Source organism: Sorex araneus, chromosome 1 (genome assembly GCF_027595985.1).
Source record: "Sorex araneus isolate mSorAra2 chromosome 1, mSorAra2.pri, whole genome shotgun sequence".
NCBI classification, from domain to species: Eukaryota; Metazoa; Chordata; class Mammalia; order Eulipotyphla; family Soricidae; genus Sorex; species Sorex araneus.
The window spans coordinates 163159574-163410950 of NC_073302.1; the positions used below are offsets into that span (position 1 = coordinate 163159574).

The 251377-nt window shown below is 38.2% G+C and overlaps 2 protein-coding genes across 6 annotated transcripts; one reads left to right on the plus strand and one right to left on the minus strand.

Moving 5' to 3' along the window:
- The first annotated feature begins 113072 nt into the window (after positions 1-113072).
- On the plus strand, positions 113073-210144 carry RASA1 (RAS p21 protein activator 1). 2 transcript variants are annotated; one of them, XR_008627948.1, is made up of 25 exons: positions 113073-114151; positions 156011-156163; positions 157120-157255; positions 158215-158285; positions 164353-164470; positions 169015-169046; positions 171203-171255; positions 174953-175103; positions 179430-179508; positions 183377-183497; positions 184845-185001; positions 188520-188607; positions 190556-190633; positions 192696-192853; positions 193231-193307; positions 194878-195050; positions 195393-195552; positions 197119-197261; positions 198477-198592; positions 199254-199340; positions 201856-201923; positions 203564-203652; positions 205059-205136; positions 207982-208097; positions 209012-210144. XR_008627948.1 is itself a non-coding variant. In XM_004613098.2 (25 exons), exons 1-25 carry the CDS (start codon positions 113670-113672, stop codon positions 209093-209095), a joined length of 3087 nt encoding a protein of 1028 aa, XP_004613155.2. In that variant the 5' UTR covers positions 113073-113669; the 3' UTR covers positions 209096-210144. The 2 variants fall into 2 exon arrangements, 1 of the variants encoding a protein (XP_004613155.2); XM_004613098.2 differs by having other exon boundaries at positions 207963-208097.
- Positions 210145-212832: 2688 nt separating this feature from the next.
- On the minus strand, positions 212833-230976 carry CCNH (cyclin H). 4 transcript variants are annotated; one of them, XM_055124147.1, is made up of 9 exons: positions 230556-230976; positions 227754-227876; positions 226207-226280; positions 224716-224926; positions 221178-221341; positions 220155-220225; positions 217821-217932; positions 214115-214172; positions 212833-213325 (listed from the first exon to the last, which is right to left on the minus strand). In XM_055124147.1, the coding sequence occupies exons 2-9, from the start codon at positions 227832-227834 to the stop codon at positions 213287-213289; spliced, it is 810 nt and encodes a 269-aa protein (XP_054980122.1). In that variant the 5' UTR covers positions 227835-227876; positions 230556-230976; the 3' UTR covers positions 212833-213286. The 4 variants fall into 4 exon arrangements, with proteins under 4 accessions (XP_054980122.1, XP_004613122.1, XP_054980123.1 ...); XM_004613065.2 differs by having other exon boundaries at positions 230665-230975; XM_055124148.1 differs by lacking the exon at positions 230556-230976 and adding an exon at positions 230265-230524.
- Positions 230977-251377: the final 20401 nt, after the last annotated feature.

Genomic DNA, 251377 nt, shown 5'->3' on the forward strand with positions numbered 1-251377 from the left:
CGAGCCCTGCTGGGTGTAACCCAAAAGTTCCTTCCCCTACCCTCACCACCCCCCGTTGCAAGTCTTTGCTCTTGATTTGCTTGTTAGTAGTGGAGACAAACTTCAAGAAATAAGAAAGATTAATTCTATAAGGTGTAGTGGTGTAGTAGGTACTCCAGGGCATGTGTTCAAAGTTGGGGAACTTTGGTCTCAACAGCTTGTAGAAAGTTTTCTTCTTGGAAAAGATTTGCGCGCTAGTTAAGTCTTCCTCGATGTGAAAGAGGGATTTAGTCAAGAGAAATTTTATTGTTCAGAGTGGTACTGTGGTATTTGAGAATGTGGCAGCAGGGTTTTATTGAAAGGGTTCTAAGCCACCTGGTATTGGGAGGTAAAACCTGGAAAGACTGACTCTGTAGGCACTGCACCAGCATGCGGTGCTGGGGAGTTGTTGATAATGTGTGATGGGTAAGAGAAGGTACTGAACAGTTTTGGGGAAAAAAGACTCAGAGGTCTCATTACTTTTAAGTATTGAATCTGTCTCATGGCAGAGCCTGGCAAGCTACCCGTGGTATACTTGATATGCCAAAAACAGTAACAACAAGTTTCACAATGGAGATGTTACTGGTGCCCACTCGAGCAAATTGATGAGCAATGTGATGACAGTGACAGTGATACAGTGATTTTACTCCCTCAGGATTAGCACAGCAGGTAGGGTTTTTGCCTTGCACACGGCCAACCCGGGTTCAAACTCTGTCCCTCTCGGAGATCCCGGCAAGCTACTGAGAGTATCCTGCCCACACAGCAGAACCTGGCAAGCTACCTGTGGCCTCTTCAATATGCCAAAAACAGTAACAATTCTCACAATGGAGATGTTACTAGTGCCCACTCGAGCAAATCGATGAACAACGGGATGACCGTGATACTGTGATACTCCCTCAGCTTCCCTCCCCCTCAAATCTGTTTTATTTGTCAAGTGGTTCTTCAGTTACTAAGTTCTCATTAGAAAACTACATTTTCAGAACAATTCTGCAGTATCATTTTAAATGATTTCACTTTCCTGAGTCAGAATGTGACAGCATGACATTCTGAGCCTACTTGACCTCCAATGTCACAAAATGACACCCTGTCCTAATCATCATCAAATGATATGAAACACTAAATCTGATCTTCAAAGTCTAATACTATACCCTGCATTTATATAAGGACACTTCATTTCCTTTGAGATCATTTCTATGGTTTTTAGCTTAGAGATAACATCACTTCTAATATAAATCAGTTGCATTAGTAACCATTACCATTGCACTAAAAGCTGGATTTATATTTTTAGAACCCGTTTATAGCAACCATCATTTGTCTATCTGCCATCCATCTACTTGGACTCAACTTGCAGTACAATTCTACAAAAATGGATACGAACAAAGCCTGAAAATGCAAATAAATAAATTCTAAGAAAATTTAAATGGTATCTCTAAAAGGTATAAATAGCAAAAATAATAAAAATGAAAAAATCAAAGTGAGCCATATGTTTTAATTTTGCTTTCAACAAAAAACATCATTATTAAATTTTAATAAAGTCATAACTGAATATAAAGTGCCTATTTTTACATTAAACAAATACAGTGGCAGTTATTTATGCAAAACTATTTTTACAGTAATTATCCAAGTTTCTCATCACAAAAGCATTACTGTATCCACAAAAATCTCAAAATTGGCAAATAAGCTATCATTTTTAACAAAATTAAAAAAGTTCAGAAGACCTATAAATATAACATACAACAAGTATAAAAGCTTTTCTAAAAATTAGGCATATCAAATAATGTATCTGAATAATTTCTACAAGAGGATATGAATAAAGGAAGATTTTTGCCACTGCCTAAAAAAGGGTGTATATGTTGATGGGCAATATATATAATAAATGTATAAAAAGCATAAATAGTGCTTTCTAAGATATAAAGAAGTGCATCTTTATTCTTTATCAACAATTTTAATTAAAGATTTTTCACTCAATAAAAGAGCACAGGATCAAAACCTAAGGAAAAGTATTTGAGTACCAGCAACTATAAAACTGGATTTTTTCCTTTCATTTCTTTCTTTTTTTTTTGTCATCTGGACTTTATTGATCTAATAAAATTACATTAAGAATTGAAATTAATTATACATTATTGTGCTCATGTTTCCCCCATACAAAGTTTGAGAACCCATCCCTTCACCAGTGCCCATTCTCTACCACCAGTAAACCCAGCACCTCTCCCACCCTCCCCAGTCCCGTCTCCCCCCCCACCCCACACTGCCACTATGGCAGGGTATCCCCTTTTGTTCAGCATTCGAGAGTATTACTAATATTGCAACCAATGTGCTCATATAGCATGCAGTTCAAATGTAAGAGAAAAAAATTTTTGTAGGAGTCTATAGTGTTTTCAGTTGTCTAACTTTCTACCCATTTTGTAGTATTCAATCTTTCTGTTAGCAAAAGGAGGCAATATGAAACCCTGGTGTACATAAAAGTAGGAATTTTCTCTGAATGATTTAAATTTTGTTGTTTGGAAATCTTGATGTAATAAGATTCTCAAGAACTGTTGAGCACAAGGAACTAATAAAATATAAAATATGTATTTATTGTTAAATATTTTATGTGCAGATAAAGTTTACAAAAACAAAATAAAGCAAAATTGCTTTAAAAAATCATTGCAGGGGCTGGAGCAATAGCACAGCAGGGCATTTGCTTTGCACTCGGCCAATCCGGGTTCAATTCCCAGCATCCCATATGGTCCCCCTATCACCACCAGGAGTAATTCCTGAGTGCTTTAGCCAGGATGACCCCCCAAAAAAGAAAAAAATCATTGCATATGATATTATGGCAATGACTATCCTTATTCAATGATATTTCATAGGATATGATAGCTCATCTTTTAACTGTTATAGTTTCCCCAGAAAATTTTTACTGCTTTCATTTCTTGATTCTCCCTAAAGCTATTCCAAAATAGCTTGTTTTATCTCTTAAGTGTTTGAGGTTAATCCACTTGTTATTTTGTGACTAATTTCTAGTTTCGTGCCAATGTGGTGAGGAAAGTGCTTCATATGATTTTGTTTTCTGTACAAGTCTTGAGGCTCATTTTGTGACTCAACATATGAGCTATTTTTGATCATGTTTAAGGACTCTTAGGAAAATGTATATTTCACTTGCAGGTAAATATCCCCAGTGCTTACAGAACATCCCAGTGTCAATCTGGTTAGACAGTTTGATGCTCAGGTCAGGGCAGGTGATGCCTGGAGGCCTCCAGGCCTAACATAGTAGTGCTGTGGTAGCATGTGGTGCTGCCAGCATTTCAGCTCTAGTCCCTGTGCATACAAGGCATGTTGCCCGAATTATCTCTGTGTTATCTCTCTGGCTCCATTCACTTCTTTGGGGGTGGAATGTTTGTATGTGACTGTTATGTTCATCTGACAATTACTTTATTTAAGTCTTTGGTTTCTTGTAAGCTTCTTGTTTAGATAACATATCGATTGGTATAATTGGTTAATTTAGATCTCAGTTTTTATTATTGTGTTGGCATTAATGCATTCCTTTAAGTTTATTAAGAAATATACTATAGAAGCCTATAGTACATATATGTTTATGATATTTATATTTTCTAAACCCTTTGAACATTATGCAATTTTCTTTATTTCCTATTATTTTTAACTGTGCGTCCAGTTTGTCAAGTATGAATTTCTAGTACTTACATTTTCACTTTGTTTTTGACTTGCAAATTACTTAGGCCTTCACTCTAAGTCTACATATATCTCACCTCAGACCATTTAACCTCATTTGTCTAGGGAATATCAGGATCTCTAACCTGCATTTTTCTGTTCTGTCAACACCATTGGCTTTTAGCCTACTGCCTTGAAAAATGGAGGTGCTTGCTGCATACTAAAAAAAGTATGAAAAGAATTTATAAATCCAAAAGTTAGTGGAAGAGAGAAAATAATTAAAGAAAAAAAAACAAACCTCAAAAAGACAATGCAGGATATCAGTGTAACCAAGAGTTGGTTTCTCCATAGAATAAACAAAATTGACAAAACTTTAGCCTGGCTCATTAAGGAAAACTTTGAGGAAGATCTAATAAATAGGATCATAAATGACAAGGAGATGGTATAAGAGATACCATAATCATAGCAGATTGGTATAAACAATTTTATATGACTAAATAGAAACACCTAGAAGAAACACATATACTCTTAGTATCTTACAGCCATGAGACTGAATCAGTAACAAATAGAAACCCCAAGAGACAAATTCAAGAAAGGAAATAGACACTAATCAAAAGTCTCCCCCAAATAAAGTGACAGGTCTAGGTGGTTTCACTAGTGATTTCTATCAAAATTTCAAAGATGACTGTTTATTATCTTTCTTATCTTTGTTATCTTTGAAAGACTGTTTATTATCTTTCAAAACATGCAAGAGAATGAAATTCTTCTGAACACATTTTATCTAGAAAACATTTATCAGATACGAGAACTAGACAAAGTCGTGAAAATGATTTCAATATATCCCAATCAAAATTCCAGTAATAGCGAAGCCAGGAGTGCCCCACTCTTTGCACTGAAGTATGAATTTTGCTTTAGCCTCTAAAGACAGTATAGCAAGTTCTGAAAAGCAAGTATTCCAAGTCAAAACTTAGCAGAAAAGTAGAAAGAACTAGCATTTAAGTATTTATCTTCATCATTTTGCTTCTATAAATTCAAAACAACATGGAATTATAAAGAACTGACTTAATTGCTCCTTAAGTTTTAGTCCCAAAATGTCTGGAAACAGGGAGCATCTGTCTGTGAGTCATTGACTTAAAATTATAGAAGATGCTTCCTTTAGAAAGGATCACTCACCATGATTCAGAAAAGAATGGGAATTTTTAGTAAGTCACTTAAAATGTTTCAGTGGGACTGTTGGAAGAGAAATATCATTTATCTTCGAAAGATATTGTTAAACATTCCAGATTGCAATAGCGACTGTACCATTTAAAACAAGATATAAAAACAGGAGCAATGACTTAAAATAAGACCACATGTTTGTGTCTTACAAATAAAGCTCATCCCGAGGAAAATTAGGAATGAACAGAAAAGTAAATATAAGAAATAGGAAAGAACAGGCAGCTGGCATATGCTGTCACAGACATACTCAGCAAAGATTCTCTATTATTGCTACCTAGGATGGAAATATGACCTTTAAATTTTTATTGGCAGATGCAGAAGGAAACCTTGTTTAGGAATTGTACACTAGTTAATCTCCAGTATTTATTTCTTCAAGTATAATTTGAGCAAGTTACTATTATTTTTTGAAGATACATTTTAGAGGTTCTCCTTAATAGCTTCGTGTTATTTAGAACAATGTCCAGCTTTACTTTCATGAAAGACAGTGCCCTCCACATAGGCAAGAGCTACCAACACAAGTAAATTCTATTACAACTTGGAATACACTGAGAAACTAAAAAGAAGGTGATATCTTATAAAGATTCATTTTTTTAGTGGCAGAAACACATCAATCAGCAACTACAAAAACTTAGGCCTCTAAATTCTGAGAAGTTGTTAAAACCAGTGGAGTAACTTTGAAAACTAATGCATTTTGAATTTTTAAAAGTCCATATCAATTTAAGGCAAACAAAATAAAACGATTCACAATTCAAAGTATCTTTGAACTTTCCAATAGGTAAAGTGATATTTAAGATTTATAAATAAGAGATTTGTCAGAAAATATTAAAGGCAGTAAGAAAAATATACACAAAGATATCCAGACATAATTTTTAAAAATTTTACTTAAGCACTATTATTTGTGATACTGCTAATAATAGCCTGGCAAGCTATTGAGAGTATCCCTCCCACAGTGCAGAACCTGGCAAGCTCCCCGTGGCGTATTCGATATGCCAAAAACAGTAACAAGTCTCACAATGGAGACGTTACTGGTGCCCGTTCTAGCAAATCTACGAACAACAGGGACGACAGTGCTACAGTGCTATTGCTAATAATAATGCTCAGTCACACAGTGTCCCAATGCTACCCCCATTCTCACGGGTCAGCATCCCTCCACTGATGTCTCAAGATCCCTCTCACTCTCTACACCCAGCCCTTACAATTCAGTTTGAAAGGTTGACTTTCAGAATTCGTTGTCATTGATGCTATCTCCTTACTGTTTCCTTAGATGAAATTTTTTTAAAAAAAGATTAATGTATCCATTTTGTTGATACTTTATTATGTTGATATTATTGATAATGTAGTATGCTGATATTTTAGTTAATGCTGATAATTTAGTATGAATTAGTAAAACAAGTGTCAAACTTGGAAGGTTTGGGGCAGAGACAAACCTAAACAAGGATGATACATTATAAAGCTATGGTCTTTTGTTGCATAAGATTTTAGATATTGATTCCTCTGCCCCTCTTAGAGAACCCGGCAAGCTACTGAGAGTATCTCGCCCACACAGGAGAGCCTGGCAAGCTACCCATGGCGTATTCAATATGCCAAAAACAGTAATAACAAGTTTCACAATGAAGACATTACTGGTGCCCGCTCAAGCAAATTGATGAGCAACGGGATGACAGTGACAGATTAAAAAAAACTACCAGAAAATTTGCCATGAAAAGTATTTGTATGGCATAATTATAATTCTGTGACTATGTAATGAACACTTTGGAGATAGAAATCTAGAGAAATGGATGTTTAGTGAGTTATTACATAAACCATAAACCCAAAAGATAAGACAAAATTGTGTGCCCCGTAGTACGTAAAAAGAAAAATAAGATATTTCTTTAATTTATTGGAAAGGAGGTAAAAGCAATATGGTAGGAATTTATTCAATAATAGAGAATGTTGCTTTTGAATTAATTTTGAAAAATTACCTTAACAACGGTTTATTCAGTATGACCTTAGTAATTCATTGCAATGAGAGGAAATTCTAATTTGATTTGTTGTGAGTCTAAATTGTAGAAGATGTGTCAGAAAAAAATTATTTTTATATTCTACTATACAGAAAGTTTGCCAGTCACACTTCAGTGATATTAAAGAAAAATAAAGGGAATTTTGACAAAAGAAATTCGCCTGGGAAATCCTTATTCTATCAGGCAATATTCTTAGCAAATTTAAGTCATTGTGTTAGTTCAAAAAGACTGCCATAACAAAATCTATCAAACTGAGTTTCTTAAACAACAGAAATTTCTTCTCTCACAAATCTAGAATCTAAAATTCCAAGACCTAAATGTCAGCAGTGTTGATTTTCTCTGAGGTCTCTGTCATTGGTAGTAAATGGGCACCTTCTCTCTCTTGCCTCTGTACGTCTGTCTCTAGTCTGTTTCTTTAAGGACACTGGTTATCCTTGACCAGGACCCACTCTAAATACCTCTTTATTTCAGCAATGTTCAGAGATCCCCTCTCGAAATGCAATCACATTCTGAAGTATTGAAGGCTGGAGTGTTTTGAAGAGACAGTAGAGTCTATAGTCAATAAGTTAATGGTGTTAAAGGTATTTTTGTTTCTATACAATTAAAGTAAAAATTAATAAGTGTCATGTGAAGAAAGTACAAACTAATAAATCTCGGGAGCCAGGAATATGCATGACTCTGTTAGATCCAAAATATTTGTAGCAAATTCAATAAATTGCTCCTAATTAAAGAATATCTTTTCAATTCTCATTAATGTCATCTGTGTGTTCACAAAAAGTTACCTAATATAACAGGAAAAAAAAGAAATTGTGAAGATAGTTTGTTACATTAGAATGCTTATCAAAACACTGGTCAAGATTTTTGTATACTTGTCAGAAAAATTGTATATTATCTGACCAGCAATGTGAAAACTTTTGGAGGGGATTTTGTTGTTGCTGTTGGTGCCACTGCTGCTATAATTGTTGTAGTTATTGACATGGGTCATCACAAATCAGACTATGTCAGTACTCTATGAAAGCTGCTATTTTCATCACCATGAAATAAACCCCACTTTAAATTTCAAGATCCACATCCTTACACCTTTACATTAAACATGGATTGCTGGGGAGGTTCTCCGGACACCCTGAAAATCACTTGGGAGGCTGGAAAAGATTTGAGATTGAGAAGAGCAAGAGATATTGATGTGTTTGAAAATTTGGGGATTTTTGGGGTTGTTTTTTTTTCCTGGACGAGAGCGATAGCACAGCGGGTAGGGTGTTTTCCTTGCACGAGGCCGATCCGGGTTCAACAAATCTGTCCCTCTCAGAAATCCTGGCAAGCTACTAAGAGTATCCCGCCTGCACGGCAGAGTCTGGCAAGTTACCTGTGGCATATTCGATATGCCAAACACAGCAACAACAAGTCTCACAATGGAGATGTTACTGGTGCCCACTCGAGCAAATCGATGAACAATGGGAAGACAGTGTTACAGTGCTTTTTTTTTTTTGTGGGGAGGGGCAAAATCCAATGATGCTCAGGTGTTGCTTCTGGATCTGCACTCTTGAACTACTCAAGGGACCTTATGGGATTCCAGGGATGGAACCCAGGTCAGCCAAATCCAAGCAAGTGCCTTACCTGCTGTATTATCACTCCAGATCAAACAACTGTTTTATCCTCTTCTCTCTCCTCCCTCCCTCCCTCCCTCTCTCTCTCCCTCCCTCCCTCCCTCTCTCTCTCCCTCCCTCACTCCCTCTCTCTCTCTTCTTCCCTCTCTCCGTCTCTCCCCTCCCTCCCTCCCTCTCTCCCTCTCTCCCTCTCTCCCTCCCTCCCTCCCTCCCTCTCTCTCTCTCTCCCTCACTCTGTCCCTCCCTCCCTCCCTCCCTCCCTCTCTCTCTCTCTCTCTCTCTCTCTCTCTCTCTCTCTCTCTCTCTCTCTCTCTCTCTCTCTCTCCCCTGACTGTTACTTCATAATCTTGACTGTGGTTGTTTTCTTAAGAAAGTGTCAAAGATCTTTCTGAATAGTTACATAAAATAGGTGATGACTTTCATAATAAAAACAAAAACTACTAGTCCTTAGCAAAGCATCAGCGAAAGCAAGAATTTCAGATCCTTCTCCCTACTCTTTACTTCCTCTCAGCAACCTCAAATCTAATTTTCAATTCTAGCTCTTTTTCTGTAGAAAACTGTGTACAAAAGTATAACTGTCGCGCTCTCCACATATAACTGTTTGTTTCACATTCCGCAAGCATTCACGTGGCAGTATAACTGGGGCAGTGCAGCTTCCAGTAAGAATTCTCAAGTTTTTAAAAAGTATATCACTTCACAACTAGCCACAAAAATTAGCAATTCCCTGGTTGCCAAATTGCAGCAACAATTGCAAATAAAGGCATAGGCAAGGAGGTAGGGACATAGAGTAATATTATTGTATTTCTACACTCTTTTGATTATTTAGATCTCTGATTAATTTAATCAAAAAAATTGGAAACCCAGAGGTTAAATACTCCGTTTTACTATGGACACTGAACAAAAAAAATAACAATAATTAGTATTTTAAAATAAATCCGACTTCAAAATCATGCTCATACCCTTACAGCATGTCTAAAAGGGGCAGCATTGTTGATTCTGTGGCACAAATGTCAGAGCAATCAAGAGGATCTAGGAAGCCATATTTGTCTGGTTTAAATGACTCAGTTGACAAACTCTGTAATAAAATGTGGGAAGTATATTTTATTTAATTTTTTGCTTGTTCTGTTTTGTTTGGCGGTTACACCTCACTGAACTCAGGCTTACTCCTGGCTCTGCACCCAGAGATCACTCCTGGCAGGTTTCAAGGATCTTACGAAGTACCAGGGATCAAATCTTGGTTGACATTGTGCAAGGCCAAGTGCCCTAACTTCTGTAGGATTTTTAAAGAAAAGGAGGAGCCGGAAATCAAGGATAAGAAATTGAATTTCAGCAAAAAAGTCAAGTAAACTATCTAAGATAAATCTTCCATGATTTTCCTCCATTGGTGAAAAACAAAAGTTCAGTCCTTTTTAACCTATTCTGAATGAAAGTACTATGACCACTAGTGATAAGTCAGGGTTTATTATTATTCCAAAAGCAAGACCTCAAAAGAGCACAGTTTTCCATTTTAATGTTTGCAGCTTTCTGTCACATGGAAAGAGGGTACCATAACAGCACATCATGGAGGTTGGATATTCCATCCTCCCAGTCAAGTAGGATGTCTATTCTCCTTTCTGGCTGAAACACCAGTATGTGTATATATATATATATATATATATATATATATATATATATATATATATATATCTTTTTGGGTTACACCCAGCGATGCTCAGGGGTAACTCCTGGCTTTGCACTCAGGAATTACTCCTGGCAGTGCTTGGGGGACCATATGGGATGCCGGGGATCGAACCTGGGTCGGCCGCGTGCAAGGCAAACGCCCCACCCGCTGTGCTATCGCTCCGGCCCCAACACCAGTATATTTTCAACTGTGGGCACACAATTTCAACAGTGGGCAGGCACACAAATGCAAGCAGAGTTATGAAGTCAGACAAATGTGCACACCATTCAGACCAATAAGGTTTCTGTTTTCAGATATGACATTAGTTTAAAGCAGGATCCCAGACTAGAAAGCTCAAGCTTTCAGAAATGCAACTGTTCTCCAAAACAGAATACATAATTTCATTTACAAAGTAGGACATCATTACCTAAAGATAACAGCATCTGCAGAAATACTTACTTAGCAACAAAATCACAAGGTCTTCCTTAGAGCTTCCTCTAGGCTAGAAATAGTCCCTGTTTAGCCAGCTGGCATGAAAAACTTGTGACAAATACATTTAAAAAAAAATGCAAAACTCATCTACTCCCTCATCTAAGAATCTTTAGTACTTTTTTTCAGATTGAGGGTTAAAACGCTAATCAAGGGGTCTACATTTTTTCCCTAATACGTAGCAACACCAACCTTTCTAGTTAAATGTACTTCTTAAATTTAAGGCTGAATTTGCTGTATGAAAAGACCACGAGAGCCTCAAGTTGCTCTGTGGACGCTTTTCAATAACCAAAAAACAATACAGGCTGCCCACTGGGATGTAGCAGTGTCACCCTCAACCCAGTGCGCAAGCACACAGGAGTGTGAAAATGTCAGTTTCCAGGGACCCTAAGTGGTCTTCCTAGAGGGCTCTTGCACTATCCTGGTTCCAAAAATGCATTTTTGTTATCCTAATTTTGTCCTATTGTTTTCCAAATTTTATTTTCATTGACAAGGAAGCAAATACTTTCATACTCATCAGTAGCAAGTACTAGAGATTCCAGAGGGAGAGGAACATCTGGTGTCATTTTTATTTATCCCTTTAATTTACAACAAAAGCTGTATTTTAAAATCATATATTGGCACACGAAAAAAAGACAACTGTTACAAAATTGTGTATTAAAATGTTAATTCTTTGACTTTAACATAGAGGCAGAAGGAGCAATTTAACAGAACTTGCCTGAATCACCAAATTACCCTATTTTACTGAACGTGGGTTTCATGAGAGGTACTGTTCAAGACGCTGAAGAAATAAGGATAGTGAGTAAATAGAGCCCTGACCAGCTATGTGCAAGATGAGTCAGATCCCTGAAAATGATATGCCCTACACCTTCCCAGAACGCCAGGAGTGACCCCTATTTAAAAAATTAATTAAAAAATAGAGTGTTGGGGCTGGAGAGATAGTATAGCAGGTAGGGTGCTTGCCTTGCATGCATCCAACTAGGGTTTAATTCCTACACTCCATATGATTCCACTAGCCTCACCAGGACTCATCCTTGAGTGCAGAGCCAGGAATAAGCCCTGACCACCACCAGGTGTGACCCAAAATCAAACCAAAAAATAAATAAAAGACTTCCATGAATTCTAGTCTGAGTACTTAGTAACACATATGTAAAATGCTTTGCAAACTAGGGTGTAGTGCATAGTTCAGTTTGCCATTAAGAATTACATGAAAAGGGACTCTACAAATAGCAGTCCGTAGACTAAATTCACATGACACATGTTCTTATTTTTGTTATGTGTTTTGTTTTTTGCTTGTTTGTTTGTTTGGAGGATTATGGCTACTGATGCCTATAGACTATTTAGTACCAAGGGTTTTCTCCTGATAGTGTTGGGGGATCATGTGGTGAATCAAACCCGGGGTCTCTCACATACAAACAAATGCTCTACCTCTAAGCCAAATCCCTGACCCATGGCAGTTGTTTTTATATGGACAACAAACTAAGACTGCATTTTCTTTTTAAATGTTTAACCAAAATACAAAAGAAGAATAAGCATACAATACAATGGAAAATTAGAAGTAAAATCTAAATGCATTAAAAAACATCATTGACACACAGCTGCATATGTTCCTTTGCAGTGTGCTTGTGTCTGCATTCATGCTGCAGCATTTGATTTGAATGCAAGTGCAGAAACTGTAGGGCCCAGTAGATATTCCCTGTCTACTGATTCCTTATTAAATGAAATGTGTCAATCCCTGACCTAGAGGATCAAGAAAACCTTGATGATCGCCAGTATTTTGAATAAAATCTTGAAGAATGAGGTACAATTGTTACTGGGAGAATGTTGAAGGGGATGATTTTAAAAAAATATTAAAAGCAAAGCAAAGCTCTAGGAGGAAGAATGGCCACTTCAAAGCGTGAAGATATTCATAATTCCTGGAAAGAGTCTTACCCACTATGAAGAGAGTCACCTACTGTAAAGAATTTCTCTGAAGCCTGACTTGCTTAAGAAAGATGAAGAGGCCGGGGCCGGAGCGATAGCACAGCGGGTAGGGCGTTTGCCTTGCACGCGGCCGACCCGGGTTCGATCCCCGGCATCCCATATGGTCCCCCAAGCACTGCCAGGAGTAGTTCCTGAGTGCAAAGCCAGGAGTAACCCCTGAGCATCGCTGGGTGTGACCCAAAAAGCAAAAAAAAAAAAAAAGAAAGATGAAGAGGCAGAATCTCCTGCCCCCGCACCAGGCTGTCTTCACCGGGACACGTTGAATGGGGTGGGTTGAGTTTCCCTCCCTGCCCCAAGCAGAACCCCAGCAGCTAAAAACCTCCAGAACCCAGCCGCAGCCATGCTCAAGGCTACTCTCCACACACTCAGACGAGCCTCACCCATAAAGGAACTGGCAGAAGAACCTAGGTATGCGGGACCCCTGGCTGAGATCTCCAAGCCTGCTCTGATCCGGATTGGGTCTCCTCCACCCAGGTCCCCAGTTTTTCAGTAGCTTGACAGTCACACCCACAAACTGCCCCCGACACCATGTAATCTCATCAATGGCCAAGTTCCAGAGACTATAAAACAAAGCTCCTGGAAGAGAGCGACACAGTTTTTCCTGGAGTGTGCAGCTGCATTCATGGCTGCACGACCTCTTACACTCTAGCCCACTGATTTACCTAAAGTAGCACATATTTGTTTGGTTTTAACATACTTGCTTGTATTCTCTTATATATGAGCTTACATGGCTCCAGAATGAAATACAACAACCTTCACACACTTACCTCTTATTGTGGTGGGAAGATGCTCACTGGTGGGGTGGGTGTTTGAATATTACCTGTGTTGAATGATTGTTAACTACACTATGAAAATAAAATATATAAAAACTGAAGAAAAAACAAAGGTAAAGAGTTCTCTGTGGTATAAAGAGAATTATAAAAGAAAATATTATCAAGTGCTGACAAACTCCTGGCCTTTAATTACAAGATTGAAGTGACCAAGTATAGTGGGGAAGAATGAGGGAGACTAGAAGTGACATGAGGAAAATGTGTGGGGTCTTGAGCACTTGGTCATAATGGAAGTGCAGTTACTTGTATAAATCAACACTATAAACACTAACAACATTGTAACTGTTCCTAAACTACAATAAAAATTAAAATTAAGGGGCTGGAGCGATAGCACAGCGGGTAGGGTGTTTGCCTTGCACACAGCCGACCCGGGTTCGATTCCCAGCATCCCATATGGTCCCCTGAGCACCACCAGGAGTAATTCCTGAGTGCAGAGCCAGGAGTAACCCCTGTGCATCGCCAGGTGTGACCCAAAAAGCAAAAAAAAAAAAAAAAATTAAAATTAAGAGGCTGGGGCAAGAGTATAGCCTGTAAGGTGCTTGTCTACATCCCCAGCATCCTACCTGCCCCCCTGAGCACTCCCAGAAGTTATTCCTGATTATAGGGCCAGGAGTACACTTTGGGTACTGGGTGGTGTGGCATAAAAACAAACAAAAAGCTAATATTAACATAATTAATCAACTAAGTAGTTCAGCCCAACACCCCACCCCCTCCACTCAAAAACTAGCAAAAGTGTGGAGAAGGCAGAACTACATCCATTTTCCTACAAATAGAAACCAATGAATTTGGTTATTGTGACTTTTAACTGAAGAGTGATACTTTCAAAAGAAAGTTTCTCAAACAACTAACTAGTTGACCTTGTATAACATGGATAAGTGGCTGGTGGAAGAAAGGGGAGGAAAAAAAGATAAGATGAACTGACAACAAATATTTACATAGGAGACTATAAGCAGTTCTATCATAGAAAAGGAAGATAAAGACTTTTATGGTACACATAGAGTACACTTGATAGATAGGTGGGAAGGTAGATTGATTAATTGATAGATAATAGGTAGATGGCACAGATGAAAGGAAAAGGGGAGAAAAACAGGGACTGATGAAGAGAGGGAAGAAAGAAAAGAAAGGAGGGAAAAGACAGATTGCCTGAGAGACATAAAAAATAAACTGTAGCATCCTAGCACTGTCATCCCGTTCGTTGCTCATCAATTTGCTCTAGCGGGCACCAGTAACGTCTCCATTGTGAGACTTGTTGTTACTGTTTTTGGCATATTGAATACACCACGGATAGCTTGCCAGGCTCTGCTGTGTGGGCGGGATACTCTCCGTAGCTTGCCAGGCTCTCTGAGAGGAACGAAGGAATCAAACCTGGGTCAGCCATGTGCAAGGCAAACGCCCTACCCGCTGGGCTATCGCTCTAGTCCTAAAGAATAACCATATGAACTAAATGTAGAGTTTAGCTTTCGGTAAGTAGTTTTAGCAATCAGGAGTCTACCACAGGAAAATGTCTAGCAATAGTTAGAAACGTGCTGTTCTGGAACAATACAGGATAGTATGAAAAGCATTCATCTACTCCTTTAGAGATCAGCTGAGTCTGACAATTCCAATAAGCTACTGACAAATAATGGGTAAGTGCTGTTACACTCACTTATTTTAGCATGGGTATGAAACTATCTCACCCTTCAGGAGAAAGTTGAAAATGGATCTGTCACTGTGACTAGCAATTTGCAAGGTGTACCAAAGGTTATGTTATTAGCATAACAATCATTGTTATGAAACTCTACACCCACTCACCATCAGTCAGAACTTCCTTGAACAGCAAGAGAAAAGGGTGACAGGGCACTATTCTCTTTGCATACAAATGCTCACTTCTGGGAAACTATGATGCAGACAAGTTGAATGTTAGAAAACACTTCTTTTATTGTTCCCCATACTTAGTTCTTAAGTAGCACCTAGAAATTGGGATTTTATTCTTGAAATGTACTTATGTTTTGTATTTATTTGCAAAGATGTCTTAAACTCATCCTTGATCATGCCCAGTTTCTGGCAATTATCATATAACAAATTTTAAACAAATAAATTATTTTAGAAGCATGGAAAGAGTTATACAGTAACATCATAGCGTAAAGCACTTTCTAAGAACTGAACTGGAGTGAGAGGATTGCAATAAACAAAGCAGCTTTTTATTTCTCCAGTTAAATTTACTCAAAATCATACACAGTTTTCTACAAAACTTGTGGCAGTTCCACATTTCCTGATAAATATTGGCCTTTCTTGGCATATATACTTAACCATGGAATCTAAGAAATTATCTCTGTGTTTTATAAGAATCTTTATCAGAACAATGGCATGCAGAGAATGAAAAATATCTCCACTAGGGATTTATCTTCACTAAGAACTCAAAAAACACAGACTCTGCACCTGCTACAAGATAATATTGGGCTAAGAAAACAAAACAAAGATTTCTACAGAAAGTTAAAGATATTTACATTAGAAGGGATATTTCTGAACTGAGTCATGAGAAAATTAAAACCTAAATTCCTCTTATAAAGGCACACAAAGTCCAGAATATTAAGTCACTATTAGATACAAAGAATTTAGAATTTGTACTGGAAAACAATAGAAGAGATACTATAGATCAGATTACAAAGGAAGGAAGGGTGGAACAGGCCCTGCCAGTTCGGACTATTCTTTCTGCCCACATGCACATCTTAAATGTTCTATTTTTAATTAGAACAGAAAATGCCTTAGAGTTTATACTCTGATCTTCTTATGAGCAACACTCAGCCCCTTGGAGATGGCAAAAAATACCTAAATTATTTTCTAGTCTTTATCTACAGCATATTCTATATCATACTGTCTGGCTGACCCCAAATTAGAGCACGACCCTTTCTCCCTCCGTTGGTAAGCTGATCGTTCTCCTGGGAACTTTAATAACTACGGCAAGGAAATAACCAGGAACCCTCAAACGTGCCAAATGAAGATCACAGAAGAACAAGGCCAAGGCAAAGCAATACGCATTTTCCTGCTTCAATACTCTTGTTTTAGTAATGATGCTTTGAATTTTGACAGTGGCTTTCTGGGCCTGGGTGACAACTCAAGTGCTAAAGCCTAGCATGTGGTAGTCTCTGAAGTGAATCCCTGCATCACATGATTTGACCCTCCAAACACCACCGACTGTAACTCTGGTGACCCAGGGCACCCATATCAGCAGTTCCCAGGAGGGGCCCCTGGCACTACTGGGTATGGGCCCTGCTAAAAATGAATAAATAGATTTCTTCCAATAAGCACAGAACATTTTCCTATACATTACTTTAGTTGGCCTTATTTATTCCCTTGAACAATCAAACACACACTGATGCCATTGGGGGAAAATGAGAGATATCAGATCACAACAATAAAACTAGGGTGCATGAGATCGTTTAACCTAGCATTTTTAATTCAAAAATTCATCTTTTGTATGCAAAATTTTAGCTATAAAAAATTTTCTTTAACCATTAGTGACTTTTCTAGATTACCTGAAAAAAATGCCTGCAGAATAATTACAGATTGCAAGTTTGGACTCAAATCATCTTTATTAATATAATTTGACTAAAAGTCAACTTTTCCTACATTGTTATCATAATGTCAAAGTTTCTAGTGTATAAAATAATACTTAGCCATGTAATGATTCATTAGGTAAATCTAGCTGCTACCCTATATCTAATAACAACAATTTTAGTTTTTCAATTTTTATGACCCAAAAGTCACTATGAAAGGATTGAAAGGGGCCAAAGAGAGTAAGAAATGGAAGGAATCTGTCTGACACACAGCTGGATCTCCAACACCATATAGTCCCCCAAGCACTGTCAATACTGACTCCTGAGCTGAGTCAGGATTAAGCTCTCATCATCACAGCTGTGTCCCTCCTGAGAAAAGACTGAAATATCTTATATTTTTATTAACCTTGAGTAACTCCCTAAGAACAATGCACAAGATACAGTCAGATGAATTATCTATGTGTCAGTCACATGCCAAAGACAACACTGCTTAAATATGATGACTGAGTACCCAGGGCTGTCTACAGAAAAAACATATAGATGTCAAAATAGAAACAAAGAGTGAACAGGAGGGGAGATTCCAAAAAAGGATAGGGACTGCTGATTCCTTACAGCAAGGGTTAGAATGAGGGGAAAGGCAAGAGTGTCTAAATATAAACACATGTTATGAACAGGATTTACTACATGTGGGAAAAGGCAAGAAAAAAAGTTTATTTAAAAAGAAAGTTTCACCTAATGTGTTTTAAATTTTAAAATATCCTTAACTGGAACTCTGACAAAACCTGAGTTTATGGTTACTATGTGACAGGCTGAGTTTCTTTCCACACATTGCCTCATTTACTCTTTACTACCCTCTATATTTCTGAGGTTATATATGTGAAAGCAGGTTAAGAAATATCACCCGACTGGCCACAGTTCAGTTCCCTCAGTTGTTCATTGATAAAGTCAGAATAGTTTAATCTCCCTCCAAAGTTTGCTTTTAACCACATTGCCATGCTGACTAATTTTAAGAAAATAAGATAAAACTTCTGAGAAAAACTGACAGACTTTCTAAAGAAAGGGTTTTTTTTCCACACCTTTTTCTCTATGCATCTTTTTATTTTCTTAAACTAAAATATTTCCCCACTTACTAAGGGAGGGTTGAGTGAGAGAAACAGTCACATATCATACCTGTTACTCATGTCTCACAAGAACTTGAAGGGCAACTCAGACTGTGGACTTGTGGGCAGAAGTACAATTCAGAATCTCTAGTACCTGAGTGAGTTCCAAGCTTTGTACACTACCCCACCCCCACCCACCTTTCTTTTTCTTTCTTTCTTTTTTTTTTTTTTGTCCTAAATTAGAGCAGGGAAATCTTTTTTTTTTTCCCTTTTTCACCGTGAAGTACAGTAACAAAGATTTCATGTTTGAGCTTCAATCATATAATCATCAAACACCCAACCTTTCACCAGTGCACATTTTCCACCACCAAAATCCTCAGTATCCCCGCTCCCCACTCTCCCCTCCTCCATTCCACAACTACCCCTGCCTATGTGGCAGACAATTTGTACAATACTCTCTTTCTCTACTTTGGTTACCTTCGGTTATTTCTAGATCAGTCCCACCACTACTCATACTTGCAGAAAAGGCAATGCTAGACAATGTGTTTTGTATGTGCTTGTTATGGATACAACATAATGTTGCGCTCTAGGAATTCTAAAATTTTAATAATTAGGGTCTGAAGAGATTGCTGCAGCAAGTAGCTCAGGTCTGAAATTAGTTTGTGTGTCTCTGGATCATGGCCGTGTGGGAGCTTAAGTAGATGGTGGCCTATGTTCCCACCTACCTTTCTTTACACCAATTATAGAATCAAAACCCATCTCTCTCTCTCTCTCTCTCTCTCTCTCTCTCTCTCTCACACACACACACACACACACACACACACACACACACACACATACACACACCAGTAAGTGAAGTAGAGTCATGGGTATTCATCATGTGCAAATTCTGTAGTATAATCAAACCAGCTTGTAGCTAATTTTATTTTGTCCCTTCTGGCCTCAGCTGTAACACCATTTACCATTTAGCAGAAAACAACAGCAGAATCATACCCGTTCATAACTGGACAACAGAATAACCATCTCTGCCATCAAAAATTATCAGTCACTGGCTGTTGCTGTCATCCCATTGCTCGTCAATTTGCTGGAGCGGGCACCAGTAACGTCTCCATTGTGAGACTTGTTACTATTTTTGGCATATCAAATATGCCATGGGTAGCTTGCCAGGCTCTTCCATTTGGGCAGGATACTCTGTAGCTTGCCAGGCTCTCCGAGAGGGGTGGACGAATTGAACCTGGGTAGGCCTCATGTAAGGCAAACGCTCTACCCGCTGTGCTATCACTTCAAAAACTGGTAAAACTGATAACAATCTAAATTGTTAAATATACAAAGAGCATACAAAGTCAAGTAGTCTTCCATTCTTCCCCTACTTCATGTCCCACTCTTTTCACACCCCACCCTAAAATCACCCATGTCGAATGACTTCCCAACCTTTAAAACACCTCGTGCTGCATAATTTGAGGTATTTGAAAATGTTCTCTTTCTCTGTGTACCTTTTTTTAAACCTCTCAGAACCCATTGGCAAAGTCTTTGTCCTTGAAAATCAATTCAGAAGACTTCTATTCTAGAGCTCGCCATCATTTTGTATACTGTCTTCTCTTTCTGTGTTCTCATGAAATTGTACAATGCCTCTATTCTAGAGTTCATAGTCACATTTGTCTCCCAGGTTAATCTGTGGATTTTTTTCACCTGGAGCAGTGCCCGATGCCTGGTAGAAAAGAGATGGTGACAAAATAGCCTGTGGTGGTTTTGTTTGGTTTTCGGGTCACACCCCACTGTGCGCAAGACTTACTCCTGGCTCTGTACTCAGTAGACTATATTTGATGCCATGGATCAAACATGAGTTGACCATGTGCTAGGCAAACACCCTACCTGCTGTACTATCTCCCTGGCTCAAAATAGTGTATGAGTGAGAGAAAGAATTAATGTAACAACCTGTGCTTTTCTGCCTATCTAGCCTAACAGTTTTAGCACAAACTTATATGTTTATGCATTTCTTGCCCAGTGACTGATACAGATGTCCTGTGTGGATTGAATATGTGGTTATGACACTTCCTTTGTACATGGCCCACCTAGGTTCCAGGCCCACACTACACATGGTTTCCCGAGTACCACCAAGAGTCATCCCTGACTGCCAGAGCTAGGAAAAAGGCCTGAGCACAGCTGCTGTGATTCCCAAACCAATCAATCAATAAGAGCTATAAGCATATTTATACAATATAAAAAAAATTCTACTTGACATTAGTGGGACTATAGAATTGGAGACAGCTCAGGATCCAAACCCAGGAATGACAAGGAGGTGGAACAGGAAGGACGTGACTAAGAAGGGCAGCATACTAACAGATTAGCTGTTATCATCACAGATACCAACAATAGCTCTGATTTACATTTAGTTGCCTCAGCCCTGGGAGTTGTCTTGATTTGTAGGCTGGTTTTCCTCTCAGGTGACAATGCTTGGCTTTTTGACTTGTGACATCGGTAAAACCTTCTCCTGCTGAGTCATTTGTTGCTGTTCTTTCTGGCATCATTCCTCTGCTGAGAATGTATTTCCTCTCCCTATTCATCAACATTGTTTTCTTGATAACTTCTGCAGCTATTGTCGTTACAAAGTGTGAGTATCTTTGCATTTAGAAATTATATAGTGTGAGTAATGAACATGTTTTCTGAAGCACTTTCACTTAATCCAGATGTGTCCTCAAAATCTTTGATGTATAAGAAATATAAAAAAAGAAAAGGAGGGGCTGGAGAGATGGCACAGTGGCTAGGGTGTTTTCCTTGCATGCAGCCGACCCGGGTTCGAATCCCAGCATCCCATATGGTCCCCTGAGCACCACCAGGAGTAATTCCTGAGTGCAGAGCCAGGAGTAACCCCTGTGTATTGCCGGGTATGACCCAAAAAGCAAAAAAAAAAAAAAAAAAAGGAAAAAATGCATCTATAAGGAAAATTTGTAAAATTAATATGCCATTTACATTAGCACTTCAATATTTTAAGTAACAGAATTTACTGGAGGAAAAAATAAAGAAATAGAAAAACCTTACTATAGGTAAAAATCTAATTAATTTATTCTAATTATTTATTTATTTTTTTTGCTTTTTGGGTTACACCTGGCATTGCATAGGGGTACTCCTGGCTCTGCACTCAGGAATTACTCCTGGCGGTGCTAAGGGACCATATGGGATGCTGGGAATCAAACCCAGGTTGGCTGCGTGTAACAAAAGCCCTACCCGCTGTGCTATCACTCCAGCCCTATTAAATTTTTATTATTTCAGTAAACCCTTCAATAACCATTTGCCTGATATTCTACTAAGTACAGATGACAAAGTTTAAGGACACAAATTTTCAAATTTTGAGTTGCTTAGAATAGACAGGAAAAAACCTTGTCTATTTCTAAAATGAAATGTGTTACTAGAAATACCCTATGTAATGTAATCGAATATAAATTTCATTTTGCAAACACATGCTCAAGAAATCTATTGATTATTCTCAGTATTTATGCTTAATTATTTTTAACAATAGCTCCCCATCTTCCAGGCTAATTTGACTTGGTAATTCTTAACAGTTTTCCCCATCTCTTACTGAGTCCAGGGGAGGTAGGGAGGGTGAAGGACTAATCCTTTGGCTATTGCTCATTGTTTGCAAAGTGGGAAAGATGCTGCAGGCCTGGGGACCTTTGCCCACTTCTGTGTCTTGGAGCAGAAACAAGAAGCATTTATGTGTTCAGGCAACCAGTCTTGACCTAGCTGTAGAGGCAAAATCATGAATAAGAGGGCTCACTTTGTTCTCACTTAAAGAAGCACAAAATGAGCAGTTGTTTCTTTGATGACACATGCATAAAATTTTAAATTTCTAAACTTTAAATTTTTAACTGCAGAGATGTGTATATTTACTATCCTAGCCATTGTGAGAACAAAATTAGGTCATTTAAAATAAAGTGCTTACTACAATACCTGGCACAGAGCAAGTTTCAGGAACAGTTGACTATTATCAATGTTGTCATTGTTGTTTTTGTTATCATTATCAGGACATTACCAGGAGGCATACAAAGCTCCTCTCTCCTACTGGAACCTACTGATCTCTCTCTTCCCTCCCTTCCTCAAGTCCAGAAAATGTCTTTTATTTCATCTAGAAGAGAGATCCTGTGTTCTCTACCACTGTCTTTTAGGCTCTCTACTTCTAATTCTACACCATTTAAGCTTAATATTTCTCCTATGGTTATATATAAAAATGTCCTCACTTAATATACGTGGAGATTTTGTAGAGAGAAGAGGATTTCTTTGTCAAAAATTTATGAAGGCAAATAATAGTATAAAGGGGGGAAAAGAGAAAATAATGAAAGAAACAAAAAGCATTTGTCTGTTAAAATATTATTTATCACACTGATGCAAAGAATTATAGAACATTTAAAAGAAAAATATTAACCTTCTATAGAGAAAGCAGAAAGAGGCAGAGGTGATCAAAAGTATACCCATGAAGATGTTTGCTTCAGCAGAGAAGGGTGGGAAATGTGCTCCTCACTATTCTGTAAACCTTATTAGGGAAGAGAAAATTCTATTTTGTTCTTCAATGTCTCTCTAACCTTTCTGGATGCCTACCACATGATGGGAATTTAATTAATTTTTATCAAACAAATAAAACAAACTTATATGTGAAGAAGACATAGTGTGCACAAAACCACCCACCTTAAAAAGGCTTAGAGTTCCAAAGGTGAGGGGAGAGAAAGGAAATATATAAAAAGTGAAAAAAAAAAACTGATGTTCTGAAATTAGCCACGATGAGCTCATTGGTCTTGCTAAAAATTTTCAATGTTTTCCTGTGATGGAATTATTGATTTAAGCCAAAAAGTGAGCATATCAGTTATAAATAGAGAGAATATGGAGCAAGGTTAGGCACAAGGGAGAAGGAATAGTTTGAGATGTAGTGAACCAGGAAAGGAGATTGAATTCTAGGACACAATAGTCTCTTCCTTTCTCATAGAATTATATACCCACACCCTTGCCTCTGTTCTATGAAAGAGAAAGCTAAAAATTGTACTTCTGCTTGAAGTTGGACTTTACTGACTTAACAAACGGGATGGTGGGGAACATGGTTCTCTAGTAGTTTGAAATCTCTTTGGGTACCATGGATCGCCCTGGGCCTCAGCCTCTGTCCTGAAAATGGACAGAGGAGTCACTGCACTCTTGCTCAGTTTCTCCGGTGGAGCCTGTGTGAAAGGCCTGAGGCCTACATACTGCCAGCAGTGAAGAGCTCACACTCTGGACCCCAGACCCACCCGAGAGAAACTCATGAGAATAAAACAAAAAAATATTGTTGGACTTAGGAGATGGCTAAAGTGGTTGAGCATATACCTACCACTTCAAAATATTTTCACTGTATCACTATATCACTGTCATCTCGTTGCTAATCGATTTGCTTGAGCGGGCACCAGTAATGTCTCCATTGTGAGACTTGTTGTTACTGTTTTTGGCATATCGAATATGCCACGGGGAGCTTGCCAGGCTTTGCCGTGCAGGCAGGATACTCTCGGAAGCTTGCCGGGCTCTCCGAGAGGGATGGAGGAATTGAACCGGGGTCAGTTGTGTGCAAGGCAAACTCCCTGCTCACTGTGCTATTGCTTCAGCCCGATATGGACATACAAAACAAAAAAACATAGTTAGCCATCATGGAGGAAAATGTATACAAAGCACTTGGCAACGTCAGCATTTAACTTTGTCTAGCACTGACACTTAGGCTCAGCACTTTTTCTGACATAAAAGAATAGGTACATCTCTATAGTTTCTTAGTTACACAAAGGAAGAAATTTGGGATAGAGAGATTAAGATTGTGACAGCTAAAACACACGGTGCATTTTGGTTTTTTTTTTTCCCTTCGGCTTTTTCTGTAGGAGCTACATTCAGTGTTGCTCAGGGCTTACTCCTGGCTCTGTGCTCAGGAATGACTCCTAGTAGTGCTCTAGGGACCTTATGGGATGCTGGGAATGGAACCCGGGTTGGCTGCATGCAAAGAAGCAGATGCCGTTCCCGCTGTATTATACCTCCGTACATCCCAACAGTGCATTTTCCTTATATGCTCAGGAATGGCTCCGCCACCCCTGAGCGTCCATTATCCTAGAGACACAGAAACCAACCTCAGAACGCAGCGGCTGCTGGCAGACTCCTAGACTCTGAACTGAGCTATGGCCCTGTGCAGCCCCAGGAGGGGAAGGGTTTCTGTCCCTTGGCCTTTTCCCCCCTGGACAGCATGGTGACTGCCACCATTCAGAACCAATTGGACAGAGAGGTAGGAGTTTGCAGTGATGGGACGGGATGCATGGGGAATCTTGTGATGGGGGAGGCAGAACCGGCCCTGCCTCCTGCCCAAATGAGACCCCGAGTGGTCGCCCATAAACAGCTCTTCCGCTCCTGAACAGCCATGATCCCAGCGCCACAGAAACCAATCTTGGAATGCAGCGGTTGCTGGCAGAAATACCTCTGGACTTAATACCAGAATTCCAAATCTGGGCAGCCGCTTTCACGACTGTGCAACATCATATGCTCTTTGTTATCAACAATAGAAAACATACAATCTAATGATGCCATTCTGACAGGTCTGACTGTGGGGGAAAAAACTCCAAATAATGATAGTGAGTTTCCTGTCGATAATTGAATGTAATCAAAGTAAGGAAAGAGTAAAGTGAAAATCATCTGCCACACAAGCAGAGGGGGAGACGGGGGGGAGCTATGCTCGGGTTATTGGTGGTGGAACATGTGCATTGGTGAAGGGATGGGTGTTTGAGCATAGTATGACTGAGACTCGACCCTAAAAGCCCTGTAACTCTTCTCATGGTAACTCAATTAAAAAATAAAAAATACTAAAAATTAAAAAAAAAAATTTAAGTGCATTTTCCTAAAGAAGCTTATGACTAGGTCATGACATATTATCTGTATTCATTTCTTTTATACCATTATATCTACCACTGAATAGTCCAGAACCCAAAATAAAGGGAATTTGGGCTGAAGTTAGAGTACAATGGGTAGAGCACTTACCTTGCATGTGACCAACCCAGGTTTCATCCGACTCCTCATATGATCCCCTGAGCACTTCCAGGAGTGATTTCTGAGCACAGAGTCAAAATACCACTGGTATGGCCCAAAAACAAACAAAAATAAAAATAAAATATTTAACTATAAAACTTCTGTTGAGGAGATCCGGAGCAGCCACACATGAAACGGCTACTCTGCTCCTTAAAGACTATGATCCTGGAGGGCTACTAACCACTTTTGGCACCAGCAGCCTCTTATAGAAATGCATCTAGACTGTGAACTGAGCTACAACCCCAGGCTGCCCAGGGAGGGGAAAGGTTTTTCTCTCTCAACCTTTTCTCTTGGCGGAGGTAGTGGCAGCGGCGGCAGCCTTGCCCACGTGGCGACTCCCATCTTCTAGAACCCACTATCCAGAGGTACGAGCTTGCAGTGACGTGGCACGAAAGAGATCTTGGGATGGGGGTGTTACCGGCATGCTCTCCACCCAGACGAGATCCTGAGCAGCCACACAAAAAACTGAACTGAGCTAAAATATCAGAAATCCAAAACTGCACAGCTGCTGTGGGAGCCATGCAATCTCATATATTCTTCATTCTCAGAAATGGAAAACAGATTATCAAATGATGCCTTTTCAGCAGGTTTGATTGTTGGGGGAAAATTCTGAATAATAATAATAGTTTTCTGTTGAAATATTGAATATATTCAAAGTATAGAGAGAATAAAGTGAAGATCATTAGCCACACAGGTGGGGGTAGGAGGGGGGGTGTATACTGGGGTTCTTGGTGTGGAACATGTGCATTGGTGAAGGGATGGGGGTCTGATCATTGAGTGACTGAGACTTGAACCTGAAAGCTTTGTAACTTTTTTCAGGTGATTCAATTAAAAAAAAAAATTAAAATTAAAAAAAAACTTCTTTTGAATAATGTTCTTGCTATCTTACAAATTGTTCACCAACATTTATAATCCTAGTTTATATTATAACTACCAATAGAATATAAACTATGTTTTACCTAAGGGGGCAGGCTTGGGGGTGGGTGAGGAAACTGATGACGTTGATGTTATCACTGGTGAATTTTTTGTGTTGGGACACTGAATACCTAAAACAACTCTATTATGAACAACTTCATAAGTTATGGTGTTTAAATAAAGTTTAATAAAAAATATATAAAATCTAACTAGACTGTATGTGATCCTACTATGTTATTAAGTACAGATGAGTTTCAGGGGGCTGGAGCAATAGTACAGCAGGTAGATGTTTCCTTGCATGTTTCCTTGCAACCAAGCCAACCCAGGTTTAATCCCCAATATCTCATACAGTCTGCCGAGGACAACCAGGAGTATTTCCTGAGTGCAGAGCCAGGATTAAGCCCTGAACACCACCAGGTATGGCTTAAAAACAAAAAAACAAAAACAAAACAAAAAAACAAAAGGTGAGTTTCAGAAGAACATGAGCCCAGTCATGGATAGCTGCTTCTATGAAGATTTGAAAATATGAGGTGTTCATTCAGCACTCATACCATTGTACTTTTCCATAGCTCCTTCATGTACATACTGTTTATCCAGATAAGCTTAATTTAATAGGAAAATGGTTTTGGTGGCATTTGAAATAAATTTTAGGTTTTCAGCAATTTTCTTATTTGGATCCCTATTTTTCCCCCTCTGTTCTTTATACAAACAGTAACAGACTTCAAAAAAAAAAAAACATTACTATTTTAAATGTGCCTTAAAATTATTATCTAAGTAATTCACACTCTCAAAATGTCAAAGATAGTACTACCTATGTGAAGGGACAAGTAGAGATACATTCAGTTAGAATAAAAATGGAGAAATATCTGTTAGCTAAAATTTTACATGTTTAGTAACCTAATAAGTTTTCTGTCAAGAATCAATATTTTAATTTTCATTCACAATTCCAATCCAGGGCTGCTTATATTTAAATATTTGTTTACTTATTTATTTATGAGACAAATGAACTCAGGCACTGCACAATTGAAGGCACTGTATACTTTTTAAAAATTCTATTTGTTAGGGGCTGGAGCAATAGCACAGCAGGTAGGGCATTTGCCTTGCACACAGCTGACCCAGGTTCGATTCCCAGCAACCCATATGGTGCACTCAGCACCGCCAGGAGTAATTCCTGAGTGCAAAGCCAGGAGGTAACCCCTGTGCATTACCAGGTGTGACCCAAAAAGAAAAAAATACTATTTGTTATATTTATATGTAATATTAATATTGATTTCTGCAGTTATTTATAGAATGTGTGAATCCTTAGGACACATAACACAGTGGGTAGGGTGTTTGTCTTGTACACAGGCAACCCAGGTTCAATTCCTCCATCCCTCTTCAACAAGCTACCGAGAGTATTCCGCCCGCATGGCAGACCCTGGCAAGCTATCCAATGTGCCAAAAACAGTAACAACAAGTCTTATAATGGAGACGTTACTGGTGCCCGCTTGAACAAATCAATAAACAACAAGACAACAGTGCTACAGTGAATCCTTGGCAGTGGACAGTTGAAGTCCTGAGTTATATTATATTCCACAGGGGAATTTAATGCCCTGAAATGCCCTGAAAATGCCTGTAGTTTTCTGTAAAGAGAGGAAAATAAGCTCTCATGTGTACTTAAAAAATATTATCTGGAACTTATGATTTGGTCTTTAAAAACTAAATATTTCTTGTAATCTGAACTTTATAAAAGTACTCCTTTGTCACTTCCTAAAAATATAACTTTTTTTAGGAAACCATTATCATTTATTTAATGTTCTTCATTCCTCTCATTTTGTATGTCTTTTGCTTTAATTGAGACACCATGATTTACAAAGTTATTCATAGTGCAATTTCAGAAGTGAAATGTTCCAATACCAATCCCATTACCCATCATCTTCCTTTCATCAGTGTCCAGGTCCCTCCCACCACCCAGGCTGCCTTCTTGAAAGGCACATTTTTAAGTGAGGTTACTGTAGTTTGGTTATATGTATTTGGTTATAGTATGCTTACAGTGTTGTTAGCTCTGTGCTTCAGATAGGTTCCTTTCAATACCCTTTAAACCACTGATATAGCCTTACCCCTGTAACCATCCCTGCCTCATCTGCCTCTTCTTACTTCCCCCATGTATTTCTTTGCTTCCCTGTCCTTTTCATTTCTAAAATCTAAGGGTGAAGGATAATCCAGGTACCCTCCTTTGATCCCTTAAATTGCTTTGTCCTGTTACTCTTTATACCACAGATAAGTGAGATCATCTGATATTTGTCTTTTTCTGACTTTGCTCAACATAATATCCTCCAGTTCCATCCAAGTTGCAGTGAATTGCATGGTTTTATCATTCCTTGCAGATGTATTGTATCCTAATGTGCATATTTTTTAAAGCACAATAGACCCATCATAAATAGAAACAGCTGGGGAGTAATAGCAGCAAATGCCAGTTGAAAGTTCAGTACATCAAAATAAAGTATTTAAAACTAGAAACCAGTCTATTATTAATGAAATGGAGCACCATGAGGAAATGCAAGGAGACAAGAGAAATAGCAAAGTCACAAATTAAGTAGCAACTTGAAAGCAAGTGTTCATATTGTTCTGACTAAATAAAGTTTACTTACTGAGAATAAAACAAGACTGCTACTTCCAAGAAATATATTCATTAGAGAGAAAAATTCTTTAATATCAGGATGCTAAGGTGAATGACTGCAAGTACTTATTACTGTTATCTTTAAGAGCTTATACCCCAGAAAGTCTCATCCTTCTTCTAATGCATATAACTAAGGGCTCCTATGGTGATCCATCATTCAGGGCCCATCTTAGTTACACAAAACGAAAACCCCAACCTACATTTTATCTTGTCTAAACTTGCTGCACAAGAAATGAGTTCTGTACATATGATAGCATTATAACAGTACAGAAGAAAATATATCAACATGTAGAGAATTTTTGTCCATTCACATCTCACCTAAAATATTAACCAGCACACACAACTTTGGATCCAGTCTGTGACATCCTTGCAGCTATGCCAGAAGCCACTTGGCAAAACTCACAATGAAGAAAAAGCAATTGTGCCTTTAACTTGGTAGCAGAAATGGAAAGGGGCTTGATATTTAATTCAGTTCCTATTCATAATCCATCAATCTCATTCAATTTAAGTACCTTGAGAAAAATGAAATATATCATTAATTTCTAATTCCTTAATGCCTGATATGGCATATGTTATATAATTGGTTCTCATAAAGGCATACTGAAGAGAATGATAAATGAAATAAGTACAGATGTATAGAATGTTTATATCTTTATATTTTATCTCTAAAGTAAGAGTACAATGCAAACACTGGATGAATGATCCATCAAATTAGTAAAGTTAACAAAGGCATCAAGGCAAAATTAATTTCATTACCTTGCAAATAAAATGAGCACTATCTATGCACAGTATGAAACAAGTAAAATAAAGGATTTTTGAATTTTATCATTTTGAAGCCCTGTAATGTTTATTTCTAAATGCTTTGCACTATTAACCTAAGAAGTTTGAGAGAGCCATTGGGACTTAAATAATGTCTGCGGGATAGAATTTTTCACTTGGGATGGAAAATATCAAATTCAGATGATAGTGGCCTAACAGTTTTTTTTTTGGCATCTTGCCAGACAAATAAACAAAACCCATGTATATTTCAGAATTTTATGGCCGGGGCACTAGTTTTCACCTCACCTCTCAATTTCCCAGGGCAAAGTTTCATGTCTTTGCAGTCCCTACTCTGCTCTGCACCATTGCTGCCCTGGGGTGGGGCTGGTCACTGTCCTTAACTTTCAACGCTGTCCCTATTCCTGTTTCACATCAGGAATCTTCTCCCAGAGTTGGTGACTAGATTCTTTCAGTGGGGTTCTGTAGGATAATATAGCCTCAGGTAGTTTAGGTTTATTGGGTTACTCCCATCACAGTGCTCCCATTCCTCTGTGTTTATTTGTAACTTCTTTCTTAGTGTTCTGTTGATTTGTAAATATTGTTTTTCTCTTCTCCTTGAGTCCTTTGCATAGTTTATTCAGAGCCATGTCCTTTTTGTATGGACACAGGAAGACTTAGCAAATGCCATGCTTTTGTAACCTGGGAGTCATTTTATTCTACATGATATTTTCCTCCTGGGCATCTGTTCTCTCGACCTAAGCCTCAGCTGCCCTTACTTCCTAGCACCCCCAAAAGCAGGGACCCAGGGCAAGCGGTGAGTTGTGTGCTACCCTGGCATCGAGATGGGCCTGGCCAAAGTGCCTAATGCAAGTTAAGAGCTTGGTCATGGACAAATGTTGTCATGATCCCAACAGTGATAACTAAATTTGGACCCTGCTAGGGTGGGAACGATTAATCTGGCCTGAGTGCTGTAGTCTGAGTCTGTGGCAAGATGTGGCCAGGAGACCTGCCTTGCAAGCCTCAATGTATCTCTTGCTATGTCCATACAAAAATAACTAACATTAAGATGTTAATGAGTCTTCGGACTAACGAAAGGAAAAAAACACCTTAAGAGTCAGGAAGGGCTTTGGAATGCCCTGCCCTCAGGAAGGGCTTTCTTATGTTGATTTTTCTACCTGGCAGTGTGTAACCTAGGGGCAAGGGTGAGAGAGGAAAAGGGGAGGAGAGAGATGGGAGAGATGCTGCAGTTGATCCAGAGAGAGGCCGGAGCTGGGAGTGTGGGAGATGAGAAAGATGAAAGATTGAATAAACGGTAACTAATCAGCAACCAGCTTGGTCCTCGTTCTTCCTTCGCCTGTCCTTGGCCAACGGGGCATCTCCATCCAACCCATACAGAGTGGTTCCAGAGCACCGAACACGGGCAGTGAGACACAGCCGACCGGAGTGCCCATGAGTGCACATGCCTCTCGGCGTGCTTTAGTTTTTTACAGGGTCCAACATGGGAATATTTATTTAACTCTGGTTTTGGTATGGTTTGTAGAGTGGTTCCCAGGATGGTACTCAGATTTCTCCCTTTTCTATTATCTTGGCCTCCTCCTATAAATCCATTTTTAAAAGCTGCGTTCAGTACAGTCACTTTATTCTAAGAAAACAGAAGCTATGAGAGATAAACTCATTTTTTTCTAGGAGACAAATCCCCTCAAATATTTCACCACTCTTACATTTCTTTGTTTCATTCAGCCTGCTTTCAATTTGTCAATTTGGGAATATAAAATATATCATTCATTGACGTAGACTTACCTTTTGTTTTTAAATAGTGATTTTTTAAATCCACTTTTTCTCCCTCTTCTTCCTTGGCATATTTCAGTATAAGTTATCATTTTAACTAACCCTAGTTTAACATTATAAACTAAATCCAACATTTGGCTCCATCACACTTTCATCTGAAACCACTGAGAGCTCATTAATAAACTAAGCTATAAGTGACACAGAACAAGCAAAACTATGCTTTTAACAAAGAGAAGTGAGTTTTCAATATTTTTAAGAGAATAAAACAAGATTGAGGGGATAAAGAAAGGTCCTTGCCTTCTTTTTTCCTCCCATCAAGTTTATGGAATACATTCATTTTATTATGGTAATAGTCTAACCAATATCATTATTATCATCACAAAACTATACAGCCATACCAATTTTATTGAGCTCAACTTGATTACATGTCATAAATATTGCAGTAAATGAAAGTTTGTGCAACAAGCAAGTCTATTGGTACAATTTATCCAACAGCTTGTGCTCATTTTGTGTCTCTGTCACATTTAATCAAGTCATGTACATTTTTTAGAGCTGATGATGTTGCACACTTGATAGACTAGAGTATAATATAAATAAAGATGTATGCACTAGGGAACCAAAAATTTTATGTCACTCACTTTATTGAAATATTTGCTTTATTGAGATCTGGGACTGAACCTGGAGTATCTCTAAGGTATGCATATTTAATCTATGATACAGATGCTCCACAGGTTTATATTGGTATGTATCTATTACAATGAAAGAAACTGAGACTCAGAGAAAGATTAAAGTGTGGTTCAAAGAAACATGGCCTGGATTCAAACACTATTTCTATCTAATGCCAAAGACTATACTCCTGTGATTCCACTGCACTGAATTTATGGATTGTATTATATATTAATATACTCACTTGTATCACTTGTAATCCCGTTGATCTTCGATTTGCTCGAGTGGGTGCCAGTAACATCTCCATTTGTCCCTGTCACGAGCTAGTGTAGCCCAGTGATACCTGCTCACTCCAGGAACAGAAAGAGCCTCAAATTGTTCATTCAAAAATTTGACGAAGAAATCTGACCATCTAGTTGGAGGACGGCCATGAGGTCTTCTGATGTCCCGTGGAATCCAGTCTGTAACAGCTCTAGTCCAATGGTCATCTCTGAATCGCATTACATTACCGGCCCATCTGATTTTTGATGCCTTGGCAAACGAGAGAGCATCCCTGATTTTTGACCGTCCACAGAGGTCAGAACTCCGGATTCCTTCTCTCACTAGAGTGAGACATGATATTCCCAGCATAGCTCTTTCGATTCCTCTTTGGGATACCCTAATAGCATTCTCATCCTGCTTGCGTAGGGCCCAGGTCTCTGAGGCATATGTTAGTGCAGGAAGAACAGTAAAATCGAAAAGATGTGCCCAGAGTCAGAGGTTCTTTGTTCTCTTAACCACCTCTTCGACATTCTTGAATGCATTCTACGCTGCTCTCTTCCTCCTGTGCAGTTCTGGCACCAAGTTGTTCCTCATGTTGATTTCTTGACCGAGGTACACATGGCTGCTGCATTCAAAGGTTCATTCCATTGAGAGCAAATGGAGCTTCAGGGACCAGTTCATTTTTCATGAACATCATCTTGTTGAGATTCAGCTGCAATCCGACCTTTCCACACTCGTGGTCGAAGTCAGCCAGCATTTGTGCCGCTTGGCTAATGTTTGGCGTTATGAGAACAATGTCATCAGCGAAGCGGAGGTGGTGTAATTGACGACCGTCTATCTTCACTCCCATTCCTTCCCATTCCAGTCATCGCATGATGTTCTTGAGGGTGGCACTGAAGAGTTTCGGTGAAATGGTGTCACCCTGCTGCACCCCTCTCTTTACATCAATGATCACTTCCTTGTAGAATGGTGAGATCCTGGTAGTGAATCCACAATACAGCTCGAGGAGGATTTTGATATACTGAGTTTGAATGCTCTGTTTGGCCAGGGCTTCAGACCGCTTCGATTCAACAGAATCGAAGGCCCTCTTTAAGTCGATGAACGTTAGACAGAGTGGCATCTTGAACTTCGCGAAACTTCAATGAGTTTTGTCACTGTGTGGATATGGTCAATCATGCTGAATCCTTTTCGGAACCCCTCTTGCTCGCATGGTTGTCCTTTGTCTAGTGTTCTGCCTATTCTATTCAGGATGACATGAGTGAACAACTTGTAGACGACAGACAACAGGCAGATTGGGCGATAGTTGCTGGTGTCGTGGATGTCTCCCTTCTTGTACAACAGAATGGTCCTACTGGTTTTCCACTGAGATGGAACCTTGCATCCAGACAGGTAGTGTGTGAAGAGCCGAGCCAGTGTATTGATGAGTACTGGCGGCAGATTCTTCAGGTGTTTGGGTCTGACCTTGTCCGGACCAGGTGCTGTTCTCGTCTTTACCAGCGAAATGGTGTGTCAGATTTCAGAAGGGAGAATGTTGGGAACGACATATCCATCCTGTGGAATTTGGTATGTGGGCAGGTGGACATTGCTGTCAAAGAGATCTGAGTAGAAGTCGTGAATAATCCTTTCCATTACCTTTCTGGAGGATGTGATCGATCCATCGGGACATCGCAGGGCAGTCATCTTGGTCTTGTAGTTGGCGAAGGACAGGCGAGCGTTGCGAATACTTTTCCCAGCTTCTGCTGCACTGGCCAACACTGCTGCTCTTCTCTCTTTGAAGTCTTCCTTTATCGCATCTCTGCACAGCTTTGTGAGCTCGGACGTTAGCTTGTGGTTGCCTGAGGCTCACGCCAAACCACGTTGACGAATGAGTTCGAGAGTTTCCGAAGACAGGCATCTGTTTGTGGCTTTCTCACTCTCAGCATTCTTCGCACAGACATGGAGGTGCTGAACCAGTTGATCGTATTCCTCATCAATGTTGTCAAGGACGGCATCTTCCCACTTTGCTGCAATAGTGCCAAAGAGCTCCCAGTTGGTGGTCATTCTGGGAGTTGTCTTCTTAGACTTAAATTTTGCAGACTTTTCTCCCTGCTCTGTGAAGTAGAATTTCGCACGAAGGAGTGATGGAGCCAAATGTAATGAATATATTACATATTAATATTATATATTAATATATTACATGGATTGGTGGTAAATGAGAGAAGAAAATAATGGACAGAGCAAAAAGTTTGATATATAGCAGCATTAAAGGGAAAATACATACTCATTTCAGTTGCCATGTTTACCCTTATTCTTTTTTTTTTTTAATTTTTAAAATTTTATTGAATCACCAGGAGATAGTTACAAGCTTTCATGTTTGGGTTACAATCCCACAATGATCAAACACCCATCCCTCCATCAGTGCATATTCCCCACCACCAATATCCTGGGTATACCCTCCCTTTCCCACCCTCCCTCTGCCTCTATGGCAGACAATATTCCCCGTACTCTCTCTCTACTTTTGGGAATTATAGCTTGCATCACAGACACTGAGAGGTCATCATGTTTGGTTCATTATCTACTTCCGGCATGCATCTCCCATCCCCACTGGTTCCTCCAGCCATCATTTTCTTAGTGATCCCTTCTCTATTCCATCTGCCTTCTCCCCTCTGCCCATAAAGCAGTCTTCCAGCTATGGGGCAATCCCCCTGGCTCTTGTATCTACTGTCCTTGGGTGTCAGCCTCATATGATGTTATTTTATACTCCACAAATGAGTGCAATCCCTCTATGTCTGTCCCTCTCTTTCTGGCTCATTTCACTTAGCATGATACTCTCCATGTTTTCCATTTAAAAGCAAATTTCATGACTTCATCTCTCCTAACAGCTGCATAGTACAGTTTTTATGAAGCAAATATCGCCCTGATACCAAAAACAAAGATACCACAAAGAAAGAGAATTATGGACTGATATCCCTGATGAACACAGACGCAAAGATCCTCAACAAAATATTAGCAAATAGAACCCAACGACTCATCAGAAAGATCATACACCATGACCAAGTGGGATTCATCCCAGGGATGCAAAGATAGTTTAACATTCACAAGTCAATCAACATAATTCATCATATTAATAAAAGAAATAATAAAAACCATATGATCATATCAATAGATGCAGAGAAAGCATTTGACAGGATTCAACACCCGTTTATGATGAAAACTCTCAGCAGAGTGGGCATCGAAGAAATGTTTACACTTATGTTATGTATCCTTAATGTTTACACTTATTCTATGTTTTCAGTAGTAAAAATGCACTAAAGGAATTTATAACAGTAACTTAAATTTACAAAGGCATTCTCTCTGCCACTTGCTGCATATGAAATCATGTATTCAGATGATTTGTGGGTTCAAAAGATATTAAAAAATAAAAGAAACCATAGAGATCATCTGATAATATATTTCCTTTTTACAAAAATACTTATGTATAAGAATATTGTGAATTTCCCAGCCATCATTTGTCATAATATTACTATTCTACTTACATAATTCCCCCAAAAATTACTGTGAATTTTATTTTTTTAACCCTTCCATTAACATACACCTCTGCACTCAAAGTGCAGCAACAATCACACAGATTCGATTCAACAAATTATAGCAGAAAAATATACAAGACTTTAAAGTGAAACTAGTAGCCTGGGACACTGCTTTTACTTGTGTTCTAAGAAGTTGTGTAATTTGATCACTGTTAGATTAGTAGAGAATAAAATAGAAGCAGTTGGACTATGTTTCCTTATCTGTAAAGGATAAACCTAGAGTTCTAAAATTGATGATAATCTTGTTTGCTAACAGAAGAGAAGAGATTATGTTAGGAAGAAGTCATCTGGACAAACATTTTCTCAAATTATAAGCAAATCTGCAGGTATGTAGTCTCTCTGAACAATATTCTTGATTGTCAAATGGTTAGGAAGCATAGAAAAAATACAGCAATACTAGGCAGAGTGTGAGACTATCCAGTCTTTTCATAAAATTAAACATTTTTCCTTCAATTAAAACAGTGTAAACTTGACAGAGTGGAAAATCAAACTGACTGTGCAGTAAACAGCTACTCTGTCACATGGGGCAATTGACATTCAAGAGAGCTACAGAAGAGCAAGAATGTTGATATCAGAATTTTTTGAAAAAAATACAATGATACAATTTGTCCAATGTCTCTATTCAAGGTTTTAAAAATTAATTTCATTTATTGGTTTGCTACATTGGTTCTATTGATTTATATTTGTGTTGTAACTTTTATTATTAAAGTTCTGCATCTAGTTTTTTATCTGATTTATTTTAAATAAAGTCAAAATTACTAAGTAAATAACTAATCAAACTTCTGAATCATATTACATCTGAGGTGCTGTAACTTTAGCTATACTTCCAAGGTTTTTGAGAAAAAATAAATGACCTGTCCTACGATAAATGAGTACAATGAACTAAAAATTTGGACGTAGTTATTTGTTTCATAGAAAAAAGTCTTCCAATAAAACTTTTAATGTGCATAGTTGGCAGTTCAAAGAACCATACCGCTATATCAAATATATTATTTTACTATGTTGCCATATATACTGACTGAGAACCAGGCAACTGGAAATGTCATTGAACGCATATTTAACAAAAGTATTGACAGTGAGGTTTGAATAGAAAAGAAATAAAATAGAGAAAAAAGAAACAGGCATAATGAGACCACTCGCAAAAAAAGAATTAAAGGTAGCAAAAATTATAAAAAGTATTTTTTTAAAACAAATTATAGTGAAAAGTAAAATGTTTATTATCATTAAATGTTCAGTGAAATGACTTATTATCCTAATTAAAAGATTATTGATGGAAAGGAGAAAAATCATACTTTTTTCTCATTTATCCTTTAACTAGCAACCTTTAGTTGCCCACGTTTTAGTCTCCCATGCTTGATGTCTGCATTCATTTTACGGAACAGTTGAAAAACTACATATTCCCTTTCACCCTAGAAGATCATTTATGACAGCATCATTAGATGATTTTTTATTAAAATCTTGGGTGAATAAATAGAAAAGATTTGCTGCTTATCAAAACATATGTGACTCATCAACATACCTGGATAATAATGCATGATCCTGAAATGGAAAGAACATGTTCTGGAAAAGATATCCTGTTTAATTTATGCCTTGTAGAAAATAAAGAAATCGCTTGAACATATGGAAATTTTATGGAGTAAAATTTGGAAAATATCATCTGCTCCCAAATCTCAGACAATCATTTAAGATGATGAAGAAAAATAGAATACCTATTTTTCCAAAGGTGTAGAAAACTGGGGCTGGAGCAATAGCACAGCGGTAGGGCGTTTGCCTTGCACTCGGCCGACCCAGGTTCGATTCCCAGCATCCCATATGGTCCCCTGAGCACCTCCAGGAGTAATTCCTGAGTGCAGAGCCAGGAGTAACCCCTGTGCATTGCCGGGTGTGACCCAAAAAGAAAAAAAAAAAGGAGTAGAAAAAATAATCTTTGTGTGCTTCTTTTCTCTCCAAAACAATTCTTTGCCAGCCCACTGCTCCCCCAAAGATGAAACTATGTGCTCATATTCATCAGCTCTCCATCATTAGGAAATTAGTTATACAAAACAAACAAATGAACCATAAGAAATTGGAATTTTTAGCAAGAAAACGAAGGTCCTCCCATTCCTAGGTAACCTTTATCTCTCCAGGAAGCTTGTCTTTTCTGCCTGGGTGTGCAGATGGAAAAGGAATGCTAGGGATTCTGAGGTGGCCAAATCAATTACCAGCTTGTAGTCAAATCACTTTATATTTTCATTCAGTTGGGGCTTTTTTTAAAGATTAAAAACAAGGAATTCACAACCATAAGACTGGAATAATAGAAATAGCACAAAGTAGAAACAATCTGGGGCAGAGAATCTTTATGAATTTTTCCTCTATGGCCAGAGAGATAGCTCAAAGTATTGGAATACAGCGATCATAAGCTCTACCGGCCCCTAGGTCCTGCGCTATAGCAGCTACAGCTCCGGTCTTGCAGAAAGATCACCTGGCACAATCTCTGACAGCAAATATAGCTTCAATCTCTGGCATCAGATATGTTCTGTCCCCCACACGCCTCGGACCTCTCCAGGGTCGTAACCCTGAGCACAGAGCCAGGAGTAATCCAGGTGAGCCCAAAGAAGCATACAAACAAAAACTCTACTTGAGCCTCAAGTACTTCCAGCAGTGAGGCCTGAGCATCGAGCTGAAGGGAGCTCCTGAGCACTGCCCACCTGAAAGAGAATTTCTCCCACATTACCACATGAATAGAATAGTGACTTCTAGTTTTCCACCCTTACACGGTTGGAAACACGTATCCAGTTTAGCAAAAGAAAGAGACAAGGGCTGCCTCTCTTGCAATCAAGGAAGAATAAACACTTCACGAGACATATCTTCTTGTCATTAGTCACTATTTTACAAAAGCTGAATATTGAGCCTTTGCTTGTGAAATGTTACCTGCTATGTCAGGCTGCCTAGCTTCCTGTAGCTTGGGATGAGTTTTTGGTCTAATATGTTTTCTTATCTTTTACCAGAATAATTTTTATTTTCTTCAATAGATGGTGATTGACAGACTTGCGTAATATATCATTCCTGATCTTGAATACTTAATAGTTTCATGGAAAATGCGGGGGGTTGGGTTCCCCAAAGCACTGCTAGGAGTGATCCCTGAGTGCAAAGCCAAGAATAAGCCCTGATCAGCAGCAGGTGTGGCCCCAAACTAAAAAACGTGTGTGTGTGTGTGTGTGTGTGTGTGTGTGTGTGTGTGTGTGTGTTGGGGGACAGGGGAAGCAAGATCACAAACATATAGTGATAAAACACAGGTAACTTTCCTTTTTGGTTGTTTTTATTCTGGGCCACACTAGGCAATGATCGGGGTAATTCCTGTCTCTGCATTCATTCCGGTGCTCCTGGGACCCTATGGAGTGCTGGTAATTGAGTCAGCCTCGTACAAGGTGGGCACCCTAACCCCTATACTATAGCTCCAGCCCCTAAACACAGATAACTTGCTAATATGCTTGGAATAAAGCTGACCTTTCAACTGACTCAATTTCCAAAAAGCCATTAAAATTTATAGAACCATACTCTATAAAATCATTGCCTGCTTGGCAAAACAGGAGCAAAAGTCAAAGGGAGAAACTATAAAATTTGGGGGAAAATTCATATAATGCAGACCATAGAAAAAGATAACCTAACTTAAAAAAAATAATAAATGACTAGAATGTATAAAAACTGCAAGAAAAAAAGGGGTAAATAAAACAGAAACAGACAATTCACAACAAAAAGAAATAAAATCTTCCTTTAACATGTGAAAAAGTCAGTATATCAAAAAATATAATATCTTTTTTAAAACCCCAAAAATATCTATAAAGTTATAATGTCTAATTAACCTTAACTATAAAAAAGTAATTTTTTTTGTTTTTTGCTTTTTGGGTCACACCCAGCGATGCTCAGGGGTTACTCCTGGCTTTGCACTAAGGAATTACTCCTGGCGGTGCTTGGAGGACCATATGGGATGCCGGGGATTGAACCTGGGTCGGCCGTGTGCAAGGCAAACACCCTACCCACTGTACTATTGCTCTGGCCCCAAAAAAGTAATTTTTAAAATGAATGAGAAAAGGATGAACAATTAGGTAGGATAGAGGTAAAATACTTAAATTTCAAATTTATGATAGTATTTATAAATTAATTATGTTTATAAACTTAATATCAATCTCCTGAATACAGGAGTAAATTTATAAATAAGTACATTTCAAGGATAATCAAAAGAATTCAAATTTTTTTTTAAAAATGACACCATTATTTATCCATTTGTTTGTTGAAATTTTAGTCATAGCTAAAAGTTGGAGGCAACCTGCCTATCAACAAGAGACAGATCAAGAAATTATGCTATATTCAAAGAAAGCAATTACCACTAGCTATGAAAATTGAGTGAAAATATAATTTAGCAGTAGTATATGAAATTATTTTAATGTTGAATAACACTAAATACTACTTTAATAATAATGTGTCAGGTGAACATACAAATATATAAAGAATTCCGAAACAAATTCATAACTTGGGGAAAATATTCTTGGTAAGCACAATTAGAAATCCATCTATATTTATTCTATTGGTTTTCGTTTTCTCAGTATAATCTTCTGAAATATTTAAAGAGAAAACATGATAAAAGGGAAAGAGCACACTTTTTAAAAATTTTTGGACAAGACTAGGTTCCAGTCTCATCTCTGCAAATTACTAGCAGTAGAACTTGACTACATTATTTAACCTCCCTGAGCTTCACCTTCCTAGAATATAAAAAGAAAATAGTAATAATCTGACTATTTCCTGAGACTGTTTCAGTATTTAGGAAAGTAACAAGCATATAATGATGGATTTTTCTAAATTATTTTAATAAAGCAAACATTAAGGAGATGTATAGATATAGATAAGCAAACCAAATGTATGTTGAGATCATTTATTTCAATTTCTAGGAGCATAGACAGAGTCATGATCTCACTATCTTGTTTTTAATATAAACTTTTCATTTTGCACTTCCTATTTAAATTTTAAACATAGAAGGGACAATTTTTTAACAATCAATAGAACAGCTGCTAGTGGAAAAAATAGAAATGAAATGACTAAGTGATTGAAGGTTAACACTTGAAAGAATAATTTTTGCAGTTAACAGCTCTGTGTCCCAGAAATAAAATATCTGATACCAAAGAACAAAAAAAAAAAATCTGTCTAACATTGAGAATTCACAGCAGAAGGTTGAGAACTACTAGGGTAAAATGACAAAACGTAAGTGCTGACCTTAATTTTGCAACTGGGTTATAGTTAAATGACAAGAGACAGGAAAAAATAATAATAGATCACCTTACACTAACTTGGATGGCATTTAAGGAATAAGCTAACAGTGTGAAATGTAATTTAGCTATCATTTTGAGTTCTCAAATGTATTTTTAATATTGAACAATAAATGTAGGTCATTGTAAATGGCAACACTCCCCTTTAATTCCAACAACCTATATCTGTTCTTGATCTCTGACCTTGGTCTACCAGTAAATAACAGATAACCATATTCTGTCCTCCTCTCTTGTTCTCTCCCTCTCTATATATATCCCTTCATCCTTCCTCTTCCCTCTCTCCTTCTCCCTTCTCTCCCTCCTTCTCTTTCCTTCTCTCCCTCCCATTCACTCTTGTTCCCTCCCTTGGCCTCTCAGACCCTAATCCCCTCCTACCCCATCCTCTACCACTCCCCTCTCCCTCCCTCTCTCCTTCTTTCTATTGTGTTCTCCGGATGATGGGAAATTAAGCAGATTAAATAAGCTTGATTATCCTTCAAAAAGATCATGGTTTTTTGGCATGTGATGCATTGGCATGTTTTTGCCTTTCTTCCTTTTTAAATATTTTTAATTGAATCACTGTGAGATAGATCCTTAAAAATCTGTTTATGATTAGATTTCAGTCTTACCATATTCCAACACCCATCCTGCCACCACTGTACATTTCCCAGCACCAGTGTCCCCAGGTTCCCTTACATCATTCACCACTCCCTCACCCCCCAGCCGGCTTTATGCCTGGGGCTTTTCTTCTCTCTGTGTCTGTTTCTGTGTCAGTGTCTGTTTGTCAGTCTCTCTCTCTCTCTCTCTCTCTCTCTCTCTCTCTCTCTCTCTCTCTCTCTCTCTCTCTCTCTCTCTCTCTCTCTCTCTCTCTCTCTCTTTGTATCTCTCTCTCTCTCTCCTTTTGGGCATGTGGTTTGCAATATTGATACTGGAAGGTTATCAAGAATATCTCTTTAGGGGGCCGGAGCGATAGCACAGCGGGTAGGGCGTTTGCCTTGCACGCGGCCGACCCGGGTTCGATCCCCGGCATCCCATATGGTCCCCCAAGCACCGCCAGGAGTAATTCCTGAGTGCAGAGCCAGGAGTAACCCCTGAGCATCGCTGGGTGTGACCCAAAAAGAAAAAAAAAATTCAAAAAAAAAAAGAATATCTCTTTATTACTTTTAACACTCTTGTGAGTGTACAACAAATCTCACAATGGAGACGTTACTGGTGCCCGCCCTAGCAAATCGTTGAACAACGGGATGATAGTGACAGTGACTTTTAACACTCAGATGTTGTTCATTGTGATCATTCCCAGCTATTATTGTCATACCTGTCTCTTCTCTATCTTACCTACCCTCAGCCCCAGAACACTTGTGGTTAATTCAAATCTTTGACCAGTCCTTCTAGCCCCTGTTTTCCCTGGCCATGAATATTAGTCTTCTACTACATATTTTTTATATACCACAAATGAGTGCAGTCCTTCTATATCTGCCCCTCTCCTTCAGACTTATTTCACTCAGCATGATACTCTCTATGTCCAAATTATAGGCAAATTTCATGACTTCATTTTTCCTAACAGCAGTTTTTTTCTTTCAGGCCTTAGTTAAAATAAGTCTTACTATGAAATAAGAATTAAGGTGAGCTAGCTTATAACTCAGAACCTCAAAAAAATCTGAAGCATTATTAAAACATACAATATTATTAATCTCAGAAAATACGATGAACAATGCCCATAAACTGTTTGACTTTCTGGTTCTGAAACTCCCAGATCCAGCAAAGGCAGATGTCTGTGAAAATCATGCTTTTGTTTACCATGCACTCCCCAGTTCATGTGAGTGCCACCCACCTTCATTCCCTTATTTAATAATTACTAGTTGAGTATCTCCTGTGCCTTTTACATTCAGGCCCAGTAATAGGTATTTTGAAGTTATCCTTTCCCACCACCACTTCGCCCCCAAAACTCCCTGCCCTCTCAGAATTCAGCAATTTTTTAAATAGTTACCACTTTATTATTATGTTTTAAGGGGTTATCACATAGGGGACCAAGGGGCCACTCCAAGTGATACTTGGTCAACTAGCCAAATAACTCAGTGCTAGGAACTTTTTTAAAAAAACTTTTTATTAGTGAATCACCATGGGGTACAGTTACAGACTTACAAACTCTCGTGTTTGCATTTTAGTCATGCAATGATTGTTTACCCATCCCTCCACCAGTGCCCATTCTCCTCCACCAATGTTCCCAATATCCCTCTCACCACCCTCACCCCATCCCCACCACCCCACCCATTTCTGCACCAGGGCATTTCCTTTTGGGTGCTGTAGTTTGCAATTGAGGTATTGAATGGCCATCGTGTTCAGTCCATAGTCTACTTTCGGAATGCATCTTTCAACCCAAATAGGTCCTCCCAACATCCTTTACTTGTTGTTCCCTTCTCGATCTGAGCCTCACATGCTGGGGGAAAAGAATTTAGCATTTTATCTGGTATTGGAATGAAGAAGTGAACTGGATAGAATGATGAATAGCTTCCATGAGAAAGTGACTTTTAAACAGACTTTGAGGATGAGGGAATTACTCAGAAGAATCTCTCACTGTAAAAATTACAAATAAATGTAAAACCAATCAAGTCCATGTCTATATACATTAAAGCCAAAGAATGGAGAAATGGAGGCCAGAGATGTTTGCTGCTTTTCTTTCTTCATAGACAATCTTGAAATTCTGTGAATATTGTGATGCTGCTTCTTGTTTTGATATGGATATTTTTGTTTTGATTTTTAAATACTTTTTCTATTTTCTTCTTGATACTGCTTTTTATTTTATTTTTGTAATTCTTTTTGAGTATTGTGATGCCTAGTTCCTTGGTCACTACCAGGACTGGTCACAGAGAGTAACACCTGGGTACCACTGAATGCAAACCGTCAAAATTCAGAACATCTGAATTTTAGGATAAGATTTTGAACAGTTGTAACTATTTTCTCATACCTGTTTTAATATATCACCATGCTATATAAGATATCACATTTGGGTAATACTTTTATTTTATTCGAATTCTGACATTATAAAAATCTGGCAGTATTATTTTTGTTAGGATTCTGCTTTCAAGTAACATTAGAAAAGTAACCTGCAAGTTACTTTATTCCAAATAATTTTAGAAAAAAAAATGTAAGAAGAATGAACAACAATAAAATAGCTTTCATCCAGTTTGGCTGGTTTCAGTAGATCAAACCTGTCTAATTTGAGAATCACCTCATTAGAGAATTTTAGAAAGCTTGCATTATTTGCTGAGTAGGGTCTATTAATGTATACAAGCTTTTTTTTTTTATGAAAAAATATGTTCATTTAAAGTGAAACATTTTTAGGCAAATAAAATTTTCATGCCCTCAGAAAATAAAGAAATAACCTAAGTAATTCAACAACAAAAAACTGGAAGCAGCAATTAAAGTCTTTCCACCAAAAAATTAAAGCAAAACAAAACACTCCCTGTGGTGTTTTTGTTTTTGTTTTTGTTTTTGCTTTTTGGGTCACTCCTGGTGATGCACAGGGGTTACTCCTGGGTCTGCACTCAGGAATTACCCCCTGATGGTGTCAGGGGACTATATGGGATGTTGGGAATCGAACCTGTAATGGCCACGTACAAAGCAAATGCCCTACCCACTGTGCTATTTTTCCAGCCCCCCCCGTGGTTATATTGGAGAGTTCTATTAATATTTTATAAGAAACACAAATTCCATCTAATGCAAATTATGAGTATTATGGAAGAAATATTAACATTCAGTTTATAAGGCTACAAATATTTGTTTTTTTCTTTTCTTTTTTTTTTTTTTGGGTCACACCCAGCGCTGCTCAGGGGTTACTCCTGGCTTTGCACTCAGGAATCACTCCTGGCGGTGCTTGGGGGACCATATGGGATGCCGGGGATCGAACCCGGGTCGGCTGCATGCAAGGCAAACGCCCTACCCGCTGTGCTATCGCTCCGGCCCCAAGGCTACAAATATTTGTTAACATAACTCAAAAGCATAGTCACAATTTTTTTTTTGTCTTTTCTTTTGGTTTTGGGGTCATACCCAGCAGCATTCAGGATTTATCTGTGCAGGTGACCATATTCAGTGCTTGGGATTGGAATACATAAAAAGATTAACATACATTTTGTGTAAAGTAAAATTAATTGTGAGCATATTATTAGTAATAACATCAGAAAATACAAATAAGCTAACAATAATGTCTGGCATTCCAGACATTTGCAAAGAGAAGACTAGAACTTGATTAAAACAGAAATAGGCTAAGTTTATTTAAAGTTTGCTAAATTTGGGTAGAAAGATATTTTAAAGATGTCATTTATTTTCTGATTGATTTGCAGTTTCTGATTTGTAAAAATTCTGATAAAGTTTTTCAACTTTTTCTTTCATAAAACTTACCAAACGTTATGTGGTTTGTTTTTTGCAGAGCTGGGTATCAAACCAACTCTTTTTTTTTTTTTTTAAATTTTTTATTGAGTCACCATGTGGAAAGTTACAAAGTTTTCAGGTTTAAATCTCAGTTATACAATGCTCGAATACCCATCCCTTCACCAGTGCTCATATTTCACCACCAAGAATCCCAGTATAGCTCCACCCCGCCCCCTCACACCCCAAACCCCCCCACGCCCCTAGCCCCCCCACCCTAAGCCCCCCCACCTGTGTAACTAATAAATTTAAAAAAAAAAAAAAGAATCCTGACACTTTATAGCAGCCTCTTTTTACCTAGTTTGCACAAAACTAGTTTGCTACATTCTGGTCTATCTAGTCCCCTCCCTCAGTATAGGCACAATTCGTTCACTGGAAATGCTTTATTTCATAACAGCATTGTGTAAAATCATCACTACTTTTCAGACCTCTACTCAGTTAGACAGATATTATTTCTGAAGTCCTTCCCTCAGAGGAGATCAAGCTGATTGATTCTACTTTGACTTGAAAACCCATGGCTTATTTCCCACAGGCTCCCAAGGGATAAATAAAATGAATTGGCCAAATGCAAACACTCGACAAAGATTTTTCCTGCCAGTTTTCAAGATCAATATATTTCTTCTTTGACAAAATGAACACATTAACCAGTCAATGACAAGAGACAGGGATAAATAAAACAGTGGGGCTACAAGAGACAGCAAGGAGGGGAGACATCATGAAAAATATGAACAGATCTGATTATATAACAAGTTTGATTGTAAAAAAGAAAAAGAGTTTTATTATAAAGAAATAAAACACTCTTCCTGGGACTGGGGCTATGGTTAAAGGAGTAGAGTGCATACTTGGCTTGTGGGTGTTAGGTCTTTCCCAAGCACTGTCCTGATAACTTTTGAACATTTTCTAGCTGACCCACATCAACACTGGAATCCTAGGACTTTGGCAGCACTCTGTCTGTATTGCCTGAGCCCCTGTGGAATTGTGACAGTAAGTAGCCCCATTTTCCCAAACCAGAACTATGGTTATACCCACTACTTTTAAAAATTTCTCTTCTTGGGCTGAAGAGATAGTACAGAGGTTAAGGGACTTATCTTGCTCATGGGAGACCCTGGTTCCATCCCTGGTCCACATACAGTCCCTCAAGCACCACCAAGAGTGATCCCTAAGCAAAGAGCTAGGCATACGCTGTGAGCACAATTGGGTATGACCCAAATGCCTCTCTCAATAAATTAATTAACTAAAAAGTGATCTTTCTATGTATCAAAACTGTCATAAATTGTATTAAAATATAATAGACATACTTTATCTCAACAGAAAAATAAGAAATTTGTTTCAGTGGTTGTTGCTACTGAAGGAAACTATGAGATTAATTTTAAAGAAGACAATTTACAACTCTAGTATAGTATATTGCAAATGGACACTCTTCTAAATTGTCAGTGAAGTTTCAATTGTAAACGCTGTCAAAAAAGCAATTTGCAATCTAGATCAAGGATCTTAAAATTTTTTCTTGCTTTTTATTCAGTAAATCCCCTTTAAATAATTTATTCTAAGAAAGTAAGCTTCAATGAAGAAGAAGGATTTTGTGCAAAACATTTTACTGAAGTATTTATTATAATTATGAAAATACAGAAGAACTCAAAAGTCCCAAAAGGGTTAGCTCATCTTTTTCTTATTTCCCAATTATTTTCTATTGGCACATATTTTGTAACACCCTAATACTGTATTCTTTTAATTTACCTCAAAATCTCCTTTAGAAACTGAGAACTCAAAGGAGAACTAAGGTTTCCATCTCCCTAGTCCCAGACCATATTATAACAACTGGGCACACCAGTTTCTCAGTTAATATGTGTGAAATTAATGAAACTTTACTTTCTCTGTATCTACCACACAGTCTATAATGATTTGTGGGATCATTATTTTCACCTACCTCCCACTGTCCACACAACCATAAACATAATGAGAATAATTCCATCTATTTTGCATTTTTGCTTAATTTGACTAAATCAAACTACATGTAGGTTAATCAAATTATACATAGAGAGAGCATTGGCAAGTCAAAACAAACTGAGTTATATCTCAGTTTATTGCCATGTTTAGTTTTATGTAAGGATAATTAGTCAGACAAAAGGGAGTATATCAAGCAGATTTAATTTTGGTTAGCTGTGATGGGAAGAGCAGGACCATACCAATATATTCTATAGCTCTATGCCAGAGGTCTCCCCAGTGTACTCAGGTCACCATTTAGAATAAAGCATGTATCCCAGCCTGTTTGGCTATCTCCCTGACCCCAGATTTAAGATTTTGCATGAAATTATTGATGCTGAGAAAATGAGCAGGTACTGTCAGATGGGTCCCAAAAGCTATTTCAGACTGACAGAATGTGGAATCAAAATTACAGACTTTAGAAAATATATTCTATACATGTCTATGTAAACATCAAGTGTTGGGCCATTTTTCAGTATCTTAAAAATAATTTAAACTAAGCTGTTTAAAAAGGAAATCTATTAAATTTAAGCCTTTTAGCTCAGTTCATTTACATCCTAGGGCAATGAGAAAAAATTGCAGCCAAGATCACAGATTACTATTGGAAAACTATTTTAGAATGCTATTTGGAGATTGCACATAGAAATAAAATAACTGCACTTTACTTACTTCAGTACAATTCTGGTCTTTTCACTTTATTCAAGATGTGCCAATTCACAATAAGAGAATGTAACAATAAAATTATTATTCACTTGAATTTTCATGTATTCTTATATTGCCCCTAGAATGGAATTATGTAAATGCCCCTAAAGTGGAATTACATAATTATAAGGATTAATAAGTAAAGAATTGAAATGTCCACATATGTGACTTTTATTCAAGATTTGTGGGAGAAAGGAGATTGAAATGATTTTAATATTAAAGAACTGGAATTCTGGTGGAGGTTTTTTTAGCATGAAGAATTAAATCAACTTAATTCCTGAGGCTAACATATTTTTAAAAATTATAAACACTTCAAGTGGAATGTCCTAAATTCTATATTTTAATTATACCATCAAAATGATCTGATCAAAATAATTTCTTTTCAGTCCTTATTTCTACATATGATATGAATTCTGTCCACACCATAGTGTCTTATAAGGTAAAATGGTATATTTTTCTGCTCAAATCTTTTCTTAAGTTTCATTTGATAGGTAGTCCCTTTATTTCGCATAATTTCCGGGGGAATCATGCATATTAATAAATACTATTTCCAGTTCTTAATATTAATTTCTGAATTCTTTAAAGCCTGTTGTTGACACATTTCAGATTAATGTAATAGCCAAAGGTCCAACAACTGAAGCTGAATCTTAATTAAGACTTATTTGAGTCCCAAATTCAAGAAAGAAAAAGTAAAACTAAGCTTTATACACTAAAAAGTCTGGTAGGACATATTTCCTTGTATTTAGCTTTTAGATGATTAAACGTTTAAATTTTTTAAGGTAAACAATTTAATATGACTTGGAAAAATATAACTCTTATGACCCATATTTTCCCAAGTCATAAAGGCCTGAGGGAACAATTAAAATATTTTATCAGAGGCTGCAGAAATAGTACAGCAGGCAAGGCAGTTGCCTTGCAAGAGGCTGACCTGGATTTGACTACCTACACCCAATATGGTCCCCGGAGCCAAATGTGAGTCGCTCTCCTGGACAGAGCCAGGAGTAAGACCTGAACACTGCAATTGGGTGTGGCCCCAAGACAAACAAACAAAAAAACATTGTATCAGATTCAGAATAAACACAATACCGAACAGAAAATGGGATAGAGAGCCAGAGAAAGACTATACAAGTTAGTGTTTGCCTTTCATACAACCAAGCTAGTTCATTCCCCAGCAAGCAATATGGTTTCTGGAAAACTGCCAAACTGATCCTTGGTTCCCTGAGTGGAGAACCAAGAGTAACCCTGAAACCTGCCAGGTGTGGCACCAATAAAAGAACAAAAGAAGGGGAGAAGAAAAGTAAAGGGGAAGGAACTCAGGCCCACTGGCCACTTCTTTATTTGTGCAATCATTCACAAATATATATTCATACCATACATGAATTCAGCACTCTTACGGGGCACTGGATGTATGGCAGTAGTAAAACCAAAAGCATACATAATTTGTCATGCAACTTTCATTTTGGGACAGGAAACTGAGCAAATGAAAAATATCTTTTACTTAAATTTGGGAAGGGGGTTGCAGTCAATACAGGTCTTCTTTTGAAAGTGGTACTAGGGTAGGGCAGTGCTAAGATGAATCAGCTGGAGTTTACCAAGGGAGAATGGGTGGAAGCCTCAAGGACAGAAATAAGATTAGTGGTCATGTTTCTCTTGCCAAGTGGAACCTAGCAAATTTTTGGAAGAGAAAATCTGTGCTTTCTTTCTAGAAGTAAAAGTTATATGAAGAATCTTTGTCAGGAAAGAGGAGGTTGGTCAAGGTCAAGGGATTATTTTCATTCTGCATGCAATGAGAAATCACTGAAAGATTTTAAGCTGGAAAAATGAGGTAAAGTGAAGAGAATCATATGTTTAGATTTGCCTTTCTTGACGACAACTCTGTGCTATAGGTATTTCTGTTTTCTCTCTTCATACACAAGGAAATGAAATTAAAGATTGCCACATGCATCTTCACAAGATAGCAGTCATGGATCTATCAAAGAATTTATTCCAGAGCTCATGCACACATTTAACTACGCAAGTAGTTGCCCCACTTTTCAGAAATGTCCATCAAAGCCTACTCCCAAAATTTTGCTCTTTGTTTGGTCAAACCAATAACAAAACATCTTTTTTTCTTCACATCTCATGGCTTTCATTCATTTCCTGAGGTTGCTTCTTAGTACAAATAGTACTATTAGCATTTTTACAAGTAACAGTAGCTACCTTTATATAATATTATGTATGTATTATATAAAAATATTAACCTGGGGAACTGATCTCAATGTTCATGTTGATATCACTTTACTGAAACATAAGCTATCACTGTGATTTTCTTAGAGAGAGGTAGGAAATAAAATATTCCAACTTTAATTGCTAATAGTCCAGTACACACTTATGGAACAAAGTATCCTACATACTCAAATTATTATAACAAAATATTATAGACAGTGTAGCAAAACCTATAGAAGTTTATTTTCTCACAAACTGGAAATAGAAAATTCAAGATCGGGAGCCAGAATGATCAGATTCTGGTAGTGTTCTCTTCCTAACTAGCAAATAGCTGCCTTCCCTACATCATCTTGTAGTCTTTCTTCTGAGTGTGCATATGGAATGATAGAAGAATGAGGAAAAAATGGTAGAGAAAGATAGAGGAAGAAAAAAGAGAGAAAATATTTCCTTTTATTGTAGGACCATCAATTTATAGAAGTAAATGATAGTAATAACTTATGTTTCAGAAAAGTGATATCAACATGAAGATTGAGATCAGTTCCCCAGGTTAATCTTTTTCTAATAAGATTCCACTATTTTTTCTTTTGGTTTTTGGGTCACACATGGTGGAGCTCAAGCCTTACTCCTGTCTTTCCTGGATAACTCTGGTAGAGCTCCGGGGACTATAATGGGTTCTAGGGATAGAACCCAAATCATCCTTATTCAGGGCAATGGCCAACCCCTTAAACCATTGCTCCAGCCCTAAGGTTTCATTCTTATGCACTTGTTTAATATTAATTGCCTCCATAGATTGGACCTTCAACATATGAATTGTACAGTGGGTTTGATAGTGCAATGTAGTCCATAGCATAGACTTGGGGGCCAAGGTTTCTTGTGAAAAGAAATACAAAATGAGAACAAGGGCCAGACAGAGTGCAGAAGGTAAGGCAAGTGTGCTTTCCTGCCTGCAGCCAACCCTGATTCAGTCCCCAGTACCTTATATGGTACCCAGAAGTGATCCCTAAGCATAGAACCAGGAGTAAGCCCTGAGCTTTACCAAGTATGTCTCAAAAACAAAAACAAAACAGAAAACAAATGTATACAAATGAAATACAGATGCTCTCAAGGTTGCTGAGCTCTAGTTTCTCTAGCTTCTCTGTAATTCAGTGTTGGAGGTTCATTAGACTTTCACTAAGATCTGAGTGAGGAAATGAGAAGAAAGATGCAGAAAATTTATTGAAAAAAGAGAGATTAGAGAATCAAATCTTTATAAACATGCCCAACTAAAGCAGGAGACCATCTCTGCATAAGTGTCGACAATGGTCCTCCAGAAGTCCCAAACCCGAGATCTCAGCGGAGGTCCTCAATGTCCACACAGTACAGGCCTTGCTTCACATTACGGTGCAGTAATCTTGGAGACTCAGGAAACAAGTAGAACAGGTTTTTTTGGGTGAGTTAGGATGCCCAATTTAGCTGGTGTAGATATCCATAGGAAAAATCAGGAAAACTATTCACTATATTTTTCCCTTGTCCACTATAGCCTGGGGACTCAGAAATCACATCAATTTAACATAACCTAAGCCAGACTAGCATGACTAATTGTAATCAGCAAATTTAGATTAAAATCTTCTCTATCTCTGTTAAACTCTGAGTCAACCCCAAGCAGAAAAATATCCATGCATTCCTTTTTGTTGATAGTACAATTCTAAGTACATTCCCTGTATTATAATATCCAAACACTGATTTGCTGGATAGAACTGAAGTGTATTCAAGGATAAAGTCTTCCTGTGATAATGCCTAGGCAATCTGGACAGTAAAGCAAACTCCTATGGAGATAGAAGATTCCTATTGGGGAGGATCAGAGAAAGTATTGTCCCCTTGCTCCTCAAACATGATCACTGGACAGAGCAGCCAATCTTCAGTTCTGTGTTCACTCCAAGTCTGGACATTTTTCTGAGAGATAGAGACAGAGTGATAAAGACAGACCACTGTTTGAAGCAGTTTTGAGCTCAGAGCCCTTATATTATGTACAATGACAAGTTTCTGACTCATGGATGTAATTTGCAAATTTTACTATGTCAAGAAATTTCATTGACATATTACTTATCTTTATTTCTGAATTTTAGATGCCCCTTAAATTTTACTCTCAAAGCAAAAGCCTCATTTCCTCAAGGCTAGTCAGACCTGCCAGTAAACAATAGTCTTGGAACTTATGTTCCAAGATATTCAACCAGTCATCATACTCCCATAAGGTATGTTAAACTCTTGGTCAGATTAACCTAAGGCCCCACCAGGCTACCTGGTGTGTCTGTGATTTGTGAGTGCAGAGTAGGTCAACAATGTGGGGCTTCTATTCTAGGACCTTTACCCACTCCTGAATTAAAATCAAATGATGGTGATTTGGTTCTTGGGAAATAAATGTGCAGTGCATTCAGTTCCAGCAGAGGTGTATAATCAGATGCCGAGAACAGCATGGTGTTGGAAAGAGAACAGCTCTTGAAATCAAATGAGATCTCTGACATTAACAACTATAGTACTGGGGAAGTTAATTAACTTTAATGAACCTCAGTTCACTCAACTGTAAAATAAAGATAATACCTACATCATAGAGTTGTTTGTGGTGATTGTATGCATTAACGTATACAAAGTGTAAATTAAGGTATCTGGCACAGAGCAAGCTTGCTGTGAATGTTAATTCTCTCTCTCTTCACCTTTCTTTCACAGTTTCCTCTCTAATTCTCACCAAAGCCATTTTTATAATGTTGATGTCTGTGAATATGAAATTTTACCTTAATTACATTGAGCATATTTTCAAATGTTTTGGAAAGAAGGCAGCATTTTTCCATGCTCCAATTAGATTCAAATAGTTTGTTTTGTTATTATCCTGAATGGTTTAATGTCTGAAAATAATCAGACTGAAGGTTTCTAAAACCCAATATGAATTTTTAAAAATATGTATTTTGCACCACATTTTTTTCTTTCTGGATTTCCTAGTAGTAACAATATCTCCTGGATTTCTACATTAAAAATGTTAGGATTATGCCTTGAAGATATTATTCCTTGTACATGTTCCAGGTTCCTAACACTGCAGAGCCAAACTACCAAATTGTGGGGGTCACACAGCCAGGCTAAGTGTTATCAACAGGAATGGCACTCTCACCTCTTAGCATCACAGAGAAGGCCCGCAGCCCCAAATATATTACGGTTCAAGTAGTACAGTAGTCAATGTTTTCAAAAAGAATTACCCTATACAAATGGACCTCTCTCATGTTCTCACTTCCTTGAGTCCATTAATTCCATTCATATTTATTTCTCTGAAAGCTAAGACTTTTATATTATAGAATAATCTCAAGTTTTTAAAATTTAAAAAGCAGATAATAATCAGAAGCTTGACTTAAGAGGTGCATGACCAAACAAAATGGCAAATTTTGACTGTTTCTCTGGCTACTACTATATTCAGAGTATGTACATGTCAGATCACAAATGATCTTTGCAAGTCCTGTTTTGTGCTACAATAATTAGCTTACAAATTCTAGGACTCCAAACATAATCACTTACTAATATTATCTACATCTCAGTGGACTCTCCACATGCTCGGATGAACCTCACCCATGAAGGAACCAACAGAGGAACCCAGGTATGCAGGACCCATAGCTGAGATCTCCAAGCTTGCTTGGATCAGGACTGGGCCTCCTCCACCCAGATCTCTAGTTTTCCAGTAGCTTGGCAATCACAGTCGCACACTCCCTGTGGTGCCATGTAATCTCATCAACGGCCAAGATCCAGAAACTATAAGACAAAGCTCTCAGAAGAGAGTGATGCAATTTTTCCTGGAGCGTACAGCCTCATTCACGGCTGTGCAACCTCTTTATTTTATTTTTTATTTATTTATTTATTTTTCCACATGGAAGAACCTGGCAAGCTACCCGTGATGCATTTGATATGCCTAAAACAGTAACAACAATGGACTCTTCATGTTCTTGTAGCGAGCAAACATTATTGGGCTACCCTAGCACGCAACAGGGACAAATGAAAATGTTACTGGCACCCACTCAAGCAAGTTGATGAACAATGGGATAACAGTGATACAGTGATACATATCAGTGAATGCATTTTGAATCTAGTTACTTGCATATAATTCATTTCTTAATCAAATTCTGTTATCTTTCCAGCAACTAGTGTAATATACAAAGCTTAGTGCTATCAGATGCATTTTAGAAAATAACCTTTGTGTTTCTTTTTAATTTTTTTATTAAGACATTGTAGTTTACAAAGTTATTCATAGTTGAGTTTATAAGTTACAATAAGAATATTGTAATAAGGCATACAATATTCCAACACCAATCCGTTCACCTGTGTCAATCCCCCAACCTGCTTCCTTGACAGACACATTTTTAAATTTAGGTGTTGTCATTTTGATCTCATGCTTTCTGTTGTGTTGGTTCTATGTTTCAGATATAAAGTTATACCACAGCTCTCTTCAGCTAACGTCTCTGAGGCCCCTACTTCCTGCTTCCTGTAACTTCTCTTCCATCTCTTCTATTCACTTCCCCCTACAGTTTCTTTTCTTCCCTATCCATCTCAGTTCTACAATCTAGGGACCAGGATAATTTAGGCATCCTTCTTACATACCTTCCATCCCTTGCCTTCTTATTCTATATACCACAGATAAGTGCAATCTCATCCAAGATATGTCTGTCTTTCCTGGTTTAATTCACTGAACTTGATATCTCTCAGTTCCATCCAAGCTGTAGTGAATGGCGTTACTTCATCCTTCCTGCAGCTGCATAGTTTTTAACTGTGTATTTATGCTACAATTTATTATCCATTTCTCTGTCATTTGATACCTGCGTAGATTCCATATCCTAGCTACTATGCTAAGTGCCACCATGAATAATGTTGTGTATATGTCCTTTAGGATGAATCTTTTTGTGTCCTGGGGGTAGATACCAAGAAACGGAATTGCTGGATCATAGGACAACTCTATTTTTACTTTTCTGAGAACTCTCCCTACTATTTCCTATAGGGGCTAAACCTGACATTTCCAGCAGTGGATTAGACTTCACATTCTCAACAACATAGACTATTCCCAGTTTTGTTAGTTTGTTTGTTGGGTTTTATATATATATATACATGTGTATATATGTATATATATGTGTGTGTGTGTATATATATGCATTTATATATATGCCTTTCTCACTAGTGTGAGATGATACCTCATTGTCATCTTGATTTGGATATCCTGTTCATAAGTCACAATGACTTCTTTTTCACGTGCCTGTTTGCTATTCTTCAGAGAAGTGCGTTCATTTACTCTCCCCATTTTAAAAAAACAATTTGGTGGTTTTCATATATTTTTTTCTTGGACGTTGTAATTTTTTATTTGTATTTTTTATTGGACTTCTAGTCCAATACCTTGGTTTACAGATTCTGAATGGTCTAGTGCTTTGCCTAAGACCACATGCTAGAGTAATCTGGGGTTTGAAGAATAATTTAAAGGTCTCTCTGGGTTTGGACAAGAAAGTAGCTCAGTGACACAACCCATGCCTCACATATGTGAGTCCCTGGTCTCACTCAAGCTTAGGCAGCACAACATACACAAAAAGAGCTATACTGAATGATGGTTACATTGGTATTCCTGTATCATCCTGATCACAAGCTTTTTGTATGAAACAAGGACTAAGTTATATACATTATAACTTCCTTCATGAACAGGTTTGTGGAACAGCTTTAAAGTAGAAACCTTTAAGAAATAATTCTAGTTTAAGAAGACAGTAGCACTGCAGCACTGTTGTCCCATTGTTCATCAATTTGCTCGAGTGGGCACCAGTAACTTCTCCATTGTGAGACTTGCTGTTACTGTTTGGCATATCAAATACGCCATGGGTAGCTTGCCAGGCTCTGCCCTGAGGGCAAGATACTCTCAGTAGCTTGCCGGGCTTTCCGAGAGGGATGAAGGAATAGAACCTGGGTCAGCCGCAAGCAAGGCAAATGGCCTACCCACTGTGCTATGGTTCCAGTTCAAGAAGACAGTTTGACACTTTATTATAGAGTTTCTCACGTTTCCTGCATTCTACTTTAAGAGACTTTCTTTCTTGGGAGGAGGGGATAGGAGAGGGTGTTGGGCAGCAGCCAGCAGTGCTCAGGCCTTGCTCCTGGCCTTGGGTTGAAGGATATAGTTCCTGGGGATGCTCAGGGGACTGTTTGCTATACCAAGAACTTGGATTAGTGTGTGTAACATAAGCGCCTAACCCATGTACTAACTGTCCAACCACTATGAATCTTTTTTTCTTGCTGGAAAATCCTGTATTCTCCTTCAAATTAGTGCCCTTCCACAATAAAACTATTTTACTTAGAAAATAGATTAAAAGGTCAAAGATATAAACATTTGTTAAAATGTCATTGAAGAAGACAAACACCCATCTACTTTTTCTATCCCCTATAAGAAACAAAAGAAAATGAAAATAAAAATGTCTAAATGTCTCGAGTTTCAGGAAAAATGCTATTAGTGAGTCAGACTTTCAAATAATGTTAGCAAAGGAAGTGACTGTCGATGTGTGGGTGAGTTTTTTTTTTTTTAGAAGTCACATGGAAAAAAAATCTGTGTGTACATTTCTGAAATATTCTTCCCCCACCCTTTGGTGTTTCCTTGAATATTCAGACTGCCATTGACTTAGATTTATTTTGCTTTCTTACCTTCTCTGGCTTCATGTACCCCAAGATTTAGTTTAAGAACACTATTGGTTTCTTTCTATAGAAGTGTACATTACTCTCTGTGCTTTTGGTATTACTCCTTTATTTATCTGATCCTTTCTTTCCTTCCTCCCCACATGCCAGAACTGCAATTTATCTTCCATAACTAATTTAATATACCTCCTTTTCATTGAAACCTTAGTCAATTTCTCCATTTATAATTAGTGACTATTTTCCATAGCACTTTGTTGAAGCTCTTAGAGAAATTAATCTACATTCTGTAGAATATATAGGTGTCTTGCTTTCTAGATTAATACCCATTTGATATTTATGAAATCTCTCTTTTTTTTAAGTATAAAAGCATCCCATGATTTATTTTTTTAACTGAATCACTGAGATAGTTACAAAGCTTTCATGTTTGAGTTTCAATCATACAATGATCAAACACCCATCCCCCCACCAGTGCATATTCTCTACCACAAATGTAGCCAGTTTACCACACCCCCTTTCCCACCCTTCCCCTGCCTCCATGGTAGACAATTTCCCCCATACCCTCTCTCTACTTTTGGGCATTATGGTTTGCAGTACAGAAATATCTCTTTTTTTATATGTGCTGAATAAAAGTTAAGTATCAGGAATTCCATTTAAAAGGCCTTAGCTAAAGGAAACTGTGCATTATCTGCATGGAAACATAGGGTGCATTCCCAAAATGAAAAGTAGATTCTGACACAAGAATTTGGATGCAAGTAGATTCTGAAGTAATAAATGAAATGTGAAGAAAAAAAAGTCGGGGCTAGAGAGATAGCATAGTGAGTGAGTAGGGCATTTGCCTTGCATACAACCGACCCGGGTTTGATTCCCAGAGTATCATATGGTCCCCTGAGCACCGCCAGGAGTAATTCCTGAGTGCAGAGCCAGGAGTAACCCCTGTGCATCGCCAATTGTGACCCAAAAAGAAAAAAAGGTCAAAAAAGATTAACTTAATAATGAGTTGATTTCCTAGAATGAAAGGATAAAGTGGTGTTTGTCAAGGCTGTCAGGGCAGACAAAATGTTAGTTAAAAGGTACAAACTTTTGAAGCTGGAGTCATAGTTCAGCAGGAAGGGTAGTAGCCTTGCATGCAGGTACCACATATGGTTCCCAAAGTTCCACCAGAAGTGATCCCTCAGCACAGATTTAGGAGCAAGCCCTGATCACCACAGGGTGTAACCCAACCCCCCTCCTCCTAAGTACAGACTTATTTTAAGATGAACAATTTCTAACAAATCTAGGATAAAGCATGGTAACTGTAGTTAACACTATTGTGCATTTTAATTTTGCTGCAAGCGTAAATATTAAAACACACTATTAAAAATTTAAAAGTAGGTGGTGATGAGTGTTAGTTACATTGATGTGGTAATCATTTCATGATGTATCTGCATATCCAATAGTTATGCGAACATTTAAAGATATAGTGGTCTTTCCTGTGCCTGTAGCCATCTGTATGTCCTCTACAGAGAACCTCTGCCCAGTGGCTCTCCCCATATTTTGATAGCATTGTTTAGCTGTTGTTGAGTTTTGTGAGTGTTGGATATAAGTAGTATGTCAGGTGTTTGAAACATATTAGATATAAGTACTTTGTGACATATATGGCCTGAAAATATATTCTCTCATTCAGTAGAATGCCTTTCTGGTTTTTGTATTGTGTGTTAAGATTTATCTATATTTCCTTCTGTGATTTCTGTGAATTCAGACCTAACATTTGCTCTTTAATTCATTTTTTACTTTCCATTTACTGTTTGCTGTTGTTAAGATAATTGGAACTCACATACACGTTTAATACCTGGTTGTAGTCCTGCACATTTGGTTGTAATGTGTGCCTGGGGTTGCACACTATAGTTGTGCTAACACACATGCTCACCAGTAAATACATACCTGACCATGGGACATGCACATCTTTAGCTGAATTGCTTATGCACAGCTGGCTGCAGTGCTCTGGAAATCACATGCTCTGTTACAGTGTATGTGATTTCCAGATAGTAGAGTCACTGGACTATACTTAATATACGTGGCTAGCACCAGACTGAACTCACAGCCTTAAAAGCAAAAGGGTAGTGTCTCTTGCTTCTTAACCATATCCCATGGCCTTCTTTAATCCACTTTGAGTTAACTTCTGTTCACAATGTGAGAGTCCAATTGCCTTTTATTTGGAACGCCATCACTTTATGGATTAAGAGGCTTTCCTTTCTTCACTTTATGCTCTTGGATCCTTTGCCATAGATAAACTGTCCGTATATCTGAGAGTTCACTCCTGGGCCCTCAATTATATTCCATTGCTCTGAGTGACTGATTTTATTATAGTATTACACCACTTTGATTACTATAGATATATAATATAGTTTAAAGTCAATTTCTACGAAGTCTTCCCTCATTTTTTCCCAGGATTGCTTTGGCTATTTAGGGAATTTAGTGGTTCCTAAATATATTTTAAAATATATTTTGAACATTTTTTGGGCTCTTGAACATTGCATGAGGGAAAAACAAGCACGAAAATGTGTGAATCTGTAACTGTACCCTCACTGTGACTCACTAATTAAAAAATAAATAAATAATTTTTAAAAATATTATAAATTAATGTTTTAATATTAATTTAATATTAAAATATTAATAATGCTTTGTCATGAAGAATACCATTGGAATTTTGATGGGGATTACACTGAATCCATGTTCTGGGTAGGGTGGTCATTTTGACTATGGTAATTTTTGCAATCTATAAACAAAGAATATTTTTTAAATTTTCATGTTCCTCTATTTTTCTTAATAGTGACTTAATTTTTGACACATAAATTATTCAACTCCATATGTTAAATTGATTCCTAGGCACTGGGTTTTTCTGTGTGCAGTTGGAAATGTGATTATTTTGAGTTCTTTCCTTCTAGGTTATTGCTTGCATATAGAAATGAAATTGACTATTGTAGATTGATTTTATATTATTTCTAATATCTTTTGGCATATTTTCAGTACTTCAGTACTTTATATGTATATAATGAACACATGTTCTATGAATAGTAATAGTTTAACTTCTTTTTCAATTTGCATCCCTTTGATTCTGTTTTCTTGCCTAATTTCTCTGGCTTTCAATACTATGTTAGATAGTAGTGTTGAGAGTGGACATCCTTGTCTTGTGCCTGACCTTAGAGGAAACTTTCAGGTTTTCACCACTGATAATAATAATAGTGGCGTGCTTGTTATATATGACCTATACCATGTTAAGGTGCATACCTTATATCCCCATTTTGTTTAGTTTTTTAAAAAATATACTTTGAGTCATATTAAAGTCTTTTTTTGCATCTCTTGAGATAATCAGATTTATCATTTTTCATACATGATATGTTAATTTGCATACACTGAGCTAGTCATTCTCTTTTTTGGGGGGCCACACTTAGTGGTATTCAGGGCTTACTTCTGACTTTGTGCTCAGGGGTCACTCCTAATGTTGCTTGGGGAACAAGAAGGTGACCGGGGACTGAACCCAGTCAGCTGTGTACACGGCAAATTCCCTACTTACTGTATTATCACTCCAGTCCTGCTATTCTTGCATCTCTGGAATAAATTCCATTTGGTTATTTGGTCATATATTGTTCAAATAAATTCACTAAATTTTGTTGAGGATCTTTGCATATATGTTCACATGGATATTGATCTGAAACTTTTAAAGATCTTCTTTTGAGGGAGGTATTCACCCAGCCATGCTCAGGGGCTATTCCTGATTCAATGCTCAAGCATCACTCTTGGTTATGTTCAGTGTGCCAGATGCAGTACTGAAGATCAAAGTAGGGTCAGCTGCAAGCACATTACCTCCTATATTCTCTCTCTGGTCTTCAATTTTCTTTTTTAGTGATACTTTTGTTGTTGGTAACAGGGTAAATGATGTTGGCGTCAGACTTTTTTTTTTGGAAAATTTGCAATTTCTTCCACTTTTTTTGAAGACATGAAAATTATAGATAACAAGTTACCTTTAAAGTTTCAGTGGAGGGGCTGGAGCGATAGCACAGAGGGTAGGGCGTTTGCCTTGCATGCGGCCGACCCGGGTTCGATTCCCAGCATCCCATATGGTCCCCTGAGCACTGCCAGGGGTGATTCCTGAGTGCAGAGCCAGGAGTAACCCCTGTGCATCGCCGGGTATGACCCAAAAACCAAAAAAAAATAAATAAATAAGGTTTCAGTGGATCTTACTAGTAAAACCAGGTTGGTCTTTTGTTTGAGGCGAGACTTTAACTTATTAAATATTATAGAACTAAGTGATAGTACTTAAGCTGTGAAAAGGTGCTTGCCTTGCATACAGCTAATCCTGGTTCCTTTCACTGGCATTGCCAGGTTAGATTACTAAGCATGGAGCCACGACAAAGCCCTGGGCACAAACCCCATTTCCCAAAAAATATGTTGTTGTTTTTTTGTTTGTTTGTTTGTTGGGTCACACCCCGCAATGCACAGGGATTACTTCTGGCTCTGCACTCAGGAATTACTCCTGGCAGTGCTCAGGGGACCATATGAAATGCTGGGAATTGAACCCGGGTTGGCCACGTGCAAGGCAAACACCCTACCCACTGTGTTCTCTCCAGCCAAAAAAAAAATATGTATTAAGTACTATAAGCAGTATGGAAAAATATTGCTGTTTATATTGCAGACATGTATAACTTCTAAAATTATTCATTTATTTATTTCAAATTATGCTATACCATGGTAAGAGAATGCTATTAGCTTGAATATAATATCTGTAAACACTTGAAGCCTCATTTCATTCTAGAACATGACAATTTTATAACTTTTAGTCTCTCAAATTTTATAGCTTTGGCTTTTTTAATAAGATTAATCACACTGAATGATTTCATCACACTAAAATCTTGAGTATTTCTTCAATGACCATATTGCATTCTGCCTGTACATTTGTTAATCAAACATTTCAGTTGTGCCTCTTTTATACCATTTTGGTCAATTATGATGTTTTTAGAAAGATCATAGGAAGTACTTGCTATCCTGCTCATCACTGTACCACTGTATCACTGTCATTCCGTTGTTCATCGATTTGTTTGAGCGGGTGCCAGTAACATCTCTATTTGTCCCTGTCACATGCTAGTATAGCCTGATGGCATACTGGGGACTCTTTCAGGATCAGGGAAATGAGGACCATCGTTGTTACTGTTTTTGGCATATCGAATACACCCTGGGTATCCCTGCTCATCACAAACATAATAAACTTTTTTAGGGACAGAAAGGGCTAGAGTGATAGCACAGTTGTAGGGCATTCGCCTTGCATGCAGCCGATGGGTGTTCAATCCCTCCACCCCTCTTGGAGAGCCCAGCAAGCTACGGAGAGTATCGTACCTGCTCGGCAGAGCCTGGCAAGCTGCCCATGGTGTATTCGATATGCCAAAAACAGTAACAATAAGTCTCACAATCAGATGTTACTGGTGTCTGCTAGAGCAAATCGATGAGCAACGGGATGACAGTGACAGTGACAGGGACAGAAAGATAGTGCAAGAGGTTAAAAACTTGCCTTTCATACAGTTATTCCCTGTTCTATTCCTGGCACTGAATATGGTCTCCCAAATACCACCAGCAGCGAATAAATAATAAATAAACTCTAGCATCATCAGGTGTAATCCAAATCCCTACCTTCAATAAAATAAACTATCCTAAATGTCACACAAAATATACTGAGATGGATTTTGCCATGAAGACTGCAGAAAGTGGACAAATAACTTAGGCTTCCTTTATATATTCCCCTTCAATCATACAATCTCTTTCCCTCTAGGGTACATAACTGAGGACACAGAGGAAAGTCAGAATGACTGTGACATTTACTGTTCAAAGTTCAGCTACATTCACAAAGAATTCATTCCACAATGTCTTTCTTGGGGCCTGTTGTATTCTTCCCAAAGTCCCATGCTCTCCTAAAGTTCACAGAAAAGCCAGTATTGACAAACAAAATTGTGAATGTGAAAGAGAACACCTTATTCTACCATCTTTTACTTTTTATCAAAATGGAATAGACATCAAAACTGGGAAATCATCTGTTACCAAATCACAAAATTTATATAAAGTTTCTTTATTGGTCATTTTCAATAGATTTCTCATTATGCTCTCTGAGAAAACAAAATCTTATAAATCCAGAAATATAAAGCATTATAAGAAAAAAATATGTTTAAATGCAGTGAACTTGAATCTTAGTACATAAGATTGTGATGCTACAAAAATTAATGTCATATAGGAAAAACACATAGAGATCGTGAATAGATTATAAAGAAAAAAATACTAGCAATGGAATCCAGATCTGCAGACATCAACTATTTCCCATTCTTTCTGGGAGGGAAGTGTTTGTAAAATTTGACCGTGCTGCAGGCATGACTATGAATTTTACACTGCAGTTTTTCCTCAGGATTTGCACCCACACAAGTGTCTAAAAGGCAGAAAATCATATGTTTAATGTTGTTATCATTGAATACTTCAGCTGACACTAAAATTGGCAATTTTACACTACATCTATTATTAGTCTTAAAATAAGAAAATTGCTGCCATGAAAAAAATACATTTGTTCATTTAAGGTAGAAAATTTGCAAACTTTAACAGTAGTATGTGGTTCAGTTGAGAACTGATTACATTAGATTTACCAGACAGAGAAATGTTTTCTCTCAAGATAATGATGTGTTAGCAAATGAGATTACTTCACAGTTTAAGAAACTGTTTCCTGTTGTGAAAGAATTAATTACTGCAGTCTACAAAAAAAAAAATTCCAAGAATTTTTTTTTGCAGATTAAATAACCCCACCATTTTCTAACATAAAGTTAGTTTAGTTTCAGTGGACATTACTATCAATGGAGTTGGGTATTGTAGGGAATCATATTCCCAATTTCTTTTAGTTTCCAAGGACAGTGGATATTAATATCAATGGAATTGGGTTTTGTGGGGAATCATATTCCCAATTTCTTAAAAATAAATGTGCATGTGCATGTGCATAATATTAATATTTTAATATTATGAGAAGCAAAGAAAAGAGTGAAGATGGTCAAATCATCTCTGCCACTTTTCCATAATGATTTACCTTTTAAAAAGCTACAGTTTCAAGTGCTAAAAATTCAAGCAGTGCCACATTTAGAAACAATTTCATGGACCTAGTTACCAAGAACATCAGGATCAATCATTTAATTCAAGTCCGAAGTGCATAAGACATGTGAAATGTATTACTATTATAAGAAAATGTTGCTTCAATAAAGAAATAAAGCAAATAATAAACTGCATGTGCTTGAGTGATGCGGTAGCAAAAGCAAAAACAAAAATAATAATTAATCTGTCATTTGCTTCAGTCCACTGTGATAAATTTTTAAAATCCTAAATTTCTTCTCTTATACTATGTTTTCAAAGTTTTGTGTTGATGCAGCAATAAATATTCAGAAATAAACATTTCAAGTTGATGCAGCAATAAATATTCAGAAGAAAGGAATCTAAATCTGTTCACTAATGTTAGGATGATGAAGGAATGGTCAAACAAGAGAGCTTCCACTCATGAAAGGAAACATATGACAAAGATAAGATTTATCAACAATTAAGGACCCCTCCAATTTATATTTAGTAGTTTCAAATAAATAAATCTTTTTTGTTTTGTTTTTGTTTGGGGACCACACTCAGCAGTGCTCAGGACTTATTCCTGACTTTGTGCTTAAGAATAACTCCTGGTGAGGCATAGGGGACCAAATAGTTTCCCTGAGATGGAACCCCAGTCAGTCACATGCATAACAAGAATCCTATTCGCTGTACTATCACTCCAGACCCCTGAATGAATAAATCTTTCTGGATTTTTAAATTAATACTATTGAGCCAGAGAAGTTGGCTCTTATTCACCTGACCCTAAAAGAGCCTCCAATGCGGCACCATGGGAAAGGACAACTAAAGAGAGGCTTCTAAAACTTCAGGGTTAGGACGAATGGACACATTACTGAGACCGCTCCAGAAATTCAACGATCAACGGGATGATGATGATGATGATGATGATGATGATGATGATGATGATGATGATGATGATGATGATGATGAGCCAGAGAAGTAACTCAAGTGCATGCTCATCTTACAAAAGATCCAGATTTGATCCCTGGCATCACATGGTCTCAAACACCACTTAAGTTACCTCATCAAGTGTTGAACTGTGAGTTGCCCCCAATTTCTGTAACAGAATTTTTTCACATATATATGTGTGTATATATATTTAATGTCATCGTGTCATTGTCACGTACATTTAATTGGAGCATCTACCATGTACCAGAACAGTGCTAAATCTCTTAAAATAAATATTTCTATATAGTTTCTTCTCATTACCAGGTGATTGCCTATTATAATCATTTAGTATGTTGTGCCACAGCAGTCCATGTGTGCTGAATAGGTATTCTATATACACAAATACATCCATATATAGGTATATGCCAGTATATAAATTGAGACAACAGATAGCAAAATATACTTAAATACTTCAAAATTATTTATTTTTTAAATTATCTTTCTCGAAAGGCTGGAGCAATAGCACAGTGGGTAGGGCATCTGCCCTTTTGCCTTGCTGGAGGCCAATCGGGATTCAATTCCCAGAATCCCATATGGTCCCCTGAGCACTGCCAGGAGTAATTCCTGAGTGCAGAGCCAGGAATAACCCCTGTTTACCGCCGGATGTGACCAAAAAAGAAAAAAAAATTATCTTCCAGAGAAAAGCTATGCATTATCACTTAGACAAAGGCTTAAGGAAATGCTTATTTTCTAATATCAAAGATCATTTTATATAATAATTTTAAGTGATCACTGTATAACTGTATCACTGTCATCCTGTTGTTCATCTATTTACTCGAGCAGGTGCCAGTAACATCTGCATTCGTCCCAACTCTGAGATTTTAGCAGCCTCTCCTTACTTGTTTTTCCCAAAGATTGGAGGCTCTTTCAGGGTCAGTGGAATGAGATCTGTTATTGTTACCTCTTTTGGCATGTTGAATACACCAAGGGGAGCTTGCCAGACTCTGCTGTGCAGGCAGGATACTCTCAGTAGCTTGCCAGGATCTCCAAGAGTCATATATATATTTTTCCCTCTATTTTATGTAAAATGGGTAGGGAGCGGCCATGCAGTCCAGCAGTATGTTCACTCTTGTATGAGGCTTGGCCCGAGTGTGTGGAAAGCGGCCTGAAGCATGGCGGCGGTTGGGTAGTGAAGGTCAGCTGCCAGGGCTGGTTCCTATGGGGCAGGGAGGGCTCTCATCCTCCCTTCTCTTAAATTAACATGTTAGTGTGACTAAACATAAAACAATAGCAAAATGTGAATGAATATATTAATATCATAATGACATAAGTATCACAATGACATATCAACAAATTTTTTTAATAAAAATTTTATTTTATTGAATCACCATGTGGAGAATTACAATGCTTTCAGGTTTGAGTCTCAGTTATACAATGCTGAAACAACCATCCCTTCACCAGTGCTCATATTCCACCACCAAAAAAAAAAAAAAAAAAAAGAAAACCCAGTATACCTCCCCTCCCGTCCCCCTCAAACCCCATAACTGATAAATTTCACTTTACTTTCTCTTTACTTTGGTTACATTCAATATTTCAACAAAAACCTCACTATTATTGTTAGGAGTACCCCGCTAGAGTCAGACCTGTTGTGAAGAGATATGAGATCTCTTCACATATCTCTTCACCGCGGCTGCGCGGTTTTGGATTTCTGTACTTTAGCAACTAAGTCCAGGGAGATTTCTTCCAGATATTGGATCATTGCAAGCTTATAATTCTCATCTGTGGTCATCATAATATGGCAGTCGCCACACCCTTCACCCCCGGCAAGGAAGAGGCAAGAGAGAGAAATACCTTTCCCCTCCTGGGCAGGCCTGGGGCCGAGGCTTAGTTCTCATTCTGGATACATTCTGCAAGGAGCTGCCCATACCAAAAGTAGTTTAGCTGGCCTCTGGAATCATGCTCGTGCAGCTGTGGCCCCAGGATCACATCTCAGTGGCCTCAACAAACATTTATTTAGCATTTATCTTGTTTCAGGAATGATTTTATACCCTGAGAATATAGCAGGTAACAAAACAGAATTCCTTGTTTTCATGGATTTAAGTGGCAATATTATCCAATGCAAAGAATCAGTCTTGTAGTTTTAATTATATCTTTATCATAGACTCTTACAACTTTGGTTGTACCATACACTAGGACTACATTTCATATTCTGTGGACTGTTAGTAAATACTTATCAGAGAAACTAAGACAAAAAAGCCTTTTTTTTTTACTAACTAAACATGGCAATGCAGTTCAACAATTGTGAATTAAATGACTTAGTAGAAGTTGTTAGTTGATTATTCTATTTTTCCTATAGAACTTATAGAACTTAATTACATCATGAACCTGAAAGTAATCTAATCATCAGGGCCAGAGCAATAGTATAGCAGGTAAGGCGCTTGCCTTGCATGTGACTGACCTGGCTTCAATCCCCAGCATCTTATATGGTCCCCCAAATCTTCCAAGAGTGATTGCTGAACGCAGAACCTGGAGTAACCCCTGAGCACCACCAGGTGTAGCCCCAAAACAAAGCAACAACAAAAACTCCACCCAATCACATCAGAAAAAGTAAAAAAAAAAATTAGTATGAAGGATATTTCTATGTGGTTAACTCTTTTTTTATAAATAGGTTTATAGTCCTCATAAAGTCATTACTCATTGTTCCACTTGCATAACATAATTAGAAGTAATGTTTACGGCTCTAACACTATTACAATAGCAGAAAAAAATGTCCAGCCATAGGGCTAGGAAATGAAAATTGGCTTTGATTTTAACAAAGATAATTATACTACCAGCATCTAGAAATAACGTGGTCCAAACTTGCAACTTACTATTACTTAAAATGAATCATACTAGTAACATTTTTCAACACTACCATGCACTGTACATTTCATGTACATCATCTTTAATCTTCACAGTAAGTCTATGTGTGGACATGCTTCTACCATCGACTACAAGAGGTGAAGTGCTCTGTCTAAAAACAAACACAAAGTAGACAAAGATATTTAGGATGTTCATCTAGTACTATTGTATCATTTGTCCCCCCAAAACAAAACTCACTGACTCCTGTTTTGCCTATCATGCTCATTAAGTCAGGCCTAGAGAACAAGGTATAACATCGTAATAAGTTGTAGGACAGAATAAGACTAGGTAAATTGGAGCACACAGGAGTTTCAGTGAATTTGTATGTGTATTAGGGTCTGAGACATTTGATAGTCTAGCTATTTTCACTTTAAATTGTTTTCTCTTTCATCCAAACAATGAGAGTGAAAGCACAATTGACATAATAAAATGTTTTTAGTATATTATTTTATTATGAAGAAACTTGGAAAAAACTTTCTCTTGAATTATCTGAGTTTAGACAGCCGCCCACGAAAATTCTATACTGTGACAAATAGACTGAAAGTTTAAATATTAATAATAAGAATGATATTACAGCCAGTCTTGTACTATATTTAACAACTTAGCAATTGAGTCTAAGAGTCATCACCTAAACTATGCTCTTCCCATTCTCTATACTATTAGACATGCTTACCTCATTTATAATCTAGTTTGAAGGAAAAAATAACCTACACAATATCAAGTTAAAGTTTCAAATGTCAGGATGTATAACATGAAAAAAATCCACTTTTTTTCTATGCCAATGTCTTGAGAGGTTATCCTAGGACACAATATGTATTGGGAAGCTTTACACTTGCAGTTGTTTTTTAACTATGAATTAAAATGTTGACAGGACAAATAGTTCTCAATGAATTAACTCATTCTAGATTTAACTAGTGAAACAGTGAGAAATTTCTGAAATTCAGACTTAACAGATACATAAAATAAAAAAAATTAGCAGTAGAGTTTTCTATGGTATGCACTCAAGACAGCAATTTTGAAATCTATATGCCTTGTTTTGTCTAAGGCCTTTGATGGTGCTATTTCAAAATGTGTGAAATTCATTTCAATCATTTCCTCCACCCAAAGAACCTGATCTTGACAAACATGGACTAAACATATCTAACCTGTTTTTCAATTTCAGAATCTACTTGAAATGAAGCCAACCCAAAAAGCAATAACAATTGTCTGCCGTAGGAGAAACAAAATAATATAGAGCAGAGGTAAGCATGAACATAGTTAAAGAAAGGAGGCTGAATTTTATGACTATTTCAAAAAAAATTAATACATATTTTCTTTAAATTGGGCTGGAGCAATAGCACAGCGGTTGGGCGTTCGCCTTTCCCACGGCTGACCCGTGTTCGATTCCTGCGCCCCTCTCGGAGAGCCTGGCAAGCTACCGAGAGTATGGAGCCCGCACGGCAGAGCCTGGCAAGCTACCTGTGCGTATTGGATATGCCAAAAACAGTAACAATAAGTCTCTCAATGAGAGACGTTACTGGTGCCCGCTCGAACAAATCCATGAGCAACGGGATGACAGTGACAATTCTTTAAATTGGTGAGTGACAGAGATATGGCCTGACTATATGCCTAGAACAACAAAGACAATTTCTTGCAAATATTGTATCATTCCACAACTGGTGCTTGTTATACCAGTGCGATGGAACTACATTGAGATTATCCTTAGGGCAAAGATTCCTCATAAAAACAAAAGTAAAAATAGGTTCAGTGCAGAAGTGCCAGTACTAAATTCTAGACTAAAAATTAAAGCAAGTAAAGAAATTATACTTTAATTTCTACCTAATACATACCAATATATGGTATATCAATAATACATTCAATAAGCTTCCAAGGAAACCTGGGCGTGTGGAAAACATGAAAATATCTTCATACAAAAATAAATAAATTCTAAAATCAGCAATTGTTATGCAGCAATTGTAAAACGAAGATCTGAGCCTCTGCCTTTGTTTAGAAAAGGAAGGCACTATCTGAAGAAGAGAGGGGTTTTTTTTTGTTTTTGTTTTTTGCTTTTGGGGTCACACCTGGCAATGCACAGGGGTTACTCCTAGCTCTGCACTCAGGAATTGCTCTTGGCGGTGCTCAGGGGTCCATATGGGATCCTGAGAATCGAACCTGGGTGGGCCTCGTGCAAGGCAAACACCCTACCTGATGTGCTATCACTCCAGCCCCATTAGAGAGGGTTTTATGCACTATTCAAACCTCCAAATTTTTCTTCTACTTAGAACTTAAGATACTTTGTAGATCTAATTTTCTCCTTGTCTTACAATTGGATGAATTCGGATATGTTGCATATAAGTGACATGAATAGAATAATTGGCTAAATAATTTTTGTTTATTTGTTTATTTTGGTGGGGGGTGGACCATATGATGCTCAGGGCTTATTCCTGGCTTTGTGTTCTAGCAGTGCTTGAGGGACCACATCGAGTCCCAGAAATTGAAGTCAGGTAAGCCATGTGCAAAACAAGTGACTTATCTGGTGTACTATCTCTCTCAAGTCCCTAAGAAATTACTCTGAGAACATTATCCCTGATCCTCAAAAATTCTTTCATGAATGTGATATTCTATTAGTACATCTCTTATTTTGCTGGATTGCCATTCCCAGGAGTATATGCTTAAAACACTAATATTCCATAGGGAGATAGCTTATTAGGCAGTTATGTAGCACAACATTTCATTAAAGATTTGTACACCTGATTGCTTGCCATAGTAGTATCAATCTGAGAGAAATCAAGGGTGGGGGAAAGGTGCAGAAAATTTTTTATTAGAAAGAAAAGGAAGACAGAAAATGAACTCCTTTGAGTTAATCACTGTATCCCTAGAAAAACTTGTTGTAAAATCAAGGATAAAAATATTTAAACAAAACTCAATAGATCCAAAAATGATTTTTCAGCCAACAGTGTATCATAGAGAGTTTTGTGCAAGTGTGCATGCGTGCGTCAATGTGTGTGTGTGTGTGTTTATTGCGCGTGCGCGCATGGTGCCAATGCAAGGCCTCATATGCTAGGTATGTTCTCAGTCACTGAGCTAACAAATTTTATCTTAATCTCACCCTTAGTTTACTAAGATTATAATCATATTAACATTTTACTACTAAACTAGATCCTAGAGATTATATAGCTCAAACTGTTCAAATGGACTATATGAAAACAAAGATCTAGAAATATTAAGTAACAGCATAAGGTTAATTACAAGTTAGTGTCAGCATTCCCAGAAAACAGCTAGACTCAGATTTCTTCCTGCTAGTCTATGACAGTATTTGTCAATCTTCCACCAGTTCTGTTTCCTTTTTCATTTTTTACCTCATTTTAGTCTTAGCAGTACTATCATATCTTTTATATTTAGTCACTGTAATTTATTTACTGTGTTTACATAAGTATGAAACTTGATAACCTTCTACAAATAAAAAACTGGAGTCATTTTCCTTAACTAGAAAGTAAAAGTAAATATTATCACAAAAGTAAAACTTTTAAAATATTGCATCTACCTCACACCTTCATGGAACTATCAGTGTCCATCTCTGCCTTGGTAAAATAGAAGAGTCACAAAATTTAGACTCAAAATTATGTAATTACGTTAAAAATGTTTATCAAGAAAATAGCATTGTCTTCATGTGATTACTGCTAATTAATGCCCCCAGCACACACACTCATAGATCTCATGACATCGTGTCTATACCTCTTAATATCAAATAGTGGTAGATGCTTCTTGCTTCTAGAAAGCACTGCCATGACATTTTGCATTGATAAAACAAGTTATATAATACTTAGAATAGTTCTGATTGAATTTTAAGTCCAAAAAAAATAAAAGAAATAAAATGATTTTGTGCTTACTTAGAAGTTTCTTAATTAGGAATTAAATTCCTTTATTTAGGAATCAAAGAATCTAAATTATTTGGCAATGTCATGTATCTTAGAAATATGATAATAATTTATTTCAATTGATTGAGTTCATCCTTGTGGGATCATGACTGCTAAGCAGGCCACAGTCTGGCACAGAAGTATGTTCATATTTAATGTCTTCAGGATCTAAGCTTTTTATTCTTTCTTTATTCTTTTTAAACTGCCAGCAGGTGTGTGTGCGTGTGACTTTCAAAGAACTTCCACACTAATTTTAACATATCATTTAAATGTTATTTAAATGTTTGTTTATGATGGATGTTCTATGACTTCTATCTAATACTATTAATGATGGATTTCCTGTCTATAAAATTCTAACATCACACTCATCACCAATGTACCTCCCTCCCTCCCTCAGGGATCTTAATCACCATCCCTTTCAATGCCACCCCCCGCATGCACACACACGAACTTAATTATGTGGATCATTTATCTTATTGATCTTATTGTGTTGTCTTTTTTTTTTTTTTTTGCTTTATAGGTCACACCTGACAATGCACAGGGTTACTCCTGGCTCTGCACTCAGGAATCACCCCTGGCAGTGCTCAGAAAACCATATGGGATGCTGGGATTAGAACCCGGGTTGGCCTCATGCATGGCAAACGCTGTACTGTTGCTCCAGCTCCAGAAAAGGGCTTTTTTTTTTCTTTTTGGGTCACACCCGGCATTGCACAGGGGTACTCCTGGCTCTGCACTCAGGAATTGCTCCTGTCTGTGCTCGGGGGGGACCATATGGGATGCTGGGAATCGAACCTGGGTCCGCCGTGTGCAAGGCAAACGCCCTACCCGCTGTGCTATCACTCTAGCCCCTTCTTGTGTTGTCTTTGGCCCTTTCTTGTTATCTTACTGTGTACCTTTAAGTTCCACATATGAGAGAATATTTTGCATTTATCCCTTTCCTTCTGACTGACTTCACTCAATATCATATCCTCTAGTTCTATCCATATTGCAGCAAATTGTATGATTTTGTTCTTTTTTTTAGAGCTGCATGGTATTCTGTGGTGCTTACCTACATAATTTCTTGATCCATTAACCTATAATCGGACATTTGTGTTTTTCTATATCTTGTACTAAGAACTATGCTGAACACAGGTGTGGGTACAATCTTTTGAATTAATGTTTTTGTGTTTGGGGGGATAGAGCACAAGAAATTGTATCACTGAGTCTTAAGGGAACATATTTTTTTAAAGATCTTTATATTGCTTTCCACAGAAGCTAAACCAGATTATATTACCACTATAAGTGGATGAAATTTCTTTCTCACTATTATCCCTCCAATACTGGCTGTTTCCAGACTCTGATAAGTGCCATTCTCACTGGAGTGAGATGGAATCTGTCATTTCAATTTGCATTTCCCTTATCAAGGTGATGATGAGGACTTTCTTTTACATATGCATATCTGTCATTCATATGTTTTCTTTGGAAAAGTGTTCTTATCTTTGCCCCATTTTAATTTTTTCTTTTTATTTATTTATTGTTTTTAATTTTTTTGTTTTATTATTTTTTATTTTATTTTTTAAATTAAATTCTTTTATTGAATCACCATGTAGAAAGTTACAACGTTTTAAGTCTCAGTCATACAATGTCATACATACAGGTTTAAGTCTCAGTCATACAATGCTCGAACACCCATCCCTTCACCAGTGTACATATTCCACCACCAAGACTCACAGTATACCTCCTCCCCTCCCTCCCACCTCCCCAGCCCCCCACCCCGCCTGTGTAACTGATAAATTTCACCTTACTTTGATTACATTCAATATTTCAACAAAAAACTCACTATTATTGTTTGGATTTTCTCCTAAAGTCGGACCTGCTGAAAAGGAAGCATTTGATAATTTGTTTCCCATTGCTGAGAATGAAGAGCTATGAGGTCGAGTGGCCGCACTAGCGGCCGCACAGTTTTGGATTTCTGTATTTTAGTATTTAAGTAACTAAGTCCAAAGAAATATCTTCCATAAATTGCACCCTTGCAAGCTTGTACCTCTCAGCTACTTTATATTCCACAGATGAGTGCAATCTTTCTATGTCTGTCTCTTTCTTTCTGAATCATTTCACTCAGCATGATACTTTCCATGTTGATCCACTTATATGCAAATTTCATGACTTCATGTTTTCTGACAGCTACATAGTATTCCATTGTGTAGATGCACCAAAGTTTCTTTAACCAGTCATCATTTTTTGGGGTACTCTGATTTTTTCCAGATTGTACTTTGCCCCATTTTTGAATGGGGTTATTGAACTTTTTTGTTGTTGAGTTTTATATATATATGTATATATATGTATATATAGATATATATCTGTGAGAACACAAGAATGTAATGGTGAAATAAGGTATAACTATGTTATATGATTTAAAAACTTGAATTCAAACCAAAAAATTCATATGTAAAAATTATAACATAAAGAGGAAATTTTCTCAATGAACTTAAAGATTCTTGAAATTAAGAAATAAACAGTTTAATAATAACTATAAATCCTAAAATTCATTTCTTTAGTTCAGCAGGTAATTGAGTTAACCCTAGAAGCTTTGTCATTACCTTTTACTCAAGGACTAAACCCTTGTCAGAGTTCCCCATTAAATATTAGTGTTCTGGAGCTAGAGCTATATTATAGTGGGGAGGGCATTTGCCTTGCAAGCGGCCAACTTGAGATCAATTCCCAGCATCCCATATGGTCTCCTGAGCACTGCCAGGAGTAATTTCCAAGTGTAAAGCCAGGAGTTACCCCTGTGCATCTCCATGTATGACCCAAAAAGAAAAAAAAAATTAGTGTTCTTCCCTTGTGGATAGCAAGTAATCACTCCGTTATAAAGTGAAACTTCCTACAAAAAGTAGTAATGACTGTTATTATTAGCACAGTGAAGAAAGCATGCATAAACTTGATTATACTATTAAGTACACTTACGTTGGATGTTCTTGGAATAACAAACTCAAGTTTGAATAGCTACTTAATTCTACTATTTAATAGCTATGAGAACTATGAGAAATCATTCAACATAGCATGTCTCCTCATTAAGAAATGAAGGATAATTATTGTTTAATCCTGAATTGTTACGAGAATAAAATTCAGTTAATAGTTCAAGTTAGTTGTATTGACTACTGCTTTAATTAAATTTTTTAAATATTAAAACTTCATGGTACCCTCATTCACAGAGAGTCTCATCTGGTTCAGTCTCTATAGAGACTTTTCAAGCAGTTAAAAATAGAACTACCATATGACCCAGTGATTCTACTCCTTGGCATCAATTCCTAGAATACAAAAACATTAATTTGAAAAGATATATGCAAACCTATGTTCATTACATTATTGTTTAGGATAGCCAAGACCTGGAACCAACCCAAATGTCCTGTAACAGATAAGTAGAATATTAATCATCTGTTAAGGAAAAACACTGAGACTCTACATTTTGCTATAAATTGGATGGTATAGAATGTGTCTGTTAAAAGTGAAATAAAGATTTTGGAGGGAGAAAGACCAATTCCAGATTAGCTCACATACATGTAGTACATGAAAAAGCATAGAAAACAAATGCACAGTGGTGAATGAAAAGAAACCCTGCATTCTGACAACAGAACTTTGAGCAATTTTCGTGCCCAAGATGTCCACCGTTTAATCTCAAAAACTAACAGCAATGTTAGGTTGCATAACTAGGGATAATTAAAATTATAGATAGAATAACGGATCTTAGTCAATTAACCTTACAGTTAGGAGTCTATCCCAGTCTATCTGAATGAATCCATGTCATCGAAATCATTCTTTAAATTGGTCAGAGAAAACCAGTCCCTGAATGACAGACACAGGGGCTTGCAACATCGCTGCTCTGGAGTATGGAAAGCTTGGATCAGAACATAGTAGTAACAAGGGTTAAGGTACTTGACTTGCATATAGCTAACCCAGGTTCAAATCCACAGCACTACATATGATCCCCTGAGCAGCACCACACGTAATACTTGAGAATAGGCCCAGGAGTACAGTGTGAGAACCACTGTGTGGAGGACCAAAAGGAAAACAAACAAAATAGAAAGAACATGGAGAAATTAGAGAACCTGGGAAGCTTCTAGAGCAAGTTAGACAAAGCAAGCAGATTCTTTTGTAGAGCCTCAAGAAAGAAATATGGTTCTGCTGGCTTGATGATTTTCACCTAGTGAGACGAATATTGGACATATAATCTAAAGAATTATGCAGTAAAACAATTTTGTCATTTAAGCTCGAAGGGTCTTTTTTGATGGTTTATTACAATAGTAATAAAAAACTGATATGTCTATCAAATTAAATTTCTGGATTGAGGTTCTGAAATTTTCCTTTTATATAAGTCTCAGAGATGATTTCTTTGTAGTCTTATACTTAAAACATAATAATACAAGTTTAGAGTTTTAATGCTAGTTGTCAATTTTTAATAAAAGATATTTTTAAAAGTTTATTTTTAAAAGTTCATTTCCTACCTTAATCTTTTAATAACAATAGAGGCCAAAGTATAATCAGACTTCAGTTTGAAAGACCTACAAACATGAAGAAGTTAAAATTTTAGTTTTTTCATTGACATACATTGAAAATTTCTTACCAGCATGAGATATTAATTTTCTTTGAAGAAATAAGACATTCTGGATTTTCTACTTAAGCTATTTCAAATTTGTGAGTGCTTGATATGGTTCAAACCCAGAGCCTCATACAGAGAAGCATGAGCTACATTTACTACCGAACTACATACCTATTCCCTGAAACACTGAGATTTAAAGGAGGGAAATAATTTTCCTGGCTGGAATAAATGGGAAGATATAAATGAATTTTTATTAAGTCAATATGAAAATGAAGGAATATTAATAAGAATATTTTTTAAAGCGGGCTCATAATGTTAAGAACTGAAGTAGTACACTCTTATTTTGTTTTATTTGTTTTTGGGTCACATCTGGTTGTGCTAAAGGCTTACTTTTGGCTCTGGATCTTTCCTGAGGGGGTTTAGGACATATGGGGTGCAGGGATTGAGCCTAGGTCAGCTGCATGCCTGACAAGTGCTTTACTAACTGTACTGTCTCTCTGGCCCTGAAGTGGTACACTACGACACAAAAATCTTGTTTACCAGCTGGCAAGGCGCCAACTCCAGGCAGAGTCTATAGTAGAGAATTCTGGGAAATATATAGGTGGTTTTATTTTGCAAATTTGCAAATATTCATATGCAAGACCCAGTAACAAGCTGGATCTCATTCCCCTGACCCTGGAGAGCCCCCAGTGCAACATCCTTAGAAGGGCCAAGTCGAGATGGACTTCTAAGATCTCAGGGAAAGGACGAAATGAGATGTTACTGAGCCCGCCCGAGAAATCGGTGATTAATGGGATATTGTGATTGATTGATTGATATAGGTGGTAGTGTGAATGATGATTGCAGATAGGTTTATTATACAGATTTTTACCTAAATTACATAGACTGCTAAATGGAATACTGTTGAGTATTTCAATGCATGGCTTAAAACCATGAAACATGATAAAAGTAGAAAATTGATCTGTTGACGTTCTCTATACAAATAAGGGAAAGAGCAAAGGTCGTGAGCTAGGAGGCTTTAGTGTAATTTGTGCTTACAGAGCCTAAGGCTGGGTTCCAAAAGTTGGCAGATACTAGATTAAAACTGAAGACACCAATATTAACTTATATGGAGCTTGACATAAAAATTTATGGATGCATATAGAAATATTTATATATAATTATACATAGATGAACTAGTACGCATCCATATTTTTTCTGCTGTGTCAGCTGAGAGGGTCAAAAGATCATGCACATGGTACTGGAACAAAGGCAGAGCCGTAGACCAATGGAACAGGGTGGAATACCCTTACACACAACCCCAAATGTATGATCATCTAATCTTTGATAAGGGAGCAAGAGATGTGAAGTGGAGCAAGGAAAGCCTCTTTAACAAATGGTGCTGGCACAACTGGACAACCACATGCAAAAAAATGGGCATAGACCTTGACCTGACACCATGCACAAAAGTCAGATCAAAATGGATTAAAGACCTCAACATTAGACCACAAACCATAAGGTACATTGAAGACAAGGTCGGCAAAACCATCCACGATATTGAAGATAAAGGTATCTTCAAAGGTGACACAGAACTAAGCAATCTAGTAAAAACAGAGATCAACAAATGGGACTACATTAAACTAAAAAGCTTTTGCACCGCAAAAGATACAGTGACCAGAACCCAAAGACTATCTACAGAATGGGAAAGGATATTTACACAATACCCATCAGATAAGGGGTTGATATCAATGGTATATAAAGCACTGGTTGAACTCTACAAGAAGAAAACATCCAACCCCATCAAAAAATGGGGCGAAGAAATGAACAGAAACTTTACCAAAGAAGAAATACGAATGGCCAAAAGGCACATGAAAAAGTGCTCTACATCACTAATCATCAGAGAGATGCAGATCAAAACAACCACGAGATACCACCTCACACCACAGAGACTAGCACACATCCAAAAGAACAAAAGCAACCGCTGTTGGAGAGGATGTGGCGAGAAAGGGACCCTTCTACACTGCTGGTGGGAATGCCCACTGGTTCAGCCCTTCTGGAAAACAATATGGACGATTCTCAAAAAATTAGAAATTGAGCTCCCATTTGACCCAGCAATACCACTGCTGGGAATATATCCCAGAGAGGCAAAAAAGTATAATCGAAATGGCATCTGCACATGTATGTTCATCGCAGCACTGTTTACAATAGCCAGAATCTGGAAAAAACCCGAATGCCCTAGAACGGATGACTGGTTGAGGAAACTTTGGTACATCTATACAATGGAATACTATGCAGCTGTTAGAAAAAAGGAGGTCACAAATTTTTTATTTAAGTGGATCGGCATGAAAAGTTTCATGCTAAGTGAAATGAGTCAGAAAGAGAGAGACAGACATAGAAAGATTGCACTCATCTATGACATATAGAATAACAGAGTGGGAGACTAACACCCAAGAATTGTAGAAACAACTACCAGGAGGTTGACTCCATGGCTAGGAGGCTGGCCTCACATTCTGGGGAAAGGGCAACTCAGAAAAGGGATCACCAACTATAATGTAGTCGAAGGCCATGTGGGAGAAGGGAGTTGTGGGCTGAATGAGGGCTAGAGACTGAGCACAGTGGCCACTCAACACCTTTATTGCAAACCACAATAGCTAATTAGAGGGAGAGAACAGAAGGGAATGCCCTGCCACAGTGACAGGGTGGGGTGGGGGGGAGATGGGATTGGGGAGGATGGGAGGGATGCTGAGTTTACTGGTGGTGGAATATGGGCACTGGTGAAGGGATGGGTTCCCGAACTTTGTATGGGGGAAGCATAAGCACAGATGTGTATAAATCCGTAACTGTACCCTCATGGTGATTCATTAATTAAAAATAAATAAATTTAATTTAAAAAAAAGATCATGCACATCACCTGGGCAGCAGTGGACATATAAAGAAGCAAAACCTTGGTCTTTAATACATTCTCCAATAAAAAGACCTGAGAGTCCTTGGGAAATGCTTGAATCTATAACTGTGGTACCATGATAGAGCATTGTATCTCTAGTTCATAATTCCTGAAACTTCTGGATTATTTTAAAAACAAAGAAGAATTGAAATAGTGAAGAGGTTGGGCAAGAGAGATAGTAGAGCAGGTAAAGCACTTGCCTTGCATGCAGCAAACGTGGTTCATTCCCTGACCATATATGGTCTCCTGAGCGCCAAAGGGAGTGATCCCTGAACACAGAGTCAGGGATAAACCCTGAGCATAGCTAGGTATGGCCTAGTACCTTATTTCCCCCTACCAAAAGATAGCAAATAAGTTAACTATCTTTCCTAATGATTAGCTGATTGATCCTAATGTAGAAAAATTATCATGCATCTTTCAGGCTAGCCAATTTAAGAAAAAAGGTCCCGGTACGGAGAGAAAGTACAGTGGGTAGAACATTTGCCTTCTATGCAGGTGACCTGGATTCGATCGCTGACACCCCTTATGGTCATCTGATTCCTTCAGGGTGTTCCCTAAGCACAGAGCCAGAAGTAAGTCCTGAGCACTCTTTGGTGTCCTCCAAACAAACAAACAAACGGTCCTAAAATGTGAAAATGTAAAGAGGGGAGCAGAAGAAAACCATGACAGTATGGAAAGGAATCAAGCTGGCATTGCTGGCTAACTTGCAGGATGGAAGAATGGATCTGTGAATCGAGCACACCAGAAAGCTGGAAAAGGCAAAGGGAAAACAGTTTTCCAACTGTCTTCTATATAGCATAGGTTCCCAGATTTATTTGGCCTTTTCTTTAAAAAAAAAAAAAGTCACTCAAAACTCCCCTGCCCTGAGAAATCTAACTTCTTTACAATAGAAAGTTCCCCCAATTGTACATGAAGTTGTGACTACCCTCTGAATTGGTCAAGGACACCCCACCTCCAGGCCGCATCTTCCACTTTACCAAACACTGCTCTACAGTCCCTAAGGAGTGCCAGCCTGCCTCTTCCTCTGCTGTAACCTTATGAGACACATCTTGGAATTCAGACCTCTAGAATTATAGACAATAAATTTGTGTTATTTCAAGTCACTCTGGTTTCGGTAAAATTTTAAAGTAGGACAAAAATTTATAGTAGAAGTGAACAAATAATATAAACAGAAACAAAATAAAAAGTAACTTCAAAGCACCTTAATGTGACAAAAATAAGGATGTATATGTATTTAAAATGTACACATAAGGGGGCCCAAGCAATAGTATAGCGGGTAGGGTGTTTGCCCTGCATGCGGCCAACCCAGGTTTGATCCCTGCCATCCCATATGGTCCCCCTAGCAGCACCAGGAGTGATTCCTGAGTGCAGAGCCAGGAGTAACCGTAAGCATCACTGGGTGTGACTCAAAAAGCAATATATATATATATATATATATATATATATATATATGGAAAGGAATCAAGCTGGCATTGATTCCCAGATTTATTTGGCATATATATACATATGTGTGCACAAACAATAGTGTGGCCAAGGAACACATAGGATCTTAATTTCTTGATGGTTCTCAGATAGTGGCTTCTAATTTCTCAAGGGTGCCCACTATTTTCCTTCATGCAGCTTTTTTCATAACCCAGGATAGAACTAGAATGATTTTAATTTTATATATTTAAAAACAAATAGCATAATGCTGAATGATAACCCAAAGCAAAAAAGACATAAACAAATAGCACAATGCTGAATGGTAAACCAAAATAAAAAAGACATAATCATGAGTCCATGCTGACATAAATAAATGATTAAATGCAAAATGGAGAGAAAGGGCCTAAACATAGCTCAAGTGACAGAGCATAAGCCTAGTCTGTACTAAACCCTCAATTCAATCCCCTGAACTGCATAGCTCCCACAAGCACCCCGCAGGTATAGTCCTGGTAGACCCCACGTTCTGCTAGGGTGAACTACAGTGGCTCTGATCACGGATTTGAGCACCAGACTGCAGATTTCAATGCCAAACAAACAGGTTCATATCACTTGAAGTTATCCTGTGTGGACCCCTAGAAAATAAAAAACAAACAAATAAATAAATAGAAAAAATAAATGGAGGAGTGGGTTAAGCCACTCATAGATATGCTAATAGGCTCCTCATGGCTCTCAGCGAAGGGTAACTCCTGGCAGTGCTTGGAAACTGGATCAGGGTCAGTCACATGCAAGGCAAGCACTTTAACCCCTGCCCTAGCTTTCCAACCCCCCAAAATAATTTTTTTTAATTTTTTATTGAATCACCATGAGCACACTTACAAAGCTTTCCAGTTTAAGTCTTAGTCATACAATGATCAAACACCCATCTCTTCACGAGTGCACATTTTCCACCACCAAGAACCCTAGTATACTCCCCATCCCAACCCTCCCCTTGCCTGTTTGGCAGACGATTCCCACTTTACTCTCTCTCCACTTTGATCACACTCAATAGTTCAACAAAAGACCACCACTATTATTTAGAATTTTCCCCAACAATCAGACCTGCTGAAAAGGCATCATTAGATCATTTATTTTGTATTGCTGATTCTGAAGAGCATATTAAAGTTGTGGCAACGCGATTTTGGATTCCTAATATTTTAGTAACAAGTCTGGAGGGATTTCTGCACAAAGCTGCTAGGTTCTGAGATTGGTTTGTGTGCCTCTGAGATCATGGCCGTTCAGGAGGCAGAGGAGCCATTTGTGGGTGGCAATTTGGGGCCTCATCAGGGTGTGGCAGGTTCCACCCCCGCATCCCATGAGGCCTTGAGTATCTTGTCACTGCAGTCTCATACCTGGCTCTTCAATAGGCTCTGAAAGATGGTGGCAACCATGCCACTACCGGGGTGGGGGGCCAAGGCAGAAGGGACAAACACCATTCCCCACTTGGGGTGGCACAGTGCCATAGTTTAATGCACAGTCCAGATTCATTTATGCCAAAAGTCGCTGGGTTCTGAGATTGGTTTGTGTGCCTCTGGGATCATGGCTGTTCAGGAGCCAGAGGAGCAGTTTCCAAAAATAAATTTTTAATGGGAGGAAAAAACAGTTTTCTATGAAGAATTCCAAGTAATCATGTAGATCCTCTATCCTCATGGAGAGGAATCATGACTACTCACTCCTAAAGCATGAAGTACACAAAGTGGTTTTATTTCAGAGAAAACAGGTAGGAAAAGTAGGGGAAAAATAATTACAGTAAAGAAATATGACATACAGGACTTTAGTTACATGATCATGAGTTATAACTTTAGTAACAAGTCAATGTTGACTTGCCAATACCGCTTACACTTTATAATTGGACGAAAATTGTATTTTGTTTTTGTAGTACTCTCAGAAATACTCATAATCAGCGGGGAGGGTGGGTGAGAGCCCCCTCTGCCTCAAGGGACCCAGCCCTGGCAGCCAACCTCCAAAACCCAACGTGGCCATACTCAAGGCCACTCTCCACATATTTGGGCTGAGCCTCACGCATGAGTGAAGGCCCACGGAACCCAGGTAATGTGGAACTTTGTGACCATGAACTCTGGGCTCAACAGGATCCGGAAGTGGAGATATTCTGCCCGTTTTCCTCAGTCTTCAATGACCGAGGGGTCTCTACCATAAGCCACCTCTTGCTGACGACACATAATTTCATCATCAGCCACCCTCCAGATACCATGGCTGCTTCTACTGGAAGGGAGCATAACATGAGGTCCCCATAACCATGCCACCACACTCCACACCAGGCTGTTTCACACGGGGCAGCCCAAAGGGTTGGGGGGGGGCGGGTGAGAGCCCTCCCCACCCCAAGAGACACAGCCCTAACAACTGACCTCCACAACCCAACTGCCACCACGCTCAAGGCCGCTCCCGAAAAGGTTCAGCCGAACCTCACATATGAGTGAACATATTCCTGGACACATCGTAAAACACTCCCTACCCATTCTCCATAATTACTACACCGTATTTGATGGGGTTCAGACAATAGGCAACAAATCATCACTGTCCTGTCACTGTCATCCCATTGCTCATTGATTTGCTCTAGCAGGCACCAGTAATGTCTCCATTGTGAGATTTGCTACTGGTTTTGGCATATCGAATACATCACAAGTAGCTTGCCAGGCTCTGCCGTGAAGGCGGGATACTCTCAGTAGCTTGCCAGGCTCTCGGAGAGGGGCAGAGGAATCGAACCCAGGTCGGCTGTGTGCAAGGCAAATGCCCTACCCACTGTGCTATCGCTCCAGCCTGGGAAACAACTCATAGAGGGAAATATATATATATGTATATATATGCATATATACATATTTTCAGATATATATACCAAAGCTCACATCACCCAAACTTTAACAACATGTTAATGCTATCCTGTAGATTGTCTTAATGGCTCCTACCAAAATAGAACAATCTTCACACTGTTTCCTATATGAACAATTTTTTGTAAGCATGTTCAGCAGTTCTTCATAACAGACAATACAAAACATATTCTTTTGGTTGTGTTTTGGGACAAGGATTGGGGCTTGGGATGGAAACATCCCGAATTTGGTGGTGGGAAGGTGTAATGGTGGTGGGATTGGTGTTTAAATATTAAATGTAATCAAATATTGTGAACTAATTTATAAAATTTTAAAAATTTTAAAAAGAAAAAAAAGAAATACTCATAATCTCAGTCTAATTATGCAAAAAACTTTAGATAAATCCCCAGATGAGTGAAATTCTTACAAAATGCAGGATAAATATTACAAAAACTGTTAGAAGGATCAGCACCACCAAGATAAGTTTGAGAAATTGTGATAACCAAAAGAAATCTAAGGGGATACAGTGAAATGTAATGCAGAATTCCAAAACAGAAAAAGAAACACTAGGTAAAAATTAAGCAAGAATTAGTAAAGTATGGCTTTAGTTAATTATAATCTAATTTAGCAAAGAATAAACAACATTGATATATTAATTGGACCAAATGTATCATACTTATGTAAAATCCTACCCAAAGATTAAATAAATAATAAAACAATAATAAATAACTGATGGGGGCAGTTCAGGCCACACCAGCCGTGTTAAGGGGTTCTTCCTGGATCAGTTTTTGAGGAAAACAGAATAAGACATCTCAAAAAAATGGTAGAAATATAATTTCCCTATGATCCATATAGATAGCATGTCCATTTCTTGCTATCTATAGCAGAATAGATAATTTGAAATAATATTTGCAACATTATTTATATAAGATCTGTAAACAATCCACATGCCCCAAACATATTAGCAGGTAAAAAACCTTATGCTGTGTATGTGTGTGTGTGTGTGTGTGTGTGTGTGTGCACATAATGGAATACTACTCAGATGTAATACAATACAAAATCTTGTCATTCACTACAATTTAAATGGAGCTGGAACTGGAAGGTGTTCTTCTAAATGTGTCAGAAGGAGAACAAAAACATTGGGTGATTTCACTAAGGTGGAGTTTGAAGCTACAAAGCTAATAGTCAATGATCTAAGAGAGTAAACCCTGAAATTCTTCTTTCAGAATTTATTTGGTCAAGTTGGCGGGAAGAGACAAGAAGGAATCTGGGGACAATAATTAAGGAATATTGAAATTCTGGTGGTGGGTATGGTGGAGTTGTGTTGTATGCCTAAAACAGTATCAGTGCCATTGTAAATCATAGTACCCAATTAAAAAAAAGTCTAAAGACCCAATTTTCAATTAAATTTTAAAGATCCAAATTTTCAATTAAGTAAATAGCTTTGTAGAATATTTTAAAAATTACTTCTGAAAATAAAATGAATTCATTAGTTATTCATTTAGAAATAAATACAAACATTGTAATGTTTATGAGTTTTCTATAACTAGCTTAATCTTTTAAGTATGTCTATAAAATATGAACCTCAATAAAAATATCTGGCATTTCTTTATCAGGAGCTTATTTAAATTACTGTTCCTTTAATGGATATGAGTCACCTCCTGACTTAATCATTTACATTTTAGCAATTAAGAAATAATTTTTGTGTTCTGAAACAGTGTTTTTTTGATACACAAAATTTAATTTTCACAATAACAAGTACACATGTATCTTCTATATAAGAGAATACTAATAATGTCACCCTTATGAGTCTGATCATAGTGATTGCTACTACTATTTACTTATTATTCTTTCTTATAATACTAACAAATCAAACTTATTTTGAACTTTGTATAGTCACTACTATCTAGTGCATACTTTAATTTTGAAACTATTGTTGATTACAAACTAGACTATAAAATTCTTTCTCCTCACAAATAACATTGGGGTAAAGTGCCCTAGATTACAGTCTGTGAAGTAATTTAACAGTTTGCATGAATGGTTTTCTTGTTCCATGTCTTTTTTGTTTGTTTGTTTGTTGACAATACTATTAGTAAGGGTTTCTGATACATATAATTACAATATCTCACTCATCGCATATCAAACTTTTTAATATTAAACTTCAGGGAAAGTTTGTAATTTGGCCACTAGGCTACAATTGTTGGGAAGCCTAGTCTGGCAGCATATTACATGCGATTACTTATAGATTCTTCAGGAAAGGAAAAGTAAAAGAAACAGACTGGGAAGCAAAATATAATGGGAATATTGACTTGCTAGGCTACTACTGTTTTGGCTTTGATTACAGCTAACCACAGTACTTATAGTTGGACTGTCTTCCAATAAGCTAGATAAAATACAGTTTCTCCAGAAAATCCATGAGAAGAAGAGCAACAAATTCATATTTCCCATTGGAAAAATTCTTTCTTTCAAAGACTACTCTTGTGCATTTCCAAGCTCGACATGACTGAATTAAGAGCAGATCCTATAAAGGGGCTGGAGTGATAGCATAGCGGGTAGGGCGTTTGCCTTGCACGCGGCCGACCCGGGTTCAAATCCCAGCATCCCATATGGTCCCCTGAGCACCGCCAGGAGTAATTCCTGAGTGCAGAGCCAGGAATAACCCCTGTGCATCGCCAGGTGTGACCCAAAAACCAAAAAAAAAAAAAAAAAGAGCAGATCCTATAGAATCTATAGCCTATTGTGACTCAGGGACGGCTGGGAAGTACGGATGTGAATAGCAGGAGACAAGTGACACGGGTTTGAAGAATAGTGCAGCTGCATGGTTGTCCTATGTGGGGTCCCATCCTGTCCCGCAGGGAGGACCCCTCGTGGGGCTAAGGAGGGGACGTAACCGAATGAACAGATGCAGAGTCAGAAGGAGGAGGAGAGAGAGAGAGAGAGTTTATTCACAGCAGTTACAATACTTATATCTCTTGGTGGGAGGGGGCAGTACGCATGCTTGGACCCCCATAGGAACAATAGTAAAATGCAGATCAGGCATGGGCGTTGGGCAGATCAGGTATGGGCGTTGGCTAGTGAGAGGAATGGCGAACTGATAAGATCAGTAAGGTCAGCAGTGGTGACCTTGTTACAGGAATCCCAAGTAAGCCTCCACTTGACTAGAGGATAAGAGCCAGGCTTGTAAAATGGCTCCCTACATCTCCCCCTGTTTTGTTTTAAATTAAATGTGGTCAGGGGAGGCATTGTCCGGTATCCCTTGTGACACAAAAACTCCATTTTTGCAGGGAGAGGAGGGAAGGGATGATTGGGTCTATGCAGGGGGCTCCTCACAGGCCCTATCAGTCCCCTGGTCTTGGAGCAACCTCTATGCTATACCGGAATACCTCACAGGGAGCCGGGCCCGGGTATCAGCCCTCCCTTGCAGTGCTTTGCCTGGCAACCTGAACCACAAGACTAAATTCCTGGGAGCCCGGCATCCTCAAGGTAGAGAACTAGGGGGGGGATGAGGTTTGAATCTGAACGGAGATGTAAGCGTCCTGCAAATCAAGCCAATGGTAGTGAACCTATATAGGCTCGACTTTAATACCAAATAAAGCTGAAGTCTTCATAGCAAGGGAGAAAAGGACTCACCAAAATCAGGCCCAAATTATTAGAGCTATATCCCAGCATCTCCCCCTTTTCTGTTTACAAAATTACAAAAATTTGAAATAGAAAGAGGAACAATTCCAAACACAATACAGTCTTATAAATTGTAGTAAAATTTCAGTCCGACCCTTGGCCAGAGCAGTGCTTGTAGTAGTAAAGCGTCCAATTGTCCTGCACTGTCCAAGGGTGAGGCAAGTCACCAATGATGAGAGTCAGTTAGTCCCATTCTGAAGAAATGAAGTGTCTGGATCAAAATTGAAGAGTTGTTTCTGCAGCAGCAGCAGTAGTGGTCACAGCAATGAGTCCTAGAGGAGCAGCTATAGGAGTCTGATGAATTTCATGAAGTACTGGATCAGGCAGGGAGCACTGGAACAGGAGCATCACAACTTCTGTCAGGAGTCCTTCAGCAGAGGGATGCAGCCATTCTCTGGTCAGGTTCACTAGCAGTCATATCTGTGCAACCTAGCTTATGTTTGGAAAAAATACTTTTTAAAGTTATTAGAGGCTTCGACCATTGGGGTTTGGTACATCTCCACGCCTGTGGATAAAGAGACAGAGGAAAAGCTCCAATACAAATGGATATCCTAGAGAGAAATGAGAAGGTGTTCCTGTTAAAAGTCATTCCTTCCTCCTTTGGAAACTGAGGCACCTGTGAATTCCAAGGAAAGGGTAAAAGTAAAGAATTATTAATCCAAAATATGGGGTCCTGGCGTTTTCCATTCTACAACCTGTAAAAGAAGGATACAAGGAATGCTCTTAATGTGGCCTTGTGATATGATAGAGGAGCTAGAGGCCTTTGTTGCAGGCCCTCTGATGCAAACTCCTCCTCTGGTTTCCTTGTGGCTTCCAGCTGAAATCAGCTTGGTGATGGCTTGTGGCTGGAATTTGGAGGGTTGTAAAACTGCAGAGTTCTGAAAATTAAAGCAGGCAGATGAATTCGGCTCCTGATGGAATGCAGAACGGGACCCAAAGTTTCTTGGTGGGGTTGTCTGTTGAAGAAAAAAAAAAAACATAGCCTTTTCCTCGAGTGAGGAGTCTCCCTGCTATCCAATTTGTCAATTTTAATCCACATAGGAGAATTAGTAGTTTCCTGAGTCTGTGCATTTTCCTGAAAATGCCTTTCAGCTGCTGTATATTGCTCTCTTTGAGGTAAATTAAAAAAAAATTTAAAGATAACAATGACAAGGACAAGGAGTCAAACCAGGCATACCTCCTTTTTTTTTTTTTTTTTTTAAACTGTGCTCAAGTCATAGATCTAGTCAGACCAGAATGAGATCAGATAAGAGTAATAAAGGAAAAGGAAAAAAAAAATTCAAAGCACTTTTGTAAAACAGCTTGTAGCTGCTGAAGCAATTTTTGAACTATAGTGTCTGATGCATTTAAAGACAGTCATAATACCAGGGAAGAAACCAACAACATAAACTGAGTTTGAGATTATATTAGCCAGCCCTGGCACATGGGCAATGAAGAAACCAATGTGGCAAGTTACAGCCTTCATTGGAAGCTCTTTCCTGATATCCAAAATAACCTGCTTCATAACCATGCACACACACAAGCAGAAGTATCCTAGTGACAATGCCTTCTGTCCCTCACCAGACTCAGCATCTGTAGTGGCTGAGTGGGTGAGCACCCAGGAATGAGGTGTCTCTGTGCCTCCTGGGTCAATAAGCAATTGCTGAGTGGGAGAATAACCACGTACCCACTGGCCCTGAAGCCGTTTTCCCAGAGGTGGCATCTCATGAACTAGAAGTAGAAGTTCACTTCCCCAAAAATAAAACTGTACCAGCCTGAATTTTTGAATAATCTTCTTTGGAAATAGCATATCACCACAGGTTCTGATAAAAAACTTAAGATTCAGTTGTCCAGACTGAGTTCCTGACTGATGGTCTTTGGAATTAAGACTAGAAACTAGACAAGGCTTTCTCCACCTCTGACCTGACTGAGGCCTCTCAGGGTAGCTGAGCCCTTTTATACAAAGTTCTGCTTGGTTTGCCAGCGCAAATTCACCAATAGACACAACTCTTTGATTCCAAATTTCCTTACTTTTATCCTGGCTCAAAACCTGATGCCCATTAGGTACAGAACTCAGCTCTGCATATCCCATACGCGGGATAGCTTCCTGTTCCCTGAACTCAGCCGCTTGTTGCTGAGATTCTAGATGCACTCCATGAGTGGAGTCAGAAATTGGTGACGCCTTTACCTTCACTGTCAGGAAATCCTCCAGACAACCATGAAAACCTGATGTGCTGCTTGCAAGGTTCACTTGAGCAAGCTCCCTTTCTACCTGGGGGCTCAAATCTTGTCCCTTTACACCACAATTTAATATGTCGGGACTCTGAGTGGGGCAAATGGTAACTGTATCAGGACAGGGAATATCCAACACGTTGCTCCCTGCAGTGGCTGGTTGTAGTGAATCTATTGACTGGAGCTCTGAAGCTCCACACTGGGGAGAAGGGCTGCAGCTGGGAACATCCCCTGGTTTTTCCGGGGCCTGGGGCTGGCCCCGAATCAAGTTTCCCGGCTTGGCCTTCTGGCGGCACTCTGATGCCCAGTGGAAGCCCTGTTTGCACTCAGGGCAAAGAGTTTTAGGCCTGGGCTGTGATTTTCTATTGGGACAGTTTTTTAAAAAATGTCCAGGCTGCTGACAGCCAAAGCACAGCCTGTCCTGGCTGTTCACTGGTTGAATGGCAAACTGTTTGAAGGCCGCCCCTATAGCAAGCCCTATTTTTTGGGCGGTGGGATCGACATCGGAGCATAGCCGGATGTATTCTGAAAGGGTCTTCCCACGCTTATGGGGGCGAAGTGCGGCCTGGCAGGTGGAGTTAGCATTCTCATAGGCCAGGTGGCGGATCAGCTCATTATCTGTCTCTTCGCTTCCCATAAGTTTTTCAGCTGCCTCTGTGAGGCGGCCAATGAAATCACTATAGGGCTCACTAGCTCCCTGATGAACCTTGGCTAGGGATGTTACGACTGACCCTTTAGAGGGAAGTCTCCTCCAGGCCCAGAGGGCAGCGGTTTGTATCTGAGCAAGTAGCCCTGGGGGAAATTGAGCCTGCACCTCGTTAGAATCAAATGGTTCTTGACCCTGAAATTTAGCAAAGACCCAGGATGAGGAAGAGCCTCCTGCCGAGACATTGCCGCGCGCCATATCTTGGCATTGATCAGAATAATCTGCTTTCCACAAGAGATAGTCTCCTCTACTGAGGACAGCCTTAGCGACTGAGAACCAGTCGTTTGGCGTGAGCCATCCCTCACTAAGGGAGTCCAAAAGGCCAAGCGTAAAGGGAGCAGTAGGGCCGCAAGAAGAAACAGCAGCCTTTAAATCTTTCAGGTCCCCAAATTTTAATCTACTATAGCTTTGGCGGGTTGGTGCCTGAGGAATTACGTCCTTAGGGGGATTTTCCTCTCCAGTGTGTGCCCCTTCTTCAGGCAGATCGGCCTCCTCCGCTTCTCTATCTGAGGAATCATCATCGGGTGGAGCCGTGGCAGAGGTGGGGTAATTGGGGGCCCGAGAATGGGACCTGGTAACTGGAAAAGCAGCCACAGGTTTTAACGCTAAAGTGTGACGGGGCGAAGGAGAGAGCGAGCTTTTCTTACTAGGTCCTTGAGAGGGGGCAGAAGGCTGCTGGGCACTTACTAGTTCTTTATCCAGCTGCCTTATTTGAGTCAAAAGGTGAACATATTCCTGCTTCTGTTGTAGGACTGCGCGTAAGGCAGCAGTGTCCCGGGTGAGCTGGCGGACTGCCTCACTGGTATTATATGGGGAATTAAAAAAGGCAGTGGCATGGGACAGATAAGGGGGTGGCTTGTTTTCCAACGAGGGCCAAGGGGCTGAGGGCTGATTCCTCGCTACCTCATCTTCCTGGATAGCCCCGTCCTCTGGGGGTAAGAATTCGGGTTCGGGAGGAGAAGGATCAGGGATATCAAAAATCACAGGATAAAGTTTTGGAGGTGCCTCCGCTCGGGAGGGCTCAGGTAGGGGGGCAGAATGGTCAGAGTATACATTAGTAGAATTTGAGGAGTCAGCCTTCTGCATGGAGGGGACCTCATCCCCACAAACTAAGGGAGCCTTGAAATTCTTATACTTTTTCCTTAGAAAGGTCTTGGATTCAGAAACCAGGTGCTGATTCTCCGGCTGTCTTTTTTGCGGCTTAAGAGTCTCATTTATTAAGTTCCAATAAAAAAAAGCGGAAGTAGGAACTTTCTCAGGACCAAACCGTTTATAATAATCTTCCATACAATCACCTACTCTGGCCCATTTATTTTTACTAATAGTCCCCTCCTGAGGGAACCCGGGGCAAATATCTTTTATAAAGAGAAAAAATTGCACTAGGTCTTTTTTCCTTACTTTTACTCCACGGTCTTTAAGGGAGTCTTTCAGGCTATTGATAAAGAGCTCCTGTTTAGAAGGTTTTTGTCCCATAATTCTAGGGAGTAAAAGGGCGGAATCGGAAAAGGCACCGTTCAAAAATGGAAATAGCAGCTAGGATAAAGATAGCTAGAATAAAGATGCAACAAGCGGGGAATTCCCAAGGGTGAACACAGGTGAAGGAAACAAGAGGATAAGCAGACAATAAAGCAAGAAGAGAAAAGAAAGGGTCACTGGTAGGCTGTTTCTGCCAACTCGACAGAAATGAAAACACAGGACAAAGGGATTCGACCTCCCACCAGTGACTGTCTACACTGGGAGGTAGTTTCTGCCAACTCGACCGAAATGAAAACACAAAAGACACAAGAACAAACCACTCAGATGCATGTCTGGCCGGTGAGGAACTTAGCCATAGTGGATCAGCCTGAGCGGTGACTTGCGGCCGGTGTCTAAACCAGCACCACCCTAGACCATATGTTCCTCGTGGAATCGCAGACAGCCCAATCGGACTCCGTAACCTTAAAGGGATCTTAAGGATGCCAAGTCGTGGAGCCACAGACTCAGTACAAGGACGAGGACGTCCAAGACTGCACAATCACTCACACATACACACAAGACAAGGGAATTCAAGCCTTTCCGCCAGTGACCGTCTCGTCCTCAACACGAGACTGTATTCAAGCCCGGTCCCATACCAGGGTGTGCGCCAAGAGAGAGGCGACCCTCAGAGACACTCACTTTTCCGTGAATTCGTCGGCCGACGTGAACTTGACCGGGCGTTCGGTGGTCCCCTCGTGCCCCACGCTGGGCGCCAGATGTGGGGTCCCATCCTGTCCCGCAGGGAGGACCCCTCGTGGGGCTAAGGAGGGGACGTAACCGAATGAACAGATGCAGAGTCAGAAGGAGGAGGAGAGAGAGAGAGAGAGTTTATTCACAGCAGTTACAATACTTATATCTCTTGGTGGGAGGGGGCAGTACGCATGCTTGGACCCCCATAGGAACAATAGTAAAATGCAGATCAGGCATGGGCGTTGGGCAGATCAGGTATGGGCGTTGGCTAGTGAGAGGAATGGCGAACTGATAAGATCAGTAAGGTCAGCAGTGGTGACCTTGTTACAGGAATCCCAAGTAAGCCTCCACTTGACTAGAGGATAAGAGCCAGGCTTGTAAAATGGCTCCCTACAGTCCTAGAAAATCAGTTACCTAGATGTAATAGAACAGAACCTAGAATACAAGAAGATGTTGAAAGAAATGCCTACAATTTACTTCATGTAGTAATTAACTTTCATGAGTTTTTTCATTCACACACACAAAAACACAAAATTAACACATAACAAAACATTTGAGCAGTTTTTGAGAAAAATTCAAACTAAAATCAGTGTTCTATTTAATTTTTTCCTAAAATTATTATTTCATTGTATTCTTCAAGGTATGTCTTCAAAGGCCTATAAATCCTGAACACAGTACCAGGAAGATCAAAGTACTACCAGGTGTGGATCAAACAAACAAAATAAAACAAAATCCCCCAAATTATTTCATGCTTCATATTCCTGACTCCTAGTCAATACAATATTTCATAGTTACTAGCTATTAATATATTTAATTGCTATTCCTTTTTTAGTTGTTTGATCATATCCTTTAGCATATTTTTGAATTAGCTCTTTTCTATCTTGTTTGTGGGTTCTATTTATATAATATACTTCACTGTATCACTGTCATCCCGTTGCTCATCAATTTGCTCGAACGGGTACCAGTAACATCTCCATTGTGAGACTTGTTGTTACTGTTTTTGGCATATTGAATACACCATGGTAGCTTGCCAGGCTCTGCCGTTCGGGTTAGATACTCTTGGTAGCGTGCCAGGCCCTCCGAGAGGGATGGAGAAATTGAACCCAAGTCAGCCACATGCAAGGCAAAAGCCCTACCCTCTGTGCTATCGCTCCAACCCATATAATATACTTAGTAAGATTTTTATACTAAGGGCAAATATTTCTTTGCAGCGATCCATATTTGCGGGTTTTATATATTCCTTAAACTGAAGACATTTCAGTTTTTGTATACTCAGGCATCAAAGAGATATAATACGGGGTTAAGGTGCTTGCTTTGCATTCCCGACTTGATTCCCACACTGCGTATAATCCCATGAGCACAAGTAGGAATAATTCATTAGCATAGAGTCAGGAACAAGCTCTTTGTTCCTCTGGGTGAGGCCCGTCACTCCCCCCACTTTATGTGCTCAAATTTTCATTATTTCTATTATCCTTTTCTAGGCTCTGGATTTCACTAAGAATTTCTCTACTTGAATATGATAAAAATAGTTGTATTTCCTCTTCTATTTTTCACTAGTCCACTTAATTATCTGTTTTCTTAAAAAAAAATTTTTGTGTGGAGTGTCAACATGTTTTATTTATATAATTGACCTACTAGTACTTTTACATGACACATAGACACTTCTGTTCCTCCACCACCTGATATTTTAAATGATACATTTATATTTATTAAAACCATATATTCCTGGGGCCAGGAGGCAGTGCTGTGGTTAGGACAAAGCCCTGGAGGTCTCCCAGAAATGCCTACCACTGGGTGTCTCAGGTGTCCCAGCATTTAAGGCCTGAATAGCAAGGCATCCTTGGCTTTCACTCTGAAACTACTGCCTTGCTGCCTGAGAATGCATGGTAAGGCCTCTGAACCTCCCCCCAACAAATGAAAAACTAGCTAGTTAGCTAGCTAGCTAGCTAGCTAGATATCTTCAATATTAAACTTTTTCTTTTGCTTATTATTATTATTTGGCTTTTGATCATTCAGTGGTGCTCAGGGCTTACTCTTGGCTCTGTGCTCATGAAGCATTTTGGACTGGGCTTGGGGACCATATCATGTGCTAGGGATCAACCTGGTTGGCCACATACAAGGCAATAATTGCTAAACTATGTCTTTGACCCTAAGTCTTTAAAGTAAGCAAATTAAAATGCTAAATATGCCAATTTCCACTGTCAGCGATTTTTGTTGTTTTTGTTGTTTATGGGGGCCTCAGCCATCAGTACTCAAGGCTTACTCCTGGCAGTGCCAGGTGACCATATGCATTGCAGGGGCATGAACCAGTATTTGTTGTGTGCAAGGCAAACATTTAACCCCTGCACCATTTCTCACTGCATTGTTTAATAAACTAAACATAGTATGCTACAGTAAGAATACCCCAAACTGTGGACTGCCTCTAGAGTAAAATACTAAGAGAAAATAAATCTATTGATTCATCAGCTAGTCTTGCTCTCTCCTGACGGCTCCATTTTCCAGTTCCAAAGTGAATTCTAGTTCCTGCGCTGCCACTTGCTAACCATGAATTTATCAAACTTGTTAGTTCATGTGTAAAATGGGTCCACATAAAAAGCTTTACTTCATTGAGATGTTAGGAGGTAGAAGTGAAAAGTAGCATGTTATTATTTATAAATTACTATAGGAGTTCATTTTTATCTTAGCCCTAATAGAGGATCAGAATGACAAGGATCTGATCCAGAGTGTTTTCTTATTTCTGACATTACCTCATGCTCTTGGCCAGGACTGTTGACCTTCAGGGCACTGTGCCAGAGATACCTTTTTGTGTTTTGATTCCGTTCCTAGTTTCCTGCTAGGATGTTTTTTTACTTCTGCTTTTTATTCAAAATATCATTATTTAGCAAATATATTTTATTTGACTATTATTTCTATTTTTTTACACAATAAGGCTATTTCTAAATCTTATACTGCATTTAAAAATCTATTCATTTCACAAGTAACCATAAAAGTGGAAAATGTTTTACAAAAAATGGAAATACACTGCTACATCTTGATTATAAAAAAGATTTTTTTTAATGACAAAATGTTGTTAACATGAAGCGAAAATACGCGGAAGAGAATGACTAAATTTTATCATATGATCAATGAAAATGAATAAAATATGGATGTAAATTTAGTGATTTATTATAATGTAATGAAAAAATATGTGAAAAACAAAGTTTTCCATGCCCACAAATGTTCCTTTATTTTCAGATCACTGCTGCAGTTACTGGTTTACTCAGACTTTCCCTAGGAAACAGTCACCATCTGCCTGATTATCTGTTTCCTTGGTATCCTGCCCATTCTAGCTATTTAAGTTTCTGCTCTATTTCAAGAAATGCACTCATTAAGGATCACCACATCTGCTATCATTTGAAAAGTACACATAGTCAAAAACATATAATAAAAATCTTGTTATTTTTATTAACTATAAAGAGAACATTTCTCCTTTCAACTACCTTACCCTTTAATGCTTAAAAAATGATGACAGCTTCTTTAAGGTCCATTCTCCACATTACACGAATCTAAAATAAAATGGAGTATTCAAACTACAAATTTACAAAGCTGACTTTTTATTATGTAGAAATTTATAAGCACACACATTTTCAAACGCCATCTGTTAAAAACAGTTAATTGACTACTAACAGAATAATGAATATAAAACAGGTATATGGTTATTAGTCTATTATGTCTCTAATGACTGTTTGTATATCTGGCTGTCTAGCATCTAGCCAGTATATCTGGCTGTCTCCTAAAAATCCTAAAATGACAAGGTTCTAATTAAGATCAGATTATGTGTTTATAATCTATGATCTGATTATTTTAAGTAAAATTCTAAATTATTCCTCCATAATTCAATCAAATGTTAATCTCAGCTTTGTGATGGGATTTCTCACAGGTAATTATTGTCCCAAATTAATTCACCTTAAGTTAAAAGGACCACCCTCGTAGTCCTGACTCCATTATCTGAGACTTTAAAAACAGTCTCCTTATTTGCTCACAGAAGTCAGAGATTTGCCCAGGAAAAGAATAACAGCTAGGTTATGGGAAAAGCTGCATGAAGGAAAATAGTGGGCACCCTTGAGAAACTAGAAGCCACTGGCTGAGAACCATCAAGAAATTAAGATCCTCAGTCTTACGACCATGAGGAATTGAGTTCTGTGAACAACCTGGGTGAGCATGCATAAGAACCTGAGCTACAGATAGAAAGTGCTTTTCTATCCAACTCTTTGATTCTAGCCCCAGGAAAGTCTGAGTAGAGGACTGTCAGACCATACCAAACCGCTGAACTACAGAACTGAGTCAATGAAGGTATGTAGCTTTAATCTCAAAATATGTGATACTTTGTTACCTGGCAACAAAACAACAACAACTAACTAACGCACAAATTTCTACAGTACTTTGTCACTACCTCCTTAAGCTTCTTTCTGAAGGGCAATTCACTAGATGCTTTTGTACATCCTATATAAGAGAGAGATCATTCATTCTGAATCTGTCCCTCTCCTCCTGGCTGACTTCACTCACCATGATACCTTCAGGCTTTATCCATGTAGTGGCAAATTGCCAAAAGATTTCATCCTTTCTAAAGTGTCTTCTATAGAAGCAGGGGGTAGGCTTGGGGTGGCGGAAGGAATACTGGGAACCTTGGTGGTAGAAAATGTGAACTGGTGGAGGGATGGCTATTCGATAATTGTATGACTAAAACTCAATCATGAAAGCTTTGTAACTGTATCTCACAATGATTCAATTAAAAAAAAAAGATTTCATTCTTTCTTATGGCCAAGTAGTATTCCATTGTGCATAAGCATATACACTTTTTTAAAAATGATCGCTGAATTTGTAAGAAAATAAAAACCCAGGGATCAGATGTGAAGTGAAACTAATCTTTGAAGCTAAAAATGTAAATGGATCAAAAGTTAGTCTAGGGGGCTGGAGTGATAGCACAGCGGGTAGGGCATTTGCTTTGCACGCGGCCCACCCGGGTTCGATTCTCAGCATCCCATACAGTCCCCTGAGCACCGCCAGGGGTGGTTCTTGAGTGCAGAGCCAGGAGTGACCCCTCGCCGCGCACCCCCCCACCCCATGCATTGCTGGGTGTGACCCAAAAAGCAAAAATAAAAAAAAAGTTAGTCTAGCAGGAATGAGGGAGTTTTCTCGTTCACTATAAACACAAGTTTATAGAGATGCAATACATGGGCCTGGTAAAATAGAGAATGAATCTCAGGCATTCTGCACTGAGACTGGTTCTCTGGGATCTAGTGAAAGGAAGAAGGAGGAAGTAGGAAAATATGACCAGTAACAAGAGGATGTAGAATGTAGGATAACATTGGTTTGTCCTTTCTCCCTTGCCGCAGGGACCTTAGGTTTATTGGGTTACACCCATCACAGTGCTCCCAAGGCACTCTCATTCCTCTGTGTTTATCTTTAACTTCTCCTCTGTGCTCTCTTCCCCTATCTGTAAATCACCTATATCCCCAAACCAGACCCTGTGACTTGTAAGGTCAGATTCTTCTAAGGACTCTGGATTTTGTATTTGTAAGTGAAATATTGCTTTTCTCCTTCCCTTATGTCCTTTGCATAGTTTACTTCAGAATAGTGTCTTTTTTGTATAGGAACAGGAAGACAGTTAATGCTATGCTTTTGTAACTTGGGAGTTATTTGAATCCGAATGATATTTATCTCTGGGCATCTCTCGTATTTGCTCTACTTAAGCCTCAGTTGCCCTTAGTTCCTTGCACCCCGGAAGCAAGGTCCCAATGAAGGGTGTGGATGAACCCAGGGAAATCTGTGAGCTACCCTGGCATCAAAACAGAACAGGCCAAGTGCTAAAATACTTAACTATAAGTTAAGAGCACAGTCATGGACAAATTCTGTCATGACCCAAAGAGAAGTGACTGAAAAGGGACCCTGCTACGGTTAGGAAGGATTAATCTGGCCTGAGAAATGTAGTCTGGTATCTATAGCAATATGTCCCCAGGAAAGCCACCCTATAAACTTAACATATCTCTTACTGTATCCATACAAAATGACTGATATTATTAAGAAGTAAGTAAATGTAAGATGATTGTTTATGGACTAAGGACAGGAGAAATATATCCTTAGATTAAAAACATGCCTTTGAGCGGATCTCCTAGCAGGAAAAGATCTTTGTTTTAGAGGAGCTTCCCCAGAAGGAAGGGCTTTCATATGTGCACAGTGGGTAGGGTGTTTGTCTTACACTCAGCCAACCTAGGTTTGATTCCTTCACCCCTCTAGGAGAGCCCAGCAAGCTACCAAGAGTATCTCGCCCACATGGCAGAGCCTGGCAAGCTGTCCGTGGTATACTTAATATGCCAAGAAACAGTAACAAGTCTCACAATGGAGATGTTACTGGTGCCCACTCAAGTAAATCGATGAGCAACGGGATGACAGTATAGTGACCTCACCTAGGTGTAGTTACTACCCTCACTCAATGCTTGGAGGTTGGGCTCTAGACTAAGGTTGCTAGACAGAGCATGGTGAGACAATCATGGGTGACCAGAGGAATGCAGGAGTGGGTGAGACTGGAAGGAGGCAGAGGGAGACAAGATTGGAATACACTGCAACTGATCACCAACCAGCCTAGTAGCCTTGTTCCCTCCTTCATGTGTCTGTCGACTGCAGCAGGCCAGGGTGGGGAAATGGCTCACGGCCACCAAACGCATGTGGCCGAAGAGAGCATCATGCCTCTCGCTCATTTATTTTTGATTACACAGTAGAAAGCTTGTCATCTCATTATTCTCTTATCAGAAAATAGTCTGATCTTAGAAATTCCTTTAGAACAAAATTCAGATTCGAAATTATCTCTATAAAGCTTGAAAGTCTTTAAAAGAAGAAATTCCCTACCATACTGCCAACTTCTACTCCAAATTAATCTAAGGTCTACTGTATTCTTCCTGTATGTCTATTAATATTGAAAATAATTGAACTCATGGAAAGATTTTTCTGATGAAAACACCAAATCAGCCTATTAAGTATGTCTTTATCCCTGGTAATATTATGTGATCTGTAATATTATTCATCTGCATTATTTTCCTTTAATTGTCTTAAATTTAGTAAAAGAAAGGAATAAACAGTAAGAGCTTTCCTCATGTAATGTCATTTTCTGTCTTTTGAGTCAACAAAATCTGAATCATTATAATGAACTTGATACTTAAGACACAACAATAATATACTAAACTGAAGCTCATTTAATTCAGCCAAATTAGAGCAAAACTAATTCTACTTTAGTTCATCTTCAAATTCATGTCAACAAGGGTACATATCTAAAATAAGTGCATATACGACCACAAAACTAAATTATCTATATTTCAATCACCCTTCAATACTTCATAAAAACATTCTTTACATGTCATGATTTCCCCAAAACTCCTTTCTTTTCATCTGCAAAAATAAACAATAGTAAAATACTACTTTCCTTTCCATCTTTATATTGTTATTTTTTTTCTGTTCCTTCCTTCTTTGGACAGTTCATTATATACACAAACCATCCTTGTTCTAATCTTATTCTTATTTTCATGACATACTGATGATATGCTTGAAAGAAAATTTGATTTTTTCTCTTTTTTTAATCAATTCTGGTTTTTTAATTATTCTTGGGCCCTCAGTCCACTATGTCTGTTTCCATTTTTGGAGATGACAATACGAATAAGTGTGTTTAACTTTTAGCCAAGTTGTTCATAAGTGAAAAATAAAAGCGAACTAACCATATCATATACTCCAAACCTTTCCTCTTATTCATTCAATAAACATTTTGCAGTATGAGTGCTGATCTAACTGAATCTATAGATCCAGAGAAATTTGAGTGACAATTAGATGCAAGTAATCCAGTTTTCATTCATTTTAAGTCAAAGATTATATAGAATATAGAACTAAAATGTGAGTTAGAAGTTTTTAATATGTGTATATTTATTCAGCTCTGGTGAACAATATAATAAAAAATCTTTTTAGCTGTAAAATATGAAAAAGAATAAGTATAACCATATAATCCTCAAGTATTTAATTAAGCAAGTTTATTTCCATTATATAATAATGTTTTGTAGAATATTTAACATTTTTTTCTTATGTTTAGGTTTTGGGGGCATATCCAATGGCAGTCAGGGCTCACTCCTGACTCTGTGCTCAGGGGCCACAGTCTTGGCCAGGTCATATGCATTTTCAGATCATGTTGGGGATCAAACCTGGCTTAATCCCAAGAACCTTACTGCCTGTACTATCTCTCTAGCTCTTAATAGAACAATTTAAAAAGTTGACGAGGAGCCAGGGATATGGCTCAAGTACTAGAGCATAAGACCAGCCTATACAAGGCCCTGAATTTGATACCCAGAAAAGTTCCAAAGCAGAACATACGTAGATCTGGTGGTCCCTGAGTATGAATGGCCAAATCATCACCAGACCCAAACCTTATAAAAGTATACTATTCGTGATATAAAAGATTACATAGCATATACATGAGACATTTTTCTGTGACTTCAGTCAGAAAGCACAGGAAATAAGAATATCAAAATATAATGTATTAAGAAAGGTTAGGTCAGAATCACTTCATGTTTCAGTTGTGCCAAGTCTCAAATGCTAATTATTTCACCTGAGTAAAGTCCAACTTTAAGATTTAATAAACAAAGAAAATTATAAAATTAAAAACACATAATCAAATACCTCAGTCAAAAGAACAAAGAATTCCCACTTAAAACAAATCCCTGATTACCTATGCTACATGATTACCTAAATTCTATATATAAAGAAGTACATCTGACTTACCTAGTTAAATAGTCATCTGGAAAATTCATAATTTTATGTCTTTTTCTTCTCAATGATTCAGAATCTTATGGATAATATTTTTGATACTTTCCAAATCATTGCAAAATCATATTGATAATCAGAAGTTAGACTAATACTACAGCATTCTCCAACCCAATAAAATTCCTAAATTACTTTTCAATATAATTTCACTATATTTGTTACATTATTAATTAGCAAACTTTGCGTTAGAAACAAATAAGCTTTGAAATTTGCTGTTTAGAATAGCAATGGCTTATTCCCATTTAACATGTTAAATGCCAAATTTGTTTGTTATTTTGTTCCTTGTATCTTCATATCACAGAACATTGACTGAAAAAAAACAATCTCTGTATAGAAATTCTCTTTTTTTTGTTTGTTTTGGGCCACACCTTGAAGTGCTCAGGGATAACTCCTGGCTCTTCACTAAGGATTATTCCTGATGGTGCTTGGGTGACCATATGGGGTTCTGGGAATTGAATCTGGATCAGTAACTGTCAAGGTAAATGCCCTACCCACTGTACTGTTTCTCTGACCCTAGAAATTCCATTCTTACAACAATATAAAAGAAAGAAATTTCATTTGGGAAGAAATATGCAATGGCATAATTCATTATGGCATAAGTTAATTTTGTTTACATATCATTTGCCAAAACAAATCATAATCACACCTGATAATGAAAAGTAGTTTATTGAACTGGAAATACCACAAGTTATATGGAAATTGGTGGAAGACATATTATCCTCTGACAGGAGAACAGGAACAACCACTTAGGGATAAACTCTATTAGACCTAGTCTCTTGGACTTAGCCTTATCTAAGGGCAAGAAACAAAAGGGAAAAAATGAATAAATTGGACTAAATCAAACAAAAACATGTCTGTAAATCAAAACAATTATAAGAATAAAAAAGTATATCTGTCTGAATAGGAGGAAATAATTTAACATCACACACTTTTTAACAAACTAGTACCCAAGATACATGGAGATCTCAAAACTCAAGAACAAAGGCAATTTCAGCAAAAAATCACCTAAAGAGCAAAAAAGACAATTTTACAATGAAATATTTTCTCCAGGAATTAGATAAATGAAAAACAAGCTGCTGTCAGGGCAATAAAAATAGAAAATAATAACAATAAGAAACTACTTCATAACTTTATGAATAGTATCTTCTGGCTTATATCTCAACGTTTTGAACTTAACAGTGCTAGGAGGTTGTAGGGTAAAGGGAACTCCCATGTTAGTAGCAATATAAGTTAGTCCAGAATCTATAGATAATGTTATGGAGGTTTCTCAAAATCTTATAATATTTCGGCTAGAGACATAGTACAGTAGGTAGGGCCTTTCCCTTACATGCAGCTCACCTGGGTTCAGTCCCCAAAACTCCATATGGTCCACTGACTCATCCAGGAGTGATCCCTGAGCGCAAAGCTAGGAAAAGTCCTATGCGCAGCTGGGCGTGTCACTCTACTCCACCCTCACACCCTCAAATATGAAAATATAGACCTACCATCCAATTCAGCTATTTCACTCTAGTTATATGTTCAAATAATATGAGATATTAAAACACTAATCAGAAACAATATATGACTATTCTGTTCATTGCAATACTATTAACAAATCTAACGTATGAAAGTAAGAGTTGAGGTGTCCAAAGATGATGGTTAAAGATGACATGACACACCACTGTATCACTGCGTATATACACAACAAATGCTACTCAATTATAAGAAAAGATGAGATTTTTGTCATATGTCATAACATGGACAGACCTGAAGAGCGTAATCATTTGTGTCACTTGTCATCCCATTGATCTTCGATTTGTTCGAGCGGGCACCAGTAAGTCCCCATTCATCCCTGTTGTGTGCTAGTGTAGCCCAATGATATCTGCTCGCTCCAGGAACACAAAGAGCCTCAAACCGTTTGTTCAGGGTTTCAACGAAGAAGTCTGACCATCTCATAGGTGGGTGGTCATGCAATCTTTTGACATCCTGTGGAATCCAGTCCGTAACAGCTCTAGTCTGGCGGTCGTCTCTGAATCGCATTACGTGTCCAGCCCATCTGATTTTCAACACCTTGGCAAATGAGACAGAGTCCCTGATTCTTGATCATCGATGGAGGTCAGAACTCCGGATTCCTTCTCTCACTTGAGTAAAATGTGATACTTCAAGCATAGCTCTTTCAATTCCTCTTTGGGATACCCAAATAGCGTTCTCATCCTGTTTGCGTAGGGCCCAGGTCTCTGAGGCGTATGTTAGTGCAGGAAGAACAGTGAAGCCGAAAAGATGTGCCCAGAGCCAGAGTTTCTTCATCCTCTTAACTACTTCTTTGATGCTCTTGAAGGTGTTCCACGCTGCTCTCTTCCTCCTGTGCAATTCTGGTGCCAAGTCGTTTCTCGTGTTGAGTTCTCGACCCAGGTACACATAGCTGCTGCATTCAAAGATGTTCATTCTGTTGAAAGCAAATGGAATGTCAGGGACTAGTTCGTTTTTCATGAACATTATTTTGGTGAGATTCAGCTGCAGACCGATATTTCCACACTCGCAGTCAAAGTCAGCCAGCATTTGTGCCGCTTGGCTAATGTTTGGTGTTATGAGAATGATGTCATCAGCAAAGTGGAGGTGGTGTAATTGTCTACCGTCTATCTTCACTCCCATTCCTTCCCATTCTGATTGTCACATGATGTTCTCAAGGGTGGCACTGAAGAGTTTTGGTGAAATGCTATCTCCCTGCCGTACCCCTCTCTTTACATCAATGATCACTTCCTTGTAGAATGGTGAGATCCTGGTGGTGAATCTGTAATACAGCTCTCGGAGGATCCTGATGTACTGAGTTTGAACACCCTGTTTGGCTAGGGCTTTGATGACCGCTTCAGTCTCAACATAATCGAAGGTCTTCGTTAAATCGATGAATGTTAGACAGAGCGGCATCTTGCACTCTTGCAAAACTTCAATGAGTTTCATCACTGTGTGGATATGGTCAATCGTACTGAATCCCCTTCGGAACCTTGCTTGCTTGCATGGTTGTCCTTCATCTAATGTTCTGCCTATTCTATTCAGCATGACTCAAGTGAACAACTTGTAGATGACAGACAACAGGCAGATTGGGCGATAGTTGCCGGTTTCATGGATGTCTCCCTTCTTGTTCAACAGAACTTTCCTGCTGGTTTTCCATTGGGACGGAAACTTGCATATGGACAGAGTGTGAAGAGCCGAGCCAGTGTATTGATGAGTACTGGCGGCACATTCTTCAGGTGTTTGGGTCTGACCTTGTCTGGACCGGGTGCTGTACGCATCTTTACTGACAAAATGGCGTGTCAGATTTTGGAAGGGAGAACGTTGGGAATGACATATCCATCCTGAGGAATTTGGTATATGGGCAGGTGGACGTGGCTGTTGAAGAGATCCGAGTAGAAGTCATGAATAATCCTCTCCATTGCCCATCTGGAAGATGTGATAGATCCATCAGGACGTCGGAGGGCAGTCTTCTTGATCTTGTAGTTGGTGAAGGACAGGCAGGCATTGTGAATACTTTTCCCGGCTTCTGTCACATCGGCCAACACTGATGCTCTTCTCTCTTTGAGGTCTTCCTTTATTGCTTCTCTTCACAGCTTTTCGAGCTCAAATGTTAGCTTGTGATTGCCTGAGGCTTGTGCCAAACCAGCCAAAGAGAGTAATGCTAACCAAAATTTGTCTGAAAGAGAAAGACAAACGTAGAATGACTTCACTCCTGTGTGGGATATAAAGGAAGAAAACAAGGACACAGACAAAATCAAGCCAAAAGAAGCCCTTACGTTCTGAACACAGAATTGACGTTTCCAAATGGGAGGGAGGAGAAGGGATTCAAAGGTGGGCAGGGTTTCAGTGGTCTGTGCTGGAAGGACATTGACATTTTGGTACTGAGTATGATGTGACAATAGACATATGAAGAGATCTGGCACTACTCCTAAAACAAACATACAGTGTTGTAGACCAAAATTATATTCAAATATGACTTTTAAAAATGCTGTCTCCTTTGTTTCTCTTTTAGTCAGTTATAAGCTCCCCTCAATTCCCACCTAACTCCATCTACTTTCAGAAATCTTTGCTTAGAGATCAATCTCAGAAGGATCTGTGATACAGGTAAGTAAGAAATACAGAAATTCAACATGCTTGCTTTGAGTAGGTTCCAACAACCAGCTTCATAAAAATTACATTTTAGGTTACTTTTAGCTCTTATAACAACTGCATAATAGGTTAGCTCTGTTTTGTAATGATTAGAAGAACAAACAGAAAGCATATATTGGATAGACATCCTGATTATAAAGATACTATGGTGTAACATGACTTTGGAAAGTAATCTTAGGAGCTTTGCTTTTGTGTTTTCTGAATGGGAATAGTAATATTTCATAAAACTGTTGACAGTATTGAATGAGATAAGATGTTATATAAGACACCAGAATGTACAATAATACCCTTTTCTTCTAATAAAAATATTGAAAAATTTTTTCAAAAATTCTTAATACTTATACCAAACCTAAATAAAAACTTGAGAAAAAATTAACAAAGAATTGTTTTGAGTATAGTATGAGGATAATGATTATTTTCACCAGGCAGAAATTAATAATAAGACATATCAAGTTATATTCTATTTTTCTCTTTTAGAGACTATTAAACTAAAAAATGTAACTATTTTACACATTATCTTTGGAATTTGACAAGCATTTTAAGCACTTTACAATATACATTTAAATAAGATAAAGGAGAGCTAAGATGATCTCTAATTGTTGAACAAATATACTGCAATAGTATTTCACAATGGGTTCATGTTTTCATGGAGAGTTTGCTAGCTTTGTGCTTGTTCTATTCGTTATGTTATTTATTTTGATTTGGACAATAGTATACATTATCTGCTTTTTACAAAATTGGGCACTGTATAAGTCAGAGTTCTCTAATGAAGCAAAATCAATAGGAAATAGATAATATATTTCAGTAGTAACTATAAACTAGGTTTTTAATAGTATAGTGTAAGACTATGAAGAATTCTAATCCCTTCCTTCTCTTTTCTTCCTTCCTTTTATTCACTCCTTTATTCCTCTTCCGTTTTTTTCTCTTCCACAGAGATTTATTGCTACAACATGGCAATCACTGTTAATAGCAGGTATAAAAGTGTGCATAAATGCCTCCAGTCATATAGCTTTAATGTATTTGTGTAGGCAGATAGTAAATAAGAAGAGAAATATAAGTATGCCCAAATTTCAGGTACTGAAAATCACTAAGGAAAAATAACAAATGTAAGTGTAAGAGGAGGTCTTTTGTAGTTTGAGTGATTGGTGAAGAACTTTATGAAGAAACATTATTTGAGGAGATTCAATAAAGGGGGAAAATAAGTTAGGCAAACTCTGAAGAGTAGTCTATGCAAAATGTATAGAAACTCTTAAGGCCTCTGAGAGTGGCATTCTTGGTATATTCACAAAACAGGAAGACTTTCAGTGTAACAGGACTATAGTAGAGAGTAGAGTGTGTGGTAGTACCTAATGGCAAAGGTCTTGTTATAAGGGCTTATAAGAAATAAGACTTAAGAAATAAGAAAGAAATAAGACTTTCTGGTTTTTGTGTGAAGAATAGACAAGGAGAATAAAAGTTGAAGCAGAACAATAGACAACTCTAGTATGGAAGGTTAGGTAAGATGATGATAGCTTAGACAAATGCGATAACAAATACAACTGAAGTACCATCAAATACAAGACATATTTTGAATACAGAGCTGGCTGAATATGGTAATGAACTTAAATGTGATTTTGAGACAGAAAGATGAATTGATGTTATTTAAATTTTTGACTCAGAGAAGTGGTTGTGCTGTCTTCCACATGAGGATTCTGGGCTAGGAATGTTTAATATATTCTCTCCTAGAAATAAGAGATTTAAAGCAACAATGATGAGGCAGAATGGTATTGTTGGTATTGGGGGATAAGTTCAGAATCAGGAGTGGCTGTGTTCAGTGAAAACACAGAAGGAAACAAGGTAATACTGAGCACTTGAATCATGAGAATGGGGCTGCCATTGAAGGAGATAATAGCAATTCCAACGTTTTTCTGATATCACCACAAACATGGTGATATCATGTTTTAGTTTTAGTTTCCTAGGGCTGCTTCAGAAACCTGAATAAAAAGACATTATTTTCCACTAAGAGACTAAACATTTTATAGCGGAACAGGTTTCCTCTTCTACCGTATTTCCTTGGGAAACCTTATATGAACCTTCATAACTTGAGTTTAATTTATCACATCTTTGAACTCAAAAGCTTACAGATCTGTCAATTGAGACTAATAGCATTGTCCTGTTTCCTTCAGAGTTCTGAAAGATCATGCATATGAAAGCACTCTGATAACTTAAACATTTTCTACAAATACAGCTTGACTTTGGACCATTTTAATATTATTTATTTTAAAATGCCATTGTTGTAATCATGAACTTTTCTTGAATCTTTCCTCTTTGGTTGTCAATACGCTATTTTATGTAAAATACATAACCACCTTTGCTATGTTTTTTACATGCATTTTTTAAAAAAAGAAACAGAATAATTGTTTGGAATAAAGTAACAAATAATTTTAGAAAACCACTCCCTTTGGTCAGCATTAGTCCAGCGATAATATGCATTACTGGAAAAAGATGAGGTCTCATCTTAGTCACATTGTGAGTAATACTGATTAAGCTTCCAAGCCATTTGTGCTAAATAGATACAGTGGGTCATAGAATATGATAAATTTAATATAAAATGACTCAAGTACAAGTAACATCTCAAAGTACTCATATTTAACAGAAGTTTTCATAGGAGTTCTGAAACCTTGGTGTGTTAGATGCTGTGAGTAAGAAGCCCTTACCCCATTGGCATTCACCGGTTCTGTGAAGACAATAACTGAGCTCTCACTGCACAGTCTAGAAACTCTAAACCTGAAAAATATAACTGTGGGAGCTGCTTAACCTGCACACATGACAGATGAAAGGAGTTGTGAATTAGATGCTCTCAAGAATAACCTCTAATCAATGACTAATGGAGATTGATGAAGAAGATCTGCAGTTTCTTGGGACTGGAGTGATAGTAGATCAGCACAGTGATAGGGCACTTGCCTTGCACACAGCTGACCTGAGTTCTATCCCGGCACCCTATAGGTCCTCTGAACACAGCCAAAAGCGATCCCTGAGCACAGAGTCAAGAGTAGTTCCTGAGCGCTGTCAGTCAGACCCAAGAGTCAGACATAGAACAGAAAAAAAAAACAAAAAAACCAAAAGCAGTCCTGAAGTTACTCTATCCTTTAGGTGCAACAATTCTCAGGCAAATACTGTGCTGTCTCCAGAAATCATCAATTGCATTGAAACCCACCTGATTTAGTGTAATATATTCATCAACACTTTTGCTATTCATTACTGGCTTCCTTTTCTTCTGTACTCTGTAGGATACCGGTTGGTTTGCCCTTCCTCCCTCCCTGGCCACTAGTAACTTGTGTTTGTTAGTTGTCCCCCAACCTGTCAAGTACCTTTGTCTCCTGATCAGACTCTGACTTGTAAATACTGCCTTTCTCTTCTCCTTAATGTGGTTTGCATGGTTATTTCAGAGCAATTGCTTTTTGTACGGATATAGGAAGACAGTTAAAAAGATAAGCCTGTGGCCTGGGAGTTGATTAACTCCACATAATTTACCTCCAGGACATCTGTTCTCTTGACTTAAGCCTCAGTTGCCCTTACTTCCTAGATCCCCCAAAGCAGGGTCCTGACGAGGGACTGGATGGACCCATGGTAAGCCGTGAGCTATGAGCTACCCTGGTATCGAAATGGGCCTGGCCAAAGTGCCCTAATGCTTAACTATAAGTTAAGAGCTTAGTCATGGACAAATTCTGTTATGATCCAAAAGTAATAACTAGATTAGGACCCTGCTGGGGTTAGGGATGATTGATCCGGCCTGAGCATTGTAGTCCGAGTCTGTGGTAAGATGTCCCCAGGAGAGTCACCCTACAAGCCTAAAAGTGTCTATTACTGTGTCCACACAGAATGGTAAATAATAGGAGAATTAAAGATTCTAATTAAGTTACAGGTTTAAGGAGAGAAGAAACACACGGAAAGGCTGTTTTGCCCTCATGGGCTGCAGGTCTGGAAAAACATTTTTGATCATGCTTCCTGTGGGGAGGCATGGTTGGGGAGGCATGGTGAGAGGATAAAAAAGATCAGCTGTGGGGAGAGATCGTTGAGAGAAGGGGATTGATGATTGGAATGATTGTTAAGATAAATGGATTAATGGGATGGTTGGATTGTTGGTTGGATTGATTGAAGGAGAGGGGGAGGGAGGGGGAGGAGGAGAGGGGGAGGGGGAAAGGAGTGGGGAGGGGGAGAGAGAAGCGGATACAGCGGGAAGAAACAATTGTGTGGTTAGAAAGAGAGGAGAGAGAGAGAGAGAGAGAGAGTTAGAGAGAGAGTTGGAGAGAGCTGGGAGAGACATTGAATAAACAGCAACTAATCAGCAATCAGCTCGGCCCTCTTTCTTCCTTCATCCGTTCAAGGCAACAGCTTTCCCTGGTGGAGAAGTGGCTGAGAGCCCTCGAACATCCTTTCTCAAGTCATGAGTCATCCCTGTGCTCATGAGGGGCTTACATAGCCCCAAGGTGGGTTTTTCACAGCCCTCTCTCGAGCTCAGAATTGTTTTACACTCGTATATTGAGATTTCCTGGGATTACTCCCAAACGAAGAATGAAAAGTCCAAGTCCTAGTTTTATAGTATATTTTTAGGGAAACCCAAATCAAGACACCTGACCTTTAAATTAATTTTTAATAAGGAAAAAATTTAAAGGACATGACATGGAGAACATTTCATGAAGCTGAATTTATATAATTGAAAGGGGCTTTTCTTCTTCTCTGTATCATTTCTTTTTTCTTCTTCTCTCCCTCTGCAGCCTCCTCCCCAGTTATTCAACCCTCTCACTTTTTTCTGCCCTGATCACCATTTTTTTCTAAGAAAGGGTGGCTGGAATTTGAAGTTCATAACTACAAAACACTCCTCATATCACACAATTTTAAATTGGAAAAATCAGAGCAACGATCTTTTAATTTTTCCACTTTATGGAAACACAGTGATTTTCAATGTTGTTCATGATACATTTGTTATAAGCATTCAATATTCCAACACCAATCCCTTCACCGGTGTAACCTTCCCTCCATCATAGTCTTCTTTCCCAGTCATTCCTCATGCCCCCAGGTACAAGGTAATTTGTTTTATATTGTCTGTTACAATTAAGTGACTAATAGAATTATTAAAAAAGTACTTTGATAAAAGAAAGTTTGTGAAAGTTTTTCGTATCTCACCATGGGGTCATTAAGTTCTTGTCTGAGGGTTTATTAAACTGCTGTTGCTAGTTGAACCTTCTGTGCTAATGTTTTCTTTATTGAACTTAGACTGGAGCAGTAGTACAGAGGGTAGGGCATTTGCCTTGCATGCAGCCGACCCAGGTTCAATTTCTCCTTCCCTCTTGGAGAGACCGGCAAGCTACCGAGTATCCTGCCCACACGGCAGAGCCTGGCAAGGTACCTGTGGCGTATTCCATATGCCATAAACAGTAACAAGTCTCACAATGTAGACATTATTGGTGCCCGCTTGAGCAAATCAGTGAACAAGACAACAGTGACAGATACTCTTTTTGCTTTTTGGGCCATAGCTAATGATGCTCAGGGGTTACTCCTGGTTCTGAACTCAGGAATTACTTCTGGTGGTGCTCGGGGGACCATATGGGATGCTGGGAATCAAACCTGGGTCAGCTACATGCAAGGCAAATGCCCTACCAGGCCCGAAAATATACAGTTAAAAAAAACACAACTTTCCCTGTAGCGCACTATAAGATGTAGGACTTTATTATTCCCTTAAGGATTATGAAATTATGCATTTCATAATCACTTCCTAAACTATTTTCTGGAACCGCAGATAGACATCAGTACCTGTATCTCTACACACTTGTCTAATGAATGCTAATGTTAGCTTTCTCATCTATTCCTTCAAAGATATTTTAAGGTAGGGTAGCTTTCTTTTTTGAACACTATATAATATAAAGATTATTAAATGAAAATGTATACATTTAAAGGACTCGATGATATAAATTGCTGTGCAGTATCTGGTTCAGACCACCTGGAGTGGGGTTCAATAATATGGATTTCTAACAAGTTGCTAGAGCACTGCTGGTCTGAGAACATTTCTGTGACTAGTTCATTTCACTTTCCCAGGTAGAATACTGCCTAAGGAGAAGCACAATGAAGGATTCCTCATGATTACTGCTTAGACAAGTTTGTCACTGATTTGTCTCACACATGCAAGACAAGTACTCAACCATTGAGGTATGGCGGTTTTTTTGGTTGTTGCTTTTTATCTAAATGTTGCTCAGGTGGTGAACATTCAGTGATTCTCACCAACCTAGCTGGACTGTTGAATGATTGGTTCCTGCTGTGGTAGGGACTACCAGGGCTGAAGTGACCTGAAGCCTCTGTGGTGCCAGGTTGAACAGGGGCTCCCAGGCATGGAAGCTATGCCCCAACTCCTGTACTTACCTTCCTGCCTCTTGCAAACTTTAAAAACAATGTCCTGCATGCACCTTGCTACCTCTTTTATTCCCATCCCGCACCCCATATTACAAGCTTTTGTTATCCCCATTGTAATACTATGCCTAGAGATGTTGATTTTAAAATTATAGTATTTAATTAAGTTCCTGATGGGATAATCTAAAAGACAGTCTAGGGCAAATTGCTGCTACTGTAACTTCGACCTGTGAACTTCCACTCTAAGCTTCCACCGTTCACATTCTAGTATAAAACATCACTAACCAGACTGATGAGGTTTCAGTTTGCTAATCATTTCTGAAACTACCAGTCATTTATGATAACGCACAATTTGGGACCTTCTTGATGTTTGCCTGAAGGTGCTGTTCTATCACATGTGTATCTATTTTGCACACGAGGGCAAACGTTGATTAGGGTGGTTTGTGGAACGCCTCCTCTTCACGTTTCATTAGTATCCAACAGACACACGTGTTTCTCCGTGGGAGGGGGGAGGGACAGGTGGAAAGAATGAATGAGATAATGAATACTATGGGGGGTGGAGGGGAAGATGAAGAAACTTCTAGCTTTAGAAAACGGACTTTAGACCCCTGATTTCCACCAGAATCCTTCGCTTCCCATAAGATCAATTTCCTTCTCTTCTGTCGAATTTCACGAAGTAGGTTTTTTCTTTCTCCCCATTCACGGTTTGCATTTGTAACACAGATATTACCATTATGCAACAGAAAATAAAAACAATAGTACTTCTTCGACCTCTCTCCCCACCCCACCCCACCCCCAACACACTAGCGGTCCCGCCCCCTGCTCCGAAGCCTGCGCTGGCAGGTCGGTGCGCCGCGGGCTCCGGGTGTGGATTCTCCCGGTCAGGAAGTACGGAACGGGCAGCGCCGCATCTTCCTTTCCCGTTCCTGCGTCTCCCGCCTCCACGGCCTTCCAGGTTTCACCGGTCCGGGATGGCCCCCGTTCCCTGTCCCCGCCGGGCCATCACACAAAGCCCAGGGCGGCCACCCGCAGGAAAGCCGCCGCGGGGCCGCCACGCGCTCAAACGCGCGGGGGCCGGCGAGCGCCGGTGCGCACGGCCCGTCCCCGCCGCTTCCTTCCCTCCGCCGCTTCCCTTTCCTCCGGCCCGGGCCCGCCCGCCTCCCGGGGGCCCGCGCCGCGCAGGCGCCTGCGCAGTGCCGCCGCCCGCCTCCTCCCCCGCCCTTCCTGCGCGCGCTCCTCCTCCCGGCCCCGCCTTCCTTTCTCCCTTCCCCTGCGCGGCGAGCCCCGGGTCGGGAGCGCGGCTGTCGATTTCCCCGCCACCCCGCCCCCCTTCCTCTCCTCCCCACCCCTCCCCGCTGCTGCCCCGTGGAGGATGAAGCGGCTGCCGTGGCCCCAGCCCCAGCAGCGGCACCGGCGGTGGCTGCGGTGGGGGTGGCCGGAACTGGGGTGGTGAAGGCGCGGCGGCGGCGGCGGCAGGGGCTGGAGGGGCCGCGGGGGCCGGCGGTCGTCCAGCCGCCTCCCCGACGCTTCCCTTTCCCCTCGAGCGCCGCCAGGAAGTTTCTCGCTCCCGTGCATGTGTGTGTGAGTGAGTGTGGGTGTGTTCGGCGCGGGGCTGGGTGGCGTTGGCGTGCGGGCGCTGGGGAATTTTTGCCCACTCGGCTTCCCGTAACCCGGGCGGCTCGCGAGCCGGGGCTGTGGCCCGAGGAGGGGGCGCGGCGGCGGGCGCCTTTTGTTGTTGTTTCCTCTGCCTGGGGGAGCTGCCGGGGGCACGCGCCTGGGTGGGGCGGCTCGGAGCCCGGGCCTGCTGGCCCCCGGGGCCGCCGGGCGGGCCGCGCCGGGCACCGGCGAGCGGGCTTCAACATGATGGCGGCCGAGGCCGGCAGTGAGGAGGGCGGCCCGGGGACCGGCGGGGCCGTCGGGGGCGGCGCGGCCGCGGGCTCGGCCGCCTACCCGGCGGCGTGTCGGGGGAAGATCCCCGCGGCGCTGCCCGTGCCGGCCGCCCCCTACGCGGGGCTGGCGGAGGCCGGGCTGGCGGCGACTCTGGCTGGCGGCACCGCCTTGGGCTCGGGGTTCCCGGGCGTCGGGGCAGCCGGGCTGTCAGGGGGAGGGGCCGCCGCTGCGCCCCCCGGGGCGGGCGGGGAGCTGGCCCTGGGCCGGGGGGTCGCCGCGCTGCCGGCCGACACCTTCGGGGCGGGCGGCGGCTTCCCTCCGCTGCCACCGCCCCCTCAGCTGCCGTCCTTGGGCGCGGGCTTGGGGACCGTGGACGAAGGGGACTCCCTGGATGGACCAGAATACGAGGAGGAAGAGGTGGCCATCCCGCTGACCGCGCCTCCCACCAACCAGTAAGTGCACCCCGCTGCTCCGGGCCTCGGGGGGACGGGGGCGGTGCGGACTGCGGGAGGAAAGAGTGTCTCTGGTTCTGGGCGGCGTTTCGGAAAAGTTTGGGAGCTTCTGGCTCGCCCCCGGGTCGGGGGGTTGATTTGGTCGTTCGCCTTCCCCAGGCGTTTTCGTGGACTCTTTTGCTCCTCGGGGAAGCTATAACGCTCCAGAGATGGGTAGCTGGGGAACATGTGTCTCTCGCCGGAGCCGGATGTGATTCTGCCCCGTCCAAATCGAAGTGGTGGACCTGGGTTTAGCTGAGCCCGCACTTCCCCGGGCGATCATTACCCCCGTGGGCGCCCTTGTGGGCGCGAGCTGGTTAGCGGGAGGATTCGAATGCAGGTTGTCTGCGGGAGTGTTGTCCTTCCATTTGCGACGTGTGTGTGCGCGCGCGCGCTCTCTCCCGGGATGTTTCCTCTGGGTTTGCACTGCTAGTGCCAACTTTTTGCCTAGTGGAAGAAGAGCGAGGCAGAATAAGCCTTGGGATCCCTTCGGAAAACGTGGCCAGAAAGTTCTGTGAAGGACAGGTGTGGTTAAGGGGCCACACACCTGCGGTAGCTAAGTTGTGCTTTGCATATCCCATTTGTTACTCTGACTGTAATTCCTTGTTGAGACATTGTAAACTTTACTACAGTGTGGAAATGAAAATTAAGGAGGGGGGCCTCCCTTGGAACAGTTTTGTCGGTGGCCCGGAGTTCCATTTGAAAATTAATTTTGACAGTCTACTGCAGGCTATATGGGACAGGTACCTTCTGTATACAGTGAGTGTCTACCTTGTTCTCTTCATAAATGAACTATGCATGTGTTTATAAAGGTGGAGTTTGATGAGAGTGGAATCTAGATGAGCTCAGTGGAACTGGTTATCCTGGGTACGCAAAACTTCTGTAGGTCCCTCACCAGTTTTAATTGACCTTTAGAATTTTTTCAGCCATGGATCAGAGGCAAAAAAAAAAAATGTGGCTTATATGTTGACAGTCATCCATGGATTGTTGAAAGTGATTATTTTCTTTCCTAGATAAACTTATGTGGAGAAATTTGAAAAGACTTGAAAAACAAGTTAGGAAAAGATTCTGTAGTTTTGACTTAGGGCTACATTCTTGATACTCAAGGTAGAAAAAGAAAGTTTGTTTTATTTTTTTTGCCAGCCATGGCATAGGCGAAGTGTATTCCCTTTGTACTGTTCACTAGGAGTTCGATTTTTTTGGTTCAGTTTTACTCCATCTTAGGTCTATTTATTACATGCAGACTTTTCTGAAGGTGTTGGGAGTTACAGGTACAAATTTTACTGCACTGGCCATGTATGTATACATTTAAGCCTTTTTGGAAAAATTAGTTAAATATTAAGTGCTCATTGCATTCTCAGTACTGTGGTTATAGTAACTGAATAGTCTTATGCCAATTCATAATTGGAGTCGTCACATTTTATCTTAGTTCTAAATTTTTAAAAAATAGAACTTGTAGAGTAGCTTTAGGTTCAGAACAGTTAAAGCAGAGAACAATGTTCCTGTTAATTGTAAGCATGAATGAATACTTAGGAGAAATTGTGAAAAGTTGTCTGAAATTTCCATCATTTTATGTGAATTTGGACATAAAAACAGTTGTTTGACTATATGAAAATTTTTGCTATTCTGCAGTGTATCTTCCATTTCTGGTTGGCTTCTCAAATTTGTCATTGAGAAGTACAAATTTCCCTTTTTAAAAAACAACTCAGTCACCGGAGGCAATATCGTATACTGGTGCAGATTCTGAAGTTATGCAAGATTTGGGTTGGAATCTTGACTCTGTCATTTACTGAGTAGTCATGGAACGGTTAACTTTCCCATCTGTAAAATGGGGCTAATAATTTGTACCTTTCTCCTCTGGTGGGTTCTTAAAGTTTAATGAGAACAAGTACAGTGCCAGGCACATATGTGTTCAATAGTCTACCAAAATACCTGTAATATTTTTATTGTGATTAGTTTGCTTGCTAGTTCTGTTGCTATAAGGACTTTATTACTCTTAATATTGTAAGGACTCCTTACTCCTTATTCATTAGAGAATGTTTTGAACTCTAGAAGCATGTCTCTTATGATTATATTAAATTTAATTTGATAGTTTTCCAGCAGATTAAGTAGCCACAGTGATGAATTGAAGTGTTTCGTATAAATTTGTTATTTAAAGGAAAAGGCCCTTGGTTAATGTCAGATCTTTCTTAAAGGTACTGAGAAACTGTTTTTTGACTAAATTAATATTTGATTATAAGAGGCTTGTCATCTTGGTTATTGATAACACAGTATTAAGGAGGTTTAGACAGAGTTGAGTTCACGTGGTTTCCAGAGCAGAAATCTCTGGTCACAGAGTTTAACTTTCATGCCCTTAGTTTTGTGCCACTGGTGGGCACAAAGTCATGTGACGATATATAGATAGACCTGTGCAAGTATGTTAGTGTTGTTTGTATTTTGTACTTGGTTTTTCTGTTTGTGCAGTGACTCCTTAGTCTTATGTTTATTATTTAGCATTTTCATTAGTTTGGTTAAACCTGGAAAAGTTTGTATAAATTTTGTTGTTGGGCCACAACTAGCTTGCTCAGGGATTCCTTTTGGCTCTCCTCAGTGATGATTCCTGGAGGGCTTGCGTGACCATGTAGTGCTGGGGATATGTGTAGGCCCATGCTTGTGTAGGCTACAACGCATGCACTTTACCTGCTGTACCATCTCTCTGGCCCCAGTTGATATAATCTTAACTATTAACTTTTATTTAAATACACTCCTTTTTGCAAGCTTTGAGGACAAACCTTTACCATTTTTTAAATTTGGATTACAAATTTTTATTCCCTTCAGCAGAAAAAAAATTAAAGAAAATAAAATCTTATATTTATGCCTCAAAAGGTTAGTCAAAACTGCTAACATGGCGTTCAGCAAAGAAAAGGCTTAGGTAAAAGAGGTGTCATTGGTACTATGATTTTTAAAAGTTGCTTTTCATGGTTCCCATTTATTTTTATTTATTTTTTTTAGAGGTGTAGGGAGATAGTAAAGGAGTATTGTTTTACAGACCACCTTCAGTCATGTATAGAGAAATTTGAACCTGCATTAGCGGAATCCAATCTAGATATTTGTGTGCACGCACACACACACTCACACTCACACTCACCTTACTTCATTAAAAACATCTAGTAAATAGTTGCCACCATCTTAAAAATAGGATGCTTTTACATTAAGATCTAGGTCTCTAGTACTTGTTGAGAGACCCTAGGCCTTGTTGCCTTGTTTCTACTTCTCATTTGTGCAGTGCAAGTAGGTTGCTAGAACTGAGTTGTCTGTGAGGTTAAATTCTGGGCTTCCATGTTTCCTGTAGTTTCCACCAGGCCCCTTTGCCTTTGACATTATTTACCTGGCAGCTAGCACCTGACAGGCAGATTTTTTTTCCTTTTGCTTTTTGGGTCACACCCAGCGATGCACAGGGGTTACTCCTGGCTCATGCATTCAGGAATTAACTCTGGTGGTGCTCGACCATATGGGATGCTGGGAATTGAACCCGGGTCAGCCTCCTGCAAGGCAAACACCCTACCCTCTATGCTATCGCTCTAGCCCCACAGGTAGACACTTAAGACAGAAACTTTGTTTTGTTTTGGGGCCACACCTGGCAATGCTCAGGGCTTATTCATGGCGGGGCTCAGGGGATGATATGGAGTACTGGAGATTGAACCTAGGTAGGCCGTATGTTAGGCTGGTGTCCTACTTGCTGTATTTTTGCTCCAGCCCCCTCAAGACCAGAAACTTGAAAGTAAAGGAAATAAGAAATGTAAATATGTTTTCCTCAAAGATCATCTATCTCTCTGCTGTCTGTGTTTTTAAGTCAGTGTTAGGGCATGTCTTCATTAATTTTTTCATTGACTGCACTATAACTATGGAATGTGCCATTATTTTTCAATAAAAATGGGAATCAGAATTGTTAAATTACAGACAGGATTAGTGACCAGAACCCACATATTTTTATTGTATTAATAGTTGAATAATAGGGGGCTGGAGCGATAGCACAGCGGGTAGGGCGTTTGCCTTGCACGCGGCCAAGCCGGGTTCTAATCCCAGCATCCCATATGGTCCCCTGAGCACCGCCAGGAGTGATTCCTGAGTGAAGAGCCAGGAGTAACCCCTCTGCATCGCCGGGTGTGACCCAAAAACAAAACAAAAAAAATAGTTGAATAATAGTAAATATTGCTGAATTTCAGGGCTGTAAGAGTGAGTAACTTGCTACTTTTCTCAGTGGGTCTTCTGGGGTCATTTTAGAGCTAATAGGAAGTTAAGTAAACCAGTTATTACCCAGGCTAAATTAAGATAAATACCATGAATGAAGAATCATAGAGGTTAAAAGAATACAAAATACAAAATCACTGTATCACTGTCATCCCGTTGTCCATTGACATTGCTTGAGCGGGCGCCAGTAACGTCTCTGTTCGTCCCTGTCGGTGCTAGTGTAGCCCGATGGTGAATTGTGGGCTCTTTCAGAATCAGGGAATAAGGACTGTCGTTGTTACTGTTTTTGGCATATCCAGTACCCCATGGGTAGCTTGCCAGGTTCTGCCACGTGGGTGGGATACTCTCGATAGCTTACCAGGCTCTCTTAGAGGGAAGGAAGCTTTTGGGGCAGTCTCTAATTGCTTTTACAGGTGTTCCCAGTCTACCAAATGTAAGCTTTTGGTCAACTGGCATGTTGTAATGATCTGCACACTGACAAACCTGCCTGCCTGCGTCTCTGGGCAGCACCTGGGACATCTTTGGCCTCAGGTTGATCTCCTTGAGGTTGGTGGAGTGCGCCCGGGGGTTTTTGAGCACCTGGTAGAGCAGGACCCTATCTCGGAGGGTCTGTGTTAGGTCGAACACCTGCGCTGAGACCCAGGTCAACGGCGGTTGGCTGACAGCACCCCACAGTGGATGAGCCACTTCGAGCACTGCCGCCAAGGTTCTATGTCTGACAGGCACTGCAACTCAGCCCTGCGGGGCTGGTGCCACCACGGTTTCTGTGAATAATATCCAAATACATATAATTAGGATCAGTAAAAGTCTTAGAGAAGAAGTAGCAGATACCTTTTCTATGCTTAATATATTTTCTGAATAGGTTATTATTGGGTTTTATGTCCTGTAAATCAGTCAGTTAAAAGAAAAAAATTATAAGCCAAAAACTTTTGACTCTTCTAGCCTACTGAACTCTCATGTGGTCTGGGGGAAGGTTAAAAGGGGTACCTGTAATACTAAGAATACAGAATACAGTTAATGAGTAGAATTAGTCTGTATCATTGATTATCTGTTCTGCAACTAGCCAAACATTGACAAGAGACAAAAAGAAAAAGGGACAGTCATAAGTTAGGGAGAAGGACGAATGAAGAGTAGACTTTTACCTTCCTCATTATTCCTCTGCCTTTACTGATTTTTAGGGAAATGAGAAAATACCTTCAAAAGTAGTTCAAATATCCAAAATAGTTCCTTTGTAGGAAAAATTTATTGTTCTCGTGTAATAACACATATAATAATTATGTTTTATTATAACACTAATTATTGTTAACATTCCTTGATTGTTTACTAACAGGAACTGTTCTAATTGGGTTACATGTGTTGTTTTAATTATTTGTACTATTTTATTCCTAAACATGGTTGATAAAACATTTGCTTTTGATTCTAAAATTTGAGCAGGATTTGATGGGGACTGCTCATCCTACATTCTTTGGCTATACCATCCAAGGTGGTTTCTTAGCCATAAATCTGGTGCCTCTTCTGGAATGACTGACTAAAACAAGTGGGGTTTAGTTGGGCATCTTTTCTGTAACACCTTGTTAAGCATCACTCTCCCAACACACACATACTTTATTCCTACCTCTTCCATTCCCCTTCAGTTTTCCCTTAGTAACTTTCCCACTTCATTCGTTTGAATTTGTTAATCACATAGTGGCTAATTTTCACAAAAGAGCTAGGTTTTTAAGAGAACAAGCGTCTTGTTTTTGTCAATGCTTATAAGCATCTTTGTCCTTTCGGTCAGTTTAAAGTCCAGTGGCCCATGTCAATCATACAGCCTTTGTAGATTTAGGATGGGAGGGGATTGATTGAGTATACAAGGACACTGATACCTGGAGGTGCGATTTCTTTTTTTTTTTTTTTTTCTGCTTTTTGGGTCACACCTGGCAATGCACAGGGGTTACTCCTGGCTCTGCACTCAGGAATTACCCCTCGCGGTGCTCAGGGGACCATATGGGATGCTGGGATTCGAACCCGGGTCAGCCGCGTGCAAGGCAAACGCCTTACCCACTGTGCTATAGCTCCAGCGCCCCAAGGTGCAATTTCTTGAAACATCAAGTGATGTTAAAAGTGATGCATGCATCTTTGGATTTTAGGAATAGTGGAAACTCATTGTTCAGGTGCAGAAATAGATTTATATATATAGAGAGAGGCCTGTTAGTGGTAGAATCGGGGCAAATCCAGTTCCCTTAATTTTTCAGATATATTTAGATATGAGTAATATTCGTAACTAATTTTGAGGGAGAGGAGATGAAAAGGTGCACTCAGTGTTAACTAGTAAGTTATATGTGAGGCACTTTGTATTACCTCATTTAATTTTCACAACTGTGTAGTGAGAATAGGTATTGATTTTCATTGTTGTGAAACTGCTAGAACTGTAATTTTAATTCTAATACAAATTCTGTGAAATTTTCTTTCCCTTGAACATAAAATACGTGTATTTATACATTCCTACAAAAGCCAATAAATTTATGGTTTGAATTATGTATACCCCTCCCATTTCACAGATTGAAACCATAAACCCTCTGTGACCCTAAAAGGACATAGGGCTTTTAAGGAGGTAATTGATGTCCTAGGGGTAAATCTAAAATCCAGTAGGATCATTGGAATCTTAAAAGGCCTGGCATTCTTATTCGAAGAGGAAGAGAGACTCTAGGAGTTCTTGTGCACAGACAAAACCTATATGAAAGCTCTGAATTCATGAAGACAGAGCAACTCCTGCCAGATTGAATTTCATTAGATTCCTGCTCTGCTGGCACTTTATCTTTCATCTTCAGAATTGCGAGAAAACAAATTTCTGTTGTTTTTAAGACTGTTCTTCCACCTGTGGTTCAGATCTGTGCCGGAAATTTTCTAGCAGTTCACAGAAAATTTCTCCCTAATCATGTAACTGCTACATTGCTGCTCTGTAGACCAATGCTGGTCTTCAGGTGCTGAAAAGTTGTAAACCACAGTAGTCTAGTGTGGTTATTAACTGCAGGTTCTTGAACAGATGGTTGTCAGCAGGCGTGAAAAGGGAGCAAACCACTGGTTTAAATGATCTAGTCTTTACTGTCTGTTACGGTAGCCCAGGCTGATTGATAAACTGGGTCGTTGCATCTTTAAGAATGGTTTTAGACGATTTGGGGCCAGATTTATTGTGCTAGGGAAATGGGGATCTCTTTTGCCTAAAAGAAATTAGTGTAGGACTTGAGAGCTAGACCAGGGCAAAGAGATTTGCCTTGAATGTGGCTGACTACAGTTCTATCCTTGGCACCACTTCTGGTCCTGGTCCCCCAGCAGCATCAGAAGTGGTCCCTGAAGATTGATCCAGGAGTAAGCCCTCAGCACCACCTTGTGTGGTGCAATCCACCCTGCCCTCAAAACACTGCACTGCACTGTAGCACTGTCATCCCATTGTTCATCTATTTGCTTACGCGGGCACCAGTAATGTCTCCGTTGTGAGACTTGTTACTGTTTTTGGCATATCAAATATGCCAAGGGTAGCTTGCCAGGCTCTGCCCTGCAGGCAGGATATTCTTGGTAGACTGTCAGAGAAACCAAATGCAGGTCTGCCTCCTGCAAAGCAAATGCTCTGCCCGCTGTGAATTTCATTTGTTCTACCTGGAGCAGGACTTTGAATAAGTGTGTTTCAGTAACATTGAATGCCATTATTTCATTATAGCTTCAAGGAAAAAAAAAAGTACTTCCATCTAGACTAATGGCTCTGTGGAGTTTGCACATTTCCCCAATGTCTCTGGGTTTTCTCTAGGTGCTTTGACTGCTTCTCATTATCCACAGATATGCAGATATTCACATTAGGTTAGCTGGCATAAGTTTCCCCAGTCTTGTGTGGTTGTGAGTTCCCTGTAATAGACAGGTGATCTGTCCCTAAGCTGTCAGGATAGTCCCTGGCTACCGACCCGGAGCTGGAGTAAGCAGGTGGAAAATGAATACACATGAATATATACATATGATGACATATGTAGTTATATGATTTGTTTACTGTTAAAATACACTGAGTCTTAGAAGTATGGTGAAGTTTTTATGATTAGAAATGCACTATAGGATCTTAACACTTGTTTAAATCATTTAGCCCATGGTAAAATTGATTTTGTCACCAGTCTGTTTTTTTCCCCACTAAATTGTAGCTTATAAGAACTTATAGTGACATTAAGTGTTTGAGGGAGAGAGCATTAGAGCATGTGTGTGTTTTGTTCTCTGTAGTCTTTTATTTGTAGTTTTGTAATCCTTAGTAGTTAAGTTGCAGATTTGTTTTGTGTCTATCTACTAGAATACCTTGTGCCGCCTGGTTTTTAACCAAACTTATCTTCCTTTATCTTTAATTTAGGCAACCATTTATCTATTTTGTTATCTCGAGAAGGCTGTATAAATGGAATATTATAACATGTAACTTCAGGTTGCATTTGTCATTTAATGTAGTATACTAAAGATTTAAGTTGTTGCATGTATAAATGTATTGTTCCTTTTCTGTGCTGGGTCGTAGTTCTGTGGTATGGATGTGCTGCAGTTCACATGTTGAAGAGCATTTGTGTTATTTTCAGTTCTGGCTAACAGGACAAAAGCTATGAACATTTGCCTTCATGTTTTTCTGTGAGCATACATTTTCATTTCTGCCTGATAAATGCCTGTAAGTGCAGTTGTATGGTAAATGACTGTGTAGTTTTTTTTTTTTTTTTTTTTTTTTTTTTTTTTTTTTTTAATTTTATTGAATCACCATGTGGAGGGTTACATAGTTCTCAGGGTTATGTCGGTTATACAGTTCTCAAACACCCTTCACTTCACCAGTGCCCATCTTCCATCACCAACCCCCCCAGTATACCTGCCGCCCCCTCCCACCTCCCCAGTCCCAACCCTTGCACATGATATGTTTCACTTCGTTTACGCCTTATTTCGATTACATTCCATGTTTCAACACACAACTCACTACCGTTGTTGGGGTTTCCCCCAAAAAAGAAAAGCAGTCCTATTGCCAAGGAGGCATTTGATAGTTCTCCATTGCTAAGAATATAGAGATATTAAGTCCCGCTGTTTGTTACAGTTTTTCTTTTTCCCCCTTGCCCCGCGCCACCGAGTTCACGCCTGTTTTAGTAATCGCCACGCTGCCTGACAAGGGAAAAAAAAAACCGAAAAGGATGGTTATTTCCCGTCATCAGCAGGCGTGGGGCTCTGGCTTAGTTGATAGACTTGTAGAGTATCTGCAAGCAGTCTCTGGAACCGACGGTCTTGCGCTGGTGTCGGCTCCGGCTCGGGATTCCACCAGCGTCCCGCTGTTCCTTGTACATAATTTTTCCCCTTATATCCCATTCCCACGCCACCAGGTCTGTTTGCTTAATGGACATCACACTGTAGTTGATGACACACCGCGTTTCTTCCCGAGAAAGAAGAAAATTTCTTCTCAGCCGGCGTGGGGATATAGCTTAGTTCAGTCTAGTGAGATGGCTACCACTTTGATTGCCTTCAATATTTCAGCAACAGACTTACTATTAGGATCTCCCACAAAAGTCCGCCCCATTAGAAAGGAACCATTACATATTGCTCATACTAAGATGACATTAAGTTGCGCGGCCGCGGCAGCGGCCGCGCGGTTTTGGGTTTCTGTATAAAGTCCAGGGAAAATACAACCAGAAATAACATCACTATAAACTTTTACCCTTTTATGGTGCTCATAAAATGGAGAAACCTAGAGAGAGGCTCAGCGTCTCCGTTTTGCGCTCAGGAAGACCGCGGCCCCTGCGCTGTGCTCAAGAGGGAGGAGTTGAGAGAGAGACAGGTTAAAAGAATTGGGGGATGCCCGGGTCCCACAGCTTCAGCACGCCGTGGGGTCTCTGGTCCCATGCCGGAATTAGTTCAGTGGGCTGCTTGGGGTCCGAGGGCGCTCCCTCGGGCCCCTCCATCATGCTCCTTCCACAGCCGGGTCCAAAAGGAAGCACACGTGGGGGAGGTGGGTTTAAGTATCTAACTGCGGTGGGCGGGGGTCGCCGCCCCCGCCCCCTGGGGACTCCCGCAAGCGCGCTCACGTCCTGTTTTGGCTGAATCGGCGACTCCGTTTTGCGCTCAGGAAGACCGCGGCCCCTGCGCTGTGCTCAAGAGGGAGGAGTTGAGAGAGAGACAGGTTAAAAGAATTGGGGGATGCCCGGGTCCCACAGCTTCAGCACGCCGTGGGGTCTCTGGTCCCATGCCGGAATTAGTTCAGTGGGCTGCTTGGGGTCCGAGGGCGCTCCCTCGGGCCCCTCCATCATGCTCCTTCCACAGCCGGGTCCAAAAGCATGACTGTGTAGTTTTGTAAGAAACTATCAGTCTGTGTTCTAGTGATTGTAACCTTTTACTTTTCCTCTTCTGACACTTTTTTTTTTTCCAGGGGTAGGGAAAAAGGACCAAAGTATGAAGCTAAAGCAATCTCAATTTCAGAGCACAGGGCTCACCCAGGATAGGGCTTCTGCAGCACCAAATCACGTACCAAGTTTTGTGGCTAGTATCTAAGACTTTTTTTTTCTTTTGCTTTTTGGGTCACTCCTGGTGATGCATAGAGGTTACCCCGGCTCTGCATTCAGAAATTACTCCTCCTGGAACCATATGAGATGCTGGGATTCGAACCCGGGTTGGCTGCATACAAGGCAAACGCCCTACCCGCTGTGCTGTTGATCCAGCCCAAATCTCTAAGACTTTTTAAGCTTGCTTGACTGCTTATATTGATGACTGCACCACCAACTTGGTCATTCCTTTGGGACTAGCACAGTGGGTAGGGTATTTGCCTAGCACGCGGCTGACCCAGGTTTGATTCCTCCGTCCCTCTCGGAGAGCCCAGCAAGCTACCGAGAGTATCTCGCCTGCATGGCAGAGCCTAGCAGGCTACCCATGGTGTATTCAATATGCCAAAAACAGTAACAAGTCTCACAATGGAGACGTTACTGGTGCCCGCTCAAGCAAATCCATGAGCAACAGGATGACAGTGACTGGGGCTCACATTTTGCAATGTAGAGCGATACTGAAAATTGAATTTTGGACCTCATACATGTAAGATAATGTGCCTTAGACTGACAAATATTCCTGAACCTCTTTGATTTTTTTCAGTATTTTAAAACTTCTTTGTATATTTCTGTATACCTAGTACTGTACATTTATTATTTCCTCCTTTCTCTTTCCCCTCACCGCCCCCCCCCCCCCCTTTGAACATTATGGTTTGCAATACAGGTACTGAAAGGTTTTCATGTATATCCCTTTACCTCATTTTAGCACTCCCATTTCCAGCTATTGTTGTCATAGTGGTCCCTTCTGTATCCTAACTGCCCTGCCCCTAAACCCTACTTGTGGCAAGCTTCCAGCTGTGGAACAGTCCTCCTGGCCCTTGTTTCTACAGTTCTTGGGTGTTAGTCTCAGACACTTTATGTCCCACAAATGAGTACAGTCATTCTATATATGTTCCTCTCCTGACTCATTTCACTTGGCATGATACTCTCCACATCCATCATTTATTAGCAAACTTCATGACTTCATTTTTCCTAACAGCTGCTTAATATTCCATTTTGTAGATGCATCATAATTTCTTTATTCAGTTGTCTGTTCTTGGGTACTCAAGTTGTTTATATGTTCTGGCTATTGTGAATAGTGCTGCAATGAATATAGGAGTGCAGATGACTTTCTGCAGTGTTTTGTGCTCTTAGAGCATATTCCCAGAAGTGCTATTGCTGGACTATATGGAAACTCAATTTCTAGTGTTTTTTTTTTTTTTTTTTTTGCTTTTTGGGTCACACCCATCGATGCTCAGGGGTTACTCCTGGCTTTGCACTCAGGAATTACTCCTGGCGGTGCTTGGGGAACCATATGGGATGCTGGGGATCGAACCCGGGTCGGCCGCATGCAATTTCTAGTTTTTTGGGGGAATGCTTATGTTTTCCAAAAGGATGGACCAGCTGGCAATCCCATCAACAGTGAATGAGAGTCCCTTTCTCCCCCCAGCCACATCAGCACTGGTTGTTCTTGTTTTTGCTGCGTACCAGTCTCTGTGGCATGAGATGATGTGTCCTTGTTGTTTTGATTTGATTTGAGGAAGTTTCTGTTGATTTTTTTTTCTCCCCATTTTTTTTTTTTTTGGCTGGGCTTGGATTTTTTTTTTTTATAAAGTTCTATCAGGTCTTGTATATTCTGGATACCCTTATCTGATGGGTATTGGAAAAGCAAATTTTCTTATTCTGTGGGTTCTCTCTGTATTTTGGTCATTGTACTTTTTGAGGTGCAGAAGCTTCTTAGTTTAATGTAGTCCCATTTGCTTATCTTTATCTACATTTGCTTGGTCAGTGGTGTTCCATCTTTGAAGATGTCTTTAGTTTCAATGTCATGGAGGACTGTCTATTTTTCTCTAAGTATCTTTTGGCTTCAGGTTTTGATATTGAGGTCTTTATTTTAATCTCTGGCTGTGTGTTAGAGGGCTGAGGTTTTTGTTTTGTTTTGGTTTTGCAGGTAGCTGCCCATTTTTCTTTTCAGCACCATTTGTTGAAAAGTATATTCATGATTTCCTAGTCAACTTTTATAGAAACTTGCAGAGATCGTTTACTTTTTCCATTGAAATATTTTTTCAAGTTTCTCCTAAGAGTAAGTATAATCTATATACTCAAATAGAATTTTACATTAGCAAAATATTTGGATAGCCTCAGTGTTCCGTTAGGGTTCATTGTATGTATTTTATTAAATTGCATTTAGCTAGTTCTGTTTCTATTTAGTTTATTTTTTTATTTTTATTTTTTCATTAAAATAACTATTTTTTTTTAAGTCTCAGTCATATAATGATCAAACCCCCATTCCTTCATCAGTGCACATGTTCCATCACCAAGAACCCCAATATACTCCCCTCCCATACCTCCCTCCCACCTGAGTGGCTAATGATCTTCACTTTATTCTCTCTATACTTTGAATACATTCAATATTTCAACAGAGAACTCACTATTATTATTTGGAATTTTCCCCCAACAATCAAACCTGCTGAAAAGGTGTCTATTGATTTAGTTTAGAACTACATGCTCAACTTGAAAAATATTTACTGATGATTTACACCTTAAAAATTATTACTCTTTTGCAGTGGTATTATAAATTGGCATTATCATTATTTTTTCATATCTTTGTAATTGTTGACATGCTTGAATATATATAATCTTACAATTACATTTTTGTCTCCCATTTAATAGGCATGTAGGTAAAGCTAAACTGGAAAGAAGTACTATATATATATATATATATATATATATATGCACTTTTTTGTTACTAATGGAAATGTTTGGACTGGAGCGATAGCACAGCAGGTAGGGCGTTTGCTGAGCACTTGGTCAACCTTTGTTGGATTCCTCCGTCCCTCTTGGAGAGCCCGGCGAGTTACCGAGAGTATCCTGCCTGCATGGCAGAGCCTGGCAAGCTCCCCGTGGTGTATTTGATATGCCAAAACCAGTAACAACAAATCTCTCAATGGAGATGTTACTGGTACCCGCTCGAGCAAATCGATGATAGACATGTTTAAGGTCAGCCACTTTAAATGCAATTACTTAAAATTTTTGATTAATTTAAACTTGAATTGAAGATCTTGGAGAAGGCACTTTGACTTCTGCTACTTTATGGAGTCTCATAATATCAGTTGACCTGTTCTGAGTGAAATCCTTTTAGTATCATCTACCTTTTTTTTTTTTTATTTCTTTTTTCTTTTTGCTTTTTGGGTCACACTTGGTGATGCACAGGGGTTACTCCTGGCTCATGCACTCAGGAATTACTCCTGCTGGTGCTCTGGGACCATATGGGATGCTGGAAATTGAACCCAGGTTGGCCACATGCAAGGCAAATGCCCTACCTGGTATGCTATTTCTCCAGCCCCTCATTTGTTTTTTATAGCAATCATTTAAGAAAAAAAAAGAGCTAGGTGGACATAGATCAGAGAAAGCATTAAATGTAATGGTTATAGATTTAGGATAATTAGTAGAAAGGCTGTTGAGTAAAATAGTGAATCCTTGCTGATAGGCATAAAGGGTTGTTTGTTTTCAACGTAAAATACTAACCTTAAAAATAAATTTTCTCTTTTTGAGCAATTCTGAATTCAAGCCAAAATTGAACAGAAAATAGCGTATTCTCGTATACATACATATATAGACGCACATGCAGGTGTATATTCTGTCCTTGCATTTACTCAGCTCCTCCACTGTCAGTAAGCAGTGCTTTATCTTAACCTTTTAATGAATTTACATCCACATGTCATTATTGCCCAGTGGTTGATGGCTTACATTAGGGTTCATTGTTGTTGTTGTATGTCTGAAGAGTCTTAAATGTAAAGTTACATGTATCCACCACTATAGTAGTATATGAAAGTTTCATAGTCTTAAAATAATTACTTTATATTATTTTATTTTTTAAAAATTTAATTCTTTTATATACTTCCTTTCCCTTTCAACTACTAGCAGTGTTTTTATTTTCTCCAGTTTTGCCTTTTCCAGAATGTCATCGTAATTGGAATGATGGAGTATATAGTTTTTAAAGATTGATTTCTTGTACTTAATAATAAGTATGTCAGGTTTCTGCTTGTCTTATATTGGTCAATAGCTACTTGTAATGTTGAGTATTCTGTTTTTTGATGTATTTAGTTTATTCACATTCTGAAGGACAATAGACAATAAATGTTTTCAAGTATATTGCCTTCAGGTTCTTCCAGTTATGAGTTAAACTATTGTACACGTTTCTACAGATGTAATTATGCTTGGAAAATTGGTATTGGTGCTGAGAGCAACTATGTGCTGATTTTCTGCCTTTGGGGTATGCCGTTTCTCAGAGTCTTAAAATCACTTGTATCACTTATCATCCCGTTGATCTTCAATTTGGGCTACCACAAGATCTTCTGATGTCCCTTGGAATCCAGTCGGTAACAGCTCTAGTCCAGCGGTTGTCTCTGAATCGCATTACATGACCCGGCCCATCTGAGTTCTGATGCCTTGGCAAACAAGACAGCGTCCCTGATTCTTGACCGTCAACGGAGGTCAGAACTCCGGATTCCTTCTCTCACTTGAGTGACACTTGATACTACTAGCATAGCTCTTTCGATTGCTCTTTGGGATACCCTAATAGTGTTCTCATCTGTTTGTGTAGGGCCCAGGTCTCTGAGGCATATGTTAGTGCAGGAAGAACGGTGGAATCGAAAAGATGTGCCTGGAATCGGAGGTTCTTCGTTCTCTTAACCACTTCTTCAACGCTCTTGAAGGCATTCCACGCTGCTCTCTTCCTCCTGCGCAGTTCTGGCACCAAGTTGCTGAATATTTTTTAAGACTTTGATAGTCTTAAAATATTCAACTATTAGTGGACTCATATTTTAGCCTGTAGTTCTTTGTATTTTTGTTTGTTTTGGCCACGCATGTGATGTTCAGGGATTGCTTCTATTTCTGCACTCAGGCATCATTCCTGGTGGTGCTTGGGGGACTGTATAGGATGTTGGGGATTGAAGCCTGGTCTGCTTCATGGAAGGCAAGTGCCCTATGTGCTGTACTCTTTTCAACCTCAATTTTATCAGTGTTTTGCTTTAAGCATTATGTTGCTCTGTTATTGGGTGTTTTGTCATTATGTAATGTTCAACTTTCTTTGTTTTTAAGTCTACTCAGTGTGAAATTAATAGTACTAATTCCAGCTTAAAAATTGTTAGCTTGCTATCTATTCATCTCTTTCATTTTGTTAAATGTTAATTTCATTTGCATTTTTTGTTGTAATGCAAATTTTTAAGGTTTTATATTTATACTTTCGTTTCCAGTTGTGGGAATGACATCCTGTGGAAACCAGGGGTTGCCAGAAACATTTATGCTGGTGCTTCGGAGCCATGCTTGGGGATAGAACCTAGGGCTTTGCACATGAAAGATGTATATGTTTTACTACTTGAGCTAAATCGTTGGTTCCTGTATTTACTCTTATTCTCTGTGTTTATGCATTAAGTTGGTGTCTCGTAGATAGCGTAAGTTGATTTTTCATCTCTTCTGACAGTCATTTTTAATTGCTATACCGCAACATTGACTTTTAGAGTTACTATTGATATTTGGAAGGAGAATGAGTTTAGACAATCTTTCTCACTTGGGATATAGAGAAGTCAAACTCCAAGACATGTAAAACCACGGGTAACAAACTGGACTCACATCTTAAGAGTTGTGGTTGCTAGAGTGGGAGGGAGAGTGGCAAGATTGAAGTGTCAAAAAGTTTTGTTGCATTGGAGTGCCATTGATATTTTAGTGCTGGTTATAATATGGTAAACAGATACCTGGAAAAGGGGTGAAATTGCACCCTAAAACATACAAATCTGTAATTTAATGTTATCTTAAAAAATACTGAACACAGCGGCCACTCAACACCTTTATTGCAAACCACAACAGCTAATTAGAGAGAGAAAACAGAAGGGAATGCCTTGCCACAGTGGCAGGGTGGGGTGGGGGGGAGATGGGATTGGGGAGGGTGGGAGGGACACTGGGTTTACGGGTGGTGGAGAATGGGCACTGGTGAAGGGATGGGTTCCCGAATTTTGTATGAGGGAAGTATAAGCACAAAAGTGTATAAATCTGTAACTGTACCCTCACGGTGATTCTCTAATTAAAAATAAATAAATTAAATAAAAAAAAATAAAGGGACTATCGATATAAATGATTGGATTAATATTTATTTTGTTGCCCTTGTTCTTAATTCCTATTTTTTGCTTTACACTTTTTTTTTTTTTTGCGGTATTTTTGGGAGGAAGGGGGATCATACCTGGTGATACTCAGGAGTTACTCCTGAGTCTGCACTCAGGAATTACTTCTGCTGGTGCTCAGGGGACCATATTGGATGCTCAGAATTGAAATTGGGTCGGCCCCGTGCAAGGCAAACACCTGCCCCGCTGTGCTATCACTCCAGCCCCTGCTTTACACTTTCACTCTTATGATTTCAGTTGAGTATTTTTAATTCTATTCTTATTAGCATGTCAACTTATACTTCTCTTTTACTTTTTAAGTTTTTTTTTTTTCTTTTTGGGGTCACACCTGGCGATGCACAGGGGTTACTCCTGGCTCTGCACTCAGGAATTACTCCTGGCCGTGCTCAGGGGACCATATGGGATGCTGGGATTTGAACCCGGGTCGGCCGCATGCAAGGCAAACGCCCTACCCGCTGTGCTATCGCTCCAGCCCCTACTTTTTAAGTTTTTATCCTAGAGTTTGCAATATAAATTGGAAATTAATCCAAATTAGCTCTTAAATACTGTACTGTTTCACAGGTACCTCAGATTTTTTATAATAAAAATTATTTCTAATTCACTCAGCATGCATTTTATCCTTAGCATACATATACTTAGGATGCATAGTTAGCTGCATTGCTTTATCATTTTGTATAGATTTATATATGTTACATCAGTGAAGAAAATACTTTCACTATTCTGTAATACTTTTTTTTTTTTTGGCCACAAAAATAAGATTTATGTAAAGAGTATTAAAGGACTGGAGTACAGTAGGTAGGGTCCTTATCTTGCAGACCTGGTCAACTGGATTCTATCCCTAGAATCCCATTTGGCTCCCTGAGCTCCATGGAGAGTAATACCTGAGCACAGAGCTAGGAGTAAGCCCTGAACACTGTTGGATGTGGCTCAAAAACCAATTAAAAAAGAAGTTTGTTTTGTGGTAATTTGGAGTCTAAATTTTTCAAGAGGATTGTAGCTAGGGAAACCAAGTAAGAGAGGAGTAGCTTTTATAAAATAGCAAAGAAGTAACTTGACTATTTTTATTTTTAATAGCTAATACTTAGATATTATTAAGCAGTTAAAAGCTTCTTGTTTTTGCTTAAGTGTATTCAAAAGTAAGCTATTTACTTTTTAATACTTTTTATATAACCAAACATTAGAAAATTCAGATATTTTACCAAAAGAAATCTATTTTGGATTAAAACTAGCTCGTCAACAAGTGTCCATTGTTAAGTATCTCACAACATTTTCTAAATAGTACACTGCATTCTTCAGTGTAGGAGTTGGTATTCTGTGACTTTTCTGATAATTTGGTCTGTGTTCTAGACATTTAGAAAGCACATAGTGAAGAGATGCTAAGTCTTCAATGTGCTGAACAACTTTTTAAGCTCTGCTTTTCCTAAACTTAATTACATGCTTAGTGGACATATTTTACTGAGAATGTTTTGAATAACCTAGTAATAGTACGATCTAGGTTTCTATTCAACTGGTGCTTACAGGTGAAGGAGATGAAGTATATATAGTTTAAGCCTTGGCAAATGTTAGCTTTATTTTATTTCTTTAACTCTTTTAATAAGTCACTTGGGAAAATGTAATTTCCTCATGATTCAGTTTTCTCTGTTCCTTTTGTGAAATATGATAGCTCAACTTCTAATTCATGTGATGTTTTACAGGTATTAAAAGTTTTAGCAAAACTCTTCTATGTTATGTTTATTATAGACAGTGATTATTTGATGTGTAACTTTGGGGACAGATGATTTTGATGTGAATTGTCACAAATCTCAGAAACTTATAATTAGGGAACCAGTAAGTGAATCAAGCATTTAAATGAAAGACTGCTAGATTCAGAGCATATTTTTTCATGGATTTTTTTTGGGGGGGTACACTACAGTTATTATCTGGGACAAGATGGCAAATAAGAATAAACCTAATTTAGGTATGTTATTAAAAATCTACAGGAATATGAGTAAGGTCTTTTTTGGTGGAGAAATTTACTAATGACAGAAATATGAAAATTTGGCAAAAACTTCTGACAAAACTATATGCAGCTTTTGAGATAACATTTGGTTATTGTTTCAAAGATGGTCAAAGTATGAGTTTTAGAATATGATAACTGGGTATGGAATAACATTTTATGTAAAGAGAGACTAACGAATTCAGCTTTTTGTTTTTGAAAAATATTTAAAATGATGAATGTCACTGAAAGGTACGTATTCAAGAGTAGATAAGGTGACAAACAATGATAGAATCCTAAGAGATAAACACTTGCCAGAAGGCAGAAGCGTGATTTGACATCAAATCTCTGACTTCAGTGGTCATGAGTTTTTAGTTATAGGAAGACAGAACAGTCGAGACAGCCTGGAGGTCTGGTTCTGTGTTTGTTATCACCTTAGTTTAAGTAAGTATTGACTGTTATGTTTTAGGTAGTGAGACAGAACATGCTGCAACTTTGCAAACAAGCAGTCTTAACATTTGTTAATTTTTAAAATGATTATTCTTAACTATTTGAGTTGTGTGCCTATTTTACTTATCAGTATACCCATGGACTTTTAGAAATTTCTCAGGAAAAAGGATTGCAAATGGAGAAGTTTAAGTAGTCCTGATGAAAAGATGAGAGATGAATGCAACAATTAATAATATAATAGTTAGCTTACCTCTTATGGATGTAACTAATAGCTTGTGTACAGAAATATATCCTTTCTATATTTCAAATTATTTTTCTTAAATGTGCATTTATTGCAATGAGAAGATAGTACAGTAGGTAGGGCATTTGTCTTGCACATGGCTGACCTGGGTTCAATCCCTGGCACTCCATATGGTCTCCCTAGTCTGTCAGGAGTGATCCCTGAGAAGAACATAGCCAGGAGTAACTATTAAGCACTGTCAACTGTGACCCCCAAATGAACAAAAATGTGTGCTTTCATTGAAGTATTAAGAGTATATATTATGATTTACTTTCAATTTTAACAATATGATAAACAGTGTTGTAGTCACTGTCACTATCATCCTGTTGCTCATCGATTTGTTCAAGCGGGCACCAGTAACGTCTCTCAGTGTGAGACTTACTGTTACTGGTTTTTGGCATATCAAATATGCCACGGGTAGCTTCCGAGTAGCTTCCGAGGCTCTGCTGTGCCGGCGCTACACTCTCGGTAGCTTGCCAGGCTCTCCGAGAGGGGCGGATGAATCAGACAGAGGTTCGCTGCGTGAAAGGCGAACGCCCTACTGCTATGCTATTGCTCCAGCCCAGTGTTGTAGAGTTTGAGATATTACAAGACCAAGTTTGTGGCCACGTGTTCCAGGTAACAAAAATTTTGAATGAGTAATAAATTGGAGTTAAATTTTTAACTGGATGGTGACTTTGGGTGTCCTGGCTGAGAGCCTGGCACTGACTCTGAAAGCATCTCTGCAACTTGTTGATGTCTTTCAAGGTTTATTTGTAGCTCTATGGATCATGACTGCTTAATGAGCTAATTTGACAACAGTAGTTGGGTGTGACTGCCAGGCTTCCAAAGAACAGGGAGATGGGAGAAGGTAGCCCACGCCCAACTCTGTGAGAATGCTGGGGAATTCTTATTTATGATTTTCTTTAACTGCTGTTTCTTTATCACATTTGATTTCCTGTTTGCCAAGGACGCTGATTCTAATATTGTTCCTCTTGAAGTTACTCCATAGTTCTCTGGTTTGCTTTACATTTCTTAGACTATTTTTCTATATATTTTTTTACCAGTTTCCTCCTCATCTTGGAGCTTCTCAATAGTTTGCTCAGCTTCTGTTAATTTTTATTCAGAGCCTCTGTTGACTTTTATTTATTTTTTATTTTTTAATTTATTTATTAGTGAGTCACAGTGAGGGTACAGTTACAGATTTATACATTTTCGTGTCCATGTTTCCCTCATACAAAGTTCGAGAACCCATCCCTTCACCACTGCCCATTCTCCACCACAGATAAACCCAGCATCCCTCCCACCCCCCCATCCCATCTCCGCCCCCCCACACACTGTGGCCGGGTATTCCCTTTTGTTCTCTCTCTCTAATTAGGTGTTGTGGTTTGCAATAAAGGTGTTGAGTGGCCATTGTGTTCAGTCTCTAGTCTACATTCAGCACGCTTCACCCTTCCCCTGCGTGGCCTCCAACCACATTTTGCTTGGTGTTCCCTTCTCTATCTGAGCTGCCTTTTTCCCAGAATGTGAGGTCAGCTTCCAAGCCATGGAGTCAACCTCCTGGTACTTATTTCTACTATTCTTGGGTGTTAGTCTCCTACTCTGTTATTCTATATTCCACAGATGAGTGCAATGCCTCTGTTGACTTTTAAAAATATCACCTACCATGTTCTTTATTGCTATCATTCCTTATTGTAGTCGTTGAAGTTGCTGCCTCCTGTTCCAGGGTTGGCCCAGAGATGTCAGCCAAAGACAGGCCTCGACTGGGATGGTGGAACAGAGGGCAAGAGGTGAGGCAGGAATTGTGCTGTGGGCCCATTCTTCCTGATTTAATTTTTTTTTTCTGTTTGTTTTTTTCTTTTTTCTTTTTGAATCACACCCAGTGATGCACAGGGGTCACTCCTGGCTCTGCACTCAGGAACTACCCCTGGCGGTGCCCAGGGGATGATATGGGATGCTGGGAAAAGAACTGAGGTCGGCTGCACGCAAGGCAAATGCCCTACCCGCAGTGCTATCGCTCCAGCCCCCCTGATTTGATTTATTCGACTTTTATACTTTGTTGTGCTTTGCTCACTGCCTGTGCTATCATTTCTTTGAATTCATTGAACATCCTCATAATCTTGTCACCACAGACCTTGTCCGAGGATTTACGTGTGTTGTTTATGCCTTCAGCAATAATGTTTCATTCATCAAGCTTCACAAGTTTGTGTTTTCCCCATTGTTTTTCTAGTGATCTTGCTGTGTTGGGGGTGATCTTTGTAGTTAGATCCCATGAAAGATGCTGAGGGATTAAGCTGTTTGCTCTCTTGCTTTTTGAACTCTTCATCAAATGACAGGAAGAACAAATTGTGAGCATTGTAATTTCTTGAGTAAACCTGTTGTTTCTGGAGCTGTGGAGTGGGCCTACTTATATGGTGCAGGTTGGGCGTGGAGGCTGCTGGGACTGTGCTGGAAGGAAGGGGGTCTTGCAGATTTATCCCAGTGATGTCAGCTAGAGGAGACCTCAGCGGGGATGGTGGAGCAGTGTGCAGAAGGTCAGGAAGAAGCTGTGGTGTGGACCTGTTTATCGTGCCATATTTTATAGGTCGTGTTTAGTTTGTCTATTATAAATAGTACTATGTGGAAATTTCTATAATTATTTTTGATCAGCCTATGTATGCATTTGTGTCACTTGTATATCTAGAATTCCAGTTACTCCAATTCTTGCCAACCTTGGTTTTGTTTATCCTTTTCATTGTACTTATTTTAGTGGGTGATAAAGCAGTCTTTGTGTGTTTTTTTTTTTCCCCCTTTTGTGTCACACTCCAAAATGCTCAGTGCTCTCTGCACTCAGGAATTACTATTGGTGGTGCTTGGGGTACATATGGGATGCCATAAATCAAATCCATGTCATCTGCATGTAAGGCAAGTGCCCTTCCTGCTGTACTGTTGTTCCAGCCCTTCAGTTGTGGTGGTTTTAATTTGTGTTTTCATGATATGATAAATAATGATTGTATCTTTTCATGTTGACTAATTTGGATAACATTTTCTGTAAATTTTATGTTTGAGTCTTGGGCCCGTTCTGTTCTGTCTTCCTTTTTTTCCATTGTGATTTCTAGATTTTTTTTTCCCATTGTGATTTCTAGATTTTTTTTTTTATCTTGGCTACATCTGTTTTTGGATATTTATCTAATTTTACATCAGGTATTTTTCCCCCCATCTTGTCTTTTCACTTTGTCAAGCCTCATCCTCGAAGATTTATTGCTTTAGCTTTCACTTTTAGATTTACATTGTGAAATTGATTTTTGTGTGTGGAGCAAGGAAAGGGTGAAGATTCTTATTTCTTTTTTAAAGAAAGGATATCCAAGGCTGAAAAGCTGAAGGTATAGTATAGGGGTAAGGGTAACTTGCCTTGCAGTGCAGCCACTATTGGCTTTTGATCCCTGGCACCACATGGTCCCCTGAAAATTCCCAGCAGTCACTCTTGAACACTGATCCAGGAGTAGCCCCTCAACACCACCTGGTGTGGCCATAAAACCATATATACATATGTTTATGTATGTGCATAAGTAACAACATAAACTAAGAGATCTTTTCAGGTTTATCATACCATAAATTAATGGTTTGTGAGTCTGTATCTCAGATCTTTTCCTTAGGTTTACTTATCTTTGCAACTGTGTAATACATGAGAAAATACTTTTTTGTAAATATTCACACCTATAAGATACCATTCTTTGCTACTGAAATAGACTGACCTTTCTTGTTTTGATCAGCCTGATGCAAACATCATCAGTTATAGTTCCCAAACCAATTTTGGTTCTTCAAGTTTTATGTTACATCTTTTCTTTGATCTTGTAATTTTTTACTTTTTGCACTTTCCAGATTAGTTTTTTTAGTTTCTCACTAATAATGTTGAATTAGATACTTATTGTTATCATTCTTTTAAAAATACAATAAGCTCTTAAGGCTATAGACTGTATATAACATTAGCTGCATGTCACAGCTTTTTTGTGTGTAATTTTTATGACATTACCGTTGCAAGTAATGTTACAGTAATAGTACATGAATATTTCTTGTTTAAAAAAGTAAAACCAGGCTGGAGAAATTTTTTTTAAAAATTAAACCACTCTTGTCTTGCTTGCACAGGGCTGACCCAGGTTCAGTCCTCAGCACCATATATCATCCACTTAGCACTATGGATCTGGCTCCCAAACCTATAAATAAGTAAGAAGATATAGTATTACAGAAAGTTTCCTCTTTCACTCTTAATCATTTTTTCAGTAGTAACTATTACTGCTAGTTATGTTGTCGTATATAAATATATAAATGTATAATGTAGATGATAGTTGTGTTAAGAATATTGTTTTTCAAAGGCAGGGTCTGTCTGCACATAGTAATAAGTGTGGTGTGCACACAAAGCTATATGAAGAATTTCACTGGCTTAAAATTAAACCCTTACTGAAACTAATCTTGGCTTTCCAGTTGCACTTTCTAAATCATTTCCTACTTTTGTCTTTATTTTATACTTTCTATTGATATTCTATATACTATAGAATAGGTATTTCTCCCTATAGAAATATATTTCTATAGATACTCTATTCTATAGTTACTTTATAGATACTATAAAATATCCACAGATATTTTATACATATAATAGTATCTAGTAAAAGAACCTTTTACCAGATACTGTTCTATATGCTTAGGATAAATGAATAATGAAGATACCTACTTCTCCGGAGTTGTATTTTGCTGGAAGGAGAAGGAACATAAATAATAAATTGCACAGAATACTAGAAGTAATGATGTGATTGAAAAATAGATTGGACAGAATAGGGACACTGGTAGTGATAGAAAGGGAGAGTGCCATATTAAATACTTTGGTCAGAATAAGACTTCTTGAAATTTTTGTACAAAGATTTGATGGTACATTCCTTTCAAGTATTTTGCAGTTTTTGCATTTGTGTACTTTTATATGTTAACTATTTCTTTTTTTTTCCTGTATAAATTTTTCTATTAGATTTGTATAATTTTTTTACTTAGCTCTCTGGTCATTTGACCAGAATTGAATTTGACTTTTGTTTTTTCTTTTTTGGTAAATGACTACAGTGCTGAGCATCTGTGTGCATTTAATTCATATTTCACTTTTTTTTCTTGTTCTTTGGTTTTGGGGATGGACCTGGTTGTACTTATTCCAAGCTCTGTGCTAATGGCCCTCTCCTGGTAGTGCTCAGAGGACCTTATGGGATGCTGTGAACTGAACCTTAGTCAGCCATGTGCAAGGTAAACCCACTGTACTGTCTCTCTGGCTCTTCAATTTTATTTTGACATACTCAATATTTGTGCTGTCAAATATTTTTTGTATGTTTTTAATTTTCAGCTTCTAAGCATTATATTTTAAAGATTGATATATAAACAGATTTCACAACACTTTCAGCAATTTTATTTTTGTGGATCTGGATTTGATTGTTTTTTAGATTAATTGTTGGCTAAACTTTGTTCACTGTTTTTTGTGATGCTTCTCATTCTATATTACATTTTTATGTGGGATAGGGACCTATTCTGGAATTGATGAAGTACATGGTTTTGAAATAAAATTACTGCTGGCTAAATGACTTAATAAAAGGTTTTAGAGCTAAGTAGTTGGAGGCATACATGATTGAAAAACCCAACCAGCTATGTTTGGTGTTGAAATCTGTGAGGTAGTGCTGATTGGACCTCGGCGTGCGAGTGTCCGTGAGGGCCGCCCCTGCAGTGCAGCAGTGCTTATTTGTTCCCAGGTCTTTTGGGTGGCTGTGGGGTGAGGCATGCTATAATTGGAGAGTGAATTTAGCTTACTCCTGCAAGGCATATGATCTGTCACATGAACTGTCTCTCTAGCTTTGTTTGTGATATTTTGACTAAAAAAAAAAGACTGGCTTTTTCTTAGAAAAAGACTTGATTGTGGCAAGTAATGTCAAGGAACTTACTGATTGTGAAGATCAGTTAGATGAAGAGTGATTGGCTTGAAGTTTATTTATTGAGGTATTAGTGATCTGTAGAACATTACTAAATAATAGATGAGATAATGTTAAGGAAAATAGAAAACCATCAAGTATCAAACAGTCTTAAGACATATTAAGACAACATGTTATCAACTAAAAGGAATTGCGGTTAATGTGTGAGGAGACTAATATTTTTCTGCCAAGAAAATCAGTGCACTCACAAGGCATTATGTACGAGGTGACTTTTGATATATATTATCTCCTTGGGCATAAGTAGTCTTTAGAAGATTTCTCTGCAGAGGTAGTATTTGGGCTCTGCCTTGAACTAGAGTAGACTTGGGATGAGTGATGAAGATGTTTAGAGTAAGGGGTAGGAGGATAAAGCAGAATGAGAAAATAGTTTTAAGGGTACAGTGCAGAATATTTTTCATTTAGTCTAATGTGGGCGGAACGATAGCACAGCGGATAGGGTGTTTGCCTTGCATGCGGCCAACCCAGGTTCGATTCCTCTGTCCCTCTCAGAGAGCCAGGCAAGCTACTGAGAGTATCCCGCCCGCACGGCAGAGCCTGGCGTATTCAATATACCAAAAACAGTAACAAGTCTCACAATGGAGACGTTATTGGTGCCTGCTCGAGCAAATCGATGAACAACAGGACGACAGTGCTATAGTGCTATAGGTTAATGTGGATTATACCTTTAGAATTCAATACAGGCAGGATACTTGACAAATTTGTTTTTCTTATTTTCATTTGACAATACCAACTGTCTTCCAAGTATTGTGACATCTGCTAGGGAATTGTGAAGATGACTTAAATGTGCTCAGCATTCTAATGTACTTTTCAATTTAATGGAGAAAAGATGTGGAAATGATGATAATGCAGGTAAGATAAAAAATTAGAAGAAATAACTTGGGAGGATGGTAGATTGATCTTGACAATATCAAGAAGGATGACACTTAGGCCAGTTAAAGCATAAAAAATAAACTACATTCCCTTAGGCAGTGGACTAGCAATAAAGGTATTTCAGATCAAATAACATGATCAAAGAGATAGTCTTAAGTGCTTGCAAAATGCCTTATCAATAGCTTGAAATTTATTATGTGATTAGTGAAACTAATTTATTGAGATGTGATTCAGGTGCAGTTTTTTTTTTTTTTTTTGTAGTTTCAGGGAACAGAAAAGCAGTTTGAAGAGATTTTTATGTCATCAGAAAGGATATTGACTCCGGAAAAGGAAGAGTTTAGAATAAAAGTCTAGAGGATTTGGAATTTTTAAGCTTTTGATTGATTGGATTGAGGGAAAGCAGTATGGAGTAGGGGATCCAGTAGTTTGAACTATATGTAATTGGTTTTTGGTCTTAAGAAAGTTAAGGTCACTGTCACTGTTATCCCATTGCTCATCTCTTGCCTGAGCGGGCACCAGTAACGTCTCCAGTGTGAGATTCGTTGTTTTTGTTTTCGGCATATCGAATACTCCACGGGTAGGTTGCCAGGCTCTGTCATGCGGGCGAGATACTCTTAGTAGCTTGCCGGCTCTCTGAGAGGGGCAGAGGAATCTTACCTGGGTTGGCCTAGTGAAAGACAAACGCCCTACCCGCTGTGCTATCGCTCTAGTCCTAAGAAAGTTAATACATTGTTTTTATCATGTTGCTTGGGTGACTGTTTGATAGACATCACATAAAGTCAAGGCTGGAGAGAAAAGAAGGGAAGTGGGAAGAATTTTTTTCTTTCTGTTTTTCCTTTTTTGTTCATTTTTTGTTGTTTTGAGTTATCTGTCAAGATGTCCACATTGAAAAAAACAGCAAGCACTTGTTGGCCTTGTAGGCTTGTTATTATGGGTAGTTGGAGAGTTGGAACTGATTCATATTGGTAAACACTTAAGTATAAAAGAAATTCGACTTACATAATATAAATGGTATTTCTGTTCTGTTTTGGGCATTCTAAACTAGATGCTGAACTTTGTCTTTTCAAGAATATCATATTTGTGATCTAGCCATTAATAAGGATTCAAATAGCTTTTTTTCAAAAATCATGTAGGAGTACTGCTATTTATTCAGCCATTGATTAAGCTGATTGAATTAGGCATAAACCCCATATTACTTTTTTAAATTCAGAATGTTTATATTATTACTAAATACCTTTTTTAAATGAAGTTTAGAAGTAGTATGCTGTCTTTTCTGAGATCAACCTGAGTATTGTTTGTTATCTCATATTAGAATGGTTGATAGATAGGGTTGAAAATGACTCTGTATTTTATATACTATGGGTTTTTAAACAGGAAGTAGTAGTTTGAGAATATGTTCTATTTTGTATCATCGTATTAAACATTAAATACTTTCATTTTAAATCTGAATTTTGGGCCACTCCTGACGATGCTTTGGCTCATCTGATTGAACAAGGGCCAACTGCATGTAAGGCAAGTGCCATATGCCCTGCACACTCTCTCTGGCCTCCAATTACGGTTGTTTTAAAAAACAATGTTGATATAAAACAACATATGCTATAGATTCAAACATTAAGAAAAAGTATCTAATCTGATTTTTATTAGCACTGCACTATAGCACTGTTGTCCCATTGTTCATCGATTTGCTCGAGTGGGCACCAGTAACCTCTCCATTATGAGACTTGTTACTGTTTTTGGCATATGGAATATGCCACGGGTAGCTTGCCAGGCTCTGCTGTGCGGGTAGGATACTCTCTGTAGCTTGCCTGGCTCTCTGAGAGGGACGGAAGAATGGAACCGGGGTTGGCCATATGCAAGGCAAATGCCCTATCTGCTGTGCTGTTGCTCCAGTCCCTGATTTTTATTAAAGTTGAGTATTCTCATTAAAGGTTCCTATGGCTTTTTATTTATACTTTACATATTTATTAAAACAGGCAAAAGGGCCACAGCAATAGTAGTACAGCAGCTTGGATGCCTGCCTTACATGTGCCTGACCCGTTTGATCTTGGGTATGTCATAAGGTCCCCCAAGAAATACCAGGAGTGAATTTAGGCGAAGATCAAGGCGGCTAGTATTCACAGCTATAAGGGCAATATATATTTGAAATACACATTTTTGTATGCAACTTTCTGAAAGCTTTTGCTGCTTAATTTCTTTGTTATAATTCCTTGCTACTAGATCTACATTTATTTGAAAAGATAGGTTAAAAGAGTATAAGTTTATTTATTTTGGATTTTGTGCCACACCTGGTGGTGCTCAAGACTTTCTCCTGACTCTGTGCACTGAGATCACTCCTAATCTCAGGGAACTTTATGGGGGGGTGGTAGCCGGGGGGAGGAGGAGAGGGGCAAGGATTGAACCTGGGTCAGTTCTGTGCAAGGCAGAGGCCCTCCCTACAGCACTCTCTGCTGCCCAAACAGTAAAAATTTAAAGCAAATATAAATTTGCTATATTTAGAATTATTAGTTTCTGCCTTGTCTCTCCTGCCTTTTAAAATTCCCTCTAAGGTGTTTTTGTACTAATCACAATACCTGGAGAACAGCTCTTCGCCTTCTTGATGTGGTTATCGGGTTTTGTTGTTGTGTTTTGAGAGGGGACAGTGTTGGTCACACCCAGTGATGCTCAGGGATTACTCCTGGCTCTGCACTCAGGAATTATTTCTGGTGGTGCTCAGGTGACCAGATGGAAACCTGGGATTAAACCAGGTCAGCTGCATACAAGACAAGTACCACACCTGCTGTACTATTGTGGTTATCTTAATTGAGTTCTTCTTGGTTTCAAATGCTCTTAAAGAAACATAGGAACAACTGTGGTAAGGGCCAAATACAATAAAATAACTAGTTTTCCCACAGAACTGAGTATCAGTTATTTATTATCAGTATTATAAGTTGCAGTACCTCAGTAAAAATAATCTTCAAAAAGATAATTCATATTCAGAAGTCAGTGAATAGCATTTTGATTTCCAGATTAGATTTGATGGTCACAAATAAATGTCAGTATTTGTCTCCTTCCCCCCCCCCTTTAAAATTCTGTACCTTCAGATTTCACAGCATTGCATTTCACATGTCAGAAATCTCACTGTCAGAATTACTGAGTTTTCAAAACCTCTACCTAGAATAAGAATTTAGAACATAGTAAGTTGCAGTAAGGAAGTCAGTCACATGATCCTAATTGTATCTTCTGTTTTTGTTCTGCACCACAGCCTTTCTGTTTAGGAAAGTTCTTGTACATTACCTGTCAAAATCCCTCACTGTTGAGAATATTAAACTCTTTTCCGATTAAGTTGTGGATGCGCTGATTTCTTTTTTCATATGGGAAAGGAACTTTGGGGAAAAAAGCTCTCCTGCAGTGACCCAGTGATATTTGAGTTTATGGGAAAACTGTTGATTGTACTGCCTAGACACTGCGAATGTATGCTAAATTTATCTGTGCTTGTATGATTGTTCTACAGCCCTTCTCCATATCTCCATACATTTCGAGTACACGTCAGCTTTTCTTTCTTGGCATTTTAACACATTCCTTAAGATCCACCACTTTCTGCGTTAGATATCCTTAACACTTTACTGAGATAATTGAGTTCATTTAATTTTAAGTTTCCCCATTACTTTATTTATAAACTGTAAGGAATTAGGCTAAATTTCTGACAGTTTTTTCCACTCCTAAGTTCTCATTTGAGAATAATTTTACCTACTTAAGAGACTGTATGTCTATACAATAACCATCTCAGATTGAAGACATTCTTTCTTACAGCCATTTTGTTTGTCTCTTGTGTTTTTAAAGGAAGATAGTCTTCATTAAGGGCAGTTACTTTCTTATGCTCTTCATTTTATTTTATTGCCTTTAGAAATTTTCTTTATAAACTCCTATAAAGAGATAAATATAATGAAGTAGTTTTCATAAGGATTTTAAGTCTAGACTAATGGCACTGTTTGCAGATTAAGGATAAGAATATATAAAGTATCTAAGAATCTTGACCTACCTAATCTGATATTTTGGGTAAATGCTTTCAAATATGGTTTGTAAAATGCAGAGAACTAGTTTTCCCTTGATTTTAGTTTACCTCCACAATTAAGGGCTCAGCTATATGCAAGGCAGTGTGTGAAGATTGGGATTATAAAAACTTTGCTGTTTGGGTACTTAGAGCTAAGGGAAGATAAAAATATAGTTAAAAAAAATTGAGGGATATTAACAACCAAGTGCTTAATTTAAAGGAGGGAGGTGATATATTCAAGTAGGTGTTAAACAAGACTTTATGCAGGTATACTTTTGTTGCAACTTGCAGTAGGGTAATTTTTGACCAGAGATAGAATGAACACATGAGATATGGTAGTCAAATGCAGAATCTAGTACTTGTATAATTTGTCTACAAAGGCAAGTTTGAACTTTCTGCAATGACTTTTGGATGCTAAAATGAATAGCTTATACTCTATTTGGCAGTAGATAACCATATGAAGGTTTTTGAGTATTAAGGTAAAATGATGACTAAAATAATGGCTTAGGAAGAGAAATCTTTTCCTTTTGCAGGAAAGGTTGAAATAGGAGGTAACTTGGCAGCAGGGTGGCAGTGGGAATGGGCCTGAACTAAACAGTGAAGGCATGGAAAGAGAAGCTGCAGTTGATGTAAAATGTAATTACAAGTTGATGGTAGTTTCATAGCTATAGAGATGCAGAGCAATCAAAGTTGTTTTTGAAGATTTGATTCTTTTTATTTTAGGGTTATTTGTAATAGCCAAGGCTTGGCAACAGCCTATGTATTGTCCCCATTTATAGACGAATGAATAAAAAGAATATAAATATTCATTCTCTCCCCAAGTCCCCCAAACTCAGCTAAACCATATGTAGAGGGTACATATGAGAGTATTTTGAGTTTTTAGCATGTTCTTTGGAATATATTTCTGTTTGTGGTCAGTAAATAAAGCTGTAACACTATTTTTACTCTTATTAGAATTTCTTACAAAATATACATTAAACTTCTAATTGTTCTCATACTCATACATATATATATATATATATATATATATATATATACACACAGTGTTTTTGGCAATACTTTTTCCTTTGCCTGTGACATCTCTGTCAATGAGAAGTCTCCTGTTTTCTCTAAATCAGTTGATATTTCATTGTCTACTAGGTTTCAGCATGTATTTTTATAAAGTGTAGACCAAGAACCAAAGACTGTTTATTCATGCCCCTGTACTGTAGTACTTAAGTTTGTTGGCCCCTGTACTGTAGTACTTAGTAGTGTTGGCCAGTTTGTTTCTCCTGTCTTCTCTATCATAAACTTCTGCCTTGGGGTTCTGTGATATTAACTCATGTTTCAGTCTGTAATAGAATGCTTGACATATAATTTGTTGGAGATGGACTTAACAAATGTCAGCATTAGACTATATAAAGTTTGCTTTTAACCTTGAGATTTAGTGTTCTTAAAAAATATTTTAAATTGAATGCTTTAGGTTTGGGACTAGAACTAGCAGAGCTCACAGCTTACTCCTGGATTTGTGCTCAGGGATCACACTCCTTCCGGTAACCACATGAATTAAACGTGGGTTGACTGCTTTCGAGTCAAGTGACCTACCACTGACCTACCCACTGTACTATCTCTCAAGTCTCCGGGTTTAGTATTTTAAGAGAATTAAACTGCAGGTTAAGAAACATTTTGAATACCTTCTAAAATTTTAGTTTGAGAATTATGAATTTAAAAATAATGTTTCAAGTAAAGGATTGTATGTAGATTGCAGCTGTGTAATGCAATTTCAGAAAAGGCAGGCATTATGTAAGAAACACGATTCTTTGAGAATTACAGGAAAACTTTAGAATTTTGTTGCATGATTAGGCTTAGAGAGCAAGTGATTAAAATGACAGAAGAGACTTTTTTGCAGTTGAATTTCTGCATGTATATTTTTAAGTAAGAATGCCAGTATCCATTAAAATGGCGACTCTGAAAAAAAAAAAAAAGAATGCCAGTACCTATTTTAACTCCAGTGCCAACTCCAGTGACATAAGAGGAAGAATATAGTGGAAAGTAAAAGTAATTGGTGTGTTGAGAACTTCAATTTAGTTTTCTCTTTAGATGAAGGAAGAGTGTTGATAGTAGCACTATTTTAATTGTTTATAAATGTCTGCTTTTTTTTTTTTTGAATTCCAATGGCCATTTTTCATCTCACACTGTTAGGTTTAAATAGTTTTGTAGTTTGAATGAAGAGTCAGCTTATTGTCATACAACATTATTATTTATTGTGTGGATTATTATATTATTCTTCCTGGTCAGTAAGTATAGATTAAAAAAAAAAAAAGCCCTAGCCCCTCCTTTACGCCCTTTTAAGAGGTATTTAACTAGTGCGTATCATTTTATTAAAAAAAGGAAATTTCAGATTAATCTGGATTTAAAAGTGAAATAATTCTTACAACTTGTCTTTTTTATAGCTGACTTATTGTAGCCTTAGGCCTTGTATCTTAGGATCTTTTGAATAAATTGAATGTATTGTTTCTTTGAACATAAAATCAAGGAACTTAGTTATCTGTAAGATTTTTCAACAAAAATTAACAAAACTAGTTGAGAGAAATGTATTGTACTTCTTAAATGCATTGCTTTTTTTCCCCATCTTCTTAAAAGATACTTCTAAGTAGAGTATTAAATATTTTATTATTTCTTATTTGTGTTCAGGATTAACAGTAGTTACAGTAGATAAATTTAAATCAGTCTTTCAAATCCATACTGTTTTTGTTGCTCAAAAAAATATATTTGCACAGGGGTAAAGACTGAACTGTTGATGGTTTTCATCTAGTGTTTACAGAAGAAAGTTCTAGTTTATGAATACTATAGTGCCACTAGTTCAAAATAATACTTAATAATTATGTGTTGGGTGATTAACACATTACACATATGTATATATTATGGTCATAAAATTGTTACTTTAATTTTATTTTTATTTTGGGGGTGATTGTGCTTATTAACACTTGGCCTCTATGCTCAGAGATCACTCTTGGCAATGCTGGGGGTAACCATATGCGGTGGAGGAAATAGGGTTGATCTTGTACAAGGCAAACTCTTAACTCTATGAATTTAAGATGTTCAGTAATGAAGTTTTATTAAGTAGGTCTTGCAGTGTTTTAGCATATCCTGTCCTCTTTGATGCTTGTTCAATATCAGTTAAGCTTCTTATTACTGGATGCTTATCTATCCAGTACTCTTCTAATTTTATCTGAATTAGTTTATTTAATAATACTATCGAACCAATATTCTACCAAGTAGGTACAGTAATTTTATGCTTCTTAAGCATCTATAGATGAGGAAACAGGTTCAAAAATTAATTTTTGTATTTGCATAACAAAAGAAAAAGGAGTAGATTTGTTTATTTATTTTGGACTTTTTGGGTCACACATGGTGTTGCCCAGGGGTTACTCCTGGCTCTGCACTCAGGAATTACTCCTGGAGGTGCTCAGGGGATCCTACGGGAGGAGGGGATTGAACCCGGTCAGCTGCATGCAAGGCAAATGCCTGTCCGTGTCTTTCCCCCACCCCCCTTTATTATACCTGAACAGTAGTACCTGAACCCCCAAGGATTAGCTTTAGGTACACTGACTGAGGGTACCTATGTGGTCCTGATTCAGACTGTGTCCCGCAGGAGCTCTGCTGCTTGCTGGAATTTCTGGCACTGAAGGTGCAGTATTTATCTGTTTACTCATTAGGGTTTGGATGGCGGGGGTGGGGAGTGGAGGGGCACATAAGTGATGCCCAAGGGCCGTTCCTGGCTCTGCTCAGAGGTCATTCCTGGCAGTGCTTGGGGGACTGTATGCAGTGCTGGGGATCAAAGTGGTCTGCAGGTGATTTCCAACTGCACCATAGCCAGGTGTGTGTGAGTAATGCAATGAAAAGTCTGGTTGCCATGGTCAGGATGTGTGAATTCTGCAGCACAGCATGACCCTGTGAACATGCATACAAGCGCTCCACTATAAGGGCACACGGTGGCACTCTAGGAAAGGGGTCAAAAAGGGTTGTCTTCCTGGGACCCACTCAGCACTGCCTGCCAAGGTGTGGTTCCTGCACCCAACACCCTGGTAAAAGACACATTTTACTGGATGCTGCAACTTGCATGTGAGCATAGGATTGTGTGAGTGTGTGCGCGTGCGTGTGTGCACTTTTGCTTGTGTGCGACTCCCCGGCTTCATAGCAGTAACTACAAAGAGGAGTGGGAGGGAATTGGGAAACCCCTCGGGTAGGATATTTAGGTCAGCTTGAGGTATTGTCTTTGTAGCAGGTCCTCTGTTTTGTGAAGACAGGCTGTTTTCATTTTACTTGGCTTTAGTAGTGTTTGAAGATGCAGATTTCTTTCGTTCCCTTCCCTTTTCACTATCACAGTGATCATCACAGTGATGCAGTGATACTAACATAAGACAAATATTGTCAGCATTAGTAAACGGTATATTAAGAAAAGTAAATAGTTTATGGACTGGAGTGATAACACAGCTGGTAGGGTCTTTACCTTGATGCAGCCGACCTGGTGGGTTTGATTTCTCCGTCCGTCTTGGAGAGTCCAGCAAGCTACCTAGAGTATCCCTTCCACATGGCAGAGCCTGGCAAGCTACCCCCGGCGTATTCAATATGCCAAAAACAGTAACAACAAGTCTCACAATGGAGACATTACTGGTGCCTGCTTGAGCAAATCGATGAGAAACGGATGACTGTGACTGTGACTGACTGACATTGGAAAGATGATTGAACTAGATTCTAGATTTCTATTGAACTAGATTGCTGCTTGTTTAATATCAGTTTTTTTTTTGTTTTTGTTTTTTTGCTTTTTGGGTCACACCTGGCCATGCACAGGGTGCACAGGGGTCACTTCTGGTTCCGCACTCAAGAATTACCCCTGGCGGTGCTCAGGGGACCATATAGGATGCTGGGAATCGAACCCGGGTCGGCCGTGTGCAAGGCAAACACCCTAGCCGCTGCGCTATCACTCCAGCCCCTATTTCTAACATAGTTTTATAAGTTAACAATGTGATAATGTCTCTATTTAAGAAATATTTTTAAAAAAACCTTTGTGCCAGGTTCAGTCTGAGTTAGTTACCTCAAATATAAACAATAAAAATAAATTTAGGGGGCTGGAGCGATAGCACAGCGGGTAGGGTGTTTGCCTTGCACGCGGCCGACTTGGGTTCGATTCCCAGCATCCCATATGGTCCCCCAGCACTGCCAGGAGTAATTCCTGAGTGCAGAGCCAGGAGTAACCCCTGTGCGCTGCTGGGTGTGACCCAAAAAGCAAAAAAAAAAAAAAATAAATAAAAAAAAATAAATTTAGGTCATTAGTGCCACAGATATTTGGTAATATAATATTACAGCCAGGTTATCTTTACACCACTACATGGAACCTGTTATTTGAAATGATCTAGATGCCATTTGCATTTCTTTTTCTATTTTAAATGGAAACAATCACCAAAAAAGTAACCTAGTAGGAAGCTTTTAGTAAGGCTTTGAAGGTAAAGAGAATGTGGGTATGTTCTTTTGCCTTGTAATGATGCTGCTTTTAGTTGTGTTTGTACAGTCAGAAAGTAATGAGATATGCGTGTGTGTACATATATATATATGTGTGTGTGTGTGTGTAAGTATTTTGACAGTTCACAAAGGAAGTGTTTCCCCTTGGTGTATAGCAAGGCATGTATTGGGAAAACTATACTTTTATGTAAATAAAAATAATTATCTAACAGAAAGTTAGGTAAATAGGGTTTTCTTAGTTGCTGGAGTTAGGTAGAATTATAATCTGTTAAGAAATGACCTCTTGGGGCTGGAGCGATAGCACAGTGGGTAGGGCGTTTGCCTTGCACGTGGCCGACCCGGGTTCGGGTTCGATTCCCAGCATCCCATATGGTCCCCTGAGCACGGCCAGTGGTGGTTCCTTTCTGCAGAGCCAGGAGTAACCCCTGTGCATCGCCAGGTGTGACTCAAAAAGCCAAAAAAAAAAAAAATGACCTCTTTAGGAACTCTCTTGGTAGGAGAAAATTTTGTATTTACCAAAAAGAGGACAGGACAGAATACATGACTTGTCCAGGAGTTAGGGCATTTGTTTTGTATCCCTCTGAGCCTGGTTTTAATCCTTAGTACTGCATATGGTCCTTAATCCTTGCCTGGAATGATCCATGAGCCCGGTGTAAGCCCACTGTACTGCTAAATGCCGATCCCAAACAAAAATAAAACTAAGTAAAAAGCTAATGATAGAGGGGCGGAAGAGGTAGCTCAGTGGGCTGAGTGCATGCTTTTCAGTAGGGTGACTTCGCTTACACCCAGAGCCACATGCTCTCCCAAGCATCATAAGGAATAGCCTCTGAGCACAGCTGGCCTAAAAAGAAAAAAACAAAGATGTCTTGGAGTTTACAAAGATTAAAATACTGTTTTAAAGTGGATTCAAGACAGTGCTCAGTGTATATACGTAGCTTTTACAAATCTGTAAAGTGTTTTAATCAAATCATCACACTGGATTTGTGGCTATATATCATAATATTTGCTTTAATTTTGTCTTGTTATATGTAATTTAAATTAACAAATTTTAGTACAGTAGAATGTTAAAACTTTAATTCCCAAGTTTTAATGGGATAATGATTACATATGGTAGTTTAATTGAAGTCTTCTTATGAATTATTTCAGTATATGTATTCAGTATATTCCGTATTTAAGTTAATAATTGTATATATAATTATATATATAAAATAATATATTAAGTTAATATATTCAGTATTTAAGTTATTCTTGTTTCTGAGATTAATCTTAGATAATTTTGAAGTCAACATGGGATAATTCAGTAATTTGTGAGTTTTGATAATGTCATATCTTTTTCTCCCTAGAATAGACACGGAAATAATAGAGCACTTTATTATTTTTTTTTAATTTATAGGTAGTAAGAAAGAAACTTTAATACAGAGGCATGAGAATTTAAGCCATTGAAATTATGTTAATTCTAATACTATATGTAACTTCTATTAAAAATTATTTTTATTAAGATAATTTAGTTTACAAAGTTTACAAAATTGCTCATGATAAACTTAAGACATATTGGTAATGTACCAATACCAATCCACCAGTGTGCCCTTCTATCCTCTGACGTCCCCAGATTCCCTCTCAGTCTCCAGATTACCTCTGATTGCTCTAAAAAAACTTAAAGGCATGGCAAATAGAATTATCAGAAAATTATTCAATAAGAGTAAATCAATAAAAATGAATTTGTAATGATTGAATACTATATGATTTATCCTACATAAGTAAATAGAATTCATTTAAACCAATATAATGCCTATTCTCATTTACATAAATAAGTTTTCAATTCTGGCATCTAAAACTTATTGCATTAAATTTTATTTTCTCTTTGGAACTTACTGTGATCATTGTCATGTCTTCCCTGTCATAAATAAAGCTTTTAAATAAAGCTTAATAAAAAGTTATTTAAAATTTTTAATTGAATTACAATGTTTGAACACTTTTTTATTTTGTATTATTTTTAAAATTTATTTCTTAATTAGTGAATCACCGTGAGGGTACAGTTACAGATTTACACATTTTCGTGCTTGTGTTTTCCTCATACAATGCTCGAGAATCCATCCCTCCACCAGTGTCCATTCTCCACCACCAATGAACCCAGTATCCCTGCCACCCCCCAATCCCATCCCCCCCACCCCCACCCCACCTCTGTGGCAGGGTATTCCCTTTTGTTCTCTCTCTCCTTTTAGGTGTTGTGGTTTGTGATAAGGGGTATTGAGTGGCCATCCTGTTCAGTCTCTAATCTGCTTTCAGCACTCATCTTTCTTCCCGGGCACGGGATCTCGAACCACATTTTACTTGGCGTTCCCTTCTCTATATGAGCTGCCTTTTCCCCCAGCCTGTGAGGCCAGCTTCCAAGCCATGGAGCCAACCTCCTGGTACTTATTTCTACTATTCTTGGGTGTTAGTCTCCTACTCTTTTTTTTTTTTTATATTCCACAGATGTGCAATCTTTGTCTGTCTCTCTGACTCATTTCACTAAGCATGATGCTTTCCATGTTGATCACTTATTTGCAAAGTTCATGACTTCATCCTTTCTAACAGCTACATAGTATTCCATTGTATAGATGTAGCAAAGTTTCTTTAACCAGTCATCTGTTCTCTGGCATTCAGTTTTTTTCCAGATTCTGGCTATTGTAAACAGTGCTGCAATGAACATATAATTGCAAATGTCATTTCGACTATACTTTTTTGCTTCTCCGGGATATATTCCCAGCAGTGGTATTGCTGGGTCAAATGGGAGTTCAATTTCTAAGTTTTTGAGAAGCGTCCATATTTTCCAAAAGGGCTGGACCAGTCATTATTCCCACCAGCAGTGTAGAAGGGTCCCCCTCTCCCCACATCCAAGCCAACAGCGGTTGCTTTTATTCTTTTGAATGTATGCCAGTCTCTGTGGTGTGAGGTGGTATCTCATTGTTGTTTTGATCTGCATCTCTCTGATTAGTGAAGAGCATTTTTCTCATGTGCCTTTTGGCCATTCGTATGTCTTCCTTGGAAAAATTTCTGTTCATTTCTTTGCCCCATTTTCTGATGGGGTTGGATGTTTTCTTCTTGTAGAGTTCAACCAGTGCCTTATATACCCTTATATCAACCCCTTTTCGGATGGGTATTGGGTGAATATCCTTTACCATTCTGAAGATTGTCTTTGTATTGTGGTCACTATCTTTTGCGGTGCAGAAGCTTCTTAGTTTAATATAGTCCCGTTTGTTTATCTCTGTTTCCATTTGGTTGATCAGTTGCGTGTCATCTTTGAAGATACCTTTATCTTCAATATTGTGGAGGGTTTTGCCAATCTTGTCTTCGATGTACTTTATGGATTGTGGTCTGATGTTGAGGTCTTTAATCCATTTTGATCTGACTTTTGTGCATGGTGTCTGGTCGAGGTCTAAGCCCATTCTTTTGCATGTGGTTGTCCAGTTATGCCATGATTCTCCCTATCCATGAGCAGGGGATATGTTTCCATTTCCTCACATCCTCTTTTATTTCATGGAGTAGTGTCTTACAGTTTTCTTTGTAGAGGTCCTTTACTTCTTTAGTTAAGCTGATTCCAAGGTACTTGATTTTCTGGGGCACAATTGTGAATGGGATTGCTTTTTTCATGTTCCTTTCCTCTGTCTCATTGTTTGCAAATAGGAAGGCCAGGATTTTTGAGTATTGATTTTATAGCCTGCAACTTTACTGTACAAGTCTATTGTTTCTAAGAGTTTCTTAGTAGAGGCTTTAGGCTTCTGTAGATATAGTATCATATCATCTGGGAATAGTGAGATTTGATTTCTTCCTTTCCTGTCTGGATGTCCTTAATATATTTTTCTTGACTAACAGCTTTTTCAAGTACTTCCAGCACTATATTGAACAGCAGTGATGAGAGTGGGCATCCTTGTCTTGTCCCTGATCTTAGAAGAAAGGCCCTTAGTTTTTCCCCATTGATGATAATGCTTGCCATAGGTTTGTGGTAGATGGCTTTGACTATCTTGAGGAAGGTTCCTCCAAAACCCATTTTGGTGAGAGTTTTCATCATGAATGGATGTTGGATCTTGTCAAATCCTTTCTCTGCAATTTGTTGATATGATCATATGGTTTTTATTTTTTCTTTTGTTGATCTGATGGATTATGTTGATTGATTTCCGAATGTTAAACCATCCTTGCATCCCTGGGATGAACCCCACTTGGTCGTGGTGTATGATCTTTTTTGATGAGTTGTTGGATCCTGTTTGCTAGTATTTTGTTGAGGATCTTCGCATCAGTGTTCATCAGGGATATTGGTCTATAATTTCTTTGTTAGTAGTATCTTTGTTTGCTTTTGGATATTAGGGAGATATGTTCCTCATAGAAACTGTTTGGGAGAGTTCCTGTTTTTTCAATTTCCTGGAAAAGCTTGAGGAGAACTGGCAACAGGTTCTCTTTAAATGTTTGGAAGAATTCACCAGCACTTTTTGATTTTAGACTTTACATACATAGGCTCATTATCCTATTTTGCTAGATAATTTATTTTATAATCAATAATTGACATTTTTTCATCGATTTGAAGCTATGAATTTTTTTTTTTAGTGAAAGAAGGTAGTTGTTTCTTTACTAAAGAAAGGTATGAGAGGAGAGAACGTAGCATTGTTTTCGAGAGAACACAAGCAACAAAACCTAGACATAAGTGAGACATGTTCAAGGGAGAATGAGGGCTTGAGCTGAGGATATGAGCTTTTGACATGAAGAGAATTAGTATTGTTCAGAAAACAGAGGTGTTTGCTAGTGTCTTTTTCTTGGTAACTTTTTTAATAACCAAATTCTGCATTTTGCATCTGAATAGATATTAAAATCGTTGATTTTTTTCCAAAAAATTAAGTGTTTATTTTATAATTCCTTGTGCACCTTTGTATCCATGATGTAAATTACCTTATTATAATCTTGAAATATTTCTTTCTTTTCTTTTTTTTCTTTTTGGCTTCTTGGGTCACATTCGGCGATGCTCAGCGCTGACTCCTGGCTCTGCACTCAGGAATCACTCCTGGCGGTGCTCAGGGGACCATATGGGATGCTGGGAATTGAACCTGGGTTGGCCGAGTGCAAGGCAAATGCCCTACCCGCTGTGCTATTGCTCCAGCCCCTAATCTTGAAATTTTACATACAGCACAACAAAATTAACAATAGCAAGTACATATAAATCAGCTTCACTTAACATTGTCTTTAATTTTGCTTTGGATGTATACATTTGCTCTGTGGATAATTTTGCTGCTTTAGAGAATTAAGACTATATTAACCTCACATTCTAATGATACCCTATATATTTTCACCTTTAATAAATTTGTAGGTTGGAATTTAAAAAATTTATCTTTTACATAATATTAAATTTTAGTCTTCAAGCAGCTATTAGTGGTTACAAAGCTCTAGTCTCAAAGTGCGTTGTGACCAATAGAGGGTTGGTCACAATTGCTAACTGTGGAGCGCACACAAGAAAAATTTTTAAATTTTGTTTTAAAATTTTGTCGTGACTGACAGTAGTTTATGCATTTATGTACATGTTTTGTATGTTCTACCTGTATATATGGCAGAAGTGATCTCTGAGCAGAGAGCCATGAGTAAGCCCAGAACACAGCTGGCTTTGACTTTATAACTAAAAATAGAAAAAAAAAGGCAGTGAAGTTAAAGTAGGTTCAACTAATTCAGAGTAAAATGTAACTATTTCTAGCGATATGACTACTAGTTATCAATAGTGCTTTTTGATGAACAGCTTTATTCCAATATTTCAATGTTTTTCCTCCTTAGGTGGTATCATGGAAAACTTGATAGAACGATAGCTGAAGAACGCCTCAGACAGGCAGGGAAGTCTGGCAGTTACCTTATAAGAGAAAGTGATCGGAGGCCAGGGTCCTTTGTACTTTCATTTCTTAGCCAAACAAATGTTGTCAACCATTTTAGGTAAGTCTTTATTCCTATTATGAACTTATATATTAAAAGTATTTGCATGTTTGTATTAATATTCATTAGCATATTTGCTGTAGTTAAGGTGAATCACTTACATTTAAATATTTGGGAATTCATTGTCTAATAAATGACTCATTGGATTTGAATAGCTATTGTGTTTATTATACATTGTCTAAGAGCAACTTACTTTATCCATGGTATACTATTTTCAAAATAATATTATTCACTTTTAAAGTTTTAAAGAATTTCAAAGAAACTTTGAGTGGTAAAGTAAAAATAAAACAAATGTTATTTTAAAATTATATAGCAAATAACTAAAATACAGGAAATGTTTTTAATAGTAAAGACTATTTTTAATTTTTAAATAGTAATAAAAATTAGTTCATTTTTATCTTCACTATCCCTAACTGTGAAAACACTGATTTCAGTTAAAAAGGATGTATATTTTTCAAGAATCGTTAATAAAATTTGAATGTATAAATAAACATGTTATTGTATTTAGTTTTATTTTTAGGGTGAATAAAAATAATTATCTGATGCCTTTAACTGATGTTTTTAATAGCATTGATTTAAGCTTCAAAAGGGTCAATGTGAGTTCTCCATGCTACTTGTAACCTGAGAAAAGTTACTAAAATTACTCTTCGTTACACTATTTTATATGAAAGTGAAAAGAGGCATTCAAGGATGAATTTATGAATATTTTTATCAATTTCATAGTTGAGATTTTAGGCCTGATAGTTTATTTTGTATATGTAGATTATGAAAAAGAGCCCAGGTAATTTGCATGAAGTAGCCATATAAATATTTTAGTAATATCTTATTATTACTAAATAATATGATTACTAAATAATATGAAAATTATGAATTTATAATTTCTTTTTGAAACATAGTTTTCAAAATTGGCCATAATTTTTTTATCATGCTGTATTTTTTTCCCCCCATGCAAATAGGATCATTGCTATGTGCGGTGATTACTACATTGGTGGGAGACGTTTTTCTTCACTGTCAGATCTAATAGGTTATTACAGTCACGTTTCCTGTTTGCTTAAAGGAGAAAAATTGCTTTATCCAGTTGCACCGCCAGAGGCAAGTAATACTCAAAATGTTTTAGAACTTTATATTTTACTTTAATAATAAAAGAACAATGAAAGCTCTTTTTTTTTTTTTATGTGGGTTTCGTTTGTTTGTTTTTGGATCACATCTGGCAATTTTCAGGCCTAATCCTGCCTCTGCACCCAGGGATCACGAATGGTGGTGTTTGGGGACCTGTCTGGGATGCCACATTGACTACATGCCTGGCAGGCGCCCTATCTGCAGTGCTATGGCTCTGGCACAGAGGGCAGGGCGTTTGCTTAGCACAAGGATGACCCTGGTTCGATTCCTCTGCCCCTCTCGTAGATCTTGGCAAGCTACCGAGAGTATCTTGCCTGCACCGCAGAGCCTGGCAAGCTACCCATGGTGTATTCAATATGCCAAAAACAGTAACAAGAAGTCTCACAATGGAGACATTACTGGTGCCCGCTCGAGCAAAATTGAATAAAATTTGAATTTTACTAAATTTTAATTCTGGTTAACGTGTCACAAACCAACAACATTAAGAAAAGAAAAAGTGATTTTTATATAATTTTCTATTTGTTACTAGGTAATTTTATATATTTGTATTTTATACCTTTATAAGGGGGTAGTTTAAGTATTTCTGAGTAAATGAAAAAAAGTATCTCATAATGCTATTCTCAGAGTTGCTTCCAGATTCTTTAATCCTTATGCACCATTAGAGTAATTTTACAATGTTCTGTGTTGTTTAAAGTTAGAGGATCACTCATGTTAGTAAATATTTATGCTATTGTTAAAGTGCCGATCTCCATTGGAATGAAACTAAGACAAGCATTTCAAAACTCAGTTTAAAAAAAAATAGTATAAATAATCCTGTGGAATTTATAATCTGGGTTTTTATTGATTTTTAACTTTGTATATACTTGATTTTACTTTTCAAAGTTAAAATTATCTCTTGTATATCTGTTGTAATTCCTTTGTGCTGTTTCTAGCCTGTAGAAGATAGAAGGCGTGTTCGAGCCATTCTACCTTACACAAAAGTACCAGACACTGATGAAATAAGGTGTGTTAAAAAATGTTTTCATTCATAGGTATTTGAGTGACTGAAAATATACTGCTCTTGGAGAGGAATGTTTAGAGAAAATAGTGTTGTGACAAGGTGAAAAAGTCTGTAATATTGTGTCTAATACATGTTAGGTTTTTAAAAGAATGTATTATTTTTATAGTAGTGGCTGGTTCTGTATCTGTGCTCTGGGAGGTTGCTCCTGGTGGTGCTTGGCTATTGACCTGGGGCCTGCTGCATGGGGTCTTCTCAGCCTTGTCAACTATCTTTCTTCAGTCTATTGTCCCTGTACTCCTGTGTTAGATTACCATTGCATTTGCACCATAGGAACTTCATCAATTTGCTTGAGTGGGCTACCAGTAACGCCTCCATTGTGAGACTCGTTACTGTTTTTTGGCATAAGAGGATGCCATGGGTAGCTTGCCAGGCTCTGCTGTGCAGGCGGGATACTCTCGGTAGCTTGCTGGGGTCTCCAAGAGGCACAGAGGAATCGAACCCAGGTCGGTCATGTGCAAGGAAAACGCCTTACCAGCTGTGCTATCGCGCTAGTACATAGGAACTTAAGTGAAAATAATAGTAATTTAGCTTTGATTATCCTTGATACAGAGTAAGGAGAATATTATATTTTATGCTTGTAATTTGTGGGGGGCGGGGGTGGAGGGCTGGGCCATACCCAGTGATGCTTCAAAGTTAGTCAGTCTCTTTGCTCCTGTTGGTGCTTGGAGGACCATATGTGATGTTGGGGATTGAACCCACGTGCAGTCACGTGCAAGGCAAACACCCTACCCACTGCACTATCTCTCTGACCCTGATATGCTTATAATTTTTATTGTATTTCGTCTCTCACTGTAAATGATAGTTAAGTGATTACTTTTTTACATGGTATGTGAATAATTCAAAGAATTGTAAAAGAACTATAAAAGAATAGTTTTTAGTTTTTATCACTTATGTAATTTGATAGAAATAACAAAACTACCAGATTTTCAGTTTCCATAAACTAATTTTTCAGTAGGAAATTTCTCATTAGTAACATATTGAGACTAACATATTAAGACTACTGATTATGTGGCTCTCCCTCCATCCATCCGTCTGTCTTCCCTCCCTCTCCCTTCTCCAATAGAAAAGGGGTCTCCCAAGCACTGCTCAGGGAGCTTGAGGGCCACTCTTTATCAACCTGGCCAGACAGGTTAATACTTTGTCCCAGGTGCTACCTGGGCCATATCTGACAGTACTCTAGCACTACACCTAGCATTGCAGTGGTCCTGTGGTGCCAGGTGTTAAAGCTAAAGTTTTGAATGCACACGCAAAGCATGCACCCCAAGGAATCCTTGAACTAGACCTACCCTGGTTCCATTACAGATTTTTGTTTCTGTTTCTTCTTGATTTTTTTTTAAAGCACTAGCAGTACACTTTAAAATGAGTGATAATTTTCAGAGTCATTAGAAATTTCTGGAAGTGATGGTATTTTTTTTAAAATTAGGATTCATGTTCAAGAGATAGTAAAGGGAATAAGGTGCATGCTGTGCATTCAGCTGACTCCAGTTTAATCCTTGGTGTCAATTATAAATAAGGTCTCCATGCGTGTATAGGTCAACACATGTGCACAGCCTGGAGTGATTTCTGAGCAAAGAGATAGGAGTTGACTCTTGGGCACAACCTGTTTGTCTCCAAAATGCAAAAACATAAAAAAAAACCAAAACAGATTCAAGTAGATGTCTGGCATCTCAAAATAGAAATTACACTTTTATATGAATATCCTTAAATAAGGACCTCTCACATATTCTTATTGGTACATCTCAGTTTGCATAGTAATATATACAAATAAAGGCTAATGGAAGTAGAAATGAGAAAATACACATAATAAGGAGCATGGGGAACTACAAAATCACAAATTTTGGGTAATTTGTATATTATTGGTGTAATATTGGTATTACACCAGGGCTCCTTATACTAATCTCCCTTTCACCTAGGATGGGTTTTTTTTTTTTTAATGAACCTAGCTGTATAAAATGTATATAAAAATAAAAATTTACTGGTGATAAATCATAAATTTATTTTAAGGCAAGTTTTTTAGTGATATTTCATTACATACAAATGAGATGAAGTATGAGATTGGGACTCACATTTCAGAACCTAAGATCTGTACAGCAGCTCTCTTAACCATGATCTTGTAATCCTAGATACCCTTAACAACATCAAAGGGTGCCTGAAATGAGAATTCATCATAATATTGATATATCCTTTGTCTCTGATGATACAAAACAGTGGTACAAATCCTGGCAGTGTAGGTAAATTGGTGTTCTTGACTGCCAAACTGAAGTTAAATGGAAAAAGGAAAAACAGTCTTAAGAATGTTCTGGGGGGGGGTGTGGGGGCTGGAACAATAATAGCACAGCGGGTAGGGCGTTTGCCTTGCACGTGACCGACCCGGGTTCGATTTCCAGCATCCCATATGGTCCCCTGAGCACTGCTAGGGGTGATTCCTGAGTGCAGAGCCAGGAGTAATCCCTGTGCATCATCGGGTGTGACCCAAAAAGAAAAAAAAAAAAGTTCTTGGTGGGATGGGAAAAAAGAAAAACACCACTGAATCTCAGCCCTCAACTACACATCCTTTTGCTATTCTCTGTTGAGAAAGAAGAAATACTCAGAAAGTATGTCTGCTGCATACCAAAGTTCAGCGTCTTCCCCAAAAAATCGGGAATTGAGAGCTATACTGAGCACTTTGCTTCTGCATAGCATTTTGGTTATATGACTCACAGAAAGTTATTCAGATTTAAGTATTTGATAATTTTTATGAAAAAATAATTGAGTTTGTTCATTTAAGGAAAATAACTGGCGATATTTACTTGCCAATGACAAGAATTTGGGAAGCCTTTTATATATTATCAGAAGTTTGACAGTTTTCCAAATATCAAATGGTGGTTCTTCCAGAATACTTAATAATTTAGTGAGGTTGTTATATTAAAAAATACATTATGATGATGTATAATCTCAATATCTGGAAGATAACATAACCAAGTCATGCCAGTACATTCTAAATACACAATATATGATGATCCAGTAAAATTACTTGTAGGAGAATCAATGTACAAGATAATAGACTTTTTTGAAATAGGTGTGGATATTGCTTTGATACCTAGTTGAGTGCACATAGCAGCTAACCATTAAAGTATCACTGAGTGTTTGATATACTCTTATGCAATAAACACTTATCTAAAGGTTTCTAAACTCCTCATTCTTTTCATAGCTAATCTATTATGTAAAGCCAGATTATCTTCATTTACTTTTAATGAATAATCATGTAGCAACAGATTGAATGCTGGTAGATAAGAAAGCGTAGTAGGTTTTTTTTTTTGGTTTGTTTGGTTTTTGGGTCACACCCGGCGATGCACAGGGGTTACTCCTGGCTCATGCACTCAGGAATTACTCCTGGCGGTGCTCGGGGGACCACATGGGATGCTGGGATTCGAACCCGGGTCAAACGCCCTACCCGCTGTGCTATTGCTCCAGCCCCGAAAGCTTAGTGGTTTTCAGTTTGCCAGACATCGTTATCATACAAAGTTTATATTTAAAGGAATTTTTAAATATTTTAAAACATTTATATTTTTAATTTTAATATATTAAATATCAGCAGATAATTGCACTGTGTAAAAAATTTTAGGGTAATTTTGTTCATTTTGGGACCACATCAAGTAGTGCTCAGGGCTTACTCCTTAGGTTACCTTGATAATGCCAGTGATCACCCTTGGCCTCCTATTGCAAAGCATGCATTTCGCATTTTGATCTCTATCTCCAGCCCTAGAATATCTATTCCTGAATTCCTGAGAGTATAAAGGGGTCCTGACATTAATGTCTTATTGGTCTAAGTGACCCTCTACCTCCTTCTATTAAGAACTACTGACCTAGAAGGTGAAAATTTAAGAGATAGACTGTATAATTTTATTTTTTGAAATCTGTAAAGATATTTATCTTTTAAGTTCTAGTTGAGATAGTGTGCAGTGGTGTTAATATCTATAGAATGTACAATTATACATGTGTTCTTATATATGAAATTATTAAAATTCTATGTGAAGTTGAGATTTAAAGTAAAAACATATGAACATTAAAATACTTAATTTTAATAACCTCCTTTAAGAAAAATTAAAAATTCTAGAGTAATTCTTAGAGCTATGGTGTCTGTGTTGCTAAACATTTTATGTTTTCTTTGTTTTGTTTTGGAGCTATACCTGGCAATGCTAAGAGATTACTCCTGCTTCTGCATTCAATTCCGGCAGTGCACAGGGGACCATAAGGGATGCCAGGGATTGAACCCAGGTTATCACTCTGGCCCTTAAACCTTTTACTTTTTAAGTTTTACACTATATAAAATGCATAGTAGATGGTCTGAAGAGATAGGACAAGGGTCTAAGGTGCTTGCTCTTGCATGTAACTGCCATGATTCAATTCTCAGCACTGTATATGGTTCCCCGAGCACTGCCAGCAGTGATCCCTGAGCAGACATTGAATAGTAAGCTCTGAGCACTGACAGGTATAGTCCAAAAAATTTCACAATATATTTATAATTATGAAAGTTGAAATTAAAAAAGCTACTCTAATGACTGTTTTTACTCAATAAATAAAACATGTCATTCTTTCAGTTCCTGTCCAGGTTCCCTTTTATTTTCTCATATTTTTCACGGTATCACTGTATCACTGTCATCCCGTTGCTCATCCATTTGCTGGAGTGGGCACCAGTAATGTCTCCATCGTGAGACTTGTTACTGTTTTTGGCGTATCAAATATGCTGGGGGTAGCTTGCCAGGCTCTGCCGTGTGGGTAGGATACTCTCGGTAGCTTGCTCGGCTCTCCGAGAGGGGCGGAAGAATCGAACCTAGGTCGGCAGCGTGCAAGGCCCTACCCGCTGTGCTATTGCTCCAGCCCTCATATTTTTAAAAAATACATTTAGATGTTAGGCTTTAAAAAGAATAAATTAAGTCATAAAGCCACCTGCTATTTAGCTGGTAAAATCAAGGGTTGTAGAATGAAGCAGAATGTAATATTTTGGGTTCTTATTTAACTATGAGTTGTCATATAGTATTATTTACAAATTTTGTTTTTAAGGAGCTTGTCTAAGAAAACATTGAAATTTGAGATTTTTTTAGAAAAATTTTAAAGATATGAGATTACCTTAATAGGGCTTCAGTTTATTAATGCTTATACTGAATGAAAAGTTTGTTTAAAAAAATATTACGTATTAAATGGGGCTGGAGAGATAGTACAGCTAATAGGGTGCTGTCCTTGCACATAGCCGACTGGGTTTGGTCCCTGTCACCCCATATGGTTTCCCAAGCACCACCCGAAGAGATTACTGAGTGCAGAGCCAGGAGTGACCCCTGAGCATTTCCAGATGTGGTTACTCCCTGCTTCTTGCCTCTTCCCCTCAATTAACTGATGTTTTTATGAGAAAAAAAAGTTAAATTCTCATAAGTATCTGCATCATAAAGCTAATTGTGTTTATTTAAAATTAACTTTTCTAAAGTAATTAGTTATGCCTTGTCTGTGTAACATGTTAATTCTTCTTCTTTTTTTTTTTTCTTTTTGGGTCACACCTGGCAATGCACAGGGGTTATTCTTGACTTTGCACTCAGGAATTACTCCTGATGGTGCTCAGGGGACCATATCGGATGCTCGGAATTGAACCCGGGTCGGCTGCGTGCAAGGCAAATGCCCAACCCACTGTACTATCTCTCCAGCCCCACATGTTAATTCCTGTTTGTGAATTTTATTTCTGATTTACATATGAAAGGGCAAATCGTTGAAAGGTGGTTTACAGTTCTGTTAATCTCAGACTTAAACTCTAAAACCTAGTGAAGTATATTGTTACTGTTTAAAGATTGTAATTAGACTCTAACAATAAGATTCAACTTTTTTATTTCTGTAGTTTTATGTTGATGATTCCAGAGACATGACAAAAATCTGAATATTTTATTTTAATATCTCATTTATCAATGTTAGCTCTGATGCTGCACATGATTACTCAGATTTCCATGACTAAAATTTTTACTTACTTTCTAATTGCTGTTTTTAGTTTCTTAAAAGGAGATATGTTCATTGTTCATAATGAATTAGAAGATGGATGGATGTGGGTTACAAATCTAAGAACAGATGAGCAAGGTCTTATTGTTGAAGACTTAGTAGAAGAAGTGGTAAGTTGTATACTTTCATTTTTCACTCCGAAATGTAGTATAAAACTTTTGACTTTATTCATAATCAAGAAAATTATATATAAATTTATGAATTCCAGCATATTTAATTAACATTTATTTGCTGTTATTATATGCTATATTTTGTATAGATTAACCAGTGTGGGATGTTTTGATCTGTTGCCCTGTAGCTACCAATTTTCAGAAAGTTTTTATGAGACCCTAAAAATTAGAAATGTATGAACACAGTACTCAGTGTGGGGATATAGCTCAGTGGTAGAATGCTTGGATGTGGAAGGCCCTGGGTTTGATACCTGGCACAGAGGAACTAACTCAATAAAATAATCATGTATTGCTAATTTTTGTCCCTTTTGTTGTCTTGGTTTTCCTCTTTTGTGTTGTAATAAGCTTATCATGGAATTTTAGTGATTGTATGTTTTTGCTTTCAATAAAAAAAATTCTCTGTTGCCATCTGTCCCTCCTCTACCCCCTTTTTTTACTGATTCTACCACAGGTTGCATGCATGCCAAGCTGTGGTGTTCACTGAGAGTCCCACATCAGGTTACAGTGTTTTTATATGTGACTGTGTTGCTTACTAAGTGCAGCATCACTTTGGTTACAGTATTTGCACACACGCTCACTGGAATTTATCATATTTGCTTGTGGTGCTCACATACATTTTGTATGAAGTGCTCACCAGGGATTTCTCAGGCGATTGTTCAGATTCTGGCCAGGGTTTTACTTTCTGGCTGTGGTCTTAGAGTTGCTGGAAATGACCTGCTTCAGCAGAGCTTGTGGATGACAGAGCTGCTAGCATTTCCCATGGTGCGTGTGACAACACTGGGGTATGGCAAGCACTGTAAGCCATTGTGCTGTTCCTTTGACCCCTACTTTCAAATTCTTTATTTCTAAAATGTAGGCATAATTTTCTAGTAACTAATGAAAAAGTTATATTAAATACTTATCCCGTTGTTCATTATCACATGGTTTTATGTTTTGAGAATTTTTTTTTCAGCACTTATTATCAGAGGTTGTATCATGGTATAAATATGTATTTCTTTTTTAAGACTTTTTTTTAATTGAACCGCGGTGATAAACACATTCACTGAGTTGTTCATGATTGGATTTCAGACATACAATGTTCCAATACCCATCCCTTCACCAGTGTGCGTTACAAACCAATGGTCCCTGTTTACCTCCCAACCTCCAACCATCCCTCGAACCTCCCATCCCCCGACCCTATATTTGGCGCTCTTTCTTCCTTCTCCTCCTCCTCTCACTTTGTCTCCCCCCTATCTTTTTCCCCTCTCTCCCTCTCCATCTCCCTCCCTTGACCAGTCCCTCCCTTGATCAGACACGCTTCCAACCATTGACCAGTCTTCCTGACCCCTGTTTACCCTCATATTGGATATGTCTTATACTGTGTGTATGTATTTTATCACTGTATCACTGTCATCCCATTGTTTGTCGATTTACTTGAACGGGCACCAGTAATGTCTCTATTCCTCTCAGCCCTGAGATTTTAGCAGCCTTTCCTTACTTGTCTTTCCCAATGATTGGAGGCTCTCTCAGGTTCAGGGGAATGAGACCTATCGTTACTGTTTTTGGCATATCAAATATACGCCATGAGGAGCTTGCCAGGCTCTGCTCGTGCGTGTGGGATACTCTCAGTAGCTTGCCGGGCTCTCAGAGAGGGACGGAAGAATCAAACCTGGGTCGGCCGCATGCAAGACTAACGCCTAACCCTGGTGAATCGCCGGGTGTGACCCAAAAAGCAAAAAAAAAAAAAAAAAAACCCAGCAAGGAATTACAGTATAATCAAAATTTTCTATTGCTTGGAAATTTGGGTCATGAGGCATACTTTTCAAGGAAAAATATGGATTTATTCATTTTGTTACACCTGGAGGTGGTTAGGGCTTATTGCTGGCTCTTGCTCAGAAATCATTCCCAGTGGGACACAAGGGACTATATATGGGGTGTTGGAGATCCAACCCAGTGTGGTGAGGCGGTCTTTTTTAAGATAAGGAGACCTGAACTAACATCTTTACAGGGTAAGAAAGCCCTGTAGCACTGTAGTCCCGTTGCTCATCAATTTGCTTGAGTGGGCACCAGTAACATCTCCATTGTGAGATTTGTTGTTAGTGTTTTTGGCATATTGAATGAATAGGCCACGGATAGCTTGCCAGGCTGTACGGGCAAACGGCCTACCCGCTGTGCTAACGCTCCAGCCCACAGGGTAAGAAAACAACAAAAAAAATTAATTACTTAAAATAAGTATAGTCATTGAGTTAGTAGTGGAATAGATCCAAGTTAGAGTAACAATGATAGTTTTTGTTCTGGTATTTAGTGTAATTTTTCTAATGAGCCTCTTTGAATTTAATGATAATTTGTAGACTGAGAAATCGTTTGGAGACTGTCTAGATTTTAGTTAATTCATTTGTAGTTGGATTAAAGAATTTCTTACTAGGGGAAAGATGGTGAGGATTTTTGTAATGCATCAAGCTCTCTAATATTATAAGCCATGATACCTAAAATAAAATTATATTATAAAAGTGAATTACTCATATGAAATTATAGTTACTATTCTTCAAATACTTTCAAAGTTTCTGTCTTGATTCTAGATGTAATCTCCATGCAGAGTTTGTTCCTTATGATGTGTCCTCTTTGTAATAATGTCTGAGTAGACATTGGGCTAATATTGTGTAAATAACTGTCTTTATATGTATACAGCTTTTCCTTGACATTCAGATTTTTGTAAAAGTTGATTCAATTTTATCAGTTTTCATTTATATGCCAGCCCTTGTTTTAGAGGCCTGTTTAGATCCTCTTAACCAAAGTTGTTACGGGTTTTTTTTTTTAATTCTTTTATTGAATTACCATGTGCAAAGTTATAAAGCTTTCAGGTTTAAGTCTCAGTTATACAATGCTCGAACATAATATTTTAATTCTATATTTTTTTCTGTCATGTAAAGTTAATAGATTGAGTTAATTCCTTCGGTAAACTACTTTTAATAGCAATGAGAATGCATAGTAGATATTCTGTAAATGTTTCATTTTAGTCTAGGTATTTGATGAATGTTTCATTTTAGTCTAGGTATTTGATGAATAAAGTTCAGACTAATAGAAATAGATCCATATATCATTCTATTTATTTCTTTACTATTTGTTGAAAATTGGGTGTTAGGATTATTTGTATTCATTAAGTGACAATTATATACTCATCATTGTATTAGTGCAGTAGCAGTGGATGTTAACAAAAAATGTCAACTCATAAAATTTTACAGACATTATAATGACATCAATAGCATAGTGTATCATAATAGGAGTATTGCAGCAAGTAAGATCAGGTTCAGATGATTATGAAAGAATATTGTTTCTGGGAATTGAACATGTCTCATTAAGGATGTACTATTTGAGGGGCTAGCTAGAGAGATAGTACAGCAGGTGGGCACTTGCCTTGCATGTGGCCAACCTGGGTTCAATCCCTAATACCTAGATTTGTTCCTTGAGTCCTGCTAGGAGTGATCCTTGAGCACAGGTTGAGGAGTAAGCCCTGAGCACCACTAGATGTGGCACCAAAACAAAATGAATACTATTTGAGGTTGATCCTGTAAAGATTTAGGTTTTTGGTTTTCTTTTTTTATTTTGATAATTTTTTAAATTTTTTACTGAAGCACTGTAATTTACTGAGATATAATTTATAGTTGAGTTTCAGGCATATAGTTTTCAAGCACCAATCCCATCACCAGTGTCACCTTTCCTCCAGTGTTCCTAATTTCCATCTTGCTCCCCAGCTTGCCTCCTTGATGGGCACATTTTTAAGTTTAGGGGGGTTGTTGTAGTTTGGATCTTATGCTTTTAGTTTTGTTGGTTTTCTGGCTTAGATAGCGGAGATTTAGTTTTTATTTTAGAAGCAGTTTGTGAAAGTAGCATTTTAAGTCAGCAAGAAAAAGTGATTATCAAATACAGAGTATGTGTAACCATGATGCAGATGCCATATGCAGACTTTGGTCATATTAGTAGAATTGAAGGTTTGTTTTTTTTGTTTTTTTTTTTTTTTTTTTTTTGCTTTTTGGGTCACACCCGGCGATGCTCAGGGGTTACTCCTGGCTCTGCACTCAGGAATCACCCCTGGCGGTGCTCAGGGGACCATATGGGATGCTGGGATTTGAACCCGGGTCGGCCGCGTGCAAGGCAAACGCCCTACCCGCTGTGCTATCGCTCCAGCCCCTGAAGGTTTGGTTTTTAAATTTTTGTTTGCTCTTGTGTTTAACATAGGCAAAATGGTAGTTAAAGTGGTAAATCCAAATTGGAATGGGATGTAGCAAAGAGGCATTTATATTATTTCTACTCTATAATAGTTTAAGAAAGGGAAGAAAGGGGGCTTAGAATACAATTAATTGCAGCAAGGAGAGAAGAATAATGTGAGGAATTCTGGAAAATTATTTCTTGAGCAGAATCATAATAGGAAACTGGAAATAAAGGATATATTATTGAAGCAGATTAACAGTTGTTTGAAATGCTGTTTTTAATGTCTTCCCCTTTAGGGCCGTGAAGAAGATCCACATGAAGGCAAAATGTGAGTTTGTGTTAATTATTTTAAGGGGAAAACTGTAAAACTATTAATTGAAAACTTTTGACCAAAAAATGCGTTTTAAGAAGATTGGTGCTTTGGGGGCTGATGTAAACTTTATTTGGCTCTTTTGTCTAAATGCTTTCTTAAGAATTGTGTTAAAATTTTATTTCAGTAGAACGTGGCTTAGAACTATATACAACTCTTAAACCACCAAACTAAACTTTGCAATACATTTTGCTAACAAATGAATGTCACAGTTTATAAATTTAAAAAGTTTTGCTGTTTTTGGTGGTGGTGTGTGAGGGGGGGCCCATGCCTGGCTTTGTGCTTGGGGAGCATTCCTGGTGGTGCTTAGAGGACTAAAGGTAGTTTCAGATCAGACTGAGCTTGCATGGCAAACTCCTTAGCTCCTGCGCTCTCTCCAGTCCCGAGAGTTTGAGGTTAACGTCTCATCATGTACAAGGATGGTCTGTCATAGTTTATTACTCTGATAAATAGCATAAATAATTTAAAATAGTGTAAACAGTCCTTGAAATTAACACTGGATTTTATTTATTTTGGCTTGGGGGGCACACTCAGCAGTACTCAGAGGTTACTCCTCATTTTGCACCCAGGAATCACTCCATGTGGACTTGGGGACCATATGGGATGCATGGGATTGAACACATGTGGGCTGCATGCAAGACAAGTACCCTACCTGTTGTTCTGTCTCTCCTGTACTAAACACTGGATTTTTATTTTGTTCTTTGTGAGCTTCATCTAGTGATACTCAGGGCTTACCTTCGGCTCTGTACTCAAGAATTCCTCTGGTGGTGCTCTGGGGACCACCGTATGGGATGCCAGGCATTAAACCAGGTCCAGCCACAAGCATGGCTAGTGCCCAGGTTGCTGTACTATTTCTTTTGCCCCTAACACTGGATTTTAAAGCATTAATATGTTTTAATTTTAATCTTGTAATTTTGTTTTTCAACTTGATAGTGGTTCAATTTTAAACCACTATTAAATATAATTGTATTGCAAAGTTTGTTAAACATGCATACTAAAAAACATGTATTACAGAGCTTTAGAGTAGTTAGCTGTAGTTGTTAGATTGAAATGTCATTTGGTATTGACATGTGTTAAATGTCAATTAGATTCTTTGGGCAAATGAGATGTGTTAATTACTAGATTTTATTATATATTAGATAGAATATATAATATATTTTAGATAATTACTAGTTTTTTTTAATCCAGTGTATCATTTTCAGGTAAATTTTTTTAGAGTACTACAAAATTGTTTAATTGTGTTTCAGTCATACAATTTTCCAATACGCAACCCTCCATCAGTGTAATTTCCCAGCACTAATGTCTCCAGTTTCCCTCCCACCCTTCAAAGCCACTCTGCACACCAGCTTGCTATTGATCTTAACTGTAATGCTATTCATAATAATGTCTACAGGCTTATCTTAAGTATACAGAATATAAAATACTCTAGCAACCTAATTTGTAAGCACTTAAATACAGTTAGTAATACTATTTTTTTATACATGAAATTGGAATCAGTTCTCTTTCATCACTTAATCTTACTATTTTCTGACAATAAAGTATAATTCCGCCATATTGATCTTATTTGAAGATAGAACTTAGCACATATTATAAGGAAATTCACTTTCAGAGAAATGTGAAAAATTGACTTTTATTTACCGTGGACAATTCTGTAGTGAGTTCTTCCTATACTGCCCTTCCTCTAAATGTAAAGAGAGCTAAAATAAGCATTAGCAGTTTGTTATAACCAGGATTGATGGTTATTGTTTCCTGTTTTGCATTGATAATTAAGAGTTTGATTATAACTAAAAATAATTACATTTTATATTAAATCTGATTTTTAAAGTAAAATAGTTCTATTGATAGAAATTTGCTTAGAGAAATGTGAGGGGAGAGAAAGAAATAATGTGTTAAAGAGAGAACATGGGTACTTCGGAGTAGAAAAAGCCTAAGCTTAATTTTTCTATATTTTTAAAAAAAATCCATATTTACAAAATATAGTAACAAAAGAAATGAACCAAAATATTTGGTCAGTTGCACTGAATTTGTCTCGATTTAGATGTTATTGTATCATTGTTTAATTTTGACATGTGATAGCAAAAAAAGACTTTTGATATATTTGTTTTCTTTTTAAGATGGTTCCATGGGAAGATTTCCAAACAAGAAGCTTATAGTTTACTTATGACAGGTACTTGTATATTTACCTTTTTAAGTGACTTTATAAGAATAACAAAGCCATTTGTTATGTATTTCACCTTTGCATTCATTTGATAGCTATGGATAAAATAATTTTCCTTGTATATAGTAATTAGTTTAGTGTTTTTTGTTATTTTTTATTTTTGGTGGGGTTTTTTTTTGTTGTTGTTGTTCTTGAAAGTACAGTTGCAGTATAAAATTCAGTGTAGTGGTTTCATTCTGCCCTAGTCCCTTGTCCTCTTTCCAAAGGCAGTTCCAAATGAGTTTTCTTTCTGTTTATCTAGTAGATTTCCTTGTTAGTAGCTCTCTTCAGCAAACTCTGTATACCCCTACTCACACGCAGGGATATGCATGCTTTTATAAATGCATATAAATATAAGGTATATTTTAGGTAATTTCATATCTTAATGTAGCTTACATTAAAAAATAACCTAATTTATTACTGATCTTATAGAATATATGCTTTTTTTTTAAATGTAGGCATACTGCTATTTCTTAATCCACTGATTAAGTTGACTGAAGTGGGCTTGAATTCTACATTACTTTAAAATTTTTTTTTTTTTGCTTTTGCTTTTTGGGTCACACCCAGCAATGCACAGGGGTTACTCCTGACTTTGCACTCAGGAATTACTCCTGGCCATGCTCAGGGGACCATATGAGATGCTGAGAATCGAACCCGGGTCTGCCACGTGTGGGCGGGATACTCTTGGTAGCTTGCCAGGCTTCCTGAGAGGGGCGGAGGAACTGAACCTGGGTCAGCTGCGTATAAGGCAAATGCTCTACCTGCTATACTATCACTCGAGCCTCTAAATTTTTTTTAATTGAATTCTCGTGAGATAGGTCATTACAAAGCTGCTCATCATTGAGTTTCAGTCATACAGTGATCTAGCACCCATCTCTCCACCAGTACATTTTCCACCACAATGACCCCTGTTTCCCTCCCACTATTTCAACACCCCACCTCTATGGGAGGCAATTTCCATCTTACTCTCTCTCCTTTTCCTTTTGTTTATTATGGTTTGCAATACAGGTATTAAGGTGTCATTTTGTTTGTTCAGGGAATTCAGTATTTTTATTGGGATCATAAGGCTGGACTAACTTTTTAACTGGGTGGCAGCTTTGGGGTGTGCATGTGACTACTACTGAAGCTTCTGGAAGTATAGGGGGGTGGGGGAAGGTAGACCATCCCAACCCCTTGGAAATAGAAAGCCTGGGTTCATTGGTGGAGAATGGACACTGGTGGAGGGATGGGCTCTCAAACATTGCATGAGGGAAAAACAAGCACGAAAATGTGTGACTCTATTACTGTACCCTCACTGTGACTCACTAATTAAAAAATAAGTAAATTTAAATAATAATAAGAAAAAAGTATCAAAATTTAAAAATAAAGTAAAATACCAAATACCAAAAAAAAAAAAAAAAGAAAAGAAAGCCTGGAGATTTCAGTCACAAAACCCGGATATCAGAATGTCTCCATGAGGTCCTTTGATGGTGGAGGCAGGCTAGGGATATGTCTGCCATTTTGGATTGTGGAAGCAAGCAGCTGCTGGGGGCTCTGCTTGGGAGGCCACCTGGTTGACCCACCTTTCTCTAATTTACTCCCGTCTGCGAAGCTTTTCGAGGATCCAAGATTAATTGTGCCTTTTGGTATCTTCCGAGATTTATTTATGGTTCTCTGAAGCAAGGCTGATAGTAGAGCTTGTTGGGTGGCGCTGGAGTTGGTTCATGGGGTGACTGCCAGTGCTTGTAGGAATATAGGAAAGTGGGGCGGAGATAGCCTTACCTGCTGTGCTATCGCTCCAGCTCCTCAACTTATTTTTTTTATACTAGTGTTTCTTTTCTTTTTGTGTGTGTAGAAAATATATTGTAAAGTGGATCAGTTTCCCAATTTATGTTTTTTGAGAGAAATTTCCCTTAAGCCAGTACTTAGATATTTTCAGTGAAGTTTTATCATTTTCTTTGTCAATGACTTAGACATTTCTGGTTTTATGTATTATTTATGCAACTAATTCATTTGCTATTGTAAATTAAGTTTTAAAATCATTTTTAAATTAAATTTTGCTGTTTTTTAGGATAATTTATTTTCGATGTTGAGACTTTAGAATGCTTTTATTTTTTAAAAATTTTTTAAAAAAGTCTTACTTACTGAATGCTTTTATTTTTTTTTTAATTTTTTTTATTGAATGTGGAAGGTTACAAAGCTTTCAGGCTTAAGTCTCAGTTGTACAATGTTCAAACACCCATCCCTTCACCAGTGCACATATTACATCACCAGGAACCCCAGTATACCTCCCCCCGCCCCCCCCCCAACCCCCCACCTGTGTAGCTGATAAATTTCACTTTACTTTTCTCTTTACTTTGATTACATTCAATATTTCAACAAAAACCTCACTATTATTGTTTGGAGTTCCTCCCCCCCAGCCCCCCCACCCCAAGAAGTCAGACCTGTTGAAAAGGAAGCATTTGATAATTTGTTTTCCATTGCTGACAGTGAAGAGAGATGAGGTTTTGGATTTCTGTATTTTAGTATTTTGGTAACTAAGTTCAGGGAAATTTCTGCCAGAAATTGCATCACTGCAAGCTCGTGCCTCCCTTTTGTGGCCGTCCTAAGATGGCGGCCGTGGCTCAGTTCACAGTCTAGAGACATTTCTGCAAGAAGCTGCTCCCGTCTGAGACACTCTGGTGAAATGGGCCTGGCACAAAGTCTGGAGGCATCTCTCTAGTGAGCTGCTTCATCCCGAGATTCTTTTGTTTGTCCGCTTGTGTTATTTTCAAACTTTGATGATTTAGTCCTCTTTAAAGTACATATAAGTACTTGTGTACATAATTTTGGACTAGTTCATTTTTTTTTTGTCTTGAGCATCACAGTTTCACAGTCATTTGATACTGTATTCATGACTATTTTGCATATATTTGGACTTAAACATTAGAATGAGTATCTTAGTTTGACTCAGTCACAACTAAGGATATAAAATTAATTCTTCCAGAATAAAATGAAAATATTAACATGATAATCTGTACATACGACTTTTAGTATTATACCTGTTGAATGAAGTATACCATATATGTTGATTTAATAATGAATACACACATTTTAGTTTTTTTGAACATACCTTTGGAAGCCTGGGTACTTACTATTTTTGGTGGTAGGTATCTAGGATCTCACTCATGTGAAGCATGCTCTTGACCTTTATTACGTTTAATGTTTATTATTTAATCAGAAGCAGTGATTATTACTCACCAAAATTTGCATTTACTCCTTCAGATTCTTAAGTGGAATTACCTCACGAATGTAGGTTTTGCCAATATCCGTAACAGTGGTTAGATTGTTCTGAAGCTGTGACCAGTATAGATGCCGTGATATTGGGGTCCACCAGGGTCAACCCAACAGTTTGTGCTGAACAGTGTAGTGGCATGTTTCAAACCTAGGGTCCTGACCATCTATCGATTCATGGCCTCAGTACAGACAGTATTAGAAAGGAGTTGCTGCTGTAAATTTTTACACTGTACTTCAAAAAAAGATCACTTAGGTGGTTTTGATTCATAATTATATAAGAAACTATTATAAAATAACTTCCTGGCGAAAATTTACATTTGTTTTTGACTTTTGAATGTATTATTGTTATAATACTTTATACTTAAAAAAATTTGATAATTAGGAAATAAAACTAACAGCTTAATTTTTGCAGTTGGCCAAGTTTGCAGTTTCCTTGTGAGACCCTCGGATAATACTCCTGGTGACTATTCACTGTATTTTCGGACCAATGAAAATATCCAGCGATTTAAAATATGCCCGACCCCAAACAATCAGTTTATGATGGGAGGGCGATACTATAATAGGTAAGTTGTGAGAAATTTTACTTGTCTTTTACATCTGACAAAGTAGTTATGTCTTGAATAATAGTTTAAGGTTCAAAATAATAAAGGTACCTGCTTTATTGGGTGTTGTGTATTTGTGCCACACCCAGCTGTATTTAGGGCTTACTCCTTCCTTGTTCTGTGCTCAGGGATCACTCTTGGCAAGAATTCAGGAAGACGTATGATTCATATTTTTATTTATAATTGTTGGTTTATTTTTCTCCTCTTAAAAATTCCAATTATAAACATTACCATGTAATTGTTCTAAAACTTATTAACGTTTGAGTCCGTTTGTTTATGCTCTAACATAAAGATCTAGCAGCTAGTTTATTGGACAGGAGGTCAGGGGTGGGGGAATGGGGCGATGGTGGCTAGTAAATAGAGGTGAAGGCCTTGCAAGTAAAAAGTTCTACTTATTTGCTTGCTGGAAGTTTTGTGAACAGGTCTAAGACATCAGATGGAAGAGATGAGTCTAGACAGTAGTCTGACCAAAACATCCTTATTGAGATTAGAGCTTTTCATAAAGAAAAGAAACTAATTTATCCAGGTTTCCAGTTTCCTAGGGGTTTGATATGCATAAACTTAAGTGGAATCATCTTATTCTTTATATTTTAAAGATTTTTTTTTTTGTTTTGGGCCATGCCAAGTGATGATCAGGGTTATTCCTTGCAGTGCTGCCAGGGATCAAACTTGGTTGAAAGTTCATCTCATTGGTGAAAACTACTACTGGTTGGTTGATACTGGAGTCACTGTCATCCTGTTGCTCATCGATTTGCTCAAGCGGGCACCAGTAACGTCTTCATTGTGAGACTTGTTACTGTTTTTGGCATGTTAAATATGCCACAGGTAGATTACCAGGCTCTGCCATGTGGCGAGATACTCTTGGTAGCTTGCCAGTCTCTCCGAGAGGGACAGAGGAATCAAACCCCTGTCGGCCTCATGCAAGGCAAACACCCTACCACTGTGCTGTAGCTCCAGCCCTGGTGCTTTGGTTGTTTGATACAAACTTTCAAATTTGTTATAGAGTAGTAAGTACTATCCTGCACAGCCATATTCTCTGTCAGCTCCTGGACAAGAGTTATATTGTACGTGGAGGTACTACAATCCATTTTTCAGTTACTGAGCCAGAAACTTTGATATTTATTGTTTTGCAGAGTTGATAGTTTTTTATTTTACTTTGAAACACATAACCCTCTCTATTGTGGTCTCTAGCTATTTTCAGATGTATTCTCCACCAGTTTATTTTTCCTTTAAACATTTTTACATTTATATGTGGCATTGGTTTTTAAAAAAAGTTTCTGTTCTTTTTTTTAGAATCTTGTTCTCTTTATTTTTCTCATATTTTCCCTCCACCCTGTTTCTACACTTTTTCTCCTTTTCTAAATGCTGTCTCTGGTATTAGTTCATATTCATTCAATGTTTTTTGTTGTGTTTTGGGGCCACACCCCAGCAGTGCACAGGAGTCACTCCAGGGACCATGGAGTGACAGATCAAAGCCAGGCCTCCTGTATTGGTCTTCAGTCCTCTATGACATCTCCCCCGTCTTACCACTTTTTTTTTTAATTAAATTTTTTGTGTGTGTGTCTGTGTGTGTGTTGTTTTGGGGCCACATCCAGCAATGCTCAGGGCTTATTCCTTGGTCTGCATTCAGAGATCACTCCTGTGGCTGGGCTGAGGGAACCATAGGCAGTGCTGGGAATCTAATCTGAGTTGGCCTACTGTTGTATTACCTCTCAAGTTAAGCTCCATACTGCTGTTATTATCTCTCTGGTCACATATTTTGCTTCTGTTGTTATTTTTGGGCCTTTCCTTGTGGTGCTCAGGGCTTACTCCTGGCTCTGCACTCAGGGATCAGTTTTGGCAGTGCTCAGCGGACCATATGTGATGCTGGAGATTTAATCCAGGTTGACCAGATCAAGGCAAGCGCCCTGCCTGCTGAACTATTGCTTGGACCCTTATTTTGTTTTTTTAACAGTACTGATCATTGGTTTAAATTAATTTTGTACTGTAACAGTTTTTCTTTATAGTTATCTGTGTTTATGTCAGGTATCAATGTGATACATCATCTTTGAGAAGATACACCTATATGTTTAGATGAATCATGCATTTTCAAACATAATGTAAATATATAGATAATGTTGGAGGCTGGTGAGATAGTATAGTGGGTAGAGCACTTGCCTTTCACTAGGCTAACCTGGGTTCAACCCTTAATATCTTATATGGTCCCCCAGTGTAATAAACTAAGGCCCCCCGATGGGAGCGTGCACTCTCGGGCTCTGGGCGGCTCTGTCTCACCGCCCGCGTTCGGTGCTCTGGAACCGCTGTCTATGGGCTGGATCGGGACAGCCGTTGGTCAAGGACAGACGAAGGGAGAACGAGGACCAAGCTGGTTGCTGATTAGTTACCATTTACTCAATCTTCCATCTTTCCCATCTCCGGCCTCTCTCTGGATCAACTGCCACCCTCTCCATCTCTCTCCTCCCTTTTTCCTCTGTTGCCCTTGCCCCTAGGTTACATACTGCCAGGTAGCAAAATCAACATAATAAAGCCCTTCCTGAGGACTGTCAGGTTCAAAGGGAACACAACCTAGGGGCATTCCAAAGCCCTTCCTGACTGCCAGTAGGCAAAATACCTCTTAAGAGTTTTTTCTCCTCTCCCCATTCCAAACACTCATTAACATCTTAATACTAGTTATTTTTGCATGGACCTAGCAAGAGATACATTGAGGTTTGTAAGGCAGCTCTCCTGACAACATCTTGCCACAGGCTCAGACCACAGCACTCAGGCCAGATTAATCACTCCTAACTCTAGCAGGGTCCAAATCTAGTTATCACTGTTTGGATCATGACAACATTTGTCCATGATCAAGCTCTTAACTTATAGTTAAGCATTAGGCACTTTGGCCAGGCCCATCTCGATGCCAGGGTAGCACAAAACTCACCGCTTGCCCTGGGTCCGTCTCGTCCTTCGTCGGGACCCTGCTTTTGGGGGTGCTAGGAAGTAAGGGCAGCTGAGGCTTAGGTAGAGAGAACAGATGCCCAGGAGGAAAATATCATGTAGAGTAAAATGACTCCCAGGTTACAAAAGCATGGCATTTGCGAAGTCTTCCTGTGTCCATACAAAAAGGACATGGCTCTGAATAAACTATGCAAAGGACTCAAGGAGAAGAGAAAAACAATATTTACAAGTCAACAGAACACTAAGAAGTTACAAATAAACACAGAGGAATGGGAGCACTGTGATGGGAGTAACCCAATAAACCTAAACTACCTGAGGCTATGTTATCCTACACCCCAGCCCTGCCAAGAGTGATCAGTCCCTTAGTATAGAGCCAGCAGTATTGCTGGGTATAGCCCAAATTCAAAAACAAAAGATACATAATCTTAGAATATATGTTTCAGTGATTGGAAGGAACGATGAAAAGCTCAAGATACATATGTAATTTTTACTAAAATATTTCTACATATCTTTTGATTTTTATATCAGTATGAAGTACATAAAAAAATCTGCTGGTAGATTAAATAAGATCTATTTTGAGAAATGTTTCCTGTTTCTAAATACTTAAATATTCAGTATGTTACAGGGAAGTTTAAAATTCTATGCTCTAAGTATTCAGTAAAGTTAATTAGCCTTTTATAGAGAAATAATTTACATTTACATAAAACTTAAGTGATGCTAAAATTCCTGTTAAAATGTAGTGTACAATTTTAACTTCAGTATTATTTTCTTTCATTATCCAAATTCTTAGTATAATTTTATACTACTTTTTGTCAGAATCAATAAACCTCTAACGTAGCAATACTCCTATGGGTTCTTTTTCTTTTTAATTTGCTTTTGTTTTTACCTACTTATTTTATTACCTATAACCCTATTTAGTTATTTTTATAAAAGTTGAGTTTGAACATTTTGAAAATTGTTTTTATTTACCTGATTTCATGTTTTTATAAGTAGATAATATTTCCTGTAAAATTTTCTTTCTCAATCTTTTAAAAAATACTCTGGATTTTATTATTTTATAGTAGACTTTTAATTCATTTTTTACTACTATTAATGCCTCTATATATGGAAAGTATATATGAAAAATTGGAATATCTGACTCAGGTATTCCCAGTAAACTATACTGGGAGCATTTTTGTCTTTTGAAAAGGATGTAATGATAACATATCCTATTAATGTATTTGTGCTGTACTCTTAGAAAAAAATGTGCAAATGTATTATAATTCTAGCTTGCATGGTTTGTCTGTATTTTCAAGATTTATATATTTAAGAGACACATGGTGTAAATCTTAGAAATTTTTATTTCAACAGCATTGGGGACATCATAGATCACTATCGAAAAGAACAAATTGTTGAAGGCTATTATCTTAAGGAAGCTGTGCCAATGCAGGTCAGTGCTTTCCTTTTGGTGGTAATTAGCATTTATTTTAAATGCCTTTTTCGTATTATGTTTATGTACATATTCATGCAATAGAAAATTGAATAAATTTTAAAACTGCAGATTACTTAGATTATTTCAGAGAGTGAATTGTGAGAGAATCTCTTAGTTTCTATTTATGTTGGTTCTAGATAATTAGGAAGTCCTTGGTGGCTTTTTGAGAATAGAAGCAATGGTGGGGGCAGAAGCCAAGTTTCACTGCATCAAGCAGTGAGTTTGTTGGAAGCAAAAGTGGTGACAGCAAGAATAAATCACAGCCAGGCTTATCTAGGTGAGCTTGGTAAGTAAAAAAAAAAAAAAAATTAAGTGTGATAGCTACAAGAGGATATAAGACCAAGAGAGATTTAAATATTCTATTTCTTTGTCATTTGATGGAAAGAGAGTTTTGAGCATGTTTATATACTCTGAGTAAAGGCAGTGATAAAGAGAAGAAAGAGGTAATAATGATGGGCAAGATTTGCAGGTAACCGGGACAATTCTTAGAGAAGACATTGGTGACTAAAGTCCAGAATGAAAGAGATTGACTTGCACATGAGCTTGAGTTGCTTAGCTTTCTTTCTCGTTATCTTTTCTGAGGGTTAGTAGGGAAAGGAGTTGGAATGGGAAAAAGTTACTACAAAAAACCAACAAAGAACTTAAAGATACACGTTTTGGTTTTACAACTAAAATATTACAGTGGTCTGAAGTATCTCTACTCTGTTTTTCCCCCTCTTAATGAGTTCATTTTGGATGCTTATACTTAACACTCTTTGTAATATTTACAGATTGTAATGTTTTTTTTTTTGAGCATCAGTATAAATATTTATTAAGACATTTAATAAATATTAAATGTTTAATATTTAACATATTAAATGTTAAATATTAAAATGTTTAATATTTAACATATTAAATGTTAAATATTAACATTTAACATTTATATTGCGCACAGACAATATATACATGTGCTTGAAATTTCTAAGTTCTTTGATAACTGCAGTATTCTCAAATAAGCTTGGTAGAGTCTTAAATAGTACATTATTGAGGTTATTTTTAAGGAGATAAACCTCTGAAAGATTCCTGTACATAATTGTCCATTAATTATTTGTGACAAAACTGGTTTCCAAATACATTTTTCAGATATGGATTATTCTACAGCTTCGCCGCCCTATGTAAGAGCTTTGACACATTTGGCTATTGTCATGCATGGAAATAGAAAAGTCATCTTTTAAATCCTAATTCCAGATTTAGGGATATATCTCTTAAGTTCTTGCTAATAATCACTTGGACTTTTTCTTCCATTTTCACTGTCCAAATGCAATATGGATTACATGTTTAAAATTCATGACTATTTCAACTTTATAATAATTTTTTATTGTCACATCAAGTGCAATACTTTTGAAAACTTAAATGGGGCATAATTTTGTTGAAGGGGATAGGCTTCAATCTCTGTAGTATAAGCTGTTTTTGCAGTTGTTTGTTTTTTGCTTTGGGGCCAGACCAGACAGTGCTTGCTCGGAGATCAGTCCCATTGGGCTCAGGGAATTATGTGGTGAGGCTATGAAATGTGATTCTCCAACAGGGCAAAGCATCTACATGCACTAGCCATTTGAGCTATCTAGCCAGCCCCCATAAGTGCTACTTTCATCTTGTGATTTATTATGAACATTATTAAAATACAGTGAATTTAATTTTATAAACAATAAATCTTTGGATAGAAAGTGCTTTTTCTCTCCATTTACAAATTAAGTAAATCTAAGTGTGAAAACAAAACTTTAATGTATCACTTTTCTGGGTTTTTGGCAGGGAAGGAGCACATCAGGTTGTGCTCAGGGCTTACTCCTTGTTCTGTGCTCAAGGTCAACCTGGCAGGGTTCAGGGATCCACATGGGTGCCAGGGATCGAACCTGGGTCAGTTGCTTTTAAGGCAAATGCCCTACCTGCTGTACTACTGCTTTGGCCCAAGTCCCATTTTCCTTAGGACAGAATAGCCTGCATTCTTGTAACACAGTGTTGGATGATAATATCTTTCCTGTTAAATAGTGAAAGCACTGTATTTTCTTTAAATCCTTAGAAATTCATTGTTCACTTGGAGATTCTTATTTTTGAGAATTCAAGGATACTAGAATATGAAACATTAAGATCTTTGGTTATCGCAATATATTTTATCAGAATAGATTGAGTGCTGTTAATTTCCTTGCCTCAGCCTTCTGATTCTTTTAATAATTGCCTAACATTTCCATGTCAGTTTTTCCTTATTGTTGTTATAAGCAGGAAATTGAAAGTTCTAAATTTTAAGCTGTGATCAGTGAAAGCTAATAAAAAGACAAAAGAGATGGTCTTTTATCCTTTTTAAGAGATGTTGCAATACTAAATTTTTTTTAAAGCTGGCGATGATGCAGTATAGGAGATTAATGTCACTATTGCATCATTCTCTGGGTCAAGGGTTGACAAAGTTTTTCCAGTAAGTGCCAAAAAATAAATAACTATGTTTTGTGGGCTAGTCCATCTCTGACTCAGCTATCAGACTCCCTATATAGTGTGAATACAACCACACTACATTATAATTGTTAGTGTAAAGGGGTGAATATTATTACTGTACCTCAGTAACATTTCCAAAATCAAGCTGATTGAAGAAATGGTTCATAAATAATGATAAACAATGTTTTGAGGTAGAGAAATGATTCACAAAAATCCTGTATCTTTATAAAAGTATAATGAAAAAAGCTTACAAAAGGGTTACGTGGACCCATAAGTCTAAAGAAAAGAGATTAATCATAGCAAATAAGCAGAACTACTGAAGAAAAGAAACTGAAATTGAGGTAGAAGAAAATATAGCAGGGAAGGCACTTGCTTTGTCTGTCTGTGCCTGACACCACATGTCCTTGAATAAGCCCTGAACATTGTCTGGTATAACCCTAACACCTTCCCCAACCCCAGAAACCAGCCAAACAAAAACCAACTCTGAAATTGAATCTGGTGGATTGTGATGACAAATTTGAAGGTTGGTTTTGAAGGCTTTCTTCCTTTTATTGTACTCTTGACTGTACAGTGTTTTTTTGTATGTAGGTGTTTTGTTTTTTTTTTTTTTGGTTATTTTAGGAGATTTAGCATTTCACACATATATATACTCCTAAACATTACAGTGTTACAAATATAAAGCCACATGGAAAAATATCTTTTGTTACAGTACTCAAAATTTTAATGAGTTAACAGAAAGATGAAGTTTAATAAAAATGTTGCATGAGTTAATTGTACATTCTAGCTGGTTAGGTTATAATTGCTAGATAAATTGGACTGTTTAATTGAAAAGATAGTAGTTTTCCTGTGGAAGTGACCATCAGAAAGATTGTGAATATTGTGAAGTTGTAGAAGGGATGTATATTATAACACAGGAGAACTAAGGAACTAGCTAGACACATGCGGTGTATTTTTACGTATTCCCATGGGTCTTAGTTTACCTGGGTTTCATTTTCTACATTTATCTAGTATTTCTTGCTGAACAAATACAAATTTGCTTTTTGTGCAGATTAATAGTTTGCATTGGGTTGGTATGAATTCCTAATTTTATAACAAAAGTGTTTCCTATAAAACACAACAGAACTGAATGTATTTTTTAAAAAAACTTACCACTTACTGGTTGCTCATGTTCCTGATAAATGGAAAGGGAACTTATTTAAGAATTTCTTTGGAAAGCATTATGATCTCAGTATATTTATTAGCTTATTTTAGATTTTAATATTAAATGATTTTACTATCTAAAGAATAACAGTCTTTTTTCATAGTTGGTAGATTTTACTTTATTTCCATTCGTGAAATAATCATATTATTTTTGAAACTTCAGGATCAGGAACAAGTACTCAATGATACAGTGGATGGGAAAGAAATCTATAATACAATTCGCCGTAAAACAAAGGATGCCTTTTATAAAAATATTGTTAAAAAAGGTTATCTCCTAAAAAAGGGTAAGTGTTAAACTTTAAAGATTAAAGATTTTGGGCCAGAGAGAGAAAATACAAAAGGGTAAGGCACTTTCTTGCCTTGCTTGTTGCTGACCCTCGTTAGATCCTAGAACTACATAAGGTTTCTGAATACTACCAGGAATAAGTGATCCCTGAGTGCATAGCTAGATGCAAGCTCTAAGCATAGCAGAAGAGGCCCAGCTCTCTATCCCCAAATAAAATAATAAATAATAGAAGATTGCTCAAGTATTTCACCATTAACTTTCATAAAAGAAGTTTAATAAGTATTGGGCATAAGATTTATCACTGAGGTTATGATGTATTCAGTAAAAAGAGCTTTGATCTTAGTAACCGTATTTAAAATTTTATTTTATTTTTATTTTTATTTTATTTTTTTTTGGGGGGGGTCACACCCGGCAATGCACAGGGGTTACTCCTGGCTCTTCACTCAGGAATTACCCCTGGCGGTGCTCAGGGGACCATATGGGATGCTGGGATTAGAACCCGGGTCGGCCTCATGCAAGGCAAACGCCCTACCTGCTGTGCTATGGCTACAGCCCCAATAACCGTACTTAAAATTTTAAGTATATTAAATCAACATTTCCAATTATTTTAAGAAGTAAGCTTATATACTTCCAAGTATTATTTAAAAACAATCCTGAGATTGTTTCCGGTGCAAAAGTCTTTGATTCTTTAGCTTCTGATACCTCATTTTTTATTTTTAAAGAGAAATGTCATATGATTGGAGGATGTGGTCAGTTTTTAGTTTTTATTATGATTGGAAAAGAATTACTTCTAAGCCAGTATTTCAGAGGTTTGATCACCTTGAGCTCTTCAAAGATACGGTGTACTTCTTTGTCCTTTATGAATCAGTAAGACAAACTGCAGGGGCCTAGAGATAATACAGCAATTTGGGGCTCGTGCCCAGCATGCACCCAAACTGGGTTTGAGTCTTAGAACTACATGGCTCTCTAAGTGATGCTGGATGTGGCCCTGGTAGCCCCTGAGTACCACCGTGTGTCCTGGTAATCCATGGCACAGCAGGACTTACCTGAGGTGTATTGGCACCCTCGGCCCTTGCACTGGATCGTGACCTTCTGTGTGAGAATCGCTGCTGGGGTACTGAGCCTTCTGATCACCTCTTGGGAGACCCCTCTTTCTGGATGAAGGTGCAACCCTATATTAAAAAATCTTTTTTTTCCTCTGCAGATAAATTAGACATACTTTCTCAGGAGGATAAAATGCTTCGAGGCTTTGAAATAAAAAGTTTAATTGTTTGTTTTTAATAATTTTAACAATAAGACTTCACAATTTGTTTGCATAAGGGAAACATTTCTCTTCTTTTAACAGGCAAAGGAAAACGGTGGAAAAATTTATATTTTATTTTAGAGGGCAGTGATGCTCAACTTATTTATTTTGAAAGTGAAAAACGAGCTACAAAACCCAAAGGATTAATAGATCTCAGTGTATGTTCTGTCTATGTTGTTCATGATAGTCTTTTTGGCAGGTAAGAAGTTGGTTTCTTATTTCTTGGAATTGTAGATTATTATGAAGTATAAAAAAATCATGTTTTAAGATCTGAAAGTAATCTAAAAATGTCAGACTTTTTAGGGTAATTTTTGTTTTCCTTACATACTTTGAAACTTTAACTTTTGTGTGAAAGTCTATTGCTGGGGCCAGAGAGGTTTTTATAGTGGGTAAGGTGTTGGCTGGAGAGATTTTATAGTGGGTAAGGTGTTGGCTGGAGAGATTTTATAGTGGGTAAGGTGTTTGCCATGCACATAGCTGACCCAGTAGAGATTCCTGAGTGCAGACCCAGTTGTAGCCAGGTTTGGCCCCAGAATGAACAAAAATATTCCACTCCAAGTATCATATGGAAGTCTTTGAAATGAGAGCCTTTATAATAAAATACTTGATCTTTATTATGTTTCTTCCCTGTCCTATCACTAATCTTTTGGGAGAGTAATTATTTAATCATTCTTCAGTAACTCAGTGTATCTTTAGTAGGTTGTTATATATTGACTTGATAGGCCTAGTCCCAAGAAATTTAACATTAAGAATTAATTATATTATTAAAGCTGTTTCAATAGGAAAGGAGGAAAGTATTTCATATTTAAATTAACACATTTTTCTTGCATTTGTGCAGTTTAAGAAATACTGCACTATTGCACTGTTGTCTCGTTGTTCATCGATTTTCTCGAGTGGGCATCAATAACATCTTCCTTGTGAGACTTGTTACTGTTTTTGGCATATCAAATACGTCATGGGTAGCTTGCCAGGCTCTGCTGTACAGGCGGGATATCCTCTGTAGCTTGTTGGGCTCTCCAAGAGGGACTTTGAGCTTATATAGCTGAACCGGAGTTGGTTTGTGGGTGTGTCTCCCAAAAAAAGTATTTAAAAAATATGCATGTCCTTAAAATTTTAAAAACAGTACTATATTGAATAGAAGTTGTGAGAGTGGGCAACCTTGTCTTGTTCTGGATCTTAGAGGGAAGGCTTAGTTTTCCCCAGTAAAAATAATGCTTGTGGTGAGCTTTTGGTAGATGACTCTGACTATACTGAAAGGAAGGTTCCTTCGACTCCCATTTTGAGAGATTTTATCGTAAATGAATGATGCAACTTGTCAAATACTTTCTCTGCATCTGTTGTTAGAATCATATGGTTTTATCTTTTGTTGACATGTCTGCTTTTGGTATTAGAGTGATATTTGCCTCATAGAAACTGGAAGTGTTTCTGTTTCTTCAGTTTCCTGAAAAAATCTTGAACAAGTTTAGGAGTAGTTCCTCTTTAAAGGTTTGGAAGAAATCACTAGTGAATCCATCTGGGCCAGGGCTTTTGTTTTTGGGGGGACTTTTGATTACTATTTTAATTCCCTTGATAGTGATAGGTCTCTTTAGGTATTCCAGATCTTATTGGGTCAGCCTTGGGAGATTATAAGAGTCCAGGAATTTATCCATTTCTGCAAAGTTCTTTTGTTTCATGGCATAAGGATTCTCAAAGTAATCTGATAATCCTCTGAGTTTCAGTGATTTCTGTTGTGATGTCCCACGTTTCATTTCTGATTCAGTTTATTAAGTTTCTCTCTATCTTTTTTTTTTTTTTATAAGTCTTGCTAGTGCTGTAGCAGTTAGGCAAGAAAAAGATATCAAGGGCAGCCAGGTAGAAAAAGAAGTCAGGCTATCACTATTTGCAGATGACATAATAGTATACTTAGAAATTCCTGAAGACTACTGAAAAGCTTATAGAAACAATTGGTTTGTGTAGTATAGTGTCAGGTTACAAAATCAGTACCCAAAATTCCATGGCTTTCCTATATAAAAATAATGACAGAGAAGAAATATTAAAAAAAAAAAATCCCAGTCACAATACTGCCTCAAAAAATCAAGTACTTCAGAATCAGCTTAACTAATGAGGTGAGGACTCCTACAAAACACTACTTCAAGACATAAAAGAGGGCAGTAGGAAATGGAAACACATCCTCTGCTCATGGATCCAGAGGATTAACATTGTTAAAATGGCAATTCTCCCCAGAGCATTGTACAAATTCAATGCAGTCCCTAAAAGGATACCCCTGACATATTTTCAAAGAAGTAGACAAAGCACTCCTGGAATTCATATGGAACAGTAAACCCCCACAAATAGCTAAAGCAGTCCTTGGGAAATACAAGTTGAGTGGCACCACCCTCCCCAGCTTCAAACTGTATAAAAAGCAGTAGTAATTAAGACAGTATAGTATTGGAATAGAAACAGACTCACAGAGCAGTGGAATAGAGTTGAATTTTCTGATACAGACCCTCAAGATCACTTAATCTTGGATAGAGGAGCAAGAAATGTGAAGTGGAGCAAAGAAAGCCTCTTCAACAAGTGGTTCTGGGAAAACTGGACAGCTACATGCAAAAAAGAGTGAACTCAGACTTCTGTCTAATGCCAGGCACAGAAGTCAAATAAAAATGGATTAAAGACCTCAGTATCAAACCTGAGGTACATGGAGGAAAATATAGGCATGATATTGAAGCTAAACGCATCTTTAAGCATAACCACAACTCTCCAGAAAATTGGAAACAAGCATAAACAAATGGGACTACATTAAACTAAGAAGCTTCTGCACCTCAGAAGAAATGGTGACCAAACTACAGAGAAAGCCCACAGAATGGGAAAAAATATTTACCCAATACCCAGTCTGTTTTTCTAGAGTGATTCTAACCTCTTACTTTTCGTTCCTCTTGGAGAGCCTGGCAAGCTACTGAGAGTATCCCACCCGCACAGCAGAGCCTGGCAAGCTCCCCATGGCGTGTTCGGTATGCCAAAAATAGTAACAAGTCTCACAATGGAGATTTTACTGGTGCCCGCTCAAGCAAATCGATGAACAACGGGAAGACAGTGCAGTGCTACCCATCAGATAAGGGGTTAATATCCAGGGTATACAAGACACTGGTAGAATTGTATAAGAAAAAAACTTCCTGGGGCCAGAGCGTTACTACAGCGGGTAGGGCATTTGCCTTGCACACAGCTGGCCCAGGTTTGATCTCCTGCATCCCATATGGTCCCCTGAGCACTGCCAGGAGTAATTCCTGAGTGCAGAGCCAGGAGTAACCCCTGTGCATTGCCGGGTGTGACCCAAGAAGCAAAAAAATAATAATAAACAGTGCATATAAGTATTTTATGGCAGTGTAAAGAAATTAATACCATGTTAATTCAGAGCTTTAGAACATGCTGTATTCTTTCTAGCATTTTGTACTTTCTAGCATTTTGGTGTTGCATTCTTTATTTGTAGTGTTTTTAAAAATTAATTTGCATTGATAGTGGAAATAGTGTACATTAACTTTCCTAAGGTCTATACAGCTAATGGCCTCTTCTAAAAGTAATTTTCTCATAAAAATTGTGAGAAATTTTAATGAGAATTTTAATGAGAAAACTGATAAAATAAAAAAATATTTTTCTAAATTAAAAATTATGTCAGTTTTTCATAAATTGTAAATGTGTCAGTATTAATTTTTCTTTTATCTTTTTGCTTGTATTTTAAAGGCCCAACTGTTTTCAGATAGTAGTTCAGCACTTTAGTGAAGAACATTACATCTTTTACTTTGCAGGAGAAACTCCAGAACAAGCAGAGGTAAATTGTTTGTCAGTCTGTTAAGCCGCATACTTGTTCTAATTGGAACAAAGAACTATTTCACTTAAGAGAAAGTGATTAAATAGAATGTTGATAGTTTGCTATGTTTATTTTAAGGAATGAAGCCTTTACATATAATTTCAAGAAATCCAAAAAAAGGTTTAAAAATTAAAACTTTAAATTCACTTTAAGTATTCTATGTTGATTCTAGCAGAGAATGCTCTTTTAAAGTCCTCTCTGAGGAGAGGCGACACATAATTCTCAGTACAGTTGAAAGGTGAGCCATTTTCTATAACAAGCACTTTTTATTGGTTGAACCTTCTGTCTGAAAATAGAAGTTCAGGAATCATTGAAAGAGACAATGTAGGAAGTATCTTTTTTTCCCCGTTAAGACTAGAATGCGTGCTTTAAGCACCATGTGAAATGTCCTTCAAATGTCTTAAAATCTCATTTAAAACTATTTTTACATATCAAATCATAACAATTCTGGGGTGGTTAGTGTTATCCTGTAATATGCAACTATATTTCTGCTTACATTCAGTGCAAGGAATTTAAAGGTGTTTATGAGATCAAAGGAAGTCACTTTGTTGGAAAGATAATTTTCTGACACTGGACTCCTAAGGATTTTGATTCTGATGTGGGCTTATGATTCAAATTAAGAAAATATCTTAGACTATAGAACCAAGTTGATGCATGAACCATTATCTTTTATAACTCAACATGTTTCAAGGCTTTACAGGAATGTCAAAGACTCACTTGTAATTCGCATAAAGGTTCTTTTGTGGGTCTGTATCTAAGTTTTAGATGCAGAGATAATTATAAGAGTTCAAGGGATTTTGATAAGATATTTTTGGTTAAAATGAGAAAAGTATAATTTTTTAAATCTGTTTTTTTTTCTGATTGTTGCACCATGTTCTCACCTTTTACCTGATTGTCATCTCAGTTTGTTTGTAGACTTGCATTAGCTATGTAAATAGAACATTTTTAACCATTTTTATAAACATTAATTTCGTATTCTTTATTTCTGTTTGCCAATTTAAAGTCCAAAAACTTACTCACTGGTATCTGTTTATTACTGTATTGGACTGTAGGGTCTTTGGTTACTCAGTTTCTTAAAGCAAGGTATGGTAATTTTATTTGATCACTATTTACTCTTAAAACATTCTCTAAACATTGAAAAAAATCCATACTTATTGAACTAGCCAGGAAACTAAAAATATAATTGAATATAGGAATTGTATAGAGCGTTCTAGAAACTTGTAATCTGAAGTGAAATACTTAGATTTATTTATTTACTGCTTTTTTGGTCACACCTGGTGATGCAGAGGGGTTTACTCTTGGCTCTGCACTCAGGAATTACCCCTGGTGGTGCTCAGGAGATCATATATGGGATGCTGAGAATTGAACCCTGGTCGGCCTCATGCAAGGCAAACGTCCTACCCGCTGTGCTATTGCTCCAGCCCCCTTAGATTTATTTTTAAATAAACCTGGCATTTTTCTGTTCAGGCTATTAGATACGCATTTGAATTTCTAATTTAAAATTATTTTAAAGCCAGTTACTATATTTGAAAGATTTTACAAATATTCCCCTTAGATCTTTCTATCTTTGTTACGGTCTAAAGGAAATAATTAGATTCTTATCATCATGCAGTTCTCACATTATGAATTGGTTTTATAAAATCAGCCCTTGTTTCATAAAATATTAAATTTTAATTCTGCCTTATATACCTCTATCTTAAGTTCTTAACTATACTTAAATTTTAGTTGTGGCTAATTGCTAGTCATTGGTACATATTATTAGGTGCAGATATTCTGTGTATAAAAATTATCGTCCAGAGAAAGAAATGTTCAGTTTGAACAAAAATTAATAACTGGGAATTAAACTAGTATATTTCTTGAACTTTTTGCATAGTATGTATATATTAATTTAGTTTTTATCTTTTGATAGGACTGGATGAAAGGTCTTCAGGCATTTTGCAATTTACGGAAAAGTAGTCCAGGAACATCTAATAAACGCTTGCGTCAGGTGAAAATCTTTTCTTTTGTTCTGTCACTCTGTATTTATATATAAATCATATGGGCAGAACCTCAAGTGCTTAAGAATTTCATGATACAATCTTCTTAGTCATCTTAAAGCCACACTTTATTCAGTGGCAGAAAAACAGTTCTACATAGATGATAAAATTCCTTCATGTCTTTGATAGATACTTAGTCCATAATACCATCTTTTCAGCCATATAGCATGTATTTCCATTTCCTCACCTTTTTAAACATCATCAAACCTACAACAAAACCATTCTGTTATGTACTTTCGTTATTTTTTCTTCAATAAATTTTTATGGCTTATATCAGTAGAAGAACTAAGGTAACTGTTAAAAAAAATAACTTAGATAACCAATTCCAGTAAAATTGGGGATTCTTAATTTTACTTCTGAAATGTATTGCATAAATTTGTAGGTAAATTTGTATGTATGTTGAAACTATAACATGTCCTATGTATTCATTTATGGAGACACAGCTGAGATTTTTCTTTTATGGTATATAAAGTAAACTTTATACCCTCTTTTTCTTTGCTTTTTTCTTTATAGTTTACTATATCCCTAGTAATTAGAAAAAATTAAGTATTTTGATACTTTTGTAGGTTTGAGAAAAGTTAAGAGCAGTGTTTATTAATCAAATGGCCGTCTATTTTATTTATGGGAATTTCTTGTTTGTTAAATTTAACTTTTTTAGACGTTCATAGCAGTTATTCCCTTTATAGCTTCTGTTTCCCTTAAGAACATTTAATAATATAGCTAACTATATGTTAATTGCTATTCAGTTTCAGAACATTTTGACTTTTCTATAATCTCTGAAATTCAGATTTTTTGCCAGTGTGTCTTTTATAAAACTTTGATCATGAAATTGTCATTTTAGATAATACTGTGGTATGCATTGTTTGAGCCTTTTATGTGTACCAGCCTTTCATGTGTAAAGGTTGTTTCACTTTACACATTATTATTATATATTTAAGGAAGGTGAGGTTGAAGCTTACATGGTCTTGGATTAATTTATAGGCAGTGAGAGGGAGAGGATTTTATCTTTGAAAGTAAGTGGACCATTGTTGTAAAAATAGTTTATAACTGGAACTGTAGAAAATGAAATCTTCTGTATGAGCTTTATATGGCACATGGATTTTAATTTGTATTATGATACTTTTAAAGAATTTTCAGCTACCTTTTTTTCCTGAACCATTTGTTTTGTGGCAGAAAAGATTATGTCACTGTTTCAGCAAGAATATAATTGGAGTACTTTTTAAAAATGTTTCATCAGTTTTTTAAGTGGGGAGTGTTATCTTAATTTTTTTAAATGTTGTATTAGAAAACAAATTGGGGAGGATGTGCTTCAACCAAACTCAGCAGTGCTTAGACTCTGTCCTCAGAAATCCTGGTGGTGCTTGGGACCACCTGTGCTGCTGGGAATTGAACCAGGCTCAGGAACCTGCAAGGCAAGCATAATAACCCCTGTGTTTAAAAATACACTTAAAAAATTAATTTATTTTTTCCTTTCGGGTTACACCTAATGGTGCTTTAGCCCAGAGACTAGAGAAACATTAGCCAATGGTGCTTCAGCCCGGAGACTAGGGAAACGTGGGCCAACAGACGGCTCCAAATTAGAGCACCGTGTGCTAAAAGATCAACCCAGGGCTCCTGCCTAGAAAACGGGGGCTCCAGCATGTTGAGCTCTCTCTCCCCTGAGGGTGAGAGATGTAGTAATTTTATGTCACATAATAAAGAAAATCGAAATGGAGGACATATTTTCTGAATCACTGTCATCCCAGTGCTCATCGATTTGTCCGAGCGGGCACCAGTAACGTCTCATTGTAAGACTTACTGTTACTGTTTTTGGCATATCCAATACGCCACGGATAGCTTGCCAGGCTCTCTGAGAGGGGCAGCAGGGCGTTTGCCTTTCACGTGGCCGACCCGTGTTTGATTTTCTGAATAAGGAGGGAAAATAAGTTACTATTGGGGGTTTTGTGTCTGATATGTTGTTTTTTATACCTATAAGTCTTCAAATCCAAGTAACAATTTTTGTGCTTTCTTTAGGTCAGCAGTCTTGTTTTACATATTGAGGAAGCCCATAAACTCCCAGTAAAACATTTTACTAATCCGTATTGTAACATCTACCTGAATAGTGTTCAAGTAGCAAAAACTCATGCAAGAGAAGGGCAAAACCCGGTATGGTCAGAAGAGTTTGTCTTTGAGTAAGTCATTATTTCTTTAAATTATTTTTTTTAATAGTACATACATTATTTTTTTCCTATTATAATTGTTCACCTTCGTTAGCATTCTGTTTTTGGTTTTTACCTTTGTTGCTCTGTTTTACTAAGGCATTATTACTGATTAAGTCCCAAAACAGTTATTAACATATACATTCAACATTATTATAATGGCTTCCAGGATCTACTTTAGATGATAAAGATGGTAGGAAAATGTTACTTGCTTTTCTGCATTTTTGTAACATAAATAAATTATGTTATGAATAACAGAAATAGGGAGCTTAATTCATGCCAGAGATAAAGGGATTAGATAAACTGAACCCAGAACATTTTGTTCATTCCTTTTCTCCTTGTTCTTTCAGTGATCTTCCTCCTGACATCAACAGGTTTGAGATAACGCTTAGTAACAAAACAAAGAAAAGCAAAGATCCTGATATCTGTAAGTTGATAGAGAAATTTTATCTACATCAAATATTTATGACGTGTGTACTTCTAAGATTCATAATGAAATGCAATCTAAAATGGAAACTAAGCATTAATAGAAACAGTAAAAACTATAATTTGAGAATTTCTTTCTATACTTCTAAAAGTGGTAATATTTGAAAAGACTATATTATACTTACTGTAAATCCTAAAGTTTAAGGTATATTCGTATCAACCATCTCTTTCCCAATGAATTAAAAACAGCCATGGTTATCTTTTCTCCGACACTTTGCCTATTCCTTCATTTTGTACTTGTAGGCAAATGAAAAGAACTCTTGGGGTCCAAAGAGATAGTATAGAGATTAAACTGCATTTCTTATACCCAGCCAACCCCAGTTCCTCCTCTAGGCAGTGCTTACAGTACTGAGCACCACTAAAGGGTTACACCATTTAAGGGTTACATGATCCCTAGACCATTGGTGTAGCCCAGCACCCCAACCACTCCAGAAAAAATATACTTTTATTATCTCCTATTTATTTGCTGACGACAGCAAACCCTTCTAGTTATTCTCAGCAGCGCTTTCTTCGAGCTGTTGCTAAAATGAGAGGTAGTGAAATTCAGAAATTCACGTAAGAGTGATTTAGGCTAATACCTTCTTATACTCAGGCTTGAGGAAAGAAGTCATATTAAAAGATCAAAGTCTACATTTTCCTCTATAAAATCTTTGTTCTGTAATTTTAGAAGTACAGAATAACAACTATTTGATAACAGTTTAAAGGCTTAATAGTTGCTAAATTCTTTTAAGTGATTCCTGTTATGTTGAGTGAAGTTCGGCTCCCCAGTAATGAAACTGAATGCAAGTCCTTTCCTGAACCATTCCTTCCTCTCTTGCTTTCACTGTTCATCTGTATATCCTTCTTTCCTGCCGTAACAGCTTTCTTATATCTCTTAAATTATCCATGGGTTTTAAAATAAGCCTATCTTAAGGGTTACATGTCTGGAATGTTTCTTAACCTCCACAGGCTGAATTAAATATTCTCTGCACTTCAGTCATATTAACCACTGCCACAGTGCTTACCACACTGTACTATAATTGATTTCTTGCCTTTTTGACTAAACTGACCTCCATGCAAGTCAGAGACTGTGCATTAATCATATTTATATCCAGCATCTCTGCCTATACAGAGTATGGTATGAACAGGCGTACATTAACTAAGCACTTAATTTGTAATACCATTGGCAACTTTCTCCTCCATTCCTTTTGTCCCCCACCTCCCTTTTTGAAGGGGGAGGGGTTCAACACTGGTAGTGCTCAGGGCTTACTCCTGGCTCTGCTCAGGGATCACTCCTGATGTTGGTCAGAGGACCATATGCAGTGGCAGGGATTGAACTATGGTTGGCTGTGTACAGACAGAGCAGGTAGGTCCTTTAACTGCTATGCTATTTCTTTGACCCAATAGCTCCTTTAATTAAAAGAACAAAACTGTTAACACCATAAAGAAGACATGTGAGGAAAATTTACTTGTGTGACTAATTATGCTTTAATCCTTTTAGACAATAATTATTTTATATTTCTCTGTCAAAGTATTTATGCGCTGCCAGTTGAGCCGGTTGCAGAAAGGGCATGCTACAGATGAGTGGTTTCTGCTCAGCTCTCATATACCATTAAAAGGTATTGAACCAGGATCTCTGCGTGTCCGAGCACGATATTCTATGGAAAAAATCATGCCAGAAGAAGAATACAGTGAATTTAAAGAGGTATTAAGTTACCAGTCTGATTTTATTTTTTTCCGGTCATAACAGAAGTTTTAGCATTTATGTTAAGTTTAGTTATGTTATATAAAATTATGTTAAATTTAATGATTTCATAGCTTAGTGGCACATTGACAGGCAGAAATGATTGAAAAGCCATGTTGTGGTATGGCTGTTGGTCTTGAAAGAGAAAATTTAGACTAGGCACTCATTTTTAAGGAATTTACTTAATGCAACATTTTTCTAATGATAAGAATGCATAGATATAAGATTGTATGAAATAATTCATCTCTAGCGAATTTCACTGAGAGTTTTTACTGTTGTGTACTTTCTTGATGTCATTTCTAGCTTATCCTTCAAAAGGAGCTACATGTAGTCTATGCTTTATCACATGTTTGTGGACAGGACCGAACACTACTGGCTAGCATCCTACTGAGGATTTTTCTTCATGAAAAGCTTGAATCATTGTTATTATGTACACTAAATGACAGAGAAATAAGCATGGAAGGTACAGTGTGCATGTTTTGGTGTCATATATTTAAAAATTGGATTAAACTAGGTTTTATATGTCAAGTACGTAAGAACTGTAGCACAGAATGAATCTAGTAGTAAATCATTTTATAAGTTTCTCTTTTTTCATTAAAAGTTGCAGTGGAATGTCAGTACTGATTCTTACATTTCAGCTGATATTTGGGATTAATGTTTCTAATACGGGTTGTTTGATTATTCCGCCCCTCTGGAGAGCCCGGCAAGCTACCGAGAGTATGGAGCCTGCACAGCAGAGCCTGGCAAGCTACCCGTGTGTATTGGATATGCCAAAAACAATAACAATAAGTCTCTCAATGAGAGATGTTACTGGTGCCTGCTCGAACAAATCGATGAGCAATGGGATGACAGTGACAGATTTCTGATACAGGTTTTTGTCTTGGCAAATTACTACAAATAAAAAGTGACTAGAATGTGTTAGAATGTGACTTAGTAGTCCAGTAGATTCATGTATGTGGGAGCCCCTGGGTTTGATCCCTAGTATCACAAAGGGGAAAAATGGGGAAAAAATGATTTGTACATCTCGATCAGTGACATATAATGCTTCAGTTAAGAATTATTTGCTATATTTACCACGTTCTCTTTTTCTTTAGTAATTCATTACACAAATTTAAGTGTTAGGTGGCATTTTATTTATCACTTCTGTAGATGGTATTTCAAATACAATATAGTTGCATAAATAGTGCTCTTATTAAAAATATGCCAGAATGACCTATTTCATAACTGCACTTTACTCAATAACAATGCTTCTTTTTGCCTCTCCAAGTAAAGTGTAAGATGTAAAACTTTTTATTTATAGAAATGTAAATATATAAAATTTGTCAAGAAAAATTCAGTGGTAGTACATATTTTACACCGTAGTTCTTTTCTAGCAGTATGTTTAATAAAAAGTCAGTAGCCATATTTTAGACTAATAAACTACCAGGGTTCATGTTTTATTTTTAAATCAGTTCATTTTTCAAAGCATGGAATAGATGAGTAGAAAGCTGGATTCTAGTTCTAGTTTTTGCATTAACTGACTTAAGTAATACTACCATTGTGAACTTTTGTCTTTTTCTGTAAACATGACAGGGTTAATTTTTCTTCTGTTTATGATCTAATAAAGTAACTATAAAACCATTTGCATAGCTAAGCTTATAGAAATATAAGATGTTATAAATACTTAAGCCATATATAAACAAGCATATTTATTGATAAGAAAAAATGAACTTAGTGGCCCTGGGAAGATGGTGCCAGAGAGGTTAGTTCTCGAGATTTTCCCCAGCAGGACACAGCCTCTGGAACAGCACATGTGACAGTGGAGGCACCGAGCACTAGCAGGGTGGCACACTGCTAGTCTCTGGCACTGCAGCATCTGAGTAGCACCGTATACTCAGGACCTAGCACTGAACTGCCAGCCCAAATAGTCGTGTATTACCTGGAGTAGCCCCAGACTCCCTGAGCACCATTTAAGAGACTTTTCTCCCCCACCCCTGAAAAAGAAAATTGAACTCAGTTTCCACTTAAATTTTCTATTACATTTATTCAGATGAAGCCACTACCTTATTTCGAGCTACCACACTTGCAAGTACCTTGATGGAGCAGTACATGAAAGCCACTGCTACCCAGTTTGTCCATCATGCTTTGAAAGACTCCATTCTAAAGATAATGGAGAGCAAGCAGTCTTGTGAGGTAAGAGTTTCTTATTTGCAGTATTTCAGCAAAGGGCATGTTTTAATAGGTAATGCTTAATGACATATAAAAATACTGGAAGCTTTTAAAAATTCCTTATCAAAGCAGCCGCAATTTTAGGTAGAAAATATTGTGCAGAATAGACTTTATAAAAAGTGTACTTTAGTTTTAGATTAAAACTTCAAATTAAAAGATAAGTTATATGCTACTCTCAGAAAATCTGGGTCACATCGTCCGTGCTTTCCAGGAGAACTTTGTTACATTTCTAGTTCATTTCTGTGTAGTACTTCATAACACCTTAGAGAATGTGGGGTATAATATAATCCCCCAGAAGCAAATTTAAAATATTCTTTTAGAATTATTAAGGTTTCCATGCAATTTTTTGATTCAGCACAAATTCCATTAAGATTAATGTAGATTCACATGGCTATCTTCTCATTCTTTTTTGAAAGGTAGCTACCAAACGGCTAAGTATAAGAGCTGATGCAAAAATAATAAAAGAGAAATGATGATTTGGTGTTGAAAAGAGGGGTAACATCATAAGTGACCTAACTACAAAGGGCAATATGAATTTATAGCAAGTCTGTGCAGTCTTTGGGCCTTGCGTTCCAGTTTGATGAATCAGGCTTTTGTAGATGAACCTACTCCATTGATTCTCAGTCAGAACCCTTAATTTCAAGAGTGAATAGATAAGTTTTGAGAAAAGGGATTCTGCTTAAGATATTTGATGTCTCATTAGTCATTGAATAGGACTTAATTTTATTCAGAATTTATTTTAGCTTTATCAAGTAAAATGAAGATAAGTATATAATAATAGTGTGGTGATAGCCCTAATTACTTATTATATGTGTGAATATGTGATCTTTTCTAAGGCTCTCTTTTTATCTTCTAATTGTGGATATATAAAATATGTAAAGCTGTCCTCTGGCTTTAAAAATTTGTAATAAATGAATATAACTTTTAATACTGGCATTAATCCAAAATGAAAATTAATGAGTAATCATTGCCTTTTCTTCATTTGGTAGTTGAGTAACTAGGAGTGAATGGTAAGTCCCGTAGGAGGTCCTTGGAGCAAACTACTTTAAAATTCCCATTTATATCCTTTCTAGTTTTCAAATACAGAGATTGAATATTGGGAAAAAAAGAACCTTGAAAACAATTGATTGCATTAGTAAGTGCCAAAATGCATTTATATTGACTTGTTCCTTCTTTTAGTTAAGTCCATCAAAATTAGAAAAAAATGAAGACGTGAACACTAATTTAGCACACCTACTGAACATACTTTCAGAGCTTGTGGAGAAAATTTTCATGGCTTCAGAAATACTTCCACCGTAAGTGGTGAAATTTTAACTTGATAAAAAATTATCTGTATTTTGAAAATTTTGTAAACATGTATCAGTTTTTCCACTATCCTGTTATATTCTGATGAAAAAGTTTGGGTTTTTAATCTTAGAGATGTATTGTGTTTAAGGAAAGGGTAACATGGAAAAGTCAGTAAAATATTTTTACGGTACAAAAAGAAAATTTTTACAGTACAAAGAAATATTTTTATGTAGACTGGTATGCCTGATTGATTTAGTAATGTAAATCAATTTTACATTACTAGATAGTAAATTATTCAGTGCCTCATTAAGGCCTCTGGTGTTAGTAAACTAACTTATAAAGCTATTTTGACAATTCAAAATCTCCCTAGAACCCCTACAACTTTCACTTTAGTACTTTTTTTCACATTATTTATTAATATAGAAGACAATCTAAAAGGGTAAAAATATATTCTAGAGTATATAAATGTAAATAACTGGCTCTAAGCATTGATGGCAAAATTTTTCTTTATTTCTTGCAAATGCCTATTTGCATTTTTTACCAAGTTCTTTGAGGGTAAAGGTTAGTTGAATTACAGTGTGGTATATCTGATCTGTTAAAATTTTGAATGCAATGAGATCAGTACTTTCACTTACTTTCTGTTTTGAGATAATTGTGTTATTTTGGCAGGACACTGAGATATATTTATGGGTGTTTACAGAAATCTGTTCAGCACAAGTGGCCTGCAAATACCACCATGAGAACAAGAGTTGTCAGGTAAGACTCAGCAGTTCATTATTGCATTGTTATATGTAGCATGCTGTATTAAACGTGGAAGACTAAAGATTTTAAGAATTAAATTTATAATTTAAGACCTTAAATGCCAGAGCATTAGTGTTAATGTCTCCTAAGCTTTTAGCTTTTAGAGGTTTTGAGGAAATTAACGTGAGATGCTTGGCTACTATGTGTATTTTCCAAAAGCCCGTTTATTAATTTATAGTTAACTATTGATTGGGTTGAAACATAGTGTTCTAAATAATCTTCAACCAGAACCTTTTGTTCTGAGACTATCATTTTGTACTCATTGTGCAATAAGTAGAATTGCTTTGACAAGTCATAAAATTCTATAATTCTTCAATGGGAACTTCATTAACATTATTTTAACTTGTCTTTCCAATGGTGAAACTAGATGTAGAAGTAAATTACTTGCCAAATGTTACAAAGAAAGTTAGTGGCTGAAACAGAACTAAAGACAGACAGACCTTCTAAAACCCAATACTAGAGCAGCTATTTGTCATTCTAGCTATTCAGTTGAAGTTATTAAAAACTCTCAGGATAAAGTGTCCTAATAATGTAATTATCATGCTGAAAATATACTGCTAGTAATGTTGTATCCTATAACAAATCTAGGCAGCTGCTAAAGACAAAAGTATAATACTATCAGTTTTGAAAATGCCTGTTATTTATGCCTGAAATCTAATTTTTGTAAAGGGGCTTCTCTTTTTACAGTTAAGTTTTTCTTGGTTTAGTAGTAAAGATATGACACGAATATTTTAAGAATTGTAAATTCACTGTTTCTTGGCTTTAGTGCAGTATAGTAGAGTTTTGGCAAAGTCATGTGTGATATAAATGATAAAACTGTTCCATAAAGTAAGTTTCAAACAAGTGAAATTGCTAAGCAAACATAATGAGAAGTTATGTTGTGTGGATTATTTAATGCTGTGGGGCAAACCCAAGGTGATGATTCATTTCTGATCCTACTATTAGCTTTGAACTATTTTATGAGGTAACTGGTATTGCTCTTAAATTTAAAATCACGTGCAAAATCTCTCAGAAAGTAGATTTTCACACTGAAATTCTTTCATCATTCTTTGTTACTGGATTCTGTTTTAAGACCCATTTAAGCCTTGAAGTGTTTGCAAACAAAATTTATGGAAGATTCTTCATAAATTAAAGCTTTTTAGATTTAATAATGGCCATATATCATAATTATGGTAAAACTGAAAAATGATGCTCAGAGGATGCATCACTCTAAAGGAATAGAGGCTGTGCCAATCTAAATCTTTACAATGAATTTTTGGGAATAATTTAGGTAATGATGCTTATCTTTACGAGGGATAAGTAGTGGTGTGACTTCCTTTGAAAAGGAAAAAGTGATAATACAATCTCAGAAAATAAAGGTGACCTTAAAAAAAACTGTTACTTACATTGCTGAATTACTTTCAAAATAAGAATAGCTTGTAAAAAATCATATATGACGATTTGTTAAGTCATTCACTTTCTTCTGCTAATTTTTGGTTTTGTTACTATTTGTAATTTAAGGACGTTTTAACTTTAGTATACCTTTTTACTGCCATAAAAGCTTGTTAAGAATCTCAGGCTTTATGGAGCCAGGCAGTTCATAAGCTTTTTTTGCATTCTTTTGTATACATTTTTATTTATTAAGAATACACTTTTGGGGGCCGGAGCAATAGCACAGCGGGTAGGGCGTTTGCCTTGCACGCGGCCGACCTGGGTTCGATCCCCGGCATCCCATATGGTCCCCCAAGGACCGCCAGGAGTAATTCCTGAGTGCAAAGCCAGGAATAACCCCTGAGCATCGCTGGGTGTGACCCAAAATGCAAAAAAAAAAAAAAAGAAAGAAAAGAATACACTTTTGGAGGCTGGAGTGATAGCACAGCGGGTAGGGCATTTGCCTTGCACGCGCTGACCCTGGTTTGATTCCCAGCATCCCATACGTTCCCCTGAGCACTGCCAGGAGTAATTCCTGAGTGCAGAGCCAGGAGTAACCCATGCACATAGCCAGGTGTGACCCAAAAAGCAAAAAAAAAAAAAAAATAATAGTTTTTCTTTGGTACATTTTATTTTTATGACTCATCAACAAAGATTAGTTTAACCAAATTGATTGATAACTTCATTGGGCTTGTTTTTTACAGTTACAGGATTGTGTCCATAAAAAGGCTTATTACTTACTCCTGCTTCATTTCAAAAAAATCTCATGTTTTTAAGGACATGGCTTCCTCAAAGTAGAGAATGTATTACTAGTCTTAATAAATTGTGGCCATGAAAGTAGACATTATAGCTACAACTAAAAGCTTCCCAAATTTGGGAAAAATAATAATTGTATGAAGTAGGTAAATAAGATCTTTTTGTGGTAATGTTCTTTGACTTATTTTTTAAGCTGTGTTAGACATCTCTAATTTCAAGCTTAGGGTTCTGATGTATTAAATTTTTGTTCATTTTTTAAAAATACAATATAAGTAGTAATTTATTAATTTTCTTTTCCTGTCAGTGGTTTTGTTTTTCTTCGACTTATCTGTCCTGCCATACTGAATCCACGGATGTTCAATATCATATCAGGTAACCTATTTTGGTAGAATTTTAGATTCAAACACTCAGTTTAATTCATTTATACATACATAATTTAGTGAGAATTTTTTTTTTATACATCTCATTTATCTATTGATATAATACATTGCAAAGCATTTGTTTCCTTCCTTCCTTTGCTGTTTTAACCTCTCTTTGCATTTTGCTCTTTACCCTTTCTAACCAGTATCTTGCCTCTGGGGGTGGCAAGAGATGCATTCCCCTTTTCCCGTCTCTATGTCTCACACTCTGAATTTGTGATGAGTATAGTCTATATCTTGACTTTCTCAAATGAAGAAAACTGCTTTCTGTGTTTGTAACCTTACTGTTAACTATTCTTGCATATTGGGCTTTCAAGTTAAAATTACAGTAGCAGTTGGAGTAGTGGTTTATGAAAGTGGCCCCTCAGAGGTTAAGAGATTTCTTGCTTCCAGCTTAAGTTCATTGACCATTTTAAACTCCAGTTTAAGTTCATTGACCATTTTAAACTCCAATAAATCATATTCAACTTTGTTTGCCCACATGATCATTATGGTTAACTTTTGAGTGCTCCAGGATTTTATCAAAGAAAGAGTAAGTGTGACATTTGTGGCCACAAATACAAGTTATTCACTGTTAAGATACAGGAACTATTTTTATTTTAATTTGAAGCTCAAGGTTGTGTTAAAAATATTTTGAAATACCTGTTTTCAACTTTGTACCCATCCTATATCTGTAATTATCTTTTGTTGTTTAAAAATGGTTTAATTTGTGACTCTGTAGGAATTAATGATTTATAATTCTTTTTGAGACTTTGTGATAGGTCAATATTAGTATTACTAATAGGTATTGTTATTTATAATTTATTAACTTAAGACAAAAGAGTATACTCTCAGACTAGTAAGTCAGGTGGATTATAAACCTTTACTGTTAATTAAAATTTCAGGGTTTATATTTTATGCCACAAATAATTTTCATTTACATTCATCTCTCTGTGTTCTATAGAGAAATGTTTTCTCACTAATCTTTAAAATACTTCCATGGGCCAGAGAGTTAATACAGGGAGTAAAGGCATTTGACATACATGTGTCTTGCCTCCAGCTCAATCCCTGACACTCCACATGGTTCCCCAAGGAACTCCAGGAGTGAGACCTGAGCTTAGATAGCAGGTGTGGCCCAGAAACAAAAAAATTAATAATTATAAATTAAAGATTTAATATGATGCTTTAGAAATTATATTACGTTGCATGATTTTTTCATTCCTTCTCAAAATGCTTCACATTTTTCTTTGTTACTTAGTTGTAAAGTGAATTGTCTTCAGAAGGTTGGGACTGTGAAATCGGTTCATATTACAAAGTATTAATGTGAACTGTGCTTCATTATGTGAAGTCTTTTCAGAGGAAAAGATAATGATTCTGAGATATTTTAAAATATTAACCAGTTGGGAATTGCTGAATCTTGTACAGTGCTTTTTATAAAACCTGAAACACAGATAAGTGTATTCAGTTTTCCCTTGTAAATTCTTTCTGAAATATACAGGTCACACATTCCCCAGAAAACATGGATTCTGAATGGGAGAATTAAAGTATTTTTAAGATGTGCTTATTCTAATAGTTTAGCTGAAAGTGCCCTTTGGTGTCTATATCTTTTTATAGATTCCCCATCTCCTATTGCTGCAAGAACACTGATATTAGTGGCTAAGTCTGTGCAAAACTTAGCAAATCTTGTGGAATTTGGAGCTAAGGTAAAAAGATTTTGATGCTTTTAAGTGTTATTTATGAGTGAAGTTTTAACATAGTAAGACTATAAAATGGCTATTTTTAACTGGATGTTTCATATAAAAATTGTAGTTTTTGGTCAAAGTTCATACATTTTTGCCGTATTTTGATAGTACATTACAAAAATAGAAGTTTTAAAACCACCATTTTACTTTCATAGGAAGTATTTTTCGATCTCTTATAACCACATTCATCTATATAAATATCAGGGAACATTCGATTTTAAATTCATTTCAATCCTTTTTTTAACTGTGCACAAACAATCAGTACTTAAAAACTTAGAATATCATTTTTTAAAATATCTGTGATTCCATTACTAATAAATAATATTCTGGTTGAAAAATATCAGTATTCTGGTAGGGACCATACTATGCCTCTCTTAACTATGTAACAAATTTCCTGACAAATGTAAAAATACTCAACTGTTGTCAGTGATTCAGTATGTTTTAATGGCCATGTAAAGTAGCTGTCCTTTGGATAGTATAATAGCCACCAAATTTGAAATGTTACAAATACTGCTCTCACAATTATTCTTAAACTTGTTCAGTTTTTAATTTCAGGGTAAATTGTTCATATTCAAAGCCTTGCCATAATTTTACTTTGTTTTTCATTATTTTATTTCAGACTAAATGATTTAAATGTTCATTTCCTTGTAATTGACTGGATGTCCTTATCTGATCTTTCTATTGAACTTGAGAACTTGTATTGTTGTCAGTTCTTTTCTCTTTTACACTATTGCATAATTTTACATAAATTAAAGATTAAGCATGGGGCCTGGAAAGATGGTACACTGGGCAGAGTACTTGCCTTTATATGGCTGACCTGGGTTTAACTCCCAGCACCCCATATGGTCTTCCTGAGCACTGTGGATGTGGCTAAAGACCCCCCCCACACACACACACACAAAAGAAGATTTAAGTGTGAAGAACAGTTTTTATGTCTTAGCTTTGAACTTTTTTTGTGGGGGGAGGGGCGTCCCCACCTGGCTTTGCACAGGGATTACTCCTGGATCATACACTCAGGAATTATTCCTGGTGGTGCTCAAGGGACCAAATGGGATGCTGGGAATCGAACCTGGATCAGCCATGTGCAAGGCAAATGCCCTACCCGCTGTGCTGTCGCTCCAGCCACTGAACTTATTTTTGTATCATACTCCTTACCATGCTGTAGTTTAGATTCTTGTATTCTTAGCCAAACTCTAACCTGGGTTAGACCTCCATTTGTCTTGGTATTTGGCAGTTTATGGTATTAGAGTAATTACTTTTGAATACATTACCTATCGCAACTTGTCTGTTAAGTTGTAAAATATACTTATAAAAATACTCAAGTTCTTCAATTATAATAAGTTAATTTTTTATTTTTCTATTTTTAGGAGCCCTATATGGAAGGCGTAAATCCATTCATCAAAAGTAACAAACATCGTATGATCATGTTTTTAGATGAACTTGGGGTATGCATATAATTTTTCAAATACTTTGAAACCAGTAATAGGCTGAGGGTTAATTCATTCAATGCAGAAACTTAGGGATTTTCTATCTAAAATAATAATTCAAAGATTCATATATTTTTTCTTATTAAATATTTTTATTAGTTTCAGCAATTTATTTTGACATTAAATGATTTCCCTGTATCACTGTCATCCCGTTGCTCATCAGTTTGCTCATGCAGGCACCAGTAATATCTCCATTGTGAGACTTGTTACTGTTTTTGGCATATCGAATATATTACGGGTAGCGTGCCAGGTTTTGCCATGCAGGCGGGTTATTCTCGGTAGCTTTCTGGGCTCTCTGAAAGGGATGGAGGAATCGAACCCGGGTTGGCCACGTGCAGGGCAAATATCCTACCCTCTGTGCTATCGCTCCAGTGATAGGACAGAGGGAGGGCACTTGCCTTGCACGGAGAACAAGTATAGTCTATTGTGACTTTTGGACATTGTATGTAGTCTTTTAGTTTCCAGGTTAATTTTTTTCATCTTAGGTCTTAACTATATCTAATCGCTGTGATTTTCTGTTGCTGCTTTATGGGATCAGAAGCCAGGTGACTGCCCATGGCTGTGGTTCGATTATACTTGCATGAGAGAATGATGTCCTGGTGGCTTTTCTAGTGCTAAAATACATGGATTTGGCATGATGTTTCATTTATTAGGAGTACCTATTTCAGCCTTAATAAAATTGCCATCATTTTTAACATTAATGGATTTAAGAAATAATTTCTAAGATACTTAAAATATAGTTTTCCTATTAACAGGTTTTAAATATGGAATCAATGTAAAATTAATGTTTGTTGATAAGTTACATATTGCAACCAGGAAAGTGAGTGTATGGATTTAGTCATGTATATGGCCATAAAGAATATTAGAGTATGAAACAGATACCCATTTTCTGCTTTATTGCACTCAGATTTAGTTAAAAATAAGTAACCAACCTGCACACCATTAGGCAGTCACTCAGGACTCCTCTGACACTCTGGGTTGTAATCTTCTGCATAAAAACAAGTATATAAAAATAACCCCTTATTTTATAATGAAATTGAGAAGTCAGGTTGAAAATGCTAATTTTCCATGTTTCCATGTGTGTTATTGAACATTTTGAAGATTTCTAAATAAGTACGTTGAATTATGAGGGGAAAATTTTTTTTCACTGTTATTTTTAAGGAGCTATGTGAAAACTAATACTTGCAAGTTTTATACTTTACATTACATTACTTTACATCAAAGTTTTTAGAATCATGATTATCAGAAGTCCATTTGTCCCTTGTAGTCACACGTTTCTGTAATCCATTATTTGCTGAGTTATATCACATTCTTTTTATCACCTTCTACTGTTGGCATAGTCAAATTTATCTTTGAAGACTCTCTTCATACCTCTTATTTAAGACTCCTGTTTCAATTCTGTCTGAAATAAGTACTTAAAATTATTTGGGCGGGGGGGGGAGCTTCTTTTGGCTGGCTGTTATTCAGTCTGGCAGCGCAGATTTTACCTAGCTTTTGTGGTATTGGAGATGACCAAGGATACTCCCAGCACACCATCAGGGGAGCTCTGTGGTGCTTAGGCGCTCAGTGCCGTGTGCATGCTAGGCATGCTCTCCAGCCCTCAGATCTCACCCACTCCCGAGCTAAACAATTTTTATTGTGCTTGTTAAATGTCAGTTTACACCATGTGTTCTGTACTAGACTAAATTCTCTTACGGCAAATACCTGAGAATTTCTCATAATGAACATAAAGAATTTTATTATTGTTTCTGCCTTAGAATGCTGTTTTGTACTTTTTTAGAATGTAGGTAGTAAAAATTACAGGTAATCTAGGTGCATATTAAATCTTAATCCAAGATTAAAAACATCAATATTTAGTGCTAATAAAATACTAAGTTTTCTATATGTATCTTATTTGGGATTAAAAGAATACTATTCGTTTTCACAAATCAGCAAGTGTTTGGAGCAGTACACATTGTTAACAGGTTCTCATCATTTTCACAATGTGGGTTTTAGATATACTGATCATTTTTAACCAACTATCTAGTTTAATAATGAAATTCAGTCTAGAAGAGTAGAAAAAGTCTAAATTTAGGTTGCTTTTAAAACACGTAAGTAGGAGGCCAGAGCGATAGCACAGTAGGTAGGGCGTTTGCCTTGCACGCGGCCGACCTGGGTTCGATCCCCGGCATCCCATATGGTCCCCCAAGCACTGCCAAGAGTAATTCCTGAGTGCAGAGCCAGGAGTAACCCCTCAGCATCGCTGGGTGTAACCAAAAAAAGCAAAAAAAAAGTAAGTAGTTAAAAGAATGCATTTTGGCCTGTGTTCAGGTTTTCAAAAAAGAGAAACCTATTCACTGAATTGCAGTTATAGTACACTGTGTAAGATGTGGCCTGCTTTTGAAGTGAGCACTAATGTCACAAAACCAGTTGTCAGATTTATCATGACTGTAACACTTAAATAAGTCCTTAGAATTTATGTTAAATATTCTCAAATATTTTTTGAATTTATTTGTGTGTGTGGTATTGAGAATACAAACCTAGTGTCCAACACTTGTCAAGATGTGCTTTACCACTGAGCCAACACCCATAACCCCTTAAAATTCTAAGAATATAGGGCCAGAGAGATAACTCAGAAGGCTGAGTGCACGCAGGAACCCGACACCAGATGATACTCTGAGCATGACCCTGCTCAGATCCACCAAAACAAAACCCAAAACTCTAAAATGTCAAAAGTTCTGTCTCTTATAATAGGATATTTTCAGTAGACTGTATTTTAAGTGTTGTTTTATAATTCCCTTAAAGAATGTACCTGAACTTCCAGACACTACTGAGCATTCTAGAACTGACCTGTCCCGTGATTTAGCAGCATTGCATGAAATTTGTGTGGCCCACTCCGATGAACTGCGAACACTTAGTAATGAGCGTGGTGTACAGCAGGTAGGTTGTGGCCAATATTAACAAAAACTGTTTCATAAGCACTTTTAACAGAATGTTATCATCCAGTTCTGAGAGGTAGTAAGTTGTGTCAGCATTTTTAAGAATCTGAGTTATTATCTAAAAAAGATCTAGGCAGGGAAAGAATATGGGCCTAGACCAAGATTATGTGTATTTTTATAGTACTACAAGATCTTTTTATACTGTCAAATCTGGCTCTTGAGTCTGAGTTCTTGGTAATTCTGTAATGGAAAATGATGGCATTCATACTGTGTAGTGGGCTACTAAATTTTTAGTCATAAGACTTTGTCTTTCTCACACAGTACATGGCCTAAGAAGTTTATTTCAACCCCCCAGATCCGGAGATACCCATTTTTATTAAGTTCTTCCTGAGTAGTGTCATTACACTGGCTAGCCATTTGGCAGGGACCTTAAGTTTGGTAAATAGTCTGGTTCATTAAGGTTCCAAGTCATTGTAAAAACTTATGCAAAATATATGCCATGGGCTCATGACATGTGTCTTTTTACAACTCTAACTGGGTTTTTATAAAGTTCTTCTTGGAGAAATCTACCCAACTAAGATTTTAGAAAGATAAAAGGAGCTGCTTAGGTTTAATTTTAAGAAAAAACTTACTCCATAGTTCTTCAAAGAATTCACTAGCGGTTGTGTGCTTAAGATAGAGCTTAAGATACCATTTATAATAAGTCGTTCTTCTTGTGAAATATGTTGTGAGATAGAACAGTGCCAAACAAATTAATTTTACTTTCGTGTATAAAAACTGTTGTGACCAAAAACAGCAAAACTGTTTTTGCTCATTGAGTAGAATGGTAGTACTTTATGCATTCCTTTAACTTGATGGCTCTTTGCAAATCCCTCCCTAAAATTGCTGACAGCTTTCAATTGTTTCCTTTTCTAGCATGTACTGAAAAAGCTTCTGGCCATAACAGAACTACTTCAGCAAAAACAAAACCAGTACACAAAAACCAACGATGTCAGGTAGCAGCCTTCACCAAGTGTTCTGCATGGATTTCAGCATGCCCAACATGGTAATTCACATCAGTATGTCTCCCCTGCTCTTGCCAAAAAATAGCACACTTTACCACATTCCAGTGATGTGTGAGCTATGCAAACAAAAGCCCAGATTCTGCTGGAGAATAATGGTGCCAGCAGTGTTGTAAGCTATCTGTGCAGGATATTTGCACTTTTCCACATACGGATTCAACAATCTTTACCAACCTCTGAGCCTTGGTGTACAGATCACCTTTCGCAAAACAAAATGCTATGACTGTATCTTGAACTTTGAAAATATATTTTCAGTATATCCAATTGCCAAAGTTTTACTGTCTCTTGGAAAAAGAACTATGAAACCAACTGACAAGAAAAAGCATTCTCTGTTGAGTATAACTGGATTACAGACTGTTCTTACTGTAACTCCTTCCTGATTAGGAATATGACCGTTTGACTGTTCAATGACTATTTGTATTTACAGTTTCCAGAATTTGCCATTATAATAGGAACAATCTTTGCTGTACACTTTTTTAAAAATACTGTGCTATTTCTCTTGCTGGAACTGTTGAAAGAAAATATATAGAATGGATCTATTTGCTCATCAGCTTTATTTTTTAAACATACCACTTATTTTGTTGGAATCATCAAAGACTGTATTCAGATCCCATAATAATGCTTTTGTTAAATGTTTACACAGTAAATAGTTTGAATTCAATAAATATTATTGGTCTTTGTACTGGTCAGTGCATGTTACCCATTCAGCCATTTTATGGATTACCAATTTTTTTTTATAAAAAAACCTAGAATACTTTTTGTTTAAAGTATTATTTTGTTTAAAGTATTCATTAATTCCAAGCTGATTATTTGATTAGCTAAACAACCTCATCAATCACTTAATAGCTATCCATCTTTGAACTCTGACCACTCATTGTATCTGCTGGATACTTAGTTTGACTGTATAGTTTCATTTGCTTCCGTTTGTGTATTTTTGTGTGAAGGATTCACAAGAGTTAAGTTAAAATAAAACCAAGGGATATCTTATGTAATTGGTTATGTCTGTCTAATACAGGTGAGCATTTATTTCCTTCCTTTCTTAGGAGTTCAAATTTAGTACCACAGCAAGGTCCAGGGAGAAAATGAAACTTTAGATTTATTCATTTGGATTTTTGAAAAAACACAGGAGTTTTACAGGGCTGGGATGATAGTAGGAGTTCAATCCCTATACCACATGGTCTCCCAAGCACCACCAGGATGGCCCTTTTGGTCCCTAACAGTAGAGGACCCAAACCTGGGTTTGGTGAGTGCCTTGGGAAGCCAGAAGGAAAATCTCAAACATTTTCCACAGTAAACCAAAATTTTCCAAAGGTTTAGATGCTGGGAGTAACATTTTATTCTGTTCTTCTGTAGGGAAAACATGAAGTAAACCAAGGGTTGTAAAGGATTTCTGTTATACGGGCAGCTGTGCTGATCTGTCCGTAACTACAGCTCAACAAGGAAAAATTCAGTATATACTACAGGCTTTTCCCTATCGCTTCTGTACCTTTCTCCCTAGATCTCATTTTAGGTAGAGGATAGACCAAAGGAATAGAAATTAGTGACTGTCAACAAAATGCACAACAGTCCAAATTTTAGTGCTGGATTCTTTTATCTGTATGGTCTGTAGTGATCCTAACTATCTACCATTCCTCAACTGGAAATTGGAAATGCTTCTGCATCTCATTTCTTTGGGGACATGCTCTGAAGCTTCTTACTGTGCTCCATGGATCATTGCTGGTGATGTCGGTCTTTGATGACAGTCAGTCTTTTGAGTGGTCTCTTCAGTATTATTTCGTACTAAAAACAAATACAAACCTAAAAGTAACCCTTTTTTGTGTGTTATAATGCAAATGGGAAATTTTCACTTACCATGTTGTAGGACCTGGAGTAACTTAGCAAGCCAGTGAAGAAATAAAACCTCAAGTCATTTTAGTGGGACTGGATAGGAAGGTTTTAAGGACTTTGCTCTAATGCAAAAGTTGAGTGACCTTTAATAAAAGAAACAAAGTTGTGAATGGTCTTCTCTAGCAGTTCTGTTAAATCTGGACTATATCCGTGAATTGGCAACTCTGGCTTCTTCCACTCAGCTTTTGTACAAATCGTATTTCATGAGTATAATTTGTTGGGTTCCTTCTTTCATGGCAAGGGAATGGAAAACATACCCTAAATTAAAGCCTAAAATATAAAAAATTACCATAGGAAGACATGGATGTTTATATAACACGTATATTATAAAATTTTCTCTCAAATTAAGGTAAATAAATGGTAACTATACTTTTACTGGAAACACAGCTTAGGTGCACTGACAGTGAGGAGAGACATTTGATTTTTATGTCACTGTCATCCCGTTGCTCATCGATTTGCTCGAGCGGGCACCAGTAATGTGTCCATTGTGAGACTTGTTACTGTTTCTGGCATATCGAATATGCCACAGGTAGCTTGCCAGGCTCTGCCGTGCAGACAAGATACTCTCGGTAGCTTGCCAGGCTCTCTGAGAGGGGTGGAAGAATCAAACCCGGGCTGGCTGCATGCAAGGAAACGTCCTACCCGCTATGCTATCACTCCAGCCCCATTTTTTTTTATCACTGTCACTGTCATCCCATTGCTCATCGATTTGCTCGAGTGGGCACCAGTAACATCTCATTGTGAGACTTTACTGTTTTTGGTATATCGAGCACACCATGGGTAGCTTGCCAGCTCTCCGAGAGGGGCGGAGGAATCAAACCCAAGTTGGCTGCATGCAATGCGAATGCCCTGCTGCTGTGCTGTCGCTCCAGCCAGGAGCGTTAGCTCTGCAGGTAAGGCGTTCACATTGCACGTGGCCAACTGGGGTTCAATTGGATATGCCAATGGGACTACAGTGCAGTGCTACATCCTGCAGCCTTAGCAACTTGATTTTCATATATGCTCCCAAAATTAGATTCAGGACAGCTTGAGTTTTCTCAAAATTCCTTCAAGCCAGTTTTCTAGAAAAATATCTGAGATATTCATAATAAGGTTCCAAACTAGAAAGTAAAATCTGTAAATGAACAAATAGCATAAAAGATTGAATTTATCAAAACACTACATATGCAGGAAATATTTTTATTAATCCTTTGAGTGCTAGGCATTATTTTATCCACTTTCAGTTTTGGCAACTGGAAGAGTTATAGTAATTTACTCAATATCACAAAAGCAAAGAGGTAGCTCTAATGCACAATCAAGTTACCTAGTGGCACAGTTTTCCTTTATATCAACTTTTTAAAATTTATTTAAACATAGTTCTCTGAAAAATCCTCAGTAACTCCCAACTCTATATGAATTCATCTAAATAATAAAAAAACAAATATATCATTTGCAGCTATCTACTCAACCTAAGATTGCTACCAAGACAACTACTTCAGATGTGTATTTGATTTACTCTAAAGCCTGTCTGGAAATGTTTTCATATAACTAATTGAAGAAAACAAGTATTCACTACCCTAAGTGACTGGACCATATGGCAGTTAAATAGATGCTGTAGTTCTAACACAAATTACTTATCAGGGTGGCATTTGGGAAACTAAGAAGCTTTTAGGAGGGGAAAAAAAATTCTTTAGCATGCTTAAAACATTACACCAAGCATCCACACTGATCACTTACTTCCATTAGGCCCATACCAAGTTAAATTCCACCTACCCCTACAAAAATAGAATGAAAATCAATATAGGCAAATAAATTTAAAATTTTAATTTGGCTACCATAGAAAAGATTGAGATTAGGTGCCAGAGAATACAGTTGGCAGGGGTGCTTGCCTGGTAAGAGGCGACTCAGGTTCAATACTTGGCATCCCATATGGTCCCCTCAGCCTCACCAGTGATCCCTGGACACAGAGCCAGGAGTAAACCCTGAGCACAGCCAGGTGTGGCCAAGAAAAACCAAAGGAAAATTTGAGACTAGAAGATAATATAATGTAGGTGCCATTCCAGCTCTTCAGAAAACACTTTCACAAAAAGCAGTGCTGAAAGATACCCCCCTTTAAAAAAAAAAGACAACTTTTAATAGGAAATAATAGGAACGTTTAATGATGCATAGATGCTTTAACATTATTTCATCTTCAGATAGTTAAAAGCTGATATAATTTCTCTTGTTGATTGGTAAATAACGTTGATAGGTCTATTCCAAATGGTTAAAGAGAATCTACCAAGTCATCATCAGTCCATTCTTCCTGAGAAAGGAAAATATAAGCATAACATTATACTGAATCACTACCAATACTGTTTGCAACCTTGTTTTCCTTTAAGAAAATATACTATTAGGGCTGGAGAAATAGTACAGCAGGTAGGATACTTTGCCTTACATGTGGTTGACTGAGGTTCAGTCCCGGGCATCGCACCCTCATCACTTGAAAGTGATCCCATGAACAGAGCCAAGCGTGGCCTCCAAACCAGTCAAAGTATACTGATTAGGCAGATACAACAGGACAATTGGTTGTGGTTTAATCTCAATGACATTGTCTCACCAGACTACTCCCAAGAGGAATATGTTTTGGGCTTCTGACTTATTAGTGCAATTCATTTTTAAGGAAAGAAGAAAAATGCTTTAAGAGTTAAGCCAGTAAAAATTTAGCATGACTATATATATCCACCGGAAGATTCCTCACTAAATAACTGATATTATACTACTTTAGATAGGCTGAGAACAGTGAGGAAAATCCCTGTATTGAAAGAATGCACTAAAAATGAGGGCTTTCAAAAAACTATACCTCTATAATGCTTATGCATTGCAACAATACACTCTTAACAGTATAGCAAAATAATAGAATGTACAGGAGTAAGTGCAGTTTGCCTCTGGATGGGCCTCAGCAGCTAGCGTTTTGTATGCCAGGGGTTTAGGGTCAATCCTCAGTTCCACCACATGGTCTCCAAGGGGCAGCTGCTCCCCTGCATCCTCCTACCACCCAAATCTCACAGGTGTCATCCTAGAAACCAAAAGAAAAGACTTTTTGGGAACATACCTCATGCTTGGATTTCTTTGCGACATAATCATCGTCTTCATAGCCTTTCCTCTTCTTTCTATAATTAAGTAGTTATCAACATTGGCAACAGAAATTACAAACTAGCAAGGTAGCATGAAATATTAGGGATAGGATAACAGTATCTTTAAAATCAATGAAATTTTTTTTTTTTTTTTTTTTTTTTTTTGCTTTTTGGGTCACACCTGGCAATGCACAGGGGTTACTCCTGGCTCTGCACTCAGGAATTACCCCTGGCCGTGCTCAGGGGACCATATGGGATGCTGGGATTTGAACCCGGGTCGGCCGCGTGCAAGGCAAACGCCCTACCCGCTGTGCTATCTCTCCAGCCCCTAAAATCAATGAAATTTTAATGAAATTCTAATAAAGTTTCATGAAATGTAAATTTTAACTGATCTGGGAAATAGTATAAAAGTAGCAAAAGAATCTTGAAGTATGGACCTAGTTATCATAACTATAAAAACTAATTAAAAGTAGCAAAGAATCAGTTCCATAATAATAGACAAAAACCAGTGCACGTATAGACAGGATTTAATATGTGATAAAATATTTAAAATAAGGAAAGTTATTAAAAATTTTAATGGCTGGTAAACAGATTATTTTAGAAGAATATGAAATTTCTATCTCATTATTCACAGACAATTCAAATTGGTTGTTAACAGCTGAACAAAGGGCAAGATATATAGATTTATAGGAAAAGTTAGTCAGGCATAAAAGGTAGGGCAAAAGACAAATTTTCAATTACAAGTCAGAAGAAATATATAAAAGACTAACTATATACGATATACAAGTAACTACAAGTCAACACCAGAAAATCAGGCAAGAATATTGAAATCAAGCAATATAGAAGAGATAAAAATAGCTGATAAGTGCAGAAGTACTGGTGCCTCGTAGAATTAAGGGAAATGCAAATGAAATACCAGTCTCACTTTCTCAACCAGATTGGTAATGGTAATAGTTACAAATTAGTATTTAATGTCTTGCAATATCTGCAAACACATGTAACTGAAAGAAAAGTTTCACACATATATGTAGCTGGCAAAGGTTAACACCAAACAACCAACTCATGGATTATGATTGGTGGTTGAGTTTTGGTCAAAGATAACTTCAGTTTACTTGTACTCATTAACTTCAATAATGACAGCATAGTTATGTAACTCAAAGAATAAAGGAATTTTAACAACCAAGGAAAATAAATACTTTATCTCAAATAGTTATAGTCCACATGCTGTTGCTGGTCCTTGAACAACTTTCCATGTGCAATACTAAGTACAGAAATCAAATATGTGCATGTAGACACTTTCACAGCAATTGGACAGTTTAATAGATTAATTTTACAATGTTGAATTCTAATAAAATGTACTTATTTTATCATCTCATTTTCTAGTAATGCTACTGTATTTTATGAAAATATGTCTGTATTTTTAAAGTCCTTAGTTTGAGAATCACCCTTAATTATTCATAGTTAGAATATGTTTCATACGGCATAAAGTAGATGGGAACTTGCAGTAAGATATAAACTGGGAATTAGGTATTCTGTACTGAATGGTTCATTCAGTCACCTAGCTACAAAGGTCTGAATGGTTTAATTCTGAGGTTGATATATTTTCTTTGAAAAGTAATTTTAATTTTATTTCAGTGAAGCAAAAGTAATTAAAATCAAGAAGTGTGAGGGGAGAAAAAGATACACATTCAAAAGAGAATACAGAGGTTTGGAGGAGGAGGAGGAATAAGGCAAAGAATGGCTTTTAGACCATTACATACAGTTTCTCCAGACTGTCTTGGCCTGGAGTTCTGTACACACATAAATGTTCATCTAAGGGGCAGAGCAGTAGTTCAGCGGTTAGGGGGACTTGCTCTGCACACAGCTGATTCAGACTGAAGCCCTGGCACCGCATATGGCCCACAAGGAGTGATCCCTTAGCGTAGAGCTGGAAGCAAGCCCCAAATTTGCCAGGTGTGGCCCGAAAAGAAAAAGTTAATCTGGGTCTTGTCCTATTATTAAAACGTTTCAGATTCTCTTAGCTTCTATTTGTTTGTTTTTGGACCATACCAGGTGATGTTCAAGGATTACTCCAGGCCAGGCACTCAAGAATGCAGTGGTGCTTTTGGGAGGGGTCTGCCCTTCTCTGGGAGGTGCCTTGATTTCTCCAAAGAGATTTGTTCTTCATGCCTCTGGGCTGTTTCCGAGCATGGCACCTTAAGTCTTATTTCCCAAACCTCATTTCCAGGGACCCCATCCGATCTGTCTGCAATATTTACCCTCAAGATTTCATCCCCTTAAATCTTAGAGGGATACATGCTGTCTTTAACAAAAGGATGCAGAGCCTGATTTTTAATTTTCACTGTAGTTTAGGCTACATGGTTGTAACAGTATGAAAATTACATTTTGATCCACAAAGTTACTATACCTTTACTATTCTTAGACCTTGAATGCCATGCATTTTCTCTCAGAATTACCTGAATATTCTGCAGTGGTGTAAAGACAGCAGAGGTACTGTGCAAACTGATGCTAATCTGTGTCAGTAGATGAGTATACTCCAGGCAGTTATCAGGATTTGTCTAGTGGCACAGTCTGCCAATTCCTAGTGTTAAGCCATTTCAAAATCATTGTGAAGAATATCAGGGCTACAGTTCAGTCATTCATTAAAGTCAGTATTCTTTATGACAAGTTCTTTGTTACCTTTGGTCAGGCATCAGTATACAAATTTGAGCTGTATAGAGCAATGCTTTCAAGTTATTATACACTTTCCAAGTCCCTATATAATTCATTTTCTCCAACAACAAAGTTTGAGGGTGCTTTTGCAAGCAAGAGACACAAATTCAGTCTAGACATCGCCCCACACACCAAGGACAAATCCAGTAAAACTGCCATTTGTGATCCCTGGCATACAACCAGATATGTGTCTGGAAAGCACTCAAGCATGTGAGCCCCCTCCCCCAATTATTGCAACAAAGAAAAAGACGATGTTTTATATATATTAGTCTGAGTTTTGTATTTGGTATGAAAGCATTTGGAATGATTTTCTGGCTTCTCAGACACAAACCAGCAGCTTATAAACATATCAGATGATCTTAAATACATAGAAGAACTTTTTGAATCAATGCATACCACAGAAAATAGAAAAATGTTTTGCTACTTCAGTCACCCATACAAATCCACAACTGTGTTGAATGCTAAGGGTTATAAGAAGCACACACAGCACAGCACGGGTATTCCTACATCTAGCCTACAAATGGAGGAGATGCCAAGGGTTTACCCTTTGGGCGGTTAGAAGAGATTTAACAGCATTTTCCTGCCTTCAATGTGACACTTCCGACTGAAGGAAAATATGCAAGTTTCCTTAGCAGAATTAAGTCTGTTAGAGTTGCCCATATGAAATAACATATCTCTAAAGAAACCAAAATTGAAAAGGCAAAGAAGAGGTTCATGAATTCCCTAGAATGCAGTCGCAGTAAATGGGACTCACGTGAGAAGAAATTGATCACAGGGCCATAAACCAGGAATGGCCCTATACAATAGGAACAGATCTATACTATAAAAGTTTTTATCCCACACTGAATTCTGTCAGAAAGGCCCAACAGAAAAAAACTGACACTGTTTGTCAGTTTTCTCCAATTTAAAAATTACCATGTACATGATTTTCTTTTAAAGGCCAGCAGGAGGATAACTGATACCTTTACTTACGTGGTCACGTTGAGTGCAAGCTCAGCAGAGTGACATCGCTCCAGCTTCTGTTTCAGAACAGCGACTTCTTCAGGTCTAGGAGCTTCATACTTTTTTACCAAATTTCTCATGCCTATGTAGAATTTGTTTTTTGTTTAAAAAAAAAAAAAGGATTTACACTAGATGATTAAAACGTATTGTTAAAACTTTTTAAGGAAGTTAAAACTTCATTTGGGGGGATCGACATACTACTCATTCTGTGATTATCACCATCAAGATCTGTATTAAAAATTCTGCCTTCAAAGTCAAGGAACACCATCCTGTTGAAGTGATTATGGTCATTGCTGCTTAGACTATGTACAGCATAAATAGCTTGCATTACAATTTAGTATTTTTTGGGAGATGGGGGCATACAATCCTATACAAAGCTGACTTTTTGGTTTTAACATTAAAAAAAAAATTCCTACATAATTTAATGAGAATCTTTCCCTGTGACCAACGATACTTAGAACATCCAACCCTAGATATCTTGGGTCAAGGGTATATTTATTTATAAAGAATACTGTAATGAAAGGAGGACACTTACCAAAAAATGTGTGAATAGTCCTTTGCAAAGCCTAGACTTGGGAAAAAGTTTCCTCTTTATGCTAAAACAGATTGCTCCATGAGTTACTTTCTAATTGCAGAAATAGCCTCTACCTGGTGCGTTTGTATTTTTCAACTACGATTTATGTATCTAAATTCCAAGAGTTATTAGAAGAATAATGAAAGATCCATATTTTAATAACCAGTCACATGCTCCTACTAGGTAATTATGTTACTGACTTTTTCATAATGTAAATAAGGGCAACTATTCAAGTAAATTCTTATGACACATTTAAAATCTTTGTTCTAAAAAATTATGAATATTTATAAGATGCTGATTTATAAACAGCTGTTTTTATTTCATTCTAAGATAAATAATACAATAAAGATACCAAGGGGGCCAGAGTAATAGTACAGCAGGGAGGGCATTTGCCTTGCACACAGCCATCCTGGGTTCAATCCCCAGCATCCTAATGTGGTCCTCTTCCCTCCCCCTCACCCCCAGCACCACCAGAAGTAATTCCTGAGTGCAGAGCCAGAAGTAACCCCTGAGTATTGCCGGGTATGGCCCCCCAAACAAAAAATAAAAATGCTGAGATTTTTATCATTGATAAAATTGTTGTTAGTTATAAAATCTTTAAGGCCCCTTACAACCCACCGAATTCCATGAGCCTCACTCAGTCTATGGTCAAGTAACAGTTCACTTTGAAAGTGAACCCTCTAGTGGTATAAATGGAGATCTACAGATTCATTAACTACAAATCCATAGTTCTCTAAGAGGAAAGCCTCTTTTCTTTCAAGCTTAAAATACCTTAAAATATCTTTATATCTTAAGTATATAAAGTATACCCACTTATTATCCTACCATTATCTAAGATTAAGATCTTCAATTTCACATTTGATTAGTTTGTTCAGACTTAAAGAAAAAACTACAAATTCAACAAGGAGAATTGAAAAAAGGTTGGGAGGAATAAATATAATTCACTTTTCCATATAATGCAATATGTTTAATAATTCTGAAAAAAGAATAAGTGGGAAAATAGATCGACCATGTCTATCAAAAAGGGAAGATAAATACATACATGAGAAAGTTATTATTTTTTAAATTATGCCAAGCTTAAGGGGTTTTAACTTAGATATGATTTGCAATAATGTTAATGTCTTAGGGGTGTCACAGCATAATACCTGCAGGTTGTCAATATCTCCCCCCACTGATTTCAGGCCCCTTTTTACCAGCTCTTTAAGCAAAACTGACTTTTATTGGGGGGGGGGGGGGGGGAAGGGAGGCTTTGGAGGTTACAGAAAAGAGTTGGATTCACACACCCAACGGTGTTCAAGCTTATTCCTGGCTCTGTTCAGGGATAGCTCCCGGAGGTGAATGGCCCATAAATGGTGCAGAGTAGCACTGTACTGAGTATTATCTGGAGTGGTTCTGAGCTGTCTCCCCTGCCTCCCCCGATCTCCCCTCCTCCCCCAAGCACCAAGCTGTTTGGGAGTCCCCCAAATTTAAAAAATAAAAAATAAAAAAACCAACCCTATTTTCAATTTAACCCTATTCTGAATCTAGAGTCAGAATTGAATCTCAATTCAGTTCTCTAGTAAGTTCTGTATATGTGAACACTATTTCCTTCCATGTATCTTTTTTGATCCCCATCAGTATAGTCTTCATGCATCCCTGGTACAATGAAATTGAACCTATCTGTAATGTAAATATCAAGATAGTTAGAGAGGAACTTTGTAACAGAACATTTTGTACGGTGTTTTACTTACTTTTCATTGTGTCTAGCAGCTGTGACAAACAAGTTCTATTATCTTTCAGCATCAGACTTTCTGATAAATAACTGGTAAAGAAAGGCAAAAGTTTTAATTTATTGAGTATATTCAGCATTTTGAGGGGAAAATGATATAAATTATTTCTGCCCATATTCACTTAAAAGGTATTAAATAACAAGTACTTTGAACCCCAGAAAACAATCTACAACTATTTCTTAACCTCTTCTGATTGTGGCTCATTCTGACCTTGTTTCTTGCCTTTGGTACCCTGTCTCACTATAGTCTCATGGCATTCCCCAACCACCATCCCCAACTTCCCTCGACTCCAAACATAGACACAAAATTTACTTTGTTTTAATTTATGGCCCTTTCCTTAGCAGCTATTTCAAGTGAAATCAAGCAGAACTTCAAAGGTCAGAGAAATTAGACATAAAAATTGTAAAGTCTAATTTGCGGCTTGGTCTGTGCTTCAGTGAGTGATAATATGATGATAATACGGGTAATTTATGAGTACCAGATACTGTTGTAAGAATCAAGTGAATTAAATTCAAGTAAAGTACTTTATCACACAGCCGGGTTCTTAGTGTGCATTTATGTATTAACTATTACTATTTACAGCTCAATTGCAATTCATCCTGGCATTCCCTAGAGGATTATTTTCTCAGCAAATATGTACTAAATTAAATGTGCTACATGTGCTGCACTGAATAATGATAAAGCAAGACAGACATTTGTTATAGTTATGTTCTTCACCAGTTCAAAACTTCTGAATTGGCTATATACCAACAGCTTTATCATTCTTTTCTAGAATCACCCCATTTACTTAGACACAAAAGGATCCTCCTAGCTTGAATATAACAAACTCAATTTTTAAAGATCTTCTTAAAATGTAATTTTTTTTTCTTCCCTCAGTTGCCCTCGTCTACCCTCCCAGCTGTAGGAGATATGAAGGATTACAGTCACAAAGTAAAACTTCCAGGAAGAAATACTGTAAATTTCAAGTTAAAAATAAATGAATACCTTTCCATAGTAATTCCTGCTCTGCATGCACTAGACAAAATGGCAGTCAGGGCAATTTGGGATGGTGTGTACAAAAGATAAGCATCTGTTAATGAAACTCTGTTGAGAAAGTCATCAGCAGTTCTCCGCAGCATCTCTGGATTTTCCAACATGGGATAGCGCGTCTAAAAATCAAGCTTGCAAATGTTAGTGCTTCTGAAAGGTTTAATGAATAACAGAACAGGAATATGTAAACTAACAGTAAGTATATAACAGAGGAAACTTTATAAAAGTAGCCCTTTCCTACACTCCAAGCGGCAACAAATATTTCCATACCAAACTGCTTTTTCAGTTTCTTCCTTTTTCTTCAGTACAGGAATAGAACCTAGGGCTTCAAATATGAAAGGCAACTCCTCTACCACTGTTCTACATTCCCAGCCTACAAAATTGTTCTACACTATACATTCAAATATACCCTAAAAATATAGTCATTACATTTTTGCAAGATAGGGGGATGGGGGGAGAGACACCCAGATGCTCAGAGGACCTTGTGAAACGGAGTGTATGTATGTCTGTGGGCCACACACACCCACGTGCTTGGAGGACCATGTGAAACGGAAAGAAGCCCAGACCTGTATCCATTCATTCAGTCCACAGAACTACTGCTTCTTGCCAAGGAATCATTGTTCACTCTGCAGCTTTTAAGCTTTTTGAATGCAATTCATTCATAACAAGATATACACTTGTTATATTTCATCTCTAAAGTACCCAGTATAACTCTTAGACACTATTCTCATTTATGCTGAGAATAAATGAGACACTTCTCATTTATACCGATCCCTTTTTCATCTGAGGATGTAGGGAAAGGGAGAGACTTAACTGGATTTGGCAGGAGAAAGAAGACAGAAATGAAGATGCTTGCCCTGCACTGGCTAACTTGAGTTGGACCCCAGGCACTACATGGTCCCTGAGCACCACCAGGAGTAACCCCTGAGGACTGCTGGATGTGGCCCTAAAGTGGCAATCCTCACACCCAAATTTTCTGATTTGGTCTAAAGCACACTAAATATTCCTAGGTAAATGTTTCCTAGACAGTCTGAGTGAGTGCTAAGGACACATTAGGAAACCAAAGTTCAATTTTTATTTGAAAATCCTTTTCTGTTTTGAGGCCAGAGCAACAGGACAGTGGGTAGGGCTCTTTCCTTGCTCGCAGATGGGGTTCAGTCTCTGGCACCCCATATGGTTCCCCCTGCACTGCCAGGATGATCCCTGAGTGCAGTCTGGTCAGCTTGAGCACAGCAGGGTGTGGCCCAAAAATTTTCTAAAAAATAGTTTCCTGTTTTACTTTGATGGGGAAAGTAGATGAAAATGAATCTTGCTTGGTGACAACTTTTAAAGAATGTCCAAGAAATATGGAAAATTGCATATTTCCACATAATTATAATTTAAGATGAACTATAAATTGTAAGCCCTTAGCTTTATTTCATAAATCCACATTAAAGTTGCAAGCAGTAAAAAACCTTATCTACATACTAATACAAAATTTCAAGTCCATTCTGCAGCTTCACCTTGATCTTGTCATTACCCCCAAATGCCTGCTCTGATTTTCTCAGAATCACACATGCCATTCACACCTCACACCTCCTTTTTCAAGTACCTCTGTTCTCTACTTCCTCCTCAGAACTTGAGTCCCTTATCTCTCAGCTGGCTCCCACTGCTCCACCCAGTCCTCATTCACTGCACGAATTCCCCCATTCTGATTTCCTGCCCATAAACACATTTCTAGAACTTCAACAGTGGAAGAATTCTCTTTCAATTTCCCTAGGGTAATGACATCCAGACCTTTTATTTCCAGCCCAGACATCGAGTGACCACCTATCTGGATTACTTACAAACAAGATAAATTTGTTTCCAAACCCAAACTTGTCAGATTCCTAACATATCTTCACCAAATCTCTCCTGTGCCAGTATTCCTTGCAGCAATAGATGTGCCACCATTTAAAGCATGCACGAAGGCCAGAAATCTAGGGATTCCACCCCGTCCTCATTTTCTATCTGTAATCAATCAAGCTCTATTGATTCTGCTTCCTGTCTGAAGCCCAAAGAGCTCTCTCCCTGCAGCCAATGCCACTGCAAACCAACAACCATGTTGTACCTGAACTACTCTAACATCTTAACTAGCATCCCTGTTTCGATTCTTTATATTCATTGACAGACAGTGTGCACGCGCACGCACTTTACACATACACACACACGGTGGTGGGCAGTGCTTTGATGGAACTCCATCATGTAAAGCATGTGCTCCAGCCCCAAGCTGTGTCTCCAGCACCGTACCTTGCTAACTTTTGAAGCTACAAACCCAATTATTACAATTTCTCAGATAAATTTTTAACAGGCTTCCCGTTGCTCTATTCAAAATTCTTAACATCATGTCCACATTTCATACTGTACCTTTCACTCATGTGGCACTTTTTTCCTCCCCATCTCTAATCGTGACTTAGGTTCTTTGTTGCTTTATGGTTCTTGAATCAGGGCCTTTGCCTGGAGAAGTTGCTCTAAAAGGCTCTTTTCTGCCACGTACTTCTGCCACTTACTCTTGCTCTGAATTTCACCTTAAATGGCACCTCCCAGAACCATCTTCCTTTTCTCTCAATGATGTCCTCCTAACGTATATTTCCCCCACGGTGCCATTTAGCACACTGAGTACATGATTATTATCTGTCCCATCAGATTATTATAAGACCAACTGAAGTTGAAGCTGTTTCTGCTTTATTCCCAGTGATGTCTTTAAGCAGTGACTGGCATACAGAAGTTACCAAATTCACTAACCAAGATGAATGAAACTGTTCCTGACTTCTATTTGACTGTACCCAGATTGTACAATCAATCTTGTTTGGGCTCTTATTTGGACAAAAACAAAAAGCTGTTTTTGTGAATGTTTATTTACTTATACTTTTGATGCCTATATATTGACTGAAGTCCACAATACATTAACAGTAGGACATTGGCAACCATCTAGTTTAAAATAAGGGATTTTTAAAAGTGGTTTTAAAATTAAATCAGATAGTATTCATCAGTTATGAGTTATCTTGTCTCTTTATTTTTCCCCCCTATGCTATGCCATGCAGTGCTCAGGTTTTACACCTGGCTTTAAGCTCAAGGATCACCCCTGGCAGTGCTCAGGAGACCTTACGGGGTGTTGGGGATCAACCCCAGGTCAGCCACATGCAAAGCAAGCACCTCACTCACTGTACCATGTCTCTGGTCCCTAGTTAGCTGAAATTTTTAAATGCATCCTAAGCTCACAGTGCTCCTTATTTTGGTCTTTGGACCAGTACTTACAGACCTACTAAATGAAAAGTTCTGAAATGACAGCTTAACGATCTGTTTACCATGTCCTCCAGGTAGAGTTTGAGAAAAACTAACCAAAATTCACCTATAGCTGGACTTATGTGGTATCAAGTAGGATGACTACAAGTTGTAATAAAATTTAGATTCTTCTGATTAGAGAATAATAGCAAACCAGTGCATTTCGATTTTTTTTTAATAACAAGATTACCTTTATATCAATGAGAAAGCCCTCAAATGGTCTATATGGGTTGTGAACGATAAGGTGGAAATTAAGTTGCTGTATAAGTAGCAGTTCATATTCCAAAATCTGTTCTAGCGCTTTCTCCTGTCCAAGAGGACTCTCTCGCAGATTTCCAACAAATTGTGGGCTTGATACATTGAACTCATCTACTTTGCAGGCCAAAAATGCACATGTAAGCCTAAAGGAAAAATAAGGAGATTGGAAGGATAAGCATATACTTTGAGAAATATCTAAACATTTCTCCCTAAAAGTATCTTTAAAAATTGCCCAATATTCACAAATCTTGCTATTAATGCAAGAATTTTATCTTAAAGAAAAATTTCCATTCAAATCTTGCCCCCCCCCCATCCCTTTTTGAGTCACACCTGGTGATGCACAGGGGTTATTCCTGGCTCTGCACTCAGGAATTGCTCCTGGTGGTGCCCGGAGGACCATACGGGTTGCTGGGAATCGAACCCGGGTTGGCCACGTGCAAGGCAAACGCCCTGTGCAATCGCTCCAGCCCCATTCAAATCTTTTATCCATGAGAAAACCATAAACTTAGGTTAATGTATACTGTGAATGTTACTGTGATAGTTCAACCATTAATATCTTAATATCAGTTTTATATAAACACCCGGGAAGGTAGAGATGAAGGACAGTAGGGAGACGGCTCAAAGGGTAAACAGAGTAACATGCTTTGCTCAATCCTCCTAGTGCATGATCCCCTAAGCACAGCTGGGAGCAGGCCCTAAGCGCAGATCAAAGTGTGCTCCCTCTCCCCCAAATACAAAAACAAAAATAGCCAGGAGGAATAATTGAGTAAGAAGCCAGGAATAAAATGAGCACAAAAATCAATATTGGAAGTTATAATGCCCCCCACACCTAGACTGGTAGAATGCAAATGAAGAGCCTGGAGACAGCACTGCGGTTAGGGAACATGCATCTGACCCCAGTTTGATGTCTGGAACCAAGAATCTGCACGAAGCCCTGGAGGTCCTTGAGCATCACTGCAGTAGCCTGTGAGATCCCCAAACATTGAAGAGTGACCCCAGTAATTCTAGGCACCCCAGAGCCCAAGCAGCACCACTTTGGTGGCCCTCACATTGATCAGCTGGCCCAGCTGGCTGAGAATGATTGGGAGGGGCCCCAGGGCTCTGGAGCTGCTCTTTGGAACTATCAGTTGTATAAAATGACTAGATGGAGGAGAGGAGCAACAGGAGTGTTGCTCTGTGTCCCAAAGCAACACAGAGAAGTAAGCCACTAAAAGGTTTTCAGGTAGTTGAGGAAAACAGTTTGAATTTGGGTAAGTTGAAACTCAAACTCCACCAGTATTATAGGAAAGGAAGTATCATAAGGAGGTGTCAGGAAAAAAAAATAGGTGTGAATTACCCTTTATTCATCTTTTTTCACACATACTCCCTAAAAAAAAGCATAAAGGTTTTCTTAAAAATTAATACATTAGAGACTTATACTCACATTATTATCCGAGGGTGATATTCCATTACTGAGTTATTAAGGTAAAACCGCTTGAAATACATACAAGCTGTGCCCTAAGATTAGAAACACATACATTATCAGAATCTGTTTACATATCACCGTTAAATTCTGTAAGGGAAGTTAAATCCATACTTATGGAAAGTTTTCCTGTAAAAAAGTTACCCATTTATAATCCCCAAATATATTTATTTTTCTTTATAGAAATAATCTATAGTGATCTACTGAAGAAAATCACAGACAAAAGACCCTAAGCTACATCGGGACTGGAGAGGTATTACAGGGTAGTGAACGTGATTGTGGCTGACCCTGGTTCAATCCCTGACACCCCAAACGGTCACCTGAGCCCTACCAGAAGCGATTCTAAGCATAGAGCAGGGAGAGAACCCAGGTCCAACACATGCATGGGAGGCAATCCTTACCTCCTGTAATCTCTCTCTGGACCAGTCTATTTTGGGACAGAAAAAAAAATTATCTAAATTTTAAATTAGTTTATTTTGTGGGAACAAAAACCAAAGCATTCCCTCAATTATCAAGAGGCATACTGCATTAAGACAACTTCCACATGGAACCAGGATAGAACCAGGATCAGCCTTATGCAACACAAGCACTTTAACCCCTGTACTTTATCTCTCTGGATCCTAGATAGAAATCTGGTAAACTATGAAAATACTCTAAGTATTTTTGGACTTATTTTCAACATATTTCAATTTTCAACTTTATAAAACATTATTTCTTAGGTAATTCTTTGTTGAGTCACAATTCTTTTATGCTGCATAATTAAATTTTAAGATAGATTTCTTACTTGATAAAACTAAGAGCCAAGGAAAAAATATTTCATTGTCCTCTTTTATGTTTTAAGTCTTTAATTATTTATTCACAGCTTATCTTCTGCAATATACATAATGGGAACAATTGCAGGGAGTAAATGCACACATTCAAAAAGTGTAACTGCCTGTTTCTTTCTACCACTTTCCCACCATAAAAAACACATGTGTATATAAGCTGGGGTTCCCAGACCCACATCTGAAGCAATCAGACATTTTTAATCAATAATGTATTTTCAGTTTCTAATAATCAGGGTTTAAAAATTTCTTATGGCAAAAGTTTCAGCTCAGACATACAATTATAATGATGAATGAATACATTATTTCAAACACAGTGATAGAGTTGAAAAAGCGCTGTTCTGTTCCCTCTTTTGTTCATTAGTCCAGAACCTAAAGGGAAAGTAATGCTATTAATTTTCTCTATAAAATGAGAATGTCATGACCTGTTTATCAGAACTCAAAATTCTTTGACTATGAAATGAGACTTCAAACACTTGAGAGATGTGATACAGGAATTCATAATTTAAAACATTTATTAAAAATAGATAAATGACAAAAATGAATGCATATATAACTAATGTGCATTTGGATAAAGTAGGGAACTGAAGTTTAAAATATAGTTTGCACTTTCAAAAAACTAGAAAAGGTTAAGTTTCAGAAGTTAGCTAAAGCACAGCATATTTTATCCCAACTATGACTTACCACAACAGACCTTGGCATGGCTGGCTTAAATACGGAACAGAATTCCAATAATCTTTTCTCATAGTATTTACAGAGCGTCATTTCTTCATGAGGTTCGAGAAAGACTGGATCATTTGGAAGAACCTTTAGACAAAAAGTTACAACAACATTTAGTGAAATTAATTAAAATCTTCTCTGTTCTAATTAAATGCAGTTTGTATCTTTGAAGGGTTTTAAAAGACCTAATTTTTTATTATAGAAAAGCTCAATTATTGTAATCAAAAATACTTTGGGAAAACATTTATGAACAGTATCACTTTCTAGTTCCTCAGACTGTCAGGTAGACAACTGCTTCATTAAATTAAAAGCAATCATCAAGGCCCTCAGACATATACACATAAGTTGGATGTCATGTATAAAGTTAAAATGAAGACATACATTGTGAATGCTTGGGAAGCTTTTCATAGTCTTTTTCTTAATCACTAGATCACATAAGTTGGGGTAAATAAAAATCCGTGTTTCAAAGATAATTCCCATCTTTATCACATGATCTAATGCAGCCAACCTGGGTTTGATCCCTGGCACAGTCTCCAGCACCCCACCAGGAATGATCCCTGAGTACAGAGCCAGGAGTAAGCCCTACCAGGTGTTGTCCCCAAACCCCATAATAATAAATACAATTTAAAAAAAATGTATAAAACATGACCTCACCCATCTTGTAAACTCTACAGAATATACCATATGGTTAAAAATACAACTTTACAACAAGTATCCCTCAGGTTCTATTGTAGGTGTAATTCTAGCTACCAAAAAAGATATGGTGATGTCTTAATTACTGGTCCCTCAGAATATGACCTTATTAAGAAAGGGGTCTCTAATGATGGAAGGCTGAGGTCATAGGAAACCTGAGTGGGCTCCTTAATTCTCACAGATTTTATGACATGCTTTCTGTAAAAAAGTGGGGTGGGAACAATATGTGAAGCTTTTAAAAAATTTTGCTGTTTTACTTAAAAAGCAGGTTTTACAAAAAAGTGGCACATGACTTACCACAACAGACCTTGGCATGGCTGGTTTAAACACGGAACAGAATTCCAATAATCTTTTCAACACTTATTCAGTGAATGTTGGATAACTCAATATAAAATGGATCCTTAGGAGAATAAGGCAAGAGAGAGAGACCGAAGAAGAACCTTACTAGGATAAAGAACTCAGCTAGCCAGCAAATAAACACCTGAGGATACCAGATCTTGAAAAGGCAAGATCTCCTTCATAAAGCTCAACTCCTGCCTCTGCTTTGCAGCGTTGGAAAAAAATAAACAAAACTGGAGAAGTTACTCAACATCTCTGTACCTCAGTCTCTGCTGGCTGTAAGAGTTAACAATCGCAGTCGCTACAGCAGGAGGCAGATGTGGGGTTTAAGAGAAATAAATGCTAGGAGCTGGCGTGATAGCACAGCGGGTAGGGCATTTGCCTTGTATGCAGCAGACCCCGAGTTCAATTCCCAGCATCCCATATGGTCCCCTGAGCAGGGCCAGGTGTAATTCCTGAGTGCAGAGCCAGGAGTAACCCCTGAGCATTGCTGGGTGTGACCCCAAAACAAACAAACAAAGAGAAATAAATGCTAAATGCTTAGATAAGTGCCTGGTACACAGAGTCTGACGTACTTGTTTGTACAGCACACAAAGAGAGGGGTGAAAGAGACCAAATTTTAAGTAGGTGGGGCTGTACACCAGAAAGGCCTTGTGGGCAGCCAAACCAAGTTCGATTCCCATCACCCGATACAGTGCTTGCTCCCTGGGCACAGAGCAAGGAGTATGCCTTGAGCACCACGGAGTGTGGCCCCCTAACAACAACAACAACAAAACCTATTGGGAGCGTAAAAGTAAAGCAGGACGGAGAGCTAGTTAGTACAGGGGGTAGGGTGTTTGTCTTGCTCCCACAGAGCAACAGACCCGCCAGGAACCCTGAACACAGCCGGGCGTGAATCCAAAACCAAAACGAAAGTCGAGTACCCCCAAAAGGTGCATGAACGCGCTCCGAGGGCTAGGGTGCACTTAGTTCTTCCGGATGTAGCCCTGTGGCTCTGGAACGGACCCACTGGGCGCCTGCCCTCCCCTTCCCCCCCGCGTCACTGGCCAGTCCAGCAAAAGCAGCAGCTGGGGACTGTCACCGGGTGCAGCCCCACACCCCTAATAAGTAAAAACCTCGGTCCCAACAGGTCCAGCCACGCACCACTTGCTAAAGCCTACACTCCGGCTAGCGGTGCAACTTGTACGGGACGATGCAAACTAGAGACGCGCCTGGGGGCTCTGAGAGGAAGGACTCGCCAATGGGTCTGTGCTGCTGCCCCGTCTCCAGGCGCACGCGCTGCCGAACCCACTCCACTTCTAACACGGAATCTGGCCAACTTCCTTTCCGATTTAAAACCCTCCCCAAAGGTATCCCATCCCGGCAGCATTAAATTCAGACGCCTCAAACCCGCTTCCCAGTCACCCGTCTCCCCCACCCGCATCCCCCACTCCCTCGTCTTGCCTGCACAGGTAACTGGGCTCCCAGCGCACGCGACCGTGGACAACAGAGATTCCAACGACCCCCCTTTTGCAACTTCTGCCCTTCCCTGGGTACGCGTCGGCTCTCCCGTTCGCTCGCAAAGACCTCCCCCAGAGCCCCGCCGGGCCAGGGAACGTCTCGCTAGAACTAAGCGCGAGAGCATCCTAGCCGGTCTCCGTCTCGCCGCGTTGGGTCAGTTCTGTCTCTCTGCAACTCGGTGACGGGGGCGATGCTGCTGGCCGTCTCTGCACGCCCCGACCCCTCGGTGCTGACCTCAGAGAAAAGGCATTCCGCGGAAGAGCAGGACGTGAAGCGAGGCGAGGGCTGCGGTGCGGGTGCGGCCAGGGCTCGAGAGATCGGGGCGGGGAGGAAGGGTCCTCACCTTCCCGTTCGCCACCACTTTGCATTTGAATTTGCGGTTGGCGTCCGCCCGCAGTCGCGTGAGCTGCTCCTCGCTGGCGAAAGTCCAGTGTCGTTTCTGGCTACTGTTATGGTACATGGTGGCGCGCGAGGCCCCGGCCGGGCGACGGAGAAGCAAAGAGACGGTCACACAGCGCAACTCCGCAGGCAGCGGCGGCCGGAGCGCGGCCCGGATCCCGCGGAAACCGGCGACGTCAGCCCACCCGGCGCGGGCGCGATGGCGTCACGACCACGTGGTGATCCCATCCGCCGTCGCGTTTCCTGAACCGACCGGGCGGAGAACGTCTCGCGTGTTTCTCGGGCTGCGCGCAGGAACGCGATGGGCGGGGCCTGGGGGCCGGCACCGCCTTCCCGGGGGAGCCTGGGCCCTGGCTCCGCCCCTTCCCTACAAGATTTAAAGGGGAAGCCCGAGGGTGACCCGAACAGGTGGTCCTTTAGGGTTTGTGCAGGTTCGAATGAAGTGCAGTCGGATAATCACGGCCGCGAGAGAACCTGGAAAGATGTTCACTCTTAAATAAGTTTCCAAGTAGGCCCCACCGAGAAGGTGACGTTTGAGTCAAGGTTTGAGAGTTGAAGTCCTGCGGGAGTGGGGCAAATAGAATCCTTGGCTCCTTTAAGAGAGATTGAGTTTGGGGCAACACCAAAACTCTCTAGATCTCCAAGAAAATGGAACCTGGAGATGGAAAGTGGAAAAATAGAAACAATATATGCGAGTGTGTATTCACATACACACACGCATACACAGATAAAATTTTGCCAGCAATGTGCTCTTGTCTAATCTTTATCTTTGTCTTTATTCCCGCCCCTATAATGATAACTGTTTACTTCTCTAAAGCTACCGGGTTTGGTAGTGTTAGAGTGCTCTTGAAATTTTCACCTTCTTTATTGCCCAAGGGAACCATGCAGTAAATATCATTCATACTTAAGAGATTTTTACATTTTTTTCAATTTTGCATTTGAGATGATAACTTTGTTTTTCTTTTCTTTTTTTTTTGGTCAAAATTCCCGTCCTTGCTTGAGTTAACAAATTTCTATTTAGGCATACCTTATTCTCCTGTGTATCATATACCACGTTACACAATTTGATTTACTTACAGGAAATAGTTCTAAAAAATAAAATAAAAGTAGATTCAGGATTAAGGTCTAAAAAGATCAGATAGATTAAATGTGAAAAAAAAATAGCACAATGGATAAGGTATATACCTTGCATATTTGACTTGCTGGGTTGGATCGACCTACGGTCCCAGAACACCTTCAAGAGTGATCTCTGAACACAACCGGGTGTGGCCCCAAGTCAATTATTAGAGGAAATGGAATACCTCTATTTTCTATGAAAATGTTTGTTTTGTGTAGGGCGTTCGCCTTTCACCCGGCCAAGTGGCCAAGTGTTCGATTCTTCTGCCCCTCTTGGAGAGCCCTCAGGGCAGAGCCTGGCAAGCTACCTATTGGATATGCCAAAAACAGTAACAATAGGTCTCACAATGAGAGACATTAATGGTGCCCGCTCAAACAAATCCATGAGCAGCAGGATGACAGTGACAGTGACTTAAGGGAGAGCTTTTTCTTTTGTCTTATGTAATGGGGAAAACCGAGGGTAGAGTTGGCCAGTGTTATTTAAATTCCTCAAATTCCCTGAGCATGTCAGTAAATTCAAAGAGACAAGAGCTAAAAGACAAGGAGATCAAGAGAGAACTGTGGTTTATGTTAGGGAAATTACGGGGTCAGTAAGTTGTGAGCATTCTATAGTGTAGAACAATAATCTTAAAAGAAAAAGCATAGGAAAGATAAGCAGGAATAGTCTTCATTTAGATAAATGAACATGTATAAAATTTTAGACCTAAGACCAGTACATTTGCCATGTTAATTGATTTTCCTCAGTTTTCCTGAAAGGCATTTAACAGCTCCTCTGTTTTCTGTAAAGGGAAGTAAAACTGGACATTTGCAGCAGATGCCAGAATATGTCATGTGTATCTATCCACAGGGATAGGCCAAAGTTGCAAAATGCCATAGTTCATTTAGAAATACAATTTTTTTTTTTGGGTCATACCCCAAGATGCTCAGGGGTTACTCCTGGCTCTGCACTCAGGAATTAATCCTAGTGGTGCTCAGGGGACCATATGGGAAGCTGGGAATCGAACCCCGGTTGCCGAGTGCAAGTCAAACGCCCTACCCACAATGCTATCACTCCAGCCCCAAGAAATACAAATTTTTTTCGAGTCTGGTGTTACTCTTCTAATTTTTAAAAAAAACCTTTATTATATATTGGTTTGATAATTAAAACTGACCATATCTAGAAATGTGGAATAAAATGTATCTGGGTTAAATATCTACAGGAAAAACTGTTGCTGATTTCCTGACACAAGTTTTATATATAATTCTTCTTATTAAGATTTGTCAGTCTGCCTAAGTAACAGCCCCCTGTTCAACCTATTAATGCAACCTTGTATGTTGTGCCATTTCTGCAGCCAAAGACATACTGTAGACTTAGAACTTGACATCTTTACCTATTCTTTTCTAGCCCCAACTGGAAATTGGCAAGTGTTTCTTTCCCCCTAGTTCATTGTGTATTTTATTTTTAATATTAAGGAAGAGTTCAAACATTAAAGAGATGTGCGTAAATATTTATCAATTCATGGAAATTCTCCCACCTTACTTTGCGCTCTTTAAAAATCACAATTCCTTAGCTATCAATGAAGATATTCAAACAAAAGACAATGTATGCTTCCTAGAAGAGTAATAGAAACATTCAAAACTAGAACACAAAGCTATTTCTATTTCATTATGCAGAAGTGAATGTTAATAGGAAATAGGGAAGATTAGTGATTTTTTGTTTGTTTGGGGCCACACCAGACAGTGCTCAAGGCTTACTGCTGCCCTGTGCTCAGGCAGCACTCCTAGTGGAGTTGAGGAGACTCTATATGGTGTTTGGGATCAAACTGGGCTAAAAAAAGTCACTTTGGCCATTAGTAACTTTTTAAAGTAAAATAAACAGGGTCTGCTGAGATAGCACAGTGGGTAAGGCAACAGTAGAGAAGATCAATCTATCTCATCTTAGGAGAAAAGGAAGAAAATGCAGATTTTAAGGTTGTAAAAAGAGTAATCAAAAAGTGTTTGCAACTTGGGAATAATTTTTTTAAGTGGCATGATTAATTTTTAGTTTTTGTTTTCCAAATACATTAATATATTCATATTCACATGGTTTCTCATTTCAGAAACACAGAGGAACAAAATGGTAGGAGTGAAATAAGCCGTATCTGTGCTCTTAAAAAGTATATATGCTATTATTTTTACTTTAAAATCTGGCATGCTACTATTCACAATAGCCAGAAGTTGTAAATAACCTGAGTGCCCCCAAACAGACGACTGAATAAAGAAAATATGGTACATTTATACAATAGAATACTACGCACTGTTAGGAAAAATGAAATCATGAAATTTGCCTATAAATGGATGGACATGGAGAGTATCATGCTGAGTGAAATACGTTAATTTGTAAATTTGTAAATATATATATATATATATATATATATATATATATATATATATATATATATAGGCTGGAGCGATAGCGCAGCGGGTGGGGCGTTTGCCTTGCACATGGCTGACCCGGGTTCAGTTCCTCCATTTCTTTCAGAGAGCCCAGCAAGCTACCAAGAGTATCCCGCCCGCACGGCAGAGCCTGGCAAGCTACCCATGGCATATTCGATACACCAAAAACAGTAGCAAGTCTCACCATAGAGACGTTACTGGGGCCTGCTTGAGCAAATCTATGAGCAATGGGATAACAGTGATACAGTGACAGTGATATATATATCATATATGTATGTATATATTATATATACATACACACACACACACACACACACACACATATATATATATATATATATATATATATATATATATATATATATATATATATATATAAGACCAATAGCCAAGGTCAAGGAAAACAAGAGCCAGGAGGACTGGTCATTGGTTGGAATCTACCACAAGTGTGTGTGGTGTAGCAAGTAGGTAAGACAGAGAAGGAATCAGTTTGACAACAGTAGTTGGAAAAGATCATTTTAGATAGGAACTGAGTGTTGAAAGTAGGTAAAGGGATATACATGATAACCTTCAGTATCTGTATTGCAAGCTACAATCAATGCCCAAAGAGAGAGAGAGAGAGAGAGAGAGAGAGAGAGAGAGAGAGAGAGAAAAGTGTCTCCCATAGATGCAGGGGGGGGAGTTGTGTGGTGGGAGGGTGGTGGGAGGGAAACTGGGAACATTGATGCTGGGAAATGTACACTGATGGAGGGATGGGTGTTGGAGCAGTGTGTGATTGAAATCCAATCATGAACACCTTTGTAATTGTCTATCTCATGGTAATTCAATAAAAATAAGTCAATAAATCACTGTATCACTCTCATCCCATTGCTCATCAATTTGCTCGAGTGGGCACCAGTAACGTCTACATTGTAATAACTTTGTTGTTACTGTTTTTGGCATATCACATATGCCATGGGTTGCTTCCCAGGCTCTGTTGTGTAGGCGAGATACTCTTGGTAGCTTGCCAGGCTCTCCAAGAGGGACGGAGGAATCGAACCTGGGTTGGCCATGTGCAAGGCAAATTCCCTATCCACTATGCTATCGCTCCAGCCCACAAATAAATAAATACATAAATTTTTAAAAATCTGGCATTCTGGGTCAGACCCCCATCACAATATCCACTGCATAGTGGTTAGACTACAAAAATATAAAATTTTCTCTATAAGAATAAAGACTATATGGGCCGAAGTGATAGCACAGCGGGGAGAGCTTTTGCCTTGCATGCGGCTGACCCGGGTTTGATCCCCGACATCCCATATGAGTACCGCCAGGAGTGACTCCTGAGTGCAGAGCCAGGAATAATCCCTGCGCATCGCCCGGTGTGACCCAAAAAGGGAAAAAAAAAAGAATAAAGACTATAGTGGATAGAAAGTTTTAAGACTAAGGTTATAAGACTATAGCTATAAAACTAAAGACTATAATGGATAGATTGCAAAGCATATTTTGCATGATAAATTGGCTATAATAAACGCTGGTGTACAGTGCAAATACTGAGTGGTAAATCTACCAGTATACCCTTGCAGGCAAAAAAATAATGCTGCATAGAAGTCTAGCTTCTTAGAATCCATGCACCAAATGTCAACACAGTGATGAGCTTTAAAGGTGATTTTCGTGTCACTGTCTCTTCATAGTAATAAATGACTCCTGTCATAACACTCACAATCTCCTCTATCCTTTATGTAAGTTGGGTAGAATCTGTAATTTGACAATGCAGATATTAACTAGGTTCAAAGTAAAACCAAGAGTATGTGCATGATTTATTTTGGAGGACAAAGCAAGTAAGTCAATGGCAGAGCTATGCAGGCCCTCAATGTATCTGAGCTGCAAGCAACAGAAGTCAACTCTGACTGAGAAGAGGAATTTGTTACACAGGATTTACATAGCTCACAGATCTGAGAAAACAGGAAAGAAAGAGAATTTACCCCTGGGGTGGGGGGCAATCTAACTTGACACTTTACCCCTTCAGCTGCTAAATTGGGTTGCTGACTATGTAAAAACAGTTTTCCAATGATAGTAAAACATTTAAACCTTTTGAAAGTCAATTCTGTGCATACAATTAGCACTGAATCTAAAACCCTTACTTTGGTTCCTCACCCCCCCAGTTGTCAAGTTACAACTAAGAGAAGAAAAATAAATTGCCTGCAACAAATACTTAGATTTTTCACTGCAGAAAAGAAATGAGAAGAAAAAACAGAATTTTAGAAAGCATCCTGATTTAAATACGATTCCTTACCCCCTCTCTAAATGAAACAGCTTTTCTTTTGTTTTATAACTATATGAAATAAAGGTGTAAAGAGATCTGACAGTGAAAAGCAAATTCTATAAATCCATAACCTACTTTGCACAGTTTACAAAACCACCACTATTCTCCAGACTCCAGACAAATAATTCAGTGGTGGTTTTGTACGAACATACAAACAGCTATATCACAGTCTCCCTAGGCACCAGCACAGTAGAACATTTTTCGCATACACAAATACTTTTTCTCTCAATGACTGCACTGTAGCACTGTTGTCCCCTTGTTCATCTATTTGCTCAAGCGGGTATCAGTAACGTCTCCATTATAAAACTCATTGTTACTGTTTTTGGCATATCGAATATGCCACAGGTAGCTTGCCAGACTCTGCCGTGCGGGCGGGATACTCTCGGTAGTTTGCCATGCTCTCCGAGAGAGACAGAGGAATCGAACTGGGTTAGTCGAGTGCAAGGCAAATGCACTACCTGTTGTATCTCAATGACTAGTGTTAGCTAAATAGCAGTAAAGAGCTGGATGATAATATGTCTTACCCTGAGTTTTGATACCTGTTGTAATGTAGACATGATCCTAATGTGGTTGTTTGAAATCAAAGGAAACTCAGAGCTCTGTCGATTTAGTCCCAACCAGCCATGGTTTTGTACACAAGACTTAGGGTCTCTTCTGATGGCCAGAAGCAGGCGGTCAATAAGATAATTCCCTTGGATTGTTTCTTAGTCACTATTAATCCCCAAACAAAACAGACTTGCTCTTAGTTCTGTGGCAACCATGATCTCTTAAGTACCTTATCATGTTTTTATATAATCCATCAAGAGTGTATACATGTAATACAAAGTACATATTATTATTTCCAAAACTCATAGGAGGATATCATATTTGTGTAAATTTATTTTTACCTTTTGTATTTGGGGGATTGCACCTAATGATGCTGAGTTCTTTCTCCTGTCTCTGTCAACGATCATTCCTGATGCTTGGGGGACAAAAAGTGATTGCAGGAATTTACCAGGCTCTGCCACATTCAAAGCAAGCACCTTACCCACTGTACTATCTCTCCAGCCCTGTGCAAGTGTAAGTTGTATTGTTTCTGTGGAAATATCACAGGGAGAGCTCAGTCAGATCAGATAAGGCAAAATAGAGGGGCACACGGTAAAGGGGTATTAAGAAACCAGAAGGGAACATATCTTGATTCACTGGAAATTAAAACATTATTTGAGTTATGAAGTAGCAAGAAGAATAATTCATGCAATAGATTAAACAAAGTTGAGTTGGGAAAGTGAAACAATGTGTTTTATTACTTGAACCTGAAGGTTATTTTGTGATCATGTTGATAATGATGACTTTATAAAGTTCATGTTAAAATGATTAAGTTAGAGCAGGGGGTCAAATCTGATTGGCCCCAATGTCTGCTTTTGGGAGTATCTGTCTATATCTCAGTATTAGAAAGGCAAATTTCATACCATGATCCCAGGTAGAAATAGTCTATTGTATATAATACGTAATGCATTTGAGTATTATATTTGGTGTGCAATAGAGTGGGGTCAGGGAAACTTTACTCAAATCTTCATGATCAGCGTTCTGTGAAAGTTTTTGCAAATGTAAAGTGTACAGAATTTGGCAAAATCACATAGGTTGGGATGGGAATGAAAAAAGTGGCAACTTAAGATATGGTATCTTTCAAATATGAATAAACACAACAACTACCAACAAACTTGTTAAATTCTAGACAGAGATTTCATTCAATGAATCTGAAATGGAGATGAGGGAATACAGGTACTTAAACAAGAGTTGCTCAAGTTCAGTGATATTTGGATTTTAAAGCTCAATATATACACTTAGAAACATTGTAAAATACCAATTGCTGGGAGCCACCTAGATCACAATCTTTAGTAGGTCCAAGAATTTGAATTTCTAACCAGTTCCTAGATCATTATGGGACTTTGGACCACACTTAGAGAGCTACAATTTTAATTGCACCAATGCATTTTATTTTAAAAATGTTTCATATCTTCTTTATTAGTAAAATGTTTTCATGGCAGTATTGTGCAGTTGGGATTTTTGTTGTTTGTTTTTGTTTAGGGGCTATACACAACTGTGCCCAGGACTTAATCCTGACTCTGCATTTAGGGATCACTCCTGACTGGGCTCAGGGGACCATATGCAGTTGAAGGGATCAAACTGAGGTTGACTCAGTACAACACAAACAGCCTGCACACTGTATTATCTCTCTGGGTTATGGGAAAAATGGTAGCACCCTTATCATGGAGAATTTTCATCTTTTCTTTTAGGTTAATTGAAGAAAACTAGACTTTTATTATAGATTGATATTATAGGAGAAAATAATAAAAGATATTTAGTCATGTTTTGTCTTAGGATATGTGCACAGATATAATATGACCATGGTGAAATTTGATATCAATTTGAAAAATTATGATTAATAACTCCTTTCCCTCTGAAAGAAGAAGGTAAAGAAAAATTTGTTCTCCCCCAGTTGAATTACATTTTTTTTGGCACTTTGCTGTGTATGTGACAAAGTCCCCAAGTTAAACCCAAGTACCAAAATTTGTAGCCCTGTGGCCCTGGATGATTGCTGAGGTAGTTCTGGTGACCATTAGTAGCAATAGGCACAAGTAGCATCACATGACCCAACAGAACTCACTCAACCATTAAGTCTGCATTGCAGCCCAAGTATTGCTGGGAGGGCTGAGCACTGCCTGGAGATTCCCCATCCTCCTCTCCACATCCCCCAAAGTGATTACCTAGCAAAAGGTATTGGCTCATGCTATGTATTAAGTTTCATAATCAGTAGTCTGCAAAATGAAGCTCAAGGAGAGTTGATGGTATAAGTTCCAATCCCATTAAGAACATCACCACCCCAGCAAAAGAATAATCAGGCAGAGAAAGGTAATTCATCTTTATCTCTCAGTTCTTTCTATACAACTCATTAACAAATTTCAGGGGCCCAGCCATAAACAGGGGGACATTCTGTTTGACTTAATCTATCAGTTTAGATGCTTTATTTTCTAGAAAGATCCTCATAAACCTACACAAAGCAATGTTCAATCAAATATCTAGGCACCCCAGGACCCAGCCAAATTGACACATAAAGCTCTTCACAAATAAATAAAATTTTATTGGATCTCAGCCATGATCATTCTTTTATGTGTTAACCTCTGATTTTATGCTAAGCATCAGAATGAGTTGAGTAGTTGAGATAGAGACCATCTGACCAGTAATAACTAAAATATTTATTAATCTGATCTATTAGAAGGAAGTCTCTTGCTCCACGCCTGGCTGTCTTCCCTGGGGCCCCTCAGAGGGGATGGGTTCCAGCTTCCCTCCCCGCCCCAAGCAGAGCTCCCGGTGGCTGAAGACCTCTGGAACCTAGCCACAGCCATGCTCAAGGCTCTTCTCCACACGTTCGAACAAGCCTCACGCATGAAGGTACCAGCAGAGGAACCCAGGTGTGTGTAATCCCATCAATGGCCAACATCCAGAGACTTAAAAGCAAGCTCCCAGAAGCTCGTGGTTGCAGCTGCACGATATCTTATAACCTACTTCTTCCTCTGGGAGAAACTAGCAAGCTACTGAGAGTTTCCTGCGGACATGGGACAGCCTCAAAAGCTTCCCATGGTGTATTCATATGCCAAAGCCAGTAACAAGCAGGATCTCATTGCCCTGACCCTGAAAGAGCCTCCAATGTGGCATCTGGAGAGAACCTTCTAAAATCTCAGGAATAGGACAAATGGAGAGGTTACTGAGACTGCTCGAGAAATTCGATGATCAATGGGATTTCATGATTAGAAGGGAAAAAAGTTGCCTGACTGATGTTCTAAACATCCTTTTAAAGGTTTTAATATAAGAGCTGGAGTATAACAGGTAGGAAACTTGCCTTTCATCACTAATGTGGCCCCAAACCTAAAAATAGATAAAATAAATGTTTTTTTTAAAAATAATGTTCTAATATAAATACAAACCACCCTAACCATCTTGTTAGAATATAGAATTTGATTTCATTTATTTGAGACCAAGATTCTCTATTTGGAATGTGCCTCTGGGTGAGGCCATTGCAGCTAGTATGCAAACTGCACCTACACCCCTTCTGCTCCTGCACTACGCTCTTCCTGCCCCTTTCTGCCTGTATATATTTCCTCTAGGCATATCTAGCTTAAATTCAGTTGCCCTGGTTACTTCTCCAAAAGCCTCTAGCTTGCTGTAATCTCTTGTTCCTCCTGCATGTGTCAGTTCCACTCTTTTGGCCTTTAATTATTACTTGTATTGCTGTATAGTTTCATTTTTTAAAGAATTTCTATTTTAAATCTTCCAAGATTTTTTATGTACCCAAAAGTAGGAATTTTTGACCTCTATTCCCTATGATGTTCACCTAGTACCATATATGTGGCAAACATTCTAAAAATATTTTTTCCGTTGATTACTGTTCCACATATAGGAAAGACATTTTAACAGGACATTATAAGGATGAGACAATAGTCTTATCCAACCACATCATTTTAGATGAATCTATTTTTAATATATATTGTTTCATTAAGGAGTTTCAATTGATATTAATAGCTATTAGGTTTTCTTATATTTTTCTGCCCCCTCCCCAGGCTGTCCTCACCTCCCCCTCCTCGGACGGGAGCAGGTTGAGTTTCCCTCCCCGCCCCAAGCAGAGCCCCGGCAGCCAAAACCTCCAGAACTCAGCCACAACCACACTCAAGGCCACTCTCCACACACTCCAACGAGCTTCACCCATGTGTGAACCAACAGAGGAACCCAGGTATGCAGGACCCGTGGCTGAAATCTCCAAGTCTGCTCAAATTTGAACTGGGCCTCCTCCACCCAGATCCCCAGTTTTCCAGTAGTTTGCAATTATACCCATGAACTTCCCCTTGGTGCCATGTAATCTCATCAACGTCCAAGATCCACAGACTATAAAACAAAGCTCCTGGAAGAGAGCGATGCAGCTTTTCCTGGAGCCTCCATCCCTCTCAGAGAGCCTGGCAAGCTACTGAGGGTATCCTGCCCACACGGAAGAGCCTGGCAAGCTACCCATAGCGTATTCAATATGCCAAAACCAGTAACAATAAAGGACCTCATTCCCTGGATCCTGAAAGAGTTCCCAGTATGACAGTGTTGGGAAGGACAAGTAAGGAGAAGCTGCTAAAACGATTTGATGCTCTTTGTGTTCCTGGAGTGAGTAGAAGCCATTGGGCTACACTAGCATGCAACAGGGACCAATGGAGATGTTACTGGCACCCGCTTGAGCAAATCGATGAGCAATGGGATGACAGGTGATACAGATGACAGGTGATATTTTTCTGGTGAGAATCATATTACCTCCATAACAAAGAACAAGTTTAAAGTAAATATAAATATTTAGGTTGTCATATAAAATCAAGCTATAGAATTGATATTTGACATTGATGGAAACACTGAATGAAAAATACAACTTAATTATGAACTGAAAAAGTGCTTATTTGACAAACTGGAGATTGAAGAGTTAGAGATATAATATTAATTTCACTAGTTTATTAAGCATGTTTTCAGAATTTTCTTGGATATATATTAAATCACAACACCCAATCATGTATGAAAGTTTGCAGACTATGAAGATGTTTTATTTTGCCTTTAAGAACCACATATTCCAAGTTTTAAAAGAGAATCATGTGAGTGCGTAAAAAAGATGAGAAACTTCTGCAGTCATAAAAGTTAATAAATTTATTTTACTCTTCTAGTATATTTAAGATTTCTACCTGACTTATTTCAATATAACCTAACTATAAGAGTGGTATGAGTATAAGGCTACTTTGAAGTACTCCTATACAGATAAAAAGTAATTTTAGATGAATGCTTGACATTTCAAACTCTCGAAGTAATACTCTCTATAGATCTTAAGAAAAGTAAATGGAGCCATTTCATTATTTGAGAGACTTTTGACTTAATAAAGTACAAATAAAAGTCTTTTCTTTAAATGCTGTGCCCACGGAAAAAAGAAATTTCATATATGAAGCATTGTATCAAATTTGAATAAAAAATTTAAGCTTTAAATATTTTCCAGAGTCAACACATATTTTTTTCTAATAAACACACTATTTTTGGCTTTCCCATTGATTTCCAGAAATATTCTCATGCTAACAACAAACCTGATCACAAGGGAAAAAAGGCTATCACCTGACTTGATACATCACAGATTATCCACATGGTGGAGCCATGTGCTAGATCCTGAAGACAACAGTTTTAACACCCGCTAAATTCAGCCTGCTAAATTCCTTGTTCCTCGAGGCAGCTTTTCCTTGTGTAGTTCCCTATTATCTCTCACTTAGCTTAAAGCAGTCTTTTTCACTGCAATCTTAGCAGTGTTTTTTTCAAACTCGACTTCACCTTAGAGTTGCCTAAGTAGCTTTTCAAAATCCTTGTGCTTGTTTTTGCCTGAGGTTAACTGAACAGGAATGCTTCGACATTGGGCTCTGGCATAAGTTGAAAGTACAGTTAATTCTTTAATTAGAAAGAATTTAGGGGAATCAGGGGTGGAAAGATAGCACAGCAGGTAGGGGGTTTGCCTTGCACGTGGCCGACCAGGTTCAATTCCTTTGTCCCCTCAGAAAGCCCAGCAAGCTACGGAGAGTATCCCACCCTCACAGCAGAACCTAGCAAGCTACCTGTGGCCCCATTTACATTTCTTAAAATCTATAAAGATTTTATATGTTTAGATGAATGTTTGGCATTTTATAAATGCCAAACATTCATCTGAAATTACTTTTTATCTCTATAGGATTACTTCAAAGGAGTTTTAAATTCATACCACTCTTATTCTTAGGCTTATTGAAATAAACTGACTTAATGAAATAAGTCAGGTAGAAATCTTAAAAATAGTAGAAGAGTAAATTAAATTGATTATGCCAAAAACAGTAACAACAAGTGTCACAGTGGAGATGTTACTGGTGCCCACTTGAGCAAATTGATGAACAACAGGATGACAGTGCTACAGTGCTAGGGGAATCAATTCTATAAGTGGTTCTATACTGAGAACATGGTTGTCCGATGCTACATACTAGCACCAAAGATACCTTCGTAACTTATACGTTTAATCACCCCTTTTCCTCCTGTTAAAATCTTTCATTAACTCCTCATTAACTTTTATTTGCCACTTTTTTTTTAAATAAAAATTTTATTTTATTAAATCACCATGTGGAAGATTACAATGCTTTCAGGCTTAAGTCTCAGTTATACAATGCTGAAACAACCAACCCTTCACCAGTGCCCATATACCACCACTAAAAAAAAAAAAAACCCACACAGTACACCTCCCATCCCGCCCCACCCCTTGTAACTGATAAATTTCACTTTACTTTCTGTTTACTTTGGTTACATTCAATATTTCAACACAAACCTCACTATTATTGTTAGGAGTACCCCACTAGAGTCAGACCTATTGTGAAGAAAAATGAGGTCGCGCGGCCGCAGCAGCGACCATGCGGTTTTGGATTTCTGTACTTTAACAACAAAGTCCAGGGAGATTTCTTCCAGATATTGGATCATTGCAAGCTTGAAAACCCCATCTGTGGTCGTCGTAATATGGCGGACACCACGCCCTTCATCCCCGGAGAGAGAGAGAGAGAGAGAGAGAGAGAGAGAGAGAGAGAGAGAGAGAGAGAGAGAGGGAGAGAGAAATGAGAGAAATACCTTTCCCCTCCTGGGCGGGCACGGGGCCGTGGCTTAGTTCTCAGGCTGGAGACATTCTGCGAGGAGTTGCCCATGCTGAAAGAGGTTTTGCTGGGTCTGGATTCACGCTCGTGCAGGTGCGGAGAGGCCGAACACGCGTGCGGCCCCTGGGATCACATCTCAGCGGCGGGAGGGGCCGGTGCCTCCCACCTTCCCAAGAGCACCCTCGTGTCCTTTTGCTGCAGTTTTTGTTGTAAATCCCATCTGTGGTCGTCATAATATGGCGGACACCACGCCCTTCATCCCCGGAGAGAAAGAGGAGAGAGAGAGAGAGAGAGAGAGAGAGAGAGAGAGAGAGAGAGAGAGAGAGAGAGAGAGAAATACCTTTCCTCTCCTGGGCGGGCACAGGGCCGCGGCTTAGTTCTCAGGCTGGAGACATTCTGCGAGGAGTTGCCCATGCTGAAAGAGGTTTTGCTGGGTCTGGATTCACGCTCGTGCAGGTGTGGAGAGGCTGCACAAGCGTGCAGCCCCCGGGATCACATCTCGGCAGAAGTGCCACTTTTTTTTTTTAAGGTTGTTGTATGTTGTTGTATTTTATTCTGGAGCCATTTAAGCCCATATATAAGAGAATACAAGCAAGTATGTTAAAAACCAAACAAATGTGTGCTACTTTTGGTACATAAATGGGCTAGAGTATAAGAGGTTGCATGGCCGCATTTGCATTCGCTCCAGGAAATTCTGTGTTGTTCTCTTCCAGGAGCTTTGTTTTATAGTCTCTGGGTCTAGGCCATTGATGAGATTACATGGCGCTGGGGGCAGTTTATGGTGTGACTGCCAAGCTACTGGAACACTGGGGAGCTGGGGGGAGAAGGCCCAGTCCTGATTCAAGAGGGCGTGGAAGTCTCAATCACAGGGTCCACATAACTGGGTTTTTCTGCCTGTTCCCACTTGGGTGAGGCTCATCCAACAGTGTGGAGGGTGGCCTGAACATGGTGGTGGTTGGGTTCTGGAGGTTTTCAGCTACTGAGGTTCTTCTTGGAGTGGGGAAGGAAACTCAACCTGCCCCCCTCCAAGGTGCCCTGGTGAAGGAAGACAGACTGGCATAGGATCAGGACATGGGTTTTTTTGGTTGTTTTTGTTTTTTAGCTTTTTGGGTCACACCCAGGGATGTCCAGGGCTTACTCCTGTCTCTGCACTCAGGAATTACTCTTGGCAGTGCTTGGGGGAGAATATGAGATGCTGGGGTCGAACCCAGGTCAGCTGAGTGCCAGGCAAATGCTCTACCTGCTGCACTATTGCTCCAGCCCCAATTCCTCATTAACTTTAAGATCAAATAACACTGCTGTCCCATTGTTCATGGATTTGCTCAAGCGGGCACCAGTAACGTCTCCATTGTGAGGCTTGTTACTGTTTTGGGCATATCAAATATGCCACAGGGAGCTTTCAAGGCTCTGCCATGCAGGTGGAATACTCTTGGTAGCTTGCAGGACTCTCCGAGAGGGAGAGAGGAATCGAATCTAGGTCAGCCGCATGCAAGGCAAACACCCTACCTGCTGTGCTATTGCTCCAGTCCTTAAGATCAAATATTACTCCTTAATGAGACAAGTCCCTTCTAACTCTGACCAATGCTGCTTTAATGCCGTCATGACCTCTCTTCAACACACATAGATTCAGCTCACGGAACTGTTTGGAGGTTTCTAAACTCACCAGTTTCCCACACCTCTGGTCTTGGACTCACAGCCCTAGCAACTAACACAGTAGGGACTAATTAGTATTTTTTTAAAGAACTAAATGAATAATGTAAAAATGGCATTATTTTATTTTGAACAGGAATGTTTATTTCTGCCAAACAACTCCCAAGAGTGTGCTTAACTTTTGCTGACTTGGACTACAGAATGTGACATCCGATTAACCAACAAATGTTAAACATATTCGAAGGCAGACTCTGTTCACCCAACTTATTTCTTTAAAGAGAACACTTTAAGATTCCTTAGGAGTAGCTAATTTCATGTTTTGCTTCTTTCCAATCTAAATTTTTTCAGCTACAACACTTGTGTTTCAACATGCTACTTACTTGAAAATGAAGGTGCTTTGTAATAATTCTTGCTAATTGGTAGATCCTTCAATTCGCTGATTGATATATTAGAATCTGTTGTTTTATAATAGTTTCTACCTTAGAAGTGCCAAAATACCTAACTGAACTAGGTTCCAAGCTGAGTTTCTTCCTTGCTTTCTTTCACTTTTAGGAGTAAGAGGTATAATTTCAGTCATGAGCGTCCTTAGCTGTTTGAATAGTTGGTGCAGTACCAAATGGCAGTCATGCTTTTAGGAGACCATTCATGTGTGTTGAGGTCCTTTGAATGAAAAGGAAACCTAACTTTCAGGTCAAATAAAATGTTCTAATAGGAAATATTAATATACTTGTCTCTAAGTAAATTCAGTGATAATTACAGTTTTGGATATTTGGGGGGGTCAGTGTGGGATCACACCTGGCAATATCGAGAGCTTACTCCTGACTCTACCTTCAGGAGTTACTCCTGGTGGAGCTTGGGGGAACATATGGAATTCTGGAAATCAAACTCAGGTTGGCCATGTCCAAGACAAGTACCCATAAGAAGGGACCAATAAAGGCAAAAATGCCTAGAATCCAGGAAATCTGTGGCCCTGATTTTAGGGAAACTAAAGATGTGTCATTTAGCCCTGAAACATCTCCCTAACCCTGCCTGCTTGTATAAATGCTGCTAGTGGCTGATAGTATATTTTGGCCTTATTACTTTATTTCTAAACTGGTTTTTGGGCCACACTGACTATGCTCAGGGTTTTATGCTCATGGATCACTCTTGGCAGTGCTAATGGACCATATGGTATGTTGGGGATCAAACCCCTAGAAAGCTACATGCAAGGCAAACATCTGACACACTGTACTATTTCTCCAACCCCAGGCTATCTTGGTCTTAATTTTTAATCTATCACTACTATTTTAACATGTTTTTTTTTCCTTTAAGGTGGATATAATCACTAGTACTAATATATTCAATAACTGTGAAATACGTGAAATATCCCTATCATGATCCCCTTAATCAATGCTCCCATCTTTTTAAACTGTGACATGAGCTTTTATTGAAATAAATGAGTTAGTTATCATGTAACATGCTTGCCTTGCTCGCTGCCAACCTGGAGTTGATCCTCTATGGTCTCCTAAGCACAGAGGCAGAAGTAAACCCAGAGCACAGTCATTTGAGACCCCAAAACCAAATAGAAAATGTGCCAATGCCAGAAATAAGTGTAGTCATAAAAATGTTTTCTTATTATGTTTTTTTATTTTCTTTGGTGGGGGGAGCAGGTATATGTGTGAAGGTGCTCAAGCAGTACTCAGGGGCTCTGTGGACCATTTATGGTAATACTTGGCAATACTTGATTGGTAGTTCAATGTTAGAACCCAAGGATGAAGTGCTGTGTGTGGGCCGGTAGCCATTAGGTCCACCAGGATAGTATCTGGGGCAGGGGTAGGGATCCCCAGGACTAGTGACATGCAATGGCCATCTGCACTTCGATGTTCATTCCAGCACTATTTACAAAACCCAGATCGGGAAACAACCCAAGTGTCCAAGAACAGATGACTAGATAAAGAAACTATGGTGTATCTATATAATGGAATACTATGCAGCTATGAGGAAAAATGGAGTCATGAAATTTTCTTTTTCTTTATTTTTATAAATTTGTTTATTGATCCACTGAGAGCAGTTACAAAGCTTTCGGATCATACAATGATGAAACACCCATCCCTTCACCAGTGCACATTTTCCACCACCAAAAACCCGAGTATACCCCCCATCCCACACCCTCCCCCTACCTGTGTGACAGATGATTTCCACATTACTCTCTACTTTGATTGCATTCAATATTTGACGCCATACCCACCATTATTATTTGAGATTTTACTCCAACACTCAGATCTGTCGAAAAGGCAACATTAGACAGTTTGTTTTCTATTGCTGATTATGTATAGCACGTGATGTGATTTTGGAATTCTGAAATTTTAATAATTAAATATAGAGGGATTTCTGCCAGAAGCCACTGGGTCCTGAGATTTGTTTATGAGTCTCTGGGATCATGGCCATAATGCAACTTGATCAGGAGCCAGAGAGGCCGTTCATGGGCAGCAACTTGGGATCTTGTTGGAGCAGGTGAGCAAAGCGCCGGCTCCACACCCATCCCGTGAGGCCCCATGTGTCTCCTCACTGTCACCCATACCTGTCTGTCCATTGGCCTCTGGGAGATGGTGGCCACCGAACCGCCTGGAGGAAAAGCAGTGGGAGAAATTTTCTTATAAATGGATTGACATAGAGAGTATCATGTTGAGTGAAATGAGTCAGAAGCAGAGGGACAGGGATAGAATGACTGCATTCATTTGTAGGATATTATATATATGTAGTATGTATATAGTATTATGGTATATATACTTATATATACTTTATATACTGTCACTATATCACTGTCATCCCGTTGCTCATCGATTTGCTCAAGCGGGCACCAGTAACATCTCCATTGTGAGACTTGTTGTTACTGTTTTTGGCATATCGAATATGCCACGGGTAGCTTGCCAGGCTCTGCCGTGTGGACAAGATACTCTAGGAAGCTTGCCGGGATCTCTGAGAGGGGCAGAGGAATCGAACCCAAGTCGGCAAAATGAATATCCAAGGTGAGGGTAAACAGGGGGCAGGAGGACAGGTCATGGTTGGAAGCTTACCACAAGAATGTGGGGGGTGAGGGGCACAGGTAAAGGGATATACCTGAAACCTTTTATTATCTATATTGAAACCATATGGCCCAAAATGAAAGAAAGAGAGAGAGAGAGAGAGAGAGAGAGAGAGAGAGAGAGAGAGAGAGAGAGTAGAAAAGTGCCTGCCATAGTGGCAAGCAGTAGGATGGGGCGGGCGAGAGGAGGCGGGGGCAGGAGTGAAATTTGGGACCGTTGGTGGGAAAAGTACTGGTGAAGGGACAGGTATTGGCACATCATATGACTGAAATCCAATTACGTGCAACTGTGTAAATGTGTATGTCACTGTGATTTTATTGAAAAAATTAATAAATGGGAAAATAAAAGGCACTGTGGTAGCTCAGGGTGGATGTGTACCTAAGCCCTGTTCTATCATTCCGTTAGTCCAGCGGCAGTCTTCTGAAATGCCCTGTAGGTTGCCAAAGTTTTCAGTTTTACAAATTTTTTTAATGTGTTAATCTTTGCAAAAAGCTCACATTTAACTGAGCATCTTACCCATCAAAATCCCTGATTAGAATATAGATGCTATTCATGTGCAATACTTAAACAAGGGCTTTTGTTTTTCTAATGTAAATCCAAACATGCTTGTGAATCAATTAACTAGTGCTTCTGTGACATTGGATAAGGCTTAATATAGTTCTGTATTAAAGATAAGAAGTTAACTCTACTTCCTTTATTAACCTTACCAGACAGTCCCTTTTTGGTGATAGGAATATTTTAGGTTTAATCAACCTTGATAGTTATAATGTGTTTAGAATAAATTTATTGGATGTACAAAGCAATTTTTAAAACCTCAGTGCCATGCTCATAAATAGCACAAGTATTTTAATTACTTGGATTCTGACTCTCTAGATGATATTCAAATTGTGTACTTGAATGACAATTTATCTTTGCAAAAGGAAAACCGCTGATAAAAGTGAGCTTAGTTCATGATTTTAAAGCAAAGATGAGTCAATTGTATAATTGATTGTTGTGGGTAATTCTTTGCTTGCTTTGCCTGGCATCTTTTCTTCCGGGATTAAATTTTACCTTCAGTAAAGGTTGCTCATCATGGTACACAGGCCCACAGTGAATAGTCTATGGACTGAGCACCCGGCTGCTGTCTCCCAAGCTGACTTCAGATTTTCTAGCAATTCAAACTTACAGGAGAGATTTGTGGCCTTTCATTTCAAGTGGGGAAGGTTTGAGGTTATGAGTTCAGGGTTGCCAGTGGTGACTTTGCTTTGGACTGCTGTTAAAAGCAGACTGATAATTGTATTAAAAGATGAAAGGAAGAAGAAAGAGAGAAAGGAAGAGAGAAAGAAAGAAAGAAAGAAAGAAAGAGAGAAAGAGAGAGAAAGAGAGAAAGAAAGAGAGAAAGAGAGAAAAAAGAGAGAGAAAGAAAGAGAAAGAGAGAGACAGAAAGAGAGAGAGAAAGAAAGAAAGAAAGAAAGAAAGAAAGAAAGAAAGAAAGAAAGAAAGAAAGAAAGAAAGAAAGAAAGAAAGAAAGAAAGAAAGAAAGAAAGAAAGAAAGAAAGAAGGAAAGAAAGAAAGAAAGAGAGAGAGAGAGAGAGAAAGAAAGAAGGAAGGAAGGAAGGAAGGAAGGAAGGAAGGAAGGAAGGAAGGAAGGAAGGAAGGAAGGAAGGAAGGAAGGAAGGAAGAGAAAGAAAGAAAGAAAGAAAGAAAGAAAGAAAGAAAGAAAGGAAGGAAGGAAGGAAGGAAGGAAGGAAGAGAAAGAAAGAAAGAAAGAAAGGAAGAAAGAAAGAAAGAAAGAAAGAAAGAAAAATAGAGAGAGAAAGAAAGAAAGAGAGAGGGAGGGAGGGAGGGAGGGAGGAAGAAGAAAGAGAGAGAAAGGAAAGAAAGAAAATCCTAAGGAAGACAATCACATCTCTGCTTTCAGGATAATCCCTGAAACTCTTGATTCTGTGATCTGATCTCCAATGCACTTAGCCAGTCTCTGCGCTAGACCAGAGCCCATCAATTCTATCTGCAAAGACATTCTCCTTCCCTTTAACACTCTCCTTATCCTAAGCATAAGTCTATCCATACTACTAAGTAGACTATTTTGAAATATTAACTGAGAATAAAATTTCAGGAACGTTAATTAGCTGAAAAAAGATTTAGAATAATAGGATTTTAAGTTTAAATGAAATTGTGTATATCAAACATCTAGTAAGTGCCGAACTATGAAATTCAATAAAAAGTACAAACTATTTTTTTTAATTATTATCTTCCTTGCTATGAGAACTTAATTGGTAAATATTTCTGGTTTTTTTTTCTTTTAGAATGTTGAGTTTCTCCAGACTGAAAAACCAATTTGGATACTTTTTCTACTTAGTGATTTAAATAGCCATTCAAATAATTGAAATCAACCTAAGGCCATCCACAGAGTATATATAGAGTTCAAAG

Excerpts from the sequence above, each read along its gene's own strand:
- RASA1 (XM_004613098.2), top strand. The coding sequence starts at position 113,670 with ATGATGGCGGCCGAGGCCGGCAGTGAGGAGGGCGGCCCGGGGACCGGC. Across the intron at positions 190,634-192,695 it reads CTAATAAACGCTTGCGTCAG|GTCAGCAGTCTTGTTTTACA; the intron begins GTGAAAATCTTT and ends TGCTTTCTTTAG. Across the intron at positions 201,924-203,563 it reads GATGTTCAATATCATATCAG|ATTCCCCATCTCCTATTGCT; the intron begins GTAACCTATTTT and ends ATCTTTTTATAG.
- CCNH (XM_004613065.2), bottom strand. The coding sequence starts at position 230,781 with ATGTACCATAACAGTAGCCAGAAACGACACTGGACTTTCGCCAGCGAG. Across the intron at positions 226,281-227,753 it reads CCATGCCAAGGTCTGTTGTG|GGCACAGCTTGTATGTATTT; the intron begins GTAAGTCATAGT and ends TTCTAATCTTAG. Across the intron at positions 213,326-214,114 it reads CAAAGAAATCCAAGCATGAG|GAAGAATGGACTGATGATGA; the intron begins GTATGTTCCCAA and ends TTCCTTTCTCAG.